Here is a 288,358-nt window from a genome sequence, read left to right on the forward strand (position 1 = left end):
TTTGTGTATGGTATTAGAAAGTGTCTAGTGTTCTTTTACTAGTGGTTGACCAGTTTTCCCAGCACCAGTTGTTAAAGAGATTGTCTTTTCTCCATTGTATATTCTTGCCTCCTTTGTCAAAGATATGGTGTCCATAGGTATGTGGGTTTATCTCTGGGCTTTCTATTTTGTTCCACTGATCTGTATTTCTGTCTTTGGGCCAGTACCATACTCTTTTGATGACTGTGGCTTTGTAGTAGAGCCTGAAGTCAGGCAGGTTGATTCCTCCAGTTCCATTCTTCTTTCTCAAGATTGCTTTGGCTATTCGAGGTTTTCTTGTATTTCCATACAAATTGTGAAATTATTTGTTCTAGCTCTGTGAAAAATACTATTGGTAGCTTGATAGGGATTGCATTGAATCTATAGATTGCTTTGGGAAGTATATTCATTTTCACTATATTGATTCTTCTGATCCATCAACATGGTATATTTCTCCATCTGTTAGTGTCTTCTTTGATTTCTTTCATTAGTGTTTTATAGTTTTCTATATATAGGTCTTTTGTTTTTTAGGTAGATACATTCCTAAGTATTTTATTCTTTTCATTGCAAGGGTGAATGTTATTGTTTCCTTAATTTTTCTTTCTATTTTCTCATTATTAGTGTATAGGAATGCAAGGGATTTCTGTGTGTTGATTTTATATCCTGCAACTTTACTATTGATTAGCTGTAGTAATTTTCTGGTGGAGTCTTTAGGGTTTTCTATTAGAGGATCATGTCATCTGCAAATAGTGAGAGTTTTACTTCTTTTTTTCCAATCTGGATTCCTTTTATTTATTTTTCTGCTCTGATTGCTGTGGCCAAAACTTCCAAAACTATGTTGAATAGTAGTGATGAGAGTGGGCACCCTTGTCTTATCCCGACTTTAGGGGAAACGCTTTCAATTTTTCATCATTGAGGATAGTGTTTGCTGTGGGTTTGTCATATATAGCTTTTATTATATTGAGGTATGTTCCTTCTATTCCTCTTTCTGGAGGGTTTTATCATAAATGGATGTTGAATTTTGTCAAAGGCTTTCTCTACATCTATTGAGATAACTATATGGCTTTTATTTTTCAGTTTATTAATGTGCATTACACTGATTGATTTGCAGATATTGAAGAATCCTTGCATCCCTGGGATAAAGCCCATTTGGTCATGATGTATGATCTTTTTAATATGTTGTTGGATTCTGATTGCTAGAATTTTGTTAAGGATTTTTGCATCTGTGTTCATCAGTGATATTATTGACTAACCATTAACCAGACTCATCAAGAAACACAGGGAGAAAAATCAATTCAATAAAATTACAAATGAAAATGGAGAGATCACAACAGACAACACAGAAATACAAAGGATCATAAGAGACTACTATCAGCAATTGTATATCAATAAAATGGACAACGTGGAAGAAATGGAAAAATTCTTAGAAAAGTACAACTTTCCAAAGCTGAACCAGGAAGAAATAGAAAATCTTAACAGACCCACCACAAGCAAGGAAACTGATATTGTAATCAGAAATCTTCCAGCAAACAAAAGCCCAGGTCCAGATGGCTTCACAGCTGAGTTCTACGAAAAATTTAGAGAAGAGCTAACCCCTATCCTACTCCAACTCTTCCAGAAAATTGCAGAGGAAGGTAGACTTCCAAACTCGTTCTATAAGGCCACCATCACCTTAATACCAAAACCTGCCAAAGATGCCACAAAAAAAAGATAAGGTATTTTAAATGTGTTAATTCTCCTAAACTTATCTTTAGACTCAATGTAACCCAACAAAACTGAAATCATTTTCATTATGATTAATAATTGGTGAACTGATTCTAAAACATGAAAACACAGAGAACAAAAGTTAGCAATGGATATGTTTTTCCCCATTCCTCTTCAAGGCTATAGGACACTATCTAACCTCTGATTCTGAACTTGGCATGAGGATCTCCCTTGCTTTCCTGGTCTAAGGGAATGAGAAGAAGAATGTGGAGACAAATTATTTCCAGTTTCTTCATGCTCTCATCAGCTGAAACTGCCATGCTTTGCTTGCACCTAGAGGGGTACCTGCCTTTTACCACTGCTTTCTCTGAAAATATGCTGTGCTGTGGTCTCTTCTTTAATCAGATTTCAAGACCCAATACCTTTCAGAGTACTTGTAGTACTACTTTTATTTATTTATTTGATTATAAAGTCATTAATTTAAACAAGACTGTTCTACCTAAAGATCTTTCTAAAGATTCAGGATAAAGAGGGCCAACTGCAGTATATATATAACAGTTTGAATTTTGATCCAACTTCTGAAGCCAGTTTTTTCTTAAAAATTTTTGAAATGAAAATTACATGTCAAGAGATGGAAGAAGATAGGAGTAAAATGGGGAGATTGCCAGCCTCCCCCTAAATACATCAAAAACTCATCAAGATATGGAACAACTCCTACAAAGCAACATCTAGGTGACAGCAGAAGACCCCAGGCTTCCAGGGGACAGGCTAAGCTCCCTGAAATGATGTAGGAGAGAGGAGAGAGACATAAACAGGGAAAAGTGAGAGAACTTCTGGGCAGGAGTTTGTGCCCCAAGGGAGGGAGGGAGCCCTGAAACAGGAGTTCCAGTGCACAGGGAAACTCCTTCACAGGCAAACCCAAAGGGGACCTCTAAAGTACTGGAAAACCAGACAAAGCAGGGACTTGACTTCGTACTGCCAAATTCAGACTTAAATTGAAGAAAGTAGGGAAAACCACTAGACCATTCAGGTATGACCTAAATCAAATGCTTTATGATTATACAGTGGAAGTGAGAAATAGATTTAAGGGTCTACATCTGATAGATAGAGTGCCTGATGAACTGTGGAATGAGGTTCATGACATTGTAAAGGAGACAGGGATCAAGACCATTCCCATAGAAAAGAAATGCAAAAAAGCAAAATGGCTGTCTGGGGAGGCCTTACAAATAGCTGTGAAAAGAAGAGAAGCGAAAAGCAAAGGAGAAAAGGAAAGATATAAACATCTGAATGCAGAGTTCCAAAGAATAGCAAGAAGAGATAAGAAAGCCTTCTTCAGTGATCAATGCAAAGAAATAGAGGAAAACAACAGAATGGGAAAGACTAGAGATCTCTTCAAGAAAATCAGAGATACCAAAGGAACATTTCATGCAAAGATGAGCTCGATAAAGGACAGAAATGGTATGGACCTAACAGAAGCAGAAGATATTAAGAAGAGATGGCAAGAATACACAGAAGAACTGCACAAAAAAGATCTTCATGACCCAGATAATCACGATGGTGTGATCCCTGACCTAGAGCCAGACATCCTGGAATGTGAAGTCAAGTGGGCCTTAGAAAGCATCACTATGAACAAAGCTAGTGGAGGTGATGGAATTCCAGTTGAGCTATTCCAAATCCTGAAAGATGATGCTGTGAAAGTGCTGCACTCAATATGCCAGCAAATTTGGAAAACTCAGCAGTGGCCACAGGACGGGAAAAGGTCAGTTTTCATTCCAATCCCAAAGAAAGGCAATGCCAAAGAATGCTCAGACTACCGCACAATTGCACTCATCTCACACGCTAGTAAAGTAGTGCTCAAAATTCTCCAAGCCAGGCTTCAGCAATATGTGAACTGTGAACTTTCTGATGTTCAAGCTGGTTTTAGAAAAGGCAGAGGAACCAGGGATCAAATTGCCAACATCTGCTGGATCATAGAAAAAGGAAGAAAGTTCCAGAAAAACATCTATTTCTGCTTTATTGACTATGCCAAAGTCTTTGACTGTGTGGATCACAATCAACTGTGGAAAATTCTGAAAGAGATGGGAATACCAGACCACCTGATCTGCCTCTTGAGAAATTTGTATGTAGGTCAGGAAGCAACAGTTAGAACTGGACATGGAACAACAGACTGGTTCCAAATAGGAAAAGGAGTTCGTCAAGGCTGTATATTGTCACCCTGTTTATTTAACTTATATGCAGAGTACATCATGAGAAACGCTGGACTGGAAGAAACACAAGCTGGAATCAAGATTGCCAGGAGAAATATCAATAACCTCAGATATGCAGATGACACCACCATTATGGCAGAAAGTGAAGAGGAACTCAAGAGCCTCTTCATGAAGGGAAAGTGGAGAGTGAAAAAGTTGGCTTAAAGCTCAACATTCAGAAAACGAAGATCATGGCATCCGGTTCCACCACTTCATAGGAAATAGATGGGGAAACAGTGGAAACAGTGTCAGACTTTATTTTTCTGGGCTCCAAAATCACTGCAGATGGTGACTGCAGCCATGAAATTAAAAGACGCTTACTCCTTGGAAGGAAAGTTATGACCAACCTAGATAGCATATTCAAAAGCAGAGACATTACTTTGCCAACAAAGGTTCGTCTAGTCAAGGCTATGGTTTTTTCTGTGGTCATGTATGGATATGAGAGTTGGACTGTGAAGAAGGCTGAGCACTGAAGAATTGATGCTTTTGAACTGTGGTGTTGGAGAAGACTCTTGAGAGTCCCTTGGATTGCAAGGAGATCCAACCAGTCCATTCTGAAGGAGGTCAGCCTTGGGATTTCTTTGGAAGGAATGATGCTGAAGCTGAAACTCCAGTACTTTGGCCACCTCATGCGAAGAGGTGACTCATTTAAAAAGACTCTGATGCTGGGAGGAATTGGGGGCAGGAGCAGAAGGGGACGACAGAGGATGAGATGGCTGGATGGCATCACTGACTCGATGGACGTGAGTCTGGGTGAACTCCGGGAGTTGGTAATGGACAGGGAGACCTGGCGTGCTACGATTTATGGAGTCGCAAAGAGTCGGACACGACTGAGTGACTGAACTGAACTGACTGATCTCTTTTTTTTAGCTTTTTACTTTTTATATGGCAGATACATGGCAAACACTCTTTCTAACACATTTAAGTATGTTTTGTTTTATTCATTTACTTTCTTGACCCCTTCTCTGGACTTGTGGATATCACATTTCAATCTGTACTAAAGTTTATTCTCTTAAATTTGATTGTGTGCAAACATGCAAAAACAGCTAAGCATAATTTATCCCCCTACTCTACAACTATTAAAAGTTTGGAATCTAATCATCTCAGATGATGTACAAAAAGTTTAGGGGCTAATGTCACATGCCATGACTGATGTTCAAGGTAAGTGGGATTCCTATTCAAAGTGTCAAGTGGTGAAGGTGAAAGGCGGCCTTACTCACTGAATTGATGTTAGGATTAGCTACTTTCCTCACATTATGTCCCATTTCAATATAGAAGAGAGGTGCCCAGTAAAACAGAGGACTCTCATGTTAAAGTACAAGGGTCTGAGTCAGATTGTCTGCTCTTGTTTCTTGTTTTCACTGCTCACCTTTGATATGACTTGCGCAAGTATCTTTCTGTCCTAGAGTTTAAAATTCTGCTGCTAGTAAATGGATATAATGATACTACCTACCTCATAAGGTTCTAGTGAATAATTTGATGAGTTTAATGGCAATCTTAGAATGCTGAATGGAGTGAAATTACCTATGCTGCTGCTGCTGCTGCTACTAAGTCGCTTCAGTCATGTCCGACTCTGCGCGACCCCATAGACGGCAGCCCACCAGGCTCCCCGGTCCCTGGGATTCTCCAGGCAAGAACACTGGAGTGGGTTGCCATTTCCTCCTCCAATGCATGCAAGTGAAAAGTGAAAGTGAAGTCGCTCAGTCGTGTCCGACTCTATAAGTAAAGGTTAAAAGACCATTACCTCAAAATCTTTTAACTGTTATTGGGGAAAATAGAGTGCTACAAATATAATAGTTTCTCATCCTTTCTTTCTTTCTTTCTATCTCCCTCTTTTTCCCCATTCTTTTTAATTAGACATTTTCTGCATTAATGCTCAGAAATATTAAAAAGTATGGCTCATCACTAAAGACTCTTATACGGAACCTAGAGAATGGGACAAATCAGTTCTTTATTTTCTCCAGCAGGTTTGTGCAATAAACCCACAGTGAAGAGACACAAGAGAACTGCCTTAGCTGTGTTCCTTTATGTTCTTTCATTTCTCTTGGCCCTTTATCTCTAACCACCACCTCCTCCTCCCCCACCCCGCCACCGGGCCCTTTCTCTCAGCCTCTGCCTCTTCTGCAGGCATTTTGTTCTATTTGTTATCTTTAAAATATTTGCACATGTGAGAAGATTGAGAGCCTCACAGCCACTAATGGGTGTAAACCATGTGGGAAAGATGCCTTGCTGTTTTTTTTTTTTTCTTTCTTTTTTTTTTTCTTTTAGGCCTTGCCTCAATGCTTGCAGGATCTCATTTCCTCTGACCAGAAATTGCATGTGGATCATGGCAGTGGAAGCCTGGAATCCTTACCACTAGACTATCAGGGAACTTCAAAGATGCTCTCGCTTAACTGAGAGAATAATTTATAGCAGAAATTCTTTTTCTTTTTTTTAATTCATGCTTTTTTTTTTTTGGCTGCACTGCACAGTGTATGGGGTCTTAGTTTCCAGACAAGTGTTGGAACGCATGCCCCCAGCAGTGGAAGTGCAGAATCTTAACCACTAGGCCACCAGGGAAGTCCCTCAGAAACATGCATTTTTAATGTTGAGATTTAGTACAACATAATTCCAGCTATTATGCCAAAGAAGGATTCTGTTTCTTCTTTCTAAAGTCCTTTAGTACTACTTTATATGGCCCAGAGCACCACAGTATGAGTATAAAACTTGCCCAAGGAGAAGTGCCTTCTTATTTTTAGTTTTTCTACTCCCCCCCACCCCCCCTCTTTCTTTTGATTCACTTTTGTCTTTATGGCGAAGGCAGAGAGGCAGATCTATTATTTCTAGGCAGGAGCTTTGCCCACAGCGGGCATGAGAGTGAATGTTCAAAGGCAGGGACAACCTGTGCTGTATGAGCATGACAGTCACCTTCAACTCTGAGTGCTTAATAAGGAGGACACAACTAGGAACATATCAAAAAACAGTCATTTGATAACTGAATATAAATGACATTGATGGGATACTGGTTATAAAGACAGCAAAACCAGAACAATGTTGTTAGAAGTAGTAATTCAGGCTACATGAATGGCTGCTTTCTGGTCCCCTTGGAGCTCCTGAGGAGTTTAAGTGTCCACAGCGATAACTGTGTCTGTGGCCTGACCAAGATGACCTTAACACTCCCTGCAAGTTGGCTAAACTTCAAGCAGATTTCTTCTTGACTCCAGTCCCTGACATCCCTTTTCTTAGAACATTTACTTTAAACCTGTCATTGTAAACCCTTTCTCTACTCCTTTGAAATGCATATAAATCTTCTTCCAGGCTCTTGCCAGTTTTACGATCCAGGACTGAGTTTCTCAAGAAGCCTGGGAGCCATCTCTTTGAAACATATTCATTGAGGAAGATTGCACCCCTGTGTTCCTCTTTCTGTGGGAGGGTAGGGGCTTTAAAAAGAGGTACTTGCCTTGTTCCAAGTTGTAAAACAACATTATCTCCTGTCATGAAGATAAGAGAAAGTTTACTTTTCCTTTGGGAAAGCTGTTTCAGAATTGGGGAATATAGAGCTGAGAGTTCCCCGGATGCTACTATAACTGGCAGAAAAAGACATCCAGGTGAAAAAGACTTACTCTGGAAAAATACCTGTGGGATAAAGAGAACCAGACCCCCTGACAGTGCACATGCACACACATTTAGGAAAGTGGGGTAATTGCAACAGAGGCTGCTACCTGGAATAGACTCTCTTGTCTAGGAGTGCTCCAAACTGAAGAATAACCTGGAACTCCTTTTGGACAAATATACTGAACAACCTTTAATACACACCATTGGCTCTTCACCCAAAGAAGAAATCTCCACCTTTCACTCTATTTATTAAATCTTCTTGTTGGAGCACAGGGAAGTCTAGTGGAACCTCTTACACATCTGCCTTGGCCTCTCTGACACCTCAAGTCCAGGAATTTTGTCTTGTATTCCTCTGATACTGCATTGCAGAAATTTTTTGTTCTTCTGTAATTCACCTTGCCACACACTTGTCAGTCTTTACTTATTTCTTTTTGCAATAAAAGCAGTCTCTTCACTCTTCTTTATGTTGTAATTTCTATCAGTTCAGTTCAGTTCAGTTCAGTCACTCACTCGTGTCTGACTCTTTTCAACCCCATGGACTGCAGCACACCAGGCCTCCCTGTCCATCACCAACTCCCAGAGTTTACTCAAACTCATGTCCATTGAGTCTGTGATGCCATCCAACCATCTCATCCTCTGCCATCCCCTTCTCCTCCTGCCTTCAATCTTTCCCAGCATCAGGGTCTTTTCAAATGAGTCAGTTCATCGCATTAAGTGGCCAAAGTATTGGAGTTTCAGCTTCAACATCAGTCTTTCCAATAAATATTTAGGACTGATCTCCTTTAGGATGGACTGGTTGGATTTCCTTGCTGTACAAGGGACTCTCAAGAGTCTTCTTCTCCAACACCACAGTTTAAAATCATCAATTCTTCAGCACTCAGCTTTCTTTATAGTCCAACTCTCATATCCATCCTGACTATTGGAAAAACCACAGCCTTGACTAAATGAACTGTTGTTGGCAAAATAATGTTTCTGCTTTTTAATATGCTGTCCAGGTTGGTCATAACTTTTCTTCCAAGGAACAAGCATCTTTTAATTTCATGACTGTCATCACCATCTGCAATGATACTGGATCCCCCCAAATAAGGTCTGTCACTGTTTCCAATTATTCACCATCTATTTGCCATGAAGTGATGGGACCAGATGCCACGACATTAGTTTTCTGAATGATGAGCTTTAAGCCAACTTTTTACTCTCCTCTTTCACTTTTATCAAGAGGCTCTTTAGTTCTTCTTCACTTTCTACCATAAGTGTGGTGTCATCTGTGTGTCTGAGTTTACTGATATTTCTCCCCAAAAATCTTTATTCCAGCTTATGGTACATCCGATCCAGAATTTTTTATAATGTACTCTGTATATAAGTTAAATAACCAGGGTGACAATATACCGCCTTGATGTACTCCTTTCCCGATTTGGAACCAATCTTTTATTTCATGTCTGGTTCTAACTGTTGCTTCTTGACCTGCATACATATTTCTCAGGAGGCACATAAGGTGTTCTGGTGTTCCCATCTCTTTCAGAATTTTCCACAGTTTATTGTGATCCACACAGTCAAAGTCTTTGGTGTAGTCAATAAAGCAGAAATAGATGTTTTTCTGGAACTCTCTTGCTTTTTCAATGAGCTAACAGATGTTGGCAATTTGATCTCTGGTTCCTCTGCCTTTTCTAAATCCAGCTTGAACATCTGGAAGTTCACAGTTCATGTAGTGTTGAAGCCTAGCTTGGAGAATTTTGAGCATTACTTTGCTAGCGTGTGAGATGAGTGCAGCTGGAAATGCACTGACTTTTCCAGTCCTGTGGCCACTACTGAGTTTTCCAAATTTGCTGGCACATGGAGCTCAGCAGTTTCACAGCATCATCTTTAGGATTTGAAATAGCTCAACTGGAATACCATCACGTTCACTAGATTTGTTCATAGTGATGCTTCCTAAGGCCCACTTAACTTCACATTCCAGGATGTCTGGCTCTAGGTGAGTGATCACACCATTGTGAATATATGGGTCATAAAGATGTTTTTTGTATAGTTCTTCTGTGTATTCTTGCCACCTCTTCTTAATATCTTCTGCTTCCCTTAGGTCCATACCATTTTTATCCTTTATTGTGCCCATCATTACATGAAAAGTTCCCTTGGTATCTCTATTTTCTTGAAGAGTTATCTAGTCTTTACCATTCTATTGTTTTCCTCTATTTTTCTGCATTGCTTATTGAGGAAGGCTTTTTTATATCTCCTACTATTCTTTGGAACTCTGTATTCAAATGGGTATATCCTTCTTTTTCCCCTTTGTCTTCTGCTTCTCTTCTTTTCATAGTTATTTGTACAGCCTTCTCAGACAACCATTTTGCCTTTTTTGCATTTCTTTTTCTTGGGGATGGTTTTGATCACTGCCTCCTGTACAATATCATGGACATGTCCATAGTTCTTCAGGCAGTGTCTGTCAGATCTAATCCCTTGAATCTATTTGTCACTTTCACTGTATACTTGTAAGGGATTTGATTTAGGTCTTACCTGAATGGTCTAGTGGTTTTTCCTATTTTCTTCAATTTAAGTCTGAATTTGGCAAAAAGGAGTTCAGGTTCTGAGCCACAGTCAGCTCCTGGTCTTGTTTTTTCTGACTGTATAGAGCTTTTCCTTCTTTGGCTGCAAAGAATATAATCAATCTGATTTCAGTACTGACCATCTGGTGATGTCCATGTGTATAGTGTTCTGTGTTGTTGGGAAAGGGTGTTTGCTATGACCAGTGCATTTTCTTGGCAAAACTCTATTAGTCTTTGCCCTGCTTTGTTCTCTATTCCACGGCCAACTTTGCCTCTTACTGGAATTCCAGTCCTCTATAATGAAAAGGACATCTTTTTGGGATGTTAGTTCTAGAAGGTCTTATAAGTCTTCATATAGCCATTCAACTTCAGCTTCTTCATCATTACTGGTTGGGTCATAGACTTGGATTACTGTGATATTGAATGGTTTGCCTTGGAAACAAACAGAAATCATTCTGTCCTTTTTGAGATTGCCTCCATATACTGCATTTTGAACTCTTTTGTTGCCTATGATGGCTATTCCATTTCTTCTAAGGGATTCTTGCCCAGAGTAGTAATTATAATGGTCATCTGAGTTAAATTCACCCATCCTAGTCCATTTTATTTTGCTGATTCCTGAAATGTCGATGTTCACTCTTGCCATCTCCTGTTTGACCATTTCCAATTTGCCTTGATTCATGGACCTAACGTTCCAGGTTCCTATGCAATATTGTTCTTTGTAGCTTCGGACTTTACTTCCATCACCAGTCACATCCACAGCTGGATGTCGGTTTTGCTTTGGCTCCATGTCTTCATTCTTTCTGGAGTCATTTCTCCACTGATCTCCAGTAGCATATTGGGCACCTACCAACCTGGGGAGTTCATCTTTCAGTGTCTAATCTTTTTGCTTTTTCATGGGGTTCTCAAGGCAAGAATATTGAAGTGGTTTGTCATTCCCTTCTCCAGTGGACCACATTTTGTCTGAAATCTCCACCATGACCCGTCCATCTTGTGTGGCTCTACACATCATGGCTCATAGTTTCATTGAGTTAAACAAGGCTGTGGTCCATGTGATCAGATTGGTTAGTTTTCAGTGATTGTTGTTTTCAGTATGGCTGCCTTCTGATGGAGAAGGATAAGAGATTTATTGAAGTTTCCTGATGGGAGAGACTAACTAAGGGGGAAACTGGGTCTTGTTCTGATGGGCGGAGCCACACTCAGAAAATCTTTAATCCAATTTTCTGTTGGAGGGTGGGGCTGTGTTCCCTCCCTGCTATTTGATTTAAGGCCAAACTATGGTGGAGATAATAAAGATAATGGGGACCTCCTTCAAAAGGTCCCAGGCATTCACTGTTACACTCAGTGCCCCCAACCCTGCAGCAGGCCAGTGCCGACTCATGCCTCCACCAGAGACTCCTGGACACTCACAGACAAGTCTGAGTCAGTCTCTTGTGGGGTCACTGCTCCTTTCTCTTGGGTCCTGGTACACACAAGGTTCCGTTTGTGGCCTCCAAGAGTCTGTTTCCCCAGTCCTGTGTAATTTCTGGCGGTTGTCTGGTGAGGTTAATGGTGACCTCCTCCTAGAGGGCTTATGCCATACCCAAGTCTACTGCACCCAGAGCCCCTGCCCCTGCAGCAGTCCACTGCTGACCCGTACCTCTTCAGGAGACACTCAAACACAGTTCTGTCTCAGTCTCTGTGGGGCTCTGGGTCCAAGTGTGCACAAATGTATGTTTGAGCCCTCTGAGCATCTCTGGTAGGTATAAGGTTTGATTCTAAATGGGATTTTGCACCTCCTACTGTCTTTGAGTGACTTTTCCTTTGCCCTTGGGGTATCTCCTCAAAGTCGCAAAGCTGCCCCTCCAGTGTCTTCCATCTTGCTGGGGCTTCTCAGCCCTTGGATGTGGGGTATCTCCTCACAGTCACCACTCCTGAACCACACAACCACTGTTCCAGTGCCGTGCAGCAGCCACGCAGTAATTTCTATGACTACCTTCAAATTAACTATCTTGGAAAGATGCAAAGAGAGAGGAGAGACAGAAAAGAGGAAGGGGAGGAAGAATAGGTGTGAGGCTGAAGTTATAAACAGACCAAAGCTTCAGATGATACCAGAAGTAGAAAGGTAAATGGGGAAGGGAGATACACACAGACTAGTGCAGGTGAGCAAGAACAAAAGCACAGAGAAGGAGAGTGCTAGTTCCCGAAGATGTCAGAGGCATAGTTCAATACCAGCCATCGTCAACTGGCCCCATGAGGTTTGTTAGTATTTAGACAGATTTATTGAAACTACACCTTCTTTCTTCAGTGAAAATGTAAGAGATTTGTTTTGTTTTGGACTAATCAAATCTTTGTCTCTAGTTTTTACAAGATAATTAAAAAGAGTGGAGATTCAGTCTTCAGCACTATCATGTTCAAAACTGGCAACTAAATATGTTTATTTTATGCAATGCCCAGTCACAAATAGGAAAACTTCCTAATCTTACAAAGGTTCACCTTCCTAAAGCCTTCCTGGCTTTTCTCCAGGATGGCATCTGTGTATGTGGAGGACAAGAAGAGTATTTTCACATTTAGATTGGATGCTAAGATTCTGATTGGTTGTGGTTGGCAAAGCTAGTTTCCAAAGCTGGCCTGAGGGGATGGTCCTTGCCCACCCTGTTGTCTCTTGTCTGATAACATTTGAGGTTGAGGCATGCATCTTTCTGACTTAATCTGGTATCTTGTGTAGAGCTCAGAACTCAGAATTAATTGCTTCCTGGCTAGCTAGTGCCTGCCTCAGGTCTTGCTCACTAAATAATTCAGTTTTCACTTGGATACATGGTATCATTTAATGAAGCATCCAGTTGGATATGAAAAATGTTGCTTAATTTCGTATTCTTTGTTCAGAATTTTACTGAGTACCACAGGAACTGTGAGATTAATGAAAAAGAGTTTCTAGAGATGCAATATAAACTTTAGAAGGGATAGTTATTTCTAAGTCAGGAACCTAATTCAATTTACATGGGCACCTGAAGTTGCAAAAGAGAAAGTGTTACAAAGCCACAGCTAGAGACTTTAGGCATAGATTTTTCTTTTTTTATAGTCAGACCACAGGGATTATCCATCTTTAGCTGCTTGTCTTTAGTGACTTAACATCTAGCCTTCATTTTTCTTAGCTATAGAATAAGTGTAATTTTAGTGCCAATTTCATAAGGTTGTAATGAGGATTACGTTATGTACAGCACTATTGTTGGTGGGAATATAGATTGATGCAGCCATTATGAAAAGCAGTATGGAAGGTCCTCAAAAAACAACAACCACAAAAAACAGATCTACCATGTATGCCTGTGTGCTAAGTCATTCCAGTCATCTGACTCTTTGCAACCCCATGCACTGTAGCCCACCAGGCTTCTCTGTCATGGGATTCTCCAGGCAAGAATACTGGAATGGGTTGCCATGCCCTCCTCCAGGGAATCTTCCTGACCCATGGATTAAACTAATATCTCTTATGTCTCCTGCATTGACAGACAAGTTCTTTATCACCAGTGCCAGCTGGGAAGCCCAGAACTACCATATGATCCAGGAATGTCTGGTTATTCATCAAAAGAATACAAAAAACTAATTTGAAAATCTCTCTCTCTCTCTCTCTCTCTCTCTCTCTCTCTCTCTCTCTCTATATATATATATATATATATATATACCCATATGTTTGTTACATTATTTATAATAGCCAAGATATGGAAGAAATCTGTCCATCAATAGATGAATGAATCAAGAAGATGTGGTACATATATCTATACAATATACATATGACTTAATATAATAGGATATCATTCAGCTATGAAAAAGAATGAAATCTTTCTATTTTCAATGACATGGATGATCCTAGAGGATATAATTCTAAAATAGTGAAATAAACCAGACAGAGAAAGACAAATATTACATGATTTCACTTGTATACACAATCTAAGAAAACAAACAACTGACTAAACATAACAAAACAGAAACAGACTCATAGATTCAGAAAAATGGTGATCACCAGAGAGGAGGAGGGTGAGGGTGGGAGAAACTGGTGAAGGGAATTAAAAGGTACAAAATTCCAGTTATAGCAAGTAAATCACAGGATATAATGTGCAACATAGTAAATATAATCAATAGTATTGCAGTAATTTCGTATAGTGACAGATTGTGGTGATCATTTTATCATGGTGATCATTTCATAGTATGTGTAAGTGTCATATCACTATGTTGTACTAGAACTTATATATGTCAACAATACTTCAAATAAAAATGAAAAAAGATATGTATAGCAATTAGCGCCTGTTGTATTGGGAGTTATTGTTAGCTACCAAAACCATGATCTTCATCCCTGTCATTGTTACTACCTTTATTAGTATGTCTCAGCCATCAGCTGAAGGATAAAGAGCTCACAAGGATTTTCATAGTTCGGCTTTCTGTGCATCCAGAGTGGTCCCATATGATTTGGTCTGGGCATTTACTTTGTGAGACCCAAATAATTAAACTAACTTTTGAAAACAGGTAGGCATTTGTTCAGAATCGTCGATGTAAAAATTAGACCCCCTCACTCTTACTGAGGTAAAATAGTTCTTTAATATCTGTCCTCATGAAGAGACGGAGAATTCAGGGCAACAATACTCGACTCAGAATGAGAAGTTGCAAATCTGAGACTCATCCTGCATCCTGTTCATGGAGCAATTTCCAGAACTTTCCTGAAACTATATTTATTTTTCAGTGAAATGACTGCCTTGCCTGCCAGACAATCAAGTGAGATAATATATTATTATGCATTTTACAACATAAAGTTCTATAAGGATTGTCAATATTCATTTAAAAATTATTCATGAAAGGCTTACTCTGTTAAACGAGCTATTTTTATGATTTTTTTTCTTCTTCGCCATAATTCCAAATTGTTAATCTTGGCTATTTGCTTGTGATGAAAGTAGGCAATAAAATATTGAGAGAAAAAAGACCCTATATTTTGAAAAGCTATGGACACATTTTTATTAACCAAAGAAATAAATTTATTACAGGAATTTATCAGCAAACCTTGTGAAGCACAGAAAACCACCTTTAAATCAGTTTTTTCATTCCTCAGTCCTAAATCTAGAGTGCACAGGAACACAAACAGGCAAAATAGGTTCCTCAGAGCTTGTTCTGTCCTAAGGGGGAATGCAAATTTGTTCTGATTTGTTTGTACTTTTCCTTGAAATCTGCATATAATGAATGTCTTAATAGTGTACCAAAGGACTCCAAGGGCCAGTCACAATAGCAGTGCTGCTATACTAAATTTTGCTTGTTTCTTTCTTGATATGTGATTTATTTAGAATCTTCGTTTTATTAAATGATAGATTTTCTTTTATGTTGAATCTACAAGTCTTTAGCATAAAATAAAGAATAACATATATTCATTATGTACTGCAGTCATGTTTGTATTACAGAGAGCAGACTCTTAAGACATTGTATCTTAGACTGCATACACACCGTTATTATATAGCATTTGAAATACATAACTCAGTAGTTTTAAAGCTCCATGATGCTCAGGATTATTCTTCCCATATACAATTTTGCCATCTACAGTATCCTGATCAGAATCTGTATATCCAAGACTGCAGTAAGATGAGGAGTTACAATAACATATGAAGATGCTATGCATTTTTTCATTTATCTGAAAATTAAGACACATTATGAGGATTTAAAATTTTCTGGATAGTAAAGATATTTTTATAATGTAACATTATTATCAAATAATACACGGAAGTAGTTTTAAAAATTAAATTGTTTTATATAGTTTATTTTATATATATATATATATATATTATTATTATTATGGTTTGTCTCAGGATATTGCATACAGTTCCCTGTGCTATATAGTAGAACTTTGTTGTTTATCCATTCTACATGTAATAGTTTGCACCTGCCAACCCTAAATTCCTAGTCCATTCCTCTCACAGTCCCTCTCTCCCTTGGTAACTATAAGTCTGTTCTCTATGTCTGTCTGTTTCTGCTTCTAAATTAGCTGCGGGTGGTTATTTCCATGGAGCAGGAATCAATACTGGAAGGGGGATTTTAGGGGGAGAAGGAATCTTTCTTTCTTAAAAAATAAACTAAATTGTTTTATATAGTTTATTTTTTAAGAAATAAAGGTTCCTTCTCCCCCCAAAATCCCCCTGCCAGTGTTTGATTCCTGTTCCATGGGAATAACCACCCGCAGCTAATTTAGGTCTAGTTTAGTGGTAATTTAGTTCTCCTGTTTGTCCATATTCTTATATAATATACTTGTACTATTTAGCAGATTTTTATTCAAATGCAGTTACTTTCTACTAAGCCTGGACTGTATTCAGTTATTGATATCATCTCTTAACTTCACATTTTATGTTTTAGGTATAATAACTGTTTTCCATCGTTCAGATTTTCACTTTTAAGATATCTAAATTTTCCTTTTAGGCTATTTCATGCATCACTGGATGTTTCTTACAATTATGTTTATTATTGAAGGTTTTTCTTTTCTTATTCTGAATTGGTTCTGATTATTTCTAATTCCCCTTTTTTGTTCATTTGGGTCTCTGCATTTGATGCCAGCTTTTCTCAATTATCTGGCAATTCTTGATTATCTAATATATTAAGAATGAAGCACTGAAAAGCTGATTGGAACCTCTCAATATATGTAAAGCATTTCCCAGTGACAGGTGGCACTGCAATTTGAAAGATCTGTCAGGAAACTTTTGGACAATGTCTGATTTTCAAAACTGACAGTCTTTTGCCCTTGAGATGGTAAATTCCTCTGAGAATTCTCCAGTCTCATGCTTAAGAGGGGTAAACTTGCCAACATCCTGAGAGCAATATCAAGAAAGGACCTTTAGTCTCATGGATTGGAACATAGTCCTTTAGTAAATCTTGTGTTTCAGTGTCACTGCCAGTTGCTAGCAATACCTGTTGTCCCTGGATTCAGTTTCTTGGGTTCAATATTTCAGTAAGCTGCCAGTCTTCTGCTGGGATGAGGATAGGTTGTTTCTTTGCTGTGTGGATTGATAGAAAGGGATCTGTTAGGCTGCTGCTGCTGCTAAGTCGCTTCAGTCGTGTCCAACTCCGTGCGACCCCAGAGACGGCAGCCCACCAGGCTCCCCCGTCCCGGGATTCTCCAGGCAAAAACACTGGAGTGGGTTGCCATTTCCTTCTCCAATGCATGAAAGTGAAAAGTGAAAGTGAAGCCGCTCAGTCGTGTCTGACTCTTAGCGACCCCATGGACTGCAGCCTACCAGGCTCCTCCGCCCATGGGATTTCCAGGCAAGAGTTCTGTTAGGCTAAGTGTTTTCAATTCCATTGGCACTTTCAGAGCTATTTGGTGTGGATTATTGTTAACCCTTCTGGATTGCTCTGGTAAGGCGTCCTGTGACAGAGTTTTTCTTCACTCTCAGCTTTGGCTTCAGATTTTTTTTTTTTTCTCCTGGTGGCTCAGCTGGTAAAGAATCTGCTGTAACCTGGGGGACTTGGGTTCAGTCCCTGGGTTGGGAATATCCCCTGGAAAAGGGAATGTCTACCCATCCCAGTATTCTGGCCTGGAAAATTACATGGGATGAATAGTCCATGGGGTTGCAAAGAAACAGACAGGACTGAGCAACTTTCACTTTTATACTTTTATTTTTCTAAGTCGGCTAACTCCTTTCCATTTCCTTCTCAGCTTCAATAACACTGCTTTGGTTGTTCTTCTTAACATTTTCATCATGAATTTAAGGGAGTTTAGATGGCAATATGAGTAAACAAGTGTTTAATAGGTCATGTTTAAACAAAAGTTCACAGCATCCTTTTTTTCATGGGATCTAAGCAAGATCATTCAGGAGGATTGTGGAAGGAAGAAATTTTCAAAAAATTTACCAGTTACATGACAGAACTTTTGATAGTTATTTCCCATTTGAAGCATCAATTCACTATTCAATCTACCTTACTTTAATCTCCAAATATTCATATTCTGGAGAAAACTTTAGTCATGTCACTGATAGGCAGTGAATCATTATTTCTTACTGTTTTCAGAAGCTTAAAAAGTAATCTGCTCTTTCTATTCACATCACCAGATTGTTTCAGGCAATCCAAAGCATGATACTAATTATCAAGTTATTGTCTATGGACTCCAAGGGTTTTTGTTTAACTAACTTGAAGATGTATTTAAGGGATTTCCATTTCACTTGTGCTTTGACTATTTCCCCCTTTCCTAGATTATAAAGCTAGTAATCTCCTGAACCAGAAAATAAAGACTGTATTTATCTACTAATTTAAAAAGCTACTGGGAATCCCAAAGATAGAATCAAATAAAAACTTGTAGATATCATTTTTCAACTCCCATACTAAAGGAAAGATACTAAAGTTGAAGAAAAGGTAGAAGAAAGAGAAAGAAAGAAGGGAGATCAAGTTAGAAAAGCCTGAGGCCGGCAATCAGAGAGCCCCTCGGGAGTCCTATTTGCTGCTGCCTAGTGAGGACTGCTGTGGAGAGCAGCCAGAGAGCACCGACCTGCGGTGACACAGATCTGTGGGCCATGAACAGCCCCACTTGAGTGGCTTAGGGCACCCGAGAGACTCCTGAAACTGAGCTTGAGACATGGGCCAACGCACTGTAATGGATCATTCTAGACAGATAAAGTCTCTATGTAGAATTAAATTATTCTTTTCTTCTTCTTTCTGAAGAGAAAGAGGAAAAAAATGTCTTGGTTATTTTCTTACAGTAACAGATTTCAAAACTGTAGTTCATGGATTTTTACATCGGAATCATCAGTTGTGATTGTTATAATACACACCCCTCAGCCCCACCTCAGCAGAATCCTTAGAGGTAGGGCCAAGGGGTCTGTGTCTTAAAGAAATGCCTTAGGCTGGTGTTGTGCAGGCTAGAAGCCTCTACTATGATAATCTCTATTTTGAATGATTTCCCTGAGGTGAAGTGAAGTTGCTCAGTCATGTCCGACTCTTGGCGACCCCATGGACTGTAGCCTACCAGGCTCCTCTGTCCATGGGATTTTCCAGGCAAGAGTACTGGAGTGGATTGCCATTTCCTTCTCCGGGGATCTTCCCAACCCAGGGATTGAACCCAGGTCTCCCGCATTGTAGACAGATGCTTTACTGTCTGAGCCACCAGGAAAGTCCGATTTCCCTGAGGGAGAGTATTAACTCACTAATATGAATTAATGAAAAAATTTAAATGTTTATGTTGTTGTTTGGTAAACTTTGACCTACATTTGCCTTAAAGACACTTATTAACTGGTCAAACTTTAATCCCCTATACATGATCTTCATTTTATAATTATTTCTAGGTATAAATCTAGAGATAATCTTTATTTTATAATTATTTCTCGGTATAAATCTAGAATTCACCAACTGTTCACCAACCCACCCACCCATCCATCTATCCATCTCACATCAATTTGTTTATTCATGAATTTAAGAGACACTTATTGACCAAAATTATGTATTAAGCATTTGGTAGATGTTGACTACAAAAATGATCTGGGTTTAAGAAATATATACCTGGGTATGAATTCTAGATACGTTATTCATAAGCAATGTAAATTTAGGCAAGTTAATATACCTCTTTATATCAATACCCTCAACTTCACTGGGGAAATAATAATTTCTACTTTGCAGGGTAACTGTGAACAGTAGTCATATAGTGAATATAAACTATGCAGTGTGCAGTCAGTTCAGTCGCACAGTTGTGTCCGACTCTTTGCGACCCCATGGACTGCAGCAGGCCAGGCCTCCCTATCCATCACCAACTGCTGTAGCTTACTCAAACTCATGTCCATTGAGTCCATGATACCATCCAACCATCTCATCCTCTATCATCCCCTTCTCCTCCTGCCTTCAATCTTTCCCAGCATCCGGGTCTTTTCAAATTAGTCAGTTCTTCATATCAGGTGGCCAAAGTATTTCAGTTTTACCTTCAGCATCAGTCCTTCCAATGAATATTCAGAGTTGATTACTCTTAGGATGGACTGGTTGGATCTCCTTGCTGTCCAAGGGACTCTCAAGAGTCTTCTCCAATCAGATCAGATCAGATCAGTTGCTCAGTCGTGTCCAACTCTTTGCGACCCCATGAATCGCAGCACGCCAGGCCTCCCTGTCCATCACCAACTCCCGGAGTTCACTCAGACTCATGTCCATCAAGTCAGTGATGCCATCCAGCCATCTCATCCTCTGTCGTCCCCTTCTCCTCTTGCCCCCAATCCCTCCTAGCATCAGAGTCTTTTCCAATGAGTCAACTCTTTGCATGAGGTGGCCAAAGTACTGGAGTTTCAGCTTTAGCATCATTTCTTCCAAAGAAATCCCAGGGCTGATCTCCTTCAGAATGGACTGGTTGGATCTCCTTGCAGTCCAAGGGACTCTCAAGAGTCTTCTCCAACACCACAGTTCAAAAGCATCAATTCTTCGGTGCTCAGCCTTCTTCACAGTCCAACTGTCACATCCATACATGACCACAGGAAAAACCATAGCCTTGACTAGATGAACCTTTGTTGGCAAAGTAATGTCTCTGCTTTAGCATCAATTCTTCAGCCCTCAGCTTTCTTTATAGTCCAACTCTCACATTCATTCATGTCTACTGGAAAAACCATAGCTCTGACTAGACAGACCTTTGTTGGCAAAGTAATGTCTCTGCTTTTTAATATGCTGTCTAGGTTGCTCATAACTTTTCTTCCAAGGAGTAAGCATCTTTCAATTTCATGGTTGTAGTCAACATCTGCAGTGACTTTGGAGCCCCCCAAAATAAAGTCTGTCACTGTTTCTACTGTTCCCCCTTCTATTTGCCATGAAGTGATGGGACCAGATGCCATGATGTTCGTTTTCTGAATGTTGAGTTTTAAGCCAACTCTTTCACTCTCCTCCTTCACTTTCATCAAGAGGCTCTTTAGTTCTTTCTCACTTTCTGCCATAAGGGTGGTGTCATCTGCATATCTAAAGTTATTGATAATTCTCCTGGCAATCTTGATTCCAGCTTGTGCTTCATCCAGTCTAGCATTTCTCATGATATACTCTGCATATGAGTTAAACAACCAGGGTGACAATATACAGCCTTGATGTACTCCTTTTGAACCAGTCTGTTGTTCCATGTCCAGTTTTAATTATTGCTTCTTGACCTGCATACATATTTCTCAGGAGGCAGGTCAGCTGGTCTGGTATTCCCATCTCTTGAAGAATTTTCCACAGTTTGTTGTGATCCACACAATTAAAGGCTTTGACATAGTCAATAAAGCAGAAGTAGATGTTTTACTGGAACTTTTTTGCTTTTTCAATGATCCAGTGGATGGTGGCAATTTGATCTCTGGTTCCTCTGACTTTTCTAAATCAAGCTGAACATCAAGAAGTTCACAGTTCACAGACTATTGAAGCCTGGCTTGGAGAATTTTGAGCATTACTTTGTTAAGGTGTGAGATAAGTGGAATTGTGCGGTAGTTTGAACATTCTTTGGCATCTCTTTCTTTGAGATTGAAATGAAAATTGACCTCTTCTAGTCCTGTGGCCACTGCTGAGTTTTCCAACATTGCTGGCATATTGAAAGTGCTTTCACAGAATCATCTTTTAGGATTTGAAATAGTTCAACTGGAATTCCATCACCTCCTGTAGCTTTGTTCCTAATGATGCTTCCTAAGGCCCACGTGACTTCGCATTCCAGGATGTCTGTTCTAGGTGAGTGATCACACCATCATGTTTATCTGGTATGGTTATCAAGACATTTTTTGAATGGTTCTTCTGTGTATTCTTGCCACCTCTTCTTGCAATGTGCAGTATATAATGCTAAATCTTATTTGTTGTGTTATTGCATAACCATTATTAGTATTATTCTTGTACACCTTGTATAATCTCCCTCTACAGGACTATTGGGTAAAGATTTATTGCTGACTTATCTTGAAGAGTTTAGTCTGACAGAGATTTGTTGCAGTTGTAGAGTTTGGGAGTAATTTCAAAAAGGGACACACTGTTATATTTTTACATCAGTAACAAAGTAGATATTTAGGAATAAATTTATGGACTGTTAAACAGAGTAGAATAAGAAGGGCAAAGTAATGTGTATAGTCAAGAGCACTAGAAAATGAGGGACTTTTTGGATGAGGAAATTCAAAAAGGTAAAGACTGAAGAAATTCTCTGAGCTTAAATTTCAGTATTGTTCACAATTTTTAATGTGGTGCCATGAATGTAGGCAAAGGAGAGAGTAGCTGTGAAAAGAACACTTTTCCTTAGGTAACTCGTAGCCCAGAAAGGGAAAAATCCATGAAGATCAGTAACTAAGATAGCACATGAAAAAATGTGACACTGGAAGAACACAACAAGTATTATAAAACCACAAAGCGGGGAGGGCAGTTAAATTTAGAGACTGCAGATAAAATATATGGTAAAACAAATGCATGTGCATTCCCAATACTTGCAAGGTTCAGGAAAGATGACAAATATAGACTTACACGGCAGTTGCCTGAATTTTTAAAAGTTAGAAATCAAACTTACAAATTTTATACTAGGTATGTTTCAAATTCTCACTACTAAAAACATGGACTTTCATATCAGTTTTTTTTATTTTTCTAATTTTTATTGGTGTATAATTGCTTTACAATATTATATGAGTTTCTATATACAGCCAAGTGGATCAGCTATACATATGCATGTATCTCCTCTTTTCTAGATTCCCTTCTCATTTAGGTCACCACAGAGCAGAAGGTAGAGTTCCCTGTGCTGTACAGTAGGTTCTCATTAGTTATCCATTTTATACATAGGATCAATAGTGTGCTCGTGTCAACTCCAGTCTCCCAGTTCCTCCCAGGCTCCTTCCCCTCCACCCTGGGTATCTATGCCTTGGTTCTCTATGTCTGTGTCTCTATTTCTAATTTGTAAATAAGATCATCTATACCAGTTTTTGTTTTGTTTTTCAGATTCCACATATATGCATTAATATACAGTATTTTTTTTTCTTTCCGGATTACTTCACTTTATATTTCATAACTGTTTTGAAAGCCAAGTGTGAACTGAAATTCTTTTAGCTCTATTGAATTTCCTTGGAGAACTTGGTGGTACTGGGATAAAAGGATATGGGCTCAAATTCTAAAGTCCCTTTCCATTTACGATCCCAGGCTCTACCTACCATAGCAAGGGTGTATGGACTGTATTGTTGGTCTGTATTGTTCAACCTCCATCCCTTCACTATTCCCAAAAAAGTATCCGTTGGCCATCCCTGACCATGCCTTGATTTGTACATACCATTAGGTCACGACATTTGGACAAGGAATGCTTGATTTCTGGGTACACTGGACATTCTCTAAGTGTAGAAGACATGGGTTCTGTTCACAGGATGACCACACCCATGACTCTAACACATTGGACCAATGGTACAAGACCCCCTTTCTTGGACTTAAGTTCATTTTAAGCAAATGTTCCTTGAGAGACTTAAATATTGATAAGATAAATATGAGCCAAAAGAACAGACAAAAGGTCATCTGAAGGAGAAGATAAAGATTTTCTTTGAGAATTTGGAATAGTATGAACAAACACATAGAGGTGAAAAAGAAAATAGTTTGTGTGAAAACAGTAAATGTGGCAAACCTCACAGGGGAAAGCTGCCTGCTCCACAGCAGACTCAGTACATAGCTAGCACATGCAGTCTCTGGATAGAGTTGCCATCAAGGATTCAGCACTTCATGCATATCTATATCCCCAGCCTAGTGCTCCTTTTGGAGGCCATTTATGGGAGACCTCTTTATGGTAGGTCTTGGCTAAAAGCCTGTTAAGACATCTCTGCCAAGACCTTCTTATAAGAAGAACGAGGGAAGCTTGAAAGCATTTTATTCTGACTCAATTCTCAGTACTTTTCCACTCCTAGTCCTTGACCCCCTCAATGTCCTACAGCCCCTGGGTCCATAACATGACAAGAGCCTTCCTTTGGGGACATAGCAGCTTCCTAGGCAGAGTTCTCAGTGATATGATCCTGCCATGCTCTGCTCACCTCTCCACCTGAGTCAGTGTTCACTGATACCTCTATCCTCTGGCCTTACCCAGTGTCATGCCTTTGAGAAACATGTTCTCATAGGGATTTCTCTGTCAGATAGTGAGAGAGTCAATTCTTAGGTAGGTTGATATGATGTCTGGGGTTCCCAAGAAGAAAGGGGTCTGGGCTTCTGACAGAGGAGATAGGAGTCTGGGGTTCTCAAGGAGGAGAAAAGGATTAACTTTTTTTTCTATGTCCTTTAGTCTTAGTCACATAAGATATTATTTTCTTTAAGCCCAGAGCTAATTATTACAAAACAAAACAACTCATCTTAAACTCTATAACAATTATATAACAACAATGTGTCTTTCTTGAGGACCTGTTTCTCCTTAACCAGAACCTTCTGACTAATCCTGTTGTCTTATGTGGGAGTGGATCTAGTAAGACCTTTCTACTATTACTTCTAATCTTGTTAATTTAAGATGTATGTTGGTGAGACAACAAGATGGTAGAGAAGTAGATGGATGTGAAGTACATCTCTATTCATGGATACATCAGGAATACACCTTCAGACACAGAAGTGCATGCAAAACACCAACTGAGAGAGGACGGGAGTACCTGACCAGGGGAAAAAAAAAATAGGAAAAAAAAAATATAAAGAACCACACAAAACTCAGTAGGATGAAGGAACTAGGGGGAAAACAGAAGTGTTAGTAGGACTGGACCTGCCATTGGTGGGTGGGGGAACAAAAGCAGGGGTCCGATCCCCACACTGAGGCAATTGTCTGAGTCAGAGGAGACATAATTCAGGCTAAGAGTGAAACAACTGATCTGTGGCAGCATAAAAGGAATGAGAATCAGACAGTCCTTGCTGCAGCCATACATACCCCAGAGAGGGACACAGGTCCCCTGGAGGGCGCAGCAGCTGGAAGCTGGAGTTTAGGGATTGTGGAGCAATCCCATGGCAAGGGCCATTGTTGACTGCAGAGAGACGAATCAAGGGGATGTGAGGGAGATTGTGGTGGGAAGTGCCTGTGGAGGAAAGCCAGGCAGCCATGGAAGTAATGTGATACTGCTGAGTCATGCATAGAGGGTGGAGACATCACCATGACCTCTTTCTCCCCACATGCCAGCATTGGCAGCTGAACAATAGAAAGGCTGGCCAGTCAAAAGCCTGATGCACTTTTCTACAGAGTAGGACCCCACCCAGGATGCCCCTTTAAGGGCTTAATGCACGGGTCTATAGAATAGGACCCCAGCCACAGGGCCCCTCTATGTGCCTGACATGCCAAACAACAGAGAAGGAACCCAGGAAAGGGAGTCCTTTAAGTTCCTGAATTGGTGGAGCTACGGAGAAAGACTGGCCAAAGAGGCTTTCTGATTGCCAGCTACAAGAGGCTCAAAAAATGACTGATAGGGCCATAACTGCTGCAGTGGAGGCAGTCCGTGTTCCTGCATACTTGGTGTCACCAGAGTCCACCCAAGCCAAAGAGCTGTGCCACCTTCATGTTCAATCCTCACTGGGGCAGAATTGCCCCAGGCAAAAAGAGTCTTGTGTGCGTGCATGCAGGGTCACTTTGGTTGTGTCCAAATCTTTGCAACCCTGTAGACTGTGGCTGCCAGGCTTCTCTGTCATGGGGGCTCTCTAGTCAAGAATACTGGAGTGTATTGGCTACAGTTGCCATATCCTTCTACAGCATTATATTTCCTGTTGCCCTAGCAGGCAACACCCCTGAGTACCTGGTGCTTCCAGAACCCCTACAATCCAAGCAGCTGCACCTGGCCCTCACAGGGGCAAACGCAAATCCTCTAGGGCAACCTTAAGAGCAAACCCCAGTGGACAACCCACATGCAGAGGTGGAAATAAAACCACAATTTAAGCCCAGGAGCAGTGTGGCTAAGGAAGAAGACCCAAAACCTTTCCACCAACTGTACAAACTGTATATTAAGTCCACATGATCAATTAGGCAGACTCTGTGTCTATGGAATACATAAAAGGACACTGAGAGCTCCCACAAAAGAAAATACACTAGTTCTGATAGCTGTGGATATTGGAGGCAAGAACACACAGGAGCAGGATCAGATTCAAATCTGAGCTGCCCCCACAGCAAGTCCAGAGATCCACACAGGGTTGGAGGGCATCCTAGGGAGGTGAGGACTGTGACTCCCAGGGAAGGAAAGGACTCTGACAGAAGTGACTCAAGAAAAACATCTATTACTCTTATGTTTTGATTTGTACTATAGATTCTTCTGGAATTTTTTCTCCCCCCCCCCCACTTTAGTTATGACCAAATTATACAGCTTATAGAAAAGCAGAGACATTACTTTGCCAACAAAGCTATTTGTCAAAGCTATGGTTTTTCCAGCAGTCATGTATGGATGTAAGCGTTGGACTATAAAGAAAGCTGAGCACCAAAGAATTAATGCTTTCGAACTCTGGTGTTGGAGGAGACTCTTGAGAGTCCCTTGGACTGCAAGGAGATCCAACCAGTCCATCTTAAAGGAAATCAGTCCTGAATATTCATTGGAAGGACTGATATTGAAGATGAAACTCCAATCTTTGGTTACTTGATGCAAAGAACTGACTCATTTGAAAAGACCCTGATGCTGGCAAAGATTGAAAGAGGGAGGAAAAGGGGGTGACAGAATATGATATGGTTGGATGGCATCAGGTACTCTATAGACATGAGTTTGACTAAACTCTGGTAGTTGGTGATGAACAGGGAGGCCTGGAGTGCTGCAGTCCATGGGGTCACAAAGAGTTGGGCACAACTGAGTGACTGAACTGAATTGAACTGGTGTAGTTGTCAATTTTATTCACATTATGAAATCTAATTAAGCTTTTGAGCTTTTTTTTTCCTTCAGTCACATTTTTTATTGTTGTTATGAACCTCTACCTTTGTGTTGGGTTTTTGCAGTTCTGTGGAGTTTTCCTGTTTTGTTTGTTTTTCTTTTCTTTTTTTTTTAATTTTACTTTTTAATTTTTTAAACCTATTATTTTTTCTACATTTATTTCTTTGTTTGCTTTTCCTACTGTTCTTTTCCCCTTGCAGTTAATATTTAATGTATATAAATCTTTATCTACCTCTATTTAACTTTGTATATCTATTTTGTCTACCTTTTCTTTCCTCTCAACATTATTATTAGTTTTATTTTCATTACTTTATTCCCCAATTGGCATCTTGTTTTAGTTCTATTTTCCAGTTGTTACTTTAGTTAGTTTTGTTCTTAACTGCTAGAAATAATTTTTTGTTTCCTTTGTTTGCCGGGTCAGTATACTGTACTTTATTTTTGTTAGACGATTTTGCTTTTGCTTATGGGTGTATATGTATATGTGTATATTCAGTCACGCTTTTTATTTTTCTAAACCTCTGGCTTTATGTTGAGCTTTTGAAGGTCTGTGGAGTTTTCCTTTTTTGTTTTCTTTTTTTCTTTCTTCTTCCTTTTTTTTGTCTTTTCTATAATTTTAATTTTTAATTTTTTAAACCTATTATATTTTTCTACATTTATTTCTTTGCTTGTCTTTCCTACTGTTCTTTTCCCCTTGCACTTAATCTTTAATGTATAAAAATCTTCTTCATCTACCTCTATTTAACTTTGCATATCTATTCTTTGTTTCTTTTCTTTCCTTCCTTTACTCTCAACATATTTGTTAGTTTTGTTTTCATTGCTTTATTCCCCACTTGGCACCTTGCTTTAGTTTTGTTTTCAAGTTTGTGCTTTAGTTAGTTTCGTTCCTTACTGGTAAATTTTTGATTTCCTTTGTTCTCCAGGTCAATCTCCTGTACTTTATTTTTGTTGGACTCTTTTGACTTTGCTTATGGGTATATATGTATATGTGTATATTCCATTATTTTAATTATTATTTGCCTGATTTTGTAACTGCCATTTGTCTGGGCTTCATCTTTGGTTTCTCATTTTTGGATATTTGTTTTAATCTCACTTAATGTCATAACAAACCACTTGTGAAATATTTGTTCCTGACCTTTGGAGTAGGACCACAGACTCCAAGACCCTAGACTACCAGGGAATTAACCCTACGGAGTATCAGATAGTGAGAACTCACACAAAGGAAACCAGTTGAATACAAGACCTGGCATCACCCACACCTGCACGTCACCTGTGCAGGACACCTCATCTAAACAACAAACAAAACAAAAATACAAACCCAATCATCAGCTGACAGGATTATCACCTCACTCAGACTTGCCCAGAAGAAGAAAAACAAAGAAATGAAAACAACAACAACAAAAACCTCAGCACAAATCTCACCCTATACAAAGCTTACACAAACCACTAGACTAAATGTAGGAGGACAGAAACCAAAAGGAAGAAAGAATTTAATCTTGAAGGCTTGGAAAAGGAGATCTCAAACACAATAAGTTAAAAAAATAAATAAATAATGAAAAGGCAGAGAAATACTGTACAAATGAAGGAACAAACTAGAAACACAAAAGTCCAAATAAATTAAGAGGAAATAGGCAAACTACTTGAAAAAAAATTCAGAATAATGATAGTAAAGATGATCAAAAACCTTGAAAACAAGATGGAGAAAATGCAAGAGTCAATTAACAAAGACTTAGAAGAATTAAAGAATAAACATACAGAGACAAACAACACAATTACTGAAAATTTCCCCAACATTGAAAAGGAAATAGTTAAACTATTGTTAGTTTAAGTAGTATGTGTCTTGGCGTGTTTCTCCTTGGGTTTATTCTGTATGAGACTCTTTGTGCCTCTTTGACTTGATTGACTATTTCCTTTAAAATAATTATTGATATATATGTTTTTATTGCCATATTTTTTAAACATTTGAGGTTGATTTTGTAGATTTTTTTTTTCTGTTGTATTTCTTTACTATATAAGTCCCTTTAACATTTGTTGTAAAGCTGGTTTGGTGATACTGAATTCTCTTAACTTTTGCTTGTTTGAAAAGCTTTTTATTTCTTCATCAATTTTGAATGAGATCCTTGCTGGGTTTAGTAATCTTGGTTGTAGATTTTTCTTTTTCAATACTTTAAATATATCCTGCCATTCCCCTGTGGTTTGCAGAGTTTCTCCTGAAAGATCAGCTGTTAAGCATATAGGGTTTCCCTTGTATGTTACTTGTTTCTATTCCCTTGCTGCTTTTAATAATCTTCTCTGACCACAATGCTATGAGACTAGATGTCAATTACAAGGAAAGAAAAAAACAACTGTAATAAACAGAAACACATGGACATTAAGCTACACATTTCTAAATAATTAACAGGTTACTGAAGATGTCAAAAGAGAAATTAAAAAAATAATTCTAGAAGACAATGACAATGTAAACATGATAACTCAAAACCTATGGGATGACAAAAGCAGTTCTAAGGCGGAAGTTTATAGCAATACAATCTAACCTCAAGAAACAAAAATTACATCAAATAGACAACTTAAATTTAGTAAAAAGAAATTAAAAAGCAATAGTAAAGGTTAATAAAACTAAAAGCTGTTTTTTTAAGAAAATAAATAAAATTGACAAAACTTTAGCCAGATGCATCAAGAAAAAACAGAGATGAATCAAATCAACAAAATTAGAATTGAAAAGTGAGAGGTTACAACAGACAATGCAAAAATACAAATGATTATAAGAGACTATTATGAACAACTATATGGCAATAAAATGGTTAATCTGGAAGAAATGGACAGACTCTTAGAAAAGTTCAATCTTCCAAAACTGAACCAGGAAGAAATAGAAATTATGAACAACCCAATTACAGGCACCGAAATTTAAGCTGTGATCAAAAATCTCCCAGAAATCAAAAGTCCACAATCAGATGACTTCACAGGAGAATTCTATCAAATATTTAGAGAACAGCTAATTAATGTCTATCTTTCTAAAACCCTTTCAAAAAATTGCAGAGCAAGGAACACTTCAAAACAGATTCTATAAGGCCACCATCACCCTGATACCAAAACCAGACAAAGACAACACAACAAAAGAAAACTAGAGGCCAATATCACTGATGGACATAGATGCAAAAATGTTCAACAAAATTTTTGCAAACAGAATTCAGCAACACATCAAAAAGCTCACACACCATGACCAAGTTGGGGTTTATTGCAGGGATGCAAAAATTCTTCAGTATATGCAAACCAATCAATGTAATACACCATATTAACAAATTGAAACATAAAAATTATATGATCCTCTCAATAGATGCAGGAAAAACGCCTTTGACAAAATTGAGCACCCATTTATGATTAAAACTCTTCAAAAAATGGGCATATAAGGAACCTACCTCAACATAGTAAAGGCCATATACGATAAGCCTATAGCAAACATTGTTCTCAATGGTGAAAAACTGAAATCATTTCCTCTAAGATCAGGAAAAAGACAAAGGTGTCTTATTTCACTGCCATTATTCAACATAGTTCTGGAAACCTAGCTACAGCAATCAGAGAAGAAACAGAAATAAAAGGAATCCAGATAGGAAAAGAAGTAAAGCTCTCACTGTTTCCAGATGACATGATACTGTACATAGAAATCACTAAAGATAGTATCAGAAAACCACTAGAGATAATCAGTGAATTTAGCAAAGTTGCAGGATACAAAATCAATATACAGAAATTACTTGGATTTCTATAAACGAGCAATGAAAAATCAGAAAGAGAAATTAAGGAATCAATCCCCTTCACCATTGCAACAACAACAAAAAATATCTAGGAACACCTTTACCTAAGGAAACAAAAGAACTTTACACAGAAAATTATAAGACATTAATGAAAGAAATATAAAATGACACAAATAGATGGAGACATACTCCATGTTCCTGGGTAGGAAGAATCAATATTATGAAAGTGACTGTACTACCAAATGCAATCTACAGATTCAATATGATCCCTACCAAATTTCCAATGACATTTTTCATAGAACTAGAACAAAAATTTCCACAATTCATATGGAAACAGAGAAAACCCTGAATAGCCAAAACATTCTTGAGAAAGAATGAAGCTGGAGAATCAACCTTCCTGACTTCAGATTAAACAACAAAGCTACAGTTATCAAGACAGTATGGGAGGAAAACATAAGCAGAACACTCAATGACATAAATTAAAGCAAGATCTTCTATGACCCACCTCCTAAAGTAACAAAATAAAAACTAAAGTAAACAAGGGGGACCTGATTAAACTTAAAAGCTTTTGCAGAGCAAAGGAAATTATATGCAAGGTGAAAAATAAACCCTCAGAATGGGAGAAAATAATAGCAAATGAAACAACTGATAGAGGATTAATTTCCAAAATATACAAGCAGCTCATACAACTCATTACCAGAAAAACAAACAACCCAGTCAAAAAGTGGGGAAAAGCTCTAAACAGACATTTCTCCAAAGAAGACATACAGATAGCTAACAAACACATGAAAAGATGCTCAATATTGCTCATTATTAGAGAAATGCAAATCAAAACTACAATGAAATATCACCTCACACCAGTCACAATGGCCATCATCAAAAAGTCTACAAACAATAAATGCTAGAAAGGGTGTGGAGAAAAGGGAACACTCTTGCAGTGTTGATGGGAATGTAAATTGATACAGACACTATGGAAGACGGTATGGAGATTCCTTAAAAAACTAGTAATAAAGCCACCATATGACCCAGCAATCCCACTCGTAGGCATATACTCTGAGAAAACCAAAATTGAAAAAGACACACGTATCCAATTGTTCATTGCAGCACTATTTACAATAGGTAGAACATGGAAGCAACCTAGATGTCCATCGACAGATGAATGGATAAAGAAGCTGTGGTGCATATACACAATGGAATATTACTCAGACATAAAAAGGAACACATTTGAGTCCGTTTTAATGAGGTGGATGAACCTACCACTTATTATACAGAGTGAAGTAAGTCTGAAAGAGAAAGATAAATATCATATTCTAACACATATGTACAGAATTTAGAAAAATAGTATGGGAGAATTTATTTACAGGGCAGCAATGGAGAAGCAAACAAAAAGAATAGACTTACGAGAGAGGGGAGGAGAGGATGAGATATATGGAAAGAGTAACATGGAAACTTACATTACCATACGTAAAATAGATAGACAATGGGAATTTGCTGTGTGGCTCAGGAAACTGAAACAGGGGCTCTGTATCAACCTAGAGGGGTGGGATAGAGAGGGAGATGGGAGGGAGGTTCAAAATGGAGTGGATATATGTATACATAAGCCTGATTCATGTTGAGGTTTGATAGAAAACAACAAAAGTCTGTAAAGCAATTATCCTTTAATAAAAAAAATTAATTAAAAAATGTACATTGTGGTAGCGGGTGTGGTAAAAATATATAAGGCCTTGACAAGACTACTGAAGGGGGCACTCTCCATCTCCCTTCTGAAGACTATGTCAGAAGCTTTCTCTTTTTCACTTTAATAAAACTGCTACACAAAAGCTCTTGTTGGTCAAGCCTGGTCCCTGGTCCCAAAGCTAACGCTTCTTCTTTGGAGATCACGAATCTGACATCATTCACCGTAAGCTATCAATAGGACTAGCAATGCCCTTTGAAACTCCACTTCGCCCTTGCCTTTCTTTCTGTGGTAAAGAAAGCACTTTTTATTACTGCGTTGTTAAGACAAATTCTTTTGTGTGTTGAGAAATGTTATGTTTAAGAAGAGACAGACCATGGAGCCACCGCCCCCGGGACCGGGAGGAGGGGCCGCCTCGGCTCGGAGAGGCTGGGCGGGGGCGGGCGGCCCCGCACCGCCGCCGCCTCCTCCCCGCGCTCCGCGGCCACCCCGGAACCCGGCGAGCGCGCGCGGGGGAGAAAAAAAAAAGAAAAGAAAAGAAGAGACAGACCATAAAGAAACATTAGGAACTACTGAGTTGTAGGGACTTCCCTGGCAGTCCAGTGGTTAAGACTCTGGGCTTCCAGCAGGGGGCATGGATTTGATCCCTGATTGGGGAACTGAGATCTCAAATGCCACATGATGTGGCCAAAAAAAGGAAGGTCAGGAATTACTGAGTATATACTTCCAGCAATAGCTACTTGTGACTCACACCTACTTTATTAAAAAAAAAAAAAAAAAAATTTACTTTAGAGAAAACTCACAAAGATGTCCCCTGATAGACATTTAAAAGGAAGTTCAGTAACCAAAGGCATTTCATTTAAGTGTTAATGTAAAAGTAAGCATTATTAAAACTGTGTAAATGAATTGATCACTATCTTTGCAAAGAGAAAAAAAGTTTGTTGCTCCAAAAACAATTACATTTTTCATTTTAAGATAATTTATGCTGTGCATAGATAAATCTGCTCTTGTCTCTTTTGGGGGGTCATCAACTATAATGAAAAGGAAAAGCTCTGATTTAAATGCATAGCTTCACCTCTGTCAGAATAAATTTATGCTAATTAAAAACTTTTTGATTACAAGTAAGCACCCGACTTTCCTTATTCTTCCTTATGCTTTATTTCTCTGGCATCCCATCTGTTCTGGTTCCTCCACTTTGGTGGTATGATTAGCTTTTTTTGACTTATAACCCCACTGTTCTGCTGCTTCTGCCTCTGACTTGGAATCAGAAGTGCAGACTCAGTCATGTCTGACTCTGTGGCCTCATGCACAGTAGCATTCCAGGTTTATCTGTCCATGTAATTTTCCAGTCAAGAATACTGGAGCAGGTTGCCATTTCCTACTCTAGGGGATATTCCCGACCCCGGGATTGAACCTGCATCTCTTACATCTACTGCACTGGCAAGCAGGTTCTTTACCACTAATGCCACCTGGGAAGCCCATGAGTAAGTATAGGCTGAGCTCCTATCAAGCTAGACAGGGAAAAGGGAAGACATCCATAGGTCTGCCTAGAAAATGGAGGCATATCAGCCTTCGTGTGTGGATATCTTGATTCTAAGGGCTCCAACTAAGCTGACCCAGAGATTTAAACACACAAGATCAAGGTGCCTGGTGATATGGACCAGAGGCATAACTGAGTTTTCAAAGCCAACCTCAGAGTAAAAATGAGAAAAAGAGATAAGTTGTAAAAGAAATGAACCAAGTACATGGAATTGGGGGAAAGAAGATTTGTGGACAGGAACAGAGGAAGCTCAGGTTTTACTGGGTCTGTAATCTTTGACCAGTTCTAGATGTTCCAGTTGAGATAGGAGTGCAAAAATAAGACTAAGTTTGGTTTTCTTTAAAGCAGTGATCACAAACCCGGATGCCCACAGAAGAGAGATACATGAATTAGACAAATCCTGTGGAAGAGCATTATGGTCACATTGAGTAAATGGTGAACGCTGGAAAAATGAAGAATATTCACATTATCTATTAGTAAAGACTGTGACTCAGGTGCAAGCAATCATTGCCATTTGGAAATAAGGCCCAATGTTGCTATTTACAGATTTATGAGGAGGACGTTATCTATAACAGATGAAATCTCTCATTAAAAACGTTGGCAGAAATTAAGAAAGGAAAACCAATACTCTATGTTGAGCAGAAAAACAAAGTCTGCACTTGGTTGTAGACTGCCAGTTTGAGAAATCTATTTAGATGGTACGCAGGTCTGAGTTAATACATCAGTCTGATCCTGACCATTTTGGAAAATCTCTGTGGGCATTGGCCTAATGAAGGCTCCATGATATTGAAACTTATTAAACTCTGTTGTTAGAGTAGAATGAATTTCCCCCACTTCAGTAGTTCCCAGGTGGATACAATTTTCTTAAATGCACTCCTAGCCTCTATCTATGCTGTGTTTAGTTGCTCAGTCGTGTCCGACTCTTTGTGACCCCATGGACTGTAGCCCTCCAGGCTCCTCCCTCCATGGGGATTCTCTAGGTAAGAACGCTGGAGTGGGTTGCTATGCCCTCCTCCAGGGGATCTTCCCAACCCAAGGATCGAACCCAGGTTTCCCACATTGCAGGTGGCATTGCAGGCAGGTTCTTTACCATATGAGCCACCAAGGAATCCCATGAATATTGGAATGGGTAGGTAGCCTGCCCCTTCTCCAGGGGATCTTCCTGATCCAGGAATCAAACTGGAGTCTGCTTCATTGCAGGTCGATCCTTTACCAGCTGAGCTAACAGGGAAGCCCAAACTCTATCTGCACTATCACTCATACTGTCCCAGTGTTGTGAAGTGAAACTTGATTAGTAGTAAGGGGAGCAAGTATTTCTGCTTTATTGATTATGACAAAGCCTTTGACTGTATGGATCACAATGAACTGTGGGAAATTCTTCAAGAGATGGGAATACCAGACCACCTGACCTGCCTCTTGAGAAACCTATATGCAGGTCAGGAAGCAACAGTTAGAACTGGACATGGAACAACAGACTGGTTCCAAATAGGAAAAGGAGTACATCAAAGCTGTATATTGTCACCCTGCTTATAAAATTTACATGCAGAGTACATCATCCAGCTGGGCTGGATGAAGCACAAGCTGGAATCAAGATTGCTGGGAGAAATGTGAATAACCTCAGATATGCAGATGACACCACCCTTATGGCAGAAAGTGAAGAAGAACTAAAGAGCCTCTTGATGAAAGTTAAAGAGAAGTGAAAAAGTTAGCTTAAAGCTCAACATTCAGAAAACTAAGATCATGGCATCTGGTTCCATCACTTCATGGGAAATAGATGGGAAAACAATGGAAACAGTGGCTGACTTTATTTTTCTGGGCTTCAAAAATCACTGCAGATGGTGATTGCAGCCATGAAATTAAAAGACTCTTACTCCTTGGAAGAAAAGTTATGACCAATCTAGACAGCATATTAAAAAGCAGAGACATTACTTTGTCAACAAAGGTTCATTTAGTCAAGGCTATGGTTTTTCCAGTGGTCATGTATGGATGTGAGAATTGGACCATAAAGAAAGCTGAGCAACAAAGAGTTGATGCTTTTGGACTGTGACTCTTGAGAGTCACTTGGACTGCAAGGAGATGCAACCAGTCCATCCTAAAGGAGATCAGTCCTGGGTGTTCATTGGAAAGACTGATGTTGAAGCTGAAACTTCAATACTTGGCCACCTGATGCAAAGCGCTGACTCATTTGAAAAGACCCTGATGCTGGTAAAGATTGAGCACAGGAGAAGGGGATGACAGAGGATGAGATAGTTGGATGGCATCACCGACTTAATGGACATGGGTTTGGGTGAACTCTTGGAGTTGGTGATGGACAGGGAGGCCTGGCGTGCTGCGCTTCATGGGGTCGCAAAGAGTCGGACACGACTGAGCATCTGAACTGAACTGAAGTGGAGCAAGAACTTGATATGCATGACTCTTCCCTTCTTTTCTTCCTCCTGAGTATAATCTGCTCGTAGGGAAAGTGAGTTGATATTGTTTCTCTAGAAAGTTCTCCATCACTGAGAAAATTGCTGCACCAGGACCTGCATGGCTTGGCCAAGTGTAAATATCTTGACCGATTTGGGGATACTGTTAGAGCAAGTCTCCTTGTCCAATACAGATAAATGTTCCATCACCTGAACATTCTTCAACTTAAATTTTTGCTTTCATATGCTACTCCTTTATTTTGTTTCTCAGATGAAGTCATAAAGGGGAAGAAAGATGCTACTTATCAGCTGCCTTTTGAGAGAACTCAGTGAATGTGTGCCAATTTTGTTTTACTTGAAAATAGTGCTCTATTTGATTATCTATTAACAAATCATAGAACAGTACTTTGTTGGAAATATTAATCTTGTCCAATGTTATATATATATATATATATATATTTATATTAGTACACATAAGGTTACCTGGAAATTATTGTCAAGTCTGTGATAAAAAGTGAGACCGCTAGTTTTCTGTCTGGTGTGTAAAGAATTTGGAAGTCATCATTCCCGCTTTTACAAAAGAAAAAAAATGAACAATTTGTAAAAGAACAACTCATATTCATCAGAGAATTGAGGTCACAGAGTAAATTGCCACCCTGGAAAATGTAGAGACAGATGCATACTGAGAAACACAGCCCACTAGGAGCAGAAGCCCAGGAGCAGAAGTTCACCTCTGAGGATGGTGCTAGTAGAAATATTTAAGTTGTGATTGATGAATTGCTAGAGGCTCAGAATGGACAAACTTGAGTTAGATATTCCAGGGGCCTAGTCTTAGGCCCTATAATTTCATGAGTTTTACCCTCAAGAATCCAACCAGGTTCTCAGGTGAAGGTTGGAGAAAAATCCCCTCATTTTTCTAGCACAGGGAGAAAAAAATGGCCATTTTGAAATGTACTCAGATCATTCTGTTCTTATTAACAAAAGCCTGCTTTCAAAGAAAACTATTTTGCCAGATTTTAATTCACTTAAGGTTTTATCAGAACAAACATTATCCTGTAGAGAAAGGATAGTCTTTTCAACAAATAATACAAGAACAAATGAATATTCAATTTAAAAAAAAGAATCTAGATACTTTCCATAAGAATTAACCCACAATGGATTATAGACCTAAATGTAAAATGCAAGATTATAAAACGTATAGAACATAACTCAGGAGAAAATCCTGAGTTTGGTGAAGAGTTTAATGCAATACCAAAAACACTCTGAACTAGAATACTGGCAGAGTGAGCTCCATTAAAATTAAAAACTTGTGTACAGAAGATAGTGTTAAGAGAATGAAAGGACAAGTCTTGGGTAGGGAGAAAATATTTGCAAAACACATATCTGATAAAGGACTTCAACCTAAAATATGCAAACAACACTTAAAACTCAACAGTAACAAATCAGACAACCTGATTCTAAAAATGAGAAAGAGATCTAAACAGTCCCTGTACCACAGAAAATACATAGATGTAAATAAGCATAGGAAGAAATGCTCTTCACATGATATTTGGGAATTGCAAATTCCCTAATTTCCACCCTTTATTTTACTAAGCTAGAATCACTCTCTTATCATACCCATGAAACAAATAGGAATTTGTTTTCCTATTTTTGGAGTAAAGAAGCATGCAACCATAGCATTTCTTAATTAATTGGGCTACTCCCTTTCTTCATAATTTGGTTATTGTAGAATAATCCAAAAGGCAGCAGCACTGCAGTGTGATTATTTTCCAGAGGCCAGAGATCTAAATTGTGGTTAACCTTACTAATATTATTTCATTCTGCCTATTTAACATATATGAATAAACAAAGTAGTGTCAGCCCTGAGATTCAATCAACAGATATACCGTAACCATATATCTGTCCTCTAAAGACTAAATGAAGTAAATAATGTAATGTTATCACCACATAAGAAATGAGTATATGAAAACACTCAAAAATGTTTACCAGTGCTTATTTAAATTCTGAATTTACATTTTGTGTTAATATTAAATTCAAAAAGCTAGAATCTGAATTTCAAACTCTTAAAATAATTCAGGCATTTTCATTGCTTATCACCTGATTAACAGACAGGACAGTGTCTTTTTAGAGATATCTGCTATTGAAGGAGTTGCTATGCAAAGAAATGTATATTTTTTTTCAATTTAGGGAAATTAATCGATTTTAGTATCTACCTTTTATTATGTCCTCTTTTTTCATGAACCCAATCATGAGTCTGTAAGGATGTGGGTATTTTATTTGCAGGTAAAATAAATTATGAAATAATATTCTATTCAGAGAATTTTCTATCATAATATCATCTTTAATTTATAAATGTAATACCTCATACCATAAGAATTCTTGGCGTATTTTGTTTATATGTGAAAAACCTCCTTTTTCAAACTCCTGTGAACATATTTGTGTATGTGTATGCACACTCAGTTTCTCAGTCATGTCCAGCTTTTTGTAACCCTATGTACTGGAGCTCACCAGGCACCTCCGTTCATGGGACTTTCAGGCAAGAATATTGAAGTGGGTTGCCATTCCCTTCTCCAGGATATATGTGGATGTATGCTTTCACAAATCCACATTTGTATGTATGCTCTATTAAACACGTCAAGGACATCTGGAATACAGTGCACAATCAGTGTTAGTATTAACATATGGAATTGCTTACTACAACTGCACTGATATGACCAAATACTTATATGAAAGAAAGTTTCTACTACTAAGATATTTTTGGAGATAATTTGATAGTGTCAATAATGTGCCTTAAAATTACTCATAATTTTAGTCTAATAATTCCACTTCTAGGAATTACTCAAAGGAAATAAGCAATGATACTCAAAAAGATGTATCTGGTGAGAAATCCACTGTTGTGGAGTGATAAAAACAGACCAGGATCCTAAATAAATGGTCATATGTAATTTGATGAAATTACAAATGAATAAAAATACACTTTGGAAAACAAGTAAGTATGATATGAAAAACTGACTTTGTAATATCATGTGGGTAAAACAAAGCTCAAATCCTTAGATAGAGTATGATCATAATTTTATCTTAAAACTTATGTATTTAAATGGTGGAAGGAAATATTATACATTATAATGTTAATAGAGAGACTCTTCTATTGCAAAATTAGAGAAACATTATATTTTAGTTTTATAACAAATTAACTAAATGAAATAGAGGGTACAAATTATTTTTTTAATTAGCACATACTTTATAGTTTTCATTACAATACCAAAGAAGGGCAATGCCAAAGAATGTTCAAACTACCATATAATTGCATTCATTTCATGGTCATTAGGTAATGCTCAAAATCTTTCAAGCTAGCTTCAACAGTACATGAACTGAGAACTTCCAGATATGCAAGCGGGACTTAGAAAAGGTAGAGGAACCAGATTTCATACTGCCAATGTCCATTGGATCATAGAGAAAGCAAGGGAATTCCAGAAAAGCATCTACTTTTGTTTCATTGACTATGCTAAAGCCTTTGACTATATGGATCACAATAAACTGTGGAAAATTCTTAAAGAGATGGGATTACCTGACCACCTTACTCGCTTCCTGAGAAACCTGTGTGCAGGTCAAGAAGCAACAGTTAGAACCAGACAGGAAATGATGGACTGGTTCCAAACTGGGAAAGGAGTATATCAAGGCTGTATATTGTCACCCTGCTTATTTAGCTTCTATACAGAGTATATCATGCAAAATACTGGGCTGGATGAATCACAAGCTGGAATCAAGATTGCAGGGAGAAATATTGACAACCTCAGATACATAGATGAAACGACCCTAATAGCAGAAAGTGAAGAGGAATTAAAGAGCTTCTTAATGAAGGTGAAAGAAGAGAGTGAAAAAGCTGGCTTAAAACTCAACATTCAAAAAAACTAAGATCATGGCATCTGGTCCCATCACTTCATGGCAAATAAATGAGGATAAAATTGAAACAGTGGCAGATTTTATTTTCTTGGGCCCCAAAATCACTGCAGATGGTGACAGCCATGAAAATAAAAGATGCTTGCCCCTTGGAAGAAAAGCTATGACCAAGCTAGACAGCATATTAAAAAGTGGAGATATCACTTTGCTGACAAATATCCATATAGTCAAAGCTATGGGTTTTCCAGTAGACATATATGGACGTGAGAGTTGGACCATGAAGAAGATCGAGCACCGAAGAATTGATGTTTTGAACTGCGGTGTTGGAGAAGACTCTTGAGAGTCCCTTGGAAAGCAAAGCGATCAAACTAGTCAATCCTAAAGGAAATCAACCCTGAATTTTCATTGGAAGAACTGATGCTGAAGCTGGAGCTCCAATACGTTGGCCTCCTGATGCAAAGAATCTACTCAATGGAAAAGACCCTAATGCTGGGAAAGATTGAGAGCAACAGAAGAAAGGCAGGGCGGCGGAGGAAGAGATGGTTGGATACCGTCACTGATTCAATGGACATGAATTTGAAGAAACTCTGGGAGGTAGTAAAGAGCAGTGAAGCCTGGCATGTTTCAGTCCGTGGGGTGGCAAATAGTCAGACATGACTTAGCGACTGAACAACAGCAGCATTATAAAACCCACAAAATTAAAAGAAGTTTCAAAATCCTTGGATATTTAGAAGTAATTAGTCAAAAACTATATATATATATAAAATAACATCTAACCATGATAGCTTTTGATGAGCAACATGAAAAATCAAGAAGGGCTGTTAAATTCATGCATGGTTTCAAAAACAGATACTGGAGATCCCATTTCATAACACATCCATGTTCCCCCTTGTTTACCAGGATGTTATTGAAAACTGATATCTGATACTTATAGAATTAAAGAATCAAGGAAATACCATGAATGGTTAAATTTGAAAGGTTTATGAACCACGCATTTTTGACATTAAAACAAAAAACACTAGAGTTTATTGCATGTTTCTTAACGTCACTTGATTAGTGTAGAGTTATGCAGAATGACTTATTAAATTTAGTAAATAATAGTTGAGCATACTATGGTTAGCTCTGTGAAGAGGTGAATGCAAATGACTCTTGCTTTGGAGAGGTTTTCACTTTAATAAGGGATTAACTTTTCTGCATTTTTCTTTGGCTATAAGGGAAAATCACACTATTTACCTACCATTGATAAATCAAATATATATATATATAATATTCATATGCATATTTAGAGGTATACTTTGTATTAAATGAAGGTAATTCTTGGAAGAAGAAAATGGAATTATTGTTGTATTAGTAAACCAGATATTTGGAATTGGCATAAAAACAATATTGTGGAAATTTGGGAGAAATAAATAGGAATTGGAAGGCATAGTTCATGACTTTTTGCTGTTTACCATCTTTATGAAGAGAGACAATATGTATAGGAAGTGCTGTAAACACAATGAAAAATAATGTACATCTCAAAAATATAAAGACAGTAAGCATTTTATGTAGCCATTAAAACAGGATTAGCAAGATTGACAGTTTTTTTTCTAAAATATAATGAAACAAGAATAAAAAAAAACTGCCTAGTTCAGTGATATGTTATGCACATATTAACAATATATTCCCAGATAATTTTCTTGAATTTATGCACAAAACAGTTTTAAAAATAATTTTATGTAGAAACTAGTTGTTTGTCTTTGCAGTTTCTCTTACTTTGCTATTCTAAAAAATGAATGTACTTTATTAATTTAAAAGGTGTGCATGGTTGTAGATGAGTTACCTATAAAATATCTTGTACTAACTGGTAACTGGGAAAACAGAAGGCTTCATAAGATTTCAAGCTTAAATCTACCTCAGCAACCCTATTAAAAACCAGTTAAACTTGTCTCTCCTTTTCTGTTTCTTTTGGATGCTTTTATCCTGAGCTTCAACTCAGTCAGACCTCCCCATTTGCCTTCTCAGAAGCCTTTTCTTTCTGAGAAATAGTTCCTGAGAAAACTTAGAAATCTTTGGAAATTTCAAAACTCAAAGGTCTTGTAATTAATTCATTAACTGAGCATATTAGGGGTACAAGTGCTGTGAAAAAGTATAAAGATCTAAAGGCTTTCTTTAAATGTTTAATTGCTCTCAACTCAGTTAGTTGCTTAATTTAACTTGAAAACTATACTCTTGAAAAACATGCAGTCACTTTCAAAGAAGTATTTTAGCCTCAGACAGTTAGATAATTCACAGTAAATAGAGAAACTAACTAATTACTCATGTCTCCTCTTCATTTTAATGTGGATGTATATATAATAAATCCCCATCTTGTTCCAAAAATAACATAGACAAAGAAATCATGTTAGACCACCTGTAACTCTGATAAAATGTTGTTTAGATGTTGAAATAGGGGAAAATTGATAGAATTATAGACACTAAAGTTTTCAAGTGACCTAAGAGGGCATCTAAGTTAACTGGCTTCCTTACTGATTGGTGTCTTCCAAAAGGTTCAGGAGTTGTGGCATTGCAGTTTCTGCTTGAATACCTCTAGAGAAAGGAAACTCATTCCTGATGCAATTAGGCTTTGAAATTTCCAGAGAGAATAGTTATAAAGCTCTTGATATTCCTGAGATCTATTGTATAACCCCAAACCAGAAGTCTAGCATTTTTTTGTAAATGTAACTTTCCTCTTCATAGTTTCAAAACTGAAATCAAAATATACATCAGAGGGCCTCATTGCAACAGAGTAAAATTCAGTCCCAAAGGTAGATCGTATTTGACATTTCTGCTTTAGTGAGACTGATGTTTTCTTCTTCTTCTTTTATTTATTTATTTTTTTTAAGCAAGCAATCCGGGTTTCCCTGATAGCTCAGTTGGTAAAGAATCCACCTGCAGTGGAGGAGACCCAGGTTCGATTCCTGGGTCGGGATGATCCGCTGGAGAAGGGATAGGCTATCCACTCCAGTATTCTTGGGCTTCCTTTGTGGCTCAGCTGGTAAAGAATCTGCCTGCAATGTGGGAGACCTGGGTTCCATCCCTGGGTTGTGAAGATCCCCTGGAGAAGGGAGAGGCTACTCACTCCAGTATTCTGGCCTAGAGAATTCCATGGACAGTCCATGAGGTTGCAAAGAGTCGGACACGACTAAGCGACTGTCACTCAATACTGTTTGTAAATTTGAAATCCTGCCTTTACAGGGTACTCAGAAAATAAACCAAAAACTTTTATTTAAAAATACATTGGTAACTTTCTTAATTAAATGTTCTATACATAAATCATTGGAACCAAAGACATAAAGCTTTTAAAAAAGCATAATTGTACTAGGAGTACATATCCAATTGCCTATTAGCTCTGTTTTATATGCTAAAATCCAGGCATCTTAAATATGGTGCTCATTACATAATTTTAAATATGAAAAATGAAAAGTTAATTTTTAATGCAAAAAATTACAATGGCTATTGAATCTTACCTTTCCATTGTATGAAGTATGGTTTTGTTTCTAAGAAAATTTTAGAAACATTAAAGAAACATTTAAGAAATCAAAACTTTTAATAAATACAGTCTTTGAAGTGATTTTGCCTTCATGTTCTCCTCTATGGTTTTTAAGCTTCTGATACAAAGGAGCCCCAGTTGACTTTTCTTGGCTCCGATACCTCTTTTGTTGGGTTAGTATTCCTTCTAATGCATTTTGACTTTTTTTTTTTTTTTAAAAAGCAAAAAACAAAAAATGACTTTCTAAGTTTGGGCTCCACACTTTCCTATAGCTAACTTGAAAATTAGTCAAAATCATTTATGTGAATTAAAATCCAAATCCTGGAAAAAAATGTATGAAATATCTGAAGAAAGCCTATTTAGAATATATAAAGTACTCATACAAATTAATAATTAAAAGGTAAATAACTGATTGTCCTGAGTGTGCAAAAGAATTCTTTTTTTTTTTTTTTTTTCCGTTCTACAGAGTTTATTAGGTTTATAACTGGACGAAGTCACACGTGTACAAAATGAAGCTCACACTATCCCAAAGCAGAGTAGGAATTGAGGGCTGGGGATCCGTTACTGGCCTTTGGGGGAACTCCGAGGTGAGGGGCAGCCAACCCTCCCACTCCAGAGATGTGGCCATAGGAGAGGGGAGGAGAAGGAGCCCACTTGGCTTTGGTCACAGAACTCAAGAGCCTGGCAGTGGGCTAGGACAGGCAGATGGATGGTGGAGCAGGAGCCTCTGAAACCACCCCGTTCAGGGAGCCCAGGGACTGCTCCACCAGTCCCACTTGCAATGTGGTTGGTCCAGACCTAGACTCGGGGGCTAGTGCAAAGGGCAGGCAGCAAAGCAGGAGGGAGGAGACACTGATGTGTGGTGGCCAAGGGCACCCAGACCTGTGGAAGAGGGCGGGTGGGGAGGTGGGCTAGCGGCCACCAGGCAGCTAGCAGCGGGTCTTATAAATGCCGCTGCGGCCAATGTAGCACACCCATTTGATGACATCGTGGTCGCTGTAGTTCAGCTTCGGTTCAAACACCTTCAAGTAGCGCACCTTGAGACCAGAAGGTGCGAATGGCACCTCAAAGTTCATTGAAATGGGGGGTCGAGCCCATTTCTTCTTGTCGTTGGTGGGCAGCAGCTCAATTGCAGCGCTGATTTGCGATTCCTTCATGCCTGCCATGCGCTTGATCTTCCACACGATGGCGTTCTCACTGGCCTTATACTTGGCCTTCCCCCTCATGCAGATTACCTGCACCCCACTAGTGTTCAGTGGGGTTGGGATCCGCACCTCAATCTTCTGAGCCAGTAGTGAGGGTTTGAAGTTGGACTTAATGACCACCTTGACCTCCAGCTTGGTGCGTCCCACTTCCCGAACTAGTGGGATCACGCGAAAAGGAAGGATGATGTCCTTGGTGGTGCGATACCTCATGAGTTCAAATTCTCCATCTGGTGGGATAAAGCTGATGCTGCGTTCAGAATCAAACTTGCTGAGTCGCACACACTGGTGGAAGGTGCAGTCATCAATGGCAATTGATTGCTTCCCGCTCTTGCTTGTTTCATCAGCTGTGCCTTTGCCTTGCTTCTCAATGACGATCTTGTCATTCATTCCAAACTTGCACTCAGGCATGCCACTCAGATAGCTCCTCATCACTACCCGGCCTGACACATGGGCGCTCAGGACCTGCCCTTGCGGGGACATGAGGAGGTTCACACTCTCCAGCACATCCAGGAAGAGCTCATTCCGGTGATACTTGATGCCCTCCCGCCGCCAGCCAATCTGCCCAGTCACCTGGCTGGTGATCTGAGACTGCTCTTCTTTTGTCTGATGCTGGCTTTTGATCCCCTGCTGGGTGATGAAGGTTTCAGTGCACCTGTCTCCGAGTTCTGTGGGTAGCCAAAGTGTGCAAAAGAATTCTACAGACACTTCATAAAAGAAGATGTAAGAGTGCCCACTAAATACATAAAAATATGCTCAACATCTTCAGTCAAGAGTAAATGGATATTAAGACCACAAAAATATATCGTTATAGAAATAAACTGTACCATTTCACCCTCAAACCTGAAATATATGAGATTTCCACCTACTATACGCCCTTGCCAATATTTTGTTTTGTCAGTCTTGCCCCCAGTTCTAGTCAGTCTGATCTAGTAGGTCATTACTAAATATTATTATACATTTTTTTTCACGTGGCAGTTTCTTATGAAGATAAACTTTTGCCTAACCCATGATTAAGCAGTTCTACCCCAGGGTATTTTTCAGGACATATGAAATAAACATATATCCACAACAAGAACTGTGCAAGATGTCCTGGAAGCCTATTCATAATACTTGAAAATGTAAACAATAACATTAATGAATAGAAGAATCATTAAATAAATTGTACTAAAACTATTAAATGGAATACTATACAGCAATAAAAGGGAAAAGACTACAAATGCACACAATAATGTGGATGAATTTCAAGATTATTATAAATAAAAGAAGGCACTTTCTAATACTGGTGGTCCAGTATATAGGACATCATCCTTCCTCAACAGGGGGTGTGAATTTGATTCCTAGTCCGGGAACTAAGATCTTTCTAACCACATGGCATAGCTAAAAGATGTTTTAAATGTTTAAAAAATAGAGAGGACATTGTTATTATTTTCTGCAGTGTTCCAAATATGTTCTGTTCAATATGTCCAATATCTTGAATGTTGACATACAGCTATTAAGTTGAAATGTGGTTAGTGTGATTAAGAAAATGAATTGTCAATTTGATTTAACTATAATTAATTTGAATTGAAGACTAAGTAGCTACGTGTAGCTCATGGTTGGTTACTACATAATACAACATGATTCTTTATCTTTATTTAGGTAGTGGTTAAATGGGTGCCTCCAATTGTCAAAACTAGTAAATCTTAGTCCTAATACTTTATTAAATTTACATTATATCTTACAAAAATGCAAAGAAGTTGCAAACTTTATTTGTAAATATTTTCATTTAAACAACCAGCAGAAACCAAAATTTAAAACACATAATGAAAAAAAAAAACACATAATGACACATTTTTCAGGGAATAATCAAAAAGTTGAAAGAAATAAAATGCCATTTATCTTCAAAATTTAAATGCATTCCAACAAACTAAAATACTTAAGGAAAGCCTTCAGATGAAACTCAGTCTCTGTCTGTCCTAGTCTTTCTTAATTTTTTTTTTTAACTTATAAGCTGAACACATAAAATGCCATCTATTTCTTCCAATGAGTGACATATGTGATTAACTGGGTTGCTTTAATTTAACAACAGATAGCTTGTGTTGGTCACCCACAGCCTCTAATCAGATTAGTTCTATGAACTCTAGCTCTCTTACTGCAATTAATTGCACCCTTTCCATGGACTCCTAAGAGAACCTAATGTGAATAGTGTCAAGAGATAAAAAGTTTGGTGAGTTTGTCTTACTTACATGTTAACAATTTAGCCTGCCAGTTTCCTGGGGGCTGGCAGAAGACATAAAGCTCACAGATCAGAGACAAAGGTCTTTATCACTTACAGCAAAGTAAGAAACATGAACTTCATTGTTGACTTGAAACAAATAGACTGTTAGATATTTCCTCAGAAAAGATTAGGCTTCTTGAGATCAGTGCATGCTATCACTGCAGTTGTGTCTGACTCTTTGCAACCCCATGAACTGAAGCCCTCCAGGCTCCTCTGTCCATTGGATTCTGGAGTGGGTTCCCACGCACTCCTCCAGGGGATCTTCACAACCCAGGGATCCAACACATGTCGCTTGTCTCCTGCATTGGCAGGTGAGTTATTTACCACTAGTGCCACCTGGGAAGATCTTTGAGATCAGTCAGTCAGTTCAGTCACTCAGTTGTGTCCGACTCTTAGGGACCCCATGGACTGCAGCACGCCAGGCCTCCCTGTCCATCACCAACTCCCAGAGCCTACTCAAACTCATGTCCATTGAGTCGGTGATGCTATACAACCATTTCATCCTCTGTCATCCTGTCCCCTTCTCCTCCTGCCTTCAACCTTTGCCAGCATCAGGGTATTTTCAATTGAGTCAGTTCTTTGCATCATGTGGCCAAAGTATTGGAGTTTCAGCTTCAACATCAGTCCTTCCAATGATTATTCAGGGCTGATTTCCTTTAAGATGGACCGATTGGATCTCCTTGCAGTCCAAGGGACTCTCAAGAGTCTTCATAACAGTAGAGAATTGTAACTAAGTGTCTACAACCATGGCAAGCCTCATGCAAGTCCCCATAGGAAAGGGAAAGAGAACTCTTTAATTGAGAATAAAAAGAAGTTGGGAGTTATATTGAAGAGTCCAAGGCTTTGCACTGACTGAATCCTTACCAGGAAAGACGGGTATTTTTTTCTTTTTGTTGAGCTCTGTAATCATTAAAGCACATGAGAGCTCCCTATTCTGGTTTCCCATCTCTATTAAGTTTTGGTTTCTGTTTATTTATGTTCTATATTTCCTCTTTGTGATCAAGATCTTTCTCCAAAATTATCACCAATAAGCAGTCAGGTTTTCTAGTTTCAGAGGCCTTTTGTTTCTTAATATCAGGAATAATCCTTCTTGATTGTACTGTCTCATGTTTGAAGGTAAGTGCAACGATTGGACACCTACTAAGGTCACATTTGAGCAACAAAGAGAGGGAGGAAGAAAAAACCTCAGACACTTTTTATGTCAATATGTTACCAAGATGCTAGTCACTGGAGATCATCTGAAGTAATATGCCACCATCAAAAGTCTGACAAGAGGTCCAGCAGATCTGTTCTGGGTATCTTGGGAAAGCTGTCTTATCAGAAGTTATCTGCTTCAGTTCTGGCAAGTCTTTACTTTTATGTCACCAGATAATATTCAGGTCCACTCAGTGTTTAAAACCTTCTTTAAAAGTGTCATGTGAATCCAAGAATCTATTCCTTGGAGTTTGGCAGCACAATGATTAGTTAGTAGTACCTGATAGGGATCCTTCCAACAATATTGAAGAGAGTTCTTCTAGAGGTTTCTTGTAAAATACACAAGATCTCCAGTTGACAAGATATGACATTTAAGGTATTATGTGTCCAAAGGCTCACAGTGAAAAGATTGTTCCACCAAAAATTGTTATTTTTAGGAGACACAACATTGCAAAAGCATTGGGCACCTGTGACTACATCAAAGATTGAGAGTTTATAAATTACAAAAGGGGGTCTGAGATTCAGAAATACCTATGATTTTGGCTAAAGTATTTGGCATGATGCAACAAGTTTGCCAGTTGAGTCTTCAGCAGTTAGTGTGTTTAATTGAATCAGAGGGCTGAATGTGGTAAGCACAGTGAAAGCATGAAAACCAGCTAAACAGTACAGATCTGTTGAAATGCCTGACCAGTAAAATAGTTTTCTTTACCACAATGAAATTTGAATAAAGTTTTTCAGATAGAAATAATTTTTTTTTTTTCTGAAAGGATTTTAATCACAAGAGGCGACAAGCTTATCTGTAAGGAAAGGCTTCTGTCCACTGTGAAAATATGCAGGATGTCCATTGGATGGAGGGAATTATCCAAATTCCATTTATCAAACCTTAAAATGTCCATTAGGCAGTTTAAAATGTCCAGGAGCAGTACAAATAGTCTTCCCTGCGTTGGAATTAGGACAAGGGGGCAAGGGAAATAGGCCCTATTTTTCAGCTTTGTAAATGTTTTCCCATCAATATTGATTTATAAAGACTATTATTTTATTAGAAAACTAATGGTTAAATGTGTATACAGTTTGAGTAGAGGGAATTTTAGATTCTTCATTAGTATTTTTTGTTTTTTTATTGGGTCCAAGTCAGAACTTTCTCTTTTTATCAAACCAATAGGTTTTGAATTTCTAATCTTGTTCTTTTTTCTCCCCTAAGTCTAGTTGTTGGGTCTCTCCAGGCAGTGTCTAAACCATCATTTGGGGAACTCTACCTTTGGACCATGACAGAGGTTTGACTGCTTTTGACCCTTTTAAGGCCAACAGTCATTGAAGAAGTATCAGCAAGGTGAATTCCTTTAACTTTCAGAAACTCAAGTTTAGAATATGTGGGAAATTTAATGATAGCTAAAACAACAGGTAAAAGTATTGCATTCAATTGAATTATTGAATAGGGACATTTTTAATCTTATTTGCAGTGGAAGTAAGGAAACAATATTGCTTCCACAATATTCCAAAATCACAAGCTATTGGAAAGCATATAATTGTTATCAGTTCAGCTCAGTTCAGTCGCTCAGTCGTGTCTGACTCTTTGCCACCTCATGAATCGCAACACGCCAGGCCTCCCTGTCCATCACCAAATCCCGGAGTTCACTCAGACTCATGTCCATCGAGTCAGTGATGCCATCCAGCCATCTCATCCTCTGTCGTCCCCTTCTCCTCCTGCCCCCAATCCCTCCCAGCATCAGAATCTTTTCCAATGAGTCAACTCTTCACATGAGGTGGCCAAAGTACTGGAGTTTCAGCTTCAGTATCAGTCCTTCCAATGAACACCCAGGACTGATCTCCTTTAGGATAGACTTGTTGGACCTCCTTGCAGTCCAAGAGACTCTCAAGAGTCTTCTCCAACACCACAGTTCAAAAACAACAATTTTTTGGCACTCAACTTTCTCAACTTTGGCGTCCAACTCGCACATCCCGTACATGACCACTGGAAAAACCATAGCCTTGACTAGACAGACCTTTGTTGGCAAAGTAATGTCTCTGCTTTTCAATATGCTATCGAGGTAGGTCATAACTTTTCTTCCAAGGAGTAAGCATCTTTTAATTTCATGACTGAAATCACCATCTGCAGTGATTTTGGAACCCCCAAAAATAAAGTTTGACACTGTTTCCATTGTTTCCCCCTCTATTTCCCATGAAGTGAAGGGACCAGATGCCATGATCTTAGTTTTCTGAATGTTGAGCTTTAAGCCAACTTTTTCACTCTCCTTAGTTCCTCTTCACTTTCTGCCATAAGGGTGGTGTCATCTGCATATCTGAGGTTATTGATATTTCTCCTGGTAATCTTGATTCCAGCTTGTGCTTCTTCCAGCCCAGCGTTTCTCATGATGTACTCTGCATGTAAGTTAAATAAGCAGGATGACAATATACAGCCTTGACATATTCCTTTTCCTATTTGGAACCAGTCTGTTGTTCCATGTCCAGTTCTAACTGCTGCTTCCTGACCTGCATATAGGTTTCTCAAGAAGCAGGTCAGGTGGTCTGGTATTCCCATCTCTTTCAGAATTTTCAACAGCTTATTGTGATCCACAGTCAAAGGCTTTGGCTTAGGCAATAAAGCAGAAATAGATGTTTTTCTGGAACTCTCTTGCTTTTTCGATGATCCAGCAGATGTTGGCAATTTGATCTCCAGTTTCTCTGCCTTTGCTAAAACCATCTTGAACATCTGGAAGTTCATGGTTCACATATTGCTGAAGCCTGGCTTGGAGAATGTTGAGCAGTACTTTACTAGTGTGTGAGATGAGTGCAAGTGTGTGGTAGTTTGAGCATTCTTTGGCCTCACCTTTCTTTGAGATTGGAATTAAAACTGACCTTTTCCAGTCCTGTGGCCACTGCTGAGTTTTCCAGATTTGCTGGCATATTGAGTGCAGCACTTTCACAGCATCATCTTTTAACATTTGAAATAGCTCAACTGGAATTCTATCACCTCCACTAGCTTTGTTCCTAGTAATGCTTCCTAAGGCCCACTTGACTTCTCAAACCAGTATGTCTGACTCTATGTGAGTAATCACACCATCATGAATATCTGGGTCATGAAGATCTTTTTTGTGTAGTTCTTCTGTGTATTCTTGCCACCTCTTCTTAATATCTTCTGCTTCTGTTAGGTCCATACCTATTCTTTCCTTTATTGTGTCCATCTTTGCCTGAAATGTTCTAGAGTTCTCTATTCTTTTTCTCCACACCCTTTCCAGCATTTACTTTTGTAGACTTTTTGATAGCAGCCATTCTTACTGGCATAAGATGATTCCTTATTGTGGTTTTAATTTCCATTTCTCTGATAATGAGTGATGTTGAGCATCTTTTCTTACATTTGCTAGTCATCTGTATGTCTTCTTTGGAGAAATGTCTGTTTAATTCTTTGGCCCGTTTTTTGATTGCATTATTTTTCTGGTATTTATCTGTGTGAGCTGCTTGTATATTTTTGAGATTAAGTGTTTGTCAGTTGCTTCATTTGCTATTATTCTCTCCCATTCTTAAAGCTGTCTTTACACCTTGGTTATAGTTTCCTTCATTGTGCTAAAGCTTTTAAGTTTAATTAGGGCCCATTTGTTTATTTTGCTTTTATTTCCATTACTCTGGGAGGTGTATCATAGAGGATCCTGCTGTGATGTATGTCAGAGAGGGTTTTGCCTATATTTTCCTCTAGGAGTTTTATAGTTTCTGGTCTTCCATTTAGATCTTTAATCCATTTTGCATTTATTTTTTTGAATGGTGTTAGAAAGTGTTCTAGTTTCATTCTTTTACAAGTGGTTGACCAGTTTTCCCAGTACCACTTGTTAAAGAGACTGTCTTTTCTCCACTGTTTATTTTTGCCTCCTTTGTCAAAGATAAGGTGTCCATTGGTGTGTGGATTTATCTCTGGGCTTTCTACTTTGTTTCATTGATCTACATTTCTGTCTTTGTGCCAGTACCATACTGTTTTGATCACTTGCTTTGTAGTATGATCTGAATTCAAGCAGGTAGATTCCTCCAATTCCATTCTTCTCTCTCAAGATTGCTTTGGCTTTTTGAGTTTTTTTTTTTGTATTTCCATACAAATTGTGAAATTAATTGTTCTAGTTCTGTGAAAAATCCCATTGGTAGCTTGATAGGGATTGCATTGAATCTATAGTTTGCTTCAGGTAGTATGCTCATTTTCACTATATTGATTCTTCTGATCCATGAAAATGCTATATTTCTCCATCTACTTGTATCATCTTTGATTTTCTTCATCACTGTTTTATAGTTTTCTGTATATAGGTCTTTTGTTTCTTTAGGTAGATTTATTTCTAAGTATTTTATGCTTTTGAGAGGAGCACCCTATGTCCAAGAGTGGTGGCTACATGGGCACAGAAGGGCCGAGAGTAGTTACTCCAGTTCAAGGTCAGAAGGGGTGGCTGTGAGGAGATACCCCTCGTCCAAGGTAAGGAGCAGTGGCTGCGCTTTGCTGCAGCAGCCCTGAAGAAATACCCCACGTCCAGGGTAAGAGAAACCCAAGTAAGATGGCAGGTGTTGCGAGAGGCATCAGAGGGCAGACACACAAACCATAATCACAGAAAACTAGTCAATCTAATCACACAGACCACAACCTTGTCTAACTCAGTGAAACTAAGCCATGCCATGTGGGGCCACCCAAGATGGGCGGGTTATAGTGGAGAGGTCTGACAGAATGTGGTCCACTGGAGAAGGGAATGGCAAACCACTTCAGTATTCTTGCCTTGAGAACCCCATGAACAGTATAAAAAGTCAAAATGATAGGATACTGAAAGAGGAACTCCCCAGGTCAGTAGATGCTCAGTATGCTATGGAGATCAGTGGAGAAATAATTCCAAAAAGAATGAAGGGGTGGAGCCAAAGCAAAAACAATACCCAGTTGTGGATGTGACTGGTGATAAAAGCAAGGTCCAATGCTGTAAAGAGCAACATTGCATAGGAACCTGGAATGTTAGGTCCATGAATCAAGCTAAATTAGAAGTAGTCAAACAGGAGATGGCAAGAGTGAACATCGACTTTCTAGGAGTCAGAGAACTAAAATGGACTGGAATGGGTGAATTTAACTCTGATGACCATTATATCTATGATTGTGGGCAGGAGTCCTTTAGAAGAAATGGAGGAGCCATCATGGTCAACAGAAGAGTCCGAAATGCAGTACTTGGATGCAATCTAAAAAACAACAGAATGATCTCTGTTCATTCCCAAGGCAAACCATTCAATATCACAGTAATCCAAGTCTATGCCCCAATCAGTAATGCTGAAGAAGCTGAAGTCGAACAGTTCTATGAAGACCTACAAGACCTTTTAGAACTAACACCCCCAAAAGATGTCCTTTTCGTTATAGGGGACTGGAATGCAAAAGTAGGAAGTCATGAAACATCTAGGGTAACAGGCAAATTTGTCCTTGGAATACGGAATGAAGCAGGACAAAAGCTAATAGAGTTTTGCCAAGAGAATGCACTGGTCATAGCAAACACCCTCTTCCAACAACACAAGAGAAGACTAAGCACATGGACATCACCAGATGTTCAACACTGAAATCAGATTGATTATATTCTTTGCAGCCAAAGATAGAGAAGCTCTATACAGTCAGAAAAAACAAGACCTGGAGCTGACGTGGCTCAGATCATGAAATCCTTATTGCCAAAATCAGACTTAAATTGAAGAAAGTAGGGAAAACCACTAGACCATTCAGGTGTCCTAAATCCAATCCCTTATGATTATACAGTGGAAGTGAGAAATAGATTTAAGGGACTAGATCTGATAGATAGAGTGCATGATGAACTATGGACAGAGGTTTGGGACATTGTAGAGGAGACAGGAATCAAGACCATTCCCATAGAAAAGAAATGCAAAAAAGCAAAATGGCTGTCTGGGGAGGCCTTACAAATAGTTGTGAAAAGAGAGAAGTGAAAAGCAAAGGAAAAAAGGAAAGATATAAGCATCTGAATGCAGAGTTCCAAAGAATAGCAAGGAGAGATAAGAAAGCCTTCTTCAGCAATCAATGCAAAGAAATAGAGGAAAAAAACAGAATGGGAGAGACTAGAGATCTCTTCAAGAAAATTAGAGATACCAAAGGAATATTTCATGTAAAGATGGGTTTGATAAAGGACAGAATTGGTATGGACCTAACAGAAGCAGACGATATTAAGAAGAGGTGGCAAGAATACACAGAAGAACTGTACAAAGAAGATCTTCACGACCAAGATAATCACGATAGTGTGAACTCACACTCACTTTAGAGCCAGACATCCTGGAATGTGAAGTCAAGTGGGCCTTAGAAACCATCACTATGAACAAAGCTAGTGGAAGTGATGGAATTCCAATTGAGCTATTTCAAATGTTAAAAGATGATGATGTGAAAGTGCTGCACTCAATATGCCAGCAAATTTGGAAAACTCAGCAGTGGCCACAGGACTGGAAAAGGTCAGTTTTCAGTCCAATCTCAAAGAAAGGCAATGCCAAAGAATGTTCAAACTACCACACAATTGCACTCATCTCACATGCTAGTAAAGTAATGCTCAGCATTCTTCAAGCCAGGCTTCAGCAATACATGAACCGTGAACTTCCAGATTTCAAGCTGGTTTTAGAAAAGGCAGAGGAACCAGAAATCAAATTGCCAACATCCTCTGGACCATGAAAAAAGCAAGAGAATTCCAGAAAAACATCTATTTATGTTTTATTGAGTATGCCAAAGCCTTTGACTGTGTGTATCACAATAAACTGTGGAAAATTCTGAAAGAGATGGAACTACCAGACCACCTGACCTGCTTCTTGAGAAACCTATATGCAGGTCAGGAAGCAGCAGTTAGAACTGGATGTGGAACAACAGACTGGTTCCAAATAGGAAAAGGAATATGTCAAGGCTGTATATTGTCACCCTGGTTATTTAACTTATATGCAGAATACATCACGAGAAACGCTGGGCTGGAAGAAGCACAAGCTGGAATCAAGATTACCAGGAGAAATATCAGTAACCTCAGATATGCAGATGACACCACCCTTATGGCAAAAAGTGAAGAGGAACTAAAAAGCCTCTTGATGAAAATGAAAGAGGAGAGTGAAAAAGTTGGCTTAAAGCTCAACATTCAGAAAATGAAGATCATGGCATCTGGTCCCTTTACTTCATGGGAAATAGATTGGGAAACAGTGGAAACAGTGACAGAATTTATTGTTTTTGGGGTGCCAAAATCACTGCAGATGGTGATTGCAGCCATGAAATTAAAAGATGCTTACTCCTTGGAAGGAAAGTTACTCAACCTAGATAGCATATTCAAAAGCAGTGACATTACTTTGTCAACAAAGGTCCATCTAGTCAAGGTTATGGTTTTTCCAGTGGTCATGTATGGATATGAGAGTTGGACTGTGAAGAAATCTGATCGCCGAAAATTGATGCTTTTGAACTGTGGTGTTGGAGAAGACTCTTGAGAGTTCCTTGGACTGCAGGGAGATCCAACCAGTCCATCCTCAAGGAAATCAGTCCTGTGTGTTCTTTGGAAGGACTGATGCTAAAGCTAAAACTCCAATACTTGGGCCACCTCATGCGAAGAGTTGACTCATTGGAAAAGACTCTGATGATGGGAGGGATTGCAGGCAGGAGGAGAAGGGGACGACAGAGGATTAGATGGCTGGATGGCATCACCAGCTCGATGAACATGAGTTTGGGTGAACTCTGGGATTTGGTGATGGACAGGGAGGCCTGGCGTGCTTCAGTCCATGGGGTCGCAAAGACTTGGACACAACTGAGAGTGAACTCACTGATTTTATTCTTTTCATTGCAGTGGTGAATGGGATTGTTTCCTTAATTTCTCTTTATGTTTTCTTGTTGTTAGTGTATAGGAATACAAGGGATTTCTGTATTCATTGATTAAATGCAGTAATTTTCTGGTGGTGTATTTAGGGTTTTCTATGTAGAGGATCATGTCATCAGCAAACAGTGTGTGTTTACTTCTTTTCCAATCTGGACTACATTTATTTCTTTTTTCTTCTCTGATTGCTGTGGCTAAAACTTCCAAAACTATGTTGAACTGTAGTGGTGATAGTGGATACCCTTGTCCTGTTCCTGACTTTAGGGGAAATGCTTTCAATTTTTCACCATTAAGGATAATGTTTGCTGTGGGTTTATCATATATGGCTTTCATTATGTTGAGGTATGTTCTTTCTATGCCTGCTTTCTGAGAGTTTTTTTCGTAAATGGGTGTTGAATTTTGTCAAATGCTTTCTCTACATGTATTGAGATAATCATAGGTTTTTTAATCTTTCAATTTGTTAATGTGGTGTATCACATTGATTTATTTGTGAATATTGAAGAATCCTTGCATCCTGGGATTAAGCCCATTTGGCCATAATGTATGATCATTTTAATATGTTGTTGGATTCTGTTTGCTATAATTGTGTTGAGGACTTTTTCATCTATATTAATCAGTGATATTGGCCTGCAGTTTTCTTTTCCTGTGGCATCTTTTTCTGGTTTTGGTATTAGAGTGATGGTCACCTCATAGAATGAGTTTGAGAGTTTACCTTCCTCTGCAATTTTCTGGAACAGTTGCATATGATACGTTTTAGCTCTTTCTAAATTTTTGGTAGCATTCACCTGTGAAGCCATCTGGTCCTGGGCTTTTGTTTGTTGGAAGAGTTTTGATTTCTGTGCTTGTGATGGGTCTGTATAGATTTTCTATGTCTTCCTGGATCAGTTTTGGAACGTTATACTTTTTGCAGAATTCACCCATTTCTCCTAAGTTGTTCATTTTATTAGTATATAGCTGTTGATAGTAGTCACTTATGATCCTTGTTATTTATATGTTCTCTGTTGTTATTTCTCCATTTGCATTTCTAATGTGTTGATTTGATTCTGCTCCTTTTTTTTCTTGATTAATCTGGCTAATGGTTTGTCTATTTTATTTATCTTCTCAAAGAACCAGCTTTTAGTTTTGATGATTTTTGTTTTAGTCTCCTTTTTTTATTTTTCAATTATTTCTGATCTAACTTTTATGATTTCTTTCCTTCTAACCCTCGGGTTCTTTTTTCTAGTTGCTTAAGTGTAAAGTTAGGTTATTTATTTTATTTTTCTCTTGTTTCTGGTGGTAAGTTTGTATTGATATGAACCTTCCCTTTATCACTGCTTTTACTGAATTCCATAGGTTTTAGGTTATCGTGTTTTCATGTTCATTTGTTTCTATGTATGTTTTGATTTCTTCTGTGATTTGTTGGTTATACAGGAGCATGTTGTTTAGCCTCCATGTATTTGTTTTTCTTTCTTTCTTTTTTTCCCTGTAGTTGACATCTAATCTGACAGCATTGTGATCAGAAAAGATGCTTGAGAAGATTTCAATTTTTTTTTTTTTTTTTTAATTTACCAAGGCTAGATTTATGGCCCAGGATGTGATCTATCCTGGAGAATGTTTCATGTGCACTAGAGAAGAAGGTGAATTTCATTGTTTGGGGGTGAAATGTCCTATAGATATCAATTAGGTCTAACTGGCACATTGTATCATTTAAAGTTTGTGTTTCCTTGCTAATTTTCTGTTTAGTTGATCTATCCATAGGTGTGAGTGGAGTATTAAAGTTTCCCACTATTATGTGTTACTGTTAATTTGCCCTTTCATTCTTGTTAGCATTTGCCTTACGTGTTGAGGTGCTCCTATGTTGGGTGCATATATATTTATAATTGTTATAACTTCTTCTTGGATTGATCCTTTGTTCATTATGTAGTGTCCTTCTTTGTCTCTTTTCACAGCCTTTATTTCAAAGGTTATTTTATCTTATATGAGCATTGCTACTCCTGCTTTCTTTTGGTCTCCATTGGCATGAAATATCTTTCTCCAGCCCTTCATTTTCAGTCTGTATGTGTCCCTTGGTTTGAGGTGGGTCTCTCATAGACAGCATATATAGGGGTCTTGTTTATGTATCCATTCAGCCAGTCTTTCTCTTTTGGTTGGGCATTCAACCCATTTACATTTAAGGTAATTATTGGTAAGTATGATCCCCATTCCCTGGTGGCTCAGACGGTAGTGTCTGTCTACAATGCGGGAGACCCAGGTTCAATCCCTGGTTTGGGAAGATTCCCCTGGAGAAGGAAATGGCAATCCACTCCAGTACTATTGCCTGGAAAATCCCATGGACAGAGGAGCCTGATAGGCTACAGTTCATGGGGTAGCAAAGAATCAGACACGACTGAGCGACTTCACTTTCACTTTCAATTTCATGATCCCATTGCCATTTTCTTTGTTGTTTTGGGTTTGAGTTTATAAACATTTTCTGTGTTTCTTGTCTAGAGATAATCCTTTCATATTTGTTGAAGAACTGTTCTGGTGGTGCTGAATTCTCTCAGATTTTGCTTTTCTGTAAAGCTTTTCATTTCTCCTTCGTATTTGAATGTGATCCTTGCTGGGCATAGTAATCTAGGTTGTAGACTTTTCTCTTTCATTAGTTTAAATATGTCCTGCCATTCCCTTCTGGCCTGAAGAGTTTCTATTGAAAGATCAGCTGTTATCCTTATGGGGATACCTTTGTTTGTTATTTGTTGCTTTTCCCATGCTGCTTTTAATATTTGCTCTTTTTGTTTGATCTTTATTAGTTTGATTAATATGTGTCTTGGGGTGTTTCACATTGTATTTATCCTGTTTGAGACTCTCTGGGTTTCTTGGACTTGGGTGGCTATTTCTTTCCCCATTTTAGGGACGTTTTCAACTATTATCTCATCAACTATTTTCTCATGCCCTTTCTTTTTGTTTTCTTCTGGGGCTCCTGTGATTTGGATGTTGGGGTGTTTAACATTATTGCAGAGTTCTCTAAGGTTGCCCAGTTTCTTTTAATTCTTTTTTTCCTTTTCTCTCTGTTTAATTTATTTCCACCATTCTATCTTCCACCTCATTTATCCTATCTTCTTCCTGAATTATTCTACTCTTGGTTCCCTCCAGAATGCTTTTGATCTCAGTTATTTCATTATTCATTATTGATTGACTCTTCTTTATTTCTTCTAGGTCCTTGGTAAACATTTCTTGCATCTTCTCAATCCTTGTCTCTAGTTTATTTATCTGTAACTCTATTTTGCTTTCAAGATTTTGTGTCACCTTTACTATCATTATTCTGAATTCTTTTTCAGGTAGACTCCTTATCTCTTCCTCTTTTATTTGGTTTGATGCAGATTTATCATGTTCCTTTACCTGTTGAATATTCTCTTCCATTTCATTTCATTTAGATTACTGTGTTTGGGTGCCCTTTCTGTAGGCTTGAAGTTTGTGGTTCCTCTCTTTTGGAGCCTGTTCCCTTTGAGTAGGGTTGGGCTAGTGGCTTGTCAAGGTTTCCTGGTTAGGGGAGCTTGCATCTGTGTTCTGGTGGATGGAGCTGGATCTCTTCTCTCTGAAGTGCAATGAAGTGTCCAGTAGTGAATTTTAGGGTGTCTATGTTCCTGCTTTTATGGAGAATTAGCATGGTATGTATCACTCTGAAACTTGTTGATTCTTGGGTGGAGCTTGATTTCAGTGTATGTATGGAAGCTTTTGGGTGAGCTCTTGTCTATGAATGTTCCTGGAATCACGAGTTCTCTGATATTCTCAAGTTTTGGAATTAAGCCTCCTGCCTCTGGCTTTTATTCTTACAGTGGCCTCAAGACTTCTCCATCCATATAGCACATATGATAAAACATCTAGGTTAATGGTAAAACAATTCTCCACAGTAAGGGACACCAAGAGAGGTTCACGCAGTTACATGGAAAAGAGAAGAGGGAGGATAGATAGAGGTGACCAAGAGGAGAAGAGGAGGGGTCAAATGGTGAGAGAGCAATCTAGCCGGTAACCAATTCCCTAAGTTTTTTCCACAGTCTGGAACACCCAGAGAGATTCACAGAGTTACATAAAGAAGAGAAGGGGGAAGAAGGAGATAGAGGTGACCTGGGGGAGAAAAGGGAGAGTCAAAAGGGGAGAGAGCAATCAAGCCAGTAATCATACCCCTAAGTGAAAAAAAGATATTGAGATTAGATTCATGAAGTTACAAAATTGATAGCATGTGTTAGGGTTAGGGTTAGGGTTAGGGTTAGGGTTAGGGTTTAGGGTTAGGGTTAGGGTTAGGGTTATGTTGCCCTCTGAGATTCCAAAATTCCCCACAGACCTGGCTGTGAGAGGGTTTTCTAATGTTTGGAAACTTCTCCTCCTTCACAACTGCCTCCCTAGGACAGGTCTCCATCCCTAACTCTTCTGTCTCTCTTTTTGTCTTTTATATTTTGTCCTACTTCCTTTTGAAGAGAATGGGCTGCCTTTCTGGGTGCCTGGTGTCCTCTGCCAGCATTCAGAAGTAGTTTTGTGGAAATTGCTAAGCATTCAAATGATCTTTTGATGAATTTGTGGGAGAGAAAGTGTTCTTCTTGTCCTATTCCTCTACATCTTTGAACCATCTCCCTATTACATTTTTTAATCTAGGAAAATTTTAACCATAAAATTACCTGATAGCCTAATATTGCATGGAAATACTATTTTTTTTTTTCAGGAAAGACTTGGTAAGTAGGAAGCTGGTGAAATGAGCAACTGCCTTTCCTTCAAGGAAAAGTCCCATAATAATACAATGGATTATTCAATAACTTGTAAATTAAGAGCCACAATAATTTGTATCTATCAGAACTGTAGATGTTGTTAATCTATCAAGAATCAAGCTACAGCCGATCCATCCATTATCAGTTTTATAAATTGGAAGTTTTATTGTAATACAGCTGTACACATTTATTTGTATTACTTGTTGTGGCTGCTTTCATGATACAACTGCAGAGATGAGTAACACACATAACGTACAGTAAGTAAGCTGGTGCCTTACAGAAAAAAACTTTGCCCACTGCAAATCCATTTATTTTTAACAATTAACTGACCAGAAGATAAGTGTGTCATGATTTTTTTAAAGTTAAGATATATGATGAAAGCATGGGCTATGCAAGGTCTGTTCAACTTTTTTCTGCAGGCCCAAAATATGGTCTCAGAAAAAAAAAAAAAATTCTGAGAGCTAACATTTTTACCACTATCAGTTACAGACAACACATGGCCAGGATAAGTTTAGAATGGGAAAATTTCAGATGCAACTATCAATTGTCCCCATGGTCATTAAAAATTTTCAATAATGTAATTGTAAAATGCCTAATTTAAATTATATCATGTGTTAGTAAGCAATCACATCATCCACCCTGACCTTTTCAAATACAAATATCATTTGTGTGGTTGTGCATCATGACAAATGAGAAGTAACATTAGCTATATCACTTCTGCATCTTGGTATGAGATTGTTAACCTTGCTTCAAAAGGTCATCTTGTATTTTCTTTTTAAATATGACATTTGTTTTGTCTTCATGACATAAATTTAAATAAGTTTTTATTATGCCTGTCTATCAAGAAGCCTGTTATAACATGGCTTTCTAACTCATCAAATTGAAAGTTATTTTCCTAGAAAAATTACTGCACTGATTTCTGGAAGAAATGATATAATGGATAAAAATATAGAGATAAACTTCCAATAGAAGAGTGATCTAAAATAAACTATGAGGTGTCTTCAAGTGGGAGACCTTTTATGCATACAAACCATGCCATATACAGCAAGGACAAAGTTATATTTGCCAAAATTTTTTAATAAACATTTTTGAAAGTCTTTTCTACATTTTTTATATCATAATAGCTTGACAAATTATTCACAAAAGGCTTTTTTTCCTATAAGGCATCTACTATGTTTTTTCTACTAAATATAAATCTTCTCAAATCATCATAACATCCTCCTCTTCAAGAACAACATGAATAATACAGCATTTTCTTATGACCCAAGCAGAATTTAAAAAGGTGTATTTTTTTTTTTTTTTTCCCTCTCTGATATGGAATGTCATCTGTAGGAGTTGCAAGGAGAAAGTAAATACCTTTTTTTTTTTTTTTTTTGTCCAGGCTCTATAAAGTACTAGTTCACTTACAACTTCTGGAAGCTCAGTTTGCTCATCTGAAAATGGATAGAATATTTATCTTGAATGCAATGGTACTGTTAATACAAAGATCAAGTGGTACCTTTGAAATGAATATTATTCTCTGAAACAAAAGAAAATTGATCAAGAAGGAGTAGTGTGTCTGTAAAAACATATATTTTTCAAACAGATCATAAGATGATTAGTAGACTCTTCCACAGTCTCAACTTTATTAAGGTATTAATAAAAAAAAGTGTATACATTATGTACTGTTTGATATGTTTTGATATAGTATTACTATAAAATGATCATTGTAGTCAAGATAACACATCGTCATTTGATAAAGTTAACTTTTTTTCAAGAGCAATAAAAATTTACTCTTTTATTCTGTAAATCTCAAGTATACAATGCAGTATCATTATCTATATTCATGAGGATCTGCATTAGATCTCTGGGACTTATTCATCCTGAGTATCTGAAACTCTGTACCCTGTGACCAATATTTCTTCATTTTTCCCACCCCTCAAATGCCTGTCAACCACTATTCTGCTCTCTGCTTCTATGAATGGGCTAAGGATCCGAGTAGACATTTCTTAATAGAAGATATACAAATGGCCATCAGGTATATTAAAAAGGATTCAGAATCACTCAACACCAGGGAAATACAAATCCAAACCCATGTAAAATATCACCTCATCCCTGATAGCTCAGATGGTGAAGAATCCACCTGCAATGCAGTAGATCTGGGTTCAATCTCTGGGTTGGGAATATTCCCTGGAGAAAGGAATGGTCACCCACTCCAGTATTCTTGCCCAGAGAATCCCATGAACAGAGGAACCTGACGGGCTACAGTCCATGGGGTCACAAAGAATCAGACATGACTGAGTGATTAACACTTTCACACCTATTAGGATGGTTATTATCAAAAAGGTGAAAGATAGCAAGTGTTGCTGAGAATGCAGAAAATGGGAAAACTTGAACACTGTAGGTGGAAATGCACAATTACACAGCCATTATAAAAATACAGTATGGAGGTTCCTTAAAAAAATAAAAATTGAACAATCTTACGAACCAGAAATTTCACATCTGTGAATATCTCAGTCTATTGGGGTTTTGAAACAAAATGTCACAGACTGGATGGCTTAGAAACAGCAATTTATTTCTCACAATTCTGGAAGCTAGAAGTCTAAGATCAGAGTGGCAGTATGGAGGTCCTTCTTGTGAGTTGCAGACATTGAATTTTATCCTTGTATAAAATAAAATGGACTAGATATCTCTGTGAGGTATCTTTCATAAGGGCACTAATTCCATTCACAGGACTCATTTCTCATGACCTAACCATCTCCCAAAGGCTCCGCCTAATAATATCATTAACTTTAAGGGTTAGGTTTTCAACAAAGGAATTTTGGGAGGGTACAAACAGGCAGATAATAGGAGAGTATATATCCAAGGGAAATGGAATCACTATCTCAAAGAGATATCTGTACTCTCACATTGACTATAGCTTATTCATTAGTGATAACATGGATGATCCTGGAGGACAATATGATGAGTGAAAGCCTGTCACAGAAAGCCAAATATGATATCATTTTTATATGGTTGACTTTTCATGACACTCATATAATTTCTGATCATCTGTTGGCATAAAGAAAATGCAAAAAATTAAAAAGCAGAATCCTTAGCCATCACATTAGCATCAGTAATTTGTATTAAGCAGATCTAGAGACTGACACAGGTCAGAGACAGATTCAAGGACTGAGTGGGGCTCATTCAGCTGCTTCTCAAAGCAGTCAAGAAAAGAAAAGAAGTCTAGGGAGTTATCAGTTCATGTGATAAATTGGAAATTTAAGATCTTAGATCTGAGGTTTATGTCTGGGCAGGGAAAATTCCAACAGGTACAATTGCTTCAAAACAACACTAGATAATTTACAATACTGAGTGAATGTGAGTTAAACAAAAGGAAAAAAAAAATCACTTTCCCTCTCTCACTCCCAGTTTATTTTCTTGTAGATCAAGAAAGCCCAAGATACCAAGTTTCTGTCTGAGGCAGTAGCATCAGAGGAGATTAGAAGTCAACAGGAGTTCCACTAGCTACAATCATTGTAATTCACATGTAGTCTCTACTGTTTTACTGATTCAGTCAAAAAAATTTACTATGCATATACTCTGAGCCAGATGCTGGATAACATCCTGGGGATATGCATTTATATAAAGAGGATTACTGTTCTCAAAGAGCTTTCAGTAAAAAGAAGAGACAAGCCAGTGCACAAAGACTATAAAATAATTCAATAGTTATTTTCATAAAGTTCTTTAAGTGGACAAAAAATGGGATACCTAATCCAGTCTTGAAAATCACACCAGAGGACGTGACACTGAAATTAGCACTCTTTCTAAAAGGGCTCAGAAATTCAATACAAGAAACACACAATACATTATTTTTTTAGTTGTATTATGCCTATATTTATTCAGTTTCAAAAAAATGGGCTATTTTTGAGCAAATATGATAATGTAAGTGTGGTGTTTGCAATCCAGCTGCCTGTACATACTGAAATAATAACGGAATTTTCGCTTGACTGTTCAGCATATTATCTGTGTACTGTTATCTTATTCTGTGTATCCAAAGCCAATCTGTAGGGATTTGTCTGGACTATAAAAAATGACATTACAATGAACTTTCCCAGAAGGCCATCAACTTAAACTCAGTATCATAAATCAAGGGAGCTGGAAATGTACCTGTGATATGTTTGAAGAGGTGTGAGGAAGACTGCAGTCTTCTCACTTGTCTAGTTTTCCACACTCACTTAACTGAGGAAATCAATGACTTAAGCTTCGACCTTTCAGCACCATCTCTGCATCAATTTATTTCAAAGGCATTCATTGGAGCACTTTACCAAGAGTTTTCTAGTGCCCTGAAATCCATTTCAAAATATCATCTGTGTGCCTATGAAGTGTGACCTAAATAATTTTGTTAAAGATTCTGGCAGACCAACTGAAGTTTCAACCTTCTGAGCACTCAGTGCACGATGGAATATTAAACATCCTCTGGCAACTAGTGTACTTTTTTGAGCAGTGAAGATTTCTCTCACAAGTAGAATTTTAGAACACATCCTACCACAGCATTTGTTTGTATCCAACTTATATGTGTTCCTGCCCTGTTTAGGTTCAATATGCCAATTTTCCTCCTTTGTCAAACTGTTTCTGTTTATCACTGACAGTGCGGCTGTCATACCAAAATATTTCTGTGGTTGGTTAGACTCAGTTGCCAAGGTAACCATCCTGATGTGGGTTGCCTTTAGGAGTTTATCATTAGATACTTGAAAACCTTGACTGCATGTAAATAATAAAAGTAATCAAGGTAATGTGTCTTTGTGCTTCATATGGCATTTCCTAGAGACTCAATAAATAGGTGATAATGGTGACCTTCTATTCATATTTTCAGTCAGTTATTATCAAAGGTCTTAGAAGGTTACACCTATTCATCTTTAAAACATTCTTGAAAGTTTTAGTTTATAAATAGGGAATTCAAGTTTAAACACTTCATTCTTAATATTTTATGTCAAACTCCATGCAAAAATAATTTTTCAAAGTCTTTGACATTGGTTCAGACAATTCCAAAAGGAAAAAATAGTGATGAAATTCAGGCTTCTCCATTTTCTTTATCTTTGTTTTTACTGAATCTCTGCTCTCAACTCCTGGGTATATTAGTGATAGCATCAGCATTATTTCCTCTTTCCAAATTTCATCCTTTTTTTTCCTCCCAGGAAGACAGAAACACAGGCTTCAGAGTTCAGATTTATTTTGGGATACTGCTTTGTTTCGCTATTTATCTATTTGCCTATCTATCCATTCATTGATTCACTCAGTTATCTTTTCTGAGTTTCAGTTTTCTTATGTATAAAGTTAAATAGAGATTGTCCCATAAGTGGATTAGTTATAATGAATGTACATAATTTAATGGAATATCTAATACATTGCACTCATCTCACAAGCTAGTAAAATAATGCTCAAAATTCTCCAAGCTAGGCTTCAGCAACATGTGAACCGTGAACTTCCTGATGTTCAAGCTGGTTTTAGAAAAGCCAGAGGAACCAGAGACCAAATTGCCAACATCCGCTGGATCATGGAAAAAGCAAGATAATTCCAGAAAAACATCTATTTCTGCTTTATTGACTATGCCAAAGCCTTTGACTGTATGGATCATAATCAACTGTGGAAAATTCTGAAAGAGATGGGAATACCAGACCACCTGATCTGCCTCTTGAGAAATCTGTATGCAGGTCAGGAAGCAACAGTTAGAACTGGACATGGAACAACAGACTGGTTCCAAATAGGAAAAGGAGTACATCAAGGCAGTATATTGTCACCCTGTTTATTTAACTTATATGCAGAGTACATCATGAGAAACGCTGGACTGGAAGAAACACAAGCTGGAATCAAGATTGCCGGGAGAAATATCAATAACCTCAGATATGCAGATGACACCACCCTTATGGCAGAAAGTGAAGAGGAACAAAAAAGCCTCTTGATGAAAGTGAAAGTAGAGAGTGAAAAAGTGGGCTTAAAGCTCAACATTCAGAAAATGAAGATGATGGCATCCGGTCCCATCATGGGAAATAGATGGGGAAACAGGGGAAACAGTGTCAGACTTTATTTTCAGGGGCTCCAAAATCACTGCAGATGGTGATTGCAGCCATGAAATTAAAAGACTCTTAATCTTTGGAAGGAAAGTTATGACCAACCTAGATAGCATATTCAGAAGCAGAGATATCACTTTGCCAACAAAGGTTCGTCTAGTCAAGGCTATGGTTTTTCCTGTGGTCATGTATGGATATGAGAGTTGGACTGTGAAGAAGGCTGAGCGCCAAAGAATTGATGCTTTTGAACTGTGGTGTTGGAGAAGACTCTTGAGAGTCCCTTGGACTACAAGGAGATCCAACCAGTCCATTGTGAAGGAGATCAGCCCTGGGATTTCTTTGGAAGCAAAGATGCTAAAGCTGAAACTCCAGTACCTTGGCCACCTCATGCGAAGAGTTGACTCATTGGAAAAGACTCTGATGCTGGGAGGGATTGGGGGCAAGAGGAGAAGGGGACGACAGAGGATGAGATGGCTGGATGCCATCACTGACTCGATGGACGTGAGTCTGAGTGAACTCCAGGAGCTGGTGATGGACAGGGAGGCCTGGCGTGCTGCGATTCATGGGGTCGCAAAGAGTCGGACACGACTGAGCGACTGATCTGATCTGATCTGAGTACATTGTTTGCTTTTAAAATAATTATAAATACTATCAACAGTGAAATTATTTATCTTTCATAAAGAATTTGGTGTTTCCACGTTCTATCTTCATCAGTAAAATGGTCGATAAAGATTGAGTTACCTCCTAAAGAGGTCCCTTAAAATGATCCTAAAAGATATCCTTGCCCTTGGAAGAGCTGCAAAACTTCTGCCCTACCGAGTTAAGAGAATTCTAGCATGACAAACTGACCATTTGGAGGTGAGGGCTTTGTTTTAAAGGGTCTTTTCTTCAGCCACAATGCACCCAGAGCATAGTACATTAAGCTGTTATTTTCTAGCAACACTTTAATAGGAGTATGGTGACTTTAAACATCGGAATGCTTAGCATACATTACAATGAAGTCCTGGGTACAAAGCATTTATTAGAAATCACCATTTGTGGGAAAAGGAAAAGATGAAAATCAGAGTTGAGCAGAGGAAGAAAGTTTAAGTCTGATGTAGGTCCTACAGAGACATGGTAAACCTGCAAGAGGAGGTACACAGCAACTGTTATCTGTCATAGTTGTCTTATTTTGAGCTAAAATGACTGTGCACTTATACCCCAGCCTTCTTATGTTTCTAGTATGAACTTCCCAGGGAGTTTCAACCTCTAATGAAGCTGTTCTCCGCAGCTGAAACAGATCATAATAGAACTGACTGATGGAAGTTCTTTGCTCACCACACTCCAATAGCAGGGCAGTCCTTTCTTGAGGAGGTTCTTGGTGGTACATGCTGTGTCTATCACACTTAGATTAACTAGCTGAGTTTGAAAAGAAGTGAACTGAGCCCCAGATTCAATGAGATAATGACAGACAATTTGCTGAGAGACTTGAAACAGATCCTACTTTTGGTGAGTTATAGCATGTATGTGTCTTTCTTACCCACTAGGGAAGCCTGGATCCCTGAATTCATAGAATTGGAGTAGTGTGGATAATGAGAAAAGAAAGAAACCTGAAAATGAAAAGATGGGAGAATCACCAGTGTATTTCACTGATACCAGGTTAACATAATTGTTTATCTATAACACTTGGAAAGATGCAACCAATTCTTTAATTTTTTTATCTTTTCCCTGAGGAAGTGGCATTTTGTCTGGACAGAATTTCCCTTATATTCACACACACACACACACACACATATATATTATTCTTTCATTTTGTTAACCCCATTACTTCCACCCATACAAAGGCAAAGAAAATATCTTCTTGCTGTTTGTCCTGCTGTGTTTTCTAGAATCAGGGAAATCGCCATGCAACATTGGTCATGACCAAAATGACATTGCTGCGGGGCTTACTGGCAGGTGGGGAGGCTCTGGTTATGTTGAATTACAGAAACGTCATGAAAAGTTATGGAAAAGGTTATATGTAAATACTCCTGTCCCAGCGCTCTGTGAATGCCTATATGACTGTGCTGCTGCTGCTGCTAAGTCACTTCAGTCGTGTCCGACTCTGTGCGACCCCATAGACGGCAGCCCACCAGGCTCCCCCGTCCCTGGGATTCTCTAGGCAAGAACACTGGAGTGGGTTGGCATTTCCATCTCCAATGCATGAAAGTGAAAAGTGAAAGTGAAGTCGCTCAGTCCTATCAGACTCTTAGCGACCCCACGGACAGCAGCCCACCAGGCTCCTCTGTCCATGGGATTTTCCAGGCAAGAGTACTGGAGTGGGGTGCCATTGCCTTCTCCGCTATATGACTGTACATGGAGCTAATTCTTTCAGCCTCTTTCCTCTCTTTGAAAAAAAGGGGATAAAAAAAAAGAAAAGGATGTGCTCCAATTTTCTCCATCCCAAATCTCTTTTTATTCTAAAAGCTTTGTTTAACCTCATGCAATACTGATGTACAGTGACTTAAAATATGGAATTATTTACCAATAAATACAAGGGAATACAAAGCATATACAAGTTACAGTACCCTGAAGAGTCATTATATAGGAATCAGCAAGCTCAAAAAAAGAAAAAAACTCAGTAGTTACACAAAATAATTTGTGCTGTCCAATATTTTGTAAAAACAGCTGAATATTTTGTTTCAATAACTTTATTTCCTTCTCAGGCATGCTGCAATGATTTTTGCTTACTATATAGCATCATTGACCCATAAAATATAGTCCTCAGGCACACAAAACTTGCTAGAATTTCTGTTCACAAAATATTGATTTGATGATTAAGCTTATTATCAGTTAAGAACTCAAGGTCTGAGCTTTAGACTTTTCATACTGGGTGGCATTTATGGTTTGAAAATCCTTGAAAATTGCCTATTTTCATTAATAAAATATAGAAATAATGTTCTGCACGGAGAAGATTAGATTTAGTCCCAAATCCCATTGCTCATAAGAGGCTAGTATTCTGTCAAATTTATGTATATTTAAATACTTAAACTTCATTGCAGCCACTTGTCATTATTTTCATACCTGAAAAGCAAGGCTGGAAGTTATTAGGAAACAGGATTGATATGTGGTTATTTAGGAAAATGCATATTTATATATGCAATGACTACTTATGTTGATTGTTTGTTCCCCCACAGAGATGCTTATAAATGAATTTTCTAAATTTGGGTTATATTGGCCAACACAATTTAAATGACAATGTGAGGTATTCAAATGATGCTTGATTCTACAATAGTCCATCCACTAATCAGATACTCTGAATTACATGATTTAGTTTTTAACTTCCTCTGCTATTTTGTTGATAAACTTTGGCAAGCATGTATGTGATTTTTAAAACTGTCACACACCAAAAATTGAATAGAGTGATTCTCAGGTATCTTAAACACTGCAATACTGTTTTTTTTTTTTTAATTTTATTTTATTTTTAAACTTTACAAATTGTATTAGTTTTGCCAAATATCAAAATGAATCTGCCACAGGTATACATGTGTTTCCCATCCTGAACCCTCCTCCCTCCTCCCTCCCCATACCATCCCTCTGGGTCATCCCAGTGCACTAGCCCCAAGCATTCAGTGCAATACTGTTTTTAAATTTAGGAGAATTTCAACTTAAAATGTAAATTTCCAACTATACATTTGAAGCTGGAGCTACATATTGAAATCATCTTGCCTGGAGAATCCCATGAACAAGAGTCTGGCAGGCTACATACAGTCCATAGATTTGCAAAAAGTCAGATAGGACTGAAGTGACTTAGCACTCATGCTTGCACACACATATTGTCTTAAAGAGCTAAAATACAAATATTTATGCTTAGATTTCCTAATATTAAATAATATAAAGTCAATTTTATTTTTTATAAGTGATTCTAAACCTTTAAAAGTTTTGTTTTTGTTGTCTTTATTGAATTTGTTATAATATAGCTTCTCTTTTATGTTTTGATTTTTTGGCTACAAAGCATGTGGAACCTTAGCTCCCTGACTAGGGATCAAATTTGCAGTCCCTGCATTGGAAGGTGGCATCTTAACCACTGGACTGCCAAGGAAGTCTCCTTTATGAACTGAAAAATGCTTACCATTCACACCACAATCACATAAACCTACGAAACCTGAAAAGCTACATTCCTAAACCAACATGTTAGGAGCTGCCCTTTCAATTTTGAGTCCTTAAGAACTGGAACTATGACTAAGATGCTTCTGAACCCTTGACTATAACACTGAGGATACATGTGAACTCTATTTTTGTCAGTGACTCTATTACAAAAAGTGAAAGTGGAGATTCTGAACACATCCTTTAGATTCAAAAACTATATTTGAACTCAGATTAAAATATATAACCAGTGCCCAATGGCTCTGGGTCTTGGTTGGATATTGTTTCTGTTGCTTTTAAGTTATACAGCTGACTTTCCCCTGCAACTCTAAAGATTTTTGAACATCATGGAATCCTGCATGGTCATAAGATATAGCTTATCTCTTAGAACCACATAATGCTTTCAAATATGAAATGCTGTCCAGTTGAAAATTTTCTATTTTTTATGGTTTCTATTTATTTTATTTTTAGCAATGATAATTTCTCCATCCTCTAAAGAGATGGAATTACTCTATTCTATTGTTTATTTTATGGTAGAATTTCAAAGTTGAAATGTATTTTAGAGTATATCTAGTCCCATTATTCATCAGATAAAAATAAACACTTTTTTAATAAACGGAAAGAAATCTGTTCAGTACATTGTGAGCATTTATGCAAATGTCAACTATTTGTCATCATCATCATCCTTTATTCATAACACCATTATACTCAAGTTTTTATTAGGGTGACCACATAATTCATCACCTAAACTGGCAAATTTTGAGAATAAAACAGGGAACAATTACTAATTAAGCCACAGATCTGTAAAAACTAGCATATTTTGCCACCCTAGCTTTGCTCAACTATAGTTAATTAAAACATTTAGCACATTTCTATTCACAAGGAATTCTCAGGTACATTAGCTTTTATACCCTATGACCCTTGGGAGATTTTTAGTCAGCTAAATTTAAATGCCACTATAATACGTAAAAAAAAAAAAAATCAAGTAGGGTCACACTGATTGAATAGGAGACTGCACACCTGGAACTCTGGAAATTTAACAACCTCTCAGAGGTATATCATGATCCCTGAGGCACCCCTATGGAAACAGGGAGCTTCACAGCCTTATTTGAAAACTGCTGCTTTAGTGGAAAGAAAGGACTTACCAAACGTCCATGAGGTGCCAAACCATGTATATTCAATTATCGGGGAACAATGGAGCTGGGGTTTAAGTCAATGTTTAATTGATTGCAAAGTTTTTTTCCATTCCTCAGAAGACAGTGTGTTGTCTTTTTACATGCTTCTTATTTCAGAAAGTTCTTAATTGTCACAGCCAGGTCACCCTAAGTTACGCTACACTGGTTGCAAACAGCCTTCAGATTTCATAGGTCCAAAAGAAGGAAACAAATGAACATTAAAAAAAGATTCTTAAAGCAAAAACATTTCTTGTTTATACTATATGTCCATTGCAGGATAGTGAGACACTACTTATTATATAGTGCCTGAGGTGCATAGACTGCTGGAAGCTCTATCTTGACCTACATTTCTGTGATCTCAAAAACAAGGAAATGAAAAATGAAATTTTCACTAGGTCTTAAAATTTCCACTTGAGATAACAAATGTCTTTTTTCTTTCACATTTCATTGGCCAGAAAAAGTTATATGCCCATGCCTGTTAAACAGAATGAAGATATATAATTCTTCCATTGAGAGGGTCGCCTGATAATACAGTAGGTTGACCAAGATCTTATTCAATAAAATCTAGATTCTTAAACTTTTAATTAATATTTCTTATTCTTTCCTATGAGGCCAATTATATCATGAGAGCCCTCTTATATTTAGATTTTTAAAATGTATTATGACTCACCTCCAGTACTCTTGCTTGGAAAATCCCATGGACAGAGGAGCCTGTTAGGCTGCAATCCATGACCAGCTAAGAGTCGGACACGACTGAGCGACTTCACTTTCACTTTTCACTTTCATGCATTGGAGAAGGAAATGGCAGCCCACTCCAGTGTTGTTGCCTGGAGAATCCCAGGGACGGGGGAGCCTGGTGGGCTGCCGTCTATGGAGTCGCACAGAGTCGGACACGACTGAAGTGACTTAACATAGCATAGCATGACTGACCTCCAATAGTTATCTCAAAATTTCTTATTTTCCAAATTAAGTATTTCCAATGCTTCAACTGTTCCTGAAAAGGTACTGCTTAAAGCAATGCTTCTCAAACTTGAATGAAGGGCTTCCCTGGTGGCTCAGAGGTTAAAGCCTCTTCGATCCCTTGGTCGGGAAGATCCCCTGGAGAAGGAAATGGCAACCCACTTAAGTATTCTTGCCTGGAGAATCCCATGGACAGAGGAGCCTGGTGGGCTACAGTCCACGCGGTCGCAAAGAGTCGGACACGACTGAGCGAATGACTTAACTTAATGTTTCAACTGTTCCTGAAAAAGTACTGCTTAAAGCAGTGCTTCTCAAGCTTGAATGTGTGTTGTCATGTTTTGGAGATATTAAAATGTGGATTCTGATTCAATAGGCCTGTATAAGTCCTATAGTACGGCTTTCTTTTTTTTTTTTTTTAGGCTGTCTTAACCTAGTTTTGAAGTCTTAGCTGGAGACCTGTCAGCTCCCTGTCTTGAGCAGCTAACTAAACCTACATTCCAGCCACTTCCATTACTGAACTTTTACATTCTTTTTTTATTATATACTTGAAATCCTGGTGGCTAAGTGGTAAAGATTCTGCCTTCAGTGCAGATGTGGGTTTAATCACTGGGTTGGGAAGATCCCCTGGAGGAGGAAATAGTAACCCACTCCAGTATTCTTGCCGGGGAAATTCCATGGACAGAGGAGCCTCATGGGCTACATCCAGTGGGATGACAAAGAGGTGGACACAACTGAGTGACTAAGCACACAATAATAGGTCAGGGCCAGTAATCAGATAACTAGGGGCAACTTTCTTGTCCCAGAACCTGGGAAATTATTCAAATAAGCTAATCCACAGGAAGGCCTACCCATCTTGCAATATAGAAGGTCCCCCATACAGCTCTGTTGCCTTCATGTCCAACCACTATGTGACCCTGCTGGCAGCCTTCTCTCATTTGAAAACCCAGGTTACAAACAGTTCTGCTTTTCATCTATCCCAGTGTCTGTGCTGTGTCCCACTGTCAAAGAAATTTTAAATCTTACAAAACTTACTGTGTCTGTTAGTGGCTCCCATGTCTCTCTTTACCCAAATTTCCTCAGTGTTCGAATATTCAAAATATTTCCTAAAGTCTAGGAGAAGGAGGCCTAGATTCCAGCCCAGGTGTGGGCCTCCCTAAGAGCAGTAGAAACAATGAGTCACTTGAGCTGTACCCTCTGGAGTCAGCTTTCTGGTGTGCTTCTGGTCATGATCTGTGTTTGGCAGGGCTTATTTCAGGGGGTTGTCACTTCTTCAGCATCATTGTTTATGATTATTACTATTTCGAGCAGAATTTGGGTTTGTCCTGTGTTTCAGATGACCCTTATAGAAGAAAGTGTTGATTGAACTTCCTTACAGTGAAGAAATGGCACCTCCAGAGGTGTGCTACTACATCCTTTGCTGCTACTGCCAAGCAACTTAATGCTCCCAAGATCCCCAAGTATATTGTGAGTTTCACTCTTGGAAACCCACAGTAGCCAGATAGTTAAAACAAGAGGGGACTCTTGAATAAAGGAATGATTATCTCATTCCCATATTCCAGATACACCTACCAAAGTTACCCAATGTCTTAAGTAATGAAAAAATAACAAGCCAACCTACTTGAGCCACTGCTTACCAACATTTGAATTGAGTGATAGTTTGGACAAGGGGGCTTTTGTACTGTCCTAAAGAGAGGCAGTGACAGCTCCCTATCCGTAAACCCTAATCCCTGGGAGGTAAACTAGGAAGGCTTGGAACAATAGACGGCTGCCAATGAAGCAGGGAACCTACCACTTCTCTCCCATTTCCTGTAACCCCAGAGAAGGTCCATACATGACTTACTGAATAGATATAGAAACTAAAAACAGAGGCTTTAGGCTGCCAGAAGTTCAAATGGGGGAGAAAATGTGGAGTTTAAAAATAAAGAGGAAAAAACAGGATGCATGGGCAAGAAACAACAAGACAAACACACAGGTACATATATAATTAAAACAAAGACTATTGATTCAACTGAAAATCTCCAATTTACTAATAAAAATATAAATAATAAAAATATATCAGGATATTGACTGGTTTTTGTACCTCCACAACATAGATTTTAAATTAAGGTAAACATTTGCTATAAAGTACCAATGACAAAGCTTCATATACTTAATACTGGGCTTTAAATTATAATGATACATGAGGATTCTAATAAATTTAAACATGATATCCCCTATAATCTTATGGAAAGAACTAAACATAATGAGATGAAAAAGACAGCTATGCCTCATTTTAATTATTGCCTTGGCTAAATTATCTGTAGTCATAGTAATTTTTGCCCTAATATAACCTTTCAGTTCAGTTCAGTCTCCCAGTCATGTCTGACTCTTTGCAACCCCATGGACTGCAGCACGCCAGGCTTCCCTGTCCATCACTAACTCTTGGAGCATGCTCAAACTCATGTCCATCAAGTTGGTGATGCCATTCAACCATCTCATCCTCTGTCATCCCCTTCTCCTCATGACTTCAATCTTTCCCAGCATCAGAGTCTTTTCCAGTGAGTCAGTTCTTCACATCAGGTGGTCAAAGTATTGGAGTTTCAGCTTCAGCATCAGTCCTTCCAATGAACACCCAAGACTGATTTCCTTTAGGATGGACTGGTTGTATCTCCATGCAGTCCAAGGGACTCTCAAGAGTCCTCTCCAACATCACCATTCAAAAACATCAATTCTTGGGCACTCAGCTTTTATAATCCAACTCTCACATCTATCATGACTACTGGAAAAGCCATAGCTTTGACTAGATGGACCTCTGTTGGCAAAGTAATGTCACTGCTTTTTAAGATGCTATCTAGATTGTCACAGCTTTTCTTCCAAGGAACAAGTGTCTTTTATATTCATGGCTTCAGTCAACATCTGCAGTGATTTTGGAGCCCCCCAAAATAAGTCTGTCACTGTTACCATTGTTTCCCCATCTCTGCCATGAAATGATGGGAACAGATGCCATGATCTTAGTTTTCTGAATGTTGAGTTTTAAGCTGACTTTTTCATTCTCCTCTTTCACTTCCTTTTTTTTTTAAATTAATTTATTTTAATTGGAGGCTAATTACAATATTGTAGTGGGTTTTGCCATACACTGATATGAATCAGCCATGGGTGTACATGTGTTCCCCATCCTGAACCCCCCTCCCAGTTCCCTCCCCATCCCATCCCTCAGGGTCACCCCAGTGCACCATCCCTGAGCACCTTGTCTCATGCATCGAACTAATAACATTGAAACATGTATATTATCACATGTGAAACAGATCCTCTCACTTTCATCAAGAGGCTCTTTGGTTCTTCTTCTCTTTTTGCCATAAGGGTGGTGTCATCTGCGTATCTGAGATTATTAATATTTCTCCTGGCAGTCTTGATTCCAGCTTGTGCTTTATCCAGCCCAACATTTTGAATAATGTACTCTGCATATAAGTTAAGTAAGCAGGGTGACAATATACAGCCTTGACCTACTCCTTTCCTAATTTGAAACCAGTCTGTTTTTCCCTGTCCAGTTCTAACTGTTGCTTCTTAACCTTCATACAGATTTCTCAAGGGGCAGATAAGGTGGTCTGACATCTACATCTCTTTAAGAATGTTCCGCATTTTGTTGTTATTCACACAGTCACAGGCTTTTTCATAGTCAATAAAGAAGAAGTAGATGTTTTTCTGGAACTCTGCTGCTTTTTTGATGATCCGACAGGTGTTGGGAATTTGATCTCTGGTTCCTGTACCATTTCTAAATCCAAGCTGAACATCTGGAAGTTCACGGTTCACATAATGTAGAAGCCTGGCCATTACTTTGCTAGCATATAAGGTAAGTGCAATTGTGCAGTAGTTAAAACATTCTTTGGCATTGCCTTTCTTTGGGACTGGAATGAAAACTGACCTTTTCCAGCCCTGTAGCCAGTGCTGAGTTTTCCAAATTTGCTAGCATAGTAAGTGCAGTACTTTCACAGCATCATCTTTTAGGATTTGAAATAGCTCAACTGGAAATCCATTGCCTCCACTAGCTTTTTTTGTAGTCATGCTTCCTAAGGCCCACTGGTTTCATGTTTCAAAATTTCTGGCTCTAGGTGAGTGATCACACCATCATGGTTATCTGGGTCATGAAGATCTTTTTTGTATAGCTCTTCTATGTATTCTTGCCACCTCTTCTTAATATCTTCTGTTTTTGTTAGGTCTATATCATTTCTGTCCTCTATTGTGCCCATCTTTGCATAAAATGTTCTCTTGATAGCTCTAACTTCCTTGAAGATGTATCTAGTCTTTCCCATTCTATTGTTTTCCTCTATTTCTTTGCATTGATCACTGAGGAAGGTTTTCTTATCTCTCCTTGCTATTCTTTGGAACTCTGCATTCAGATGCTTATATCTTTCCTTTTCTCCTTTGCCTTTAGCTTCTCTTTTCTCAGTTATTTGTAAGGCCTCCTCAGACAACCATTTTGCCTTTTTGCATTTTTTTTTCCTTGGGGATGGTCTTCATCACTGCCTCCTGTACAATGTCATGAACCTCCATACACAGTTCTCCTGGCACTCTGTCTATCAGATCTAATCCCTTGAATCTATTTGTCACTTCACTGTGTAATTGTAAAGGATTTGATTTAGGTCATACCTGGATTGTCTAGCAGTTTTCCTTACTTTCTTCAATTTAAGTCTGAATTTGGCAATAAGGAGTTCATGATCTGTGCCACAGTCAGCTCCCAATCTTGTTCTTGCTGACTGTATAGAGCTTCTCCAACTTTGGCTGCAAAGAACATAATCAATCTGGTTTCAGTATTGGCCATCTGGTAGTGTCCATGTGTAGTCTTCTTTTGTGTTGTTGGAAAAGGGTGTTTGCTATGACCAGTGTGTTCTCTTGGGAAAACTCTGTTAGCCTTTGCTCTTTTTCATTCTGTACTCCAAGACCAAATTTGTCTGTTACTCCAGGTATCTCTTGACTTCCTACTCTTGCATCCTAGTCACCTATAATGAAAAGGACATCTTTTTTTGGGGGGGTGTTAGCTCTAGAAGGTCTTGTGGGTCTTCATAAAGCCATTCAACTTCAGGTTTTTCAGCATTACTGGCTGGGGCATAGACTTGGATTACTGTAATATTGAATGGTTTGCCTGGGAAATGAACAGAGATCATTCTGTAGTTTTTGAGACTGCACCCAAGAACTGCATTTTGGACTCTTTTGTTGACTATGAGGGCTACTCTGTTTCTTGTAAGGGATTCTTGCCCAGAGTAGTAGATATAATGGCTATATGAGTTAAATGCACCCATTCCAGTCCATTTTAGTTCCCCGTTTCCTAAAATGTCAATGTGCACTCTTGCCATCTCCTGTTTGAACACTTCCAATTTACCTTGGTTCATGGACCTAACATTCCAGATTCCTATGCAACATTGTTCTTTACAGCCTCAGGCTTTACTTCCATCACCAGTCACATCCACAACTGATTGTTGTTGTTATTGTTGTTTTGCTTTGGCTCCGTCTTTTCATTTTTTCTGGAGTTGTTTCTCCACTCTTCTCCAGTAGCATATTGGGCAACTATCAACCTGGGGAGTTCATCTTTCAGTGTCATATCTTTTTGCTTTTTCGTACTGTTTATGGTGTTCTCAAGGCAGAATACTGAAGTGGTTTGCCATTCTCTTCTCCAGTGGACCACATTTTGTCAGAACTCTCTACCATGACCCATCCATCTTGGGTTGCCCTACAGGGCATGGCTCACAATTTCAATGAGTTAGACAACACTGTGGTCCATGTGATCAATTTGATTAGTTTTATGTGATTGTGGTTCATTATTTTTTATTATTTATAATAAAATATCCATTATTAGACATAAATACTCTGACATAGTGAATGACAAGTATAAGTTTAATAAGTCTTTTACACTTAATAACTCAACTTGATGAAATGGAACCTCATGGATTCCCTAGTTTGAATGGTTAATACAGGCTGTTACAAATTATTTTGACATATTCAAGGTGTTTCATTTGACACCCCATTGCCTCTTCTTAAACATGAAAAGAATAAATGGTGCACCATGGTGAATTACTACAACCTTAATGCTGTGCACACATCTGTTAAGTTATAATACCCAATATTATTCAATTTACTAACTCCATCCAACCAACAGATAGTAAATATTTTGCCATTCTACTATTCTTGGTCACTCAGTCATGTCTGACTCTTTGCAACCCCATGGACTGTAGCCCACCAGGCTCCACTGTCCATGGGTTTTCTCCAAGCAAGAATATTGAAATGGGTTGCTATGCCCCCACCTCAAGGGGATCTTCCCAATCCAGGGATCAAACCCAGGTCTCAGGTATTGTAGGCAATTCTTTACCATCTTTGCAGACAAGATCTTAACTCTATCAACCTGTCTCCAATAACATAAACATGACATTATATTGATGATATCTTCCTCTGAGAAGATTCATTTGGCACACGTATTTAAAACATACAAATCCAACATCTTTTAGTTCTTCTTGCATTCTAGAGGCAAAGTATTCCTTATTTACAGATGTTGCTGTTATTTCACTGTGCTGCTACTTACAAACCAGCTTACCTAAAAAAGAGTCTTTAGAATTGGTCCAAGTCAAAATTAGCAAGCACTCTTGTTAGCGCTCTAAGAGACTCCTTCATTATAAATACTTTAGCAGCCTTTTCTTATGCCTCCTAGAGTCTCTGGACCACTTATAATCGCCAAAATTTACCCATGGGCTTCTGATGTTAAAACCCATATTTCTCAGATTTATGTTATATACCATTAGAGTAAAAAAAAAAAAAAAATTCTGACCACAGATTATGCTCTTCTGTGACCCTCCATACCAATTTCCCATTATTCCTTAGGTTGTGAAAACAGCATACCACAAGCATAGCAGGACTATTGAGGTCACCCTAACACAGGATGGAGGTAAACCTGGAGCTTCTGGTATATTCCACCTAGAGGAGGAAGTAGCCTCCCATTCTGAGCCCTTGAAAGATGTCATGGTGATGGATGAGGTCACTTTCCCCAGACAGCTTAGCTACCTGGGAAGCCTGTTTGGATAAACTGAGTGAACAACAAGGAGTCCATACACTGTCCAATAGCATTGCCATCATCATAAATGATGGAGCTCAGTAGAATGTTGCTGCTTTCCAACCCTCAACTGAGATGCCCCTGATAACTGGCCAAAGTTCAGTCATCTTAAGGCTGGAGGCCCTGGTTAGAAAATGGTTCAATCTGTACATTTCTCCAAACTCCTAGACTGTAGTTTAAGCAGAGTTTTCCCCTTCAAAGTAAGAAATTCTGGGAATCTCTTGCCTCATGGTGCAAAAAAAATATAAAACAAGGTCACAAATTTCTCCACATGTAAGATCATCATACAAGGCTTTATCAGGATTCTTTTTACTCTCCTCAGAGTGTGACGTTACTAATAGTGATCAATGTTTACATTTCACTTCCCAAAATACACAACACTGGGCTCTTGAAAAAGGCATTCAGTAGAACTTCTTTTAACTTTCTGAAAGGTTCCAGGTAGCTGGTTTAAGTATAATATTTAATAGGTTTCCAAAAATACAATAATGTAAGTTAAAAAAATGAAAAAAATAAAACCCCTAAGAGTTTATTTTGGGGGGCTCCAAAATCACTGTAGATGGTGATTGCAGCCATGAAATTAAAAGATGCTTACTCCTTGGAAGGAAAGTTATGACCAACCTAGATAGCATATTCAAAAGCAGAGACATTACTTTGCCAACAAAGGTTTGTCTAGTCAAGGCTATGGTTTTTCCTGTGGTCATGTATGGATATGAGAGTTGGACTGTGAAGAAGGCTGAGCGCCAAAGAATTGATGCTTTTGAACTGTGGTGTTGGAGAAGACTCTTGAGAGTCCCTTGGACTGCAAGGAGATCCAACCGGTCCATTCTGAAGGAGATCAGCCCTGGGTGTTCTTTGGAAGGAAAGATGCTAAAGCTGAAACTCCAGTACTTTGGCCACCTCATGTGAAGAGTTGACTTATTGGAAAAGACTCTGATGCTGGGAGGGATTGGGGGCAGGAGGAGAAGGGGACAACAGAGGATGAGATGGCTGGATGGCAACACCGACTCGATAGATGTGAATGTGAGTGAACTCTGGGAGTTGGTGATGGACAGGGAGGCCTCGGATGCTGCAATTCATGGGGTCCAAAGAGTCGGACACGACTCAGCGACTGAACTGAACTGAAGTAGTTCTTAATCTTTCTTAACTTAAGACTGATTCTCCTAAGGCATCTAAGAGATATTGGTACAGAGAATTCATTGCTTCTACTCCTTTGATGTGGGAAAGTAAACAAAACCTGAAGGAGGAACTCTGATGCCTCTCAAAGACAACAGAGTCCAACTGTAAGAAGAAAGACTCCTCTTCTTTCCTGGCAAGGGCTCAGCCAGTGAAAAGGCATTTACTCTACATATCTTGGAACTCTCCCAACTTCCTTTTCGTCTCTATAAAAAATGTTCTCCTTCCCTTACTTTGCAGGGATTTGCAGGTGGCTCACCAAGGCTGTGGGTACCTAATTGCAATTTTCTGATGATTCTGAATAAGCCCATCATTTTTGGAGAAAGATGTGGTAGTGTATTTGTTTTTGTGAACAGATACTAGGGATTCTGTTTCCTGAGCTTATTGCTTGCTTAACCCAAATGTAAACATCACTTTACATTTTTTTTCTCTGCTAAAGTACATACCCCTGCACTCTACTCCATCTTTAAGGAAAAAGTTTACAGAAGTTGCTATTAACTCTATCTTTCTATTTAAAAAATAAGTGGAAATTATTGCTTTCCTCAGTAGAAAACTGCCTTATATCGGTACACCTCTTGACCTCTGGGGCTTCCCTGATAGCTCAATTGATGAATCTGCCTGTAATGGAGGAGACCTCGGTTCGATTCCTGGGTCAGGAAGATACTCTGGAGAAGGAATAGGCTACTCACTCTTGTATTCTGGGGCTTCCCTGGTGGCTCAGCTGGTAAAAAAAATCTGCCTGCAATGTGGGAGACCTCAGTTCGATCCCTGGGTTGGGAAGATCCCCTCGAGAAAAGAAAGGTTACCCACTCCAATATTTTGGCCTGGAGAATTCCATGGACTGTATAGACCATGGGGTCACAAGTAGTCAGACACAACTGAGCGACTTTCACTTCACTTCACTTGATCTCTAGAGAAGAGGACCTCTCATTTCCCAGGACTTCTCCTAATTCTCTTCAGTTTGCTACCATAATGTCTTATTCTTGGTTTCAAGTGTGTTCTGTTCCCATGGTTAAAAATAATACTAAGTTTTAAATACACCTCACTAAAAGGTCAGTTCATCCTTTCCAATAATGAATCTGGGAAGCCTCTAACTTAATTTCAGGAATATACTAATACATTACTGTCATTAAAAACATATAACTCATAATTTAAACACACTTTACATCTCCACCAAGATAATGCTAAAGATTCCCAAAATTTAGATCTATTTTTAAATGTCATATGAATGGAAAACTTGGTGATGGGCTAGTCTGTAAGGACTGTTTATATTTCTACTATGTTATTCCTTTTTATAATAAAATGTTTTCTATAATATTTAGGGCAACTTAAGCCTTACACTTTAAAAGCTTCCTCTACTACATGTATGGATGTGAGAGTTGGACTGTAAGAAAGGCTGAGTGCTGAAGAATTGATGCTTTTGAACTGTGGTGTTGGAGAAGACTCTTGAGAGTCCCTTGGACTGCAAGGAGATCAAACCAGTCAATTCTAAGGAAAATCAATCCTGAATATTCATTGGAAGGACTTATGCTGAAGCTGAGGGCTTCCCTGATGGCTTAGTTGGTAAAGAACCCGCCTGCAATGCAGGAGTCCCCGGTTTGATTCCTGGGTTGGGAAGATCCCCTGGAGAAGGGAAAGGCAACCCACTCCACTATTCTGGCCTGGAGAATTCCATGGACTGTATAGTCCATGGAGTCAGAAAGTCAGACATGACTGAGTGACTTTCACTCCACTTCACTTCACTTCATTTTGAAGCTGAAGTGCCAATACTTTGGCCACAGGATTTGAAGAGCTGACTCATTAGAAAAAATCCTGAAGGCCGCAAGAGAAGGGAATGACAAAGGGCAAGATGGTTGGATGGTATCCCTGACTGAACGGACTTGAGTTTGAGCAAGTTCTAGGAGATGGTGAAGGACAGGGAAGCCTGGTGTGCTACCGTCCATGGGGTGGTAAAGATTTGGACATGACTGAGCAACTGAACAATAACAGCAACAACTACTTGGGCAATTTAAACATCCTTAAAAGTCAGTCTTAAAATGAGGTTAAGACATCAACAGGTTAATTGTCATACTGTTTGCTGTTGTTGTTGTTCCTGTGTGTGCTTGACATTATTTTGACTCAGTTGTGAGGCATGGGTTAGAGACTAATGGGTTCCCCTTCCTAAGCAGTTAATTAAGTCCACATCCCATTGTGGAAAATGTCAGTTTTTACTCCAATCCTAAAGAAAGGCAATGCCAAAGAATGTTCAAACTAATGCACAATTGCACTCATATCACACACTAGCAAAGTAATGTTCAAAATTCTCCAAAGCCAAGCTTCAACAGTACATGAACCGCGAACTTCCAGATGTTTAAGCTGGATTGATGAGATGGCTGGATGGCATCACCATTTGATGGACATGAGTGTGAGCAAGATTCAGGAACTGGTGATAAGACAGGAAAACCTGGCATGCTGTGGCCCATGGGGTCACAAAGAGTCGGACACAACTGAGCGACTGAAGTGAATTGAACTGAGAAAAGGCAGAGGAACCAGAGATCAAGTTGCCAACATGCATTGGATCATCAAAGAATCAAGAGAGTTCCAGAAAAACATCTACTTCTGCTTTATTGACTATGAAAAACCTTTGATTGTGTGGATAACAGCAAACTGTGGAACATACTTAAAGATATGGGAATACCAGACCACCTGACCTGCCCTCTGACAAATCTGTATGCAGGTCAAGAAGCAACAGTTAGAACCAGACATGGAACAGCAGACTGGTTTCAAATTTGGAAAAGGGTAGGTCAAGGCTGTATATTGTCACCCTGCTTATTCAACTTCTATGCAGAGTTTATTATGTGAAAATCTGACCTGGATGAAGCATAAGCTGGAATCAAGATTGCCAGGAGAAGTATCAATAACCTCAGATACACCAGATGACATCACCTTTATGGCAAAAAGTGAAGAAGAACTACAGAGCCTCTTGATGAAAGTGAAAGAGGAGAGTGAACAAGTTGGCAAAAACTCAACAGTCAAAAAACTAAGATCATGGCATCTGGTCCCATCACTTCATGGCAAATAGATGGGGAAACAATGGAAACAGTGAGAGACTATTTTATTGGGCTCCAAAATCATCACAGATGGTGACTGGAGCCATGAAATTAAAAGACACTTGCTCCTTGGAAGAAAAGCTGTGATCAACCTAGATAGCATATTAAAAATCAGAGACATTACTTTGCCAACAAAGGTCCATCTACTCAAAGCTATGGTTTTTCCAGTAGTCATGATGGGTGTGAGTCTTTCTTTTCTTTATAAAGAAAGCTGAGTGCCAAAGAAGGGATGCTTTTGAACTGTGGTATTGGAGAAGACTCTTGAGAGTCCTTTGGACTGCAAGAATATCAAAGCAGTCAATCCAAAAGGAAATCAGCCCTGAATATTCATTGGAAGGACTAATGCTGAAGCTGAAGCTCTGATACTTTGACCACTGGATGCAAAGTAGTTACTCATTGGAAAAGACCTTGATGCTGGGGAAGATTGAAGGCATGAGGAGAAGGGGATGACAGAGGATGAGATAGTTGGATGGCATCACCGACTCAATGGACATGAGTTTGAGCAAGCTCCAGGAGTTGGTGATGGACAGGGAAGCCTGGCGTACCTGGGATCCATGGGATCACAAAGATTCTGACACAACTGAGTGATTGAACTTAACTGACTGATATCCCAATGACTTTCATTAATAGGCTCTCAAACTCTAGGTCATTATGCATCTGCTTAATCACCCTGAGGCCAGATTTCATACAAAACAGGACAACCACTATGCCCTGGAGCCTGTGGAAATTATTCAAATAGACCAATTCCAAGGGAACCTAGCTAACTCCATGTTGCTTTTTACATATAAACTGCTCCCTACAGCTTCAGTTTTCTATGATCTCCTGTATGCAACCCTTCCTGTGGCCCTGCCTGGAGCTTTTTCTCTTTGGAAATTGGAAGTAACACAGAGTTCTGCCTTCCATGTATCCCAGTGTCTCTGTGTTGTTTTCCGTAGTCAAAAGAATCCTTGACTCTTAAGAAAACAGGGCCTGAGCTTTGGAATTTTTACAAGCTCCCAGGTATGCTTTTGATGCTGATCTTATGATTTCCATAGCAGGGGTGTACAGTCTTTATTCATACTTGGTGATTTCTCTCTAATATCCCTTAACACCCAGAACTTATAGCTAAGTTGAATAATATATTATAGTTATTATCTGGCCAGGACCCACACATTATGAGAAACTTCCCCTCACCTGAACAGTTTTTCTTTTTTAAAATAGCCTAAAATCAAATTGATCTTTTTGATTGGACACTGCAAATCACTGAGTAATCTATAATTCCAACATCTTCTTTATAAATGATACCATTAAATCATACACCTCATACACCATATTTTAGCCTTTGTACTTTGTGCACTATGCATGATTTTTAAATTGAAATGAAATTTACACACAATAGATTTACCATTTTAAATTGTACAATTTGATGTCCTTTGACATTATGTACATTCACGTAACTATCACAAATATCAAAATGTAAAACATTTCCATTATAGTAAAAATTCCCTTATGCCCACTTGAAGTCAATCCTAACCCTGGTAAACATTGATTTGCTTTCTGACCCTATACTTTATCTTTTCTAGAAAGTCATATAAATGAAATCATGCAGTAGATTTATCTTCTGTAACAGGTATTAAATGTTTTTTAATTTTAATTATTATTGATTTAAAGTGATTTCTATAGAAAATGTTAGTTACAACTTGTCTGAAGTCAAACCTATTTTAATAATATGATCAAGGAGCATTGTTGAATCAAAGTAAACTTTAGGAGGCATATTAAATAGTTTCAATGTTCTGTGGAAAACTCCCACTAGATATACAAAACCTAATGCAGAATCACATGAAATATCAGGCTGGATGAAGCACAACCTGGAATCAAGATCACCAGGGAAAATATCAATAACCTCTGATATGCAAATGACACCACCCTTATGGAAAAAAAGTGAAGAGGAATTAAAGAGTCTCTTGATGAAGATGAAAGAGGAGAGTGAAAAAGTTGAGTTAAAACTCAACATTCAAAAATGAATATTATGGCATCTGGTCGCATCATTTCATGGCAAATAGATGGGGAAACAATGGAAACAGTAACACATTTTTTTTCTTGGGGTCCAAAATCACTACACATGGTCACTGCAGCCATGAAATGAAAAGACACTTGCTCCTTGGAAGAAAAGCTATGACCAACCTAGACAGCATATTAAAAAGCAATGACATTACTTTGCTGATAAAAGTCCATCTAGTCAAAGCCATGGTTTTTCCAGTAGTCATGATGGATGTGAGAGTTGGCCCATAAAGAATGCTGAGCAGTGAAGAATTGATGCTTTTGAACTGTGGTGTTCAAGAAGACTCTAGAATCCCTAGGACTGCAAGAAGATGCAACCAGTCAATCCAAAAGGAAATCAATCCTGATTATTCATTGAAAGGACTGATGCTGAAGCTGTAGCTCCAATACTTTGGCCACCTGATTCAAAGAGCCAACTCATTAGAAAAGTCCCTGAAGCTGGAAAAGATTAAAGGCAGAAGAAGGGGACAGCATCCAACCATGAGATGATTGGATGGCATTATCAACTCAACAGACACGACTTTGAAAAAATCATTACCATCCAGGAGATGGTAAAAGACAGGGGAGACTGGTGTGCTGAGTGAAGTCCATGGGGCAATAAAGAGTGGGACACCACTGAGGGACTGAACAACACCACAATGCAGAATCAGTTTAACAAATTGGATGGCAGTTTCAAGTAATAAGCTAGAATTGGGTTTATTTTCTATCACAAGTGCATGTTTTATTAATGCTGGGTTGAGTGTTTTGAGATTTGGCCCCTTCTGGAGGAGGAGAAAGCAAAACCTATGTGTCAAGCAAGGTCAGTGACTTCTCCCCCTTAATCCCACACCCATAGGACTGAGTTTATTGAAAATTTAAAATAATAGTCACATTTGGAAGTTAGAAATTAATAAAAATTTTTTGAACTTTATACATAAAAATTTAAATCTAAAATATATATTTTACATAATTATTTTTAAATGTTTAATTTAAAATAGGCATACCATCAAAAAGGCAATAAAACAGGGACAAAAGAAGATAATTGTATTACTGCTGCTACTGCTGCTAAGTCACTTCAGTCATGTCCGACTCTGTGTGACCCCATGGATGGCAGCCCACCAGGCTCCCCCATCCCTGGGATTCTCCAGGCAAGAACACTGGAGTGGGTTGCCATTTCCTTCTCCAATGCATGAAAATGAAAAGTGAAAGTGAAGTCTTTCAGTCGTGTCCGACTCTTTGCGACCCCATGGACTGCAGCCTACCAGGCTTCTCTGTCCATGGATTTTCCAGGCAAGAGTACTGGAGTGGGGTGCCATTGCCTTCTCCAAATTGTATTACTAATGAATAACATAACCATAGCATATGTGCTAAGGAAGAAAAGACTAACATCAGTAACATCAGGAAATATTTTCTCCAGCTTCCTTAGGCTTAAGACACAAGAAACTGTACATACATACTGTAATATAATTAGTAAATTTGCTTCTCCTCTAGGGTATTAGTAAATAATTCTGAGATGACTGTGTATAATATGATTGAAAAAATAAGCACATAATTACATTTAATGAGAGTCAGGCTTGTCAATGTTGGAGGATAAAAAGTTGCAAATAAGAAATTAGAAGGTTAAAATGAACTGATCGTGTTGCTTTAAAGTCAGAACTATAAGTATGAACTCATTCAGATAGAGAGATGGTAGATGGATAGAGACTGTAGTTGAGTGTGTGCATGAGGTTACTGTACACACATATATTTTTTGAGGTCTATTCACGGAGAGGCAATGATTTCCCTGTAGCAATGAACACACTTAGCATCCAGATCTTGATTTCTAAGTTTTCTCCAATAAAAGGAATTAGGATTCTGTGATGATTAATTAGGGGCTTCCCAGGTGGCACTAGTGGTAAAAAAAATCTGCCTGCTAATGCAGGAGACAGAAGAGACATATGTTCAATCCCTGGGTCTGGAAGATGCCCTGGAGGAGAGCATGGCAACCCACTCCAGTATTCTTGCCTGGGAAATCGCAGGGACAGAGGGACCTCGCAGGCCACAGTCAACAAGGTGGTGCTGAATCTGACATGACAGAAGTGACTTAGCAAACACACACACACACACACACACAATTATTAATTATATGTGTCGAAAGTACTAGGTATTAGATCAAACATCACTCTAGAAGTCATTGTGAGGCTACCTTTTTAGGTGAGATTAACATTTAAATCAATAGACTTTAAGTAAATGAGATTACTCCTTACAGTGTGGGTGACCCTCATCCAATAAATAGAAGGTATTTAAAGAAAAAGACTGAGGTCTGTAGAAAAAGCAGTAATTCTGCAAGCAGTCTGCCTTCAGAAAACAACCCGATTAACTGTTCTCTGGGTTTTCAACCTATGAGCCTACCCTGCAGAAATCAGATCTGTCAGATCCCACCACTGAATGAGCCAATTTCTAAAAAATTCTCTCTCTGTCTCTGTTTCTTGTCTCTGTCTGTACTTCTTTCTCTGCCTTTCTCTTGTGTTATCTATTTTTAGATGGATTTCAAAAAAAATCTAGGAGTTGACTCTACCAAAATGAAAACAACAGCATATATACACAGTAGTAAAATGTTGAAAATATTTTAAATATTAATTAAACAGTAGGTGAAGAAATAAATTATAATAAATGAATTGTATGAAATGCTATGAGGTCATTAAAAATAGTGCAAAATGAATTGACATAAATAAATGTCTAACAGGTAATTTTAGGTAAAGAAAGCAAGGAAAGATCAAAATTTAGAGTGCAATATGGGTAAGAAGAGGTGGCAAGAATACACAGAAGAACTATACAAAAAAAGATCTTCATGACCCAGATAACTGCAACACTGTGATCACTCATCTAGAGCCAGAGATCCGGAATGTGAAGTCAAGTGGGCCTTAGGAAGCATCATTATGAACAAAGCTAGTGGAGGTGATGGAATTTCAGTTGAGGTATATCAAATCCTAAACGATAATGCTATGAAAGTGCTGCACGCAATATGCCAGCAAATCTGGAAAACTCAGCAGTGGCCACAGGACTGGAAAAGGTCAGTTTTCATTCCAATCCCAAAGAAAGGCAAAGTCAAAGAATGTTCAAACTACTACACAATTGCTCTCATCTTACATGCTAGTAAAGTAATGCTCAAAATTCTCCAAGCCAGGCTTCAACAGTATGTGAACTGTGAACTCCCAGATGTTCAAGTTGATTTTAGAAAAGGCAGAGGAACCAGAGATCAAATTGCCGACATCATTGAAAAAGCTAGAGAGTTTCAGAAAAACAATTACTTCTGCTTTATTGACTATGCCAAAGCCTTCAACTGTGTGGATCATGACAAACTGTGGAAAATTCTGAAAGATATGGGAATACCAGACCACCTGACCTGCCTTCTGAGAAATCTGTATGCATGTCATGAAGCAACACTTAGAACTGGACATGGAAAAACAGAGTGGTTCCAAATCGGGAAAGGAGTACATCAAGGCTGTATATTGTCACCCTGATTATTTAACTTATATCCAGAGTACATCATGAGAAACACTGGGCTGAATGAAGTACAGGCTGGCATCAAGATTGCCGGGAGAAATATCAATAACCTCAGATATACAGATGACACCACCCTTATGGCAGAAAGTGAAGAAGATCTAAAGAGCCTCTTGATGAAAGTGAAAGAGGAGAGTGAAAAAGTTGGCTGAAAGCTCAACATTCAGAAAACTAAGATCATGGCATCCAGTCCCATCACTTCATAGCAAATAGATGGGAAAACAGTGGAAACAGTGACAGACTCTATTTTGGGGGCTCCAAAATCACTGTAGATGGTGACTGCAGCCATGAAATTAAAAGATGCTTTCTCCTTGGGAGAAAAGCTAAAACCAATCTAGACAGCATGTTACAAAGCATAGACATTACTTTACCAACAAAGGCTCCTTTAGTCAAAGCTATGGTTTTTCCAGTAGTCATGTATGGATGTAGGAAAGAGCTTCTCTTGTAGCTCAGTTGGTAAAGAATCTGCCCGCAATGCAGGAGACCTGAGTTCAATTCCTGGGTCGGGGAAATCCCCTGGAGAGGAAATGGCAACCCACGCTAGTATTCTTGCCTGGAATCCCATGGACAGAGGAGCCTGACACACTACAATCCATGGGGTTGCAAAGAGTTGGACATGACTTAGCGAGTAAACCACCACCACCATGTATGGATGTGAGAGTTAAGCTATAAAGAAAGCTGAGTGCCAAAAAATGGATGCTTTTGAACTGTGGTGTTGAAGACTCTTGAGAGTCCCTTGAACTGCATGGAAATCCAACCAGTCAACTAAGGAAATCAGTCCTGAATATTAATTGGAAGGACTGATGCTGAAGCTGAAACCCCAATACTTTGGTCACCTGATTCGAAGAACCAACTCATTGGAAAAGACCTTCATGTTGGGAAAGTTTGAAGGCAGGAGGAATAGGTGATGACAGAGAATGAGATGGTTGCATGGTTCATCCATCCATCACTGACACAATGGACATGTTTTGAATAAGCTCCAGGAGTTGGTGATGGACAGGAAAGCCTGGCGTGCTGCAGTCCATGGGGTCACAAAGAGTCAGACACTACTGAGCGACAGAACTGAACTGAACTGATGGTTTTGCATTTATATACACAAATGAATTACATCAATATGAATTTAAGAAAAATTTATATAAGGACATACAAAATTAAGTTAGAAATTAAGGCCATCACACTATGAGTGAAAAGGCAATATATGTACCTACATGGAAACATAGCATATGTATGTATGCATATATGTACACATATATGTCTATATTTCTCCAGTATAGAACAACATATGAGTAAAGCTGAACTTGGGTGTCTCTTTTACATTGTATTTCTAAGCAATATTCTAGAAAACAAAAAGAAGAAAATGCTAGAAAAATGTATCTGAATACAAAGTTGTGAAGAAAAAAAATTTAACTATAAAATAAACATTAAAAAAAAGAGTAAACTATCTATTCACCAGGGAAATTAATTGTTGCCAAAATCATCCAGAGGACAATCAAATAACAGCTAAAAAGAAATTAGTAAACAGAAAAACATATTTGTAAAATTTGACAGCATTTTTATACTCTCAATACATGTATGATTTTCCTTTAATACCATAAAGGTAATACATATGTATATGTATTTCTTGTAGAAAAATCAAATTAGAGCCAGAATGGATATTAAGTAAAGAAATGGAGCAAATACCTAATATAAGAAAAATAATCAAACACAATAATAGTCAAAGATATGCAAAATAAAAAAGATAAGACATGATTTTTCATCCTTAGGGAAAAATGAGACAGTTGTGAATAATAAAATTCTTGCATATGGCTTATGAGTTCAAACTGGTATTACTATTTGAAATGAAAAAACTGGCAATATAAATATGATGTCTTAAAAAGTATGAATAGCTATTAGGACTTTATTCCAAGGAAATACACACACACACACACATAGATGCACATCAGCATTGAGTATGAAAATAAATATTTAAAAATCTAGTTCCACATATACATAAATTGGATATAAAAATAATTGCCCCTCTACAATATATATTATATGCATTCTAAGATATCATTTATATTTTAAAAATTGAAAGGCTTCATTACATTTTGAAAAATGTCTGACAGTTGATAAACAAATATTTTAACTGTGTTTACTTTAGTAATATAATAGGACAATTTTAAAACATGTTAGTTTTATTAAAACATTTTAACTGAAATTAACATGAATTATTTTAGCAATAAATTTATATAAATCTTTAATATTTTTTAAAAATGTCCAACAATGACTTTAATATATAGTTGATCTTTGAACAACATGTTTGAACTGCATAAGTTCACTATTCAATAAATATGTACTGCAATACTACAGAATCGGCAGTTGGTTAAATTCTGGATGCAAAACTGGAAGCAAAAGTGTGGCTCCAAAGTAATATGTAGATTTTGACTCTTCTGGGTTTCAGCATCCCTAGTACCCCTCATTATTCAAAGGTCAACAAAAAATGGATTAATCTTGGTGAAGGTGTTAGTGACTCAGTCATGTCTGACTCTTTGAGACCCCATGGATTGTAGCCTGCCAGGATTCATTGTCCATGGAATTTCACATGCAAGAATACTGGAGTGGATACTCATTCCCTTCTCCAGGGCATCTTTCCCCACCCAGGATTTGAATCTGGGTCTCCTGCACTGCAGGCAGAGTCTTTACTGTCTGATCTGACATAATTAGGTGAGCCATTTAAAAGATGTTCTAGAAGTCAAAGGACTCTAAAACAACAGAGACTCTCTTCCTTTTTGCTACTGGCTTAAAGAAGCAAGCCTCCATGAATTCTTCAGATACAAGGTCATGAATTCTGCCAACAAGAAGAAGCAGGCTGAAGTTAGATCCTTTTCTAACTGAATTTCTAGATGAGAATATATCCTGCTAACACTTTGATTTCACTATTTTGAGATTCTGAATAGAAACTTGGGTCCAGACTTCTGACCTAAACTAACTTTGAAATAATAAATGGATATTTTCAGCTACACAGTTTGCAATAATTTGTTACCAACAAAATGAAAAGTGAATACATGCATAGGAAAAAAATGCTACAATCACAGTAGCTTTTGCTGAGTACAAGAAGTACCAGGGCAAAGCGGGATGTCATTAGTGAGAATGTAGGTAGTTAGATGGAACTTCCACTTTTTACTTCATAATTTTATATCTTTTGATGCTAATTTTGTATATGTCATTTCTTAATTTATATTTTTAAATTGATAAGCAAAAACTGAGAAAATAAGCCAATATGCACATGAACATTTATGAAAAGCCTAATTAGATGAAAACAGTTTTTCCTCATATTTCAAGAGGTAGTCCCTGTAATTGCATTTTATCAACACCCTATTATGTTAGTCGATGTCAGGACTATAGGCAGTAGACTTGTGTGAAAGATAATCAAAAGGTGTGTGAAAGATTACTGGAAACCAACAAGACACAGTGAAACACCTCTGGACTAACAAAAATAAAGAGCTATTATTTCCAGTATGGCAAGGTCACCAGAATTTAGAAGAGTTGTCCTCCGGCTGCCCAGTAGTTGCGGCCTTTGGTTGAGGCATACACCTGTAGCCCAGCAGAGAGGAAATGGATAATAGATAATTTATTGTACTCTCATTTCTTTAATAAATCTTTTAGAGTTGTCTCCATTGAATAAATTCAACCAAAAGATAGACCACAAAAGTAACTTGCAGAGGCACAATCAACATGAAAAATGGATCAGGGGAGGCAAAAAGGAGAAAATTAAAAAGGAGCTATGATATTAACTCTTTACACATGTGACAACATATGCATTAAGATTTGTAAGACATATCCTCCCTTCCAAAAATATCTCATTGATTAATCTGTCATGTTTTCAGAAACACATATCTGTAATCTTTGGAGAAAGCTTTGAAATCCTCTAAAAAAAGATATGCATGCTGCCATAAATAACAGTATAAAGCAAGTATACCCCAATAAAAAATTTAAAAATTAAACTAAATTTAAAAGAGAAAAATGCATATGCTGTGAGAGCAGTATAATGTTTGAGTCTATCTTATAATTAGTGTTGTAATATTTTTTTTCCTTTATTCCTCACTTAGAAGATATAGGACAGACAAGTACTGATAATGTTGTTTCAGTTGAAAGATACATGAAAACTGTTAACTGTAGTGGGAGTCCTAAGCCATCAGAGATAGTATAAAGGATGGGAAGAAAAACTGCTTGTCAAAAGTGATTTCCAGGGAATTTAAATGTGTGTGGTATGTGTGTGTCTGTAAAATGTCAAGGGCATAGTAGGAAAATATAATGGCACATCTTTTTATTCATTTTCTTAATTTTGTCTTTTTAAAACCAAAGGAAATATAGAATTTTATCTCTGGATACAAGTCTACTAGTCTCATGAACAAGATACCTGTAAGACCTAAATTGGCATTCTACCTGAATGCATTCCTTCACTTCTAAATTGAATCAAAAAGTTAAACCCCAGTTAATTGAATAGTTCTATTCAAGTCTTGTTCTCAAGGACTGGTTGCTCTAAAGTTAATACGCCATTGAGTAGAATAAGAAATGGCCGCTATTTTCTTGTGTAGTTTCAAGGAAAACACCAAATAGCCCATGTCGCATTTACCTGAAACATAGAAACAAGTAAGGTAAATGATTGCGACTATTTTTTAGAATGCTCTATTATCTGACTTGAAATGACCATTGACTTGTTTTTGCTGTGCTGATAGTTTTTAGGTGGTGAAAAAATTAATTCTCTGAGATAGAGAATGTTTCATGAGATTATACCTTTTTCTCTTTATTCATGCTTGTTTTGTTAGATGAGTGAGGAACTTAATAACACTATTTTTGAACAAATTAATAGTTTTGAAAACAGTTCATTTAATACTTGGGTCCTTCACAATGAAAAATACTCTTGATAAATACTATTGTTGTTTTTACACATAAAAATATTTGGCAAAAATGAATTTACTTAATTTATTAGTGTACAACTTTGTCAAAAAATGAGAGCACCGCATGATGATTTATTTCAGTTCAGTTCAGTAGTTCAGCCATGTCTGACTCTTCTGATCCCATGGACTGCACATGGGGTTGCAATGATGCTTAAATATTAAAAATTGAGACTTTTAAGATGTGCATAAATAAAACAGCTCATAAAAATAATTTCTATAAATGCAAATCATTTTATAACATACAATTAAATTTACATTTTTAGGTATATTAGGTACCTAAGTTCATATCCTAAACAGTAACATTATATACTTCTATAGTAGTTTAGGGTTTACAAGGCCACTTTCTCATATATTATCACATTTAACCATCATATCATCATAACCATATATTAAAGTATCACTATCCTTTTTACACATGTAAGAAAATTTAGCGCATGTTATATAGCTCAAAGTGGCAGAACTGAAATGCAGACATTATAAATCCATGCAAATTTGTGAAATGTTAATAGATTACATTTAACATAGATGCATTGATCATGCACATTTTGTGTGTAGCATCACTCCCTATATTTGTAGCATAACAAAGAAGCTAATCTTTGGATGATGCAGAAATGTCTTGTAAAAACAAACGTAACTGGAACATGTAGCAAAGAAGCATGAAGTCTATCAGCAGCCCTACCCATTGGTCTCTGCCAAAGAAGAATCTTATCTATTATACACATTGCTAGATTTTTTCCCTTATAACTAAGGGAGGTTGATAGAGCACTGTTCAATATACCTCTTCAAAGAACATATTGAGAACACTGATGTATTTTCTGTGGGGGACTGAGTTCAGTTAAGTTCAGTCACCAGTTGTATCCAACTCTTTGCAAACCCATGGAATGCAGCACACCAGGCTTCCCTGTCCATCACCTATTCCCAGAGCTTGCTCAAACTCATGTCCATTGAGTCAGTTGTTTATGCCATCCAACCATCTTATCCTCTGTTGTCTGCTTCTCCTCCTGCTTTCAGTCTTTCCCAGTATCAGGGTCTTTTCCAATGAATGAGTTCACATCAGGTGGGCAAAGTTTTGGAGATTCAGCTTCAGTCCCTCCAATGAATATTCAGGACTGATTTCCTTTAGTATGGACTAGGTGGATTTCCACACAGTCCAAGGGACTCTCAAGAGTCTTCTCCAACACCACAGTCCAAAAGCATCCATTCTTCAGCACTCAGCTGTCTTTATAGTCCAACTCTCACACTCATCATAACTATTGGAAAAACCATAGCTTTGACTAGATGGACTTTTGTTGGCAAAGTAATGTCTCTGCTTTTTAATATGCTGTCTAGGTTGGTCATAGCTTTTCTTCCAAGGAGCAAGCATCTTTTAATTTCATGGCTGTTGCACTATCTTCAGTGATTTTGGGGTCCAAAAAAATAAAGTCTTTCACTGTTTCCATTGTTTCCCTATCTATTTCCCATGAAGTGATGGGACCGGATGCCATGATCTTTGTTTTCTGAATGTTGAGTTTTTTAAGCCAACTTTTTCACTCTCCACTTTCACTTTCATAAAGAGGATTTTAGTTCCTCTTCACTTTCTGCCATAAGGGTGGTGTCATCTGCATATCTGAGGTTATTGATATTTCTCTCGGCAATCTTGATTCCAGCTTGTGTTTCTTCCAGTCCAGCATTTCTCATGATGTACTCTGCATATAAGTTAAACAATCAAGGTGAAAATATACAGCCTGACATACTCTTATCCTGATTTGGAATGAGGCTGTTTTTCCATGTCCAGTTCTAACTGTTGCTTCTTCACCTGCATACAGATTTGACAGACAGTATGTAAGGTGGTCTGGTAGTCCCATCTCTGTAAGAATGATCCACAGTTTGTTGTGATTCACACAGTCAAAGGTTTTGGCATAGGCAATAAAGCAGAATTAGATATTTCTCTGGAACTCTCTTGGTTTTTTGATCATCCAAAGGATGTTGGCAATTTGATCTCTCGTTCCCCTGCCTTTCCTAAATGGAGCTTGAACATCTGGAAGTTCATGGTTCACTTACTGTTGAAGCCTGGCTTGGAGAATTTTGAGCATTACTTTGCTAGCATGTGAGATGAGTGCAATTGTGCCATAGTTATATCATTCTTTGGCATTTCCTTTCTTTGGGATTGGAATGAAAACTGACCTTTTCCAGTCCTGTGGCCACTGCTGAGTTTTCCAGATTTGCTGGCATATTGAGTGCAGCATTTTCACATTTCACATCATCTTTTGAATTTGAAATAGCACAAATGGAATTCCATCATGTTCACTAGCTTTGTTTGTAGTGATGCTTCATAAGGCCCACTGAACTTCACATTCCAAGATGTCTGGCTCTAGGTGAGTGATCACACCATCGTGGCAATCTGGGTCATGAAGATCTTTTTTGTATGGTTCTTCTGTGTATTATTGCCACTTCTTAATATCTTCTGCTTGTGTTAGGTCCATGTGTTTTTTGGTCCTTTATTGTGCCCATCTTTGGGTGAAATGTTCTCTTTGTATCTCTAATTTTCTTGAAGACATCTCTAGTCTTTCACATTCTATTGTTTTCCTCTATTTCTTTGCATTGATCACTAAGGAAGGCTTTCTTATCTCTTCTTGCTATTCTTTGGAAATCTGCATTCAAATGGGTATATCTTACCTTTTCTCCTTTGCCTTTTTTCACTTCTTCTCTTTTCTCAGCTATTTGTAACACCTCCTCAGACAACCATCTTTCCATTTTGCATTTATTTTTCTTGAGGACGATCTTGATCAGTGCCTCCTGTTCAGTGTCATGAACCTTCATCCATAATTCTTCGGGCGCTCTGTGTATTGGATCTAATCCCTTCAATCTATTTGTCACTTCCCCTGTATAATCATAATGGGTTTGATTTAGATCATACCTGAATGGTCTGGTGGTTTTCCCTGCTTTCTTCAATTTAAGTCTGAATTTGGCAATGAAGAGTTCATTTTCTGAGCCACAGTCAGTTCCTGGTCTTGTCTTTGCTGATTGTATAGAGCTTCTCCATCTTTTGCTGCAAAGAATATAGTCATCGTGATTTCAGTATTAACCATCAGTTGAAGTCCATATGTAGAATCTTCTCTTGTGTTGTTGGAAAAGGGTTTTTGCTATGACCAATGTGTTCTCTTGGGAAAACTCTGCTAGTCTTTGCCCTGCTTCATTTTGTACTCCAAGTTCAAATTTGTCTGTTACTTCAGGTATCTCTTGACTTCCTACTATTGCATTCTAGTCACCTATAATGAAAAGGACATATTTTTTTGGTATTAGTTCTAGAAGGTCTTGTAGGTGTTCATAGAACCATTCAACTACAGCTCCTTCAGCATTACCTGCTAGGGCATAGACTTGGATTACTCTAATATTGAATGGTTTGCCCTGGAAACAGAGATTATTTCAGACTCTTTTGTTGACTATAAGGGCTACTCCGTTTCTTCTAAGGGATTCTTGCCCACAGTAGTAGATATAATATTCAGCTGAGTTAAATTCACCCATTCCAGTCCATTTCAGTTCACTGATTCCTAAAATGTCGATGTTCACTCTTGCCGTCTCTTATTTGACCACTTCCATTTACCTTGATTCTTGGACCTAACATTCCAGATTCCTATGCAATATTGTTCTTTGCAGCATTGGACTTTACTTCCATCACTAGTCACATCTACAACTGGTGTTTTTTTTTTTTTTTTTTTTGGCTTTGGCTCTGTCTCTTCATTCTTTCTGGAGTTATTTCTCCACTCTTTTCCAGTAGTATATTGGGCACCTACCACTCTGGGGAGTTCATCTTTGAGTGTCATATCTTTTTCCCTTTTCATATTGTTCATGGGGTTCTCAAGGCTAGAATAGTGAAGTTATTTGCCATTCCCTTCTCCAGTGGACCACGTTTTGTCAGAACTCTCCACAGTGACCTGTCCATCTTGCGTGGCTCTCCAGGGCATGGCTCATAGTTTCACTAAGTTAGACAAGGCTGTGGTCCATGTGATCAGTTTGATTAGTTTTCTGTGATTGTGGTTTTCATTTTGTCTGCACCCTGTTGGATAAGGGTAAGAGGCTTTTGGAAGCTTCCTGATGGGAAAGACTGACAGGGGGATGCTGGGCCTTGTTTTAATGGGTACAGCCATGCTCAGTAAATCTTTAATCCAATTTTCTGTTGATGGGTGGGGCTGTATTCCATCCCTCTTTTTTGACCTGAGACCATACTATGGTGGAGGTAATGAAGATAATGGCAATCTCCTTAAAAAGGTCCTGTGCATGCACTGCTTCACTCAGTGCCACTGACTCTGCAGCAGGCCAAAGATAACCCACGTGTCTGCCCTAGACGCCCTGACACTCATGGGCAAGTCTAGGTCAGTCTCTTGTGGGGTCACTGCTCCTTTCTCCTGGGCCTTGGTGCTCAAAAGGATTTGCTTGTGCCTTCCAAGAGTCTGTTTCCCCAGTCCTGTGTAAGTTCAGGTGGCTCTATGGTGGGGTTAATGGCAACCTCCTGCAAGAGGGCTTATGCCATACCCAGGTCTGCTGCACCCAGAGCCCCTGCCCTTGCGGCAGGCCACTGCTGACCTGTACGACTGCAGGAGACACTCAAACACTCAAAGGCAGGTCTGGCTTAGTCTCTGTGGGATCTCCTGGTGTGCACAATATTTTGTTTGAGCCTTCCAAGTGCCTCTGGTGGATTTGAGGTTTGATTCTAAACGCAGCCTTGCCCCTCCTACTGTCTTATTGGTGCTTCTTTGCCCTTGGACATGAGTTATCTTTTTTTGGTGGGATCCAGCATTCTCCTGTTGGCAGTTGTTCAGCAGCTAGTTGTAATTTTGGAGTTCCCACAGGAGAAGATGAGTGCATGTCCTTCTACTCTGCCATCTTGGGGGACTAGTACTATCCAACTTGAAAAACTAAGACTTAAGTTGCAATGGTGGAAATAGCTAAGGACATAAAGAATTAGCTTGAACGTTAGTTATTAGTATTTTTATAGTGTTCATTCTGTCAGAAGAAACCCGCAAAAGACATATTTGTCTATATCATTGGCATGAACTCGTAATATGTAATAGAAGTGAAAAGATAGGTCATTTTCTCCAGATGCACCATAGAAGATTCTGACATATCCTTTTTCACCAAGTTGAAATAAGCATTTTACTTCAACCACGGAAGCCACTTTAGGGAATTTAGGCCTATGATTATTTTGTTTTGTGGTGTAAGATAGGATTTATTCCATTCTTCTTTGTAAAATTAAGCTAATTTTCCATAAGAGGTACCCAAATGTGTTTGCTATCTATTTAAAGAAGCTTCTTATGTCTATTATAGCTAAGTTTCTTCTTAGGTTAGTCTATTTATCATCACTGAGAATTTGTTGCATGCCACTTTGTTTTTCTCTAAATATAAAATTATAAAAGAAAAACAGACATGACATATTACCTTTATATTACTGAGCTCAAACCCTGCAACTTGTAGTCTCACATAATGAATGAATCACAATTTTGAATCAAAGTGTTCCATTTCCATTGCAATATGCTGTGTGGAATAATCTATAATTTATGTAAGAGAATATGCCATCTACATATGGCATGTTGTCCTAGAAAGACCAATGCCTGTCTTATACTGCAATTTAAGTTGCTTAGAATGCGATGGTCAGTTTCTCATTTTCCTCTAGAAGCCACACAAAAATACATCCAAACTAAGTAGTATCCAAAACACAAATTGTAACCTTTGACAAATATGTATATAATTTTCCTTAGTTATATTTGTCACACCACATTTCTAGCAAATTGAACACAATTTCAAGTAAATAGCTATATAAAATTTATAAGGGAAATCCCACTCCCCCCCAAAAAAAAGTAGAAAAAAATTTTCTCTATTTTCAGGATTTCAAAATGGAAAACCAAACAATATAATTTGGCATAATTTAGAATATAAAACAATGTATGCAGCAGAGATAGTTTATTAAAAAATTTTGGGGGGGTGATGTTATTTCTTTCAAATTCTTTTTTTTCCTTTGTTCTATACAAAAGTAACTAGATGAAAAATAATATATTGTCTTATGTAGAAGCAGGACTCTTCAGCTGCTAAAATGATTCATTAACAGAAAATACAGTGTATGAAACAATGTGAGCCACTCATTCTGATTAGACTATTAAAAAAAGAAAGTCCACATGCATTCTATTTTAGTAAAGGATATTCATGGGCTCATTTAAGAAACTAATTTATTTTTTAAATTTATTTTTTATAAGAACACGTTGAGATGAATTTAATGGATAAACACTTCCTTAAATCTATCAATAAATTTTAGCAGAATATGAGACCATGCTTTTTTTAGGAGGAATGGTTTGTGACTGTGGGTCAGCTATATGACAAGAACTGTGAATCTGAACATATATTCTTTGTTTAAATTAGTTTGACTAAACATTAATTTGAAATAAAAACAAAACCAAATGAAATTTTTATGAAAGTATTAATTTATGTTTCACAAAAAGTTCAACTGCCTGTCTACACAGTCATAACAGTCAGTAAGTGTTGAGCAGTGGGGTAACTACGGCTATTTTAATAGTGAATATCTAACTATACACTTTTGTCCATTTCATAGTGATATTGGGATCTTCTGCTTCTGGTTAAAAACATAGATATAGCAAGAAACCAACATTCTCTTATTCAATTTTCCACCCAACCTATGTAAATTGTAGCCCCTTACACATTGCAGGAATGAAATATGTGCTATTTCAGGTATTAAGAACACAAAATAATTTTAGCCAATTTTTAAAATAGGTGAAGTAAGTTTTGATAAGTAATATCTGAGTAGAGATGATGTTTTGAGTTTGTATCCTAACAATGGTATGAAAAATTATCCAGCTGGATCAATTTTTCCAAAGTTCAAATCTTGGTTCTGCCACTTATTGACCTTAAGTATATTAGTTTATTGACTTACAAGGGCTTTCTTGGTGGCTCAGTGGCAAAGAATCCACCTTCAATGCAGGAGACATGGGCAGGAAACACAGAATCAATCCCTGGGTCTGGAAGATCCCCAGGAGAAAGGAAATAGCAACTCACTCCAGTATTCTCACCTGGAAAATCCCAATCCACGGGGTCTGAAAAAGAGGTGAACACGACTCGGTGACTAGACAACAACATCATCTCAGATTCCTCAAATGCACAAGGAAACAGCAATGGTATATACCTTATATGGTTGTTGTGAGATTATCTAGATTAAAACATGTACAAAATGATTAGAACAATACCTGCATATAATCATTGCTTTGTATTAACTACTGTTATTAACCCACATTAGATGTAGTGGACATTATTACATCTTATCTAAGGTTCAGTATGTGATTTCTCAAAGTTCTTTATTTACTTTATTTTGGGGATAAATGATTATATGATACTTGAGATTTTGACTTCTGATCCTTTTATTTTTAGTTCTATTATTCAGCTTACATATTGTCAAAGTGGCAATTTTACTAGCTGCCTATTTCAGGATTTTCTTATGTGGTAAGAGCTAATAAAATATAAAAGACACTTTATAAATAAAGAAATATATGTCTTCCAGTAATTCAGTAGAGAATTGCATTTAAACATGTATAACATCATTCATCTGAGTATCTTAAAATTGCCTTACGGACAGGTATGATTCTATTTAAGGGCCAGAGAAAATGAGATCTGAAATTACTTTTTCAAAAGGTCAAAAGGCAGAAAGCTAGGAACAAAATTGGGGTTTCTGAATTTCCACTAGAGCAGCCTAATCACTAAGTCTGCCTGAGTCTTCCCAAGTCATTCTAATGACCTAGATGGTGAACAGTTAATTTTCCACACGAGTGCATTAGACACAGGGACATTTCTTCTGGCTTCTCACTATCTTTCCTACTCTGATTTCCAAAAAGCTTGTACTTCTCTGTGATGAGAAAGTTCCTTGTAAAGCTGAAATAAGCTGAGTAACTTTTCTAGTATATGGTAGATTTGTCCAGGTTTCTGCATGTCTGGTTAGAAAAAAAAAAAAGCTTTTCAGCATTTACTATGTATTGGTTGCTATGCCAGACAAAAAGAAAACTGAGGGATGATATTTACATTAATTTCTTGCAGCATACATCTCCAACAGACCTGTTTTGATATGCCAAGGAGTTAGTAGTCTTGGAAAATCTTCACTGACAGCTCATTATTATTGACTGCTGACATTAGTTCACCAAACATTGAACACAACGTTGGAAGCTGCTGCTTGGTCCAATACAAAAAAAACAAGGATTTGATTATATAAGCTCAACTCTCACCACTCGAAGTTACCCTTCCCTTATGCAAAGCATCCCCAACTCTGTTCATCTCCAATGGGCATCCATGGTGGACTCCTTTTTCTTTGTACTTCCATCACAAGCAAGGTACAAATATATATGTTTTCTTGCATGTACCTTAAGCTTTTCCAAAATATTACATGCCCTTGCTATGTCTTTATGTTTTTATAAATCCCTTAGCTTACACGCCTTCAATTTCCCTCCTTTCAAGTTAATATCAATTCCACTTTTCTTGTCCAAACTGACTTTACATTGAGTTTTCAAATATTTTATACAATATGCTACATTTTTCTGTAATCTTCAGCAGAGGGAAATTAGAATGTTCTAATGCAGAATCAGCTGTATTCCAGTTTGAAATTTCTGCCAAATACACGGATTTAACAATATTTAAGCATAGGTTCATGAACCTCTAGATGACTTTAGATGAACTAGAGATGTGATGCAGGTTATGAACTCTAGTGAAATTGAGTGCAAAAAATAGGTGTGTACAAATATGTACTATATATATATATATATATATATATATAGTATATATGACATTTTCCAGGAAATATTTTGTAGTTTTTTTTCATATTCTTAAAAAGAACTGAGACACAAAAGAAGAATAAAATTTTGCAAAATTACAGAGGAGCTGGCAAATGCATTTGGGAACAGTAATTATTCTAATAAAGAGGAAAGATTTTTAAAAGTGAAATGTACATAGCAGTAGTAGTACCAACTCACAAGGCTGATCAGAGAGGAGGAGCTGGGAAAATTTGCATGAGTGGAGAAGAGTAGAAAAGCATTCAAGAAAACCATTTGTATTGCATCATGAGTGTAGAGGTAAGTGTTTTAAAAGATGCATTACGGGATAAAGGTGCTAATAACTTCCATATTTATGATTATTAACTATAATACAAAATCATTCCTGTGCAAATAATTTTACATGTGTTATTTAGTGCTCACAATTCTATGAAACAGGTAATAGACTGAATTTTATTATCCCACTTTATATGTAAGACAACTGATGATCAGTGAGGATAAAAAACTTGGTACTGATCAAGTAACTGATAAGTGGATGGCCAGATGTAAACCTTAATCATTAAAAACTGACTAATTGGTGCTGGTTGGAGCAGATGGTTGATTCTAAGATAACAACAGAAACGAGATTCTGTATGAAAAACAATAAATTGGCACATGAATAAAATCCTATTAATCTTTCATTTAAATTTAGATACAGTTTGTTAGTAAGACTCCACATTTTCAATGATTCCTTGGTCTGCAACTACTAAAAAAATCTCCTTTTACAACTTATTTCAATAAAGTTGCCATTTAGTACTCTATTTTAATATTTGTTTTTCCATTTCAGATGATGAAACAGGTTCTTCAACAATGGGATTTATGCTAGCTATAGTCTTCTTTACTATGCAGTTACTTTATAAGATATCCTTCTTATAATGCTAATTAAAGTTCTGCAAAAAGATGAAAAATGCTGTAGTTCATTTTGACTAAGAGCAGATATTAACACCTTTCACTTTGTGATTATGTATCTTGTTCTTACTAAACTATAAAAAGGCTTCTTTCCTTTTTCAAATTTAATGAAATGAATTAGAGACAAGTTTCTGACCTTTCAAAAAAGAATCTTACTAGAACATTGAGCCAAAAAGCAAGTTGAGAAATTAAGCAATTACTAAGCATTATTCTTTGCCTTGGACTTTGATCAATGAGAACAGAATGGGCAGCTGTCATAGATATAGCTGGAGCTGAAATGAGGAATTTGTACTTCTAGTGACTCAACAGAATATTTGTGTGTTGGGTGAACCGGAAGAAATCGTGGCAGTCTTACAAGAAATTCTAAGAAATAAACCAGATGCTTGAATACCTACATAGACCATACTTTTTAAAAACTAAATCTGTCAAAATTTAGATCATATACTAATAGATTCAGAATAGAAAATTCTAATGCTCCAGATTATTTAAAATATATTTATCTTCATTGTGATGAACAAACAAGCAAAATCCCAGGAATGATTAAAAAATAATAATAATAATAAAAGCAAACCCTCTCAGCACATAGGGAATAGAGGGAGTGTAGCCAATGTAATAAAGGCCAAATATGACAAACCCACAGGTAACATACACTCAGGAGTGAAAAGCTGAAAGTTTTTCCTCTAAGATCAGAAACAGTACAAAGATGTTTACTCTGAATACTTTTATTCACATGATATTTCCCTGGTAGCTCAGACAGTAAAGAATCTGCCTTCAATGCGGGAGATGCTGGTTCTATTCCTGGGTCAGGAAGATCCCCTGGAGAATGGCATGTCTACCCACTCCAGTATTCTTGCCTGGAGAATTCCATGGACAGAGGAATCTGGCAGGCTACAGTCCATGGGATCACAAAGAGTCAGACATGACTGAACAACTAACACTTTCATTGCAAATCCCAGTCACAACATTTAGGCAAAAATAATAAATAAAAGACATCCATATTGGAAAGAAATAAGAAACTGTCATTATTTGCAATTGACATGATACTATATATAGTAAGCCTTAAAGACCCCATCAAAAAACTTATCTAATAAGTAATCCCCTTAAAGTTTCAGGATAAAAAGTTAATGTACAGAAACTTACTACATTTCTATACTCTAATAACAAACTATCAGAAAGAAAAAATTCAAGAAAACAATCCAATTTAGAATCATATTTAAAAGAATCAAATACCTTAGAATAAATGTAACCAAGGAAGCAAAATACTTGTACTAGGAAAGCTGTAAGACACTGATAAAAGAAAATGAAGACAATACAAATAAATGGAAAGAAAGCAGCAGCATCCTGTGCTAATGGGTTGGAAGAATTAATTTTTTACTATGATCATATTATTCAAAAGCAGTCTGAAGATTTAATGCAATCTTCATAAAATTCCAATAGCACTTTTCACAGATACATAACACATATTTCTAAAATTTATATAAAACCACAAAAGGCCACAAATGGCCAAAGAAATATTAATAAAGAAGAGTAAAGCTGGATGCATCATGCACCCTAACTTCATAAACTATACTACAAATTTATAATAATCAAAACAGTATGTTTTGGGCATAAAAACAGACACATGGATCAATGAAACAAGAGGAAAGTTTTGCAAATCATATATCTTACAATGGGTTAATATCCAAAATATATAAAGAACTCAACCCAGTAGCAAAAACAATAGACAATTTGATTTTAAAAGTTGTTTTTGTTTTTTTGTTTTGTTTTTTTTTTTCCCAAAGAAGACATACACGTGGTTAACAGGCACATGAAAAGTTGTGTAACATCAGTAATCATCAGTTCAATTCAGTTCAGTCACTGAGTCATGCCCGACTCTTTTCCACCCCGTGAACCACAGCATGTCAGGCCTCCCTGTTCATCACCAACTTCCAGAGTCCACCCAAACTCATGTCCATTGAGTCGGTGATGCCATCCAACCATCTCATCCGCTGTCATCCCCTTCTCCTCCTGCCCTCAATCTTTCCCAGCATCAGGGTCTCTTCAAATGAGTCAGCTCTTTGCATCAGGTGGCCAAAGTATTGGAGTCTCAGCTTCAACATCAGTCCTTTCAATGAACACCCAGGACTGATCTCCTTTAGGATGGACTGATTAGCCATCATCAGGGAAATACAAATTAAAACCACAATAAGTTATTGCTTCACACTTGCTAAAATGGCTGTTATCAAAAGACAAGAAATGACAAGTGTTGGAGAGAGTGAGAAGAAAGGGAACACTCATACACTGCTGTTGGGAATGTAAACTGATGTAAAGAGGAAATGGTATGGAGTTCCCTCCAGAAATTAAAAATAGAAAAATAGGATTTATCTGAAGCACCTAAAAATACAACTTTGAAAAACTACATATCCCTATGCTCATTATAACATTTTTTCACAATAGCTAAGATATGGAAACATCTAGGTATCTATAGGTGGATGAATGGATAAAGAAGATGTGATACATACATATACAGACACACATGATTGAATGCTGTTCAGCTGTAAAAAAGAAGGAAATCTGCTATTTGTGAACTTAAGAAACAGACAAACAAAACAAAACAAAACTCATACACACAGAAAACAGATTTGTGATTCCCAGAGGAGAATGAAGTTAGAGGGGTGAAGAGAGTCAATTGCATGATGACAAATGGTAAATAGACATACTGTGGTGATCATGTTGCAGTGTATACAAGAATCAAATTATTACTTTGTATACCTGAAACTAATATAATGCTATATACAAATTTAAAAAAACACAGGACTTTAATTGTAGATGACTTTTACATATCATTATTATTATTTTTTTTTTTTTTACATATCATTATTTTATAGAAACATCATTTGTGGTATTACCCAAAAGCACTCTCCTGTAGAATATCGTCTTAGGTTTTTTCAAACTTTTCAAACTAACCAATGGTTCAATGCACTGAAAATATTGAGTCATTTCTAGCTTTTCCTAACCCAAATGAGCAGACCAGTTAACCACAATTAGTAGGTAGTGATGAGATTTATATGGTTCAAGATTTTTTACTGTAAAATCCTTCAGGGATTAAAAAAAAAAAGCATGTTACTTCTAAATTTATAAGATTTTATACAAATGACAAGATATATTAGGTGTTTATTTTTACCTACTAGCTTTTTAAAGTTTTTTTTTTTTTTTAATGTGGACCATTTTTTATTGAGACTGACCCTTAGTAAAATTCTTCTTTATTGGCCTTAAATCTAGTCCATATAATTTTCTTTACACTTTACTGGGAAAATATTAATATTATAAATTGTGCATACTAAATATTGTCTTTAGGTAAGCCATACTACAATCTTTAAGCAGCTTGCTCAAACATATATAATAGCTTTAAAAAAAAAAATGAATCCTGAAACCACTTGTCAAGCTGTGAGAGAAATTTTCTTCTAAAATTACTCCATCTTGATGATTCAAGCTGTAACTAAAGAGTTAGAGGCTTCCTTATTAATACTTTCTTTAAAGAAAAGTGAAAAAAAGTGAAATAATAATTGGACATTACTAGAATCTCTTAATCTATACCAGGAGAAGTGATAAAAAGATCAAGAACCCTTTGGAAGATATTCTATTGATGACAAAAAACTTTCTCCGTATCTCTAAAGATGTAGTGGGTAAAATTAGTGGGACAGTTACCTGTTTTTGTGAATAAAACTTTATTGGAATATGACCACGCCCATCATTTACATATTGTCTAAGGCTGCTTTCATGCTACCGTAGGTAGCAGCGCTAAACATTTACAACAGAGATCTACCGACCTGTGAAGATTAAAACATCCTGGCCTTTTACAGAAAAAATAATAATAACTTTAAAAAGAGTTACTGATCCTTTATGTAAAGATTTAGAATTCAGACCTACTTAGATGTTTGTAAAAGAAAAAATAAATGATCTCTAGCTTCACAAACAATGGGTTAAACACAGACAAACAATGGATTGAAGTCACTGCAGTAATGTTACCTGAATATTTGGCAAGTGTTTTTGGAGAAGAAAATAAGATGGTAGAATAACACTTTTGGTTCCTAGGTTTCATGGTATCATAAAATTTCTGCCTCATAGTCTATTTTAAAATAACCAAAAGTGAAAGTGAAGTTGCTCAGCCATGTCCTACTCTTTGTGATCACATGGACTGTAGCCTACCAGGCTCCTCCATCCATGGGATTTTCCAGGTAAGAGTACTGTAGTGGGTTGCCATTTTCTTCTCCATCTCCAGGGGATCGTCCCAACCCAGGGATGGAACCTGGGTCTCCTGCATTGCAGGCAGATGCTTTATCGTTTGAACCACCAGGGAAGCCCAAAATAAGGCTTGTGCTAAAGGAGACAGTACTCATTTTGACAATAACCTGATCCAGTTCTAACGGTTTAGGGATTGATCCTTTTCATGTTGCTTTTGTTTTCTCCTGAGAGATCTTACGGAGAAGGCAATGGCAAGCCACTCCAGTGTTCTTGCCTGGAGAATCCCAGGGATGGCAGAGCCTGGTGGGCTGCCGTCTATGGGGTCGCACAGAGTCGGACACGACTGAAGCGACTTAGCAGTAGCAGCAGCAAGAGATCTTAATGCCTAAAACAAGAAGAGATTTGTCTTTCCAGATATTTATACCACATTACTTATTTTTCTCTTTATTTCTCTCTTTGCCTTTCTCTTTTTTTTCTTCATTTTTATTTTCTGTGTGTTTACTTCCATATTCATTATTTTACTTAGCAAGTTAAACAGCATCTTAGGAATAGACTCTTTGAAATGATGCAAGCTACTGCATAATAAAATTGTGTGTGTATGTTCTGGTTCATTCAAGCAACTTAAATTTATTCATGTTCAATCCATTTGGTAGTTAATCATGTGAGGTGTTATAATACCTCTCTAGATAATAACTAATTATTTTAATATGATAATGCCTAGTAAGATTACTTGATATTTTTAAAATCTAGCACTGTAGATTACAATGAAATGTTAATTAGGTTTCAGAATAAATCAATTCTCTGAGATACTTTGGTCTGTTAGAAACAATAAGACCAATGTATCCTGTATAATGAATCTCTGTATAAGTAAGACTAATGCATTGCTGTATAAGTAGCTCAAAAAACTGTTAGGTATAAATGTGATGATCATCATGGTCCTCAAATTCCAAGAACTATGACACTTAAATAACTAACGTAACATAGCACCCACTTGAGCAGCACAAAATTTGGTTGTCATAAATTCAGCTTATATTATTTTATTAATAGTGGCCTAAACTTTTATGGTTTTTTCAGTGGTCATGTATGGATGTGAGAGTTGGACTGTGAAGAAAGCTGAGCACTGAAGAATTGATGCTTTTGAACTGTGGTGTTGGAGAAGACTCTCGAGAGTCCCTTGGACTGCAAGGAGATCCAACCAGTCCATTCTGAAGGAGATCAGCCCTGGGATTTCTTTGGAGGGAATGATGCTGAAGCTGAAACTCCAGTACTTTGGCCACCTCATGCAAAGAGTTGACTCATTGGAAAAGACTCTGATGCTGGGAGGGATTGGGGGCAGGAGGAGAAGGGGACGGCAGAGGATGAGATGGCTGGATGGCATCACTGACTGATGGACGTGAGTCTGAGTGAACTCCAGGAGTTGGTGATGGACAGGGAGGCCTGGTGTGCTGCGATTCATGGGGTCCCAAAGAGTTGGACACGACTGAGCGACTGAACTGAACTGAACTGAAAACGTTTATGTGATTCATTTGCCAAAATGGAACTTTAGAATTAAATGAAGTTATTAAAGACAAATGAATATTTAATATGTAAACAGTCTGTAGAGCACACCCCAATATATATTTATATTTGTTATACATATATACATATTTCCTTATCGTCCTCCAGGAAACACTTTTTCCTGAGTGATATGAGATAGTTTGTCTAATTTCTATCCTTTTGATCAACTGAATTATCTCAGCAGGGATGTAAAATATTTTTTCATTTGCCTCTATCTGCTCTTACTCAAACATTTACTGCCTCCCAAAGGAAATTCAGATACTTAATTTGGACTCCTTACAGTTTATTTTCTATCAGATATACCTTTTGACCAGTGACTGTTAATACCATGTGTTTTCATGTTACTGAACTTAGTAAATAAATACAGTGATATTTAAATGGTTTCCAAATGGTAGGATGCCTCATAGTGAATTGACACTTTTATGGATAATAATTATAATCTGGACAAAATATAAAACCAGATGTTTAAAAGCACTGAAGAATAAACAAATGAAGGCAGAAATTAGAGGGAATCTGACCACTTAGAAAAAGGTACTGCATCAGGTACTTTTGCATTTACATGGCTTAATGCCTTAAGATATAACCCAGAATTCACAATGAGAGAAGGCTGGGATTAATAAAAGAGAAAACACAGATAATACAAGTAGCTGGAGTTTGTCAGAGACAGAGTTGTAGTGTACTAGCATAGCTGTAGAATATAGATGGGGAAGAAAAGACAGACCCACAGAGGGAGTCCCATAATCAGTTTATGTACGTGTGCTCAGTCATTTCAGTTGTGTCTGACTCTGCAACAGAAAGGACGGTAGTCTGCCAGGATCCTCTCCCCATGAGATTCTCCAAGCAAGAATACTGGAGTGGATTATCACAGCCTCCTCTAGGGGATCTTGCTGACCCAGGAATCTACCCCACATCACTTATGTCTCCTGCATTGGCAGGCAGATTCTTTACCACTAACGCCACCTGGGAAGCCCCATTAAATCTTCAGATGACCCTAAATGACACTAAATCCTCAGATGACCCTAAAGCATTCATTTATCCAAGTGAAAGTCACAACTGACAGTCTCAAAGAACAAAATTTTGCAGCTGCTGTTGTTTCACATGATTGTCAGTTTGGAGTTTGAGTTTGTGAAAGTAAATTCCATGCTGCTAACAAATATCAAAAATTTTCAGAGGTAGATAAAAAAGACAGGGTCTCTGCAACATATTATCCATAATGTACAATATAAAGTCTAAGATTATTGAGAATGCAAAAACTAGGAAATACAATCTATTTTCTATAGATGAACCTGATGCTATTATTAGTAGAGAAGGGCCTTAAAATATTGATAAATATTAGCAAAAGCATAAAAAGAAAATATTTTAATGAACAAAAATACAGAGAAAACTCAGCAGAAGATAAAAATGCAAAATATCAAATTAGAAATTATAGTACAGAAAATTGCAATAACTAAAATTATAAAAACAATTCTGTGTGGGCTTGACAACACTTTACAGAGAGCAGAAAAGGAATAAAAATAAAGATATATTAATAGAAGTTATATAACATAAAACCCAGAGGAATTAAAAAAAATAAACCATGGAAAAATATATAGTGGCTAGCATAGAGTGATTGTTATTACAGATTGACAGCAAATAAAAAATGGCACCAAAAAAGTAAAAGCTAATACATTTCTAAATTTAGCAAAAAGAAAGAAAGAAAAATCAACTTCAAATCAAATAATTTTTTCAAAACACAAGCAGGATCAAACAAACAAATATAAAAAGGGCTCTGCTTGATCAAAGTGCTGAAAATTGAAAATAAATAGAAAATCTTGGACACAGAGAAGAGTACACATTAGAAACAGAAAATTATAATACAAATAATAGCTGACTTCTCATCAGAAAAAAGTAAAAGTAAAGACTAAGAGATCAACAAGTTTAAAATGCAGAAAGTGGAAAGAAAAAAAAAAAACCCTCGTCATAATCCTATAGCCAGTAAAAATGTCCTTCAAAAATTAAAAGAAAATATGTTTTCAGATAAACAAAAATGGAGAGGTATCACCAGCAAATATTTTATTCAAGGAATGCTAAAGAAAGTCCTTCAGACCGAAAATGAAAGACCCCAGGTGTAAACTCATAGCTACATAAAGGAATGAAAAGCAAGATCCCATTTGATGAAGAGGAAAGCAAATCTTCAAAGAGTTAAAACATGTAGTTGGTGTTAACTTGATTAGCATGGGCAGAACCAGAATTCATGGCATGAATATATGACCACAGGACTTGAGCTTTTACTTATGAAGTCTCTATCTTGCTCTCCTCTTGTTTTCACTATCCCTTATGGTATATACTCAGTTCATAGTTCACACAACACAGACACAAGCACACACAATTCAATAACTGAAATTAATGTCACAGTAGAAAATCAATTCAACGCACTTTGTGTGTCATTTAACAAAAGTGTTATGTATTAGAAATTGCAGATTAATGAGTTAGAATATAATCTCTTTAAGGGAGTGTTTGGTTTTAGCAACATTTAGATGCTGAAAATAGAAATCTGGATCAAGATTAAAAAGTAGTAAGTTTCTGCTCTCCCTTGCAGTTGGCCCTATTTCACATGGCTTGTCCCTGAATATTCTAATATATAAGAATCATCTCCAAGGCCAAGTGTGGAAGGTGGGGAATTGGGTCTGTAAATTGACTTCTGGTGAGTTGGTGTCTTGATTACTATTCACCATTGTTTAGTTTATAAATGCTTTTCAATTGTAATGCTTTTCATTATGCTCAAGTTTATAGCAATAAGTAATTTTTGGAAATGTGTTTATGGGGCACAGTCAAGATCCATAACCAAGTGTAGTCTACCCTCTGGGTGCCCACTATATTAAGAATAAATAATAAATCGCACTCCATTTAGCAATTGTAGTTAAGTAGACAGACTGGATACAAATTAGAAACAAAGTGGAGGAATAAAACACAAAGACCAAAAAACACACAAAAAATGATATACACGCAGTCCTGTAATTAGGCCCATAGACACTGAAAATAAATGTAGATATGGCTGTTTATCTAAAAAAAGACACAATTACTAGCTGATTAGTCTCCTTCTTTCCTTTCATTTTTTGTATTTCTTCCCCTTAGAGTCAAGTTCTATAGAAGAATGACCCTGAAAGGGTCATGTAAATTCAGATGAGTTATTAAGTAATCGCTCTCAAGGAAGCTTGGTAAGGAGTGGGGGAGATAAGATGGGGAAAGATAGAAACAAAACTAAGCAAATTATCAATTTTATGTCCTGACTTCAGCTTAAGTGAAACAATGATTTGGACTGCCAGATACCATCCATGCAGGCTTTCCCAAGGCTACAAAGACACTATTATTGTGTTTGGGAGATAACTTATCCTTAATGGGATAACTCAGGTATTTTTCAAAATCTACACAAGAATCCTCAACCATTTAGTTAATACTGCTAGCCATTCTTAGCATGTGTCACTGAATTTTTATGACAAAATCCACCTCCCATTAAAATTGATAATGTAAAGGTAAAGACATTTTTTTTTCATGAAAAAAAAAATAGTATAAAATTCATAAAAGCAAGAGTAGAGTTCCCTCTTTAGATAATGACTTACTGGAAAAACAAAGATCTGATGCCACTAAACTGGTTTTATCATACATATAAGCAACGAGTGAGCTATTTTAACTTATTTTTAGCTTTTTTTGTACATAATTTAAAAGATCATATTAATAAATAGAAAATTCTATTTGTTTACCTTCATAATTATGGATACATGTAAATACAAATATTAAAAATGTAAGTAAATAAAACCACATCAATATCAATATAAATCACAAATTATAATCTATCTCAAAAATATCTGGAGAGAAATCAAGTATATTTTGCTGACAGAATATATCATTGTTTATTTTATAAAACAGAGGATGAGATGAGGGATGACAGAGGATGAGGTGGTTGGATGGCATCACCAATTCAATGGACATGAGTTTGAGCAAGCTCCGGGAGTTGCTGATGGACAGGGAAGCCTGGCATGCTGCAGTCCATGGGGTCGCAAAAAGTCAGACATGACTGAGCAACTGAACTGAACTGAACTGGTTTTATAAGACAATATAAAATTAGAGTTAAAAGAACTTAATTGTAGAGCATTTTAAAACTTGTATTCAATAGAAGTATAATATTATCTTGACTGAGATTCAGAAAGGAGAGTAATAGGAATCAGTCTCTGCCATTTAAATCAAAATAACGTGTCAAGATAAGCCAATTTCAATTCTTTGAGAAAAGCATTTGAAGACTGATTAGGATTACAATAAGTTTCCTACTTATTCATTGGAAAGACTTATTCTTTGGAAAGACTGGTGCTAAAGCTGAAACGTCAATACTTTGGCCACCTGATGCGAAGAACTCACTCATTGGAAAATACCCTGATTCTGGGAAAGATTGAAGGCAGGAGGAGAAGAGGATTCCCTACATATAAATGAATTCCATTCCAATAGCATGTTCATAAATCCAATTTATTTGTAAGTCCAGCAAAGTTAGCCTAGATACCCAACTAACACAATCAGCTATACAGTGCTATACTATAATAGGTTTACAATAATTTTCACACAAATAATACATAAAAACAGACACACAAAATAAAGAAAATATTTTTAATTTTACAGTACTAACCTTGAAAAGTACAGTAGTGCCAGCTACAATACTACTGCTTTTACGCTTGCTTCTGGACATCCTGGAGAGGGAAATGGCAGCCCACTCCAGTACTCTTGCCTGGAAAATCCCATGGATGGAGGAGCCTGGCAGACTACAGTCCGTGGGTTCGTAAAGAGTTGGACACGACTGAGCGACTTCACTTTCATTTTCTGGACATCCTTGGGGTAAAATAAAGATATTGTTCTACTGTACTCTATACAGTATGGTAAAGTACACCAAACCACACCACTTGTAGAGAATGCATGCACAATGCCATGTACACCAGATACAGGAACAAACTTAAATGACTGAACACGTGAATGCATGTTTGCATCTTTGAAATTTTGCAACTGGAAGTTTTGTTAGGAGACTTACTGTAGTTTGTGATTAACTTAAAACATTCTATAACAATGAATTTGAGATTTATCTTTTATATAATGGGAAATATCAAAGGTAGATGAATGCTATGGCTGAACTAATATTTCTAAAATAACTCTGAGTTGTGAGTGAAGATTGAACTGTATAGGAAATAGAAAAAAAGCAAGGAAAAAAAAATTAGGAAACTATTCAGTAGGTCCTGAACAGGAGGACAATGGGATGGATTACTTCCCTCATTTCATTTTTGCAAATCTTTAATTTATGACCTCTCTGAAAATTTCTTGTGGGAAGAAAAAATAAATCACTCTTTTCTAAGTTCTATAATATCTAGTTTGCTTGTTTCTTTCTTTCTTTTTTTTTTTTGCTTGTTTCAATAGAACAGGAGATATAGTATTCTTCTTATAACCTCAAATAATTAATCTGTTGCCTGAAACTTTTGGTGCTCAAAAAATACGGTTTTGAATGAATGAATGCATGACTGAATGAGAAAACTTGTACTTCAGTGTGATTTAATGTGTGATTTTATGCCAATTTCTTAACTATTTTGTTTTGTTAAAATTTCTACTCTATTAAAGGAGAAAAGAAAAATAATACCAATATCACAGACTTTTCATGGAAAACCATAATTTTCTAAACTACAAAATAGTTTGAAATGTTTAATGTTATTCCCTATTATTATGGTGCTTTTGTTGTAAGTAATGTTATGTTTGGCTTCCCAGGTGGCTCAGGGGTAAAGAATCTCACAGGTAAAGACTGCCAATTGTAAAGATGCAGATTTGATACTTGAGTTGGGAAGGTGCCCTGGAGAAGGAAATGGCAACTCATTCCAGTATTCTTGCCTGGGAAATCCCATGGACAGAGGAGCCTGGAAGAATACAAGGGAGTCACGAAAGAGTCAGACAGATTTCAGTCAGTTCAGTTCAGTAGCTTACTCGTGTCTGACTCTTTGCAACCCCATGAATTCAAGCACGCCAGGCCTCCCTGTCCATCACCAACTCCCGGAGTTCACCCAAACTCATGTCCATCGAGTCAGTGATGCCATCCAGCCATCTCATCCTCTGCACAGATAGCACTAAATTAATCCCTAAATAGGCTATTGTTATTAAAAAAAATCAAAGACTTGGTTCTAATTATACATAGATTTAAAACTCAGTTTTGAAAAGGACTGAAAGTAAGGAACATTAAATTTTGCTTTGTAAGCTCTTCCAGGGATGAATTGCATTGGCCTCTTGAAATGGCTCATCATCATCACTTTCAAAGGCATTTAATAATTGTGCTAGATCTAAACCATAGCTTACATATTCATGGATACTTGGTAGCTGTACTAAGGCCTGAGTCAGCACTGGCCATGGCTGAGCAAAATCAGTTTATTTGGTGGCTTGCACCCAACTGGAAAAGGGTTGCAATATTCACTGTGACTATGATAAACCACTCTCTCTCATGTTCCCTGATAGAGGAGACATTTTGAACTTACTACCTTGTTGAGATTTTGATTATAGTTTCAAATGAGATCCTAAGAGATTAAGCTGGAAATTTAAATATGGCTTTTAACAATTAAAAATGATTGTAGAATTTTGAGTTTGAATGCAATTGAGAGATAATATAAACCCAACCCCTTATTTTAAAGAAAGGACAACCAGACACAGAGCAGGATGACTGTTTTAGCCCTCACTTCTTGTTGTCAGCCAGGCTGGAATGAGAATACAGGACTCCAGAATATAGTGCAGGTTTGAGCCCCTGTAATTTGATGCTAAGTGCCAGGTTTCAGTATTTAGCCATACTAACATAAAAAGAAAGAGCAGGAGAGGTATGAAGTCAGACTTGGAAATAAGACTGATATTGTTTGTCAGTTTAAAAATCCCTGTGAATGAATTTAGCAAATTATTTAAATATACTGATGCTATGGGCAGGAAACACATCATACATGAAACCAACTCAACAAATCTTTCTCAATACCAGTATGAATAGGTATCTATGATGCCATTATTATTATTATTATTATTATTTTTGCTTTTATTTCCAATATTCTGGGAGGTGGGTCATAGAGGATCCTGCTGTGATGTATGTCAGAGAGTGTTTTGCCTATGTTCTCCTCTAGGAGTTTTATAGTTTCTGGTCTTACGTTGAGATCTTTAATCCATTTTGAGTTTATTTTTGTATATGGTGTTAGAAAGTGTTCTAGTTTCATTCTTTTACAAGTGGTTGACCAGATTTCCCAGCACCACTTGTTAAAGAGATTGTCTTTAATCCACTGTATATTCTTGCCTCCTTTGTCAAAGATAAGGTGCCCATATGTGCGTGGATTTATCTCTGGGCTTTCTATTTTGTTCCATTGATCTATATTTCTGTCTTTGTGCCAGTACCATACTGTCTTGATAACTGTGGCTTTGTAGTAGAGCCTGAAGTCAGATAGGTTGATTCCTCCAGTTCCATTTTTCTTTCTCAAGATCGCTTTGGCTATTTGAGGTTTTTTGTATTTCCATAGAAATTGTGAAATTATTTGTTCTAGCTCTGTGAAGAATACTGTTGGTAGCTTGATAGGGATTGCATTGAATCTATAAATTGCTTTGGGTAGTATACTCATTTTCACTATATTGATTCTTCCAATCCATGAACATGGTATATTTCTCCATCTATTAGTGTCCTCTTTGATTTCTTTCACCAGTGTTTTATAGTTTTCTATATATAGGTCTTTAGTTTCTTTAGGTAGATATATTCTTAAGTATTTTATTCTTTTCGTTGCAATGGTGAATGGAATTGTTTCCTTAATTTCTCTTTCTGTTTTCTCATTATTAGTGTATAGGAATGCAAGGGATTTCTGTGTGTTGATTTTATATCCTGCAACTTTACTATAATCATTGATTAGCTCTAGTAATTTTCTGGTGGAGTCTTTAGGGTTTTCTATGTAGAGGATCATGTCATCTGCAAATAGTGAGAGTTTTACTTCTTCTTTTCCAATTTGGATTCCTTTTATTTCTTTTTCTGCTCGGATTGCTGTAGCCAAAACTTCCAAAACTATGTTGAATAGTAATGGTGAAAGTGGGCACCCTTGTCTTGTTCCTGACTTTAGAGGAAATGCTTTCAATTTTTCACCATTGAGGATAATGTTTGCTGTGGGTTTGTCATATATAGCTTTTATTATGTTGAGGTATGTTCCTTCTATTCCTGCTTTCTGGAGAGTTTTTCTCATAAATGGGTGTTGAATTTTGTCAAAGGCTTTTATGATGCCATTATTAATAAAGGGTTATGTGGGGATAAATTTTAAGCTGATTTCCCACTTGAAGCTATGCCATAGTCGCATGCTTTTAATTACAATAAATGGGAAAACTCAAATCACTAGATGATAGAGACCAGTGAGTATGTATCATTGAACTTCTACAAACTATCAAACTAATTCCTAGTAATAGCCAGGAAATATACTTTCTGCTTCCAGCTTTACACCTGTTATTTCAGAGTGAGGAATAAAGTGCAAGAATTGTTAGTTCCCTGAAATAGCACAGCTGCATGATGGACTCTGTGGCTCCCAGATTTCTGTTTAGACTTCCTAGTTGGGCAGGAGTAGATGCTATCCAATCATTATGCCGTACACCCTAAACTCATACAATGCTATATATCAATTATATCTTAATAAAGCTGGGGGAAAAGTACAAAAAATAAAATTTCCTATCAAGTGTTTCACTAAAGTTATGCTGTTTTCTTTTTTTACTATAAAGCATCTGAAACAATTAACAATTCTAAAAAAGAGGTAAAAAGCATACAATTTAGAAACAGCTACAGGAACCTTTCATAAGCAAGTGTTCATTCCTAAAAGATACATGTTTTAATTTATCTCTTCTGCATTTAAGCTACTCTTCTAGGTGATGTCAGTTCAGTTCAGTTCAGTCGCTCAGTCGTGTCTGACTCTTTGCGACCCCATGAATCGCAGCCCGCCAGGCCTCCCTGTCCATCACCAACTCCCGGAGTTCACTCAGACACGTCCATCGAGTCAGCAATGCCATCCAGCCATCTCATCCTCTGTCGTCCCCTTCTCCTCCTGCCCCCAATCCCTCACAGCATCAGAGTCTTTTCCAATGAGTCAACTCTTCGCATGAGGTGGCCAAAGTACTGGCGTTTCAGCTTCAGCATCACTTCTTCCAAAGAAATCCCAGGGCTGATCTCCTTCAGAATGGACTGGTTGGATCTCCTTGCAGTCCAAAGGACTCTCAAGACTCTTCTCCAACACCACACTTCAAAAGCATCAATTCTTTGGTGCTAAGCCTTCTTCACAGTCCAGCTCTCACATCTATACATGACCACAGAAAAAACCATAGCCTTGTCTAGATGAACCTTTGTTGGCAAAGTAATGTCTCTGCTTCTGAATATGCTATCTATATTGGTCATAACTTTCCTTCCAGTGAGTAAGTGTCTTTTAATTTCATGGCTGCAGTCACCATCCGCAGTGATTTTGGAGCCCAGAAAAATAAAGTCTGACACTGTTTCCACTGTTTCCCCATCTATTTCCCATAAAGTGATGGGACCAGATGCCATGATCTTCGTTTTCTGAATGCTGAGCTTTAAGCCAACTTTTTTACTCTCCACTTTCACTTTCATCTAGAGGCTTTTTAGTTCCTCTTCACTTTCTGACATAAGGGTGGTGTCATCTGCATATCTGAGGTTATTGATATTTCTCACAGCAATCTTGACTCCAGCTTGTGCTTCTTCCAGTCCAGCGTTTCTCATGATGTATTCTGCATATAAGTTAAATAAGCAGGGTGACAATATACAGCCTTAATGTACTCCTTTTCCTATTTGGAACCAGTCTGTTGTTCCATGTCCAGTTCTAACTGTTGCTTCCTGACCTGCATACAAGTTTCTCAAGAGGCATATCAGGTAGTCTGGTATTCCCATCTCATGAAGAATTTCCCACAGTTTATTGTGATACACACAGTCAAAGGCTTTGGCATAGTCAATAAAGCAGAAGTAGATGTTTTTCTGGAACTCTCTTGCTTTTTCAATAATCCAGCAGATGTTGGCAATTTGATCTCTGGTTCCTCTGCCTTTTATAAAATCAGCTTGAACATCAGGAAGTTCACGGTTCACATATTGCTGAAGTCTGGCTTGGAGAATTTTGAGCATTACTTTACTAGCATGTGAGATGAGTGCAATTGTGTGGTAGTTTGAGTATTCTTTGGCATGGCCTTTCTTTGGGATTGGAATGAAAACTGACCTTTTCCAGTCCTGTGGCCACTGCTGAGTTTTCCAAATTTGTTGGCATATTGAGTGCACCACTTTCACAGCATCATCTTTCAGGATTTGAAATAGCTCAACTGGAATGCCATCACCTCCACTAGCTTTGTTTGTAGCGATGCTTTCTAAGGCCTACTTGACTTTACATCCCAGGATGTCTGGCTCTAGGTCAGTGATCACACCATCATGATTATGTGGGTCGTGAAGATCTTTTTTGTACAGTTCTTCTGTGTATTCTCGCCACCTCTTCTTAATATCGTCTGCTTCTGTTAGGTCCATACCATTTCTGTCCTTTATTGAGCCCATCTTTGCATGAAATGTTCCCTTGGTATCTCTAATTTTCTTGAAGAGATCTCTAGTCTTTCCCATTCTGTTGTTTTCCTCTATTTATTTGCATTGATCACTGAGGAAGGCTTTCTTATCTCTTCTTGCTATTCTTTGGAACTCTGCTTTCAGATGCTTATATGTTTCCTTTTCTCCTTTGCTTTTTGTTTCTCTTCTTTTCACAGCTATTTGTAAGGCCTCCCCAGACAGCCATTTTGCTTTTTTGCATTTCTTTTCCATGGGGATGGTCTTGATCCCTGTCTCCTGTACAATGTCACGGACCTCATTCCATAGTTCATCAGGCACTCTATCTATCAGAGCTAAGACCTTAAATCTATTTCTCACTTCCACTGTATTATCATAAGGGATTTGATTTAGGTCATACCTGAATGGTCTAGTGGTTTTCCCTACTGTCTTCAATTTCAGTCTGAATTTGGCAATAAAGAGTTCATGATCTGAACCACAGTCAGCTCCTGGTCTTGTTTTTGCTGACTGTATAGAGCTTCTCCATCTTTGGCTGCAAAGAATATAATCAGTCTGATTTTGGTGTTGACCATCTGGTGATGTCCATATATAGAATCTTCTCTTGTGTTGTTGGAAGAGGGTGTTTGTTATGACCAGTGCATTTTCTTGGCAAAACTCTATTAGTCTTTGCCCTGCTTCATTCCATAGTCCAAGGCCAAATTTGCCTGTTACTCCAGGTGTTTCTTGACCTCCTACTTTTGCATTCCAGTCCCCTATAATGAAAAGGACATCTTTTTTGGGGTGTTAGTTCTAAAAGGTCTTGTAGGTCTTCAAAGAACCATTCAACTTCAGCTTCTTCAGCGTTACTGGTTGGGGCATAGACTTGGATTACTGTGATATTGAATGGTTTGCCTTGGAAATGAACAGAGATCATTCTGTCGTTTTTGAGATTGCATCCAGGAATTGCATTTCGGACTCTTTTGTTGACCATGATGGCCACTCCATTTCTTCTGAGGGGTTCCTGCCCGCAGTAGTAGATATAATGGTCATCTGAGTTAAATTCACCATTCCAGTCCATTTGAGTTCGCTGATTCCTAGAATGTCGACATTCATTCTTGTTGTCTCTTGTTTGACCACTTCCAATTTGCCTTGATTCATGGACCTGACATTCCAGGTTCCTATGCAATATTGCTCTTTACAGCATCGGACCTTGCTTCTGTCACCAGTCTCATCCACAACTGGGTATTGTTTTTGCTTTGGCTCCATCCCTTCATTCTTTCTGGAGTTATTTCTCCACTGATCTCCCGTAGTATATTGGGCACCTACTGACCTGGGGAGTTTCTCTTTCAGTATCCTATCATTTTGCCTTTTGATACTGTTCATGGGGTTCTCAAGGCAAGAATACTGAAGTGGTTTGCCATTCCCTTCTCCAGTGGACCACATCTGTCAGACAGAGTTTGCAAGTAAATAACAACAATGGGATTATGCTTGTAGGAGTTTATTTTTAAAAGTTCTTTAGTTTGCTATATCCTGAGAGTTGTTTTTCTTAGGTCCTACATGTATATACTTATTTATAGAACAAAATACTGTACCAATGTAAGTAAGAAGTAGAGATTGAAATTTAGAAGTTTCATAATGCAAAATACTCTTTTACATACTTAAAAATGTATCTTGTATATCTTGTCTAATTTAAAAGCTATGTGAACTTTAGCTTGCATATTTTTAAACCCAGAAAGTAGCTTGATAGGTAACTGGAAGCCATTAATTAGATTTTTTGAGCTTATTAGCATTTAACTGTAGCTTTTCACAAATTCACTCAAGTTGTCTATATCTGTTTTGTTAATTTTAAAAGGGAAAAAAATCCTTGAATTATTCTGGTTTAACAAAGAAATGGGAAATGTAACATATGGATTTTAGATTTATTTTAAAAATTCCATTACAAAAAGAACTGATGGAATGTGTATTCCTGTTCGACTCCTCAATCTCATTAAAAAAAAAAAACACACTCAATTCGATTAGTCAAAAACTCTTATAGAGTTTTCAAGACATTAACTACCTCTTTAAAAGCACATCATTTCTTAAATGAAAAGTAGTCAGAAACATTCTGACTTCCTCTTGAAACTGCGGTAAGCGAAAAAACATTTTTTGACACAATGAGAAATATAAAAAAAAATTAAGAAATTTGGGTCAAACTTAAATGTCACCATATCTCTCCGACTTGTCAGGAATATAAAGGATGAAAATGTTCAGGTTTTATTTTACTTAAAAATAACAATGCTTTACCACTTAAAATCTTCGCTCTTTTACTCTATATCATTTTAGGGAATAACAAAATCTCAGAATTGGAAGGGGCACTAAGGTCACCTATCCAGTGCTTCTTCCAATGGCTTAACCCCCTTAACTGCAGTTCACTCAAATGTTGGCTTATTCTCTATCTACTTCCCTACACTAATTATTTCAATTTGGAAAACCTCTACTGGCTAACTATTGCTTATCTTGACTCAATTATTCCCCATAAACATTTTATATTCTGAGTTTAAACAAAGGAGAACAGCTACAGCTGCAGGGCAGAATGCATCCTTGTGTCACATAGTGAAAGAAACACAAACACAGTGAGAAAACAAAAAATGAAGTATCCCAGAGGGGCCATCGCTTGTAGTGCTTTCAAAGTCCAAATCTAATATGAGGCTTTGCAATGTAAAAAAGGTGTCAGCAAGGAAACATTTAGTATGTGATTCTAGTATGTAGTTCATATAAAACCAAGTAGAAAGCACCACCCTCCATATGCAATACATAGATAGAAAATAAATAAAGGCACTTAAATAGAGACATAGCAATCTTTATGTTTAAAGTTCTATTGATTTATATTGATATCTACAATCATTTCAATGTTATAGCTATTATAATAGAGATCACCCAAGAGAACACAATGACATTTGAAATGCTTTAAAATATACAATTATCTGGACTAGAACTCTCACAGTCCATTCCTTCATCTCCCAATCTCATCATATAAAACAAATATCAATGAATAATTTAGAATAAGCAGAGTTCCAGAGAGAAAGATAGGAATGTATGGAAATGGGTAGTAAGTCACCAGGATCTGAATTCTAGGCCTGTGCAATGAAAATGTTAAGTGCTAGTAGTGGTTACAGTTTTTAGGGGATTAAAGAACTTAGCATGTTCCCCAGGTAAAGATTCTTGGACCAGAAGAAAAGGCAGGGAGAAGGAGATATCTACCAACTGGTTTGAGATGCAGAATTTTATTCATATGATTAACTGAGGGAGAGCTCTCTGGAGAAAAGAAGTGAGATAACTTAATAGAGAAGGGGAAAATACTTAGGCAAGAACATATTCTCATTTAGATAACAACTTCAATCTAAACCAATAGGGACTCAGGAGTATAAATTGCTTCAAAGATCTGATCAGACTACAAGGAAAGAGGTTGGCATTTGCTACCCTCCCTGTCTCAGGCTATCATTAGCTTAGGGCTACCCTGGGGCACACTGAGAGTTGGACGTAAATTCCATGCAAAACATAGAGCATTTTAGACAAAGCCAAAAATATATTAGCTGCAGGGAGAATGATGTGGAGTCTTAAAGTATTGAACTAGAAATGCTCAGATACGTCCTGCTGAAACTCAGTGTTAGTGGTTTGACCTTCAATTCTAGTGGGCAGGGCTCAAAAAAGTGTTTGCTGTTTACAGATCAGATCAGATCAGATCAGTCACTGAGTCGTGTCCGACTCTTTGCGACCCCATGAATCGCAGCATGCCAGGCCTCCCTGTCCATCACCAACTCCCGGAGTTCACTCAGACTCACTTCCATCGAGTCAGTGATGCCATCCTGCCATCTCATCCTCTGTCATCCCCTTCTCCTCTTGCCTCCAATCCCTCCCAGCATCAGTCTTTTCCAATGAGTCAGCTCTTCACATGAGGTGGCCAAAGTACTGGAGTTTCAGCTTTAGCATCTTTGCTTCCAAAAAAATCCCAGGGCTGATCTCCTTTAGGATGGACTGGTTGGATCTCCTTGCAGTCCAAGGGACTCTCAAGAGTCTTCTCCAACACCACAGTTCAAAAGCATCAATTCTTTGGTGCTCAGCCTTCTTCACAGTCCAACTCTCACATCCATACATGACCACAGGAAAAACCATAGCCTTGACTAGACGAACCTTTGTTGGCAAAGTAATGTCTCTGCTTTTGAATATGCTATCCAGGTTGGTCATAACTTTCCTTCCAAGGAGTAAGTGTCTTTTAATTTCAAGTGTTCTTCAAATATGTATAATTTTGGAGAGATGAAACTACACTGAGTCTGGCAATTTTAGAAACCTCTTAATCTATCATATTTAATGCATATTAAAACATTGCTTTATTTTTTACAAAATTGTTTCTCACAGGATACTTGAAGATCGCGTATCTAATAGAAATATTTCTCCTCAGTCTAGTGATCTCTGAGATGTGCCATAATGCTCACTTCTTAGTGCATTTGACAGAGTTTCAGGTTAATCTGGACCACAATCTTTTCATGCTGTACCAATTATTTTAAATTTTAAGTATTACAATGTAAAAAATATTAAAACTGGAAGAGGCCTTAAGGATTACTATATCAGAATTAATTTAGTTGCAAGAATTACAAGTGATAGAAAGGCAAATTCAACTGGCTTGAAAATAAAAGTCATGCATTGGTGTAAAAGCAGAGAGGATTTTACATCAAGTTTTACACAGAAGACTATTATATGAAGAAGACAATTTTTATGTAATTCTTTTAGTCTTGCCTTTCTTTGTGCTTTAGCTTTCTTCTCCAGGTGACTTCATTTTGATGGTGTCACAAACAAACCAACAGGCTCAAAATGGAGTCACTTATGCTAAGCCCCACATTACCAAACTGAAACTTACATAGTTTTGGCTCTCTCAGAAATGGAATCTTCAACCAGTCAGGAATTGCCTGATCAGCACTAGTTAGGTAATCTGCCTGATGGACCCCTGCCTTAAAGGAAAAGTGACTTTGCCACAACCAATCTACTTTTTGCTTGTATAACTTCCTTGTTCCTCCTCCATTCTGCTTATAAAATACCTTTTGTTATGTACAGTTCTTCAGGGCTCATTTCCATCTCCTAGATTTGATGCTGCTTGATTCACAAGTCACTGAATAAAGCCAATAAGACCCTTAAAATTTACTCAGTTGAACTCTGTTTTTAAACAGTGGCAAAAGTATCTGACACAAATCCCTGCCCTACATGCATATACTGTGGTGGTGGTGGTTTAGTTGCTAAGTCATGTCCAACTCTTGCAACCCCATGGACTGTAGCCCACCAGGCTCCACTGTCCATGGGATTTTTTCAAGGCAAGAATATTGGAATGGGTTGCCATTTCCTTCTCCAGGGGATCTTCCTGACCCAGGGATTGAAACTGGGTCTCCTGCATCACAAGTGTATTTTTTATTATCTAAGCCTATACCCTCCAACAAAGAGAATGTCCCTTTTCTCTAAAATTCCAAGCAATATGTTAAATATTGGTTTGCTTGAGTTTTATGCCCATACTCATGACCAAGAAAGATGAATATACTGATGGTTTTGAAAGAATAACAGGCCATGCCTCTTGAGCCAGGAGTGGGGGCAACTTCCCCATAACTATGTGGATTGTCAAAGAGATGCCTGGAGTTATTGGAAAAGGGAAAGAAAAAATGGAAATGAGGAGACAAGCACAGGTCTGCTATAATTATCTGGTACACTCTTTTATTTGTGGGTCAGTATATAGAGTAAAAGCAGAACTAGACATTCAATGAGAAAGACCTTCAGTTCTCTCACTCTCAATCCAGTGCTCTTTCTATAACACCAGTTTCATCACACTCTATTTCTTCCAAGCTTTTCTAACAAAATTACAAGGAATTTTCAATTAGATTTATAAAATGGTAGTAAGGAATGCATTCTTTTCTATATTGTGTTACTCATTTTCTTGTGTTACTCATTTTCTTGTGTTAATCACAGCTCTACTTTAGAATCATCTGCTAACAGAGTTCTAAAGAAATGAAGACACCTGGGACTCATTGCAATAGAATCCAATTAAAGTGATTCAGGTTTCAGTACAAATGCTTATATTATTTAAAGCACTCTACAAGTGATGCACAGGTCAGGCGAAAAACTTCTCTGTTTTTGAATATTATTAAAACACAGGTACTTTTATAGAGAGATAAGACTGATCTACTGTTAAAGTATGGATCAATTCCCTTGAGATGAGTGTTTTATTCAGGAATTATATACTCTCAATTTTTGATTCAGCTCACAGAGAAGTCATATAGAATAGTTATCACTGACCAGCATATTATCAGCTTCAAGGAAGATATTCTTGGCCATCACTCACTTATCCATAATGCCTCACTCTTCAAAACCAAGTTTAGAGAAAAGTTATTTCTTTCTAATAATATTTCTCTCTATATATAATGTGGAAAGTAATTTATAAGATCATAGACTTGAAACAGAATACTTCTACAGTGGAAATTCCTTTTTAAAATTTTCACTGTGTAATCATTCTGTGTAAAAGTCACAACTGCTATAAAATCATGAAACATTAAAACTCAAAACCAAAGCTCTATTCTACAATATACTGGATTCTAAAATAAAGAATTTATTTTGAGTATGATTGAAGGCTATAATAAACTATTATTGTTAATTGTAAACTTAATATCCTTAGCATTATTTTTGTTTAAAATTAACATAGTAAAGTCTAATATTTTAAATAGTTATAAAAGAAGAACAAAATATTTCATATTAAAGTATATTGAGCTACTATAGAAGGGGAAAAATTGTGCTTATCTGAGCACAACTGTTCAAAATAAAACCAATAACTTCTGATAAATTAAAAGCTATATACAAAACATATTGTATTATGATTAAATTTTTTTTGTTTTGGTTAGCCAACTGCTATAGATAAAGTAAAAGGAACTAAATCTTCTGAAAAATTTTGAAATAATAATAAAAATAATACTTCATTAATAAACACCAATTTCTTAACTGGAAAGAAAAATCAATTTTTTAAAAGATACTCTTAGTAATTAGAAGGTATTTTTAAAAAAATATTTTCTTTAGTGTAAGTCTAAATTGATGCTATGAGTGATTTAAAGAACTCACTCATATAGGCAAATGCAAAATTCTGTTTATCAGAAGTTACACAGTAAGAGCAAATCTATTTATGAATATGAACATTCTTCAAAATTTTGGATAAATGAAAGCTTTATCTATGTGGTTTTTAGTATATTTAAATCATTTATGATAATTTTGAAGATCTGGTAAATCATAATTTTTCTGGTGTATCACTATCTTTAGTCTTTGCAACATGCCTATTTTAATTTTTACTTTTTTAAATAACAAAGGAGTGCATTAAAGACTATACATATATTCAATTTATCAAGTTATTTCAAATTTTTCCATTTTCACAGTTATTCATTCCATTAATACAGGCTTTACTAAAAATAACATTGAGGAAAATTATACATATATGTATATATATAGTTCAAAAACAGTCATTCCCTAAAAATGATAAAGGGAACAAATAGACAAACAGAATCAGTGTATAGAATAGACTATTTCAAGTACCCTTAGTATGTATAAAAGCTTCCTATAAATAAAATGTAGAAGTAAAACTCAATGGCTAAGAGGTAGATTACTCAACAAATTGAGTTGAGAGAATTGAGTAGGTATCTGATAATCAATTAACATCAGTCAGTTAAAATTCACAGTTAATATCATGCACTTCACAAACCAAATGAATGGGAAAATTTAAGATGGAAAAAGAAGTTTATGTAAGCATTAATAATGGCATTTTCTAGATGTTGGTAAAATAAAAAAAAATAGAAGCTAAATATAATGATTTATTCATGAGTAGTAATTATTAAAATAAAAGCAAAGGCAAGATATATATTTTCATAAACTTTTAATACTTTTGTACAGAAAATAAGTATCAGTTCAGTTCAGTTCAGTCGCTCAGTCGTGTCCGACTCTTTGTGACCCCATGAATCACAGCAGGCCAGGCCTCCCTGCCCATCACCAACTCCCAGAGTTCACTCAAACTCATGTCCATCGAGTCGGTATGCCACCAAACTCATGTCCATCGAGTCAGTGATGCCATCCAGCCATCTCATCCTCTGTCGTCCCCTTCTCCTCCTGCCCCCAATCTCTCCCACCATCAGGGTCTTTTCCAATGAGTCAACTTTTCACATGAGGTGGCCAAAGTATTGGAATTTCAGCTTCAACATCAGTCCTTCCAATGAACACCCAGGACCGATCTCCTTTAGGATGGACTGGTTGGATCTCCTTGCAGTCCAAGGGACTCTCAAGAGTCTTCTCCAAAACCACAGTTCAAAAGCATCAATTCTTTGATGCTTAGAAACAAATATTTGATTTAGCTATAATTGTTAAAACATTTAGGTACATATAGAAAGAAAATATTCAAGGTAAAAATAATCAAAGGTTCTAAAATTTTTCAACTGATACACAAGTTGAAATAAACTATATAATATATTGTGATTATTTCGTCCTTCTCATCTATGAAGCTATTCTCTATTAACTCTCAAAACCTCATTAAATAATTGTATTTTTATTCATGCTTTCAATTAATATGTGGGTGGCAGTAATTTTTGTATTTCCAGCTGTGAAGTTTCCTTTGTACTTCAAATTGAACATGGATATAAACAAGCACACTTGAAACTTGTTCTTTTTTCCCAGTTTTCAAAGGCAACTGACACTTAACACAGCCAAATAAATTCTATGATGCTTTTACTCACTAAACTAGTCCTCCTTATCTGTGTCCATCTCTTGATAAAATTCAGGAAAAAGTCATTCCTGGCTCAATCCTTTTCTTCATCCTGAATGTCCAAGACCTTACCACTCCCTTAAAATGTACCTCCAAATTTTTCCATCACTTATGTCAAATATTTTTTACTTTGTTTCCACAAAACCATATAGGCTTCCTTCCAATCAATTTTCCATATAAAAATAATGGCATTGTTTAAGTCACATCAGATAAAACTATGCTGTATTTAAAAATATTTCAATGGCTTATCATCTAGATCCAAGAAAAGGATTAAGTACCATCTAATTTTTTAATTTTTGTTTTCTTTTGTTTAACATTGACCTACCTAACTCTTCAGAAGCATGAGCATCAAAATTGTCAAATCTCTTTCTCTCTCTCTCTGCATCAAGTGCCCTGGTCTTGCTGCCAGGGAACAAAGCTTTCTCCTGCCAGAGTGCCTCTATATACACTTTTCTTCCAAGAATACTTCTCTGTCCTTCTATAACTTATCACCTTGTACTCTGCTTTATAGAACCTACCATAGATGTAATTTTACATTTATTCCTAAAATATTTGTTTCATTTCCATCTTCCTCATTCTATTGTAAATTTCAGAAAAAGAGAGTCCATACCACATCTGTCTGATAATTATATCTCCAGTATCTAATACGGTTTCTGGCAAAAGATAGAGCAACAAACTTTTGAACAATCTACAAGTAAATAAAATGTAATTTGTATACAACAATAAAATTACAAATAATTGAATTCCATTCCATAAAAGGACAATACAATTATTACTTACAGATATTGCTGGTGGGAGAAAAACATATCACATTTCTAGAAACACAATCCTTAAGAATGTTCACAAAATTTATCCTAATAATTTTATTTTATATATTATAATTTTTAGAATAAAAAAAGATGGTACAACTTCCTAATTAGTTGAAGAAAAAAATTAGAAATCTAAAATGGAAAAATTCGGAAGATGGGCAAAGATGCAAATGTATATACACACATATTCACATAGAAACAATAAATCTTCCCAACATTATATACTATAATGAAATTAATAAGAACACTCTAAAGTTTTTAAAAGTCTTTAAATAAAAAACTTTATGCTGCTGCTGCTAAGTCACTTCAGTCCTGTCCGACTCTGTGCGACCCCAGAGACGGAAGCCCACCAGGCTCCCCCGTCCTTGGGATTCTACAGGCAAGAACACTGGAGTGGGTTGCCATTTCCTTCTCCAATGAATGAAAGTGAAAAGTGAAAAGGAAGTCGCTCAGTCCTGTCCGACTCCAAGCGACCCCATGTACTACAGCCTACCAGGCTCCTCCATCCATGGGCTTCTCCAGGCAAAAGTACTGGAGTGGGGTGCCATTGCCTTCTCCGAAAAACTTTATGAGTAAAGTGAAAAAGTACTAAAAGTTTTAGATTTTTTAAAAGTACAAAGTAAAATGTATAATTTATAATATTAAGTCCAAATGAATGCTGCTGCTGCTGCTAAATCACTTCAGTCATGTCCGACTCTGTGTGACGCTGTAGACGGCAGCCCACCAGGCTCCCCCACCCCTGGGATTCTCCAGGCAAGAACACTGGAGTGGGTTGACATTTCCTTCTCCAATGCATGAAAGTGAAAAGTGAAAGTGAAGTCGCTCAGTCGTGCCTGACTCTTTGTGACCCACCGGACTGCAGCCTACCAGGCTCCTCCATCCATGGGATTTTCCAGGCAAGAGTACTGGAGTGGGGTGCCATGAATGCAGCGTAGAGTAATGTAGTATAAGACACACCACTTTTAGTAGCAACCTCATAATGTAATGGCGGATGTGTTCTTCACTGGGCAAAACCATCTTTGAATGGTTAGGGTTAGGGATAGGGTTAAACCAAATGTCAGTGTAGTCATGTATTTGTCGTATGATATTTGTACGTGTTATCTAACCTTTTTGATTATAATATCCCTGATTTGTATAAAGGGAATAATGATACCTACTTCATAAGGTTTGTGTCAATCAAATATCATAAAAAAGAAAAAAGCCACCTTATGCATTTCAAGAGAGGAGGTTTTGAATATTTAAACTCTTGGAGAGTCTGAGGAAATGAAGGTCAGGGAAGCCACCATCATCAGTGTCAATTAACATCACAGAAATAGATGATTACCAGGAATTCAGCCCAAAACTCTGGCACATTTTAGTAGCTCTGGGCAAGCTTCTCCAGATGTACTCAGACTGAAACAATGATACAAGCTCTCAAGAAGTTTATCTAAACGGTGCCTTGAACCTTCAGAGATCAGACCAGATCAGTCACTCAGTCGTGTCCGACTCTTTGTGACCCCATGAATGACAGCACGCCAGGCCTCCCTGTCCATCACCAACTCCCAGAGTTCACTCAGACTCACGTCCATCAAGTCAGTGATTCCATCCAGCTATCTCATCCTCTGTCGTCCCCTTCTCCTCCTGCCCCCAATCCCTCCCAGCATCACAGTCTTTTCCAATGAGTCAGCTCTTCACATGAGGTGGCCAAAGTACTGGAGTTTCAGCTTTAGCATCATTCCTTCCAAAGAAATTCCAGGGCTGATCTCCTTCAGAATGGACTGGTTGGATCTCCTTGCAGTCCAAGGCACTCTCAAGAGTCTTCTCCAACACCACAGTTCAAAAGCATCAATTCTTCAGCGCTCAGCTTTCTTCACAGTCCAATTCTCACATCCATACATGACCACAGGAAAAACCATAGCCTTGACTAGCCGGACCTTTGTTAGCAAAGTAACATCTCTGCTTTTGAATATTCTATCTAGGTTGATCATAACTTTCCTTCCAAGGAGTAAGCATCTTTTAATTTCATGGCTGCAGTCACCAGCTGTAGTGATTATGGAGCCCAGAAAAATAAAGTCTGACACTGTTTCCCCATCTATTTCCCATGAAGTGGTGGGACCGGATGCTGTGATCTTCGTTTTCTGAATGTTGAGCTTTAAGCCAACTTTTTCACTTTCCACTTTCACTTTCATCAAGAGGCCTTTGAGTTCCTCTTCACTTTCTGCCATAAGGGTGGTGTCATCTGCATATCTGAATTTACTGATGCTTCTCCCAGCAATCTTGATTCCAGTTTGTGTTTCTTCCAGTCCATCACTTCTCATGATGTACTCTGCATATAAGTTAAATAAACAGGGTGACAATATACAGCCTTGACGAACTCCATTTCCTATTTGGAACCAGTCTTTTGTTCCATGTCCAGTTCTAACTGTTGCATCCTGACCTGCATACAAATTTTTCAAGAGGCAGATCAGGTGGTCTGGTATTCCCATCTCTTTCAGAATTTTCCACAGTTTATTGTGATCCACACAGTCAAAGGCTTTGGCATAGTCAATAAAGCAGAAATAGATGTTTTTCTGGAATTCTCTTGCTTTTTCTATGATCCAGCAGATGTTCGCAATTTGATCCCTGGTTCCTCTGCCTTTTCTAAAACCAGCTTGAACATCAGGAAGTTCATGGTTCACATATTGCTGAAGCCTGGCTTGGAGAATGTTGAGCAGTACTTTACTAGTGTGTGAGATGGGTGCAATTGTGCGGTAGTTTGAGCATTCTTTGGCATTGCCTTTCTTTGGGATTGGAATGAAAACTGATCTTTTCCAGTCCTGTGGCCACTGCTGAGTTTTCCAAATTTGCTGGCCTATTGAGTGCAGCACTTTCACAGCATCATCTTTCAGGATTTGGAATAGTTCAACTGGAATTCCATCACCTCCACTAGCTTTGTTCGTAGTGATGCTTTCTAAGGCCCACTTGACTTCACATGCCAGGATATCTGGCTCTAGGTCAGTGATCACACCATCGTGATTATGTGGGTCGTGAAGATCTTTTTTGTACAGTTCTTCTGTGTATTCTTGCCATCTCTTCTTAATATCTTCTGCTTCTGTTAGGTCCATACCATTTCTGTCCTTTATCGAGCTCATCTTTGCATGAAATATTCCTTTGGAATCTCTGATTTTCTTGAAGAGATCTCTAGTCTTTCCCATTCTGTTGTTTCCCTCTATTTCTTTGCATTGATCGCTGAGGAAGGCTTTCTTATCTCTTCTTGCTATTCTTTGGAACTCTACATTCAGATGTTTATATCTTTCCTTTTCTCCTTTGCTTTTTGCTTCTCTTCTTTTCACAACTATTTGTAAGGCCTCCCCAGACAGCCATTTTGATTTTTTGCATTTCTTTTCTATGGGAATGGTCTTGACCCCTGTCTCCTGTGCAATGTCACGAACCTCATTCCATAACTCATCAGGCACTCTATCTATCAGATCTAGGCCCTTAAATCTATTTCTCACTTCCACTGTATAATCATAAGGGATTTGATTTAGGTCATACCTGAATGGTCTAGTGGTTTTCCCACTTTCTTCAATTTCAGTCTGAATTTGGCAATAAGGAGTTCATGGTCTGAGCCACAATCAGCTCCTGGTCGTGTTTTTGCTGACTGTATAGAGCTTCTCCATCTTTGGCTGCAAAGAATATAATCAATCTGATTTGGGTTTTGACCATCTGGTGATGTCCATGTATAGAGTCTTCTCTTGTGTTGTTGGAAGAGGGTGTTTGTTATGACCAGTGCATTTTCTTGGCAAAACTCTATTAGTCTTTGCCCTGCTTCATTCCATAGTCCAAGGCCAAATTTGCCTGTTACTCCAGGTGTTTATTGACTTCCTACCTTTGCATTCCAGTCCCCTATAATGAAAAGGACATCTTTTGGGGGTGTTATTTCTAAAAGGTCTTGTAGGTCTTCATAGAACCATTCAACTTCAGCTTCTTCAGCGTTACTGGTTGGGGCATAGACTTGGATTACTGTGATATTGAATGGTTTGCCTTGGAAATGAACAGAGATCATTCTGTCGTTTTTGAGATTGCATCCAGGAATTGCATTTCGGACTCTTTTGTTGACCATGATGGCTACTCCATTTCTTCTGAGGGATTCCTGCCTGCAGTAGTAGATATAATGGTCATCTGAGTTAAATTCACCATTCCAGTCCATTTGAGTTCGCTGATTCCTAGAATGTCGACATTCATTCTTGTTGTCTCTTGTTTGACCACTTCCAATTTGCCTTGATTCATGGACCTGACATTCCAGGTTCCTATGCAATATTCTCTTTACAGCATCAGACCTTGCTTCTATCACCAGTCACATCCACAGCTGGGTATTGTTTTTGCTTTGGCTCCATCCCTTCATTCTTTCTGGAGTTATTTCTCCACTGATCACATGTAGCATATTGGGCACCTACTGACCTGGGGAGTTTCTCTTTCAGTATCCTATCATTTTGCCTTTTCATACTGTTCATGGGGTTCTCAAGGCAAGAATACTGAAGTGGTTTGCCATTTCTTTCTCCAGTGTACCACATTCTGTCAAATCTCTCCAACATGACCCGCCCGTCTTGGGTTGCCCCACAGGCATGGCTTAGTTTCATTGAGTTAGACAAGGCTGTGGTCCTCGTGTGATTAGATTGATTAGTTTTCTGTGAATATGGTTTCAGTGTGTTTGCCCTCTGATGCCCTCTTGCAACACGTACCGTCTTACTTGGGTTTCTCTTACCTTGGGTGTGGAGTAGCTCTTCACGGCTGCTCCAGCAAAGCGCAGCCATTGCTCCTTACCTTGGATGAGGGGTATCTCCTCACCGCCACACTTCCTGACCTTCAATGTGGGATAGCTATTCTAGGCCCTCCTGCACCCGCGCAGCCACTGCTCCTTGGACTTGGGGTTGGTCCTGCCGGCCACCGCCCCTGGCCTCGGTCGTGCAGTTTCTCCTCCCCACCACCGCCCTTGGCCTTGGGCTTAGGGGCATGGGGTAGCTCCTCCTGCCCGTCACCCTTGGCTTCGGGCTTGGGGCGTGGGGTATCTCCTCCCGGCCGTCGCCCCTGACCTCAGACACGGGGTCTCTGAAAAATAACAGTCTGTCTTTTTTGCTTTTTAGGATTTCTCACTTCAGATGGGATTTATCACTCCAGACACTAGGTCAGAAACACACATGTAAGTGAATTCTATAAAACTTGGTTCCTATTAATTCTTGAAGCTGAGGAGAATTTTGACAGTGTCAATGGTGCTGATGCTAATTATAAGATAACTCAGAACTGGTCCTTGAGATATTATTAATAAAATGCAACATATTTAGTATCTCTTATAGAATATATTTAATAAGTGGTGGCTATTACCAAGAGATAAAGATCTAATGTATTATATTCTCCCAAAGTAACCTAATATATACTTGTTAAGTATATACTTTGAAAGACTTCCAAAATCTATTCTAACATTTACTGACACTTCTAGACTAGTTCTGTATGCCAATTTTTTTCAGTCTTTAAACAAATAGGTAATTTGGACCTATAGGAAAAATTGTCCCAGTTATGATTTGGGAGTGCTTTCATATATTAAAATGCAAGTTTTACTCTTTCAATATATTATAACCACCATTTCTAAATCATAAAAGGAAAAAAAAAAGAAAGACCTTTTAAGTATGTTGAACTTTAGTAGGAAACTGCATATTATGGTTACATTTATAATGTCTGACAAAAGTTGAAGAAGATGCTTTAAATTCAGTGTTCCCTAATTTTTTCAATATTCTTAACAGCCCATTTATTCTTCTGTACCATGAGAATTACATTAATACCAATACATCAAATTATTTCACGGAAGTGTTTAAAGTGCTTTTAAAATAAAGGCTGACTTCAACTTTTTTAGAGAGATTGCAGCTGACATTGAAAAACTAGAATAGAACAGATAATAGACTTCTTTACATAGCACAAATATCTTTAGTGATCCTCTGTAATCAGCAATTTAATTGTAACCTACACTTCAGATGATATCCAAGGCCCTATATTCAACTTACGAAGAATAAATTGAATTCAAATTAATGAATTATTGAAGCTCACAGAATGACAAAATTATGTTTTTGCTTAACTTTTGAACAAATTAATATTAGCCACAACTTATAAAATGAAATGACAGAGTTTTAGGTATACTAATTTAATGTCCAGAACACCTTATGAGGTATGTGCTATCATGATCCTATCTTTTATATTGATGAGGGAACTTAATCAAAGGGAACAGAAATAATTTACCAAAGTGTAAAAAGCAATAACTAAGAAATGTACAGGAACTAAGAACTGTGTGGAGGCTGTTTGATTCTAGAACCATCCAACCTAAATAGTGTGCTTCCAAATGATATCAAAGCCCCAAATTCTAATTATTCATGTGAATATACTTAGGATATATTTGCAGAGTATAAATCAATAATTCTATGACCTGAGAACTGTCAAAAGTACTATATTTTTAAGACACCCTTTAGTTCTGCTTTATTGACTATGCTAAAGCCTTTGACTGTGTGAATCACAATAAACTGGAAAATTCTAGAAGAGAAGGAAATGCTAGACCACCTGACCTGCCTCTTGAGAAATCTGTATGCAGGTCAAGAAGCAACAGTTAGAACTGGACATGGAACAACAGACTGGTTCCAAAAGGGAAAGGAAGTATGTCAAGGTTGCATATTGTCACCCAATTTATTTAACTTATATGCAGAGTACATCATGAGAAACTCTGGGCTGGATGAAGCACAAGCTGGAATCACGATTGCCGGGGAAAATATCAATAGCCTCAGATACACCAATGACACCACCCTTATGGCAGAAAGTGAAGAGGAACTAAAGAGCCTCTTGATAGAAATGAAAGAGGAGAGTGAAAAAGTTGGCTTAAAGCTCACCATTCAGAAAACTAAGATCATGGCATCTGGTCCCATCACTTCTTGGCAAATAGATGGGGAAACAGTGGAAACAGTGGGTGATTTTATTTTTCTGGGCTCCAAAATCACTGCAGATGGTGATTGCAGCCATGAAATTAAAAGACGCTTACTCCTTGGAAGGAAAGTTATGACCAACCTAGACAGCGTATTAAAAGGCAGAGACATTACTTTGTTAACAAAGGTCCATCTAGTCAAGGCTATGGTTTTTCCAGTGGTCATGTATGGATGTGAAAGTTGGACTATAAAGAAAGCTGAGCGCTGAAGAATTGATACTTTTGAACTGTGGTGTTGGAGAAGACTCTTGAGAGTCCCTCAGACTGCAATGAGATGCAACCAGTCCATCCTAAAGGAGATCAGTCCTGGGTGTTCATTGGAAGGACTGATGTTGAAGCTGAAATTCTAATACTTTGGCCACCTGATGTGAAGAACTGACTCATTGGAAAAGACCCTGGGAAAGATTGAAAGAGGGAGAAGAAGGGGACAACAGAGGATGAGATGGTTGGATGGCATCACTGACTCAATGGAAATGAGTTTGGGTAAACTCCGGGAGTTGGTGATGGACAGGGAGGCCTGGCGTGCTGCAGTTCCTGGAGTTGCAAAGAGCTGGACACGACTGAGCAACTGAACTGAACTAAAGAAAATCTTTAGTATCTTAAGTATCTCTAGTATTCTTATGTTAAAATTAATATAAATTCTCCTTAAAATATCAGTGAGTTGTAAAATGGGGAAAAGAACAGGATCTGGGTGAGAGAATGCTGTTTTACTGACAGAACTCCTTTATTTTAGACAGTTTAAGGACTCATTATCAAAGGAGGAATCAAAGATGACTTCAAACTCTTGATTTTTAGATACACTGTGGCATTGTCTAGCTGATAGCCTCCTCTTGGCACAATGAAATTCCTTAGGAGCTGTGGATAAGTTACTGGATCTCTGTAATCCTCAATATCAACAAACTCCAAACTATTTAAATTCACCTATTATCAACTGGAATACACTGGAGGTAATTTCTTACAAAACCAGAGAAAAATTTTGTACAACATCTAAGACAATTGTAAGGATTATAAAAAGTTCTTTTGTGTGAGCAAAAAAAAAAATGATTATTCTTTTTGTTGGTATTCAAGCTTATATAGAAAACAAACAAACAAACGTGACATGATGAGCAGCTGCCGTGTCAGGTTAAAGCAAACTTCACCATCTGATATTCAACTTGTATTACACATAGCACTATTATTAAATGGCAAATTATAGCATAGATTAATTAGGGTTACCAAACTCTTGCATAACTTTTGGAAATCAAGTGCTAAAATATTGAGATAACTGTTTCAAACCAATATATTAAAAAAGTTTAAGATACTTTTTTCATTTTTTAAGTTCATTAATGGAATCACACAATCCCAGAAAACTAACCAAACTGATCACATGGATCACAGCCTTGTTTAATTCAATGAAAATATGCTCCATGATGCATGTAGGACCACCCAAGACAGATGGGTTATGGTGGAGAGTTCTTACAAAATATGGTCCACTGGAGAAGGGAATAGGAAATCACTTCAGCATTCTTGCCCTGAGAACCCCATAAACAGTATGAGAAGCTGGAATAGTATAAGAACAGTATCGCAAGCTGGAACCAAGATTGCTGGGAGAAATAGGAACAACCTCATATATACAGATGACACCACCCTTATGGCAGAAAGTGAAGAAGAACTAAAGAGCCACTTGATGAAGCTGAAAGAAGAGAGTGAAAAGCTGGCTTAAAAGTCAACATTCATAAAACTAAGATTATGGGAACTGGGCCCATCACTTCATGGCAAATAGATGGGGAAACAATGGAAATAGTGACATACTTTACTTTCTTGGGCTACAAAATCACTACAGACAGTAACTGCTGCCAAGATATGAGAAGATGCATGCTCCTTGGAAGAAAAGCTATGACATACCTAGACAGTGTGTTAAAATGCAGGGATATTACTTTCTGAACAAAGGTCCATATAGTCAAAGCTATGGTTTTTCCAGTAGTCTGTATGAATGTGAGAGCTGGAATATAAAGAAAGCTGAGTGCTGAAGAACTGATGTTTTTAAAGGGTGGTGTTGGAGAAGACTCTTGAGTCCCTTGGACTGCAAGTAGTCCTCATACTCAACAAGAGTCTGAAATGCAGTACTTGGATGCAATCTCAAAAATGACAGATGATCTCTATTCATTTCCAAGGCATCACAGTAATCCAAATCTATGCCCCAACAAGTAACCTGAAGAAGCTGAACAATTCTCTGGAGACCTACAAGACCTTCTAGTAATAACACTCGAAAAAGAGGTCCTTTTCATTATAGGTGACTGGAATGCAAAAGTAGGAAGTCAAGAGATACCTGGAGTAACAGGCAAATTTGGCTTAGGAATACAAAATAAAGCAGGGCAAAGGCTAACAGACTTTTGCCAAGAAAACCCACTGGTCATAGAAAACACCCTCTTCCAACAACATAAGAGAACACTCTACACGTACATCACCAGATGGTCAATACTGAAATCACATTGATTATATATTTCTTGCAGCCAAAGATGGAGAAGCTCTATGCTGCTGCTGCTGCTAAGTCACTTCAGTCGTGTCTGACTCTGTGTGACCCCTGAGACGGCAGATCACCAGGCCCCCCTGTCCCTGGGATTCTCCAGGCAAGAACACTGGAGTGGGTTCCCATTTCCTTCTCCAATGCATGAAAGTGAAAAGTGAAAGTGAAGTCACTCAGTCGTGTCTGACTCTTAGTGACCCCATGGACTGCAGCCTACCAGGCTCCTCTGCCCATGGGATTTTCCAGGCAAGAGCACTGGAGTGGGGTGCCATTGCCTTCTCCAGGAGAAGCTCTATACAGTCAACAAAAATAAGACCAGGAGCTAACTGTGGCTCAGATCATGAACTCTTTATTGCCATATTCAGACTTAAATTGAAGAAAGTATGGAAAACCACTAGACAATTCAGGTATGACCTAAATCAAATCTCTTATGATTATATAGTGGAAGTGACAAATAGATTCAATAGACTAGATCTGATCGACAGAGTGCCTGAAGAACTATGGACGGAGGTTCATGACATTGCACAGGAGGCATTGATCAAGACCATCCCTGAGAAAAAGAAAGGCAAAAAGACAAAATGGTTCTCTGAGCAAGCTTTACAAATAGCTGAGAAAAAAAGAGAAGTGAAAGGCAAAGGAGAAAAGGAAATATATACCCATTTGAATGTAGAGTTTGAAAGAAAAGCAAGGAGAGATAAGAAAGCTTTCCTCAGTGATCAATGCAAAGAAATAGAGGAAAACAGCATGGGAAAGAATAAAGACATCTTCAAGAAATTTAGAGATACTGAGGGAACACTTCATAGAAAGATGGGCATAATAAAGGATAGAAATGGTATGGACCTAAGAGAAGCAGAAGTTAGTAAGAAGAAGTGGCAAGAATACACAGAAGAACTATACAAAAAAGATTTTCAGACCCAGATAACCATGATGGTGTGATCACTCAGCTAGAGTCAGACATCCTGGAGTGTGAAGTCAAGTGGGTCCTAGGAAGCATCACTATGAACAAAGCTAGGGGAGGTGATGGAATTCCAGTTGAGCTATTTCAAATCCTAAAAGATGATGCTGTTAAAGTGCTGCACTCAACATGTCAGCAAATTTGGAAAATTCAGCAATGGCCACAAGACTGGAAAAAGTCAGTCTTTTTCATTAAGGCAATGCCAAAGAATGTTCAAACTACTGCAAAATTTCTCCCATCTCACACACTAGCTAGCAAAGTAAAGCTCAAAATTTTCCAAGCCAGGCTTCAACATTATGTGAACCATGATCTCTCAGATGTTCAAGCTGGATTTAGAAAAGGCAGAGAAACCAGAGATCAAATTGCCAACATGTCCCAGATCATCAAAAAGCAAGAAAGTTCCAGAAAAATATCTACTTCTGCTTTATTGACTATGCTAAATCCTTTGACTGTGTGTATATCAACAAACTGAAAAATTCTTAAAGAGATTTGAATACCAGACCACCTGATCTACCTCCTGAGAAATCTGTATGCAGGTCAAGAAGCAACAGTTAGAATTGTAGGTGGAGCAACAAACTGATTCCAAATCAGGAAAGGAGTATGTCAAGGCTATATATTGTCACCCTCCTTGCTTAACTTATATGCAGAGTACATTATGCAAAATGCTGGGCAGAATGAAGCACAAGCTGAAATCAAGACTGCCAGGAGAAATATCAATAACTTCAGATACACAGATGACACCACCCTTATGGCAAAAATAAAAGAAAAACTAAAGAGCTTCTTAATGAAAGTGAAAGAGGAGAGTGAAAAAGTTGGCTTAAAACTGGACATTCAGAAAACTAAGATCATGGCATCCGGTCCCATCACTTAATGGGAAATAGATGGGGAAACAATGGAAACAGTGAGAAACTTATTTTGAGGGGCTCCGAAATCACTACAGATGGTGACTGTAGCCATGAAATTAAAAGACACTTACTCCTTGGAAAGAAAGTTATGACCAACCTAGACAGCATATTAAAAAGCAGAGATGTTACTTTGTCAACAAAGGTCTGCATAGTCAAGGCTATGGTTTTTCCAGTTGTCAAGTATGGATGTAAGAGTTGGACTATAAAGAAAGCTGAGCACTGAAGAATTGATGCTTTTGAACTGCTGTGCTGGAGAAGACTCTTGAGAGTCCCTTGGATTGCAAGGAGATCCAACCAGTCCATCCTAAAGGAGATCAGTCCTGGGTGTTCTTTGGAAGGAATGATGCTAAAGCTGAAACTCCAATACTTTGGCCACCTGTTGCAAAGAACTGACTCATTTGAAAAGACGCTGATGCTGGGAAAGATTGAGGGCAGGAGGAGAAGAGGACGACAGAGGATGAGATGGTTGGATGGCATCACCAACTCAATGGACATAGGTTTGGGTGGACTCCGGGAGCTGGTGATGGACAGGGAGGCCTGGAGTGCTGTGATTCATGGGGTCGCAAAGAGTCGGACATGACTGAATGACTGAATTGAATTGAACATATACTGGTATGTTGGTCAAGTTTTTCACTTTTCTAAAATATAAAACTTTATGTATATGTTTATATAATATCTGTAGAAGTTATTCCTAAGAAAAACACTTTGAGAATTAAAGATTTAATTTAGAAATTTTAGAATTTGGCGAAAAAATACATTATAGCACAATAATACAAAACATCGTCCACTGGAGAAGGGAATGGCAAACCACTTCAGCATTCTTGCCTTGAGAAGACCATGAATAGTATGAAAAGGCAAAAAGACATGACACTGAAACATAAGCCCCTCAGGTTGGTAGGTGTCCAATATAATGGAGTAGAGCAGAATAATAGCTACAGAATGAATGATGAGGCTTAGCCAAATCAGAAACAGTGTCCTTTTGTAGATGTGTCTGGTGGTGAAAGCAAATTCCAATGCTGTAAAGAACAATACTGCATAAGAACCTGGAATGTTAGGTCCATGGATCAAGGTAAATTGGATGTGATCAAATAGGAAATGGCAAGAGTGGACATCAACATTTTAGGAATCAGTGAGTTAAGATGGACAGGAATGGACAAATTTAATTCAGTTAACCATTATATCTATTACTGTGGGCAAGAATACCTTAGAAGAAATGGAGTAGCCCTCAGAGTCAACAAAAGAGTCTGAAATGCACTACTTGGGTACAATATCAAAAATGATAGAATGATCTCAGCTTGTTTCCAAGCGAAACCATTCAACATCATAGTAATCCAAGTCTATGCCCCAACCAGCAATGCCAAAGACCTGAAGTTGAATGATTTTATTAAGATCTATAAGACCTTCTAGAACTAAAACAACAACAAAAAAGATGTCCTTTTCATCATCGGGTACTGGAATGCAAAAGTAGGAAGTCAAGAGATACCTGAAGCAACAGGCAAGTTTGGCCTTGGGCTACAAAATGAAGCAGGGCAAAAGCTAGCAGAATTTTGCCAAGAGAATGCACTGGTCATAACAAAACACCCTCTTCCAACAACAAAAAAGATGACTCTACACATGGACGTCACTGAAATCAGATTGATTATATTCTTTGTAGCTGGAGATGGAGAAGTTCTATACAGTCAGCAAAAATAAGACCTGGAACTAAATGTGGCTCAGATCATCAGCTCCTTATTGCAAAATGCAGGTTCAGATTAAAGAAAGTAGGGAAAGCCAATAAGCTATACAGGTGTGACCTAAACCAAATCCCTTATGATTATATGGTGGAGGTGACAAATGGATTGAAGGATTAGATATGATGGAGTGCCTGAAGCACTATGGATGTATGTACATAACATCATAACCATCCCCAGGAAAAAGAAATGTAAGAAGGCAAAGCGGTTGTCTAAGGAGGCCTTACAAAGAAGAGCAGTGAAAGGCAAGGAAGAAACGGAAAGATATAACCAACAGAATGCAGAGTTCCAAAGAAGAGCAAGGAGAGATAAGAAAGCCTTCTTAAGTGAACAATGTAAAGAAATAGGGGAAAATAGAATGAAAAAGACTAGAGATCTCCTTAAGAAAATTGGAGATACAAAGAGAACATTTCATGCAAAGATGGGCACAATAAAAGACAGAAATGGCAAGGACCTAACAGAAGCAGAAGAGATTAAGAAGAGGTGGCAAGAATACACAGAAGAACTATACAAAGAAGATCTTAATGACTTGTATAACCATGATGGTGTGGTCATTCACCTAGAGCCAGATACCCTGAAATGTGTAGTCAAGTGGGCCTTAGGAAGCAGTATTACAAACAAAGCTAGTAGAGGTGATGGAATTCCAGCTGAGCTATTTCAAATCCTAAAAGATGATGCTGTTAAAGTGTTACACTCAATACGCCAGCAAATTTGGAAAACTCAGCAGTGGCCATAGGACTGGAAAAAGTCAAATTTCATTCCAATCTCAAATGAGGGCAATCCCAAAGAATGTTCAAACTACTGCACAATTACACTTATTTCACATGCTAGCAAGGTAATGTAGAGAAGACAATGGCACCCCACTCCAGTACTCTTGCCTGGAAAATCCCATAGACAGAGGAGCCTGGCGGGCTGCAGTCCATGGGGTCACTAAAAGTCGAACACGACTGAGCGACTTCACTTTCACTTTTCACTTTCATGCATTGGAAAAGGAAATGGGAACCCACTCCAGTGTTCTTGCCTGGAGAATCCCAGGGACGGAGGAGCTTGGTGGGCTGCCATCTATGGGGTTGCAGTGTCAGACACAACTGAAGCGACTTAGCAGCAGCAGTAGCAACAGCGAGGTAATGCTCAAAATCCTTCAAGCTAAGCTTCAACTGTATGTGAACTGAGAACTTCCAGATGTACAAGCTGAATTTAGAAAAGCAGAAGAATCAAAGATTAAATTGCCAACCTATACTGCATCACAGGAAAAGATAGGGAATCCAAAAAAATCATCTACTTCTGTTCCGTTTACTATGCAAAAGCCCTTGACTCTGTGAATCACAACAAACTGTGACAAGTAAAAGTGTTAGTCACTCAGTTGTATCCAAGTCTTTGTGACCCCATGGACTGTTGCCAACTAGGTAATTCTGTCCATGGAATTCTCTAGGCAAGAATACTGGAGTGGGTTGCCGTTTCCCTCCCAGGGGATCTTCCTGACCCAGGGACTGAACCCAGGTCTCCTGTATTGCAGGCAGACTCTTTACTGACTGAGCCACCAGGGAAGACAACAAACTGTGGAAAATTCTTAAAGAGATGGGAATACCAGTCCACTTTACCTGCCCCCTGAGAAACCTGTATACAGGGCAAGAAGCAACAGTTAGAACCAGACATGGAACACTGCACTGGTTCATAATTGGGAAAGGAGTATGTCAAGGCTGTCACTCTGCATTTTTAGCTTATATGCAGAGTGCATCATGGGAAATGCCAGTCTGGATGAATCACAAGCTGGAATCATGGTTGCTGAGAGAAATATCAACAACCTCAGATATGCATATGAAACCACTATAAAGGCAAAAGAAAAGAGGAACTAAAAATCTCTTGATAAAGGTGAAAGAGGAGAGTGAAAAAGCTAGCTTAAAACTCAACATTCAAAAAACTAAGATCATGGCATCTGCTCCCATCACTTCCTAGCAAATACATGTGGAAAAAATGGAAACAGTGACCAATTAAATTTTCTTGGGCTCAAAAATCACTGTGGTTGTTGACTGCAGCCATGAAATTAAAAGAAGCTTGCTCCTTGGAAGAAATGCTGTAACAAACTTAGCATATTAAAAGAAGAGACATCATTTTACGGACAAAGGTCCATATAGTGGAAGTTATGGTTTTTCCAAAAGTCAGGTACCAATGTGAGAGTTGGACCATGAAGAAGACTGACCACCAAAGAATTGATTCTTTTGGATTGTGGTGCTGGAGAAGTCTCTTGAGAGTCCCTTGAACTGTAAGGAAATCAACCCCAAATATTCACTGAAAGGACTGATGCTGAACCTTGACGCTCCAATACTTTGACCCCTTGATGCTAATGGGCAACTCATTGGAAAAAACAGAACTTTACGCTGGAAAAGATTGAGGGCAAGAGGAGAAGGGAGCAACAGAGAATGAGATGGTTGGATGGCATCACTGACTCAATGGACATGAGCTTGAGCAAACTCTGGGAGCTAGTGAAAGATGGGGACGCCTGGTGTGCTACGGTTCATGGGTCCACAGAGAGTCAGACAGGACTTGGAGACTGAGCAACAATAAGAATAATTAGATTCTGAGATAATTTTTCCAGGATGTGGATTAATCCAATGGGATATGTCATAACTTATAATGCTATAGATGTATTATCTGACAGATTAGTATCAAAAGAATAATGAATGTATTATATCTGTAGGATTTCTTCTCACTCTCAGGTTACAGTTCAGACTTTTGGGGATAACTTTCTGAGAAAAATCCAAGAATTAGAATGATTTTCTAAACATACTACAGAAGCAAAAAAAAAAAATCATTAGACCCAAGTTAGAACTTCATATTGTTATTGATAGAAGACTTTGATGCTTCCAGGAATATTTGATATATATCAGTGGTTGTAAGTGGAGAGACCTACTCATGATTATTGAATGAGTCTCAATAAATAAATATATATTGGCTGGTCAGATTGCAATCTGTGTTCTATATTTTAACTAACACCCAATGCTGGCTTTCAGAGTCTTCCAGAATTGCTGCTCCCTTCTGTTCATTATAAATGTTATAAAATTTCTAAAATATAGGAGAAAGAAGTAGAGCATAGCATAGATTTCATATAATTGCAACCACAGAAATAAAATAAAATAAAGTTATTGAAAAAAAACAAAGTACAAGTGCCCCCTGCTATCAGAAAGTAGAGTTTTCCTAAGAAACCTCTCATAAGCTGAAATAGTGTAAAGATGCAATTACTACCTTTGGAGTCATATTGTTAATGGATGCAAAAAATAAATCCAGACAAAAAACAAATGCTCCGAGACATAGGTCAAAGTTATGGCATCTTGATGATGAGATGCTGTTGTATCAATAGTTTCCAGGAAGTAGCTTAGAGAAGCTTCTCTGGATTTTTTTTTGTTAATGAAAACAAGTACTAAGGTTGATCAAGAGTAAAGTGGTGTAAAGTGAACTCTCAAAACAAGGTGGATACCTGTGATACCTGTAATGTTTACATTCAATTTAAATAGTTTATCACTGTGACTTTAATTATATTTTAAATTTTCCATAATTTCTAAACTATTTACAGCATTACAAGTTGATATATACCTCCTTCCTGTTATTCAAGAATTTGAATACAAAAGAGAGTTTTGCCCTTTATTAAGACTAAGTAAATTATATTTGAGTTTGGTGGGCTTCTCCTTTTCACCCTCATTTCTCTCTATCTCCTCTACTGTCGATTCAACTTTATTAAAGATATAGCTTATATAATAAAATTCATTTAAGATAATTAAATCAATGTTTTGAAAAAAAAGTGCCAAATTATCATTGATATAACCACTCAAACAACCAATATCCAATGAAGATAGAGAATATTAATTTATATAAAAAAAAGTTCTCAAATGCTCAAAGGGAAAAGGTGTGTATGAAAATCTTCAGGCTACTGTGAGGCTTTTCCTTTCTCTCCCAATGATGTGAGAAACCAAAGAAAGCCTTGAGCAGAGTGGCAATTTCATTAACTTAATTGAGGGTTAATATAAGCAGGATGAATGAAATATCATAATGTATCCTTCTAGTTTATGTGATTAAAAACTTGCTTTGTATTGGAAGAGAAAATTTGCTGGGAATGTGTAAAGATAATAAACACAATATTCATGGAAATGCTAATTAAAGCTCTGCCTATAGACATTTTAAAACCTTTGTAAACAGAATAATTAAATGAGATTCAAGGAAAGAATTCAAATATTTTACTGGTTTTTTTCCCCCCACGCACACACCCTTCTCATTTTTTTAAAGTTCACTTTCCTCTAGACTGCATTTTTCCTTTCCATTTTGGCTAACTTTAATTTTTAGAATAAATTCCAATTTTTTAATATTTCTGTTTAAATCTGCTATATAATCAGACTATCACACATTTAAGCTATTTTCTCACTGTTTATATGATAGTATTATTTGAATTTCCATGCTTCTTGATACCGCAGCTTTATGTTTGTTGACTAGGACTTAGGACCTAACAACACTAAGTCACCATAAAATCCTTTGAAGATGAACCCAGGGTACTAGATACTAGACTTGAGCAGAAAGTGCTTTTGTGATTATGGCTATACAAAGGAAAATGGAGATTTAGGAAAAATGTTTAAATTTATATTAGATAATTATCTTGTAAATATTTAAGGCAAATATAAATCATTCAGTATTTGTATAATACCCTCTCCTTCATTTACTGTAAGACATAGCAAGGTTTAACTTGCAGACTTATTCAGGATAAAATATTAAGAATTCATCTTTTGAAATGCTTTGTATATATATCACATATATTCATTTTTTCATTCTACAAACATGTTGAACAAACTTATTAGTTTTTTCCAATTTACTATTTGATTTAATTCTCACATTAAACATGAAGCACTAAAGACACATTTTAAAGTTTGCTTAAGGTCACAAAAAAATCATGTTATGCAAAAATCTTCAAACAACAAGGATTCAACAATAGTCTATTTCTCCAACTCTAATTTCAGCACTTTCCTTTATTCTGAGGGCTCTTAGTAAGTCTATTATAAATGCAATTAAATTAGATTATATTATTTAATGCACAGATCATCTTAAAGAGTCTTAAATTTTTAAGTTTGTTAAGAGTGATGTTTGTCTTATTAAACTTGATTATACAACCAGTGTTGTTCTTATGCAAGTTTAATAGTAAAAATACGCAGGATAACTTTTATATGTATGTAGGATTCTAGTTCTCCCACAGGTATTTCCAATTCCAACACAAACTTTTATTACCCTCTGACTTTGAGCAAGTTGTGTAAGCTTTAAGGGAAACTAACTGTAGAAGAAGGCCATGGATAGGATATTTAAAATTGGGTTCTACATTTAGAGGTTGTGGGTAGGTGCTATATCAATGAAAAGATGTCATTAATGTCATTCAAAATATGATATCAATATAGAAATAATGATTTAAAGCCTCTAACCTTAAATTGTTTTACTTTCTGTGGTCTCTTTAGGATTTTTTTTTTTTTTTAAACACATAATGCATTACCATGGAAAAAATTCCAAACGTTTTTTCCTGATACTCCATTTCTCGGTAGTAAATTCTATTTTAAGAAAAAGAATATGCTATCTTCAAAGAATGGCTACAAAATTTATTTTATTCACATTTGTTTTACATTTTAAAACCTTGTGAATAATTTACTTCTCCATCCAAATAATTATTCAGTGTATATTTATATGCTGGACTCTGTGCCAAGTCCTGAGTATTAAACAATGTATATCTCAGCCTCTGTCCTATGAGTGATTAAACACAGCATACATAAAAATACTTTTAAAATGTCCAAATGACATTTGCATCTAGTGCAGAGATTTTAACAGAATAAAATGAAAAACAGTTGTGGAATTTTAGGCAATCAGTATTCTTCACTCTTCTGATAATTTGGGAGAAAAATACAATAAAGCTACACCTTATTCTGTAATTAAGAAGCTTTATTTCTGGCCAAGAAAAACTAACTGGTATTGAAAACAACAAACAACTATAAAACAGACAACATGAGGTAACTGCTTTTAGGCATTGGAAAATAGGTCGACCTACGCTGTGATCCTCGATAAAAGAGAACTCACAAGGTGAATCCTACTGGTCAGGTTCTCTGCCAAGGAAAGTTTTCTTACCAACTGCTGCAATCTTGCTGCACTTAGATGGTAAATATCAGAGGTCAGTATTGCTGAAGGGGCTGCAATGGTACGGGCGGGGGTGGGAGGGGGGGCGGTAAGCATGGAGGAGAGGAGAAAATGGCACAAAGACTGGGCCCCAAAAGAATGCATGAGGGTTCACGTAGGAATATTTTGCTGAAAATTGAATTTCACAAGTTCAGCGTGAAACCATGTAAAAGGTAATCCAGAACACATGCTGTGGGTGAGAGTAGATTAGAGATATTCAAAGTTGAACAGTGCTGCTGCTGCTAAGTCGCTTCAGTCGTGTCCGACTCTGTGCGACCCCATAGACGGCAGCCCACCAGGCTCCGCGGTCCATGGGATTCTCCAAGCAAGAACACTGGAGTGAGTTACCATTTCCTTCTCCAATGCATGAAAGTGAAAAGTGAAAGTGAAGTCGCTCAGTCGTGTCTGATTCCTAGCGACCCCATGGACTGCAGCCCACCAGGCTCCTCCATCCATGGGATTTTCCAGGCAAGAGTACTGGAGTGGGGTGCCATTGCCTTCTCTGGTGAACAGTGCTAAAAGACATTAAATTTCTATCCCAGTCAGAGAGAAGAGACCTCTATACAAGGCATTCCTGGAAGAGAACAGAAAAGGAGAGCAGGAGTAAGGAGTACAACCCTTCTCTCAGAACCCCTGTCCCTGGTGCCTAAAACCCTGCCTCACAGGGATGCTGTGAGGATTAAATAAGGGATTATTGGAGCAGTTTCAGAAAAGTATTAGAATAATACTAAGTCAATACAAGACAGAGAAAGACAAATATCATGATAATAGTTTAGGTGTGGAATTAAAAATAATAATAAATTTATTTACAAAACAGAGAGACTCACAGACTTAGAGAACAAATTTACGGTCACTGGGGGAGGGAAAGAGTAGGGAGAGGAGGATAGATTGTGAATTTGGATTGACATGTATATACCACTATTGTTAAAATAGATAACCAACAAGAACCTACTTTATAGCACAGGGAATTCTGCAGAGTATCCTATAATAACCTAAATGGGAAAAGAATTTGAAAAAGAATAGACACAAGCATATGTATACCTGAATCATTTGTACACTTTGCTGTACATATGAAACTACCACAACACTGTTAATCAACTATATTCGAACATGAAAGAAAAATTTAAAAATAAAGCAAAAAAAAAAAGTGCTTCCTGTCAATTTTATCATACATTGGTGTGAAAGTGTAATCTGAAAGAGAAAAATTGCCCTTCTTTTGTATGGATCACAAGCGGTTTTGTCACATCAGATTCACTTAGACTTCTCAATTTTACTTTGGCTTTTGGGACTCCTAAGGGTACTGGTGTCTGCCAATGCAGGAGACCCAATGTGGTTTCAATACCAGGATCAGGAAGATCCCCTGGAGGAGGGCACATCGGTGCACTCCAGTATTCTTGTCTGGAGAATCCCATGGACAGAGGAGCTGGCAGGTCATAAAGAGTCAGACACAACTGAAGCAATTTAGCATGCACACGTCTGTCAGCAGAGACAAAGCCAGGTGCAAAGTACCTAGATTCTAGGACCTGAAATTGGCAAGACTTGTCAGTTACATCTTGAATGTAGGCCAGAGTAGAAGTGGACCTTTTCATGGGAGGCTATGGGATTAGTTTTAATATATGTAAGACATTGCTTGAGGCTAGAGATCCCACCATAACAAAAAGGGAGGAAAAAAAAAAAAAAGGGAGGAAAGTCTTGGAAATATGGATTATAAATATTAATGTGACTAGATTTTAAACGAAAGCTATGTATCCTAGTGAAACATATTCCAAGAATTTTTTTTAAAGTATTATTGGATTTTGAGACATGCATCGCCCCCCCCCACCCCCGATACACACACATTATGACCTCTGCTGCCCAAAGTATATTTTGGCCTAGACTTTTAAACAAATACTTTATAAATATATCTATTAAGTTCCAAATTATGCAGATACAATAAAGGAAATTTGGAAGACAAAACTGGAGTTATGGGATTATAAAGCAAAGCCCAGTTCTGTAATCCAGTATACCTGTAACATTTTGTAGCAAATTTTGTTTCTTCTAAAACTGGTTCTCTCTTGTATGTAATCTGAGGTTTAGGGAGGCAAAATTCCTCTTTGAAGCCACTAGGGGAGCATTTATTCCACCACACAAAAGGCATTAATTCTTCCTTTCTTGACCTAAAAGAGTGAAAGCAGTTTGCAGAAGCAGCCAATTTACAAGCCCCTCAGGCTCAGAGCAAATCTGACTTCTTTGCTAGAGCCCTGAAGCTCACTTTTAATTATGGACCTTGAGAAAATGTAGTTTGCAACGCTGAATTAGCAATCTCTTCCTTAGATTTGCTGTGCGGTGTAATTCCCAGTCACTTCTTTATTGGCTCCACATACAATTGGAAATCTTGTAGAGACTTCTCTGTGTTTAAGCACAGTACAGCTAGCTTTCTTCCTCTGTCATGCATCAGGGCTTGTTTCCATAGCAGCCACTTTGGGGAAAGAAAGGGGCTTACATGATATTCCTTTTGTAAGTGAAATCTGAAGAATAAAGCATTAATGTTCATTTGCACAAGAACAAGTATTGCTTGGATACATTTTCTGTAAAAGATAGGGACTATGTTCTCTTTACATAAAAAGGTGTTAAGCCATTTAACAAAGGCTTTTACTAGAGCTGTACTCAAACTCAACTCTATTTCCCTGCCAACATTACAATCCTAGGAGGGCACTTATTAGTCTACAAAGGTGCAGAGAATCTTAACCAATGTCATGCATTTATATTTACTTTTTACACTGGAGTCCTTTATATCTCCCCAAAGTTCTTCCTTAAAAAGTAAAAATCAGAATTGCAAAAGAAAAGCCTATTACTTTTGCAATAATTAGTCTATGAAGATTATCCTTTTGTAGCATGAAAGTCAAGAGTGTGAGTATGGAAGACAGGTTGCAGTGACATTATCAGCTGTTTTGCTCAACTATATGGAATTTGAGTGACTGCTTAAACTCCATAATTTTGAGGTCTCAGACTTTGAACTTCTAGTATGCTAACTCTGAAACACAATTCATTACGAAACGATGCAACAAGCTATGGCAAAATAAACAAAAACCGAGGCTAAATCATGGTTTTCACAACTCTACTGTGATTTACTCTCAATTTGTGGAGCTATTGCTTCCTATGAAACTGCTAACAAAGCTGAATTATTTTCCCCTATTTTTATGGCTAAAAACAAGATCTCTAACCTCTCCCATATAGAAATCTCTAAAATTAAATTCTTCTCCAAGGTCTATACCTATAAATCTTAAATGACTACCAATAACCACAGGCACATCAAAAATTGTCAGGATCATTATAATGCTTACTATTTTTTTCTTACACTCCCTCTCTAAGCAATGGTTTTGTCATAGAGATTCCTAAACCAGAAAGTTTTGAACTTCTCAGACCTTGTGTCCACCTAATTGCCACAACATTATAGATCTCACCATATCTAACTGATAACTCAAATTTTTATCTTGACTTCCACTGTCTCATTTAAGCTCCTATTATAAAAATAAACAAACAACAATACCCCTTTAACTGCTGTCCCTGACTTTAGCAATATTATTGGCTTCAAATTCATTCTCCACTCTATTTTAATGACCTTTATAAAATGCAAAACTGATAATGTCACTCCTTCGCTTTGGATACTTTAGTAGCTCCATTAAAAACCAAACAAACAAACAAAAAGAGTGATAGGAGGTATCAGTTCAGATCACAAAATATATAATCTATTCATAATTTCAGCTGTGAACATAAGTAAACACAATACCAGGAAAGAAAAAGAAAAAAAGTCCAAACAGAACAGAAATATTGAGGAAAAATTCCTACAAAATTATTTGATAATCAATGAGATTTAAGGAAAACAAATAAGATTCAATATAGATAATCCATTAATAGAATTTGTTGCACTAAAACACTAAAGAGAAAACTGATACTACAATCTCAAAAGATGCAAAAAAGCATTCCTTAATGTTCAATGTTTACATTAAACATATTAGAAAATAAAAAAGTAAAAATATTACCATCATTTAAATAGAGAATCTCAAGTAGTCTTTGAAACCACTACAAGCACTAATAAAATGAATTTAACAAGATCAGAGGATTCTTTCATATTGCATGGATGCTCAGTCATGTCTGACTCCTTGTGAGCCCTTGGACTCCTCTGTCCATGGGATTTTCCAGACAAGAATATTGGAATGTGTTGCCACTTCCTTCTCCAGACAATCTTGTGGCAAACAATTTAAAAATAAAATAAAGAAAACAATTCAATTTACATTAATACCTAGAAACACAAAATGCATGGAACTATATTGCAGAAAAGACATCATTGACTTCTTCACAAGTATATTTGGAGAAATATTTTTAAAGAGCTAAATAAGTGAGAGATATATCATGTTTATAGATCAGAAGACTCAGTATTTCCTAAGATGTCAAGTTTCTTCGACAGTTTCAAATATCCATCAAAATTACACAGGATTTTTCAGTAGAAATTTTCTTTGTGTGTGTGTGTGTGTGTGCTTTCTTTTTTTATTATAAGTTTATTTGTTTTAACTGGAGGCTAATTACTTTGCAATATTGTATTGGTTTTGCCATACATCAACATGAATCCACCAGGGGTATACACATGTTCCCCATCCTGAACCCCCCTCCTACCTCCCTCCCCGTACCATCCCTCAGTGTGGAGATTCCTTAAAAAACTGGAAATAGAGCTGCCTTATGACCCAGCAATCCCACTGCTGGGCATACACACTGAGGAAACCAGAATTGAAAGAGACACGTGTACCCCAATGTGCAGGAGAAATTTTCAAACGTTTTAAAAAATGTATAAGAATATGAAAAGACCTAGAGAATAATGAAAATAGTTGTTTTTTTTTTTTTTTTTAATGAAAAAGTGGAAGGATTTATCTTAATTGATTTAAAGACTTAATGATATGGCTTCCTGGAGGCTCAGACTAAAGAATCTGCCTGCAATGCTGGAGACCTGGTTTTGATCCCTGGGTTGGGAAGATCCCCTGGAGAAGGGCATGGCCACCCACTCCAGTATCCTTGCCTGGAGAATCCCCATGGACAGTGGAGTCCATGGGGTCACAAAGAGTTGGACACGACTGAGCGACTAAGCACAGCACTTAATGATACATGAATTAAAACACTTTAATATTGGTATACATATATATAGATCAATGTAATAGTAAAGAGAATCCAAAAACACTTGCCAAAGCAATTAAATGGGAAAAGAAAAATGTTTTAACAAATGGTTCTGGGTTTCCTGAGTATACTTTTGGAAGTAATTGAGTATTTAACTTTACAAAATACATTTTATATAATAAAATAAACTTAATTAGATAATAATTCATATCTTGAACTAGAACTAATAATAAAATCTAAAACTATGAAGCTATGAAAAAAAGTATTGTTTTTCACAAGTTGGTTATTTCTGTAATAGATGGATATTTTTGTTTTGGTGTTTTGCAACCTTGCTAACTCTCATATTAGTACAAATACTATTGACATTATGGCTTGGAAACTCACATTGTACCCTCTCTTTCTATGTTATCACCTTACTGTTGACAAAGCATTCCAACATGTTGTTATACAAGAGAGAAATTTGATTATAAGCACCTTTGCTTAATGGAGAAGGAAATGGCACCCCACTCCAGTACTCTTGCCTGGAAAATTCCATGGATGGAGGAGCCTGGTGCGCTGCAGTCCATGGGGTCACAAAGAGTCAGACATGACTGAGTGACTTCACTTTCTTTCTTTCTATAGTTCCTTTTGGAGAAAGAAATGGCAACCTGCTCCAGTGTGCTTGCCTGGAGAATCACATGGACAGAGGGGCCTGGAGGGCTGCAGTCTATCGAGTTGCAAAGAGTTGGACTCGACTAAGCAACTAACACACACACACACACACACACACACACACACACCCCTTTGCTTTATATCTAAACTTAAAAGAATGTCTCAAGTTTTAGCATTAACTGTAGTTTTCATTGGAGATTTTGATTAAAAAAAAAAAAATCTGTCTCAGAGTCCATTTACCTGTTCATGAAATAGCCACACCAGTCCTCTCATGTGTGTGATTTGCATGGTTTATCATTTTTCATCCATCACATTCAACTTTTCTGTGTTTCAATATTTGAAATCTGTCTCTTCTAGGAAGCGTATGGACTTCTCTGGGGGCTCAGTGCTAAAGAATCTGCCTGCTGATGTAGGAGACATAGGTTCAATCTCTAGTCAGGAATATCCCCTGGAGAAGGAACCCACTGGCAACCCACTCCAGTAGCCTTGCCTGGGCAATCCCATGGACAGAGGAGTCTGGTGGGCTACAGGCCATGAGGTCACAAAAGGAACAGCAACTGAACAAGAACAACAGGAAGCATATAGGAAGGTTTGGTTATTATTGAATACAACCCATGAATCCTTCCAGTTGGAATGTTTAGATAATTATCATTTGATATGTGATGACGATGTGGTTGAATTTGAGCATACCATTTTATTCTTTGTGTTCTGTCTGCCCTACTTGTTTTCTAATCATTGTCATTGTCAGTCCACTGTTTCCCTTTTCCTGGCTCTTTTTGGCTTACATTTTCCTATTTATCCCTAATACATGTATTTTCAGTTTAGCTTTCTTTGTCATACCTAACTTTCAGGAACTATTTGAAGTTAGTATTCATCACTTTACATAAAGTGTGGAAAGCTTAGAGATAAGTAGATTCTTTTCTCTGATCAACCCTTATGTTACAGTTTTCATGTATAGATATGTTAAAATCTAGGCAATACTATATGCTTTTAAAGATTTATATTAATTTTAAGAACTTAAGAAGAAAAATGCTTAGTATTTTTTATTTATCCAAATATTCACAATTACTGTCGGGCTTCCCTCTTAAAGTTCCACATTGTCCACTGGCTCTAGTTCCTTTCAGCATAAAGAATCCTTTAGCATCTTTTGTATACAGCTGGCCTCTTTATATTTGATTTCATTAGTTATCCCAGGTGGCTCAGATGGTAAAGCATCTGCCCGCAATGCGGGAGACCCGGGTTCAATCCCTGGGCCGGGAAGATCCCCTGGAGAAGGAAATGGCAACCCACTCCAGTACTCATGCCTGGTTCCATGGATGGAGAAGCCTGGTGGGCTACAGTACATGGGGTCACAAAGAGTCGGATCGACTGAATTACTTCACTTTCATTTTCATTAGTTATCCTTTATCTAAACATGTTCTTATTTCCCATTTACATAAGAGTGTTTTCATAAGATATAGAATTCTGTGATTTCATTTTCTTCTTTTAAAAATGTTTCACTGTTTCAACTGACACTTGTTTCACTGTCATTCAGTGTTTCTGATGAGAAATAAAATCATTTGAAACACTACTCCCATGTGTTATGCATTCCGTCATTTTTATCTGTCTGCTTTCAATGTTTTCCTTTATGTTTTGTAACTTTTATTATATGTTTAGGGGAGATTTTCTTTGAATTTATTGTGTTCGTTCACTGATATTTTTAGAACACACCATAGCAACAGGGAATAGATATTCCTCTGAAGTTTGCCTTTAATATTTACCAACATAAATCCCATTTGGAACACAAACTTTAAGAAATTTAAAAGAATAGAAATCATGTAGTGTGTATTTTATACAATATTAGGTGCTTTAAGTTAAAAACCAATAACAAATATAACGGGAAAACTCCTAATTAATTAATATTAATATTAAAATTTCTAAATATTTCATGGGTTAAAAAGAAATTTTCAAAATAAGTTTAAAAAGTTTTTAAGATATTTAAAATAAAAATGCAACACACTGTGTGTAGAATTTAGCTTAAGTATTGCTTAGAGGAAATTTTTCAGAGGTATTTTTTGTTCCATTTATTATTTTAGAAAATAAATGCTCAAATAAATAATTTAAGGTGTCATTTTAAGAAACTAGAGAAATAATAGAAAATTAAATCCAAAGCAATTAGAATTTAAACGTTGAGATGAAATAAATTAAAACAGAGAAAGAAGAGACCACTAAAACTTATTAAAAAAAAAAAACTGTTCAATTTACAATAACAAATCTGTACAATTAAAGAAACTCTAACCAAGAGTTTCTTTTAAGGAAGCAAAAAATAGAAAAGATACAATTACCAATATCAGAAATAAAAGAGGATATAATGCAGACTACACAGACATTAAAAGTAAAAGATGTGCTAGTTTACTGTTGTAATAAATTACCACAAATTTACTAGCTTAAAATAATAGAAATTGACCTTCTCACATATCTAGAGATCAGTTCTGTTAAGTCACTCAGTCGTTTCGGGCACTTTGCAACCCCATGGACTGCAACACGGCAAACTTCCCTGTCCATTACCAACTCCTGGAGCTTACTCAAACTCATGTTCATTGACCCAATGATGATATCCAAACATCTCATTCTCTGTTGTCCTCTTCTCTGCCCACCTTCAATCTTTCCCTGCATCAGGGACTTTTCAGATGACTCAGTTCTTTGCATCAGGTGGCCAAACTATCAGAGTTTAAATTTCAGCATCAGTCCTTCCAATGCATTTTCAGGACTGATTTCCTTTAGGATGGACTGGTTGGATCCCCTTGCTGTCCAAGGGACACTTAACAGTCTTCTCCAACACCATAGTTCAAAAGCATCAATTCTTCAGTGCTCAGCTTTCTTTATAGTCCAAATTTCACATCTATACATGACTACTGGAAAAACCATAGCTTTGACTAGATGGACCATTGTTCGCAAAGTAATGTCTCTGCTTTTTAATACACTGTCTAGGTTGGTCATGTTTTTTCTTTAAAGGACAAAGTGTCTTTTAATTTCATGGCTGCAATCACCATCTGCAGTGATTTTGGAGCCCAAAAAGTTAAAGTCCACCACTCTTTCCATTGTTTCCCCATCTATTTGCCATGAAGTGATGGGACCCGTTGCCATGATCTTAGTTTTCTGAATCTTGAGTTTTAAGCCAACTTTTTCACTCTCTTCTTTCACTTTCATCAAGAGGTTCTTTAGTTCTTCTTCACTTTCTGCCATAAGGGTGGTGTCATCTGCATATCTGAGGTTATTGACATTTCTCCGGGCAATCTTGATTCCAGCTTGTGCTTCATCCAGCCCAGAGTTTATCATGATGTATTCTGCATGTAAGTTAAATAAGCAGTGTGACAACGTACAGCCTTGACATACTCCTTTCCCAATTTGGAACCAGTCTGTTGTTCTATGTCCCATCCTAACTGTTGCTTCTTGATCTGCATATAGATTTCTCAGGAGGCAGGTCAGGTGGTCTGGTATTCCCATCTCTTGAAGAATTTCCCACAGTTTGCTGTGATCCACACAGTTAAAGGCTTTGACTTATTCAATAATGCAGAAGTAGATGTTTTTCTGGAACTCTCCTGCTTTTTATAGGAATCAATGGATGTTGGCAATCTCTGGTTCCTCTGCCTTTTCTAAAACCAGCTTGAATATCTGGGAGTCACGGTTCATGTACTGTTGAAACCTGGCTTGGAGAATTTTGAGCATTACTTTACTAGCGTGTGAGATGAGTGCAATTGTGCGGTAGTTTGAGCATTCTTTGGCATTGCCTTTCTTTGGGAGTGGAATGAAAACTGACCTTTTCTAGTCCTGTGGCTACTGCTGAATTTTCCAAATTTGCTGGAATATTTAGGGTAGCACTTTCACAGCATCATCTTTCAGGATTTGAAATAGCTCAGCTGGAATTCCATCACCTCCACTAGCTTTGTTCGTAGTGATGCTTCCTAAGGCCCACTTGACTTCACATTCCAGGATGTCTGGGTCTAGGTGAGTGATCACACCATCGTGATCATCTGAGTCATGAAGATCTTTTTTGTACAGTTCATCTGTGTATTCTTGCCACCTCTTCTTAATATCTTCTGCTTCTATTAGGTCCATACCATTTCTGTCCTTTATTGTGCCCATCTTTGCATGAAAAGTTCTCTTGGTATATTTGATCTATAATCAGAGAGCAAGCAGATTTCATTCCTTCTGGGGACTCCAAGAAGGCACTGTTCCCTTACTTTTCCTACCTTCTACTTGTTGCCTGCATTTCTCTGGCTCCTCCTTCCATTTTCATATTTCCTTTTCTCCTTCTTACAATCATATTGCCTCCAATTATGACTCTCTTGCCCATCCCCCCTTTCTCTTGAGAGGCTTTAAGATTACATTGGACCCATCTGGATAATCCAGCATTGTTAAAAAGTCAATTTTTCTATGTGATGGTAGCATATACTCAGAGTATGAGAATTAGCATGTGGACATTTGGGGAGGGGAACATTAGTCTGTCCATTAAATTAGAGATTGCCAGACAACTCTATGCTCATACTCTACACATAGCTAAAAATAATTTCACAAATGATATAAATTATTAAAACTTATGCAGAAGACATAGATAACCTGAATAGCCTCATGTCTACTTTAAGAAAATGGGATTTCTAGTAGAAAAATATTTCTGTCAAATAACTTCAGGCCCAGATATTTTCAATGGAGAAATCTTTCAAACATTTAAGAAGCAGTAATATCACATCCTTACACAATACCTTTCAGAAAAAAAGGAGGGACTATTTTCCAAGAAATTTCATGAGGTTAGCACTTCATTAACATAAAAATCCACATGGAAACGACATGGACACCCACCAGGATCATCTGTCCATAGAATTTTCTAGGCAAGTATACTGGAGTGGGTTGCCATTTCCTTCTCCAGGGGGTCTTCCAGGCTCAGGAATTGAGCCCACATTTCTTGAGTCTCCTGCATTGGCAGGCAGATTCTTTATCACTGTGCCACCTGAGAAATCCCATGGAAATCACAAGAATAGAAAAATTATAAAGCAATAATATTCATGAACACAGATTCAAAAATCTTTAGCAAAGTGTTAATATATCTATTCTGCTGCTGCTAAGTCGCTTCAGTCGTGTCCAACTCTGTGCGACCCCATAGACGGCAGCCCATTAGGCTCCACCGTCCCTGGGATTCTCCAGGCAAGAACACTGGAGCAGGTTGCCATTTCCTTCTCCAACGCATAAAAATGAAAAGTCAAAGTGAAGTCGCTTAGTCATGTCTGACTCTTAGCAACCCATGGATTGCAGCCTACCAGGCTCCTCCGTCCATGGGATTTTCCAGGCAAGAGTACTGGAGTGTGATGCCATTGCCTTCTCCGATATCTATTCTAGTAACCTATAAAAAGAATAATCTTGAAAAACAGTGTTTCTCAAGAATGCAATTCATCATGTAAGAAAAGAAAGTGATATGATCATCTTCATAACACAGAAGCACTTGGAAAAATTTAATATTCACTAAAAAAAAAGCAAAACTCATATCCAGCATTGCATTAAAACTTTTAACTAGTGCAATAAGGCAATACAAAGAAGCAAAATGCATCCAGATTAGAAAGGAAGAAATAAAACTCTTTCAATTCACATATGATATTATCTACAATGAAAATCCATGAATCTACAATAAATTTACAGAAGCTATATGTGAAGTTTTCAAGCTACAAAAATCTCAATTGCATTTCTATATACTAGCAATAAAGCATTGAATCCAAATTATAAAACAAATATCATTTACAAAAATTGAACAAAATTTCTATGTGATCTGTATACTGAAAAATAGAAAATACTGATGAAAGACAATCAACAAGGCCTAAATATGTAATAATTTTAATGGGTTTTAAGATTCAGTATGGTTATATTTAATTCAATCCTAGTCAGAATAGCAGAAGCTTTGTTTTTAATTTTAGATCTCATTTAAATTCTACAGAAAGGCAAAACAATTTTAATGCACTTGAAGGACTCATAATAAAAACTTTGAAGACTCACTATAAAGCTATACTAATCAAGACAGTATTGAGGTTTGAATTAAAGTATGTCCTTCTACAGAGTATTTTCCTCTGTTTCTGTCTTGGACTTGATAGTACTACCAATTAGAAGTTTCTTTATAATTTTTAGTTTGGGTTTGGGATCATCAAGGTAACTGGATTTTAATCTCAAATCCAGAAATGCAAATTTTTAGTTCAAAAGTTTTGCAGTACTATTTTTTCCTGCTCCTCCCAGAACCAAACCTGGGACATGCATACATCTTCATTGTCAAGCTCCTCTCACAGAGGACTTTGTGCCCCTGGAGTCTTAGCTCCATTTGGACTCCCCAAACTTTCAATCTGCTCATAGCCTTGACTTCATTATTTGACCTTTTTATCTTTTCTTGGTAAACCCCAGTCTCTACATAGCCTGAGACTAGTAGATAAACTCAAGAAAATATACTGTTTTTCAAATCACTTTATCCCTATGGATTAATGAGTTTTAGGGGGAAAAAATGGCTTCCAAAAATTGCATTAATTTTGCATCATCTCAATTTTAAATACATACATTACAACAATTCTGAGGGTTATATTAGAGAGATTTCACTATATTTCCAGTTAATTATGTTACTAGGAACGGAGTTTGAACCCTTACATTTAGGAAAGCTATAATTCTTCTAATGCATATTATGTAAGGGGAGGTGTAGAAATGTGTAGGTGTGTTTGTGTGTGTGTGTGTAAAATAATCTTCAACAGTTTTATTTTTGTATCGTGTTCTAAAAATCAGATGGCATTCATTTATTGTTAACTTAGGACATGGATTTTACACTCTATGAAATAACCTTGTCAATATTTTTGACTATAAAACATTAAATAAAGATGATAGAATAATCTTACCATTGTTCATCAAAGCAGTTACTTTTTATTCTTTCAAATTGCTTATTAACACTTCAATAAAATCAAGCAGTTGGAATACAAAATTCTCTATTCCTGAATTGAGTTTTATTTTAAAAAGCTTTTACACTTGTTAGAAAATACTAGTCATAAATATTATTTTGGAAAATTGCCTCATATAATGTTGATGAAGAATAAGGAATGTTTCTATTCATTCAAGTAATGGGGGCAAATGTATGTGTCATTTGAAACCAAATGTGTCATTTTATCAAACATAAATGTGTGAGAATTTAAAAAAATATATTTTTAAGACATATATTTCTGTTTCAGGAAAAAAGTTAATGAAGTATAATTTAGCATGAAAAGAAGAGTTGTTCATTAATAATTCATGTCAGAGAAAGAGGTGCCTAGGAGTGTTAAAATAGTTTGAGAGGAACAATGGATTAGCTTGGGGATTTGTCTTGAAATTTAATTAACATATTAAGTGTATCTTATTTACTGGTACATTTATCTGAAACAGTGGTGAACTCAATTTGACAAGCATCATATATTTCAGTCAACAAAATCTAAGACTTTTTTTCAATAAGAAATGACATTGTAACATATTAAAATGGCACACATGTACAACTTATTTGGAAAATATTTATCTCGTTATTTAGTTTCAAATGTAAGAAATACATACATTTTAAAAGCAAGAGTTTTACTTACAATATGCTAAGTAAGCACTGTAACTTTCCTCTTGTGTTCTTTCAAGTTCTAGAAAGTCCTCAAGCTTGGTATGATATTCAGACAAACCTCTCTGTCTTCCAAGGTCAGAACTTTGGGTCTGGAGCTTGAGAAAACGGCAGTTTCTCATCACTTCCAACTTCATCCAGGACTTCTTTTTCTTTGGTTATTTTTTGTCATTTAGCACTCACTGGTTTGCTTCTTACGTTCAGACTACATTTCTTACTCCTTCATTGGCTCATCTTTTCCATCAATAGAAGTATTCTTGAAATTTTCACTCCTCTTTTTGATTCTCATTCCCTTGACTGTTTCTAATATTACATTTTGGAAGATACTCCCCCTGTATCTCTATACTTATCTCTAACAATAAAATTCACCTAACCAGAATAGTGTTTTCTTCAACTAAGAATTCAAAACTAAACTCATCCCCCTACTTTCAAAATTTGTTCCACTTCACTGTTCCTAATCTTAATTCATTATTTCATGTTCATGAACCTATTCTGGATATATTAATCAAAAGTAGTATCACTTTAAGAAATATCCTAAGACATCCCTTATATTTGGAATCTTAAAATAAATGATACAAATGAACTTATTTATGAAACAGAAACAGATTCAAAGACCTGGAGGACAAAGTTAGGTTGCCAGCAGGGAAGGATGGGGGAAGAGATATTTAGGGAGTTTGGGATTGACATGCACACTCTGCTATATGTATGCTGCTGCTGCTGCTAAGTCGCTTCAGTTGTGCCCGACTCTGTGCGACCCCAGAGACAGCAGCCCACCAGGCTCCCCTGTCCCTGGGATTCTCCAGGCAACACTGGAGTGGGTTGCCATTTCCTTCTCCAATGCATGAAAGGGAAAAGTGAAAGTGAAGTCGCTCAGTCGTGTCCGACTCCTAGCGACCCCATGGACTGCAGCCTACCAGGCTCCTCCATCCATGGGATTTTCCAGGCAAGAGTACTGGAGTGGGGTGCCATTGCCTTCTCCGTACTATATGTATACCTATGTCTGATTCATGTTGAGGTATGACAGAAAACAACAAAATTCTGTAAAGCAATTATCATTCAATTAAAAAATAAATACATTTATTATATAAATAAATAAAAATAAAATGGATAACCAACATGGATCTACAGTATAGCAGAGGGAATTCTGCTCAATGTTATGTGTCATTCTGGGTGGGAGGAGAGCTTGGGGAAGAATGGATACATATATATGTATGGCTGAGTTGCTTGGCTGTCCACCTGAAACTATTATAATATTGTTAATTTGTTCTACTCCAGTAAAAAAAAAAGTTAAAAAATTAAAAAAAAATTATTGGTAATATCACTTCATCCTGAACATAATCAACACTCAATGAAGAATTATTTTGCACTCATGTCATATCTCCTATTAACTTTAGGCTTCATATTACAAGAATTATTTACATCCACATCACAACCAGACTACCTGACCTCTTGAGAAATTTGTATGCAGGTCAGGAAGCAAGAGTTAGAACTGGACATGGAACAACAGACTGGTTCCAAATAGGAAAAGGAGTACGTCAAGGCTGTATACTGTCACCCTGCTTATTTAATTTATATGCAGAGTACATCATGAGAAACACTGGGCTGGAGGAAGCACAAGCTGGAATCAAGATTGCCGGGAGAAATATCAATAACCTCAGATATGCAGATAACACCACCCTTATGGCAGAAAGTGAAGAGGAATTAAAAAGCCTCTTGATGAAGGTGAAAGAGGAGAGTGAAAAAGTTGGCTTAAAACTAAACATTCAGAAAACGAAGATCGTGGTATCCGGCTCCATCACTCATGGGAAATAGATGGGGAAACAGTGGAATCAGTGTCAGACTTTATTTTTCTGGGCTCCAAAATCACTACAGATGGTGACTGCAGCTATGAAATTAAAAGACGCTTACTCCTTGGAAGGAAAGTTATGACCAACCTAGAAAGCATATTCAAAAGCAGAGACATTACTTTGCCAACAAAGGTCCGTCTAGTCAAGGCTATTGTTTTTCCTGTGGTCATGTATGGATGTGAGAGTTGGACTGTGAAGAAAGCTGAGTGCCAAAGAATTGATGCTTTTGAAGTGTGGTGTTGGAGAAGACTCTTGAGAGTCCCTTGGACTGCAAGGAGATCCAACCAGTCCATTCTGAAGGAGATCAGCCCTGGGATTTCTTTGGAAGGAGTGATGCTAAAGCTGAAACGCCAGTACTTTGGCCACCTCGTGCGAAGGGTTGACTCATTGGCAAAGACTCTGATGCTGGGAGGGATTGGGGGCAGGAGGAGAAGGGGACGGCAGAGGATGAGATGGCTGGATGGCATCGCTGACTCGATGGACATGAGTCTGAGTGAACTCTGGGAGTTGGTGATGGACAGGGAGGCCTGGCGTGCTGGGATTCATGGGGTCGCAAAGAGTCACACACGACTGAGCGACTGAACTGAACTGAACTGACATCACCTAGAAGAGTAGCTTAAATGCAGAAGAGATAAATTAAAACATGTATCTTTTAGGAAGGAGCACTTGCTTATGAAGGGTTCCTGTAGCTGTTTCTAAATTGTGTGCTTTTTACCTCTTTTTTAGAATTGTTAATTGTTTCAGATGCTTTATAGTAAAAAAAGAAAACAGCATAGCTTTAGTGAAACACTTGATAGGAAATTTTATTTTTTGTACTTTTCCCCCAACTTTATTAAGATATAATTGATATACAGCATTGTATGAGTTTACTGTGTATGGCATAATGGTTGGATAGCATCTACTCCTGCCCAACTAGGAAGTCTAAACAGAAATCTGGGAGCCACAGAGTCCATCCTGCAGCTGTGCTCTTTCAGGGAACTAGCAATTCTTGCACTTTATTACTCACTCTGAAATAACAGGTGTAAAGCTGGAAGCAGAATGTATATTTCCTGGCTATTACTAGGAATTAGTTTGATAGTCTGTAGAAGTTCAATGATACATACTGACTGGTCTCTATCATCTAATGATTTGAGTTTTCCCATTTATTGTAATTAAAAGCATTCGACTATGGCATAGCTTCAAGTGGGAAATCAGCTTAAAATTTATCCCCACATAACCCTTTATTAATAATAGCATCATAGATACCTATTTATACTGGTATTGAGAAAGATTTGTTGAGTTGGTTTCATGTATGATGTGTTTCCTGCCCATAGCATCAGTATATTTAAATAATTTGCTAAATTCATTCACAGGGATTTTTAAACTGACAAACAATATCAGTCTTATTTCCAAGTCTGACTTCATACCTCTCCTGCTCTTTCTTTTTATGTTAGTATGGCTAAATACTGAAACCTGGCACTTAGCATCAAATTACAGGGGCTCAAACCTGTACTATATTCTGGAGTCCTGTATTCTCATTCCAGCCTGGCTGACAACAAGAAGTGAGGGCTAAAACAGTCATCCTGCTCTGTGTCTGGTTGTCCTATCTTTAAAATAAGGGGTTGGGTTTATATTATCTCTCAATTGCATTCAAACTCAAAATTCTACAATCATTTTTAATTGTTAAAAGCCATATTTAAATTTCCAGCTTAATCTCTCAGGATCTCATTTGAAACTATAATCAAAATCTCAACAAGGTAGTAAGTTCAAAAAATCTCCTCTATCAGGGAACATGAGAGAGAGTGGTTTATCATAGTCACAGTGAATATTGCAACCCTTTTCCAGTTGGGTGCAAGCCACCAAATAAACTGATTTTGCTCAGCCATGGCCAGTGCTGACTCAGGCCTTAGTACAGCTACCAAGTATCCATGCACATGTAAGTTATGGTTTAGATCTAGTACAATTATTAAATGCCTTTGAAAGTGATGATGATGAGCCATTTCAAGAGGCCAATGCAATTCATCCCTGGAAGAGCTTACAAAGCAAAATTTAATGTTCCTTACTTTCAGTCCTTATCAAAACTGAGTTTTAAATCTATGTATAATTAGAAGCAAGTCTTTGATTTTTTTTATAACAATAGCCTATTTAGGGATTAATTTAGTGCTATCTGTGCAGAGGATGAGATGGCTGGATGGCATCACTGACTCGATGGACATGAGTTTGGGTGAACTCCAGGAGTTGGTGATAGACATGGAGGCCTGGCGTGCTGCAATTCATGGGTTCGCAAAGAGTCAGATGTGACTGAGCGATTGAACTGAACTGAACTGATGAAGAGATGAGAAGATTTTTGATAAACATATTTCTATATTCATTGCAAGCTCTCCAAACTTCCTTTATAAAAAGCTGTGTACACTCTGCTGTAAGATGACAGGATTGGGGGAGATTAAATATGGTCTGATAATTTAATTGAAATAACTATTGAGAATGAATGAAAAACACCTGTTGCTAGAGGAAATAAACAACAACAAATCCTTGCTGAACTTTTTAGACAAACTAGAGAAAATCAGAAAGACTCTTTATTCAGTGATATGGGATGAGTGTATCAAATGGGAGATCTGTTGTCAGAATTTAGGCACTAAGAATTACTGCTGAACTAATGTTATTTATTAGGACTTGTGTCCTGATCCTTTACCTGACTTATCAGAATGTTGTGAGAATCCACCAAGATAAAAGAATATAAACTATATACACCCCGAAACACTAGTCAAAAAATATCAGCTGTCATTTGGGAAACATGGAAATCAGATGACTTCAAATAAGAATCTGAACGTCTGATTTTTTTTAGAAAGTCTAGGGTATCAGGAGAACATGTTTTGTTTGTTTGTTTTTCCTGCATGGAAAAACTATACTAGAGTTGAACAGCTGGTTTGGCACTTCAGTTTACATTTGCAAATTACATTATTTACTTTACATCACATATTTTACATTATGCCATACTACCAACCACAAGCTAGCTTTGGCCTTTTGCCCCTGGACCTTTATATATTTGTTCAAGTGATGCCCAGGATAAGTACTCCTGGTAATTTTAATTATTTAAAAGCTTATCAAATTACATATTTTGAAATATTTGAAAATAACCCTAAGTATCCCCATGCCACTGTTAAAATCTCCATAGTCAATCAAACTAGAAGTTTTTACCCTTCATAAAGTCACTAATTCCATTTTCTTTTTTCACTTAGTGTTAGTTGCCCAGTTGTGTCTGACTCTGAAATTCTATGGGCTGTAGCTCACCAGGCTCTTCTGTCCATGGGATTCTCCAGGCAAAAATACTGGAGTGGGTTACCATGCCCTTCTCCAGGGAGTCTTCCCAACCCAGGGATTGAACATGGGTCTCCCACATTGCAGTCAGATTCTCTGCCATCTGAGCCACCAGGGAAGCTCCGCTGTCCATGGAATTCTCTAGGCAAGAATACTGGAGTGGATTGCTATGCCATTCTCCAGGGGATCTTATACCCAGGGGTTAAGCCCAGATCTCCAGCAATGCAAGAAGATTTTTTATCATTTGAGCTACCCGGGAAGCCAGTTAAAAAAGACAGAGGCTGCGCGGTGCTGGAGCAGTGAGCAGCTGAGAGGAGATACACCATGTCCAAGGACAGGAGCAGTGGCTGTGAGGAGATACCCCACATCCAAGGTCAAAGAAACCCCAGTAAGACGGTAGGCACTGGAGCAGCTGTGAGGAGATACCCCTCCTCCAAGGGCAAAGGAGAAGCTCCAGTAAGATGGTAGGAGGGGTGAATTCACATTCAGAATCAAACCCCATTCCTGCCAGAGACACTCAGAGGGCTCAAACAAACCTTGTGCACACCAGGACCCAGGAACCCCACAGTGACTGAGACAGAACTATATTTGAGCATCTCCTGTGGAGGTACGGAGCAGCAATGGTCTGCTGCAGGGACAGGGGCTCTGGGTGTGGGTATGGCATAAGTATTCTTAGAGGAGGTTGCCACCAACCCCACCATGGAGCTGCCAGAACTTACACAGGACTGGGAAATAGACTCTTGGAGGACACAACAGAATCTTGTGCAGCAGAACCCAGAAGAAAGGAACAGTGACCCTACAGGAGACTTGATTGTGTGTGTCCAGGCGCCTCCAGCAAAGGCATGGGGTTGGGGGCCCAGACTATAGCAGTGCACGCTTGGGATCTTTTGAGGGAGGTCACCATTATCTTCATTACCTCCACCATAGTTTGGCCCCAGGTAAATAGCAGGTGTGGGGGCGGGGGGTGGGGGCCAGCTCCACCCATCAACAGAAAATTGGATTAAGGATTTACTGAGCATGGCCCCACCCATCAGAACAAGACCCAGTTTCCCCCTCAGTCAGTCTACCCCATCAGGAAACTTCCATAAACCTCATATCCTTCTCCATCAGAGGACAGACTGAAAACTACAATAACAGAAAACTAACCAATTTAATCACATGGACCACAGCCTTGTCTAAGTCAATGAAACTATGAGCCATGACATGTAGGGCCACCCAAGAACATGTGTCATGGTGGGCAGTTCTGACAAAATGTGGTCCTCTGGAGAAGGGAATGGCAAACCACTTCAGTATTCCTCTCTAGAGAACCCCATTAACAGTATGAAAAGGCAAAAAAATACAATACTGAAAGATGAACTCCCCACCTATTTGTGCCCAATATGCTACTGGAGATGAGTGGAGAGATAATTACACAAAAAATGAAGAGGCAGAGACAAAGCGAAAACAGCACACAGTTGTGGATGTAACTGGTGATGGAAGCAAGGTCCAATGCTGTAAAGACCAAAATTGCATAGGAACCTGGAATGTTAGGTCCATGAATCAAGGCAAATTGGACATGATTAAACAGGCGATGGCAAGAGTGATCATTGACATTCTAGGAATCAGCGAACTAAAATGGACTGGAATGGCTGAATTTAACTCAGATGACCATTATATCTACTAGTGTGGGCAAGAATCTCTAAGAAGAAATGGAGTAGCCATCATAGTCAACAAAAGAGTTCAAAATGCAGTACTTTGATGCAGTCTCAAAAACGACAGAATGATCTCTGTTCAATTCCAAGGCAAACCATTCAATATCATGGTAATCCAAGCCTATGCCCCAACCAGTAACACTGAAGAAGCTGAAGTTGAACGGTTATATGAAGACGTACAAGACCTTCTAGAATAAACACCCCAAAAAGATGCCCTTTTCATTATAGGGGACTGGAATGCAAAAGTAGGAAGTCAAGAAACACCTGGAATAAGAGGTAAATTTAGCCTTGGGGTAAAGAATGAAGCAGGGCAAAGGTTAATAGAGCTCTGCCAAGAGAACACACTGGTCATAGCAAACACTGTTTTCCAACAACACAAGACAAGACTCTACACATGAGCATCACCAAATGGTCAACACCGAAATCAGATTGATTATATTTTTTTCAGCCAAAGATGGAGAAGCTCTATACTGTCAGCAAAAACAAGATTGGGAGCTGACTATGGCTCAGATCATAAACTCCTTATTGTCAATTTTCAGACTTAAATTGAAGAAAGTAGGGAAAACCACTAGACCATTCAAGTATGACCTAAATAAAATCCCTAACGATTATACAGTGGAAGAGAGAAACAGATTTAAGGGACTAGATCTGATAGACAGAGTGCCTGGTGAACTATGGATACAGGTTCATGACATTGTACAGGAGACAGGGAGCAAGATCATTCCCAAGAAAAAGAAATGCAGAAGAGTAAAATGGCTGTCTGAGGAGGCCTTACAAATAGCAGAGAAAAGAAGAGAAGCAAGAAGCAAAGGAGAAAAGGAAAGATATACCCATTTAAATGCAGAGTTCTAAAGAATAGCAAGGAGAGATAAGAAAGCCTTCTTCAGTTATCAGTGCAAAGAAATAGAGGAAAACAACAGAATGGGAAAGACTAAAGATCTCTTCAAGAAAATTAAAGACACCAAGGGAATATTTCATGCAAAGATGGGCTCAATAAAGGACAGAAATGGTATGGACTTAACAGAAACAGAAGATATTAATAGGTGGCAAGAATACACAGAACTGTACAAAAATGATCTTCATGCCCCAGATAATCATGATGGTGATCAATCTAGAGCCAGACATCCTAGAATGTGAAGTCAATTGAGCCTTAAGAATCATCACTAAAAATAAAGCTAGTGAAGGTGATGGAATTCCAGTTGAGCTATTTCAAATCCTAAAAGATGATGCTGTGAACATGTTGCACTCAATATGCCAGCAAATTTGGAAAATTCAGCAGTGGCCACAGGACTGGAAAAGGTCAGTTTTCATTTCAATACCAAAGAAAGGCAATGCCAAATATTTCTCAAACTGCGGCACAATTGCACTCATCTCACACGCTAGCAAAGTAGTGCTCAAAATTCCCCAAGACAGGCTTCAAAAATACATGAACCATGAACTTCCAGATAGTCAAGCTGATTTTAGAAGAGGCAGAGGAACCAGAGTTCAAATTGCCAACATCTGCTGGATCATTGAAAAAGCAAGAGAGTTCCAGAAAAACATCTATTTCTGCTTTATTGACTATGCCAAAGCCTTTGACTGTGTGGATCACGATAAACTGTGGAAAATTTTGAAAGAGATGGGAATACCAGACCACCAGACCTGCTTCCTGAGAAAGCTGTACAAGGTTTAAAAGCAAGTTAGAACTGGACATGGAACAACAGACTGGTTCCAAATAGGAAAAGGAATAGGTCAAGGTTGTATATTGTCACCGTGCCTCTTAAGCCTATATATAGAGTACATCATGAGAAACCCTGGGCTGGAAGAAGCACAAGCTGGAATCAAGATTGCTGGGAGAAATATCAATAACCTCAGATATGCCAATAATACCACCCTTATGGCAGAAAGTGAAGAAGAACTAAAGAGCCCCTTGATGAAAGTGAAAGAAGAGAGTGGAAAAAGTTGGCTTAAAGCTCAACATTCAGAAAATGAAGATCATGGTATCCAGTCCCATCATTTCATGGCAAATAGATTGAGAAACAGTGGAAACAGTGGCTGACTTTATTCTTTGGGCTCCAAAATCACTGCAGATGCTCACTGCAGCCATGAATTTAAAAGCCTCTTACTCTTTGGAAGGAAAGTATGACCAACCTAGACAGCATATTAAAAAGCAGAGACATTACTTTGCCAAGAAAGGTCCACCTATCAAGGCTATGGTTTTCCCAGTAGTCATGTATGGATGTGAGAGTTGGAATGTGAAGAAAGCTGAGCACTGAAGAATTGATGCTTTTGAACTGTGGTGTTGGAGAAAACCCTTGAGAGTCCCTTGGACTGCCAGCAGATCCAACCAGTCCATCGTCAAGGAAATCAGTCCTGAATATTCATTGGAAGGACCGACTTTGAAGCTGAAACTCCAGTATTTTGGCAACCTGATGCGAAGAACTGACTCATTTGAAAAGACTCTGATGTTGGGAAATATTGAAGGCAGGAGGAGAAGGGGACCACAGAGGATGCTATGGTTGGATGGAATCACTGACTCAATGGACATGAGTTTGAGTAAACTCTGGGAGTTGGTGATGGATATGGAGGCCTGGCATGCTGCAGTCCATGGGGTTTCAAAGAGTAGGACATGACTGAGTGACGAAACTGAACTTCCCTCTGTTAATGATGAGATTGCTAGAAAAACACAGTTTTTAAAAAATGTTCTGAGACAAATTATTATACTCAGTTACTGGAGACTTAATGAATGTTTGGGACATTCTGACTTGAATTTTTATTTTAAGTTGTTTCTGCGACTTCTTGAAAAGATAAACCAACAACATTATTCTTTATACTACTTCAGCTGGCTCTGAGTGTGTACATGCGTATGTGTGCTTCATGCATGCTGGCTGGTGATTTTCACTATTTTGGGAGATTATCAGTTACTACTGTTTCAAGTATGTTTTCCCCCCATCAATTCTCACCTCTCTAATACTTCAATTACATGTATGCGTGACCTTTCTTCTTCTTCTTTTTTTTTTTTTTTCCTTTTATGTGTTCCCTTTCCCGTTGTCTGTCTAGGCTTAGATACATCATACTGACGTATCTTACAGCTCTTCAATTCTTAATTCAGCTCTGCAACATTGCTGTTAAACTAATCAGTAAAGTTCTTAATTTTAGATACTAACTTTTCATATATTTTCAAATTGCTTCTCTTTTTACAATTCCAAATTGTATAGTAAAATTTCATCCTGTTTTGTAAGTTCTTCCACATATGATTTATATTGGTTTTATAATTTATTTGGTAATTCCCTTATTTGAATCTCTTGAGGATCTGTTTCTATTGTCTCTGTTTGCCCCTCCCCCTTTTCTGTCTTCAGAGCAGGCAATGGCACCCCACTCCAGTACTTTTGCCTAGAAAATCCCATGGAAGGAGGAGCCTGGTAGGCTGAAGTCCATGGGGTCGCTAGTCGGACACGACTGAGCGACTTCACTTTCATTTTTCACTTTCATGCCTTGGAGAAGGAAATGGCAACCCACTCCAGTGTTCTTGCCTGGAGAATCCCAGGGACCGGGAAGCCTGGTGGGCTGTCGTCTATGGGGTCGCATAGTCGGACACGACTGAGGCGACTTAGCAGCACCAGCAGCAGTTTTCTGTCTTCAATCATTATGTGACTTCTATTATGAGTAGTTATTTCATACTGGATCACAAGATCAGATCAGTTGCTCAGTCACGTAGGACTCTTTGCGACCCCATGAATTCCAGCACGCCAGGCCTCCCTGCCCATCACCAACTCCCGGAGTTCACTCAAACTCACGTCCATCAAGTCAGTGATGCCATCCAGCCATCTCATCCTCTGTCATCCCCTTCTCCTCTTGCCCCCAATCCCTCCCAACATCAGAGTCTTTGCCAATGAGTCAACTCTTCGTATGAGGTGGCCAAAGTACTGGAGTTTCAGCTTTAGCATCATTCCTTCCAAAGAAATCCCAGGGCTGATCTCCTTCAGAATGGACTGGTTGGGTCTCCTTGCAGTCCAAGGGACTCTCAAGAGTCTTCTCCAACACCACACTTCAAAAGCATCAATTCTTTGGCGCTCAGCCTTCTTCACAGTCCAAGTCTCACATCCATACATGACCACAGGAAAAACCATAGCCTTGACTAGATGAACCTTTGTTGGCAAAGTAATGTCTCTGCTTTTGAATATGCTATCTAGGTTGGTCATAACTTTCCTTCCAGTGAGTAAGCATCTTTTAATTTCATGGCTGCAATCACCATCTGTAGTGATTTTGGAGCCCAGACAAATAAAGTCTGACACTGTTTCCACTGTTTCCCCATCTCTTTCCCATGAGTGATGGGGCCGGATGCCATGATCTTCGTTTTCTGAATGTTGAGCTTTAAGCCAACTTTTTCACTCTCCACTTTCACTTTCATCAAGACGCTTTTGAGTTCCTCTTCACTTTCTGCCATAAGGATGGTGTCGTCTGCATCTGAGGTTATTGATATTTTACTCGGCAATCTTGATTCCAGCTTGTATTTCTTCCAGTCCAGCATTTCTCATGATGTACTCTGCATATAAGTTAAATAAGCAGGGTGACAATATACAGCCTTGATGTACTCCTTTTCCTATTTGGAACCAGTCTGTTGTTCCATGTCCAGTTCTAACTGTTGCTTCCTGACCTGCATACAAATTTCTCAAGAGGCAGATCAGGTGGTCTGGTATTCCCATCTCTTGAAGAATTTTCCACAGTTGATTGTGATCCACATAGTCAAAGGCTTTGGCATAGTCAATAAAGCAGAAATAGATGTTTTTCTGGAACTCTCTTGCTTTTTCCACGATCCAGCAAATGTTGGCAATTTGATCTCTGGTTCCTCTGCCTTTTCTAAAACCAGCTTGAACATCAGGAAGTTCACGGTTCACATGTTGCTGAAGCCTGGCTTGGAGAATTTTGAGCATTACTTTACTAGCGTGTGAGATGAGTGCAATTGTGCAGTAGTTTGAGCATTCTTTGGCATTGCCTTTCTTTGGGATTGGAATGAAAACTGACCTTTTCCAGTCCTGTGGCCACTGTTGAGTTTTCCAAATTTGCTGGCATATTGAGTGCAGCACTTTCACAGCATCATCTTTCAGGATTTGGAATAGTTAAACTGGAATTCCATCACCTCCACTAGCTTCGTTTGTAGTGATGCTTTCTAAGGCCCACTTGACTTCACATTCCAGGATGTCTGGCTCTAAGTCAGTGATCACACCATCATGATTATCTGGGTCATGAAGATTTTTTTTGTACAGTTCTCTGTGAATTCTTGCCATCTCTTCTTAATAACCTCTGCTTCTGTTAGGTCCATACCATTTCTGTCCTTTATCGAGCCCATCTTTGCATGAAATTTTCCTTTGGTATCTCTGATTTTCTTGAAGAGATCCCTAGTTTTTCCCATTCTGTTGCTTTCCTCTATTTCTTTGCATTGATCACTGAAGAAGGCTTTCTGGATCACAAGCATTGCACATAAAATATATAAATGTAATTTTAGTATCTGGGTGATCACATTTTCCCCAGAGAATTTTTGCTTTTGCTTTTGCATTCAGCTAGCAGAAGAATTCCAGGAATCTAGGATTCTTATAATTCAATTAGACGTTTAAATGATTGCAAGCTTGGCCACTGTTAATGGTCTAGTTGTAGCTTACTCTTTCTTCCAGAGAAGCCTTCTTTGGTATTCCAATCAGAAGGCTGGAATATTTATGGAATCCTGCCTCCTTGAATTGCCCTTATCTTCTACTTTGGTCACTTCAATCTCATAAGATGGGGAAACTCTGCTTATATTTCCGTCTCCTCCACACCATTTTCACAATTGGTAGGACTCAGAAATAAAATTTCTTCTGAAATAAAAGTGAAATAATTATGGCCAGGCCTGTATTCTAGATGTTCCCCATGTTCCTGATCTCCTCCCTATAACTGCCTACTGCCTTGGAAAGATGAATCTGCCAGGCAGAAATTCTCTAAGTATATTTTTTAATGTTTTATTTAACATGAAGTAAATGCTTGTTATTTACTTCATCTTAAAGAAAACACCTTGGAAGGAAAGTTATGACCAACCTAGATAGCATATTCAAAAGCAGAGACATTACTTTGCCAACAAAGGTCCGTCTAGTCAAGGCTATGGTTTTTCCTGTGGTCATGTATGGATGTGAGAGTTGGACTGTGAAGAAAGCTGAGCGCCGAAGAATTGATGCTTTTGAAGTGTGGTGTTGGAGAAGACTCTTGAGAGTCCCTTGGACGGCAAGGAGATCCAACCAGTCTATTCTGAAGGAGATCAGCCCTGGGATTTCTTTGGAAAGAATGGTACTAAAGCTGAAACTCCAGTACTTTGGCCACCTCATGCGAAGAGTTGACTCACTGGAAAAGACTCTGATGCTGGGAGGGATTGGGGGCAAGAGGAGAAGGGGACGACAGAGGATGAGATGGCTGGATAGCATCACTGATTCGATGGACGTGAGTCTGAGTGAACTCCGGGAGTTGGTGATGGACAGGGAGGCCTGGCGTGCTGCGATTCATGGGGTCACAAAGAATCAGACATGACTGAGCAGCTGAACTGAACTGAACTGAACTGAAAGAAAACACCCAGCATTGGAGTATGTTAACAAATAGCAACATTTTTATCAAATTCTTTCTGTTCCATAACCATATTAACATAATCATCCTAATAATTTTTCAGCTAGTATAGCACAATTGGTTAAAATTGAAGATGTATTAATTAAAATTAATTTTAAAAATAAGACTACTGTAAAATGTGTTATGGTTCAAATGAAAAATGCTTTTTAAAAAAATGTGTCTTTGGAGATAAATTTCTCTCACAAAAGTACCTCCTCAAAATAGGACAAATCAAATTTTAATGTTGATTCTTTTCTTGGTGACCATTGGAGGAAAAGATTTGCCTAAATTTGAAAATGCAGATCCATTGTTAAGCCAAAAATTAATATATTAATAGATGTTGGAAGTGGTAAAATGCAGAATTAGCAGTAGATAAAATTCAACCAATACATTATATAGATATAAAAGTACTATCACGATATGCTAGATATGAGAATAACATGTAACTTTAATATGGGAACACAAGGAAATATTATGCAAAACAGAATGAAAATCATGGAATTTATATCCAATGAATATACGATGCAGAATTTAAACAAAAAATAAACATAAAGGAGAGAGGTCCTAAATTTGGTGTTAAATTAATAAAGATGGAAAACGTAGGTAGAGGAGAGACTCACTGAAGCAAAAAAAAAAAAAGTACAACTATTTGCCTCTCTTGAATAAAGTAAATCTGAAGTTATTATTTTTAAATATGTGAGACTAGGCAAACACAGAAACTAGTATAACTTATTGTAACCTTAGAATGTATTAAGCAATAAATTTTCACTTGGTAGAGTAAGTTCTGATTTTAGAGATTAAACTCTCAATGAACTTCAATTAAAATGATCTTTGGGAGATCCATATCTATATATCATTTGTTTTTTTCCATAATATGTTAAACTATGATTTTATAGCAATGAGTAGATAAAAGCAGACATGAGTGTACAAATAAGAATAGCTACAAATTCTCAACATTAACAAAATAAAAATGCAATGCAACAGCACTTTAAAATATCTGGAAGGGGGGAAATTTTGAACCAAGGAAACTGACTTTGGCAAATAAAAATTTAAAAGCCATTTATCTGAGATTCCTTAAATAGTTGAGTATATACAAGGTAGAAGCTTTCACTTTAGCAATTTCTGGATGCTGTTTCAGCTATTCAGAAAAAAAAAAAAAAGTCTTCAAAGATTTTAATCAGAAAAAAACTTATTTTCAATTCAAGTTTGTTTTTAAAGCCACATAAAAATAAAGTAAAATTTGAAAAGAAACATATGTAATCCATAAATTCAATTATTTAAGAAACGAATCATTAAAAATTAAAAAAAAAAATCTAGTAACAGGGGCCTTTAACTATCTGATCAGATCAGATCAGATCAATCACTCAGTCGTGTCCGACTCTTTGTGACCCCATGAATCGCAGCACGCCAGGCTTCCCTGTCCATCACCAACTCCAGGAGTTCACTCAGACTCACGTCCATCAAGTCAATGATGCCATCCAGCCATCTCATCCTTGGTCCTCCCCTTCTCCTCCTGCCCCCAATCCCTCCCAGCATCAGAGTCTTTGCCAATGAGTCAACTCTTCGTATGAGGTGGCCAAAGTACTGGAGTTTCAGCTTTAGCATCATTCCTTCCAAAGAAATCCAGGGGCTGATCTCCTTCAGAATGGACTGGTTGGATCTCCTTGCAGTCCAAGGGACTCTCAAGAGTCTTCTCCAACACCACACTTCAAAAGCATCAATTCTTCGGCGCTCAGCCTTCTTCACAGTCCAACTCTCACATCCATACATGACCACAGGAAAAACCATAGCCTTGACTAGACGAACCTTTGTTGGCAAAGTAATGTCTCTGCTTTTGAATATGCTATCTAGGTTGGTCATAACTTTCCTTCCAAAGAGTAAGCGTCTTTTAATTTCATGGCTGCAGTCACCATGTGTAGTGATTTTGGAGCCCAGAAAAATAAAATCTGATACTGTTTCCACTGTTTCCCCATCTATATCCCATGAAGTGATGGGACCGGATGCCATGATCTTCATTTTCTGAAGGTTAGTAAGGCAATTATACTTAAAAACAAAAGGTGGCTAAAATAGCCCATTGAAACAATTTTTTGTAGTATGTAAGATGTGTAACTTTAACATAAATTTTAATGATATTGAAAATTATATGCTGGAAAATCTGAAATTTTCTTCCCTCCCTCTCTCTTTTCCTTCTCTTTATTTCATTTTCCTATCCTTTACTTTTTTACCCTCTCTGTCTCTAATATCTTTTAAACTTTCTTTCCTTTTACTAACTTCCAATGAAAGAAAAAAAATAGAAAAGGCCTACTCAGGCTATAGAATTTAAAAAGATAGTTTAGAGATAATTTTAAAAATAATATGTGATATTTTCAATGCAGATTAAAAATATTATTGCAATCTTAAACAGATCATTCTTTTTTTCTTAATGAGAAGACCATGAACTCCCATTAATAAGAGGTAGGAGTGAAATGTCAAAACACTTAAAGGAAATACAAACAGTTACATCTTTCTCTGGTTCCTTTAGACTATGAGGAAAACATTGACTTGTGCATATTATACACAAATTGATCACCATTCCAAATTATGTTCTTCTTCAATAGACTGAATCACAGGGAGGAAACCCATTCAAGTTTAATTCTCACTGAAACCAAGCTGGTGGAAAATTGATTCTCTTTAAAAAGGTATGAATGTTGTGAATCTTTAAAAGGTCTGAATGTTACCCTTGCAGACTTTCCCTTGATTAGGATCAAAAGATTAGAGTGGCCAAACATATTCAGCGGAAGTAAACTCATGCATAAAGTAGAAGAGAAAACTGAAATAAAAAATAAACACTGTTGCAAAAATGTTGATCTCATGGTTGTAGGATCCATGAAGGAAAACAGGGCTTGATCTAAAATAATTTTTTATTCCTCAACCATAATAACTCACACACATGCTGGTTGAGATAAAACAGTTTTTAATTGCTACACAGAAACCACCAGTGCTGATTTTTCTAGGCAATATAAAGGAAAACACACTTAGATGTTTCCTATGATCTTTTCATCTACCTCAGTCAATGCTGATACTTGAATCCTTTCTCAGTAGTCTCCCCCAAACACTTTTCATTTGATTTTATTTGTTAAGCACAAAACAAAGTGAAAGGAAATTTCTGCTTACTGGAAATGGCTTACAAATCAAAATAACTTTCACAACCCTAAAGAATATGTACAAAAAAGACAATTTGATATACAATTATGACTGAATTAATTGGTCTCCTTACTCAATGGAAAATGCAAAGTGCAAAACTCATAGGCAAGATAAGGCATATCTATTATGTTATTTTATCTGCAACATAACTTTGGAGGAGCTATGCAGTTCAGATCAGTTCAGTCCCTCAGTCATGTCCGACTCTTTGCAACCCCATGAATCGCAGCACGCCAGGCCTCCCTGTCCATCACCAACTCCAGGAGTTCACTCAGACTCACGTCCATCAAGTCAATGATGCCATCCAGCCATCTCATCCTTGGCCCTCCCCTTCTCCTCCTGCCCCCAATCCCTCCCAGCATCAGAGTCTTTGCCAATGAGTCAACTCTTTGCAGGAGGTGGCCAGAGTACTGGAGTTTCAGCTTTAGCATCATTCCTTCCAAAGAAATCCCAGGGCTGATCTCCTTCAGAAGGGCCTGGTTGGATCTCCTTGCAGTCCAAGGGACTCTCAAGAGTCTTCTCCAACACTACAGTTCAAAAGCATCAATTCTTTGGCGTTTAGCCTTCTTCACAGTCCAACTCTCACATCCATACCTGACCCCAGGAAAAACCATAGCCTTGACTAGATGAACTTTTGTTGGCAAAGTAATGTCTCTGCTTTTGAATATGCTATCTAGGTTGGTCATAATTTTCCTTCCAAGGAGTAAGCATCTTTTAATTTCATGGCTGCAGTCACCATCTGTAGTGATTTTGGAGCCCAGAAAAATAAAGTCTGACACTGTTTCCACTGTTTCCCCATCTATTTCCCATGAAGTGATAGAACCGGATGCCATGATCTTCGTTTTCTGAATGTTGCACTTTAAGCCGACTTTTTCACTCTCCACTTTCACTTTCATCAAGAGGCTTTTGAGTTCCTCTTCACTTTCTGCCACAAGGGTGGTGTCATCTGCATATCTGAGGTTATTGATATTTCTCCCGGCAATCTTGATTCCAGCTTGTGCTTCTTCCAGTCCAGCATTTCTCATGATGTACTCTGCTTAGAAGTTAAATAAGCAGGGTGACAATATACAGCCTTGAGGTACTCCTTTTCCTATTTGGAACCAGTCTGTTGTTCCATGTCCAGTTCTAACTGTCGCTTCCTAACCTGCATACAAATTTCTCAAGAGGCAGATCAGGTGGTCTGGTATTCCCATCTCTTTCAGAATTTTCCATAGCTTATTGTGATCCACACAGTCAAAGGCTTTGGCATAGTCAAGAAAGCAGCAATAGATGTTTTTCTGGAACTCTCTTGCTTTTTCCATGATCCAGCAGATGTTGGCAATTTGATCTCTGGTTCCTTGGCCTTTTCTAAAACCAGCTTGAACATCAAGAAGTTCATGGTTCACATGTTGCTGAAGCCTGGCTTAGAGAATTTTGAGCATTACTTTACTAGTGTGTGAGATGAGTGCAAGTGTGTGGTAGTTTGAGCATTCTTTGGCATTGCCTTTCTTTGGAGGAGCTATTAATCTCTTTCAACTTAAGTTTTCTAATTACTAACAGGGGAATAATATTATTTTTCTGTTGTACAGAGTTGTTATGAGTATGTAATGAGGTAAGTATAAAAGTATGTAAAGTGCTTAGGCTATCATATGCATAAAATATATTTTAATTTTCAATAACTGTTTGATTAATGATTTTAATACATTTAATTTAAATTATTAAAATCCCCAAATACACAAAAGTAAAAATCTGAAAGTATTTGTTTTGAGTTTTATCATTATGTACTTTTAATAAAAATAAAAATTATTATATGTTCATTATACAAAATTCAAACAATATAAAATGAAAAGCATAATAAAATGAAATAAATATATATCACAATACAGAAATTGGTGCTATTTACTTAAGATGAATGTTATTACAAACAGAAAGAGATGGAGATTGAAGTTTGTATGATTGGAAGAAAGCTTCTGATGCTAAGTCACTTCAGTCATCTCTGACTCTGTGCAACCCCATAGACGGCAGCCCACCAGGCTCTCCCATTCCTGGGATTCTCCAGGCAAGAACACTGGAGTGGGTTGCCATTTTCTGAGTTTAAAATCTAGGTCAGCCAACAACAGAGCCTAAGTTTTGTCTTCAAAGAAAGTTTATTTTCTATTTGTTATTTCTGAGGAAATGTGGTCTTATGTTTCCAAGTTGTGACTTTCATCTTTATTTTACACTGTAATATAGCTATTGGTAGTTCTGACGTCAATCACTGAGTTTGTTTTATAGCCCATTATTTTCGGTTACTTGTGTTGTTTTATATCTTAATAAAAGAAATTTCACATCTTTAAACTGCTATTTTTCTCTTGAAGCCAACAAACCTGATACTCTTAAAATTTAAACACTTTCTGAATCAGTTCCTTGTAAAGATTCAATTTAAGTATTAGTCACCAAGCCAAGAGTATGCCTCATTTTATATTGTATTCACTAGTATGGATGATGTCTTCTCAGCATTGTATATAATAGAAAAAAAGCAAAAACAAAAAAGCACATATACTTCCCTAAATCCTATAACAGATAGTTCTAGTTTGTTATGCTTCTATAAAACCTGTGGAATTGCTCTGAACATTTTGAGAGCTTTTAAAACCCCCCTTATTGTGTGGTCAATGTGTCACAATATCATAATTTAAGATTAAACTGGTTGTAGATTTTCTACTGATGCCATGTTCTGAACAGACACAAGAGAAGAGATTGATCTGATTAGGTTGTTTTGTAAACTCATCACAACTCAACAAGTTTGACCAAAACTAATGATGATTGTTGACTATAATCTAATTACTACATATAGTACACATATATGTACACATACACGTACACACACACACACACACATCTAAATTTAGATATGTTCCATGTCTAAATTTAGCTATATGTGTGTGTGTATCTAATGTAGATTATATGTACATGCTTTTGTGCTTAGATGTTCAGTTGTGTTCAGCTCTGCAACCCCATGGACTATAGCCCACCAGGCTTTTCTGTCCATGGAATTTTCCAGGTAAGAATTCAAGGGTGGGTTGCCATTTCCTTCTCTGAGGGATCTTCCTGACCCAGGTCGGACCCCAAGTCTCTTGTGACTCTTTTGTAGGCAGGCAGGTTCTTTATCACTGCATATGCAGGAAGCCTGTTAGATTACATATATATGTGTAAGTCGCTCAGTCGTGTCCTACTCTTTATGACTCCAGGGACTATATAGTCCATGGAATTCTCCAGGCCAGAATACTGGAATGGGTAGCCTTTCCCTTCTCCAGAGGATCTTCACAACCCGGGGATAGAACCCAGGTCTTCTGCATTGCAGGCAGATTTTTTACCAACTGAGATACCAGGGATGCCCAAGAATACTGAAGTGGGTAGCCTGGCCCTTCTCCAGTGGATCTTCCTGACCCAGAAATCAAACCGGGGTCTCCTGCATTGCAGGTGGATTCTTTACCAACTGAGCTATCAGGGAAGCCCTGATATATAGGTGCTTTTTCGCTCTGTCATGTCCAATTCTTTGAGACCCCATAGACTATAGCTCACCAGTCTCCTCTGTCCATGGGATCCTCCAAGCAAGAATACTGGAGTGAGTTGCCATTTCCTTCTCCAGGGCATCTTCCCAACCCAGGGATCAAACCCAGGTCTCCTGCTTTGCAGGCAAATTCTTTACGGTCTGAGCCACCAGGGAAGCCCTATGTATAATTATTATTCACATAATATATACATATATATCCTTGGCCATCTTATATATGTCTGTGAAGTGAAGTGAAGTGAAGTCTCTCAGTCGTGTCCGACTCTTTGCAACCCCATGGACTGTAGCCTACCAGGCTCCTCCATCCATGGGATTCTCCAGGCAAGAGTACTGGAGTGAGTTGCCATTTCCTTCTCCAGGGGATCTTCCCAACCCAGGGATTGAACCCAGGCTTCCTGCATTGTAGGCAGACACTTTACCGTCTGAGCCACCAGGGAAGTTCATATATGTCTGTAATCATATTATTTAAATTTTATTAATAGAAATGTAAGGCATCTAAAAGCAAACCAATCAAATTCTCTCAAGGTTGGTGAGGTCCAAAGAAACACTTCCATATGGTCAAGGGTCATGGTTAGTTAGTGGCACAACTAGGATAAAAATTCAGTGAATACTTTAACATCCAACCAAGCCTTCCTCTTCTCCTTCTTGGTTTACTGACCTAACTACTCATTTTCTTTCCTTATTTTTTAGGCCCAGACAAAACTCTTAATCAACATATATTGATTGATTGATCACCATGAACTGTGCTAGTGCTATTTTCTCATGTAGTTCTAGTTATTGAGATTTCTTTTTCATCCTATTAAGGAGTCATTGTATATTACCTTTAAAACAACCCCACACAAGCTTTTAATTTTTATTCACTAACAAAATTCTGTGACTATATAGAAATCATTTTTGCTAAAGATAATCAATAATTTTTTCGAACAGGACAAAAAGATAAACTCTGATGCCAATTCTGAGTTGGATTTCTGCTAAAGTTCAAATGTTTTTGGTATTAACATCCTTAAGTAAATATTATCTAATACACCTATGAGGCCTTCCAAACCACTGGAAAATTTTGCTAAAATGCTGAAATTAAAATGTTTATTATAAGTCTGTGTTAAAGATTTAATCTCATATAGGACAAAGCTGCTTTTGGAAAAATTATCTTAAAATAAGAGTCATTTTCATTATTCAAAGGGAATTTTGCCAACCTCTCATAGATTTTTAGTATTTCTTCACTAGAAAACATTTTAAAATTAGTGTCATGTATATATTATGTAATACATATATATATATATGCAGGCATAAATAAATGTACATATATAGAGATACATAAATATAAATATATGGAAACTGAGTGCCTCTAAAACCAAGTTCCTCTGCCGAGTTTATGATTAACTTCTATATCCAAAACTTTGCTTCCTTGTCCTGTACTTGTTTATCCTCAAGACTGAGGAGTATCAAAGTAAACAGGAGACTGTAACTAAGTAGGACCCTGCCCTGTCTTCCCAGGTCAAAAACTCCCATGCCCTCCACCTGTCTCTTGTTTGTAGATAAACTGTAGCTTCCTAAGGCCTTCCTCAAGTTCCAAAGACAAACTTAATCAAAGAAGTAAGAAAATGCAGAAACAATGGGAAACAGTCAAGCAAGACAAGATAAGGGTTTAGCTGCAAAAGAGAGTCAATGACTTACCTCCTTCTCAAGGGCTATAGATAGTATTGAGTCTGTACATTGAGCTCTTTGGCAGATACAGAAATCTCCACCAGGGAGAAGAAGTAAATTGCATGCTGACCATAGCAGGTAGACCCCAGACTGATTTGGAACCAAAAGGCTGATGACCTTGACCCCAATTACTACCAACAGATTAAAAGAATGTCTATAAGCTGGTCTCACACCCCACAACCCTCTCTCTCACCTTGTCTTTAAAAACCTTTTCCTGAAAACCATCTAGGAGTATTAACCACCTGTATTTCTTGTTTGGTCTTGCAATAAATGCTGCTTTTTCCTTTAACACAATACAATGTCAGTAGATTGATTTTGTTTCACATTGGCAAGTGCATAAAAGTTTGGTTCAGCAACAGATTCATCTAATAAATTTAAATTTTTTCAACTGATAAAGACACCTTGGAAAAAGTATGCATTATCAAAATATTGTCATCATTATCATTATTATAATCATGAAAGGTTTGACTTATGGTAAACTCAGCAAATCTCAGCTTAAGTTTTTGTAACATCAATAAATGTAGAATTGGGAAGAGAGATACACAGTTGATTCTTATGAGCCATTATGAGTGGCTCCAAAAAAATACTTTATATAAATCACAACTTAACTGTAAATATTATATCAGCTTACTTAAATACATAAATTTTCATGCTGTACACAAGAATTATTTGAATTGTTTCTTAAAGTCCTTACAATACAGTGTAATCAAATTTAGCTTCTGAAAAGAGAAGGTGGTACGCTCTCCCATACTTGTATCTGCTAAGTTAAGGAGATATACATAATAAGATGTTAAGCAAACCTTATTTATTGTCAGTAGAAATATGTACTGTTTTGCTGTTAGATGTAAACTATAATGTGAATGCTGAATGTCTATTAATTAGATGCTCCTGTAAAAGTAGTAAGGGTGAATAGAAACAAAAAAGAACCTGGAAGAAAAGATGAATTAAGATACAAATGGTCATTATTTAATTCACATAAGAATGTACCTTTCACACTAAATTGAATTTTTTTTTCTTGATGAATAAATGGAAGATTTCTGCAGTCAATGGTGACATTGCTTTCAATTCCATATAATACTATCTTTGAGTTGATATTTTTAGAACAATAGTTATCAAAGGGAAGTTTCTCATCCCCAAATTTCACCTTTCAGACCCTTTCAGGCAGTCCAGAAAATCCTTTACTTAACAATTAGCAATACTAAGATATTATTTGCTTTCACTGTGTAGATGTTTCTACTGATGGTACAAAAGCAGCGGTGTGTAAATAGCTGATGTCTTAACATAACTCAAGGCAGTGGGGCCAAAATGTACAAAAAGTCATTATAACTTTACATGCTACACACACAGAAAAAAAAGAAAAATTGCTTTCACCTAAAATATCTTTGAAAATGATTAACTTTATTAAATACAAAACAGTAAGTATATATACATACATTTATATATGAAAAAGGTGAAACTGAAAGTGTTAGTTGCTCAGTCATGTCCGACTCTTTGTGACCCCATGGACTGTAGCCTGTCAGGCTCCTCTGTCCATGGAATTTTCCAGGCAAGAATACTGGAGTGGGTAGCCATTCCCTTCTCCAGAGGATCTCCCCAACACAGGGATCCAACCAGCCTCCTGCATTGCAGGAACATTTTTTAAGGTGTGAGACACCAGGGGAGTGCATACTTATATATAGTTAATATCTAATATAGGTTATATATACATATATGTGTGTGTATGTATGTCTATATATATAGACAGAGAGAGAAAAAAAGGAGAGGGAGACATCACAGAGTATAGCTATCCTAAATACGAAGAAAGTATAAGCCCAACAAATTCTTTTTGAATGATTTGATGGGCTTATTGCCACAAACTGGACTATTTACAAAATGACAAAATCTTTTACTTCTTCTAGAGTCACTGTTATGAATTTATTTATGCATGAGTTTTAAGACTTCAGTTTTCCTTCATGCATGATGGAGTAAGTTGAGGCTCATAATATGCTAATGGCCAATGTAACGATTTATAAACTAGATTTCTACAATTCACTGAAATAAATAGTAAATGAAATATTAGAACATTCTGGGCACACTGTCAGAAAACAATTTTATATATTGAATTTATTTGGTGGTTTCCACTGAGTGGAAATCTACATGGTACATTAGATTCTTTTAACACAAATAAGTTTATAGGGATTGTGATAGGGATTGTGAAGCAATAACTTTGACTGAACTGATCAGTCTCTAGAACAAGACTTAAAATACATGAGGATTAACTATCTTTTCTCTCAGATTGGTTAAAATGGTAAAAGAGTTTGAGAGGGTAACAGGTAGGAAGGCCAGGGATATCCAAATGGAGGAAATAGGCTGCAAGTGTCAGACATTTTTATCTCTCTCTTAACTGGCAGGAAGAAACAAACTAGTGTTACATTTTTTTTTCCCCCTTCTCTATACAGATTTAAAAAGAGGTTTCTCTTAAAATTCAGGTGCATAATGACACCTGGTTCCACCTGAACTTAACTTTTCTCAAACCTTGAGCTAACCAATGCATATTTCTTATGGAAATGATTGTCTCAGGCTTAATGTACTGTGCATTTACCCAAGACTGTCTTCAAGTCCATTCCGCCTAAAGGCTCAGAATTGACTTGACAAACCAGTATGTTACACTCATACTTTGGTCTCTTAATCTATGTTAATGAAACTATGTATTTGTATGGGAATCTGTCTTTCTTCAAGATTCATGTCAATCATTTTATGGCCTGGGATGACTCCCCTGATGCCAAGATTATCTCAAAATGCATCCTGTGGGTGAGGGGCCTGGTGCCATTCTCTGAGTTTTGAGAAATTTCCTTTCTTTAATTAGCAGACTGCTAGTAGCTATATAACATCCAGCTGGGGCTTCCCTGGTGGCTCAGAGGGTAAAGTGTCTGCCTGCAATGCAGGAGACCTGGCTTCATTCCCTGGGTTGGGAAGATTCCCTGGAGAAGGAAATGGCAACCCACTCCAGTACTCTTGCCTGGAGAATCCCATGGACAGAGGAGCCTGGTAGGCTATAGTCCATGGGGTTGCAAAGAGTCGGACATGATTGAACAACTTCTCTTAACTTAAAGACTAGCAGGGGGGTATTCTTTCTGTCCCCTTCTGATGTCTATGTCAGAAGCTTTCTCTATCTCTTTTATACTTTAATAAAACTTTACTACACAAAAGCTCTGAGTGATCAAGATCAAGTGTCTCTGACCCCAGATTGAATTCTTCTCCTCCGGAGGCCAAGAACCCCGGCGTCTTTCGTGGTTCAGCAACAACCTTTCAGGGTTATGCATAGAACTTGATTAGAATTCAATGAGAATATTAACATAATTTATTGTAAAACTTTACTATATCACTCTTCTTATCCAAATTGATGCTAATATAGGATAAACATTAATTCAACAAATATTTATTGTATATGACCCAATTAGTGGACTAGATGGTGGAACTTGAAATTAGAATTTAAGAGAAACAGTGTCCATAATGTAAACATAAAAGAATATCTGACTTTTTTATTTATTAATTTAAGGGCAAAAATATACAGAACTACAAAAATTTCAAACCCTACTGGTTTTATTTCTTTACAGAATTAACTGAAGAATTTTAAGGAAAACATTAGTAGCACTAGCATGTTACTTTTTTTTTATGACCTATTTGTTCATGGTTATGAAAATTTATGATTAAAGTTGAAAATAAAATTCCAGGTGAAATTTAGAAAACAAACCCACATAACTTTATCAGTCATTTTATTTCTATCCCTGGAAGGCAGATAGTCCAAATAGGTTAAACTGATGGGGCCAGGGGGCTCCTAAGCTGGCACTGGACATATGAATACAGGCTTTGGAATTCTTGTCAACATTAGTGTCACTTAGTTCTAAATACCAGATCAGGCAAACAGTCACAAGAGTTGTAAAATTATTGAAGGTGTGGGGGAAGGTCCAAGAATAGGCATTCATAGAGCCAATGGAATTTAAGTTGGATGAACACATGCTGACCCACTCCTTGTATGCCCCTGAATACCCTAAACCCATGCTAGGAAGAGATATCTTACATATATTGGAGGCTTCCATCCACCTACTGAGAAAAAAACTAGAGACTGGTCTCCTGGACAAAGGCACAAAATGCTAATGCTAATGATTGAGGACAGACCTTCCCAGATAGAGCAAGTTGACCTCCCTGGAAAAAATTCTGAGGTCTGGGGCTGTGGACAGGTAAAATGAACGATAGTCCATCCAAAACCTGGAAATTGTAAATTTTTGGTCTCTAAGTTGCATCCAACTCTTTGTGAGCCCATGGACTGCAGCATGCCAGGCTTCCCTGTTCTTGACTATCTTCCTGAGTTTGCTCAGACTCATGTGCATTTATTCAGTACTGCATCCAACCATCTCATCCTCTGTTTTCTCCTTCTCCTCCTACCCTTAATCCTTCCCAGCATCAGAGTCTTTTCCAATGAGTTGGCTGTTCACATCAGGTGGCCAAAATATTGGAAATACATGACCCAACAGAAAACAGTATCCTTCTATCTCAGGGGTGGGGACCTTCACTGGTGGCTCAGTGGCAAAGAATTAGCCTGACAATGCAAGAGACAAGGGTTTTGATCCCTGGGTTGGGAAGATCCCCTATAGAAGGAAATGGTTACTTACTCCAGTACTCTTACCAGGGAAATCCCCTGAACAGAGGAGCCTGGCAGGCTATAGTTCATGGGGTCTCAAAAGAATCAGACACAGCTAAGGGACTAAAGAACAGCAACCCTTCTGTCAGGAAGCCATGTTGGGCACTGACTCAACTGACCAGAGTCATATTACACCATGGCCCTCAGCCTGCAATGAACCAGTGAAGTTGCTCAGTCATGTCCAACTCTTTGCGACCCCATGGACTGTAGCCTACCAGGCTCCTCCATCCATGGAATTTTTCAGGCAAGAGTACTGGAGTGGGTTGCCATTTCCTTCTCCAGGGATCTTCCTGACCCAGGGATAGAACCCAGGTCTCCCGCATTACAGGCAGACACTGTACCGTCTGAGCCCCCAGGGAAGCACTAAGTATTTAATTATAGTTCCTTCATAGCTGAAGAATACACTAATTTACCAGCTACTAATGTCTTCTAGTGTCCAACTCTTTACAGTTCCATGGACTGTAGTCTGCCAGGCTCCTCTGTCCATGAAATTCTCCAGGCAGGAATACTGGAATGGGTTGCCATTTCCTTCAGCCTGCAATACCCCCATTTAACCAATGAGGAAACCTAACCAGGGGAATACCAGATAGTATAGGACCTCAGAGCAGTCAGCAAAGCTGGAGGGTATACATCCAGTGGTTTCTAATTCCTACACCCTACTGGCTATTCTTTCATTCCCCAGAATCTGGTATTATATATGAGATTTAAAGATGCCTTCTGTTTTCCACTAGCCTCAGAGTCACCACAAGCTTTTGCCTTTGTGTGACAGAACCCAAACACACAACAAGAATTTTCTGCTGGGAAGTCCTGCCCCAAGAGTTCAAAAATTCCCCCACTGTCTTTGGGGGAATACTTAGCTAATGACCTAAAAGATTTACATCTGGAGTGGGGAATCCCTCCTCTCGTATGTAAATGACATTCTGATGGCCAGTTCTACTAAGGAAGGTTCAGACTTAAAGTAGTGTAAGTACCCTGAATCACCTAGCCAATAAAGGAGATAATGTGCCCGAGATAAAGGCTGAAATATCACAAACTAGGGTGACCATGGATGGAGGAGCCTGGAAGGCTGCAGTCCATGGGGTCGCTAAGAGTCGGACATGACTGAGCAACTTCACGTTCACTTTTCCCTTTCATGCATCGGAGAAGGAAATGGCAACCCACTCCAGTGTTCTTGCCTGGAGAATCCCAGGGACGGCGGAGCCTGGAGGGCTGCCATCTATGGGGTTGCACAGAGTCGGACACGACTGAAGCGACTTAGCAGCAGCAGCAGCAGCAGCAGCAGGGTGACCCACCTAGGCTTCATTCTCAGAGAAGGTCAGAGAACCCTACCCCAGAGAAGGAAAGAAGTCACTTGCAGACTCATCCCTTCTAAAACTAGAAGACAGCTTAGAGGTTTCCTGGGGATGGCCAAGTTTTGCCACATCTGGATCCCTAACTGGAGGATAGCTAGCCCTCTGTAAGAAAATTTGAAAGAATGATGAACAGAATCCATAATGTGAAGGGCTTTTCAAAAAAGAAAAAAAAAAAAAAATCAATTACTTTAGGCCCCCTGTCCTGGCCCTCCCAGATTTGCTAAACCCTTTGACCTTTAAATTCAAAAGAGAAAGGGAATAGCCCTTGGGTCTTCACTCAAAAAAAAAGGAAAAGAAAAAAGAAAGAAAGAAAGAAAGCATAAAAACACAAGGACACCCTACTTGCTTGCTTATTTCTCTAAACAATTCAAACCGCTAAGGGATGACTTCCTTGCCTACAGGCATTGCAGCTGTTACAACTCTGCTAAAGGAGGCTGAAATGTTAACATTTGGTCAGTTGGTGGTTTAATCACCAAGTCGTGTCCAACTCTTGTGACCCATGGACAGTAGCTTGTCAGGCTGCTCTGTCCTTGGGATTTCCCAGGCAAGAATACTAAAGTGGGTTTCCTTCTCATTTCCTTCTCCAGTGGATCTTCCCTGACCCAAGGATAGAACTCTGGCCTCCTGCATTGCAGGTGGATTCTTTACTGACTGAGGTACCAGGGTCAGCTATTCAGCATATAGACTCCACGTCAAGTTTAGTCTTTAGTAAGTTCTAAGGGAATATGACTCTCCCCTGGATACTTGATTCAAGCTCAGGCTATCCTTTTAGACAGCACAGTGGCTACCATAAAAAAACTTGTCACACATTAAATCCTGCCACCTTGCTACCCTCAGAAACAAGGCCCTGGAGCATGAGTGTATAGAAACCACAGACATAATCTATTCCAATTGCCCCAACCTAAAAGTTGGGTCTCTTTGAAACACCAAAGAGGAATGGTTCACAGACAGAAGCAGTTTTAGGAGAGGGAAAATGATGTAGGATATGCAGTAAGCTCCCAGACCAAAGTCATAGAAGCAAGAAGTCTACCCCAGGGACTTCTGTCTAAAAGCTGGAGCTGATAGTCCTCACTTGAGCATTATATTATGCTTACTGTGGAGAATAAACATGGCCTGCACGCACTGAAGCTCTTAGAAGCTTTGCAGATTCTAAATGTGACAGTAATTCATCATAGGGGTCACCAAAAGCGGGGTGCAGAGATAATAAAGAGAAACACAAGGTGGACACAACTGCCAAAAGGGTTGCCCTGGAACCAGTAACTTGGCACCTATCCCTCATATTGAAGGCGAGATCTGTTCAGTCATTCCTCAATCTACACAAAGGAAGCTTTAGACAAGACTCAAGAATGGGGCTTCAGTGGAGATCTGGGAGGTCCTGAGTGAATAGTTACTGAACACGGACACTACTTTGAGCCAGCTGCCCTTGTCAAATCTTCAAGGAGGCTCATCAAGGAAACTGGCTACAGCTGGGAAGCCTTATATAATTTGTTAGTTGAGGTCATGGTAATTGCTGGCGTAAAACACAACAACTCCAACATGAGAAGCCCCCAGATAAGGCCCATTCAGACCAGAGGGACATATCCTGAGAGGACTGGCAGATCGACTTCATTCTCATCCCTAGAATACTAGACAATTTTAGGTATCTCTTGGTGCTAGCAGTAACATTTTCTGGGAGGATAAAAGCATTTGCAGCTAGAATTGAAATGGCAGCTAAAAGAAATAATCCCCAGGTTTGGGCTTGCAGGATTCCTACAAATTGTTAATGATTCAGCATTTGTGTCTCCAGTGACATAGGGGCTAATGAGTGTCCTGGGCATAAACTGGACCTTGTATTTGTCCTGGAAACCCTAATCACAAGGGAAAGTAAAGAAATCCAATCAAGTGGAGCCCTAGAACACAGATGCAGAACCCAGAACCAAGGTCACCTTCTTAACCGTTCCACTATAACCATTGCTGACCTCCTCTGCTCCCTGATGACCCATACTGGCCAGCTTCCTGACCCCAAATTAGGCCAAAATACCCATTCTGGTGCTCACTCTATAGCAGCTTAACGTTTTACCTGATGCTACCCTTCCAGCAGGAATTTTCTTTGTCTTGAAGCTATAAAAATTGGCTACTAACCCACGAAAACCCTCAGCTCTTCCCTAGCCTGCTGTGCTTGCAGCACCCTCATTATCTCTGCTCTTTGTTCTTAATAAACTCACTCCTTTCTGAAATACTCTGTGTCTGAGAATTCTTTTCCAACCCACACTTAGACTGCCACAAGTCATACCTTGAAATAGTCCTTAGACAGCGATGTCAGGAAACTCAGGAAAATTGGATTAACTAGCTTCTGAATACTCTGCCTTGCATGCAGTTAGCACGAAGGGGTTAAAGCTAAGTTCTTTCCAACTCATGTGTGGTAGATCCATTCCCCAAGCCTGAGAAAAGGGACACTTATCCTCCTTGAAACGGAACAACTCAGGTTTGCCCTTCAGGTAGGAGAAACATGAACGCTCTCATGGAATATGATAACTGGGTGTGAGCAGCACCAACTTGGCTTCACATCTCTTCAGTCAGGAAACTGGATGAAGGCAGAAACCTGGAAAGTCAGCCTGCAAGACCAGCTCACGCCTCAGTGGAGCAGACACTCGGTAATCCTAACCATACACTCTGCCCTGAAGCTGCAAGGGGTCTCTCTTTGGGTGCTTCACACTTGAGTGAAGAACATCCCAACCTCCTGAGAAAAATCTAGGGCAACAGAAGCCCTTGACTACTCTCTCTACCCTGGAGCTTCTCTTCCGAGCAAACAACTAAAATGTGATCAGGGAGATTCGGGCCACAGCAATGAGCCTCCATATTAGCACACATTTTCTTCTATGAACAAAAGACCTAGAAACCTGAGTTTTTAGGAAAATTTTGACACATACCCTTACTCTACTACTAATACTTGGTCCATGAATATTAAATTGTCCACTGTCCTTTGTCTCCAGAAGGTTAAGGAAATGTTGATTTCTCTGTGATACACTCAGGGCTGAGACCTAATAATAATCAAGCACATAAAGGCAGCTGGGAGAAGTTCTGTTCCTCTACCTATAGCTATGATAATATCCCAAATCTGCAAAAAGCAGTTACAATAAACAGACCTGAATCCCTTAAGGAAGAGGAGCAGGACAAGGCAGAGGAGGTAAAATGCATTAATAATTCCGGGGGAAACAGAAATAGAATCAGGCTAATAAAATCTAAACTGTTTCCTTCTTTTCTTCTGTGCTTTGTCTAGTTTCACTTGTTTGTAGGGTGCAGCTTGCAGAAGCCTGGCCCCCCAGTGCTGCGGAACAGAGTTCTAGTGAGTAATGCTGGCACTAACTCTTCAGAGGGCAGGAGCTCGGAGACAAGCTGCACCCAACTTGGCACTACGTGTGATCTGATGTGGAGGATCTGGAGCCAAGAGCACCCCAGGTGCACCCAGTACACCAGGGAACTGGGGCTCTGCAGGAACTCCAAGCCCTCCCTGAGGAGAAGAACCCTATAAAGTAGTCCCACCCACTGCATCTCAGAGAGAGGCTGTCCTCAAGAGCTCAAGTTACAATTGCTCTCCATTCTCTTTTTTTAAAAAATACTTTTTATTGGAGTAATAGTGCATTTATAATGTTGTTAGTTTCAGGTGTACAGTGAAGTGAATCAGTTATACATACCCATATGTGTGTGTGCTAAGTCACTTTAGTCGCATCCAACTCTGTGGGACGCTATGGACTGTAGCCCACCAGGGTCCTTTGTCCATGGGATTCTCCAGGCAATAATACTGGAGTAGGTTGCCATGCTCCCCCCCAGGGGATCTTCCCAACCCAGGGATCAAATCTGCACCTCTTGTGTCTCCTGCATCGCAGGTGTGTTCTTTACCACTAGTGCCAACTGGGAAGCCCGCATATACATGTATCCACTCTTTTTTAGACTTTTAAATTTTTTTTGTTTTTTTGCCCATGTAAGTCATTATAGAGTACTGAGTAGGGTTCCATGTGGTATACAGTAGGTCCTTATTAGGCATCTATTTTACATACAGTAGTGTGCATATCTCAATTCCAATCTCCCAATTTCATCCCAAATGGTGCATCCCAATATTCCCCAACTCTAACCCTCTCTTCATTCTTTGATCAAGAATAAAACTTTCCTTTGCTTCTGAACTGAACTCAATATCATTTTTTTGGTTCAAATGACACCAGGCAAGAGGACCCTTGTTGGGGCCCCACTTGAAAGAGCTAGTAGTGAAAAGAATGTGGCATCTGAGGCGTCACCTCAGGATGCCTGTTTGATGTGTGAGACTGTACAACATGAAAATGCTGGATCTTTTGTTTTTTTTTAAAAAAATAGAAATTCAAAATAACGGTAGAACATTAAATATTGGGCCCTTCTAATCATGAGGGACTCTGCAATTTCATAGGTCACTCATCCATGAAATCGTCCCATGTTTTCATTGTGTGTGTGTGTGGTATTTGATATCAATTTTGTACCTGAATTTTCTTTATGATTTTTGCGACATTGTTTGTTTTTCTTTGTTTGTTTTCTCTCTTTATGCTTCTTCTTCCTTTTTTTTAACATTGTATTTTTGAAATTCCAAACTCTACTCTAGATTTTTAATTTTTGCTTTTTGGTATCAGTTATCAATTTTGTACCTATATTTTCTTTATAATTTTCGTGACCTTGTTTGTTTTTCTTTGTTCGTTTTTTCTCTCTTTCTTTTCCTTATTCTTTTCTTTAACATCGCATTTTTGAAATTCCAAACTCTACTCTAGATTTTTAATTTTTGCTTTTATGTATTTGTTACCAATTTCATACCTTTAAGAACCCAATCTTCAGGACCCATTTTTCACTAGGGAGAGAGATTACTGGCTTGACTGCTTTCTCTCCCTTTGGACTCTCCTTTTTCTCCACCAGGTCGCCTGTGTCTCCTCCCTAACCCCTCTCTACTCTACCCAACTCTGTGAATTTCTGTGTGTTCCAGACGGTGGAGAACACTTAGGGAACTGATTACTGGCTGGATCTGTCTCCCTCCTTTTCATTCCCCCCTTTTATCCTTCGGGCCACCACTGTCTCCTTCCTCCTTCTTCTCTTCTCTGTATAACTCCGTGAACATCTCTGAGTGGTCCAGTTGTGGAGTGCACATAAGGAAGTGACTACTGGCTAGCCCCCTCTCTCCACTATTGATTCCACCTCATCTCATTTGGGTCACCTCTAACTCCCTCCTCCCTCTTCTCTTCTCCATGTAACGCTGTGAACCTCTCTGAGTGACCCTCACAATAGAGAAACTTTTCATCTTTAACATAGATGTTTTATCAATGGTGCTGTATAGAAGGAGAAGTTTTGAAACTTCTGTAAAAATAAGACCAATCAATAACTGGAAGCAGGAGGCTTAAGTCCAAACCCTAACTCCAGGGAACTCCTGACTCCAAGGAACATTAATTGACAGGAGCTCATCAAATGCCTCCAAACCGACACTGAAACCAAGCACCACACAAGGGCCAACAAGTTCCAGGGCAAGACATACCAAGCAAATTCTTCAGCAACAAAGGAACACAGCCCTGAGCTTCAAAATACAAGCTGCCCAAAGTCACCCCAAAATCATAGACATCTCATAACTCATTACTGGACATTTCATTGCACTCCTGAGAGAAGAAATACAGCTCCACCCACCAGAACACTGACACAAGCTTCCCTAACCAGGAAACCTTGACAAGCCACCTGTACAAACCCACACACAACGAGGAAAAGCCACAATAAAGAGAACTCCACAAACTGCCAGAATACAGAAAGGACACCCCAAACTCAGCAATTTAAACAAGATGAAGAGACAGAGGAATACCCAGCAGATAAAGGAACAGGATAAATGCCCACCAAACCAAACAAAAGAGGAAGAGATAGGGAATCTACCTGATAAAGAATTCCGAATAATGATAGTGAAAATGATCCAAAATCTTGAAATTAAAATGGAATCACAAATAAATAGCCTGGAGACAAAGATTGAGAAGATGAAAGAAAGGTTTAACAAGGATGTAGAAGAAATAAAAAAGAGTCAATATATAATGAATAATGCAATAAATGAAATTAAAAACACTCTGGAGGCAACAAATAGTAGAATAACAGAGGCAGAAGATAGGATTAGTGAATTAGAAGATAGAATGGTAGAAATAAATGAATCAGAGAGGATAAAAGAAAAACGAATTAAAAGAAATGAGGACAATCTCAGAGACCTCCAAGACAATATTAAATGCTACAACATTCGAATCATAGGGGTTCCAGAAGAAGAAGACAAAAAGAAAGACCATGAGAAAATACTTGAGGAGATAATAGTTGAAAACTTCCCTAAAATGGGGAAGGAAATAATCACCCAAGTCCAAGAAACCCAGAGAGTCCCAAACAGGATAAACCCAAGGCGAAACACCCCAAGACACATATTAATCAAATTAACAAAGATCAAACACAAAGAACAAATATTAAAAGCAGCAAGGGAAAAACAACAAATAACACAAAAGGGAATTCCCATAAGGATAACAGCTGATCTTTCAATAGAAACTCTTCTAGCCAGGAGGGAATGGCAAGATATACTTAAAATGATGAAAGAAAATAACCTACAGCCCAGATTATTGTACCCAGCAAGGATTTCATTCAAGTATGAAGGAGAAATCAAAAGCTTTTCAGACAAGCAAAAACTGAGAGAATTCTGCACCACCAAACCAGCTCTCCAACAAATACTAAAGGATATTCTCTAGACAGGAAACACAAAAACGGTGTATAAATTCGAACCCCAAACAATAAAGTAAATGGCAACGGGATCATACTTATCAGTAATTACCTTAAACGTAAATGGGTTGAATGCCCCAACCAAAAGACAAAGACTGGCTGAATGGATACAAAAACAAGACCCCTACATATGTTGTCTACAGGAGACCCACCTCAAAACAGGGGACACATACAGACTGAAAGTGAAGGGCTGGAAAAAGATTTTCCATGCAAATAGGGACCAAAAGAAAGCAGGAGTAGCAATACTCATATCAGATAAAATAGACTTTAAAACAAAGGCTGTGAAAAGAGACAAAGATGGTCACTACATAATGATCAAAGGATCAATCCAAGAAGAAGATATAACAATTATAAATATATATGCACCCAACACAGGAGCACCGCAGTATGTAAGACGAATGCTAACAAGTATGAAAGGAGAAATTAACAATAACACAATAATAGTGGGAGACTTTAATACCCCACTCACACCTATGGATAGATCAACTAAACAGAAAATTAACAAGGAAACACAAACTTTAAACAAAACAATAGACCAGTTAGACCTAATTGATATCTATAGGACATTTCATCCCAAAACAATGAATTTCACCTTTTTCTCAAAAGCACATGGAACCTTCTCCAGGATAGATCACATCCTGGGCCATAAATCTAGCCTTGGTAAATTCAAAAAAATAGAAATCATTCCAAGCATCTTTTCTGACCACAATGCAATAAGATTAGATCTCAATTACAAGAGAAAAACTATTAAAAATTCCAACATATGGAGGCTGAACAACACGCTGCTGAATAACCAACAAATCACAGAAGAAATCAAAAAAGAAATCAAAATTTGCATAGAAATGAATGAAAATGAAAACACAACAACACAAAACCTGTGAGACACTGTAAAAGCAGTCCTAAGGGGAAAGTTCATAGCAATACAAGCATACCTCAAGAAACAAGAAAAACGTCAAATAAATAATCTAACTCTACACCTAAAGCAACTAGAAAAGGAAGAAATGAAGAACCCCAGGGTTAGTAGAAGGAAAGAAATCTTAAAAATTAGGGCAGAAATAAATGCAAAAGAAACAAAAGAGACCATAGCAAAAATCAACAAAACCAAAAGCTGGTTCTTTGAAAGGATTAATAAAATTGACAAACCATTAGCCAGACTCATCAAGAAACAAAGGGAGAAAAATCAAATCAATAAAATTAGAAATGAAAATGGAGAGATCACAACAGACAACACAGAAATACAAAGGATCATAAGAAACTACTATCAACAATTATATGCCAATAAAATGGACAACGAGGAAGAAATGGACAAATTCTTAGAAAAGTACAACTTTCCAAAACTCAACCAGAAGAAATGGAAAATCTTAACAGACCCATCACAAGCACGGAAATTGAAACTGTAATCAAAAATCTTCCAGCAAACAAAAGCCCAGGTCCAGACAGCTTCACAGCTGAATTCTACCAAAAATTTAGAGAAGAGCTAACACCTATCCTGCTCAAACTCTTCCAGAACATTGCAGAGGAAGGTAAACTTCCAAACTCATTCTATGAGGCCACCATCACCCTAATACCAAAACCTGACAAAGATCCCACAAAAAAAGAAAACTACAGGCCAATATCACTGATGAACATAGATGCAAAAATCCTTAACAAAATTCTAGCAATCAGAATCCAACAACACATTAAAAAGATCATACACCATGACCAAGTGGGCTTTATCCCAGGGATGCAAGGATTCTTCAATATCCGCAAATCAATCAATGTAATACACCACATTAACAAATTGAAAAATAAAAACCATATGATTATCTCAATAGATGCAGAGAAAGCCTTTGACAAAATTCAACACCTATTTATGATAAAAACTCTCCATAAAGCAGGAATAGAAGGAACATACCTCAACATAATAAAAGCTATTTATGAAAAACCCACAGCAAACATTATCCTCAATGGTGAAAAATTGAAAGCATTTCCTCTAAAGTCAGGACCAAGACAAGGGTGCCCACTTTCACCATTACTATTCAACACAGTTTTGGAAGTTTTGGCCACAGCAATCAAAGAAGAAAAAGAAATAAAAGGAATCCAAATTGGAAAAGAAGAAGTAAAACTCTCACTATTTGCAGATGACATGATCCTCTACATAGAAAACCCTAAAGACTCCACCAGAAAATTACTAGAACTAATCAATGACTATAGTAAAGTTGCAGGATATAAAATCAACACACAGAAATCCCTTGTATTCCTATATACTAAGAATGAGAAAACAGAAAGAGAAATTAAGGAAACAATTCCATTCACCATTGCAACGAAAAGAATAAAATACTTAGGAATATATCTACCTAAAGAAACTAAAGACCTATATATAGAAAACTATAAAACACTGGTGAAAGAAATCAAAGAGGACACTAATAGATGGAGAAATATACCATGTTCATGGATTGGAAGAATCAATATAGTGAAAATGAGTATACTACCCAAAGCAATTTATAGATTCAATGCAATCCCTATCAAGCTACCAATGGTATTCTTCACAGAGCTAGAACAAATAATTTCACAATTTGTATGGAAATACAAAAAACCTTGAATAGCCAAAGCGATCTTGAGAAAGAAGAATGGAAGTGGAGGAATCAACCTACCTGACTTCAGGCTCTACTACAAAGCCACAGTTATGAAGACAGTATGGTACTGGCACAAAGACAGAAATATAGATCAATGGAACAAAATAGAAAGCCCAGAGATAAATCCACGCACATATGGACACCTTATCTTTGACAAAGGAGGCAAGAATATACAATGGATTAAAGACAATCTCTTTAACAAGTGGTGCTGGGAAATCTGGTCAACCACTTGTAAAAGAATGAAACTAGAATACTTGCTAACACCATACACAAAAATAAACTCAAAATGGATTAAAGATCTCAACGTAAGACCAGAAACTATAAAACTCCTAGAGGAGAACATAGGCAAAACACTCTCTGACATACATCACAGCAGGATCCTTTATGACCCACTTCCCAGAATATTGGAAATAAAAACAAAAATAAACAAATGGGACCTAATTAACCTTAAAAGCTTCTGCACAACAAAGGAAACTATTAGCAAGGTGAAAAGACAGCCTTCAGAATGGGAGAAAATAATAGCAAATGAAGCAACTGACAAACAACTAATCTCAAAAATATACAAGCAACTCCTACAGCTCAACTCCAGAAAAATAAATGACCCAATCAAAAAATGGGCCAAAGAACTAAATAGACATTTCTCCAAATAAAACATACAGATGGCTAACAAACACATGAAAAGATGTTCAACATCACTCATTATCAGAGAAATGCAAATCAAAACCACTATGAGGTACCATTTCACACCAGTCAGAATGGCTGCGATCCAAAAGTCTACAAATAATAAATGCTGGAGAGGGTGTGGAGAAAAGGGAACCCTCTTACACTGTTGGTGGGAATGCAAACTAGTACAGCCACTATGGAGAACAGTGTGGAGATTCCTTAAAAAACTGGAAATAGAACTGCCTTATGACCCAGCAATCCCACTGCTGGGCATACACACTGAGGAAACCAGAAGGGAAAGAGACACGTGTACCCCAATGCTTATCGCAGCACTGTTTATAATAGCCAGGACATGGAAGCAACCTAGATGCCCATCAGCAGATGAATGGATAAGAAAGCAGTGGTACATATACACAATGGAGTATTACTCAGCCATTAAAAAGAATTCATTTGAATCAGTTCTAATGAGGTGGATGAAACTGGAGCCCATTATAGAGAGTGAAGTAAGCCAGAAGGAAAAACACCAATACAGTATACTAATGCATATATATGGAATTTAGAAAGATGGTAACAATAACCCTGTGTACGAGACAGCAAAAGAGACACTGATGTATAGAACAGTCTTATGGACTCTATGGGAGAGGGAGAGGGTGGGATGATTTGGGAGAACGGCATTGAAACATGTAAAATATCATGTATGAAACGAGATGCCAGTCCAGGTTTGATGCAAGATACTGGATGCTTGGGGCTAGAGCACTGGGATGACCCAGAGGGATGGTATGGGGAGGGAGGAGGGAGGAGGGTTCAGGATGGGGAACACATGTATACCGGTGGTGGATTCATTTTGATATTTGGCAAAACTAATACAATTATGTAAAGTTTAAAAATAAAATTAAATTAAAAAAAATAAAATTAAATTTAAAAAAAAGGAAGAAAATTGGGTCATTTGTGGAGATGTGGATAGGCCTAGAGAGTGGCATACAGAATAAAGTAAGTTCGAAAGAGAAACTTAAATATGGTGTATTAATTTGTCTATGCGGAATCTAGGAAAACAGTATAGATGATCTTATTTGCAAAGCAGAAATAGAAACACAGACATAGAAAGCAAATATATGGATACCAAGGGGAAAGAGAGGGGTGGGAGAAATTGGGAAATTGGGATTGACCCATATACACTATTGATACTATGTATAAAATAAACAATGGATGAGAATCTACTGTATAGCACAGGGAACTCTATTTAAAACACTGTGGTGACTTGAATGGGAAGGAAGTCCAAAAAGGAGGAGATATATGTATATGTATGGCTGATTCATTTTGATATTCAGCAGAAACTAACACAACATTGTAAAGCAAATATATGCTGTGTTATGCTTAGTTGCCCAGGCATGTCTGACTGTTTGCCACCCCATGGACTGTAGCCTTCCAGGCTCCTTTGTCCACGAGAATTCTCCAGACAAGAATACTGGAGTGGGTTGCCATGCCCTCCTCCAGGGGATCTTTCCAACCCAGGGATCAAACCCAGGTCACCTGCATTGCAGGTATTCTCAAATTAAAATTAATTAAAAATGAAGTAAAAAACAGACTGCAGGCTAGGATTTGCAGATCCCTGTTCCTGGACTATCAAATTACTCAGTTAAAAAAAAAAAAAACAAAAAAAAAACTTAGAATTTACAACACAGTTGTGAAAATTTCTCACAATCTGTCAGCTTTTTTTAAATCATGAAAAACAAATTATCAAATAATAAAATATAAACTTTGAAGATTTTTAAAAAAAAAATTTGATAGAGGATTTTTTAAAAGGATTATCCCAAAATGAGGGCAAAGAAAATAACCAAAATCTATATTTTCTTCATGACAGGCATTTTGGCTTAGACACGATTTAGAAAATGACTTTAGCAGAGAAGAAATTGGTATAATGAATTAGTACATTAACACTAAGAGCAGTAAGTTCATGACTAAACTGTTATTTCTCTTGCTATTTGAAAAACTTGCCACTTACAAAACTAGCTTATGGCTTAATTTTTGAGGTAAATGGTAAAAGGATTTAATTCCATGGCTTCCACTGACATTAATGGAATCCATTCATCTATTCTACCATGCTTAGAAATTCACACTTTAAGGCTTATATGGACAACTCTGAGTAAAAATGATGTGCTGTGAGCTTGCCTCAGGAAAAAAAAAAAAATCAGACACAAACTGAATTCACTAACTCTCTGATTATTATTAAAATAATTTCCATGAAAATTTAATGTATTAATTTGTATTCAGAGTCTACATTTCCAGGACATAGTTTCTCCTTAGACTTCTTCAAACTCAGATGAAAGAAAGTTGAGTGAAATTCTCTTTCCTACTGCTGCTGCTGCTAAGTCGCTTCAGTCATGTCCGACTCTGTGAGACCCCACAGACGGCAGCCCACCAGGCTCCCCCGTCCCTGGGATTCTCCAGGCAAGAACACTGCAGCGGGTTGCCATTTCCTTCTCCAATGCATGCAAGTGAAAAGTGAAAGTGAAGTCGCTCAGTCGTGTCCGACTCTTGGCGACCCCATGGACTGCAGCCTACCAGGCTCCTTCGTCCATGGGATTTTCCAGGCAAGAGTACTGGAGTGGGGTGCCATTGCCTTCTCCTCTTTCGTACTAATCCCTCAGTAATAAGCATTGCTTCTTCCCCTTAAAGAACAATACACATACAAAATTTAAGATACCATCCGATTTTAGATAACTAATTTCTTTACTGTGTCAATTACATAGTAATTGATGCTTTTGAACTGTGATGCTGGAGAAGACGCTTGAGAGTGCCTTGGACTGCAAGGAGATCCAACCAATCCATCCTAAAGGACATCAGTCCTGAATATTCACTGGAAGGACTGATGCTGAAGCTGAAGCTCCAATATTTTGGCCACCTGATGCGAAGAACTGACTCATTTGAAAAGACTCTGATGTTGGGAAATATTGAAGGCAGGAGGAGAAGGGGACGACAGAGGATGAGATGGTTGGGGTATCATCAACTGGATGAACATGAATTTGAGTTGTTCCAGGAGTTGGTGATGGACAGGGAAGCCTGGTGTGCTGCATTCGATGGCATCTCAAAGAGTCAGACATGACTGAGTGACTGAACAGAACTGAACTGATGTCAATTACAACAAATGTGTGTCAGAAATATCTTGAACTATAAATATTTTAAATCCATTACTGCATTTTAAAATTAAATTTCTGAATTCATATCAAATCAGCAATATATTAACATAATTTCAAATCAAGTAGGTATTATCAATAGAGTAGGTATTATAAATATTATAAATGGAGATCTAATAGGTGAATGAACAAAAAATCCATAGCTCTGAACTAACACATAGGGTATCATTGAAATTGTGCCTTTTTAACAATATTAAAGTTGAGGAAAAGTAGCCATAGTAGATTGTTATTATTTGTAAATATCAACCCCCTTCATTTGAAAGTATCATACCTACCATTGACATGTCTTTTGTAGGGCCTCTTAAGTAAATGGTATACTTCTCTATGCAGTTGATATTGGGCATAATCATGTAATTGACTTTGGCCAGTAGTCATGAATCATGTGACACACACAACATTTATGTAGAAACATTAAAACTCACTATGCTTCTACCACCCGTCTTGCACTTTTCCTGTGCTATGAAATCAACATGTGCAGTATCAAGGTTGCTGGAATTGCAAATCATACCTGCAACCAATCCATAGAACATGATGTATTATATGGGTGAAAAATACACTTTACTGGACACTGAAAATATGAAGTTATTTGTTACTGAAGCATAACACAAAAAATACTTACTGGGTTCATCACCACTTTAATAGGTAAGATATTTCCATGGCATGAACCACTAAAATCATGTAAAGTTATTAGTAATATTAATAATAATGCCAATTATTATTTTCTCATATTTGTTTACTCTAGGATTTCCCTAGGATCAAATAGAGGACTCTCATATTGCTACTCAATATTCCCTTTAATAAGTTAAAAATCATGTTTTCTCCTGCCATTATTGTACAGGGTCTCTATCTTCAAAAATGTGTCTCAGTTTTAAAATAGTGCCTTAGATTGGTAGCTATTCTGATATATAAATGTCCTTCCAGAAAGAAAAAGTATTTTATAACAATATTAAAAATATTGACATTTATCATAAAAGAAACATATCCCCGTGCAGATAGTTCTGATCCTTATTTTGTACTTATATTTATAAAACAATTGTCATAAACTCTCTATTTTATAACACAGGCCTTAGAAAATCCACTTTTCTTATCCTATTTATAGAGAAAAATATGGAAGTTAGATAGCTAAATGACTTGTTAAAGGTTAAGAGTTAGATCGAGTTGTCATACACAGTATTTTAGTACCATGCCCAGAATTACATCTCCAGATCACTATTCAATCATGTCCACGTACAATTCTTTATTTGCCATTAGCAATTTTGTTTCTGATTGTTAAGTTTTAAAAACATTAATTTATTTATTTGAGAACACTTAACATGAGATTATTGGAGAAGGAAATGGCAACCCACTCCAGTGTTCTTGCCTGCAGAATCTCAGGGATGGGGGAGCCTGGTGGGCTGCTGTCTACGGGGTCGCACAGAGTCGGACATGACTGAAGCGACTTAGCAGCAGCAGCAGCAGCAGCAACATGAGATTTACCCTCTTAGATTTTTTAAATGTATAATATAGTATTGTTATCTATAGGCGCAATGTTGTATAACAGATTTCACCTATTCAACTAAAATTTAATTCATATCAATTGACAACTTCTGTTTCTCCTTAGCTTCAGTCCCTAAAAACCAGCATTCTATTATTTGCTTAAATGGGTTTAACTACTTTAGATGTCACATAAATGAATCATGCAGTGTTTGTCCTTCTGTGAATCTCTTATTTTACTTAGAATAATGCCCTTAAGGTTCATCCATGCTGTTTTACACTTGACTGAGGTCAAGGAACTATTTCCCCATTTTATTTTGGGAGTTTTATGGTTTTAAACCTTAAGTTTGCCTTTAATTCATTTTGAGTTGATGTTTGTGTATGGTGTAAGGCATGGGTGTAATTTCATTCTTTTGTATGTGAGTGTACACTGTTCCCCATATCATTTCTTGAAAAGACTACACTTCCGCATTTTTTATTCCTGACACACTTGTCAAAAGTTAGTTGCGTGTATACCTATGGGTTTACTTCTGAGCCGTTTAGTGTGTCCCTTTGGTCTATGTCTGCTGTTATAACATTGCCATTCCGTTTGGATTACTATAGCTTTGTGATACAATTTGGAATCAGGAAGTGTAATATTTCCAGCTTTGTTTTTCTTTCTCAGGATCGCTTTGGATATTTGAGGTCTTTTGTGGTTACATTTAAATTTTAGGATTTTTCTATATCTGTGAAAAATGCCATTAGAAATTTGATAGGGATTGTTTTGAATCTGTAAAACACTTTCAGTATTAAAACCATTTTAAAACCATTTTAACAAAATTAATTCTACCAATTCATGAATGAGTGATAGTCAGTCATTTGTGTCTAACCCTTTGTGACCCCATGGACTATAACCTGCCAGGTTCTTCTGTCCATGGAGTTCTCCAGGCAAGAATACTAGAGTGGGTTCCCATTTCCTCCTCCAAATTCATGAATAAGGAGATACATAATTCATTTATTTGTGTCTTCTTCAGTTTCCTTCATTAAAATTTTGTAGTTTTCAGCGTGTGGATCTTTTACATTTTTGAGTAAACTTGTTCCTAAGTAATTTATTCTTTATGCTAGTGTAAATGAGATTGTTTTCTTAATTTATTTTTTGGATAAAGGAAAGGATTTTATTGACTATGAGGGAAAGCAACATCCTTGAAATGCCAATATGAATTAATCAAGGGAAAAGTATTGGAAGGCTAGGAATAGAAAGGACAAAACTTCTAAAAAGAAAGATGGAAGGCCAACAAGGCAAATTTCATTATTTTAACACCTCACTTAAGGGTGAACTATCTTAATAGTAATAATAATCATGCCCACTATCTATGTATTTAGTTCAGATCAGTCGCTCAGTCACGTCTGACTCTTTGTGACCCTATGGACTGCGGCAAGCTAGGCCTCACTGTCCATCACCAACTCCCAAAGGTGACTCAAATTCATGTCCATTGAGTCAGTGATGCCATCCAACCATCTCATCCTCTGTCAACCCCTTCTCCTCCTGCCTTCAATCTTTCCCAGCATGAGGGTATTTTCCAGTGAGTCAGTTCTTTGCATCAGGTGGCCAAAGTATTGGAGTTTCAGTTTTAACATCAGTCTTTTCAATGAACATCCAGGGCTGATTTCCTTTAGGATGGACTGGTTGGATCTCCTTGCAGTCCAAGAAACTCTCAAGAGTCTTCTACAACACCACAGTTCAAAAGCATCAGTTCTTCAGCACTCAGCTTTCTTTATAGTCCAACTCTCACATCCATGCATGACTACTGGAAAAAACATAGCCTTGACTGGACGGACCTTTGTTGGCAAAGTAATGTCTCTGCTTTTTAACATGCTGTCTAGGTTGGTCATAACTTTTCTTCCAAGGAGTAAGAGTATTTTTATTTCATGGCTGCAATCACCATCTGCAGTGGTTTTGGAGCCCACGAAAATGAAGTCTATCACTGTTTCCACTGTTACTCCATCTATTTGCCATGAAGTGATGGGACCAGATGCCATGATCTTCGTTTTCTGAATGTTGAGCTTTAAGCCAACTTGTTCACTCTCCTCTTTCACTTTCATCAAGAGGCTCTTTAGTTCTTTTTTGTTTTCTGCCATAAAGATGGTGTCATCTGCGTATCTGAGGTTATTGATATTTCTCCCAGCAACCTTGATTCCAGCTTGTGCTTTATCCAGCCCAGTGTTTCTCATGATGTACTCTGCATATAAGTTACATAAGCTGTGACAATATACAGCCTTGATGAACTCCTTTTCCTATTTGGAACCAGTCTGTTGTTCCATGTCCAATTCTAAACTGTTGCTTCCTGACCTGCATACAGATTTCTCAAGAGGCAGGTCAGGTGTTCTGGCATTCCCATCTCCTTCAGAATTTTCCACGGTTTATTGTGATGCACACAGTCAAAGGCTTTGGCATAGTCAATAAAGCAGAAATAGATGTTTTTCTGGAACTCTGGCTTTTTCAATGATCCAGCAGATGTTGGCAATTTGATCTGTGGTTCCTCTGCCTTTTCTAAAATCAGCTTGAACATCTGGAAGTTCACGGTTCATGTATTGTTGAAGCCTGGCTTGGAGAATTTGAGCATTACTTTGCTAGCATGTGAGATGAGTGCAAATGTGCGGTAGTTTGATCATTCTTTGGCATTGCCTTTCTTAGGGATTGGAATGAAAACTGACCTTTTCCAGTCCTGTGGCCACTGCTGAGCTTTCCAAATTTTCTGGCATATTGAGTGGAGCACTTTGACGGCTTCATCTTTTAGGATTTGAAATAGCTCAATTGGAATTCCATCACCTCCGCTAGCTTTGTTCATAGTGATGTTTCTTAAGGCCTACTTGACTTCACATTCCAGGGTGTCTGGCTCTTGGTGAGTGATCACACCATCATGATTATCTGCATCGTGATTATTTGTGTATTAGGTACTGTTATAACAGTATTTCACATCTCTATTAATCTATCTAACTATGCATCATTATTAACACAATGCTATTTATGGAAAAATTAAAATGAAAAATGTAAATACATTTAATAAATGTTATTTTTTAATATACTTAATATGCTTTAGAAAGAAGTTTCAAAAATAAATTTTTCTAAATTTCTGTAGGTAAATACCAGAAAGCAATGTCCTACAAATTATATGCTTTGGAAATATATCCAAGTTTTCTCTGCCTCTCTGACCCTGTCTTATTTTCTATTTTACTTCATTTAATGTAAATTATCAGCATATTTTCACTCAAATAAACAAGTTATTTTTTAAATGTCCGCCAATAGAGGACAAACAAGATGTGGTACATATACGCAATAGACTGTTACTCAGACATGAAAAAGAACAAAATAATATTATTTGCAACAACATGAATGGACCCAGAGATTTTCATACTGAGTGAATTAAGTCAAAAAGAGAGAGACAAATATCATATGGTATCACTTATTTGTGGAATCTAATAAAAGGATACAAATGAAACTATCTACAAAACAGACATGGAATTACAGATGTAGAAGACAATCATAGTTCTCAGGGGGCGAGGGGATGGGGAGGGATAAGCTGGGAGATTGGGACTGACATATATATACTACTAGATATAAAACAGGTAACTAATAAGAACTTACTCTATAGCACAGGTAACTGTACTCAATAACCTGCAATAGCCTATATGGAAAAAAAAAATCTAAAAAGATGTGGATATATGTGTATATATAACTGATTTACTTTGCTGTACACCTGAAACTAATACAACATTGTAAATCAACTATAATAATTGTTTTTAACATAGTACTTTTTAATGTAAAAGGGCAAGTAATAAGTTTTATAAGTGTTACAGCTATGTACTTACTTTCAATCCATGGCTAACTTAAAACTAACTACATTTTTTTTTTTCCCTACAAGCTTTAATTGAAAAACTATATAACAATTATTTTAGATTAAGGCTACTTCTAAGCCAGTTGGTATGTGAAAGCTGTATGAGTCACACAAGTTCATATATATCAGGCAGCCTAACTTCATGTCAGAAAACAATCAAAAATGCAACCAAGCAATTGGACACACAGACCACAGGAACTGCAGAAAGAAAACTGAGTAACTCCACTGTTCATAATACTGTCTGAGACATACATCTCCATGACATTTTCTTGAGCGAAGTAAAGTTCCCTAGAGACATGAGCTTTTATAAATCCATTAAAATACCTTGCAAGCTGCTGCCTCCATGTTCAAATACTGTCTCTGTATTCCTGGAGGCTTGCAGTATATTTTTTTATCTGACCTCCAGATGCTTTAATAATTTTTGACATTTTCAAATACAAAAATCAAGCTTCAACTTTTATTTTACAATTTAGAAGTAACTTAATGACTTTATTTTCTTTAAGGAACTTCTTTGCTTGTCCAAATGGCCCCTGAATGGTAACTGTGGATTATTTTATACATTATCTGGATTTCATATGATTATATCTCTGCAGTTGGCATATATGTTTATCTTTCATTGTCACTGTCTTTTGAACAAATGTCTCTGATTATTATAGATAGATAAACAAATGACAGGTTACATGGTGGAGGTGAAGAGAGCATGATTTTTTTTCACAATGTGCTTACAACATGTTACATTATGCCTTATTGTTGTTCTATTCTTAAATTTTACTAAATCATTGAACAGTATTTTCACCAGAGGAAAAGAGCAGTTCACAAGCTTTTGTTTAGTTATCCTGCTGTAACACAATTTTACTCAAAACTATTTTACAGGGTGTGGTACAGTTTAACTGTGATTTAACTGTGAAAAATAAAGTATTCCAGGCAAGAATACTGAAGTGGGTTGCCATTTCCTACCCCAGGGGATCTTTCTGACTCAGGGATTGAGCTCATGTCTCCAGTGGCTCTTGCACTGCAGGCACAGTCTTTACCACTGAGCCACCTGGGAAGCCTCATTGCCTCTGCCAGTAAAAACAATTATATTTTTCCTTTTCTATTTGGTTGTCATTTATTTTATCTTCTTTCCTAATTGCTCTAACTAGAACTTAGTACTATGTTGAATAGGAATAGTAAGACTGGGCACATTTATCTTCTTCCTTCCCTAGGGTCAGTGTACTATAGAGCAACAAAATACAAGGGGATCAATGATCAATGTAGAAAACCAAATCTATAAAAAAAAATATTTTAATCAAATAGTTAATCCAGACAAGAAGTTTTACTATCATATTGGTTAATGACCCATTCTTATTAATGTTAATAAAAATTCATAAACTGCAGGTAGAGTGAAAAGCAGATGATCCACCTGAAGAAAAAAAAAATTCAGAACATTATGTAACATTTCATTCATTCCTGTGGAAATGGGTATATTATCATGCAAGTTAGGATATCAATTTAATCACAGGTAACAGTTTTTCCCCTTCCCAGGTTCCTGCTAATAGATAAAATATATACTATGATTTCTTTAGAATACTTGCCCTTACTCCTTACTCAGTAATTTCATAAGGAAGGAAGAATGACTCAGCTGATCAGTAAGGTTTGGAAAACAAATGACCCTGTTAATCTAGTCCTTTCTGATCTCTATTTTTCTAGATACTTTTCTGGGAGGCAGAAATATTCTCCTCTTTTTTAGGCTCATAGATCAGGTGGCTTATTGGTAAATAGTCCACCTGCCAATGTTGGAGATGCAGGTTTGATCCGTGGTTGGGAAGATCACCTGGAGAAGGAAACGGCAGTCCACTCCAGTATTTTTGCCTGACAAATGTATGGACAGTGGAGCTTGACAGGCTACACTCCCTGGGGTCAAAAAAGTGTCAGATACAACTTAGTGACTTAACAGCAACAACAAAAAGATTAGGTTCTGTGTTTTGTTAACTGGAGTATAATTGCTTTACAATATTGTGTTAGTTCTGCTGCATAATGAAGTGAATTGTATGTATACATATATCCCCTCCCTCTTAAATTCCTATCCTACCCATCTAGGTCATCATATAGGACCTGTTGAGCTCCCTGTGCTTTATAGAGATTCCTGCTAGCTATCTATGTTACACATGGTAGTGTAATTCTGACTTTCAGCACCGGGAGAGAAAACAAGGCAGTCCATTTAGTGGGGTTTTAGCTTCACAAAGGGGGCTCTAAGGAAAGCTCTGAATTCTAGAAAACTTTGAAGTGATGACAGACTCAAGCAATATTTTCCCACTTGGTTTACCAGCAATGGTGGTAATATTTTGATCCTCCTTTGAACTCTATGCCTATTTTTTAAGTGAGTCAGAATGTGAATACCAATTCAGAGAGATCTTCATATTGCTTCAAGGAAACTTGTTGGCAAAACTAAGATTTATCTGTCTCCAGAACATAATTCAATGATGTTTACATCAGTTAAAATATGACAGGGTGAAAAAAAAATCCACCTTTGACCCTCTTTCATTTTATTTTTATGTATTTCATATAGTTTATTTCAACATGCTTATTTCTTTTGGCATGTTTCTGACAGTTTTCTTCTGCTTTATGCTTACGGGGGAGTTTTCTTTAGTTGATGTATGTTGAGTTTTGTTTTTTGATAACTGTTAGTCTTTTCCTGATTTTTTTCCCTTATGATGTGGGGAGAGTCCATTAAAATTCTTGATTCTCTCCTCTAAATGTATAACAAGATCAAGGTAAATACTTTCATGGATTTTGTTTGTTTGTTCCTACTGTGAATGGAAAAGTTATAGTTCTTGACTTTTCCATTCTATTTTGCTTTTCAGGACATTTTCTTGTTTTTCTTTTCCCTTAACCACTCAATCACCAAAAGATGCTTCTAATTTCCCCTTTGCACCCTTTTTTTCCTGTTCAAGAAGCTACAATATTTTAAGATTGCATATACTATTAATTACCTTTCCTGTTATCTGTCACATCTTCCATGACATTTGTTTTCATATTTTTTTTTAAATTTTATTTTATTTTTAAACTTTGCAATATTGTATTTGTTTTGCCAAATATCGAAATGAATCCGCCACAGGTATACCCACGTTCCCCATCCTGAACCCTCCTCCCTCCTCCCTCCCCTACCCTCCCTCTGGGTCATCCCAGTGCACCAGCCCCAAGCATCCAGTACCGTGCATCGAACCTGGACTGGTGACTCATTTCATACATGATATTATACATGTTTCAATGCTATTCTCCCAAATCTCCCCACTCTCTCCCTCTCCCACAGAGTCCATAAGACTGATCTATACATCGGTGTCTCTTTTGCTGTCTCATACACAGGGTTATTGTTACCATCTTTCTAAATTCCATATATATATGTGTTAGTATATTGTATTGGTGTTTTTCTTTCTGGCTTACTTCACTCTGTATAATAGGCTCCAGTTTTATCCATCTCATTAGAACTGATTCAAATGTATTCTTTTTAATGGCTGAGTAATACTCCATTGTGTATATGTACCACTGCTTTCTTATCCATTCATCTGCTGATGGGCATCTAGGTTGCTTCCATGTCCTGGCTATTATAAACAGTGCTGCGATGAACATTGGGGTACACGTGTCTCTTTCCCTTCTGGTTTCCTCAGTGTGTATGCCCAGCAGTGGGATTGCTGGATCATAAGGCAGTTCTATTTCCAGTTTTTTAAGGAATATCCACACTCTTCTCCATAGTGGCTGTACTAGTTTGCATTCCCACCAACAGTGTAAGAGAGTTCCCTTTTCTCCACACCCTCTCCAGCATTTATTGCTTGTAGACTTTTGGATCGCAGCCATTCTGACTGGCGTGAAATGGTACCTCATAGTGGTTTTGATTTGCATTTCTCTGATAATGAGTGATGTTGAGCATCTTTTCATGTGTTTGTTAGCCATCTGTATGTCTTCTTTGGAGAAATGCCTATTTAGTTCTTTGGCCCATTTTTTTATTGGGTCATTTATTTTTCTGGAGTTGAGCTGTAGGAGTTGCTTGTATATTTTTGAGATTAGTTGTTTGTCCGTTGCTTCATTTGCTATTATTTTCTCCCATTCTGAAGGTTGTCTTTTCACCTTGCTAATAGTTTCCTTTGTTGTGCAGAAGCTTTTAAGGTTAATTAGGTCCCATTTGTTTATTTTTGCTTTTATTTCCAATATTCTGGGAGGCCGGTCATAGAGGATCCTGCTGTGATGTATGTCAGAGAGTGTTTTGCCTATGTTCTCCTCTAGGAGTTTTATAGTTTCTGGTCTTACGTTGAGATCTTTAATCCATTTTGAGTTTATTTTTGTGTAAGGTGTTAGAAAGTGTTCTAGTTTCATTCTTTTACAAGTGGTTGACCAGTTTTCCCAGCACCACTTGTTAAAGAGATTGTCTTTAATCCATTGTATATTCTTGCCTCCTTTGTCAATGAATTAGTCTTCCTGACAGTAGTTTTATATCATACATACGTCATATGTCCCGTTGCTTACTTCCTTCTTATTTACTCCCTGCATATTTTTCATTCTGTCTTTGCTTACCTCAAAGACTGGCACTGGGTGGAAGCTTTAGGGAAAACATGCCAGAAGTTGGCATTTTCCCTACATTCACTTCGAGGTAATTTGGTGTTTGAGCATGCTTGGTCTTGAAGTTATACTGAGCTTTTTTGGTAGTGTTATATTTTTTCCTCCTGTTCTCTGTTTTTGGAGAAAATAATTTGATGCAGGGAGTTAGGCAGTCAGCATGGTCTTCAGCTATTTGGAAGACTTTATATGATAACAGTTCATATATGAATGTTTAAAAATAAAAATTTATTAAGGAAAAGGAGTTAAGAAACTTAAGATTAGTTAAAAAGGGGTAAAAATTATACTTATTGAACAAGTCAAGGCAGTACTATTCTTAGAATTGTTATATAGCTTCTATTTTTCAATAGTGTTAGAATGTCTCAAAAATTTTCCAAATACAAAAAACTACAAAAGCTTTAAAATACTAATGAAGTGTCTTTCTGTTAGAAGATGCTTAAGAGAAATAGCTGGAGGAAACTCTATCAAGTCTAATATATTTATTAAGAAGCAACCACAATAGACCAAGTGTATTAGATTGCCCCCAAAATGAACACTTAATTTCCTATAACCAAATCCCTGACTAATAAATTAGCTACAAATTGCAAATTGTATGAGCTAAAACTGGGTGAGACAGCTATCTCAATTCTGGGGGAGGAGGGGAAAGACCACAAAATAGCAATGGTCTTTTAGAAATACCATTATCCATTTGTCTACTCAAAAGATCTCAGTTCCAATGGGAGAAATGATACTCTACTCTTTACAGTATTCATTACAGTATTCAGATAGAGAACATTTACCCCCATCCCAAGGCTGTGGCGTTTTATATGATTTGAAAAACACCAGGAAAAGAGAAAAGGGGAAAATGAAAATTAGATGCTCAATAGAAACAAAGACTGATGGATAATTTACTCTAAAAAGATTCAGACACATGGTAATCATTTGTAGCTTATGGTTATAAACACACTGTTGCTCTCTTTGTAAAAGTATAGGAATTTCTTTCAAAATTCCATATTTAAATCTTTTAAAACGATTAATACTTAAACAAGTCCTTCATTATGCAGATAGACAGAAGTGAGGTACAAAGGTGACTACAATTACATATTATCCACCTTTTTTTTTAGAAAAAAATGGAAGTGGTGTGGCCCTGTTTTTGCCTTCAGGAGTCCATAAGATATGGACACAGAATTATAACAAGGTAAAATGAAACAGATATAGTGACAGAGACAAATATGTTATGGAAACACAAAGGAGAGATACAATAATATCAGGTAGTGAGATGGTCTTTATACAAGTGTCTTGAGACAGACACTTAACAATGCATTAATTTTTAAAAAGTAGAAGCATGACTGAAGTAAGATTAGAAAGAAGGGGTAGCATGAGCAAATTTACAGAAGCAGGAAATTTTCAAGTAATAATGATTAGTTTAAATTGGCTAAGTATAGGAGAGCTTCAGTAGCTTGACAAACAATTTCTATGCATTCTTGTAGGGGCTTAGTTGACAGGTTAATGTACTTGTATTATGATTTAGGCAATATGATTAGTGTTAAGTTTTGTCAGAGTTTTGCCTGGAGAATTTACTCCATTTTTCCCTTTATAAATATTTATTCACTCATTGTTTCAATTAGTGCATTATGAGTATCTCTTATGTGTTAAACTTTACTCTACATGATGGGCAGCAAATCTGGAAAACTCAGCACTGGCCACAACACTGGAAAAGGTCAGTTTTCATTCTAATCCCAAAGAAGGGCAATGCCAAAGAATGTTCAAACTACCACAAATTGCTCATTTCACATGCTAGCAAGGTAATGTTCAAAATTCCCCAAGCTAGATTTCAACAGTAGGCAGAGGAATCAGAGATCAAATTGCCAATATCCATTGGCTCATAGAAAAAGCAAGAGAATTCCAGAAAAACAGCTACTTCTGTTTCACTGACTATGTGAAAGTTTGACTGTGTGAATCACAACTAACTGTGGAAAATTCTTAAAGAGATAGGAATACCAGACCACCTTACCTGCCTCCTGAGAAATCTGTATGCAGGTCAAGAAGAAAGAGTGAGAACCAGACATGGAACAACAGACTGGTTCCAAATTGGGAAAGGAGTATGTCAAGGCTGAATGTTGTCACCCTGCTTATTTAACTTATATGCAGAGTACATTAGGTGAAATTCTGGGTTGGATGAATCCCAAGCTAGAATCAAGATTGCCAGGAGAAATATCAATAACCTCAGATAGGTACATGAAACCACACTTATGGCAGAAAACCAACATGAGAGCCTCTTGATGAAAGTGAAAGAGGAGAGTCAAAGAGCTGGCTTAAAACTCAACATTCAAAAAACGAAGATCATGGCACCTGGTAACATTACTTCATGGCAAATAGATGGGGAAACAATGGAAACAGTGATAGACTTTATTTTCTTGGGCTCCAAAATCACTGCAGATTGTGACTGCAGCTATGAAATTAAAAGACACTTGCTCTTTAGAAGAAAAGCTATGACAAACCTAGACAGTGTATTAAAAAGCAGAGACATTACTTTGCTGACAAAGGTCCATATAGTCAAAGCTATGTTTTTACCAGCAGTTGTGTATGGATGTGAGAGTTGGACCATAAAGAAGACTGAGTGCTGAAAAAGGGATGTTTTTCAACTGTGGTGTTGGAGAAGACTCTTGAAAATCCATTGGACCGCAAGGAGATCAAACCAGTCAGGCCAAAAGAAAATCAGTCCTGAATATTCATTGGAAGGACTGATGCTGAAGCTGAAGCACCAATACTCTGGCCACCTGATGCAAAGAACCAGTTTATTAGAAGAGACTCTGATGCTGGGAAAGATTGAAGGCAGGAGGAGAAGGAGATGACAGAGGATAAGATGGTTGCATGGCATCACAGACTCATTGGACATGCGTTTGAGCAAGCTCTGGGAGATGGTTAAGGACAGGGAAGCCAGGTGTTCTGCAGTTCACGGGGTTGCAAAGAGCTGGGCATGACTGAGTGACTGAACAACAACAACACAATGGACATAGAGTAATAAGCAAGATAATAGATGCTCTGGTTTTTAGCCAGGTTTGCCTTTGAGTTGAAGAAGTTGTATTTTTAATGGTAAATACATAACTTAAGAAACTGGGGTAAGGGCAATAATGCTTCCCTGGTTTCTCAGTGGTAAAGAACCCCACCCCCACCCCCACCCCCAATGTGAAAGATGGGGATTGGATCCCTGAGTCAGGAAAGTCCCCTGGAAAAGGAAATGGCAACCCCTTCCAGTATTCTTTCCTGGAAAAGTCCCATGGACAGAGAGACTGGCAGGCTACAGTCCATAGGGTCATAAGAGAGTTGGACAGGACTTAGCAACTAAACAGAGCAACAAAGGGCAGTAACAAAAGTAAAACCTGACAATTAAAAAGCTGTTGCCTGATTGGGTGTCTTAACTCTATTCACATGGCAGATGCTCTTCATGGCCTGCCCTGGTCCCCTCTGCTGCTGATCTGGTGATAGAGCCTTTGCATGCTTTTAAAATCCCACATGATCCACAGGACTGAATAACACTTTCACTGTCACTAGTCCACTTGCCTATCTCTCTGTTTGCTCTCCTAAGAGTATCCTTGTTGTTTAGTTGCTTAGTTGCTATGTCATGTCTGACTCTTTGTGACCCCATGGACCCCATATAGCCTGCCAGGCTCCCCTGTCCATGGAATTTCCCAAGTAAGAATACTAGAGTGGGTTGCCATTTCCTTCTCCAGAGCATCCTTAAATATTATCAAACTCTATTGAACCTTTGTTCAAGAAAGCCAGAAGTGCAATGAAAGGAGAGAAGTTCACTTCCCTAAGATAAGTGACAAGATTAATGGATCAATGCCACAGTCTTCTTTCTCTGTATTGAAACAATTCTGAGGCACAGTCTAGATGTTTCCTTGGAGCAGGAGGATCAAAGCAGATCTAAATATATTTCCAACAGTGATAATCAACACAATAACCTACTTTCAACTGGCTTCTCTCCCTTCCATTTTTCACTTTATTTGCTCCATCATTCTTTCTCCTTGGGATGACTTTCCATACATGATCTGCACCAAAGATATTTAGATAGGATGATTATAGAGGGAGGCATCTCTGAAAAAATTAAGTAACCATGCAAAGATTCAGTGAAAAACAATTGACAGGGAAAAAATAGAAATTCAAAAGCCCTGAGGCAGGGATGAAGAAGAAAGGAAAGGTAAAAATGATGAAAGTAGAATAAATAATTATGAATAAGTTATTAATTACTATAAAAGTACATGCCATCAGCTTGTGTTGTGTAATTTATCATAATTAATAATTTTTGTGAGCAATCATGTTTAGTGTTCAGAATTCTAAAGCTCTTTAAACCACAAATTTTTTAGAAAATTATTTTCTCTTGTCACAGGCTTAATTGTGCCATTAAGACTTCCCAGAGCAAAAATCATTGTGGATGTGAGAAATTTAAAAACTTGAGTTAAAGTGGTGCCTATGATGGCACCTATGATCATGAACCCTGTGTTTTACTGCACCTTTTAGTTATGGTTTCCTAATCTCTCTGGAAAGGAGATCTTTATTGTCTCTCAGGCAATACTTGTCTCCAATATTTATGCCTTTCTTGTTCCCAAGGAATAATTTTTTCAAACTCACATACCCCAAATTCCAGCCTCAAATCCCATGGTCTCAGGAAAAGGCATTTGGTAGTATTTATAAAAATGGAAATGTAATTGATTGTTATGGAAATGCTGAGCTAATATTAATTAACATTTTTCTAAAAATTATTTTAACTCTAGAAAAAGATCTAGGGAAGTGGGATATAGAATGGACATATTTAATGGAATTTGTAAGAGTAGAGATAAAAGGGCTTTGTGTGTGAGGAGGAAGCTGATGAAGGCAGCAAGCAGTGGGTGCAAATAGCAAAGTGCCCACAGAGGAGTAAAGCATCATCTTAAGTAGAAATTATGGCTCTGAATGGCAGGACAGGAAAACCATATGAGTGACAGGTCACTGATTTTAAAATGTAGTCCCCACGTCATTTTATCTGGAGTGACTGCAGAGTTTGATCAAATCACAGGATGCATTCATGGATCAGACTATGACCTCTAATGTCTCTCCATCTCTAAGATTTTCCTAATTTGTTTTTTGCTGGGCTTATTGCATTCAAGAAAATCCTTCAACAGAAATATTCGGGGTTGATGACTAACACTGGATAAAGCGGTGATTAGGTTAGCAGTCACTTCAAGAGGGTTAGTATAATTTCATTTCACTCAAAAATAAAAGGATAAACTATCACACTAAGAGAACTTCTGATGAAATTTTAAGCTTTTTTCTTTTAGTAATGGTATATCTGGTATAATGTCAGTACTCTTTTTCATTCTTTACATAAGGGTTTCAGAATATCTCATAATTTCAATGAAATATTTGTCAATTCATTTTTGTTGAAGATAATATATACACTAAGAGAAAGTATTTTTCAGATTTTTCTATTACTGAACATATTCAAAGCCCAGCTGTTTTTATGATCATAAAATGCTTACTTCTGGTGCCCAGATGCAGACAAGCATTATCACAAGAGGTGTATGCTCTCTCTCACTGAACAGATGTAGGAAGAAAATCCAATTATCTAGGCTTACTTATTCTTTGTTTTCTTTATTTAATTCTAATTTTCATAAAAAGATCTTTTCATCTTTCATTATTTTCCTGTATCGAACCACCAGTTCCCTCCCTCCCCACTGCCTCTTTTTTCTTAATAGGTGCTTGTGTTGGTTAAGTCACTAAGTTCTGTCCGGCTCTTGCGACCCCATGGTGAGGCCCTCCAAACTCCTCTGTCCATGGGATTTCCCAGGCAAGAATACTGGAGTAAGTTGCCATTTCCTTATCCAGGGGCTCACTATTCAGTAATGGCAATTCTCTTAGATATAAGAAAATGTTCATCAGTAAAAAAGACAGTGACAATGAGGCAATAGAGCACAGTGGCCGGGAATATGGATTTTGGATTTATAAAAATTAGGGTTTAGACATGTGTCTCTTACTAGATGATCTTGTATTAATATCTGTGATCCTATCTCTTAATCAAAAAAATAGAAACAATTACATCTACCTTATGAAATCATTATGAAGATAAAATAATTCTTATAAAATACTTAGCATGCTGTCTGACACATAGCAAACTTAAAACGGGTCATAAATGACAAATATTGTTAAAAGTAGGATGTAAACATATCTCTCTATATATCCATGATTCTCTCAAAGCCTGAAAAATTTGAACAAGTAATTTTAATATTACTTCTACTGTATGCAAGAGAGTTAAAATCCTCTAAGACTAAAAGTTATTGTCCAACATAATGATTCTTCACATTTTCTTATTTATTGCCTGAAAAAAATGTTTAAGTCTCCCAGTCATCCTGAGAAAGGCTAGCATTTTATTAATATTTGGAAGTGCTGTGCAGCTATTTATGTTCTCATTATTTGTACGTCTAATACAATAAAAATTGAGGAGAGATATTTTTTACACTGAATTGTCTATGCACTGGCATTTGTTTCTTATTGACACTAATTTAAACCACTAAATCTGGGCAAATTATAGCTGAATATGATCCATACCAAGAATATATAAATTGAAACAATACTAATACATAAGGTATGGTTGTTTCTATACTGCCTAGGAAAGATCAACCAACCAGAGTTCATATCTATTAACCAGCCTTTCATACTGACCAGCTAACTGTATTTGTGAGATAAATTATACACAGGACAGCTGAAGTGCAGATGTATACATTTTCAGGTTTAAATTATATACTATAACTAGTAGGAAGACTATCCTATCATAGTACAAGACGCAGTGTGTGTGAGGGGTGGGGAGGGTATTTGTGTGTTTGGCAAGTGGGATTAATGAAAATGGGTGGTGGTGGTTTAGTTGCTCTTAATTGTCTTTAAATCCAAATTAGGCATTATAAGTTCCTAGCTGAAACAGAGGTGATTATATATTATATTTATTCCCTCAAAACAGTTTACTAACAAGGCCTTCGAAGAAGATGTTTTTCTCTGTCTATCTGTTTTCAAAAGAATAAAGAAATGATTACACTAGTTTTCTCTGGAGTTTATAAAATATAACCATATATTGTCTAGTATTTAACCTTGGTTGTTGAGTGGTCCCCCTAAATTAGAAAAAACAACACAAATAGGAAAATTTATGACCATCAGTATGAAAAGTTTTCACCTATTTTTTCTAAGAGAGATTACTCAATACATCATAATGGTATGAAGCATATGTATTCAAGTAATATTTCATAAGTTTAAATATGAATTCACAAACTTTGAATAATTGTGTAGGAAATTAAAAATGTCTATCAATTCTTTTCTTATAAAAATGGGCCAAAGAACTAAACAGACATTTCTCCAAAGCAGACATATAGATGGCTAACAAATACATGAAAAGATGCTCAACATCATTCATTATCAGAGAAATGCAAATCAAAACCACAATGAGGTACCATTTCACGCCAGTCAGTATGGCTGCTATCCAAAAATCTACAAACAATAAATGCTGGAGAGGGTGTGGAGAAAAGGGAAGCTTCTTACCCTGTTGGTGGGAATGCAAACTAGTACAGCCACTATGGAAAACAATGTGGAGATAAAAAACTGGAAATAGAACTGCTGTATGACCCAGCAATCCCACTGCTGGGCATAAACACCAAAGAAACCAGAAATGAAATAGACACATGTATCCCAATGTTTGTCGCAGCACTGTTTATAATAGCCAGGACATGGAAGCAACCTAGATATCCATCAGCAGACAAATGGATGAGAAAGAGGTAGTACATAAACACAATGGAATATTAAGTTCAGTTCAGTCGCTCAGTCGTGTCCGACTCTTTGCGACCCCATGAATCGCAGCACGCCTGGCCTCCCTGTCCATCACCAACTCCTGGAGTTCACTCAGACTCACGTCCACTGAGTCAGTGATGCTATCCAGCCATCTCATCCTCTGTCGTCCCCTTCTCCTCCTGCCCCCAATCCCTCCCAGCATCAGAGTCTTTTCCAGTGAGTCAGCTCTTCCCATGAGGTGGCCAAAGTACTGGAGTTTCAGCTTTAGCATCATTCCTTCCAAAGAAATCCCAGGGCTGATCTCCTTCAGAATGGACTGGTTGGATCTCCTTGCAGTCTGAGGGACTCTCAGGAGTCTTCTCCAACACCACAGTTCAAAAGCATCAATTCTTTGGCGCTCAGCCTTCTTCACAGTCCAAATCTCACATCCGTACATGACCACTGGAAAAACAATAGCCTTGACTAGACGGACCTTTGTTGGCAATTACTCAGCCATTAAAAAGAATATATTTGAACCCGTTCTAATGGGGTAGATGAAACTGCAGCCTATTATACAGAGTGAAGTAAGCCAGAAAGAAAATCACCAATACAGTATACTAACGCCTATAAATGGAGTTTAGAAAGCTGGTAATGATAACCCTATATGCGAGACAGCAAAAGAGACACATATGTATAGAACAGTCTTTTGGACTCTGTGGGAGAAGGTAAGGGTTGGATGATCTGAGAAAATAGTATTGAAACATGCATATTATCATATGTGAAACAGATCACCAGTTCAGGTTTGATGCATGAGACAGGCTGCTCAGGGCTGGTGCACTGGGATGACCCTGAGGGATGGGATGGGGAAGGAAGAGGGAGGGGGGTTGAGGATGGGGAACACATGTAAACCCATGGCTAATTCATGTCAATGTATGGCAAAAACCACTACAATATTGTAAAGTAATTAGCCTACAATTAAAACAAATAAATAAAAATACATAAAGTTATCTAATATGTTGGTATACAGTTGTTCATCAGTTCAGTTCAGTACAGTTCAGTCACTCAGTTGTGTCTGACTCTTTGTGACCCCATGAATCGCAGCATGCCAGGCCTCCCTGTCCATCACCAACTCCTGGAGTTCACTCAGAGTCATGTCCATGGAGTCAGTGATGCCATCCGGCCATCTCATCCTCTGTCGTCCCCTTCTCCTCCTGCCCCCAATCCCTCCCAGCATCACAGTCTTTTCCAATGAGTCAAGTCTTCTCATGAGGTGGCCAAAGTACTGGAGTTTCAGCTTTAGCATCATTCCTTCCAAAGTAATCCCAGGACTGGTCCCCTTTAGGATGGACTGGTTGGATCTCCTTGCAGTCCAAGGGACTCTCAAGAGTTTTCTCACATCACAGTTCAGAAGCATCCATTCTTCGGTGCTCAGCTTTCTTCACAGTCCAACTCTCACATACATACGTGACCACTGGAAAAAACCATAGCCTTGACTAGATGGACCTTTGTTGGCAAAGTAATGTCTCTGCTTTTGAATATGCTATCCAGGTTGGTCATAACTTTCCTTCCAAGGAGTAAGCGTCTTTTAATTTCATGGCTGCAGTCCCCAACTGCAGTGATTTTGGAGCCCCCAAAAATAAAGTCTAACACTGTTTCCACTGTTTCCCCATCTATTTCCCATGAAGTGATGGGACCAGATGCCATGATCTTAGTTTTCTGAATGTTGAGCTTTAAGCCAACTTTTTCACTCTCTTCTTTCACTTTCATCAAGAGGCTTTTTAGTTCCTCTTCACTTTCTGCCATAAGTGTGGTGTCATCTGCATATCTGAGGTTATTAATATTTCTGCTGGCAATCTTGATTCCAGCTTGTGCTTCTTCCAGCCCAGCGTTTCTCATGATGTACTCTGCATACAAGTTAAATAAGCAGGGTGACAATATACAGTCTTGAATACTCCTTTTCCTATTTGGATAGTTGTTCATAGTAGCCCCTAATGAACTGTTTTATTCACAACTCTTCTGATACCAAATGTGTGGGAGTTTACCATTCATATTCAAGAAGGAAGGAAGGGAGAAGGGCAAAGCACAGAAGTGGAGAAACAGATAGCAGAGTAACAGAGAGGGAGGGAAAGAGTGGAAGAGAAGTTCCCCAGGGGATGGGCACTGGGTCTCTATAGATCAGCCTCTGAGCTCCAACCCCACAGTCACTAGATGCACTGTCCTCTGCCTGCCTGGCCAGAGCCTGATCAGCATGTACTGGGTCTTCCCCCATCACAGGCTGCTGTGGGCAGAATAGTGTCCCCTTAAATGGTATGTCAAAGTCCTAATGCCTGGTACCCGTGAATATAACCTTATTTGGAAATAGGGTCTTTGTAGATGTAATTAAGACCCCTGGGATAAGATCATCCTGGATTTAAGGTGTGACCGAAAGTCAATGATTGACGTCATTGTAAGAGAAAGAAGATGGTGAAAAAGGAAAAAAAAAAAAAAAGATAGATATTACAAACATGTCTTTCCAAGACTTTGTTTTCCAATATTCAAAGATCTGATACACATTAAAAATAAAAATCCCTAATTTGCTAAGTGAAAAAGACTATAATTTGCATGCATATACATAGTTTTAAACAAAGTTATTTGACATCCACCTAAGATATCTGTGTACTCTCTGAGGTTGTCACATTAGTAAATATCCAAGCACCTTTAAAGAAGTGCAGCTGACCCAGATTTGTTCCTTTCTTAATACATGAACATCTGACATTCTATCACTTACAAGAACATTCATTCCCAAAGTAGATCTATTTCTTTCATTTAAAATGTTTAATGTACATAGTACTGTCTGCACATTTCTTAAGTAGATGACAAGACCATCATGCCAGAAAATTCCTCTGCTGTCATTGCCCAGTTTTTCAGTAATCTTTTTTATTTTCTCCAGAAGCATACAGAGGAAGCCTAACACTGCCTCATTAGTGCTATAGTGCCCCTTTTAATTTCCACTGAGATTTTTACTTTCCTTCAGCATGTTTTGTTTTCTCCAAATTTGATTTAATCTCTTGGATTTTAAGTTAGCACTTCTGTGCACATATTGCATGAAGGTCTCAGTGTTTGAGACAGGAACCAGAGGATCAAATATTTAGTAAGTGACTAAAAACTCATACTTTGAGGAAAAAAATCATTAAAATAATATACAGTGAAAACAGCAATGAATTTATATGGCAGAATTTCTCAATCAATTCTTTAATCATTCATCCAGTTGTTCATTTATAAATAAACATATACTGAGCCTAAATTTCATTTGTATCAATGAAACTATAAATATTTTTCAATCCCCACAGGCTTTCAAAATGGTTTTCTAGCTACCTGGAATTTTTTTTTAATTAATTAATTTATTTTAGTTGTAGGCTAATTACTTCACAATATTGTAGTGATTTTTGCCATACACTGACATGAATCAGCCATGGGTGTACATGTGTTCCCCATCCTCAACCCCCCTCCCACCTCCCTCCCCATCTGATCCCTCAAGGTTATCTCAGTGCACCAACCCTGAACATTCTGTCTCATGCATCACACCTGGACTGGTGATCTATTTCACATATTATAGAATACATGTTTCAATGCTATTCTCTCAAAGCATCCCACCCTCACCTTCTCCCACAGAGTCAAAAAGTCTGTTCTTTAAATCTATGCTTCTATTGCTGTGTTGCATATAGAGTCATCATTACCATCTTTCTAAATTCCATATATATGCATTAATATACTGTATTGGCGTTTTCCTTTCTGATTTACTTCACTCTGTATAATAGGCTCCAGTTTCATCAAACTCATTAGAACGGATTCAAATGCATTCTTTTTAATGGCTGAGTAATATCCCATTGTGTATATGTACCACAGCTTTCTTATCCATTTGTCTGCTGATGGACATCTAGTTGCTTCCATGTCCTGACTATTGTAAGCAGTGCTGTGATGAACATTGGGGTATACATGTCTCTTTCAATCCTGGTTTCCTCGCCAAGCAGTGGGAATGCTGGGTCATATGGCAGTTCTATTTCCCGTATTTTAAGGAATCTCCAGACTGTTCTCCATAGTGGCTGTACTAGTTTGCATTCCCACAAACAGGGTAAGAGGGTTCCCTTTTCTCCGCATTGTTTCCAGCATTTATTGTTGGTAGAGTTTTTGATAGCAGCCATTCTGACAGGCTTGACATGGTATCTCATTGTGGTTTTGATTAACATTTCTCTGATAATGAGCGATGTTGAGCATCTTTTCATGTGTTTGTTAGCCATCTGTGTTTCTTCTTTGGAAAAATGTCTGTTTAGTTCTTTGGCCCATTTTCTGATTGGGTCATTTATTTTCCTGGAATTGAGCTGCATGAGCTGCTTGTATATTTTTGAGATTAATTTTTTGTGAGCTGCTTATTTTGCTATTTTCTCCCATTCTGAAGGATGTGTTTTCACCTTGCTTATAGTTTCCTTCATTGTGTAAAAGCTTTTAAGTTTAATTAGGTCCCATTTGTTTATTTTTGCTTTTATTTCCGTTACCCTGGGAGGTGTGTCATAGAGGATCTTGCTGTGACTTATGTCAGAGTGTTTTGCCTATGTTTTCCTCTAGGATTTTATAGTTTCTGATTTTACACTTAGATCTTTAATCCATTTTGAGTTTAATTTTGTGTATGGTGTTAGAAAGTGCTCTAGTTTCATTCTTTTACAGGCAGTTGCCCAGTTTTCCCAGCATCACATGTTAAAGAGATTGTCTTTTCTCCACTGTATATTTTTGCCTTCTTTGTCAAAGGTAAGGTGTCCATTGGAGCGTGGATTAATCTCTGTGCTTTCCATTTTGTTCCATTGATTTATATTTCTGTCTTTGTTACAGTACCATACTGTCTTGATGACTGTAGCTTTGTAGTATAGTCTGAAGTAAGGCAGATGGTTTCCTCCAGTTCCATTCTTCTCTTTAAAGATTGCTGTGGCTATTTGAGGTTTTTTGTGTTTCCATACAAATTGTGAAATTATTTGTTCTAGTTCTGTGAAAAATGCTGTCGGTAGCTTGATACGGATTGCATTGAATCTATAGATTGCTTTGGGTGGTATACTCATTTTCACTATATTGATTTTTCCGATCCATGAACATGGTATATTTTCCCATCTATGCGTGTCATCTTTGATTTCTTTCATCAGTGTTTTATAGTTTTCTATATATAAGTCTTTTGTTTCCTTAGGTAGATTATTCCTAAGTATTTTATTCTTTTTATTGCAATGGTGAATGGAGTTGTTTCTTAAATAATTTCTCTTTCTGTTTTCTCATTGTTAGTGTATAGGAATGCAAGGGATTTCTGCGTGTTAATTTTATATCCTGCACTTTACTATATTCATTGATTAGCTCTAGTAATTTTCTGGTGGAGTCTTTAGAGTTTTGTATGTAGAGGATCATGTCATCTGCAAACAGTTAGACTTTTACTTCTTCTTTTCCAATCTGGATTCCTTTTATTTCCTTTTCTTCTTTGACTGCTGTGGCTAAAACTTCCAAAACTATGTGAAACAGTAGTGGTGAGATGGGCAACCTTGTCTTGTTCCTGACTTTAGAGGAAATGCTTTCAATTTTTCAAAATTGAGGATAATGTTTGCTGTGGGTTTATCATATATGGCTTTTATGTTGAGGTATGTTCCTTCTACACATGGACATCACTAGATGGTCAACACTGAAATCAGATTGATTATATTCTCTTTACAGACAAAGATGGAGAAGCTCTATACAGTCAACAAAAACAAGACCAGGAGCTGACTATGGCTCAGATCATGAAATCCTTATTGCCAAATTTAGACTTAGATTGAAGAAAGTAGGGAAAACCACTAGACCATTCAGGTAAGACCTAAATCAAATCCCTTATGATTATACAGAGGAAGTGAGAAATAGATTTAAGGGATTAGATCTGATAGACAGAGTTCCTGACGGACTATGGATGGAGGTTCATGACATTGTACAGGAGACAGGGATCAAGACAATCCCCAAGAAAAAGAAAAGCAAAAAAGAAAAATGGCTATTTCACAAATAGCTGTGAAAAGAAGAGAAGCCAAAAGCAAAGGAGAAAAGGAAAGATATAAGTATCTGAATGCAGAGTTCCAAAGAATAGTAAGGAGAGATAAAGCCTTCCTCAGTGATCAATGCAAAGAAATAGAGGAAAACAACAGAATGGGAAAGACTGGAGATCTCTTCAAGAAAATTAGAGATACCAAGGGAACATCTCATGCAAAGGTGGGCTCGATAAAGGTATGGACCTAACAGAAGCAGAAGATATGAAAAGGTGAGTTTTCATTCCAATCCCAAAGAAAGGCAATGCAAAAGAATGCTTAAACTACTGCACAGTTGCACTCATCTCACACACTAGTAAAGGAATGATCAAAATTCTCCAAGCCAGGCTTCAGCAATATGTGAACCATGAACTTCCAGATGTTCAAGCTCGTTTTAGAAAAGGCAGAGGAACCAGAGATCAAATTGCCAACATCTGCTGGATCATCAAAAAAGCAAGAAATTTCCAGAAAAACATCTACTTCTGCTTTATTGACTATGCCAAAGCCTTTGACTGTGTGGATCACAACAAACTGTGGAAAATTCTGAAAGAGATGGGCATACCAGACCACCTGATCTACCTCTTGAGAAAACTATATGTAGGTCAAGAAGCCACAATTAGAATTGGACATGGAACAACAGACTGGTTCCAAATAGGAAAAGGAGTACGTCAAGGCTATATATTGTCACCCTGCTTATTTAACTTATATGCAGAGTACATCATGAGAAACGCTGGGCTGGAAGAAGCACAAGCTGGAATCAAGATTGTCGAGAGAAATATCTATAACCTCAGATATGCAGATGACACCACCCTTATGGCAGAAAGAGAAACTAAAGAGCCTCTTGATGAAAGTGAAAGAAGAGAGTGAACAAGTTGGCTTAAAACTCAACATTCAGAAAACAAAGATCATGGCATCTGGTCCCATCACTTCATGGCAAATAGATGGGGAAACAGTGGAAACAGTGTCAGACTTTATTTTGGGGGGGGCTCCAAAATCACTGCAGATGGTGACTGCAGCCATGAAATTAAAAGACGCTTACTCCTTGGAAGGAAAGTTATGACCAACCTAAATAGCATATTGAAAAGCAGAGACATCACTTTGCCAACAAAGGTCCGTCTAGTCAAGGCTATGGTTTTACAGTGGTCGTGTATGGATGAGAGAGTTGGACTGTGAAGAAAGCTGAGTGCCAAAGTTTGCCTTCCTCTGCAATTTTCTGGAGGAGTTTGTGTGTGATAGGTGTTAGTTCTTTCTAAATATTTGGTAGAATTCAGTTGCGAAGCCTTCTGGTCCTGGGCTTTTTTTGTTGGAAGATTTTGATTAGAGTTTCAATTTCCGTGCTTGTGATGGGTTTGTTAAGATTTTCTATTTCTTCCTGGTTCAGTTTTGGAAAGTTGTACTTTTCTAAGAATTTGTCCATTTCCTCCAAGTTGTCCATTTTATTAGCATATAATTGCTGATGGTAGTCTCTTATGATCCCTTGTATTTCAGTGTTGTCTGTTGTGATTTCTCCTTTATCATTTCTAATTCAGTTGATTTGATTCTTTTTCTTCTTCTTCTTTTTTTTTTTTTTTTTTGATGAATCTGGCTAATATTTTGTCTATTTTATTTATCTTCTCAAAGAACCAGCTTTTAGCTTTGTTGATTTTGGCTATGGTCTCCTTTGTTTCTTTTCCATTTATTTCTGCCCTAATTTTTATGATTTCTTTCCTTCTACTCACTCTGGGCTTCTTCATTTCTTCTTTTTCTAGTTGCTTTAGGTGTAGAGTTAGGTTATTTATTTGATTTTTCTCTTGTTTCTTGAGGTAAGCTAGTATTGTTACAAACCTTCCCCTTAGCACTGCTTTTAATGAATTCCATAGGTTTTGGGTTGTTGTGTTTTTCATTTTCATTCATTTCTATGCTTATTTTATTTTCTGATTTCTTCTGTGATTTGTTGGTTATTCAGAAGCGTGTTGTTTAGCCTCCATATTTTTGAATTTTTAATAGTTCTTTTTTTCCCTATAGTTGATATCTAATCTTACCACATTGTGATCAGAAAGAGGCTTGAAATGATTTCAATTTTTTTGAATTTACCACAGCTATATTTATGGCTCAGGATGTGATCTATCCTGGAGAAGGTTCTGTCTGCAATTGAGAAAAATGTGAAATTCATTGCTTTGGGGTTAAATGTCCTATAGATATCAATTAGGTCTAACAGATCTATTGTATCATTTCTTTTTTTTTTTTTTTCTTTTTTTTTCAGTTTAATTTAATTTAATTTTTATTTTTTAACTTTTCAATATTGTATTGGTTTTGCCATATATCAAAATGAATCCGCCACAGGCATACATGTGTTCCCCATCCTGAACCCTCCTCCCACCTCCCTCCCCATACCATCCCTCTGGGTCATCCCAGTGCACCAGCCCCAAGCATCCAGTATTGTGTATCGAACCTGGACTGGTGACTCGTTTCATATATGATATTATACATGTTTCAATGCCATTCTCCCAAATCATCCCACCCTCTCCCACTCCCACAGAGTCCAAAAGACTGTTCTATACATCAGTGTCTCTTTTGCTGTCTCGTATACAGGGTTATTGTTGCCATCGTTCTACATTCCATATATATGCGTTAGTATACTGTATTGGTGTTTTTCTTTCTGGCTTACTTCACTCTGTATAATATTGTATCATTTAAAGTTTATGTTTCCTTGCTAATTTTCTGTTTGGTTGATCTATCCATAGGTGTAAGTGGGGTATTAGAGTCTCCCACTATTATTGTGTTACTCTTAATGTCCCCTTTCATATTTGTTGGCATTTGTCTTACATATTGTGGTGCTCCTATGTTGGGTGCATATATAATTGTTATATCTTCTTGGATTGATCCTTTGATCATTATGTAGTGTCCTTCTTTGTCTCTTTTATTGTCCTTTACTTCGAAGTGTTTTTTAACTGATATGAGTATTGCTACTCCTGCTTTCTTTTGGTCTCCATTTGAGTGAAATATCTTTTCCAGCCCTTCGCTTTCAGTCTGTATGTGTTTCCTGTTTTGAGGTGGGTCTCTTGTAGACAGCATATATAGGGGTCTTATTTTTGTATCCATTCAGCCAGTCTTTCTCTTTTGGTTGGGCATTCAACCCATTTGCATTTAAGGTAATTATTGATAAGCATGATCCCATTGCTATTTACTTTGTTGTTTTGGATTCAAGTATATGAACCTTTTCTTTGTTTCCTGTCTAGAGAAGATCCTTTAGCATTTGTTGAAGAGCTGGTTTGTTGGTGTTGAATTTTCTCAGCTTTTGCTTGTCTGTAAAGCTTTTGATTTCTCCTTCATACTTGAATGAGATCCTTGCTGGGTACAGTAATCTGGGTTGTAAGTTTTTCTTTTTCATCACTTTAAGTATGTTCTGCCGTTCCCTTCTGGTCTGAAGACTCTATTGAAAGATCAGCTGGTATCCTTACGGGAATCCCCTTGTGTGTTATTTGTTGTTTTTCCCTTGCTGCTTTTAATATTTGTTCTTTGTGTTTGATCTTCGTTAATTTGATTAATATGTGTCTTGGGGTGTTTTGCCTTGTTTTTATCCTGTTTGGGACTCTCTGGGTTTCTTGGGCTTGGGTGGCTAGTTCCTTTGCCATTTTATGGAAGTTTTCATCTATTATCTCCTCAAGTATTTTCTCATGGCCTTTCTTTTTGTCTTCTTCTTCTTGGACTCCTATGATTCAAATGTTGGTGCGTTTAACATTGTCCCAGAATTCTCTGAAGTTGTCCTGATTTCTTTTCATTCTTTTTTCTTTTTTCCTCTCTGCTTCATTTATTTCAACCATTCTATCTTCCACCTCACTTATCCTATCTTCTGTCTCAGCTATTCTACTGTTGGTTCCCTCCAGAGTGCTTTTGATCTCAGTTATTGCATTATTCATTATTGATTAACTCTTTTTTACTTCTTCTAGGTCCTTGTTAAACATTTCTTGCATCTTCTCATTCCTTGTCTCCAGACTATTTATCTGTAACTCCATTTTGTTTTCAAGATTTTTGATCATTTTTACTATCATTATTCTGAATTATTTTTCAGGTAGACTACCTATCTATTCCTCTTTTGTTTGGTTTGGTGGGCATTTATCATGTTCCTTTACCTGATGAATATTTTTCTGCCTTTTCATTTTGTTTAGATTTCTGTGTTTGGGATGGCCTTTCTGTATATTGGAAGTTTGTGACTCCTCTTTACTGTGGAGGTTCCTCCCTGTGGGTGGGGTTGGATGGGTGGCTTTTCAAGGTTTCCTGGTTAGGGAAGCTTACGTTTTTGTTCTGGTAGGTGGAGCTGGATCTCTTTTTTCTGGAGTGCAATGAAGTGTCCAGTAGTGAGTTTTGAGGTGACTATGGGTTTTGTGTGACTTTTGGCCACCTGTATTTGAATATCCAGGGCTATGTTCCTGCATTGTTGGGGAATTAGCTTGGTATGTCTTGCTCTGAAACTTGTTGGCTCTTGGGTAGAGCTTGGTGGAATTTTAGAAACAACTTTTTATTTTTCTCCCAATTTTCTCTTTCTGTCTTACACACACACACACACACACACACACATGCACACACACAGAAATATATACACATAGTCATATGCATATAGTTTCTATGCACATATTTTTATGTATTGAAGAAGGCGATGGCAACCCACTCCAGTACTCTTGCCTGGAAAATCCCATGGATGGAGGAGCCTGGTAGGCTGCAGTCCATGGGGTCGTGAAGAGTCGGGCATGACTAAACGACTTCACTTTCACTTTTCAGAAAGAAATGGAAACCCACTCCTGTGTTCTTGCCTGGAGAATCCCAGGGACAGAGGAGCCTGGTAGGCTGCAGTCTATGGGGTCACACAGAGTCAGACACAACTGAAGTGACTTAGCAGCAGCAGCAGCAGTGTATGTATGAAGCACACTTTAAGAAACAGTAAAACTTTTGTTAAATAGAATAAGTATCTAGGATAGAAATTTATTGAATTGTAAATAAATAATATTTAACTATTAATGTTTTTCAAAAATAAAGCACATAAGTTACTTTATATTGGGAGTATGATGCTTAGTGATTTTTCATGATTCTATTGACTCCTAAGACTCCAAAATGCCTTTATCATAACTTTAAAAACTCTGATTTTGAAATTCACTGAGCATTTCTTTATAATAATGAGTCAAAAATAGGCATAGTCAGAAGTTACTTCATTTAAAAGTGATTTTCTATAGAGATACACATTTTAAATATGTTAGTTTAAGCCTCATTAAATTAAGATGGGAATTTCAGTGAAGACCAGAAATTATCAATATGTTTATACTAAAGATAAATAAAGTGGAAAGAAATTCAATGCAAAACTCTTGTGTAGACTTTATATATATATATATATATATATATAATATATGATTATACATACAAACACACACACCCATAAAACAAAAATTCAGAGGATGAAAGTTAATCATGTGCAAAACCAATTAGAGAGATTCCTACTTATCTTAGATATCATTCCTTGCATAGGCAGTCAAGCCATCTACATGGTGAAAGTAATACATTAATGACTGCTTGTCATATGAGTGATCTTGACTAGGAAAGATTGATAGGCTTAATGAAACTTAATAACTAAAAAATTTCAAACGTGTCTGTTTAGAGTGTTGTCTTTTGATTCTAAGGCCATCTTCCGTGTCTAGATACATATGACTGTAATTGTAAACCATGGCTGCTAAATTCAGAAGTGATAGAAAATACTCTAGGGTTTTGATATCCTTCATCAAACAGGATTAAAAGACTTGAAATTCTGTCTGCTGACCTGATATCTTTGAGTGTCATGCATGGGTATTCACTCAGTCATGTCTGATTCTTTGTGACCCTTTGGACTGTAGTCCACCACGGTCCTCTGTCCTTGGTATTTTTCAGGCAAGAATACTTTAGTGGCTTTCCATTTTCTCCTTCAGGGGATATTCCAGACCCAGGGATCAAACTCAGGTCTCCTGCATCTCCAGCTTTGCAGGCTGATTCTTTTAGTGCTGAGCCATGAGAGAAGCCCTATCTTTGAGTCTCACAGGCCCCTAAAGACCACATGTAAGTTATCTTGCTTTTTCCAGATATGCTCCACTTTTATTGGAAAGACTTCCTGCCCAGCTAGTACTCTAAGCAGTCAGGCCAGCTATGCTATACATAATCCTCAACACAGGGGATTTCAGTTCCTTGCCAGCCCACTGAATTAACTCATCCTCCTGTCATTACAAGCTCTGCAACACACAGCTCTGCTGTCTCACTCTGCTCTTAATGGTTCCACATGGTGCCTGGTGCCCTCTTCTGTTGGGCTGAGTATATACGACTAACAAACTCCCATCAGTCTCATTCATCCAGTATCAGGTGTCATGAGTTTAGCTATGTACTACTATTTAGGGTAGGGAGTCCCTCCTTAACCAATGGAGTGAATAAGAGATAATCAGAATATAAGCAACCAGTTTGTCAAACAGTAGACTAACTCCTTAGTTCGTCCATCATACAACCACATAGACAATTTTTTTCTAAAATATGTTTCAAATTATTCTTCATATATTAGACTAAATGAGAAATTATAAATTATTTATTCATATTGATTGCATACTTTTTTTACTTATAACTTCTACTTCAAAGAGCATTTGTGGTTGCTTGTACAGTGCTGTACAAGATATGTAAATAAATAAAAATCATCTCTCAAAATTAAAGGAAGAAATTAGATCATTAAAGGGGCTTTAAATAATATACATTTATATATTTGATTGAAAAAAAATAATAAAGGGGCATAATCTTCTGTCAATATAGCAAACAAACTATTTAAAAAAATCCTAGAAAAGAGCACCTGCAAGGTTATAGATAAAGAAGAAAAACTATAATGTTATGTTGAGATGAGGGTAAAGTAAGAAAATTCCTTACAGAAGGAAAATTACAAGAAAGCACAAATCTAGAGAGGCAAGCAAGAACTGAAGCTGGCATTCACCCTTGTCTAGCAACCCTGAATTTGGTTTTTAATGGGCATTTATACAGCATGATACAAAGCTTGACACAAGCACAGTGAAAGACAGCACCAAAGACTCTGAAATCTATGGTCTTAAAAGATAACACTTAACATGTGCAGTAGGGTAAATTCTATTTGTTTAGGAGGGAAATTAACAGAGTTTTTTTTCCTCAGCCTTGGCTCTTGGTAGGAAATCAACACACATACACCACACACACACACACACACACACACACACACACACACCACACTTACACCACAGACACACAGACATTCATTAAAACAAAAATTCTAGGATGACTTAAGAAGTACAACCTTGCCCTTATATGGATTTGAAGTTATAATTTACATTAATTCTTGACATTAAAACACAAAATACATAACTGAGTTGGTGTTAATCCCAGATAGGAGGCGCCTCGGCTGGAAGGGAAGTCAGAGGGTCCGGCCGCGCGGGAAGAGCCCCGGGACTACGGGCACCTGGAGAGGAGCGCGCGGGCCTGGAGGCAGCCTGTCTCACCACGCCTTCCTGAGGGACTGGAGACTTAGTGTTCCGAACCGGGTCGGGAAGCGGCCGTTTGTCCTTCCCCCAAATGCCCAGGAAACGGCCCTTCTCTGCACCCACCCCCGCCCGGGCAAATCTTCTCTGGAAAAACACAATATGACATAAACTTCAATCTGCACCCTTAAAGCATGAACTCAAAAACACCACACAACACAATTCATCCTGAGCATCAAACCTGGACTGGCATCTCGTTTCATACATGATATTTTACATGTTTCAATGCTATTCTCCCAAATTTTCCCACCCTCTCCCTCTCCCTCAGAGTCCATAAAACTGTTCTATACATCACTGTCTCTTTTGCTGTCTCCTACACAGGGTTATTGTTACCATCTTTCTAAATTCCATATATATACTAACGCATATATATGGAATTTAGAAACAAAACCAAGAAGAAACAAAAAGCTACAGAAGAAGATTCTTAAAGACAAACAATGAAACTATTAGATGTAAAGTGTAGTAAGTGTTTTAATAAATAAAAAGAAATTTTCTGTTATCACATTGTAAGGAGCTACAAAAAACAGCCATAACATTTGAGAAAGGAATATGTAAAACTTTTAGAAACTAGGAATGCAAGAATTGGCATTAGAAATGGACTGAAATAGGACTAGATCCTTCAAGTTTAAGACAGGTAATCTGAGAGCTACAAAGAGCAATAATTTTGAACACTTTGCACTTTCACTCATTTTTTTTCTTTTTTATTCTGAAAATATGCTCTGGTAAAAAGTAAACATGTATGCTGTAACATTTTTGCTATTTTAAATATAAATTTCAGTAGCATTAGTTATATTACATTGTTGTACAACTATCACTATCATCATCTACAGAAAAATCTCCATTTTTTCAAACCCAAACTCTATTACCTATTAAATGTAACTCCCTATTCCCCCCTCCTCTTGACTCCAGACGACCACTATTTTATTTTCTATCTCTAGGAATTCGACTACTCTAGCTACCTCTGGCTTATTCCACTTAGCATAATGCCTTTGAGATCTTTCCACGCTGTAGCTTGTGTCAGTATTTCATTCCTTTTTAAGGCCAAATAACATTCAATTTATGTATGTCCCGCATTTAGATTATCCATTCATCCTTTGATGTATATTTGCATAGTTTCCACATATGGCTATTGTGAAGCATTCTGCTATGAATAGTGTTGTACCACTATCTGAGTCATGTTTTTAATTCTTTTGGTTACATACCTGAGAGTGGAATTGCTAGATAGTATTATGCTATAATTCTGTGTTTAACTTTTTGTATAATCATTATAAAGAAAAAGTAATTTTAAAAAAAGAAATTTTCCATAGCAATTATGCTATAATTCAAATAAATGTGTGCAAAAATTTATATGCAAAAGTTACACATTTTATTGAAAGACCTTAGAGATTGTGTAAATAAATAAATAAATAAAAGGACATCCTATATTTTCAGATAGGAAGACTTGAAATTGAAAATATTAATTTTGTCAAAATAAACTTGTTAATAGTTTGTGGGATCTTAGTTCCCTCACCAAAGATCAAACCCAGGCCATCAGGGAACGCATTGAGTCCTAACCACTGGATCACCAGAAAATTCCAAAAATTATATGATTAATTTTTAGAAACTTGAGAAGTTAATTTCAAAAAATTATATTCAAGCATGAAAAGCAAAGTATAAATAAGATATTCCTAAAGAAGATTAAGATTTCCTCACCCCAATCATGGTTTTTATAATGCTATACTAATCGTGCATTGTACGTTTTTAAACTTCAATTTTTCTGCTGCCTCAATATCCTCACAAACAGGTGTGATCATCCTGCTAGCGACCAGATGCACCAAATGTAATAAAACTGGTCCCTGCCACAAGCTCTCCTTCTTGCCCTTGCCTGACTGACCCAGTGACGTGCAAACAAATCAGTGGAATTCCCTCATGTCTTTTACTTACTCCACACAATCTCCTATAAGGGAACTTACCCATAGGCACTGCTCTCTCTGCTTCCCTCACAGCTTGATTGAGACTGCTTCTTTAATGCTTTCCCCTATATGAGAACCACTCTTGGAGTGCAGTGACTCTGCTTGGCTAGGACCTTTGACTATAATAAGCCTTTTTTTTTTTTTTTCTCCTGTGCTTCTTCAGTTTACCCCTTGTAAGTGTACCTGATTGACCATCACCTCAAAGAACAGAAAAAAAGAACTTGTGTTAGTGAAGTAGGAATAGAACACTCTGTGATGAAACTAAATAAAAAGCTAGGAAATGAAACTGTGCCTACATGGAGATTTTATATATTATCAGGCACCATTGCCAAATAGTAGTAAGAGACTTAAAATAAAATACATAATGCTGTGAGATTTAATTATACATATAATAAGAAAAGATGATCCCTACTTTAAATCATAAACAACAGTGATTCAATATAGATCAAAGAATCGTATATGAAAAGCAAAAGACAAATTGTACTGGAAAATATAAAGCTTTTTTTTTTTTTGAAGAGGAATATAATTTTCAAAAACAGACAAAAAGTTCAAGCCAGAAAAAAATAGACTTAAAAGTAACAATTTTATGGAAGGAAAAAAAGCTATAGCTTTTTGCATCAACATGAATAATTTTAAAACATAACATTAAAAAAAGCAAAATAAGGCCATTCATACACGTTTCAAAAGGAGAAAAAATAAACTATATGTTTTCCAAATAACATATAAATTGTGAAGAGAATTCACAATTCTCAATTCACAATACTGTAAATTGTGAAGAGAACCAAGAGAATGAAGGGAGTAAAGAAAGCTAGTGGAAGTCGCTCAGTCGTGTCTGACGCTTTGCTATCCCATGGACTGTACCTTGCTGGGGTCCCCATGGAATTCCCTCCATGGAATTCTCCAAGCCAGAATACTGGAGTGGGTAGCTGTTCCTTTCTCCAGGGGCTCTTCCCAACCCAGGAATCGAACCGGGGTCTCTTGCCTTGCAGGCCCATTCTTTACCAGCTGAGCTACCAGGGAGCCCAGGGAATGCACACTGCTGCTGCTGCTGCTAAGTCACTTCAGTCTTGTCCAACTCTGTGCGACCCCATAGACGGCAGCCCACCAGGCTTCCCCATCCCTGGGATTCTCCAGGCAAGAACACTGGAGTGGGTTGCCATTTCCTTCTCCAATGCATGAAAGTAAAAAGTGAAAGTGAAGTCGCTCAGTCGTATCCGACTCTAGTGACCCCATGGACTGCAGCCTACCAGGCTCCTCCATCCATGGGATTTTCCAGGCAAGAGTACTGGAGTGGGGTGCCATTGCATTCTCGGAAAAGATGATTCAGGAGATTTCAAAGCCATTAGTCATTTTTTCCTTGTTATGTTAGGCAGTGGTTACACAGATGTTACATTTATTCTTATATCTTAAACTCTACACATACATTATATATAACTTTTTAAAAGGCACTGCTCTTTAAGAAGTTTTAAGTATACAGAAACTTGGAAAGTTTGTACAGAGTCTATGTGTAAAAAAAGCTGAGTGCCGAAGAATTGATGCTTTTGAACTGTGGTGTTAGAGAAGACTCTTGAGAATCCCTTGCACTGCAAGGAGGTCAAAACCAGTCAATCCTAAAGGAAATCATTCCTAAATAGTCATTGGAAGGACTGATGCTGAAGCTGAAACTCCAATATTTTGTCTACCTGATGTGAAGAACTGACTCATTTGAAAAGACCCTGATGCTGGGAAAGATTGAAGGCAGGAGGAGAAGGGGATGACAGAGGATGAGATGTTTGGATGGCATCACTGACTCCGACATGAGTTTGAGTAAGCTCCCGGAGTTGGTGATGGACAGGGAAGCCTGGCGTGCTGCAGTCCATGGGGTCACAAAGAGTCGGACACAACTGAGCGGCTGAACTGAACTGAACTGATGTGTATTGACTTTCCCCTATTATCTACATTTTTCATTAGTGTGGTATATTTGTTGCAATGAATGAACCAGTACTAATATACTAACATGAGCTTGAGTCCATACTTTATTCAAATGTTCTTTCTTTTTACATAGAGTTCTTTTGCTATTTTAGGATCCCATCCAGAATGAGATATCAAATTTAGTAATCATTCTCATTAGGATACTCCTAGCAGTAACAGTTTCTCGGGCTGTCCTTGTTTTCGATCACTGTGATATTTTTGAGGAATACTGGTTAGATATTTGGCAGAATGTCTCTCAATTGGGATTTATTTGGCATACTTATTATGATTAGATTGGGGTTATGTGTTTTGGGGACAAAGACCACAGAGGTAGGTGCCATTTTCATTATATCAGGAGGACCAACTAATAACACGACATCACTTCTGATGTTAGTTTGGACCACTCTACATTTTTTTAAATAAATACTTGTTCAGTGTTACCTCCCTTTGCACTCATTTTACATGTTAACAAGGTAGTCCCTGAAGCTAGGCTTCAACAGTACGTGAACCGAGAACTTTCAGATATACAAGCTGGATTTAGAAAAGGCAGAGGGATCAGAGATCAAATTGCCAACATCTGTTGGATCATAGAAAAGGCAAGGGCATTCCAGCAAAACATATACATTTTCTTCACTGGCTATGCTAAACCCTCTGACTGTGTGGATCACAACAAACTGTGGAAAATTCTTAAAGACATGGGAATATCAGACAACCTTATCTGCTTCCTGAGAAACCGGTGTGTAGGTCAAGCAGCAACAGTTAGAACCGGACATAGAACAATGGACTGGTTCCAAATTGGGAAAGGAGTACATCAAGGCTATATATTATCATCCTGCTTATTTAACTTACATGCAGAGTTGCTGCTGCTGCTAAGTTGCTTCAGTCGTGTCCGACTCTGTGTGACCCCATAGACGGCAGCACACCAGGCTTCCCCATCCCTGGGATTCTCCAGGCAAGAACACTAGAGTGGGTTGCCATTTCCTTCTCCAATGCGTGAAAGTGAAAAGGAAGCCACTCAGTCGTGCCCGACTCTTCGCAACCCCATGGACTGCAGCCTACCAGGCTCCTCTGTCCATGGGATTTTCCAGGCAAAAGTACTGAAGTGGCATGCCATTGCCTTCTCACATATGCAGAGTACATTATGAGAAATGCCAGGCTGGATGAATCACAAGCTGAAATCAAGATTGCTGGGAGAAATATCAATAACCTCAGATATGCAGATGATACAACTCTAATGATGGAAAGTGAAGAGGAACTAAAGAGCCTCTTGATGAATGTGAAAGAGAAGAGTGAAGAAGCTGGCTTAAATCTCAACATTCAGAAAACGAAGATCATGGCATCTGGCCCCATCATCCCATGGCAAATAGATGGGGGAAAATGGAAGCAGTGACAGAGTTTCTTTTCTTGGGCTCCAAAATCACTGCAGATGGCAACTGCAGCCATGAAAATTAAAAGATGCTTGCTCCTTGGAAGAAAAACTATGACCAACCTAGACAGAGTATTAAAAGCAGAGACATCATTTTGCCGACAAAGGTCTGTATAGTCAAAGCTATTTTTTTTTTCCAGTATCATGTATGGATGTGAGAGTTGGACCATAAAGAAGGATTAATGCCAAAAAATTGATGCTTTCAAACTGTGGTGCTGGAGAAGACTCTTGAGAGTCCCTTGGACTGCAAGGAGGTCAAACCAGTCAATCCTAAAGGAAATTAGTCCTGAATATTCATTGGAAGGACTGATGCTGAAGCTGAAACTCCAATATTTTGGCTACCTGATGTGAAGAACTGACTCATTTTAAAAGACCCTGATGCTGGTAAAAATTCAGGGCAGGAGGAGAAGGGGGAAACAGAGGATGAGATGATTAAATGACATCATTGACTCAATGGACATGAGTTTGAGCAAACTGGGAAATAGTGAAGGACAGGGAAGCCTGGTAGCTGCAGTTTGTGGGGTCACAAAGAGTTGGACATCAATGAGCAACTGAAAAACACAACACCTCTAGTAGACTCCTCTATCTTCCTTTGAAACATATGAAAAACAACATAAAGAATTTAAGACTTCCTACTTTTTCTCCCTATCAACTATCTTTAATTTAGATGGATAAAAAACATTCATGTGTGGCACTTTCTGACATCACTGATTTTGGCTTTACAGAAAGATTTCAGGTTTGTAAATTCAGCCTTTGTTCTCTCATATCAGGTTTAATTTTCCCTGTTGTGCCCTATATTTTAGGGAAGAAATACTGGGTTTCATTCTCCTCTAACTTTCACATTACTTTACGAGAAAACATGATCAGTCCTCTAACAGATTCATTCCATTTTTTTTCCCCAGAAAAATTCTCTTTGATAGCCTAAGAAAGTGATAATTTCAACAGACACAGGGTTGGTTTTCTTCCCTCATTCCTGACATGCATATTCTTCTGTGGTACACGGTTATGTCTCCAAATATAGGTTAAGGCTTCCATGGAAGGAAAATTAAATTCATTTTTTCTTACCATGCTTCTAGATTATGGCACTTAGATTGCTTAAATCCACGATTGATTGATAAGCTGTTCTACTTTTCAAAATAAATATTTTAATACATGCTAAGTTCTCTTTTGATACTGGAACTTCCATTCAAAAATTCAATAAGGAATTTAAGTTGCAATATTGCTGTGTTATACTCAGTTAAGTAATTTTTTTTTTTCAGAAGAAAAAACTAAGGAAAAGAGGTCAACCCATTTTCTTAAAGGTAATGCTATATAATAGTTTAAATAGGATTAACCTCAGTTTTTTCCTGTTTTCTTCTCTTTATAGTAACTTAGATTTTGTGCAAAAAATAAAGCAAGAAATGTTGTCTTAACAATACAAACTGTACCTGGTGTTCATATACTGCCTCAAATTTATTTAGCAAAACTGAAAAATCAGAAAAGAACTCCAAAGGTCATTCCAACCCTCTTATCCACTATATATGATTTGCACCTTTGCTATGAATTTCAATCAATAGTATTTCAGACTGCCTTGGGCAGGGTGACAGAAGGGACTGCACCAGGGAGAAAGGAAGAGTAAGGGGAAGGTCATAGCAAGGTAGCAGGGTATACTTTTACAAATCACATGTTACATTTTGTATCATCATCCCATCAAACACAGCTTAATGTTTGACAACTTGCACCATACTGTTTGAAAGTTCCTTGTAAACCCATCATTCCAGGATATTTGACATAAGCATAAGCACTCTTTTCATCTTTTTTCATGTGTCAGAACCTACCATATCCTGATAAAATGTATCCTTGTGACCAACTCTGAAATAACTTTTTATCTTCCTTTCCTGTTTACAGGACTGAGAGAGGGCCAATACACTCTGATCTCCACTACTGCTTCTGTTCTAGAAATTTATTCTGAAAACATAAACCAACATTTAAAAAAAATCCATCATCATTCCTCATCTTCTTTATCACTGTGTTTTGAACTCCAGCTCATTCTTCTGTCTTCTTAATTTTTTTGCTCCTTGAAACATGTATCTCCAAATAAGTGTGTGTGTGTATATATATATATATCCTTATATATATATATATTTCCTTATATATATGGAAATATATGTATATTTCCATATATATTATATATATTTAAATATTATATATACAATATTTTAATGTGTTCACTAAAGAGCCACAAAACACCTAGCTTTATGGTACTAGATTTAATTCAATTATAAAGACTACTACATTACGTCCAATATACCCATGCTGCTCCCATTCCTTTTGATTTTCCCTGCTCCATACCAGGTTTCCAAATTATCTCTCTTTCTCTTACAAGCAGATTTTTTAAATAATATTTTCACTGTTAATCAATTGTGTTTCCTTAATTCACTTTCACAAAGCATATACAATTTAGTACTTTTCAATCTAAACTCTGCTACTTCATGGAACCTGTTCTCACAATAGTTTCTAGCCTCATACTTTCCAGATTCAATGACCTTTTCTCAATAATAAAATCTAACCAGGCTATGCAATGTTATGCTACAGTCACAAATCACTTCCTGAATCTCAGGGATGTAGCACAATTTTTTTTTTCTCATATGTTGAAAAACAGGTATAAATTGCCATTTCTGGTCCTTCTGCTCTCTTGAATAGTTCTTCAAGCACTGATTCAAAGGTTCAGGCTAATTCTATGCAGTGATTTCTCCATCTTTATTTTTTTTTAATAAAAATAAATTTTGTAATGAATATCACTCCCTGGAAATACATTTTCAAAATTCAAAAAGTGGCATTAATATGGTTATAGATAGGTTTTCAGTGAAGGTGGGCTAGGCTAACAGCTAGGATCCCATCTTTCCTTAAAATGCAGAATTAAATATAAAAGGAACACACAATGGAGAAATAAGGACAGTCTCTTCAGTAAGTGGTGTTGGGAAAACTGGTCATTGACTTCTAGAGATGGGGAAACTGAAATTCAAGAAGACTTGCTGGGCACCAGGGCATCGTCTGGACCAGCCTCTCACCCTCCTGACGTGGCGGGTGCTCATCCACTTCCTGATGTGCAGCACAGCCATAACCCAGCCTGCAGGGGTGCATTGGATCATCCAGACCTTGCCCCTGAATAGAGGTTCCCAAGGCCAGCCTGCCTCTCAGGGACTGAAACAGCCTGCTGGACTCGAGGTTGGGATGGCAGTTGAGTGTTGCCAAATGAATGGGAGGGGAGAATAGAGCAGGCTATGAATGAAGTCCAAGGTTCCACCGTCTTGGTGGGAAATGTGTTGTCATAGACTCCAAACGTTCATGACATACACTCAATCTGAGGTCTGTGGCTCAGACTTCAGCCTTTCAGGCAGTCATGTGGGTGACCCTGACTTGAGCAGACACAGTTCTGTGGCCCTGCCATTAGCTGTCACATCCCTGTTGGCGAAAAAATTAGCTGGACTGAAGGACAGATGAGGTCAGATCACACCCCGAGGAGCCGGTGCACCAGGGGTGCTTTTGTGTTCCTTCCATTTTATTACAGTTTCCAAGTGTCTAGTTAGGAAGGGTGAAGTTGACCCCATTTTTTGTGGTGGAATCCAGATAGGGGCAAGGTAGGAATTTTTCTTAGGGTAGGCGTGTCTAGAGACAGCTTTTTCATTGAACTTGCATCTTCAAACTCATGCCCTTCCATGAACTTCACTTAATGAACACATCTTCAGGAATGACAGAGGTTTGTATATATCTGCTGTTTCACATGTCTACTATCTGTTCTGTCTATTAGAGTGTTTGGGGGCGGGGGGTGCAAATTTGTTGCTTTCATTGTTCATTTTGTACTTGCACGTGTATTTCAGCCCTCCTCATATTGTCTGTGACAATAATTTCCTAACAAATTAGGTTTCAGTTCACTTCAGTTACTCAGTTGTGTCCAGCTGTTTGTGAACCCATGGACTGCAGCACACCAGACCTCCCAGTCCTTCACCAACTCCCAGAGATTACTCAAAGTCATCTCCATTGAGTTGGTGATGCTATCCAGCCTCTCATCCTCTGTCATCCCCTTCTCCTCCCACCATCAGTCTTTCCCAGCATCAGGGTTATTCAAAAGAGTCAGTTCTTCTCATCAGGTGGCCAAAGTATTGGAGTTTCAGCTTCAGCAACAGTCCTTCCAGTGAATATTCAGGACTGATTTCCTTTAGGATGGACTGGTTGGATCTCTTTGCTGTCCAAAGGACTCTCAAGAGCCTTTTCCAACACCACAGTTCAAAAGCATCAATCCTTTGGTGCTCAGCTTTCTTTACAGTCCAACTCTCACATCCATACATGACTACTGGAAAAACCATAGCTTTGACTAGATGGACCTTTGTTGGCAAAGTAATGTCTCTGCTTTTTAATATGCTGTTTAAGTTGGTCATAACTTTTCTTCCTAGGAGCAAGTGTCTTTTAATTTCCTGGCTGTAGTCACAATTGGCAGTGGTTTTGGACTCCAAAACAATAAGGTTTCTCACTGTATCCACCGTTTCCCTATCTATATGCCATGGAGTGATGGGACCATATGCCATGATCTTTGTTTTTTTAAATGGTCAGTTTCAAGCCAGCTTTTTCTCTCTCTTTTACCTTCATAAAGAGGCTCTTCAGTTCCTCTTTGCTTTCTGTCATAAGGGTGGTGTCCTCTGCATATCTGAGATTATTGATATTTCTCTCAGCAATCTTGATTCCAGCTTGTGCTTCATCCACTCCAGCATTTCTCATGATGTACTTTCCATATCAGTTAAATAAGGAGAATAATAATAAATAGCCTTGACTTACTCCTTTTCAAATTTGGAATCAGTCTGCATTCCATGTCCAGGTCACACTCTTGCTTCTTGACCTAAATACAGATTTCTCAGGAGGCAGGTCAGGTGCTCTGGTATTCCCATCTCTTGAAGAATTTTAGACATTTTGTTGTGTTCCACACAAAGGCTTTGGTGTCAATTAAGCAGAAGTAGATGTTTTTCTGGAACTCTCTTGCTTTTCTGATGATCCAAGGGATGCTGGAAATTTTATCTCTGGTTCCTCTGCCTTTTCTAAATACAGCTGGAACATCTGGAAGTTCACAATTCATTTACTTTTTACCTGACCTGGAGATTTTTTAGCATTGTGTTGCTAACATGTGAGATGAGTGCAACTGTGTGGTAGTTTGAGCATTCTTTGGCATTGCCTTTCTTTGGGATTGGAATGAAAACTGACCTCTTCCAGTCCTGTGGCCACTGCTGAGTTTTCCAAATTTGCTGACATATTGAGTGCAGCACTTTCACGGCATCATCTTTTAGAATTTGAAATAGCTCAACTGGAATTCCATCACCTCCACTTGCTTTATTCATAGTGATGCTTTCTTTTTTTTTTTTAATTTTATTTTTTAACTTCACAATATTGTATTGGTTTTGCCATATATCAACATGAATCCACCACAGGTATACATGTGTTCCCCATCCTGAACCCTCCTCCCTCCTCCCTCCCCATACCATCCCTCTGGGTTGTCCCAGTGCACCAGCCCCAAGCATCCAGTATCGTGCATCGAACCTGGACTGGCGACTCGTTTCATATTTGATATTATACATGTTTCAATGCCATTCACCTAAATCATCCCACCCTTTCCCTCTCCCACAGAGTCCAAAAGACTGTTCTATACATCAATGTCTCTTTTGCTGTCTTGTACACAGGGTTATTGTTACCATCTTTCTAAATTCCATATATATGCATTAGTATACTGTACTGGGGAGAAGGCAATGGCACCCCGCTCCAGTACTCTTGCCTGGAAAATCCATGGATGGAGAAGCCTGGTGGGCTGCAGTCCATGGGGTTGCTAAGAGTCGGACACGACTGAGTGACTTCACTTTCACTTTTTACTTTCATGCATTGGAGAAGGAAATGGCAACCCACTCCAGTATTCTTGCCTGGAGAATCCCAGGGACAGAGGAGCCTAATGGGCTACTGTCTATGAGGTCGCACAGAGTCGGACACGATGGAAAGCGACTTAGCAGCATACTGTATTGGTGTTTTTCTTTCTGGCTTACTTCACTCTGTATAATAGGCTGCAGTTTCATCCACCTCATTAGAACTGATTCAAATGTATTCTTTTTAATGGCTGAGTAATACTCCATTGTGTGTATGTACCACTGCTTTCTTATCCATTCATCTGCTGATGGACATCTAGGTTGCTTCCATGTCCTGGCTATTATAAACAGTACTGCGATGAACATTGGGGTACACTTGTCTCTTTCAATTCTGGTTTCTTCAGTGTGTATGCCCAACAGTGAGATTTCTGGATCATAAGGCAGTTCTATTTCCAGTTTTTTAAGGAATCTCCACACTGTTCTCCATAGTGGCTGTACTAGTTTGCATTCCCACCAACAGTGTAGAGGGTTCCCTTTTCTCCACACCCTCTCCAGCATTCATTGCTTGTAGACTTTTGGATCACAGTCATTCTGACTAGCGTGAAATGGTACCTCATTGTGGTTTTGATTTGCATTTCTCTGATAATGAGTGATGTTGAGCATCTTTTCATGTGTTTGGTAGCCATCTGTATGTCTTCTTTAGAGAAATGTCTATTTAGTTCTTTGGCTCATTTTTTGATTGGGCCATTTATTTTTCTTGAATTGAGCTGTAGGAGTTGCTTGTATATTTTTGAGATTAGTTGTTTGTCAGTTGCTTCATTTGCTATTATTTGCTCCCATTCTGAAGGCTGTCTTTTCACCTTGCTTATAGTTTCCTTTGTTGTGCAGAAGCTTTTAAGTTTAATTAGGTCCCATTTGTTTATTTTTGCTTTTATTTCCAATATTCTGAGAGGATCCTGCTGTGATGTATGTCGGAGAGTGTTTTGCCTATGTTCTCCTCTAGGAGTTTTATAGTTTCTGGTCTTACGTTTAGATCTTTAATCCATTTTGAGTTTATTTTTGTGTATGGTGTTAGAGAGTGTTCTGGTTTCATTCTTTTACAAATGGTTGACCAGTTTTCCCAGCACCACTTGTTAGAGATTGTCTTTTCTCCATTGTATATTCTTGCCTTTTTGTCAAAGATAAGGTGTCCATATGTGTATAGATTTATCTCTGGGCTTTTTATTTTGTTCCATTGGTCTATATTTCTGTCTTTGTGCCAATAGCATACTGTCTTGATGACTGTGGCTTTGTAGTAGAGCTTGAAGTCAGGCAGATTGATTCCTCCAGGTCCATTTTTTCTTTCTCCAGATTGCTTTGGCTATTTGAGGTTTTTTGTATTTCCATATAAACTGTAAAAGTATTTGTTCTAGCTCTGTGCAGAATACCATTGGTAGCTTGATAGGGATTGTATTGAATCTATAAATTGCTTTGGGTAGTATATTCATTTTCACTATATTGATTCTTCCAATCCATGAACATGGTATATTTCTCCATCTATTAGTGTCCTCTTTGATTTCTTTCACCAGTGTTTTATAGTTTTCTATATATAGGTCTTTAGTTTCTTTAGGTAGATATATTCCCAAGTATTTTATTCTTTTCGTTGCAATGGTGAATGGAATTGTTTCCTTAATTTCTCTTTATTTTCTCATTATTAGTGTATAGGAATGCAAGGAATCTGTGTGTTGATTTTATATCCTGCAACTTTACTATAATCATTGATTAGTTCTAGTAATTTTCTGATGGAATCTTTAGGGTTTTCTATGTAGAGGATCATGTCATCTGCAAACAGCGAGAGTTTTACTTCTTCTTTTCCAATTTGGATTCCTTTTATTTCTTTTTCTGCTCTGATTGCTGTGGCCACAACTTCCAAAACTATGTTGAATAGTAATGGTGAAAGTGGGCACCCTTGTCTTGGTCCTGACTTTAGAGGAAATGCTTTCAATTTTTCACCATTGAGGATAATGTTTGCTGTGGGTTTGTCATATATAGCTTTAATTATGTTGAGGTATGTTCCTTCTATTCCTGCTTTATGGAGAGTTTTTATCATAAATGGATGTTGAATTTTGTCAAAGGCTTTCTCTGCATCTATTGAGATAATCATATGGTTTTTATTTTTCAATTTGTTAATGTGGTGTATTACATTGATTGATTTGCAGATATTGAAGAATCCTTGCATCCCTGGGATAAAGCCCACTTGGTCATGGTGTATGATCTTTTTAATGTGTTTTGGATTCTGATTGCTAGAATTTTGTTAAGGACTTGTGCATCTATGTTCATCAGTGATATTGGCCTGTAGTTTTCTTTTTTTGTGTGGCATCTTTGTCAGGTTTTGGTATTAGGGTGATGGTGGCCTCATAGAATGAGTTTGGAAGTTTACCTTCCTCTGCAATTTTCTGGAAGAGTTTGAGTAGGATAGGTGTCAGCTCTTATCTAAGTTTTTGGTAGAATTCACCTGTGAAGCCGTCTGGACCTGGGCTTTTGTTTGCTGGAAGATTTCTGATTATAGTTTCAATTTCTGTGCTTGTGATGGGTCTGTTAAGATTTTCTGTTTCTTCCTGGTCGAGTTTTGGAAAGTTGTACTTTTCTAAGAATTTTTCGATTTCTTCCCCGTTGTCCATTTAGGCATATAATTGCTGATAGTAGTCTCTTATGATCCTTTGTATTTCTGTGTTGTCTGTTGTGATCTCTCCATTTTCGTTTCTAATTTTATTGATTTGATTTTTCTCCCTTTGTTTCTTGGTGAGTCTGGCTAATGGTTTGTCAATTTTATTTATCCTCTCAAAGAACCAGCTTTTGGCTTTGTTGATTTTTGCCATGGTCTCTTTTGTTTCTTTTGCATTTATTTCTGCCCTAATTTTTAAGATTTCTTTCCTTCTACTAACCCTGGGGTTCTTCATTTCTTCCTTTTCTAGTTGCTTTAGGTGTAGAGTTAGGTTATTTATTTGACTTTTGTCTTGTTTCTTGAGGTATGCCTGTATTGCTATAAACTTTCCCCTTAGGACTGCTTTTACAGTGTCCTACAGGTTTTGGGTTGTTGTGTTTTCATTTTCATTCATTTCTATGAAAATTTTGATTTCGTTTTTGATTTCTTCTGTGATTTGTTGGTTATTCAGCAGCGTGTTATTCAGCTTCCATATGTTGGAATTTTTAATAGTTTTTCTCCTGTATTTGAGATCTAATCTTACTGCATTGTGGTCAGAAAAGATGCTTGGAATGATTTCAATTTTTTTGAATTTACCAAGGCTAGATTTATGGCCCAGGATGTGATCTATCCTGGAGAAGGTTCCATGTGCGCTTGAGAAAAAGGTGAAATTCATTGTTTTGGGATGAAATGTCCTATAGATATCAATTAGGTCTAACTGGTCTATTGTTTTGTTTAAAGTTTGTGTTTCCTTGTTAATTTTCTGTTTAGTTGATCTATCCATAGGTGTGAGTGGGGTATTAAAGTCTCCCACTATTATTATGTTATTGTTAATTTCTCCTTTCATACTTGTTAGCATTTGTCTTACATATTGTGGTGCTCCTGTGTTGGGTGCATATATATTTATAATTGTTATATCTTCTTCTTGGATTGATCCTTTGATCATTATGTAGTGACCTTCTTTCTCTCTTTTTACCCCCTTTGTTTTAAAGTCTATTTTATCTGATATGAGTATTCCTACTCCTGCTTTCTTTTGGTCTCTATTTGCATGGAAAATCTTTTTCCAGCCCTTCACTTTCAGTCTGTATGTGTCCCTTATTTAGAGGTGGGTCTCTTGTAGACAACATATACAGGGGTCTTGTTTTTGTATCCATTCAACAGTCTTTGTCTTTTGGTTGGGGCATTCAATCCATTTACGTTTAAGGTAATTATTGATAAGTATGATCCCATTGCCATTTACTTTATTGTTTTGGGTTCGAATTTATACACCCTTTTTGTGTTTCCTGTCTAGAGAATATCCTTTAGTATTTGTTGGAGAGCTGGTTTGGTGGTGCTGAATTCTCTCAGCTTTTGCTTGTCTGTAAGGCTTTTGATTTCTCCTTCATATTTGAATGAGATCCTTGCTGGGTACAATAATCTGGGCTGTAGGTTATTTTCTTTCATCACTTTAAGTATGTATTGCCATTCCCTCCTGGCTAGAAGAGTTTCTATTGAAAGATCAGCTGTTATCCTTATGGGAATTCCCTTGTTGTTATTTGTTGTTTTTCCCTTGCTGCTTTTAATATTTGTTCTTTGTGTTTGATCTTTATTAATTTGATTAATATGTGTCTTGGGGTGTTTCACCTTGGGTTTATCCTGTTTGGGACTCTTGGGGTTTCTTGGACTTGAGTGATTATTTCCTTCCCCATTTTAGGGAAGTTTTCAACTATTATCTCCTCAAGTATTTTCTCATGGTCTTTCTTTTTGTCTTCTTCTTCTGGGACTCCTATGATTCGAATGTTGGAGCATTTAATATTGTCCTGGAGGTCTCTGAGATTGTCCTCATTTCTTTTAATTTGTTTTTTCTTTTTTCCTCTCTGATTCATTTATTTCTACCATTCTATCTTCTAATTCACTAATTCTATCTTCTGCCTCTGTTATTCTGCTATTTGTTGCCTCCAGAGTGTTTTTGATCTCATTTATTGCATTATTCATTATATATTGACTCTTTTTTATTTCTTCTACATCCTTGTTAAACATTTCTTGCATCTTCTCAATCCTTGTCTCCAGGCTATTTATCTGTGATTCTATTTTTATTTCAAGATTTTGGATCAATTTCCCTATCATTATTCAGAATTCTTTATCAGGTAGATTCCCTATATCTTCTTATTTTGTTTGGTTTGGTGGGCATTTATCCTGTTCCTTTACCTGCTGGGTATTCCTCTGTCTCTTCATCTTGTTTATATTGCTGAGTTTGGGGTGTCCTTTCTGTATTCTGTCAGTTTGTGGAGTTCTTTTTATTGTGGAGTGTTTTTGCTGTGTGTGGCTTTGTACAGGTGGCTTGTCAAGGTTTCTTGGTTAGGGAAGCTTGTGTCAGTGTTCTGGTGGGTGGAGCTAGATTTCTTCTCTCTGGAGTGCAATGAAGTGTCTAGTAATGAATTATGAGATGTCTATGGTTTTGTAGTAACTTTGGGCAGCCTGTATATTGTAGCTCAGGGCTGTGTTCCTGTGTTGCTGGAGAATTTGCTTGGTATGTCTTGCCCTGGAACTTGTTGGCCCTTGTATGGTGCTTGGTTTCAGTGTAGGTATGGAGGTGTTTGATGAACTCTTGTCAATTAATGTTCCCTGGAGTCAGGGTTTGGACTTAAGCCTCCTGCTTTCAGTTATCCGTCTTATTTTTACAGTAGTCTCAAAACTTCTCCTTCTATACAGCACCATTGATAAAAACCTCTAGGTTAAAGATGAAAAGTTTTTCCACTGTGAGGGTCACCCAGAGAGTTTCACAGAGTTACATGGAGAAAAGAAGAGGGAGAAGGGAGTTAGAGGTGACCCGAATGAGATGAGGTGGAATCAATAGAGGAGAGAGCAGGCTAGCCAGTAATCACTTCCTTATGTGCACTCCACAACTGGACCACTCAGAGATGTTCACGGAGTTATACAAAGAAGAGAAGAGGGAGGAAGGAGACAGAGGTGGCCAGGAAGATAAAAGGGGGGAATGAAAGGGAGAGAGACAGATCCAGCCAGGAATCAGTTCCCTAAGTGTTCTCCACCATCCGGAACACACAGAAATTCACAGAGTTGGGTAGAGTAGAGAGGGGTTAGGGAGGAGACACAGGCGACCTGGTGGAGAAAAAGGAGGGTCCAAAGGGGGAGAGAGCAGTCAAGCCAGTAATCTTGCTCCCAAGCAAAAAATGGGTACTGAAGATTGGGTTCTTAAAGGTACAAAATTGGTAACAAATACCTAAAAGCAAAAATTAAAAATCTAGAGTTTGGAATTTCAAAAATACAATGTTAAAGAAAAGAAGAAGGAAAAGAAAGAGAGAAAAAGAAAAAAAAAAAAAAAACCAACAAAGTCACAAAAATTATAAAGAAAATATAGGTACAAAATTGATAACAAATACCAAAAAGCATAAATTAAAAATCCAGAGTGGAGTTTGGAATTTCAGAAATACAATGTTAAAGAAAAGAAGAAGAGAAAGAAAGAGAGAAAAAAAAAAGTCACAAAAATTATAAAAAAAAAATATAGGTACAAAATTGATAACAAGTACCAAAAATCTAAAATTAAAAATCTAGAGTAGAGTTTGGAATTTCAAAAATACAATGTTAAAGAAAAGAAAAAAAAAAAAAAAGAAAGAAAGAAAGAGAAAAAAAAAAACAAGGTCAAAAAAATTATAAAATATATATATATATATGAAGTTTGCTTTAAAAAAAAATTAGGGTCTTTTTTTTTTTCTTGCAAAGTAATAGGTTATAAAAGTGAAAATTAAAGGAGTAATAGAGGACTTAAATTTTTTTTAAAGATTAAAAAAAAAGAAAGAAAGAAAGGAAAAATGATCATAAAAATAGTAAAAATATATCTAGGACTTTCTCTGGTGTTGTTGTGGGTATTGTGGGGTCAGTTCATTTTTGGCTAGTTCCTTGGTCCGGCTTATATTTCTCAAGATCTATAGGCCCCTTCCTATGTAGTCAGTACTAACGAAAGGGTTTTAATCTATTGCCTGTCGCTTCCAAGGCGGTTCCCTCTGTTATAGCTGCTTCTGTTTGCTGGTCTCTTCAGTGTCTGATTTCTGCCCTGACACAAAGGGGACGGTGGTGGACACTTTTTTTTTTTTTAGGCTCACTTTTTCAGTCGTGCTGTGGGGAGGGAGGGATGCTGCAAACAACACTGGCGTGTGCTCCGCCAGGAACCATCTGAGGCCAGCCCTGGGCTGCCTGCACCTCCCAGTGCCTGCTCAGGTTCAGGCACTCGGGTAGTCCTCAGAGGCGCAGACTCGGTTGGGCCTGCGTTTGGTGCCCTTCCCAGGTCCGAGCAGCTCAGGTGATGAGGTGTTTGGCGAGCATGGTTGCTGCGACTTATTGCCTCCCTGCCGATTGGTGTTCTGGGTGTACAACAGGCGCACCTTCTCAGGCGGATGTTGACCGTCCACAACCCAAGAAGTCTTAGAAAAGAAGCCTGCTTACAGTTTTGTAGATAATGTCTCTCTGGGGCTGCGATTGCCCACTTCCGGCTCTGGCTGTCTGTCACCGGAGGGGGGATGGTCTGCAGCCGGCTATCTCTGTTCAGCCCTTTGTTCTGTGCGCCAGCCTGGCGGTGTCTTAGGTAGGGCTGGCTTTCTGCGTGTTAGCTATCCCACAGTCTGGTTTGCTAGCCCAAATTAGTTTGCTCAGATAGGGCTCGGGGCATTCAGGCCAGATCCTTACTGTAAGCGATGCAGCCCGCTCCTCCCTGCCCAGCCCCCGCTTGCTAGTGGCAGGTACAGGCATCTGTGCTGCTTCTCTGATGGGGGAGTTACCGTTGGGCTCGTAATCTGTGGGTTTTAATTGTTTATTTATTTTTCCTCCCTGTTATGTTGCCCTCTGTGCTTCCAAGGCTTGGCACAGACTCGGCAGTGAGAGTGTTTCCTGGTGTTTGGAAACTTCTCTCTTTTTAAGACTCCCTTCCTGGGACGGAGCTCCATCCCTCCCTCTTTTGTCTCTTTTTTTGCCTTTTATATTTTTTCCTACCTCCTTTCGAAGACAATGGGTTGCTTTTCTGGGTGCCTGATGTCCTCTGCCAGCATTCAGAAGTTGTTTTGTGGAATTTACTCGGCGTTTAAATGTTCTTTTGATGAATTTGTGGGGGAGAAAGTGGTCTCCCCGTCCTATTCCTCCGCCATCTTACCTCCTCCTCTCCATCTTTAGATATGCCTCAAGTGCTGCCCTGATATCTTCCAGCTGTTTTATTTGAGAAGAATGGGAAGTGGGGACAGAATAGGAAGCACGTAAGGTCAAACATGTCAAATCAATACAGCAGCTTTTAATTTCTTGGACCCATTACTTTTACTCTAGTACCAAGAACTAGGTACACGATACTAGGTAGATTGCAAGAGGATTGAGAAATGGAATTTATCCCTATGCCCACAAGAAGGAAAGCCTGTCTCTCTCATAGTCTTTCTTCCAAAGCATTTCCTACTGTGGCTCTTATCATATCACATAACAGTTATAGTGTATTGTTGATTTGCCCCATAATTTTTAAATTTATGAAGGTGGGAGACAAAAAACTAAACGTTTATATTCCTGGAGCCTATAACGGTATATGTGTCTCATGTTAGTCATACAGAAATTGCTAGTCAAAGGAATGGATTAATAACCAATGCTCCTTTGTACAATATTAGTATTTAAAGCTGAAGGCTACTCTATGTTTCTTACTTCTGTCTTACCTTTTTGGTTCCTTTTCAACATCTTGATATGTTCTGTATTGTTTATTTCTCTAGAGGTCCATATACTTTCCTCTTTATAAAAATGAAAGTCTCCAATATGTTCCCAAAGGCCAACTTTTCTAATAACCCTATTCCAACTGCTACATATATCTTTTTACTTACTCAAATATTTCAAAATCCTTTATATACTTCTGTATGTCCAGTCCTATATCTCTAATCACCAGTCTGAATATCCACTATATATTCCTTTCTACTTAATCTTTAACATATCTAAGGCATAATTAATTTCCTTCCCACAGCTGTTCTCTTTTTAGTTTCTTATTTTGTTAATAGAAGCATTAAATAAATGGAAGTATGGTTTTAAAACTATCGAAGCTAGATATACAAGAAGCATGTACTTAGGTGGAGACATTTTATTCTTCACATTTTCTTAGGTAAAACAGTAATTTATTTGAAAAGAATGGGTGGAAGTTAAAATCTCAGGATATTTTTAAATTCAAAAAAGTACTTACTAAACTCTATGTATGAAATCAGGCAAGAAATGTTTTATTTCTGAGTTGAGGAGGAGAAAGAAAATGAGAATGCTTGATAAAAAGTAAAAAGTAATCTGCTGTGATATAACTGATATTCAGTTCAATATTTAAAAGTAAAACAAACTATTGCAGTGTGTATTGTTTGTGTGTGTGTTTGAAATTATGAAGGATTCAGTTTAATATTAAGTCATCATTCTGGGTCATACACAGCTATCTGGGGAGTCAGGATGCAAGACATAGAAAAGCTAAAATAATGTTAAGTTTGTCTTTCTAAATATGCAATGTACCTTCTTGACATGGGTGCGGGGAAGGCATGCATAGTCTTAGGTTGTATCCTTGACTCCTAAATGAGCAGAGCAGTTAAATCTCTCAGAGTCATTTCATACAAACATTGGCCACAATGTCCAATATATAAAGCAATTTCAAGATGAAGATATATGCCCATGATGGACTAGGAAGACAATCATCTTTTATTTTTGCCTCTCTGAATAATTATTCTAATTATTTATTATGGCATGGGTCATTACAGTGACGGGAGGGAATTAAGTTTGTAAGAGTTTAGAGAATATATCATAATATGTAAATAGAGTATAATTTAATTTGGGGTATAGTTTTTGCCTCTATCTGGGTTTGTGATATCTTACTGTTTACCGCTAATGTCTACTCTGTCTCTGGTCATATGATTCTAAAATCCACAGCTTCTAGAGATTATCCTAGAGGCAGTGACACCAAAACCTTTATTTTTCCAGTTATTTTTTTTCCCATAAACTCTGATGAAGCTAAATTGTGCTATGAAACATTTCAATATATTGCTGACACAATCACTGAAGCTCTCAATCGTTTCTATTTTCTTCTTGGATTCTTAAAGAATCAGCTTATAAGTACCTAGTCTCTGGGGCATTTCCTCTGGCATATTTTTCCACAAGATTATTTTTTATTAAATAGCAATTACTAAAATAATTATTTAATAGAAATGCTATTAATAAAATAGTAATAATTTCAACAGAATTTGATGGCTACCTTTACAGTGTCAGTAAGTCTTGTGGAAATTTTGAAAATATTTTTTGCATATGTTTTTCCTTATTTTCCTTTAAAGATAAAAAGGTAAAACTATGTCTTGCATGTATGTCTTATTTAACAATAATTTCAGTTAACTTTATTTTTGTATTTTCAAATATTTATTTTTAAATTTAGTTATCAAAGAAATAGAATTTTCATAAGTCCATGGCTTTGTTTGCTACTGTTAAGATAGTCATGGTGAAATAAAAAACAAACAAAAACTACAAGTTGGAAATCTGAGCTAAAATTCTGCTTCTGCAACCTGCTACTCACATGGTAGTAAGCCTCTAACCTTCTATTTTTGTTCTTTATTCACATACAATGAGACTATAAATATCTAACTCATAGAAATATATTAAAAGTGTCAAATGATTGTATATATGAGAACATGTGCCTTAGTAACTGACATGTATTAGTTACTCAAAATCCATTCATTATATATTCCTTCATTCATTTATCCATTCACCTATTCATTTCTACAATGACACAGCAGAATTTCAACCTGAGAACATTACTTTATAACAAAAGTTAAGATTAATAAAGGTACATTCAATATTTTACATCATCACCCAGAATCCAGTTTTTGTAAAACCCACAATAAAGTGTTGTGTGAGTTTCTGGTGTATAGCAAACTGAAGCAGCTATATGTATACCTATATCGCCTGTGTGTCCCGCAGCACCTTGAGTAGAGTTTCCTGTGCTATACAGCTGGTTCTCATTGGTATGGTGGTGGTGCTCAGTCGTCTTGACTCTTTGCGACTCCATGGACTCTAGTTGCCCAGGCTCCTCTGTCCATGGGATTTTTCCAGGCAAAATTTCAGGAGTGGGTTACCATTTCCTACTCCAGGAGACCTTCCCAACACAGGGATTGAACCTGTATTTCTTGCATTTTCTGCATTGTCAGGTAGATTTTTTACCACTGGCGCCACCTGGGAAGCCCTCTCTTTAGTTCCCTATTTTATATACAGTAGTGTATATGTGTCAATCCCGTTCTCCCAACTCATCTCACCCTCACTTCCCCCCTTGATGTCTATACATTTGTTCTCTAAGTCTGTGTCTCTATTTCTGCTTTGCAAACAGGATCATCTATAACATTTTTTGAGATTCCACATATATGTACTAATATATGGTATTTGATTTTCTCTTTTGGACTTAACTTCACTTTGCATGACAGTCTGTTCATGCCTTTGCCAAGTAAAACCGTTAACTTTCTTTTTTCAACTTTTCCTTCTCTCCTGACATAATTGTTTATTTCTTTGGGTTTCCCATCTCAGTAATTAATAATAGTATACCCAAAATGGCTTAAACAAATACTAAGAGCCAGCCTCAATTTATCTATTTTACTAACTCTTACCACAATAAATCATCATCATATCCCTTTAATTTTCATCAAAATATGTAACACATCGGTTCCCTGTCTCTGTCTCCACTATTGCCATCCTGACTTAAGCTTCCATCATCTCTCCCTTGAAATATGTGACAGCCTCTAATTTGTTTTCCTGGTTCTATGCTCATTCTTTAAATTGCAGCAACAAGAATGACAATTATAAAATACAATTCAAAGTGCTTTGCTATTGTCAGAATATAACCCATGTAAAGCCCTTAGCATAGTGTCTCATATATCCTAGGCCTTAAATAAGTGTTAGTTCTCCTTTCTCTCTTGTTGTTTTCTATGCACTTTGATCTTTGCACACATGCTGTTCTCCAAGAATGCTCTTAAGTATCTTCTTGGTGAAGCTTTACCTGAACCACTTGCTGATTTTACTCAATGTGAAGTTTATTCCTCCTTTTCTGTGCCACCTTGGCTGGGTGCATGAGGTGTGTTATAGAGTTAGTGACAATGGTTTGCAATTTAGAACAGAAATATTAGATATAAATGATAATATGCATGTGATTACTGTAACGGAAAATAAATTCTTGACAGATTTTTGCATCCTCATGCTTTCTGATATATATGAAAATTTCTTTAAGTGAATAAGAATTTTTATAAGCTTAGGAATACAGTGGAAGAGTTTATTTTCTTAACTAGGGAACAGTAGACAGCATAAAAAAAAAAAAAAAAGTTTAAAACCAGAGAGAAGAGGCTGGGAGAGATAGAACATAAGATAATTATTTTATCAGTATATTACATGTATTTAACTTTGAAATATAGTCAATTAATTATGAAAATGTTGAGTATGCTTAATATTCTTTGCTTAAATCAAAAGGAGAAATTGCATGATTTAAAAAAGATATCCTAGGATACATTATATAAATAGGCAAAGATATCTATTAATAGAGAAACTTCTCTATTTGGATAATCACATTCATGTATAGTATGATATATGAAGTGCATATTTCAAGGAATATGCAGTATTTAATTGATATTCAAGTGTTAACATTGAAGTGTTAACAATCTAGCTTCATTCAATTTCAGCAAACTGAGAATAGAAAGTTCTAGAGAAGTTATGAAAAAAATATAACCAACATAAGGTCTACTATTTAAAAAATGCTTTAAAAAATCTAATTCAGTTGTTGTATTTTACAAATATTTTGATCTAAATTACAGTAACTTTGAGATGACCATAGGAAGCATATTTAATTATACATAATTTAATTATCATACAATATTAATTAGATAATTTTTTCTAAGAACTGTGGGAAGTCAAAAGCCCCTCAGTGCCAATTAAAATGATCACTTGATAAGCTTATTATGTTTTAAATTATTATACTTGATGTTAGTTTCAGGCATTTAATAATGATTCAATATTTTATGCTTTATAATATAATCAGCACAGTAAGTACAGTTACCATCCATCACCATACAAAGTTATTGACTATACTCCCTATGTGTATATTACATCCCAGTGAAGTTTGTACCCCTTAATCTTCTTCACCTTTTTCCTCTGTCCATCCACCCTCCCTTCTGGCAACTACCACCTTGTTCTATAACTCCTTTTTTGTTTTGTTTGTCCATTTGTTTTGTTTTTTTAGAATCCACCCTGAGGCAAAACCATAAACTATTCTTCCTTTTATGTCTGACTTATTCTATTTAGCATGGTACCTTCAAGGTCCATCCATGCTGTCTTAAGAGGTGGCAAGAATACACAGAACTGTACAAAAAAGATCTTCACGACCCAGATAATCATGAAGGTGTGATCACTCACACTCACCTACAGCCAGACATCCTGGAATGTTAAGTCAGGTGGGCCTTAGGAAGCATCACTACGAACAAAGCTAGTGGAGGCAATGGAATTCCAGTTGAGCTATTTCAAATCCTAAAAGATGATGCTGTGAAAGTCGCACACTCAATATGACAGCAAATCTGGAAAACTCAGCAGTGGCCACAGGACTGGAAAAGGTCAGTTTTCATTCCAATCCCAAAGAAAGGTAGTGCCAAAGAATGCTCAAACTACCACACAATTGCACTCATCTCACATGCTGGTAAAGTAATGCTCAAAATTCTCCAAGCCAGCCTTCAGCAATACATGAACAAGAACTTCCTGATGTTCAAGCTGGTTTTAGAAAAGGCAGAGGAACCAGAGATCAAATTGCCAACATCCACTAGATCATCGAAAAAGCAAGAGAGTTCCAGAAAAACATCTATTTCTGCTTTATTGACTGGGTGGATCACAATAAACTGTGGAAAATTCTTCAAGAGATGGGAATACCAGACCAACCGACCTGCCTCTTGAGAAATCTGTATGCAGGTCAGGAAGCAACAGTTAGAACTGGACATGGAATAACAGACTGTTTCCAAACAGGAAAAGGAGTTCTTCAAGGCTGTATATTGTCACCGTGCTTATGTAACCTCTATGCAGAGTACATCATGAGAAACACTGGGCTGGAAGAAGCACAAGCTGGAATCAAGATTGCCGGGAGAAATGTCAATAACCTCAGATATGCAGATGACACCACCCTTATGGCAGAAAGTGAAGAGGAACTAAAGAGCCTCTTGATGAAAGTGAAAGAGGAGAATGAAAAAGTTGGCTTAAAGCTCAACATTCAAAAAACTAAGATCATGGCATCTGGTCCCATCACTTCATGGCAAATAGTTGGGGAAACAGTGGAAACAGTGCCTGACTTTATTTTGGGGGGGCTCCAAAATCACTGCAGATGGTGATTGCAGTCATGAAATTAAATGACGTTTGCACCTTGGAAGGAAAGTTATGACCAGCCTAGACAGCATATTAAAAAGCAGAGACATTACTTTGCCAACAAAGGTCCATCTAGTCAAGGCTATGGCTTTTCCAATAGTCATGTATGGATGTGAGAGTTGGACTATAAAGAAAGCTGAGCACTGAAAAATTGATGCTTTTGAACTGTGGTGTTGGAGAATACTCTTGAGAGTCCCTTGGACTGCAAGGAAATCCAATAAGTTCATCCTAAAGGAGATCAGTCCTGGGTGCTCTGGTGTTGAAGCTGAAACTCCAATAATTTGGCCACCTAATGTGGAGAGCTGACTCATTTGAAAAGACTCTGATGCTGGGAAAGATTGAGGGCAGGAGGAGAAGGGGATGACAGAGGATGAGATGGTTGGATGGTATCACCAACACAATGGACATGGGTTTGGGTGGACTCTGGGAGTTGGTGATGGACAGGGAGGCCTGGCGTGCTGCGGTTCATGGGTTGCAAAGAGTTGGACACAACTCAGCAACTGAATTGAACTGAACTGATTCCTTTTTCTGACTGAGTAGTATTCCATTGTGGTGTGCATGCATTTATATTACATATATTCTTCATTCAATCTCCTATCAATGAACACATAATTTGCTTCCATATCTTAGAAATATACATAGTGCTTCAATGAACACAGAAGTTATATACATTTTCAAAGGAGAGATTTCTTCCTTTAAATAAAAATCCAGAAATTAAATTGCTAGATCTGATGGTTGTTCTATTTTAGCTTTATGAGGATACTCCCAAAAAATAAAAATCCAGTTACATATGACTTTGCATGTGAATTCTACAAAATATTTATATGAGCCAATACCTATCATTCTCAAGCTGTTCCAAAAAAAACTGAAGAGGAAAAACCACTTCCAAACTCATTTTATGAGTGTAGCATTACCCCAGTACCAAGATCAGACAGACACCACAAAAAGATAAATTACTAGCCAATAATCCTGATGGACATAGATGTAAAAATCTTCTAACAAAATGTAACAAACCAAATTTAACAGTGTATTAAAAGGATCATGTACTATAATCAATTGCATTCATACTAGGGATGCAGGGATTTTTTTATATCTGTAAATCAATCAACATGACACATCTCATTAATAAAACAGAGGATAATGATCATATGATTATCTCAATAGATACTGAAAAAAAAATTTGGTAAAATTCAACATCTGTTTATGACAAAAACTCTGAACAAAATAGGTATAGAGGGAACACCATGTGTCTGACTCTTTGCAAACCCATAGAGCTCAGGGGATTCCATGTGGGCTATAGTCCATGGGTCACAAAGAGTCCAACTCGACTTAATGACTAAACAACAATGGACTGTAGCCTGCCAAGCTCCTTCTGTCCATGGGATTTCCCAGGCAAGAATACTGTAGTGGGTTGCCATTTCCTTCTCCAGGGGATCTTTCCAGCTCAGGGGTGAACTCTCATCTGCTGCTTTGGCAGGTGGGTTCTTTACCACTGAGCCACCAGGGAAGTACAGCTAACACCATACATAATGGTAACAAGCTGATAGCTTTTCCTCTAAGACTAAGTATAAGACAAGGATGCTCACTTTTGCCACTTGCATTCAACATGGTGTTGCAAGATTTATCCTTAGCCAGAGTCGGACACGACTGAGCGACTTCACTTTCACTTTCATGCATTGGAGAGGGAAATGGCAACCCACTCCAGTGTTCTTGCCTGGAGAATCCCAGGGATGGGGGAACCTGGTGTCTATGGGGTCACACAGAGTCGGACACGACTGAAGTGACTTAGCAGCAGGCAAGAAAAGTAATAAAAGCCATCCAAATTAGAAAGAAGTAAAATTGTCACTATTTGTGCATAAGATGATATCATACATAGATAACCCCAAAGACTCCACCAGAAAACTACTAGAACTAATTAATTCAATAAAGTGGCAAGGTACAAAATTAAGGTACAGAAATCTGTTGCATTTCTAAATACTCACAATAAACTATCAGAAATAATTTTTTAATTACTAACAATTGCATAAGAAAAAATAAAATATCTAGGAATAAATTTAACCAAGGAGGTATAAGACATGCATTCTGAAAACTATAGGACACTAAAGGAAAAACCGAAGATTGTAAGGTAAGGGAGTTAGAGAAGGCGAGGTTCAGAATAAGAATGAGACCGGCACTTTACAGGAACAGATCACCTTTACTGAGGTGAGAAGTGGCAGCAGTCAGATTAGTGAGTTGCTGCACTTACCCAAGAAGAGTTAAGTATATATAGGCATGTATGTGGAAAGTTACTATCTTAAGGGGGCCTGTTTTCTCTAGGTTGTTTGGAGTAGTTATCTCTTAAATAGCTAGGGCAATAAATTTTGGAGATCGGCCAGAGGCTGGACCAGTTGGGAGCTGGGCATAACCAACCTTAATGTTCATTTTTTTCTTCGAGTGAGAGAGTTCTTTGTTTCGAGTAGAATGGTGGGGAGGACCTGGAGGGAAGTTTTAACTCCAGGCTATTTTAAGCCATGTAACTTTCCTTCAAAGATGATACAGAAATGGAAAGCTATACTGTGCTTACCTATTGAAAATAATTAATATTGTTAAAATGTCTATTGTACCCAAATCAATCTATAGATTCAATGCAATCCCTATTAAAGAACCAATGGCATCCCACCCCCCATAGGATTAGACCAAATAATCCCAATATTTGTATGAGAACCACAAAATATCTGGAATAGCTAAAGCAATCATTAAAAAGAAGAATAATGCCACAAATATCATGTTTCCTGATTTCTAAGGCTCCTACAGAGTTATTAACCAAAACAGGTTGGTACTGACACAGGAAGATATACATAGCTCAGTGGGACAGAATGGCGAGCCCAGAAATAAATCTCCATTTATATGGTTAATTAAACAATGTCAAAGGAAGTAAAAATATAGAATGGAGCCTATTATACAGAGTGAAGTAAGCCAGAAGGAAAAACATAAATACAGTATACTAACGCATATATATGGAATTTAGAAAGATGGTAACAATAACCCGGTGTACGAGACAGCAAAAGAGACACTGATGTATAGAACAGTCTTATGGACTCTGTGGGAGAGGGAGAGGGTGGGAAGATTTGGGAGAATGGCATTGAAACATGTAAAATATCATGTAAGAAACGAGTTGCCAGTCCAGGTTCGATGCACGATACTGGATGCTTGGGGCTAGTGCACTGGGACGACCCAGAGGGATGGTATGGGGAGGGAGGAGGGAGGAGGGTTCAGGATGGGGAACACATGTATACCTGTGGCGGATTCATTTTGATATTTGGCAAAACTAATACAATTATGTAAAGTTTAAAAATAAAATAAAATTAGAAAAAAAAATATAGAATGGTGAAAGTCAGTCTTTTCAATACATTCAGTTCAGTTTAGTCGCTCATTCATGTCCAACTCTTTGCGACCCCATGTACCACAGCACTCCAGGCCTCCCTGTCATTCACCAACTCCTGGAGTTTACTCAAACTCATGTGATTGAGTCAGTGATGACATCCAACCATCTCATCCTCTGTTATCCCCTTCTTCTCCTGCCTTCTGTCTTTCCTAGCATCGGGATCTTTTCAAATGAGTCAGCTCGTCTCATCAGGTGGCCAAAGTATAGGAGTTTCAGCTTCAACATCAATCCTTCCAATGAACATTCAGGACTGATTTACTTTAGGATGGATTGGTTGGATCTCTTGCAGGCCAAGGGACTCTTAAGAGTCTTCTCCAATATCACAATTCAAAAGCATTGATTCTTCAGTGCTTATCTTTCTTTATAGTCCAACTCTCACATCCATACCTGACTACTGGAAAAACCATAGCGTTGAATAGATGGACCTTTGTTGGCAAAGTAATGTCTCTGCTTCTTAATATGCTGTCTAGGTTGGTCATAACTTTCCTTCCAAGGAGTAAGCGTCTTTTAATTTCATGGCTGCAGTCACCATCTGCGGTGATTTTGGAGCCCAGAAAAATAAAGTCAGCCACTGTTTCCCCTGTTTCTCCATCTATTTGCCATGAAGTAATGGAACCAGATGCCATGATCTCAGTTTTCTGAATGTTGAGCTCTAAGCCAACTTTTTCACTTTCCTCTTTCACTTTCATCAAGAGGCTCTTTAGTTCTTCTTTGCTTTCTGCCATAACGGTGGCGTCATCTGCATATTTGAGGTTATTGATATTTCTCCTGGCAATCTTGATTCCAGCTTGTGCTTCTTCCAGCCCAGTGTGTCTCATGATGTACTCTGCTGCTGCCAAATTGCTTCAGTCATGTCCGACTCTGTGCGACCACATAGACAGAAGCCCACCAGGCTCTTCTGTCCCTGGGATTCTCCAGGCAAGAATACTGGAGTGGGTTGCCATTTCCTTCTCCAATGCATGAAAATGAAAAGTGAAAGTGAAGTCATTCAGTGCTATCTCACTCTTAGTGACCCCATGGACTGTAGCCTACGAGGCTCCTCCATCCATGGGATTTTCCAGGCAAGAGTACTGGAGTGAGTTGCCATTGCCTTCTCCTGATGTACTCTACATATAAGTTAAATAAGCAGGGTGACAATATACAGCCTTGACGTACTCCTTTTCCTATTTGGAACCAGTCTGTAGTTCCAAGTCCAATTCTAACTGTTGCTTCTTGATCATCATAAAGATTTCTCAAGAGGCAGGTTAGGTGGTCTAGTATCCCCATCTCTTTCAGAATTTTCCACAGTTTATTGTGCTTCACACAGTAAAGGCTTTGAAATACTCAATAAGCAGAAATACATGTTTTTCTGGAACTCTCTTGCTTTTTCAATGATCCAGCAGATATTGGCAATTTGATCTCTGGATCCTCTGCCTTTGCTAAAACCAGCTTGAACATCTGGAAGTTCATCGTTCACATATTGGTGAAGCCTGGCTTGGAGAATTTTGAGCATTACTTTACTAGCATGTGAGATGAGTGCAATTGTGTGGTAGTTTGAGCATTCTTTGGCATTGCCTTTCTTTGGGATTAGAATGACAACTGACCTTTTCCAGTCCTGTGGCCACTGCTGAGTTTTCCAAATTTGCTGGCATATTGAGTGCAGCATTTTCACAGCATCATCGTTTAGGATTTGAAATAGCTCAACTGGAATTCCATTGCCTCCACTAGCTTTGTTCATAGTGATGCTTCCTAAGGCCCACCTGACTTCACATTCCAGGATGTCTGGCTTTAGTTGAATGTGAGTGATCACACCATCGTGATTATCTGGGTTGTGGAGATCTTTTTTGTACAGTTCTTCTGTGTATTCTTGTCACTTCTTGATATCTTCTGCTTCTGTTAGGTCCATACCATTTCTGTCCTTTATTGAGCCCTTCTTTACATGAAATATTCCCTTGATATCTCTAATTTTTTGGAAGAGATCTCTAGTCTTTCCCATTCTATTGTTTTGCTCTATTTCTTTGTACTGATCACTGAGGAGGGCTTTCTTATCTTTCCTTGCTATTCTTTCAATAAATAGTTTTTGAAAAACTGGACAGGTACATGCAAAAGAATGAAACTGCAGAACTTTCTTACACCACATACAAAAATAAATTCAAAATGGATTAAAAACATATATTAAAATCTGAATCTATAAAACTTCTAGGTGAAAACATAAGTAGTAACCTGTTTGACATTATTCTTAACAATACTTTTCTACATCTGTCTCCTTTGACAAGAACATCAAAAGCAAAAATAAGCAAATGAGATTGAATCAAACTAAAAAGCTTTTGAACAGTCACCAACAAACAAAAATTCATCCTATTGCGTGGGAGAATGCATTTCCATTAAGGAGTTAATATCCAAAATATATAAAGAACTCACCCAACTAAAAATCAAAACAAACTATCTGCTTTAAGACACTATTTTCTATAGAATACACAGAATAAAGGTCTTTATAGAATAAAGGCCAGCAGACATCTGAAAAAAAAAAAATGCTCAGACATTAAATATCAGAGAAATGCAAATCAGAACCACTTTGAAATATCACCTATACCTGTCAAATGGCTATGATCAATAAGTTAACAAATAACAGGTGATGGTGAGAATGTAAAAGAAAGGAACACTTCTGCACTCTTAGTGGGACTGTAAATTGTACAGTCACTATGGAAAACAGTATTGAGTTTCCTCCAAAAATTCCAAATAAAGATACCATATGATCCAGCAATTCCACTTCTGGGTATTTTTTCAAGGAAAATAAAAATACTAATTTGAAAATACACATGCACCTCAGCATTCATTGTGGCATCATTGACATAGTAAATTATGGAAGCAATTTTACATCTACTGATAGATGAATAAATAAAGCAGATGTATATGCATACAACAGAATACTTCTCAGCCACAAAAATAATAAAATCATGACATTTGAGACAACATGTATAGACCAAGATTGTATGTGAAATGAGTCATTTGGAGAAAAACAAATACTTTGTGATATAACTTATGTGAAAAATCTAAAAAAGAAAAATATTGCAAATAGAAAAACAAAAAAAAGAAAATAGAAACCGTCATAGAAAAAAAGAACAAACTTGTGGTTGCCAGAGAGGAGATAAGGGGGAAGGCAAATAGATGAAGTTAATGAAGAGGTACAAACTTCCAGTTACAAAATAAAGTCATAGTAGGGTGAATATAGTCAATAATATTGTTGTAATTTTGCAAGAGATAATAATTAGACTTATCATAGTGACTATTTTTAAATGTATATAAATATTGAATTACCATAATACACCTGAAACCAACATGAAATTGTAAGTCAATTATACTTCACTAAAAACAAAAGAAGAAAATTTGGATAAACATAGATTTTATTATTTTGAATTCCTACATCAAGAACACTTATTGTATGACTACAAACATTAATATAATTACCATTATCAATGTATTGTTTACATGTGTAGTTTTGGAGATATTTAAGAGCTTGTGCTTTCCAGAGAGGAAAATTAAAATTAAAATTTTATACATCGGTGTCTCTTTTGCTGTCTCGTACACAGGGTTATTGTTACCATCTTTCTAAATTCCATATATATGCGTTAGTATACTGTATTGGTGTTTTTCTTTCTGGCTTACTTCACTCTGTATAATAAGTTCCAGAAACGAGTCGCCAGTCCAGGTTCGATGCACGGTACTGGATGCTTGGGGCTGGTGCACTGGGACGACCCAGAGGGAGGGTAAGGGAGGGAGGAGGGAGGAGGGAGGAGGGTTCAGGATGGGGAACGCGGGTATACCTGTGGCGGATTCATTTCGATATTTGGCAAAACTAATACAATATTGTAAAGTTTAAAAATAAAATAAAATTAAAAAAATAAATAAAAAATAAAAATAAATAAAAAATAAAAATAAATAAAATTAAAATTTTAATTAAAAATGGTTAAAATTGTGTATTGTCATTTTCGTTCTTCATAATTTCAGTACTTTGCATTAATGCCAGTGTTATTGTATTTACTACATGTATAGCATTTTATAATAGTGTTTATTTCTTACCACATCATTTTTATTTTCCTTGTCTGACAATCACATTTCTTTCATCATCTGTTGACATATCTTTCTTTCCCTGTCTTTACTTCTTGAATTTTATTAAATGTACAAAGATGCTCTCTGAAGTTACTTTTTAATTCCTTGCCATAACATAGTTTTAAAAATATTATTTTTTGTCTGTTGACATATTTTTTCTTTGTGTTGAGACATCTGTTCATGAACCTTGCAAAGAATTTTACTCTATTTGCTCATGTGTCCTTGTATCATGTATGCATGTCTACTATTTTATTTTACTTAGGTTTCCTATTTTCCTAAGAAAGTTGATGAATTCTTAATGAATCTGTTTAAATGTATTTTTTACTGTTTAGAAAACTGTTTATTGATGCAGTGATATGGTAACCCATTGACAGAGAGGTGGTAACTAATCTAAAATGAAAACTTTATGTCGTCGTAGTTAATTATTGTACTTAGCAGAATCTTTTACCCAGAAATCAGTTACCACATGGCTGGGATATATTCCTGATGCAAAAAGAACTTTTATGTACTTTTTTTTTATATACATACACTAATCCCTTCATTACTATCCTAATTTTTTTTTTCATTTTCTGATACAATCTTTTTCTAAAACTATTTCGGCTATTTGGGATAGTCCTCCTAGTGTCAAGACTCTTACAAATTCAGTCCACAATTGCATTTGTTGTTATTGCTTTTTTGCTAATAGCAAAAAAAGCATTTTACTTAACTACATTTTTTATCTTCTCAAAATCATGTATATCGAATATTACTCCAAGGAGTCCATAATTTTAGACTATTGTCTAAATCATCATTAAATATGTTAATATAATATATATATATAAACTATTATATATAATATAATATATTATAAACTATATAATAATAGTTTCAGATGTCAGGTTCTTTCACAATCTAAAAATGTTCACTTTCTAAGGTCTGATAAACTAAATTCTAGATTTTATTGACCATCCTTAGGTTAGTAGTAGTAGTGAATCAAAATACTTGAATGATAAAAGTCATGATACTTGATTGGAAAATTAGTAAATTCAAATTTTGAGGGCCTTAGAGACTAAAATAATTTAATTTTAAATTAATGACAGGAAAACTATTTAGATACTTAATATTGAGTGATAGTTTAAAATTTTTATTATACTTATATAAAATACTCAGAATATGTGTAATTTTATTAAATTGACATAATTCTAACTAGGTGACAGAGGATGAGATGACTAGATAGCATTACTGATTCCATGGACATGAAGTTGAGCAAACTAAGTGGAGGAGTTTGGGGTGACACAGTCCATGTGGTCACAAAAAATCAGCCATGACTTAGTGACTGAACAACAGCAATAGTAAGATTATAGAATTTTAATGTGGACTATCCTCATTCTCACCTGCATTGTGCCTTTAAGGAGTTAGACTACTGATTTGCCAAAAAAAAAAAGAGTCCTTAAACTGAAAGTGTTCAATCTTAAGAGCACAATAGACCATTAAGATAGAAATAATTGAATATTTAAAATAGCTTTTAAAATAGTAAAGAAAAAGAAGAATTTCTGCATAGTGCAGAACTCTTTATGACACAATTGCATTATTATTTAATGCAGTCATTTTACTAATATGGATAAGAAAAACACGTTCTCTGTTTAGTAAAACATGAATGCTATTGGGATATATTCCACTATTTGTAAATTTATTTTAATTAAAATACTATCTTCATAGTTAAATTGTGCTTTTTAGTGAAACAATGACAACTTTCCAAATCATAGATCAATCTGATTATAGTCCTCTTCTCTTTACTGTCTCTGAAGTTACCAGTATTCTTATGCAAATATCTTAACAGGATGGAAATATTCTTTAAAGCAACTGAGAAAGATTTATTTAAGGAAAGGAAGAGGAATTCATCAGAATATAACTTTAAACTATTAAAAAATTATAAAACACTTAGAGCAGGATGAATCATTATTAATGATTATTAATGAATATTAATATTATTAATGAATATTAATCATTATTAATGAATAATGAATCATTATTAAGCTAGTTTTTCAGAGATGCAGATTTCAAATCACACTCTAACATGGAGATGTCTCCTCTTGATATAAATACTGAGGCACAATGAGGCCATGTAAATGTGCTCAAACATAGAATAGTGGATGAATAAAAGAATGAAAATTCAAATTCAAGTAGCTTGGCTGGATTAGCTCCATTCTGCTGTGCTTAAATCTGTAAGGGAATTTATCAGTAGAAATTGTAATGATAAAAATAGATGTGTCATAATTTAGCGTTTTAGCCATCTATTCATTAATTCAAGTTGGGTGTATATATTTTAATGCTACATGTCAAGGAAACACTAGGAGCATTAAATGGCTAGCTAAGAGCTGATTTAATATGATATAAGATTTCAAGAAATTGAAAAATTTAAAGGTAGGAAAAATGTGGACATACATTATGATTCCAAGCTGAAGTACTATAAAAAGGATATTCAATTATAGTAGAGTACTATTATGAGTCTAGGGGGAAAAAAAAATTCATTTCAGAATGAGGATAGGAACATTTCAGAATCATCAGTGGATCTCAGAATAGATTGATTGAAAATCATTTTCCTTAAGTAGTACATCTTTCTATGGGTTACTCTGGCCACAAGAACAATAAAAAATGTAAATTTTATGTAGCTCTTGATCTAGACATAACCAGTTTTGAGTACTCACTTGTAAGTTGTTTGATTGGACTGTCAGCAAGTCATATTTTGTCTTTGGTACGGCAAAGTGGTATGTGACTTTAAAACACTATGGCCCTGAAAAGCTAAAAAAAATATCAGCTAGAAACTATTAAATCTAATTTATATGTGGCACTGTTAAGTTAAAAAAAAAATCTTGTCTTCATTTAAGCTTGTGACTGTAGATTAAGCTCTGTCACCAAGAAACCACCGACATGGGGCATTTCTTTGTCATATTCCACCTGACCTTATTTGTACTCCAAATTGAATTGAAAACTAAAATTACTCCATATATTCACCCTAACAGAATGACTTTAAAAATGGTATCTAATCAAAATACATAAGTGGATGGATGAGTAAATTAATGACTATCTGTACAGAACAATGCTACAAGCCAAGGAGCCACTGAGAGCATCATTTTCTGTATTCGTCTGTGGTGATGATAGCATGTTTTAGAGTCAAAGTGCTTTCTGCCTGAGGATGGAGAGAAGGTCAATTTCCTGCTTATGGTTCATTCCAACACCAGGGAGAATTTGAGATTGAAAAGGCAGTGTTTCCTATCACAAACATACAGTATCTGTGAGACTTTGAGAAATTACTCTAACTCTGGGTCTCAATTTTCTAATTTTTATATTAAAGTATTTCTCAGGCTTGAGATGAGAAATGACTGAAAACAATGTCTATAAAGTGAAAAGCATAGTTTTACCTCATAGTAAGCACTGATTGAATATTGGCTTTTTTGGGTACTCTTAATATTGTGCTAATGAGAATGCCTGACCTGAAAGTGAAAGTGAAGTCACTCAGTCATGTCCAACTCTTTGAGACCCCATCTGTAGCCTGCCAGGCTCCTCTGTCAATGGGATTTTCCAGACAAGAATACTGCAGCGGTTTACCATTGCCTGACATGTAATAGAGAGTAAATGATCAGTATCATTATTAAAATACTCAGTAAACAACATAATATGTGAAGAAAAATCTGTTATTGAGTAGAGTTTTCTGTCTGATGTGGACTTTAGGAACATTCTAGCCCAATTTCTTCATTTTATAAAAATGACTATTAAAACTTTAAAACTTGAAGTAGTTTACCCAATCTCACTCAAACTGTTATAACCCACAATCTAGTTTGTCTAATTTCCAAGCAAGAATCTATTTACTAAATTTTGTTCCTTCCTTAATGTATGATGCTATATTTTTTAATTTAGAGACTATAAAGCACTGTTTAAACCATTTATAACAATGCTGCTGCTGCTGCTGCTAAGTCACTTCAGTCGTATCCAACTCTGTGCGACCCCATAGATGGCAGCCCGCCAGGCTCCCCCATGCCTGGGATTCTCCAGGCAAGAACACTGACTGGCTCCAAAATGACATGCAATCCATGTTTGCTGAACTGAACTGACCTAATAAACTGATGTGTCTCAGAATCTATAAATTTATTAATCTAGATTTATTTATCAACTAACTCCTGGAGATTACAGTTTTATTAACCTGATAAAGGCAAATGCATTTTAATAATAAGAAATGGGTAGGAAAGACTTAATCTCTGGAAATTTGTAAAGTCACAGTGCGGGAAAGTAGATTCCCCATTGGCATGGTGTAAGGTGTTAGGGCACCTGAGATGACAGGGGAATGTCAGAAAGACTTACTTGAGATAAACGCTACCAAAAGCATAGATTGATGATGGTTTGCCTATGTGTACAGTTCCTGAATTATAGGTTAGAGGAGTGGAAGTTGGTACAAGTTGCATTTATCTTATTCATGCCATAGTGACATGGCACATAGGCTGGGGTGTGGGGGCAGCATTAAGTACCATGATTTTTAAGAAAATTTAGTTCCAGATCATTTTGACATAATCATAAAAGGATTTCTTATGTTTCTTCACTTTTCATTGTATTGGGATCATGAAGACTACCCCCATATTCATTGACTCACTAGAAGAGTTCTTAGGACTCAGCAAATTATTGCATTGACATGTATCAAGATTCCACACTCTCAGAAAGAAAGCAGGCCTTCAGTTTGTACAAACTGTATAGTCTCAATGAGATATAATTTAGGGAAAACTTTGTATCAGTGTAGAGAACTGTTTATAGTTGATGCTCCCAGATACTTGACTGCCAGCCAAGTGTCAATCTTGCAAGCAGGCCTTCTAATGACAGCAGTCCCAGATCTGCAATGTTGACTCTATTGCACAGTCGTGAACAGACTCAGCTTTTGTTCTGGAACATATTTTTAAACACAGTTGTACAATCAACAACCTTGGAAGATGGAGATAAAGTCTCCATCCAGGGCAAAGGTTTGGTGGGTTTACTTGCAGGCCATTATAAAAGATTGGGGTTTCCTGTGGTTGGAAGTCCTCAACTTCATAAAGTTACACTGTATGCAGCATCCACATGGGTCATCCTACATTGCCATTAAAAGTTCTGATAGGCAAAAAGAACCCACGTGAACATGATATAAAAAATTGCTAAACAGAAATCCCAATGAAATGGAGTTGGAAGACCAAAATAGGAATGTTACACCATGTGATGATAGCAGAACCCAAAAGGAAGAAGAAAGATACAACTTCTTTCCTAGAAAAGACTCAACCAATAAAAAACCATAGGTTCTTTGTTAACTATAGGCCCACCTCCCCAAATTGTATTTTCTCTCTATAAAAGTATTTCCTTACCTTGCCTTGCAGGGACTTCTATGGAATTCATCATGGTTACAGACCCCAAATTTTAATTCCATACTGAGCCCACATACATCCATCTTGTTGGAGTAATATCTGGCTGTCTATTTGTATCAGGTCAATATCTTGGTGGTCCATTCTGGGACCAGAGAAAACTACTGATGTGAACAAGCAGGTGCCACATCCAAAACTGACCCAATTGTTGCTCATTGCTTTTCTTGCCAACCCTGGAGTTTGAAGGTTACTTCTATTTTCTGGATCTGAACTCATGCCCTCTTTGCATTTGAAGATCTCCTGATTTAATTTGTGATCTACTTATAGATTTCATCTTTCTGATTAAGGCCTTGTTCAATATGAGACTACTCCTTTGGCAGTTCAGTCTGATCCTGAGGTCAGACCATTTCAAAGCATGAAGCTGCTTTAAATGAAACTATGCCCATCTGGCCTTCAGCCTATTTCTTCAGAAAGGTTGACTTCAGTCAGGCTTCTCTGAAACCAAACTATTTCCTTAGGATTGATTGGAATTGGCTTGCAAGCTGTTTGAATTGAGCAATTTGCAAATGAGCAGTTTGCAGTTACTCTTTACTCTAGAAAACAGCTCTAGAAAATGTGATCCCAATTATATAAGATTTGTGACTCACTCGTAGAGGGATTCTGGCTGATTTTATGCTTAAAAACCTTGATCCCTCTTCATGTGAATGTCTAAGTACATGAACCAATCTGACCAAAGGCAGTTCAAAATATCAATGGACATTATACTGAATTTTGAACTCTCCAAACTTAATTTCCTTAAACAGAATAGCTAGAAAATTTACAAAACCCTGTGGAATGCTTATTTTGATTAGTATTTTGAGGCTTTTAAGAATTATCAGGAGTCTAAAAAGTGCATCTCTGAAAAATAAGATTTTAAATTAACTGAGGCAAACAAACAATTAAAGAAAGCAAAATGGTTCCCAAAGCCTCAGGTTCTTCTTCCTTGGCTTCATTGTCTCAGTATCCACCTCAAGTGCAATCATTTTCCATCCTTCTACACCCCCCCATGCCTATACTCTACCTTCAGTTCCCCCATATTAATTACCGTGCCAAACTTCTCCATTTCTATAAAGCTCTCCTCACTCCCTTTTCCTCTGAACTGGTCAAAACCTATCCCTTTAAAATTAAGTTTTCTGAGTATCCTGCAGCTAAAGCCTTCGTTCCTTATATTCTCAGGACTAAAGCTGAACTGTGAGCCATAGTCAAAGATTTCCTCAAAGTAACCTTAGATCTTCACAGAATTGCTGAGGGATTTAATACAGTCAACCTTTGAACAACATAGGTTTGAGCTCATGGGTTGACTTATAAGATTTTTTTTTTTTCAGTAATAAATAGTACAGTATTATGGGATCTATTTGAATATGAATTCATTTGACTATGCTGTGAAAGTGCAGATATGGAGAAACCCATGTATAAGTCAGAGAAACTGTGTATAAGTCAACTTGGTTTCTTTGAGTTATATAAGTTAGTTCATTTTACTTGTCAGTGGAGACCAGGTCCAGAATTGGATGAAAACCATGAAAACTGGGAAAATTCTGAAGCTTCTCTAGAATTACAACTGGCAGACAAACACTACTAATTATATGATAAGGCTTGGGCATTTTCTAGGCAACTTATGGAGCAGTTCGTAGTGTTTTGTGAAAGACTGTTGGCTGGAACAAATTTAGCTTGCACACAAAATCTAATTGTCCTGTTTAAGACTTTTACAATCGATTCCAGATGGTCTTTAAAGAAAATTCTTCAGATATCAATTTTACTTGAGCAGTTTTTAACTTTATTTATTAATGGGTTGAACCAAGTCCTTTTCCTTCTAGTGAAAAAAGACCAATATAGAATGATAAACTATGTCTACTCCAGGTTTAGTTAATCTGATAAATCGGCTCTTGAGTACTCTAGATGAGTCACCTCATAGGAAGACTGCCAAACTCTTAACCTTCAACTTCATCAAATGAAGGCTCCTAAATAAAACCAAAACCTTCTTAGTTTCTGCTATTATTGGAAAGAGCCAGGTCATTAGAAAAAAGATTATTACAGATCTACATTCTTTATGCATCTTCATTCCTCTAACCAGCCCTCCAGTGTCTCTCCGATTGTCAATGATGGGACTCCAAGGAACTACAGGGGCTCCTCCCAATCCTCCTGTTATTGGGTTGGAAAACATTTTTCCAGATTAGGCATGGATCTCTTTCAGTCCTAATTGATACATGAGTCAATCTCTTGATTTTCAATCCTACTACTATAAAACAGCTTTTATCTTGAAGTATTAAAATAATTCAAATAATGGGGATATCTAATGAACCTCAAGAGATTCCTGTCTCTGAACCTACCTTCTTTTATTTAGACACTTTGAGATATACCCACTTTCTTCTCCTTACTTTTAGCTCCTATCCATTTACTAGGCCAAGACGTCTTAGAGAACTATGACACCAGACTTTCCTTCTCTCCAAAGGGAAAAATAATTCTTTAATTTGATAATTATCATCAAAGTAACTGGCCAGGTGAATTAAATGATCTTTAAACATCTCTGATGGTACTTGAGCATATCTTGGGAACATTGATTATTTGATGTTGAATAAGCTGCCAGTTTCTTATGGGAAAAATCTCTGATGTTGCTAAAATATACAGCATACATTTCATCAGAATTCAAATAGACCCCTCAGACCTCTTCTGTGAATTAATCAATACTCTATAAGTATTGATTATTGATTATTATTCCTTACTTAGGAAGACCCACAAGGCATAAAGTCCATAATAGAAGATCATGGGACTCAAGACCTCATTATTCTTGTACCAGAACCTGTAACACATTTTTCCAGTAACAAAACCTAAGGGCTAAGGATGGAGGCTAGTCCACCACCTCTAAGCAATAAACAAATATTGTTATCCCTTAATACCCTGTTTTTCTTAACATCCCTACATTACTAAGATCCATTCCCAGCAGAAGTAAGTTCTTTACTGTAGTTGATTTATACAGTACATTATTTAGAACTCCACATGAAGCTAGTCAATGATGGTTTTTAGTGTTGTTGTTGTTGTTTTTGCCTTCACTTGGGAAGAAAAACAATTCATGTGGACAGTAATGCCTCAGAGTTATACTGAGAGTCCCTCTTATTTCTCACAAATCCTGAAGGCTGGTCTGGAAGATATAAAGTTCCCTAGGGCTCTACTTTGTTGCAATATGTGGATGATTTGTTTCATTTCTCTCCTTCTCAAGCCTCCTCAAAGGAAAACAACCACCACTTGCTCAAGTTTTGAGCCTTCAAAGGACAGGAGGTCACTAAAGAAAAATTGCACTTTGCCCAAACACTGGTTTTCTGTTCAGAATAAGGGTTGCACCTAGATCCAAATAGATTTTATGACATCCTAACTTTCTCAAAGGGGTTCCCAGGTGGTGCTACTAGTAACAAACCCGCCTGCCAATGCAGGAGACAAGAGACATGGGTCCAATCCTTGAGTCTGGAAAATCCTGTGGAAAAGGGCACAGCAACCCATTCCAGTATTCTTGCCTGGAAAATCCCATGGACTGAGGAGCCTGGCAGGCTTCAGAATCCATAGGGTCTCAAAGAGTCAGACACCACTAAAGCAATTTATTACACACACACAACTTTCTCAAAACCCGAAAGTCAGGGCCAACTGTGAGGTTTCCTCAGGCTAGTTATTGGTGAAATTGGATTCCAAATTTTTCCTTTATGAACAAACCTCTACATTATAACATACACACACACACACACACACACACACCCCAACTCCAACCCAGTCTTGTGAAAAGAAATGGACCACAAAGATTTCACAACCATAAAGAAGAGTTCGATAAATTCTGTCCTTGGGCATTCTGGTGATCAGATTTCCTTTTTTCATGAAAAAGAAACAATTTCTTCAGGGTGCTCACCCAAAAACATGGAGACCACTATCAGTCAATAGAATATTTTGGCCAGCAATTGGCCCCTATGGCATGGGGATAGCCACCTTGTCTTGGAGCAATTATGGCCACTGCCCTTTTAGGTAAAGCCACCTAGAAAATTGGTTGTATTCCCTCTAACAATTTATGTCCTTCATGCAGTGTAAGTTCTCTTGAATTCTCATCTCACTCAACATTTCTCAGTTGGCCACCTCATCTCTCATAAAGCCTTTTTGTTAACTGCCCTAATATGAGCCTTTTTATGTTATAATAACCTTAACCCAAACACTCTTTTCTCCTTCATCACAGAGAACTCCCTCATGACTGCTTAATTCTAATGGATCACCTCCTGACTACTCATAATCATCTATAGGAAATTAAACTGGCTAACATTGATGTCTCATGGTTCACTGATGGTTCTTACTTAGAAGGTGACAAGAGCAAATTATGTCATGGGTATACTATAACAACTCCTTTTGATGTTCTTGAGGTGACAACTTTACCTAAGGTTACTTCAACTCAACATACTGAATTATATGCTTTTACAAAAGGCAGAGGAACCAGAGATCAAACTGCCAACATCTGTTGGATCATAGAAAAAGAAAGAGAATTCCAGAGAAACATCTACTTCTGCTTCATTGAATACACTAAAGCCCTTGACTGTGTCACAACAAACTGTGGAAAATTCTTAATGAGGTGGGACTAGAAGATGGCAGAGAAATAAGATGGGGAGAGCACTTTCTCCCCTACAAATTCATCAAAAGATCATTTGAATGCTGAGCAACTTCCACAAAAAACTTCTGAACACTGGCAGAGGACTCCAGGCACCCAAAAAACCAGCCCATTCTCTTTGAAAGGAGGTAGGACAAAATATAAAAGACAAAAAGAGAGACAAAAGAGTTAGGGACAGAGACCCATCCTGGGGAGGGAGTCATGAAGGAAGAGAAGTTTCCAAACAGTAGGAGACCCTCTCACATGTGGGTCTGTGGGGAGTTTTGGAATCTCAGAGACAACATAATCGGGAGGAAAAATAAATAAATAAAACAAAACCCACAGAATATGCACCTAACTGCAACTGCCAGCAATGAAGTACCCCAGACACTGGTGTCCACCACCAGCAGGTGGGGGCTGGACAGGGAGGCGTGGGCTGTGTAATCAGTGCTTGGGGTAAGGACTGGGCCTGAATGTATGAGGACAATCTGAGGGAATTAACATGAGATAGCAACCAAACTGTGGGATCCCCAGAAAGAAAAAAAAGAGAACTTTCCTTCAAAAGACTCTAAGGAACAGCCTGGCCCGCTCACAGAACAAAGGATTGAGCAAATACCACAGGAGAGATAGTTTGCTGTGAACAGGCTCCTCCCCACCACTGGAGGCAGAGATGCAGGTGTGCAATAGCCAGAGCTGGAAGGCAAGGGGCAGTCTTGGCCCCAGGATCCCAGGATGGTTGACATCTGCAGGGAGGGTCACAGCCTGAGATCAGCTCCCCAGAGGAGACACACGGTACACCTGAAATGGTGCCCTTGCGGCACACCTGGGAAACCAAGCGGCCTGGCCTGGGGAGGTGATTAAGATGACAAGCCCACCTGGGACAATGTGCTCACCAAGCACCTGGTTGCCCGAGCTTCCCGGACCTGAGAAAGGCAAAAACGTGCGCCCAACCAAGTCTGTGCCCTTGCAGAGTACCCAAGAACCTGAACCTGAGCAGCTTAGACCTGGGAAGTGCATGAAATGCAGGGCCCACTTTGGGCAGTGCCCCTGCAGAGCATCCTGGAGCCTGGGCAGTGTAGACCTGGAAAGTACACGCCACTGTGAGCTGGGGAAAACCCAGTGTGGTTCACACACTGCGAGCACTCCCCACACACACCAGTGATATTTGTTTGCAGTGTCCCTCTCTCCCCACAATACAACTGAATTTGTGAGCCTAAATAAGTGACCACCTTCACCACCTTGTGTCAGGGCATAAATTAGACACTGAAGATACTTGATAGTTGCTGTTGCTGCTGCTAAGTCGCTTCAGTCATGTCCAACTCTGTGAGACCCCATAGACTGCAGCCCACCAGGCTTCCCCGTCCCTGGGATTCTCCAGGCAAGAACACTGGAGTGGGTTGCCATTTCCTTCTCCAGTGCATGAAAGTGAAAAGAAAGTGAAGTTGCTCAGTTATGTCCAACTCTAGCGACTCCATGGACTGCAGCCTACCAGGCTCCTCTGTCCATGGGATTTTTAGGCAAAAGTACTGGAGAGGGGTTGCCTTCTCCGACTTGATAGCAGAGAAAGCCAAAATAAGCAAAGAGGGAACTCTGGAAGTGACAGGTGCAACAGATTAAACCCTGTAGTTAACATTGACTAAGCACTGGCGGTTGCTTGAGTGGAGAAGACAAATTTCATGTATATATGAAGCAAATTTCATATACATACATATATATATATATATATATAATAATTTTGTAATTGATTTTTGTTTTGTATTTTTAACATTGTTTTTTGAGAGTCTAACCTCTACTCTAGATTTTTAATATTTGTTTTTTTGGTATTTGTTATCAACTTTGTGCCTTTAAGAATCTAATCTTAAGTATCCATTTTGGCTTAGAGGTATGATTACTGGTTTGATTGCTCTCTCCCCTTTTGATTCTCCCTTTTTTCTTCCAAGTCACTGCTATCTCCTCCCTCCTCCTTCTCTTCTCTACCTAACTCTTTGAATCTCTCTGGGTATTCCAGATTGTGGAGAAGACTTAGGGAACTGATTCCTGGCTAGATTTGTCTCTCCCCTTTTTGACTCCCCCTCTTCTCCTCCTGGTCACCTCTATCTCCCACTTCCCTCTTCTCTTCTCCACATAACTCTGTAAACTTGCTGTGTCCCTTGCTGTGGAGAATTGTTTCACCATTAACTTAGATGTTTTATCATCTGTGCTGTATGAATGGAGAAGTCTTGAGGCTACTGTAAGAATAAGACTGAAAGCCAGAGGCAGGAGGCTTAACTCCAAAACATGAGAACATCAGAGAACTCCTGATTCCAGGGAACATTCATAGACAAGAGCTCACCAAAAGGCTCCATACCTACACTGAAACAGAGCTCTACCCAAGAGCCAACAAGTTCCAGAGCAAGACATACCATACTAATTCTCTATCAAAGCAGAAACACATCCCTGAGCATTAAAAGACAGGCTATCCAAAGCCATGTCATACCCATAGACACCACAAAACCCAGCACAGGACACTTCTTTGCATTTCAAACAGAAGAGATCCAGCTCCACCCACCAGAACACAGACACAAGCTCCCCTAACTGGGAAACCTTGACAAGCCACTAGTCCAACCCCACCCAACAAAGAGGAACCACAAACTTCCAGCCTATCGAAAGAGTACCCCAAACACAGCAATCTAAATGAAATGCAAATGCAGAGAATATTCAGCAGGTAAAGGAACATGATAAATGCCCACCAAACCATACAAAAGAGGAGGGGATAGGGAGTCTACCTGAAAAAGAATCCAGAATAATAATAATAAAGATGATCCAAAAATCTTGAAAATAAAATGGAGTTACAGATAAAAAGACTAGAGATAAGGATTGAGAAGACTTGTTAAACATAAGAAATGTTTAACAAGGACATAGAAGAAATAAAGAAGGGTCAGGGAACAATGAATAATGCAATAACTGAGAACAAAAGCACTCTGGAGAGAACCAACAGTAGAATAATTCAGGCAGAAGATAGGATAAGTGAGGTGGAAGATAAAATGGTAGAAATAAATGAAGCAGAGAGGAAAAAAGAATTAAAAGAAACCAAGACAACCTCAGAGACCTCTGGGACAATGTTAAATGCCCCAAGATTTGAATCACAGGAGTCCTAGAAGAAGAAGACAAAAAGAAAGTGCATGAGACAATACTTAAGGAGATAACAGTTGAAAAATTCCCTAAAATGGTGAAGGAAATAGCCATCCAAGTCCGAGAAACCCAGAGAGTTCCAAACAGGTTAAACCTAAGGTGAAACACCCCAAGACACATATTAATCAAACTAACGAAGATCAAATACAAAGAATAAATATTAAAAGCAGCAAGGGGAAAGCAACAAATAACAAGCAAAGGGATCCCCATAAGGCTAACAGCTGATCTTTCAATAGAAATTCTTCAGGCCAGAAGGGAATGGCAGGACATAGTTAAACTGATGAAAGAGAAGAGTCTACGACCTAGATTACTATACTGAGCAAGGGTTTGATTTCAAATATGAAGGAGAAATCAACATCTGTATAGACAAGCAAAAGATGAGAGAATTCAGCATCCCCATACCAGCCAAATTCAAACATGACTCATCTTTCTGACCCTGGCAGCATAACTGAGGCAGCTGGGGAAGCGCATGGCTAGGAAGTCCCTTTACAGAACTTCGGGGAGAAATCACCACCTCGGAGCTGACACGAGTCTGTACCTTCTCTGGGATTCTCTCATGGTGGTGGGAGAATGAGAGCCGGGACTCCCCTCAGGAGCCTGGGCACTTGCTCAGAGCTGTGGAGCAGTGTGAGGCTCTTCCTGAGAAATCCTTTCCCTCTCTCTTCACAGGTGTCACACCTGTGCAGTCTGAAAAATTCCCCCTTCCTCCAGTCCCCTTCCCCCTAATTTTTCATAGCATTTTTGCAAGAGAGTTCCAGAAAAACATCTATTTCTGCTTTATTGACTATGCCAAAGCCTTTGACTGTGAGGATCACAATAAACTGTGGGAAATTCTGAAAGAGATGGGAATACCAGAGCACCTGACCTGCCTCTTGAGAAACCTATATGCAGGTCAGGAAGCAACAGTTAGAAGTGGACATGGAACAACAGACTGGTTCCAAATAGGAAAAAGAGTATGTCAAGGCTGTATATTGTCACCCTGCTTATTTAACTTTTATGCAGAGTACATCATGAGAAACACTGGGCTGGAAGAAGCACAAGCTGGAATCAAGATTGCCAGGAGAAATATTAATAACCTCAGATATGCAGATGACACCACCCTTATGGCAGAAAGTGAAGAGGAACTCAAAAGCCTCTTGATGAAAGTGAAAGAGGAGAGTGAAAAAGTTGGCTTAGAGCTCAACATTCAGAAAATGAAGATCATGGCATCTGGTCCCATCACTTCATGGGAAATAGATGGGGAAACAGTGGAAACAGTGTCAGACTTTATTTTGGGGGGCTCCAAAATCACTGCAGATAGTGACTGCAACCATGAAATTAAAAGATGCTTACTCCTTGAAAGGAAAGTTATGACCAACCTAGATAGCATAATCAAAAGCAGAGACATTACTTTGCCAACAAAGATTCGTCTAGTCAAGGCTATGGTTTTTCCAGTAGTCATGCATGGATGTGAGAGTTGGACTGTGAAGAAAGCTGAGCACCAAAGAATTAATGCTTTTGAACTGTGGTGTTGGAGAAGACTCTTGAGAGTCCCTTGGACTGCAAGGAGATCCAACCATTGCATTCTAAAAGAGATCAGTCCTGGGTGTTCTTTGGAAGGAATGATGCTAAAGCTGAAACTCCAGTACTTTGGCCACCTCATGCGAAGAGTTGACTCATTGGAAAAAACTCTGATGCTGGCAGAGATTGGGGGCAGGAGCAGAAGGGGACGACAGAGGATGAGATGGCTGGATAGCATCACCGACTTGATGGATGTGAGTTTGAGTGAACTCCAGGAAGGGGCTGGTGATGGACAGGGAGGCCTGGTGTGCTGCAAATCATGGGGTCCCAAAAATTCAGACACGCCTGAGTGACTGAACTGAACCGAACATCTATCCTACTCAAACTTTTTCAGAAAATTGCAGAGGAAGGTAACTGTCAAACTCATTCTATAATGCCACCATCACCCTAATTCCAAAACCAGAAAAAGATGCCACAAAAAAAAAAAAAAAAAAAGAAAGAAAACTACAGACCAATATCACTGATGAACATAGATGCAAAAATCCTCAACAAAATTCTAGCAAACAGAATCCAACAACATATTAAAAAGATCATGCATCCTGACCAAGTAAGTTTTATCCCAGGGATGCAAGGATTCTTCAATATTTGCAAATCAATCAATGTGAAATACCACATTAACAAATTGAAAGAGAAAAACCATATGATTATCTCAATCGATGCAGAGAAAACATTTGACAAAATTTAACACCCATTTATGATAATTCCAGAAAGTAGGTATAGAAGGAACATACCTTAACATAATGAAAGCCATATATGATAAACCCACAGCAAACATTATCCTCAATGGTGAAAAATTGAAAGCATTTCCCCTAAAGTCATGAATAAGATAAGGGTGCCCACTCTCACCACTGCTATTCAACATCATTTTGGAAGTTTTAGGCACAGCAGTCAGAGAAGAAAAAGAAATAAAAGAAATCCCGATTGGAAAAGAAGAAGTAAACTCTCACTGTTTGCAGATGACATGATCCTCTACATAGAAAACCCTAAAGACACCACCAGAAAATTACTACAGCTCATCAATGAATATAGTAAAGTTGTAGGATATAAAATTAATACACAAAAAATCTCTTGCATTCCTATACAATAACAATGAGAAAAAAGAAAGAAATTAAGGAAACAATCCCCTTCACCATTGTGATGAAAATAATAAAATACTTAGGAATAAATCTACCTAAAGAAACAAAGACCTATATATAGGAAACTATAAAATACTGATGGAAGAAATCAAAGATGACAGAAATAGATAGAGAAGTATAACATGTTCATGGGACAGAAGAATCAATATAATGAAAATGAGCATATTACCCAAAGCATCTATAGATTCAATGCAATCCCTATAAGCTACCAATGGTAGTTTTCACAGAACTAGAAAAAATAATTTCACAATTTGTATGGAAACACCAAAAGCCTTGAATAGCCAAAGCAATCTTCAGAGAGAAGAATGGAACTGGAGGAATCAATCTGCCTGACTTCAGACTATACAACAAAGCTACAGTCATCAATACAGTATGATACTGGCACAAAGACAGAAACATAGATCAATGGAACAAAATGGTAAGCCCAGAGATAAATCCACACACCTATGGACACCTTATCTTTGACAAAGGAGGTAAAAATATGCAATGGAGAAAAGACAATCTCTTTAACAAATGTTGCTGGGAAAACTGGGCAACTACCTGTAAAAGGATGAAACTGGAACAATTTCTAACACCATACACAAAAATAAACCCAAAATGGATTAAAGATCTAAATGTAAGACCAGAAACTATAAAACTCCTAGAGGAAAACATAGGCAAAACACTCTGACATAAATCACGGCAAGATCCTCTATGACACACCTCCTAGAATAATGGAAATAAAAGCAAAAATAAACAAATGGGACCTAATTAAACTTAAAAGCTTTTGTACAACAAAGAAAACTATAAGCTAGATGAAAAGACAGCCTTCAGAATGGGAGAAAATAATAGCAAATGAAACAACTGACAAACAACTAATCTCAAAAATATATAAGCAACTCCTGCAGCTCAATTCCAGAAAAATAAACAATGCAATAAAAAAAATGGGCCAAAGAGCTAACCAAACAATTCTCCAAAGAAGACATACTGATGGCCAGCAAACACATGAAACAATGCTCAACATCACTCATTATCAGAGAAATGCAAATCAAAACACAGTGAGTTGCCATCTCATGCCAGTAAGAATGGGTGCTATCAAAAAGTCTACAAACAATAAATGCTGGAGAGGGTGTGGAGAAAAGGGAACCCTCTTACCCTGTTGGTGGAATGCAAACTAGTATAGCCACTATGGAGAACATTGTGGAGATTCCTTAAAAAACTGGAGATAGAATTCCTATATGACCCAGCAACCCCACTGCTGGATACACACACTGGGGTAAACAGAATAGAAAGAGACACGTGTACTCCAACGTTCATTGCAGTACTGTTTACAATAGCTAGGACATGGAAGCAACCTAGGTGTCCATAGGCAGATGAATGGATAAAAAATTTGTGGTACACATACACAATGGAATATTACTCAGTTATTAAAAATAACAGTTTTGAATCAATTCTAATGAGGTGGATGAAACTGGAGCCTATTATACAGAGTGAAGTAATTCAGAAAGAAAAGCACAAATTCAATATATTAATGCATATATATGGAATTTAGAAAGATGGTAGGGATGACACTATATGTGAGACAGCAAAAGAAACACAGATTCAAAGAACAGAGTTTTGGACTCTGTGGAAGAAGGTGACAGTGGGATGATTTGAGAGAATAGCTTTGAAATATGTATATTACCATATGTGAAATAGATGACCAGTGCAAGTTTGATGCATGAAATAGGGCACTCAAAGCTGGTGCACACAGACAACCCAGAGAGATGGGATGGGGAGGGAAGTTGGCAGAGTATTTGGGATGGGAGACACATGTAAACCTGTGGCTGATGCATGTAAATGTATGGCAAAACCACCACAATAGTGTAAATTATTTAGTCTCCAATTAACATTAATTAATTTTTAAAAATGTAATAGTCTTTTATGGAGCAAGACCTAATGGTAATTTTTAATATAACAAATTGCGCCATGAACCTTCAAAAGGAACAAGAGAGTTTTTCTAAATTTATCTTATATGTTAGCCTCTTTCTTTACTTTTTGTTTTTAATAAAACATATTTCAATTCATTGATTTTGTGGGATACAGTTTGTAAGAAAATTTAGTTTGTTAGGGAATAGATAGTGATTTGCTCAGTTATTTAAAATGCTATTTTAGATTTTTTTGTTGTTGTTTCTTTATAGACTTGGCAAGTATCCATCTTCAGAAAGATGTCAGGTACCTTATAATATATCTTATGTAAGTCTTTGCCATTAAGAAAGGTTTAGAATTAAGATAAAATAGAAGAAACATAAGATGACAGTGTCATCATCACACACCTCATGAAACCTTTCAGTAAGAGAAGTATAACCATTCTAACCTGTCAAAGATTTCCTCACAATAAGGATTTCTACATTATAAGGCTCTTAGCCATTTAAATAATACAACTTTCAGACACATTTTCCAACAGTCTGTAAGTGAAAACCATATATGAATATTAAAAGTAATGTCAACTCATGAAAGTATACCCAGAATATTTACATAAATTTTCCTTTTGTTAACTCAATCCCCAGGCATCTAATTGCTTTAATATATAATTTCAAACAAACCTACCTCATATATTACTTTCTTAATAATTTTTTTATTATAATGCCTCTTTTAAAAAGTATACTACTTTTGGAGAACAACTTAAAAATAGGAGATGAATATTAAGAGGTACAAACTTTCAGTTGCAAAATAAATGAATCATGGGTATATAATGTATAGTGTGGGAAATATACGCAGTAACTATGTAATATCTTAGGATAGTGACAGATCATAGCTAGCTTATTGTGGTGAACATTTTGTAATATACAGACATATTGAATCACTAGGTTGTGTAACAGAAACTAACATAGTGCTGTAGGTCAAATAGAGTTCAAAAAGAAACAAACTCATAGAAAAAGGCATCAGGTTTGTGGTTAGCAGAGATGGGGGATGGGGAAAAGAGAATTGAATAAATGCCGTCAAGAGAGAAGGCAATGGCACCCCACTCTAATACTCTTGCCTGGAGAACCCCACGGACAGAGGAGCCTGGTAGGCTGCAGTCCATGGGGTTGCAAAGAGTCAGACACGACTGAGCAACTTCACTTTCACTTTCCTGAATTGGAGAAGGAAATGGCAAACCACTTCTTGCCTGGAGAATCCCAGGGACAGGGCAGACTAGTGGGCTGCCATCTATGGGGTCGCACAGAGTCAGACACGACTGAAGCAACTTAGCAGCGGCAGCAGCAGCAGCAGCAGTCAAAAGATATACACTGCTCTTTATAAGATAAATAAGTACTAGGAATGCAATGTACAAGATGTGCAAGATAATATTAATACGACTGTAATGTGTGAGGGATTGGGGGCAGGAGGAGAAGGGGACGACAGAAGATGAGATGGCTGGATGACATCACCAACTCGATGGACATGAGTTTGGGTGAACTCCAGGAGTTGGTGATGGACAGGGAGGCCTGGCATGCTGCAATTCATGGGGTCCCAAAGAGTCAGACACGACTGAGCAACTTAACTGAACTGAATGTTATATATGAAAATTGTTAAGAGAATAAATTCTAAGACTGCTCATCCCAAGGAAACATTTCTCTATTTCTCTAATTTTGTCTCTATTAGATCAGATCAGATCAGTCGCTCAGTCCTGTCCGACTCTTTGTGACCCCATGAATTGCAGCACGCCAGGCCTCCCAGTCCATCACCAACTCCCGGAGTTCACTGAGACTCACGTCCATCGAGTCAGTGATGCCATCCAGCCATCTCATCCTCTGTCGTCCCCTTCTCCTCTTGCCCCCAATCCCTCCCAGCATCAGAGTCTTTTCTAATGAGTCAGCATTTCTCGTGAGGTGGCCAAAGTACTGGAGTTTCAACTTTAGCATCAGTCCTTCCAATGAACACCCA

At 37.6% G+C, this 288,358-nt stretch overlaps 1 protein-coding gene across 1 annotated transcript; it reads right to left on the reverse strand.

Moving 5' to 3' along the window:
* Window positions 1–44,091: 44,091 nt before the first annotated feature.
* On the reverse strand, window positions 44,092–237,582 carry LOC113885227 (AP-2 complex subunit mu-like). Its single transcript, XM_027530347.1, is given in 4 exon segments — window positions 44,092–45,503; window positions 45,506–45,554; window positions 235,751–235,876; window positions 237,526–237,582. Coding segments are annotated over 4 exon segments (1,152 nt in total). The 3' UTR covers window positions 44,092–44,583.
* Window positions 237,583–288,358: the final 50,776 nt, after the last annotated feature.

This window comes from Bos indicus x Bos taurus, chromosome 28 (genome assembly GCF_003369695.1).
Source record: "Bos indicus x Bos taurus breed Angus x Brahman F1 hybrid chromosome 28, Bos_hybrid_MaternalHap_v2.0, whole genome shotgun sequence".
Taxonomy (NCBI): Eukaryota; Metazoa; Chordata; class Mammalia; order Artiodactyla; family Bovidae; genus Bos; species Bos indicus x Bos taurus.